Below are 216,060 nucleotides of genomic sequence, written 5' to 3'. Positions count from 1 at the left end.
ACTGGTCCTCACCCTGAACAACTTCTCTTTCCAATCCTCCCACTTCCTCCAAACGAAAGGAGTAGCCATGGGCACCCGCATGGGCCCCAGCTATGCCTGCCTCTTCGTAGGATATGTGGAACAGTCCATCTTCCGCAAGTACACTGGCCCCAACCCCCCACCTTTTCCTCCGCTACATCGATGACTGTATCGGCGCCGCCTCGTGCTCCCACGAGGAGGTTGAACAGTTCATCCATTTCACCAACACCTTCCACCCCGACCTCATATTCACCTGGACAGTCTCAGATTCCTCCCTCCCCTTCCTCGACCTTTCTATTTCTATCTCAGGCGACCGAATCAACACGGATATCTACTACAAACCGACCGACTCCCACAGCTACCTGGACTACACCTCCTCCCATCCTGTCCCCTGTAAAAACGCCATCCCATTCTCCCAATTCCTTCAACTCCGCCGCATCTGCTCCCAGGAGGACCAGTTCCAAAAACGCACAACCCAGATGGCCTCCTTCTTCAAGGACCGCAATTTCCCCCCCCCGACGTGGTCGACGATGCCCTCCACCGCATCTCTTCCACTTCCCGCTCCTCCACCCTTGAGCCCCGCCCCTCCAACTGCCACCAGGACAGAACCCCACTGGTCCTCACCTACCACCCCACCAATTTCCATGTACAGCGCATCATCCGCCGTCATTTCCGCCACCTCCAAACGGACCCCACCACCAAGGATATATTTCCCTCCCCTCCCCTATCAGCATTCCGTAAAGACCACTCCCTCCGTGACTCCCTCGTCAGATCCACACCCCCCACCAAGCCAACCTCCACTCCCGGCACCTTCCCCTGCAACCGCAGGAGGTGCAAGACTTGCGCCCACACCTCCCCCCTCACCTCCCTCCAAGGCCCCAAAGGAACTTCCATATCCGCCACAGATTCACCTGCACCTCCACACACATCATCTATTGCATCCTCTGCACCCGATGTGGCCTCCTCTATATTGGGGAGACAGGCTGGCTACTTGCGGAGCGTTTCAGAGAACACCTCTGGGACACCCGGACCAACCAACCCAACCACCCTGTGGCTCAACATTTCAACTCCCCCTCCCACTCCACCAATGATATGCAGATCTTTGGACTCCTCCATCGCCAGACCACAACAAAACGACGGTTGGAGGAAGAGCGCCTCTTCTTCCGCCTAGGAACCCTCCTACCACAAGGGATGAACTCGGATTTCACCAGTTTCATTTCCCCTCCCCCCACCTTGTCTCAGTCAAATCCATCGAATTCAGCACCGCCTTCCTAACCTACAACCTTCTTCCTGACCTCTCCGCCCCCACCCCAGTCTGACCTATCACCCTCACCTTGACCTCTTTCCACCTATCACATTTCCGACGCCCCTCCCCCAAGTCCCTCCTCCCTACCTTTTATCTTAGCCTGCTGGACAAACTTTCCTCATTCCTGAAGAAGGGCTTATGCCCGAAACGTCGATTCTCCTGTTCCCTGGATGCTGCCTGACCTGCTGCGCTTTTCCAGCAACACATTTTCAGCTCTGAGGTAGGTGAGACTTGTACAAGTCAGAACAGTTACAGCTGAACAAGAACTGGCAAACATGCTCTCAAGGAGGTATGCTAATGCTGTGGAGGTGTATTTAAAGGAGATGAAATGGAATCCTAACAAGTAGTTCAGAGGAGCAAGAAGCTGAGATAGAATTCAAAATTAAAATGCTTGGAAGTGAATCTGGAAGTGTGGAGAAACTATAGCCAATGTTAAAAAAATCAACTTTAACAAACTTAAAAGGAATATGTTTTAGTAAGACAGACAATTTATCAGCACAGATAGGTACTTGGGAATATGATATCATAGCTATGACAGGCTTGGCTGAAAGATGGGCAGTATTGGCAGCTCAACATACCTAGTTATAAGCTATTCAGCAAAGAGGTGGGAGGGATAGGAAGGGAGGAGATATCACAAAATTGATCACGGAATCAATTGTAGCAGAAAGAAGAGATGACATCTGGGAAGCCATGTGGATAGAAGTAAAAACACAAGAGGGGGAAACATGCTGTTAGTTGTGTACTCTAGGCTTCCAAACAGTCAGGGAGTGATAGAGGATCAAATATGTATCAAATTTCAGACAAGTGTAAGAATAATGTGGCAGTTAAAATAGTGTATATTAACTATCCAAATGTGCAAGGTAGGGAGGGAAAAATATTTCTTAAATTGCATCCAGAAGAATGCTTTTTGTCACTACATAGAAGACCAAATGAAAGAGGAGGCAGTTCTGGACCTCCTATTCAGAATTAAGGCTAAGCAGAGGGAAGGCGTATCAGTAGGGGAGGATTTTGGAGATAGTGATTTAAGTCAAAAATCACATGACACTGGGTTGTGGTCCAACAGATTAGATTACATTGCCTACAGTGTGGAAACAGGCCCTTTGGCCCAACAAGTCCACACCGATCCTCCAAAGAGTAACCCACCCAGACCCAATTTTCTCTGACTAATGCACCTAATACTATGGGCAATTTAGCATGGCCAATTCACCTGACCTGCACATCGTTGGACTGTGGGAGGAAACCGGAGCACCCAGAGGAAGCCCACACAGACACAGGGAGAATGTGCAAACTCCACACAGACAGTCACCCGAGGGTGGAATTGAACCCAGGTCCCTGGTGCTGTGAGGCAGCAGTGCTAGCCATTGAGCTAAAAACGCAACTATAACCTGGTGTCGTATGATTTTTTACTTTGTCCATCCAAGTTCAACACCGGCACCTCCACATCATAAATTAATTAGATTTACGATTGTTATGGAAAAGTAGAGTGGGAACAACTGCTTGAAAATAAACTGTGTCAGAACAATGAGGGACTTTCAAGAGGAAATAGTGAGAGTGCAAGGGAAACATGTTTCATGAAGACAAAAGGTGGGAACAAGACCGGAACACCTTGGATGTCAAGGGACATAAAGGATTAAGAAAGAAAAAGCCTATGGCAGGCACCAAGGGCTCAATACATCAGAGTCCCTAGAGGAGCGGTGAGTGGGGCGGGTGGGGAGGTGTGTGGTTGTTTGGGGAAGGTTTAAAAAGGAAATTAGAAAACTAACAGAGTTTATGAGAAAGCAAGGGTGGGTAGAATAAAGGACAATCCAAAAGGTTTGTTAAATATGCAAACAACAAGTGAATAACTAGGGAAAGAGTAGGGCCCATTAAGAACCATACAGGCTATGTCTGTGTGGACCCTGAAAACAGTCCTCAATGAATATTTTGCGTCAGTCTGCACAGTAGAAAAGGAATACGCAGGTGTAGACATCAGGATAGATGATTGTGGAATATTAAAAAAAATTAATATCAGGAGAGAAAAGGAAATAATAGTATGGATAAATCCATAGGCCCAGATAAGACGTGTCCTAAGCTATGGAAGGAGGCAAAGGAGATGTTAGAGTCCTGGCAGTAATTTATGAATTCTTTCTGAGGAGGACTGCTAAAGAGGAATCTTTGGTCGCATTATCAAAAAAGAGAGGAAGGAATAGACCAGGAAATTATAAGTCAGTCAGTCAGTCAGTCTAATCTGAGTTTTGGGGAAGTTATTCGGAATCATTCTGACAGACAACGTGTATCTGCATGTGGAGAAACTTGGATTAATCGGGCAAAGTCATTACAGATTTGTGAAAAGAAGGTCATGATTGACAAATCTGATCAAATGTTTTGAGGGGTTAACCAGGAGTGTTGATGAGGTTAATGAATTTGATGTGGTCCACATAGACATTTGCAAGGCTTTTGATAATGTCCCACATGACAGACTGGTCAAGAAAGTAAGAGCCCATGGGATCCAAGGCAAACTGCCATGTTGAATCCAAGATTGGCTGACAGACAGAAAGCAGAGGCTAATCATAGAATGATAGAATCCCTACAGTGTGGAAGCAGGTCATTCAGCTCATTGACTCCAAACCACCCATCCAAAGAGTATCCTACTGAGACTACCCCTATCCTATCCCTGTAACCATGTATTTACCATGGCTAATCCACATAGCCTGCATGTCCCTGGACACTATGGGAAATTTAGCATGGCCAATCCACCTAACCTACAGTAGAGGGACGTTTCTGTAACCAGAAGTTTATTTTCAAGGGATTCCACAGGATACTGTCCTGGTCCCCTTGCTGTTTGTGATATACATTAATGATTTTGACTTAAATGTAGGTGTAGAAAGTTCATGATTGATACCCATACTGCAGGAGGATATTGATACCTGGTGGGCAGAATGGTGGCAAAGGAATTCAACCGGGAAAAGTGAGAGGAAATGCATTTGATGTGAGTGAACAAGGATTATACTCTGAATGGTAGCGCCCTGTGAAATATTGAAGATTAGAATGTCCTTGATGTGCATATCCACAGATCTCTGAATTTGTTAAAAAGATAGATGAGATTTCTATGCTAAGGCACAGAATGAAACTGCAGAGAAGTTATACCAAAACTGTATAAAATGGTGGTTAGGATACAACTAGAGTACTGTGTGCATTTCTGAACATCACATTTTAAAAGGATGTGATTACAGGAGAAGTGATTTATTGGGATGCTGGGCTATAGTGGGTCAGTGACGAGGTAAGTTTGGATAGGTCAGGGTGGGTTTTGTTTGAGTGCCAAAGGCTGATAGAGGTATATAAGATAATAAGGGGCATAGATGGGCTTGAAAGGAAGACACATTTTTCATTAGTAGAGGAGTCAATAACCATGGGTATAGATTTGGGGTAAGGTTGAGGAGAATTTGTCTGTAGCTCATTGCCTGAAGTAATGGCTTAATCATAAACTCTCAACAACATTTAAGTAGAATTTAGATACTCTTGTGTTGGCAAAGCCTCTAGGACGATGGGTTGACAGTTGGAAAATGGGATTAGTGTAGTCAGATCTTTGTTGACTGACATGGACAAGTTGAGTTAAATGGCCTCCTCCTGTGTTGTAAAAATTTATGAATCGATAAAATCAACTACATGGTCAAAGTTATAAAGTATAAGGCCCCATGAGTAATGTTTAAACTTTATCTTGGTTTGATCAGATTTTACCTCATCCAATTTGCTCACTAGTTCAGGTGAGATAAATTAATGTACAGGAATCAGTGCAGAGAAGAGCAACTGTGTGATCTCCCTATGTCAGAGTTATTGAAAGTGTCTGGGGCAACTTCACCATTTGGACCGAATAGAGGTACTGTTTGTGTGGTGGTGTTAAGGGTGTAGTAAACATGACTCCAGATGCTCCATAAATTATGTTGCAGCAGTGGAACAAGGGGGCAAAGATTCAAACTTGTAAATGTAAATTTCTATTTTTATTGTAAATTCAAAGTTGGTAAGATTGTTATCTTTTGGGATTATCTTTTTAATTAAAGGGAAAATGGAGGAATCAAAGGGGAATGTGAGCTGACTGTGTGTAGACTATTAGCCTCCAAGTCTCATGAGTAGTGTCAGGGTTTATGAATTGTTAAATTATTTATTTAATTCCAAGATAAAATGGAGTTGAATGGATCCAGTGAGTAACCTAATTCACATTTCCACTTGCATACAAGTTCCACCTGGTTCATGTTGCAATGAAGAATGATTTTAGGAATGAAATATCACTTGAAAGCCAAAGGAATCTTCAGTGTAATGCTCATTGTGCAAATTACTTTATGGACTGGGAGGTTGTAAGTGTAACTCTACTGTTTCAGAAAGAAGAAGGGAGGGAGTAATCAGGTAACCAAAAATTACTTAGTCTGACATCAGTGGTAAAAGAAAGTATAATGTAACATAAATAATTTGATAACTGAACACTTAGAAAGTAATGATCTGATTGTGCAGACTCAACATGGATTTATGAAAAACCACATATGAATGAAAAAGCCTGTTGGAGTTTTTTGAGCATGGTACTGATAAAGGAGAAACTTTATCTATTCTGCAAATGGATGTGGTGTAGCTAGATTTTCAGAAACCTTTAGATATGTATATACCCAGGAGGTTAGAAAATAAAATGAGAGCACATAAGATAGTGGGTAATATATGGCATGGATTGAGAAAAACTAAACAGGTCATGTTCTAATTAGTGATGTGGTAACCGGGATACCATAACATCAGTGCTTCAGCCACAGTTGTACACAATCCATATCATTAATGTTGACGTGGAGGTCAATTGTAATACTTCCAAGCTTGCTGATGATACGAGTGACTAGGTAAGAATGTTTCTTTTGAGACTAATGTAGCCCAGGAGATATAATGTGAATAAGTATGATGCTATCCACTTTGGTAGAAGGAACAGATGTGCAAAGTATTTCTTAAAGGGTGAGAGATTGGGAAGTGTTGATGTACAAAGAGACTTGGGTATTTGTTCATAGTTCACTGGAAGCTAACATGGAAGTGCAGCAAGCAGTTAGGAAGACAATTGTTAACTTAGCCTTTATTATAAGAGGATTTGAGTACATGAGGAACATTGTTTTGCTTCATTTGTATAGAATCTTAGTATAGTCACACCAGAAACATTGTGCACAGTTTTGATCTCCTTCTCTAAGAATGAAAAAACTTGCCACAGAGAGGGTGCAGCAGAAGTTCACCAGATTAAATCATGTGATCACAGGACTGTGCTCTTATTCCCTGCAATTCAGAATAATGAGAAGGGTTATTCTCATTTATTTGTAAAGGGTTGGTCAGAGTAGATGCAGAAAGGATGTTTTCCTTGGTCATGATTGGGTGGGGGTGGAGATCCAGAGGAGAAAGTGAGGTCTGCAGATGCTGGAGATCAGAGCTGAAAATGTGTTGCTGGAAAAGCGCAGCAGGTCAGGCAGCATCCAGGGAACAGGAGAATCGACGTTTCGGGCATAAGCCGAAACTCAAGAAGGGCTTATGCCCGAAACGTCAATTCTCCTGTTCCCTGGATGCTGCCTGACCTGCTGCACTTTTCCAGCAACGCATTTTCAGCGGTGGAGATCCAGAATCAAGTGATATAGTCCAGAATAAGATAGACTATGTAGGACTGAGATGAGGAGGATTCACTCGGAAAGTAGTGATTCTTTGGAATTTTCTGCCTGAGAGGACTGTAGAAGCTCAGTCACTGAACATGTTGAAGAGAGAAATCAATTGATTTCTAGATATTCATGAAGTCAGAGGTGTGCAGATAATGTGGGAAAATTACATTGAGGTAAATGATCAGCTATATTCTATAAAGACAGAGCAGGCTTAAGGGGCTGAACGGCTGTTCCTACCCTGCAGGGAAATGGAAAGGGAAACAGGCCAGAGATTGAAAAAATAACTAACTTATTTGAGGGAGAATAATGTCCACTTAAGGGACAGAGTAAAATAAAACTATTTTTATTTGTCAGTTGTTTAACAAGTTAAATGGGGAGTATTTTTCTATAATTTAGAAAAACATGGATTTGTTAAGGATAGCCCGGATGCATTTGTTTAGGTAAGTTGTGTTTGACTAAGTTGATTTTTTGAGAAGCTATATCAAGAAGGGTTGATGAGGGTAGCATGTCTGAATCATCTACATGGACTTTAGCAAGATTTTTGATGAGATTCAACATGGCAAGTTGATCAGACAAGTAAGAACCCATGGGATTCAACTTCAACTAGCAAGTTGGATCTAAAATGGTCTTGCTAAGCACTAGCAGCTTATCCAAATATCTATTTGAAGCCCGACCAAGAAGCCATCACATAAATGTAGCATGTACCCTGTCAAACATTTTTGTAATATTTTCTCAGAATTTCCCTGAGCATTCATCTCTCTGTACCAAAATTTGTGAGATCATTGGTTTACTAGTTAGAAATAAATTCATTCCCTCGGTCATGAAGATTTTGTGTTCCTTGAAATGCTGTTAACATTGTTCAGTTCAGTAATGGTATGATTGAAAGTACTGACAGAACTTACTGCCATTGCTTTGCTGGTGTCAGGGTGACATGTTGGAATAGCTATGGTCCCATGGCCATTCAGCATCTCATGTCTATTGGACTTCCTGCCAGTATTGACAGATAATGTCCAAAATATTATTCGATTAAGGTTGGCATATTGGTAAATTTACTCAACTGATGGAGATATATCATATTCCCTGAATCTTCAACATCTCCAACACCTAGCAAAGCAATGGCCACCGAGGGTTGGGAGAATTGAACTTTCAAAAATGTGGGAACATGCGAGAAATTGCTCATAGGCTAATGAATGATATATAAAAAAAGAAGTCTATACTATTTTCAGCAACTTGAAAACGGAAGGCAAATGTTTTCTGAGGCAAGTCTCCATAACCTGCCATACCTGAGAGACCAAGGCCAATCATGCCAAACAAAATACTATGCTATTGTAATTATCTGAAAGAAATACTCTTGTCTGACTGGAGCCAGTTCTAGTTACTTTTTGTTATATTACTATATATCATCATGAATTTAATTTAAAGAAATTGGCTGGAATCAAAAGTAACAAGAAATGATATGCAGTTTCACAAAACAGAGTGACAATGGGCAGTTTCCTTTGTTTATGTAGTCTCCCAGCGCGGAACTATCTTCTCACTGTCTCTTGTATAATTGATGAATTGTCAAGTGGAAACTGCAGCATCAATTGCAATTAATGTGCTAATTAAAACATTGATTCTGAGTATCAAGTATCCAGGGTTCTTGTTTATTCAGACAGTTAAGGAAAGTAGAGAAAGAAACCAATCTTAGATATATATTGCGTTACTAGAATTGAGAATTTATATCCATCAGGACATTTTTGATATTTTCTCAATTTACATTACATACAAACCATATTGTGTTTAAATTTAACTGAGCCTGTTCTTTGAAATAGGTACAATTAGCAACTTAACAATGCAGAGGTCATATCAGATCTGGGAGTTCAGGTTATTGTTAAAATGGTTGGAGTCTTTATTTAGGAGATCATAAGTGTAGGCCTCATTTCCATATTGGAATGAGACTTCAGTGCTCATTTCAGATAAAGACTCCTTGTCTGCTCTTGTCAACGTTTATACAGTTTACCTGCCAACAATGAAGAGACTGTCACTGATCACCTTTTAAAAAAGCTCAGAAAATCTGGAATATTTTGTTTATTTGCTAAGTTATAAAGTATCAGGATAATTCCACCTCGGTTCATAGAACAACTTCAGTCACTACAAGTTCATTTCCTAAAACATCTGGTCTCCCCCCTCAACAATGGAACTTATTCCTGAGGCCAACATTTTCAGGGTCCTGACTGCCAAAGTACATTAGCTGTGTGATTAAATAAAGTGACAAAAAAGTAATGCATCTCTCCTGTTAAGGCAATACTCCATTAGTGTTCTCCATTCAATGAAAAATAGTTCAGTTGGGCTAGCAGTTCAGCAATTCTTCACTGGGTTAGGACAGTATTGTTAACAACTGCTGACAGTACTGTTGTAGATTCGTGAAAGCCAGTGTTCTAACTGAGAGATGCACATTCCAGAAACCACGAGGTTCCTGCCCTAATTTTGTATGGGAGTTTTTATTTATAACAACAGTTACAGTTGAGAGAAGAGGGATTGCACTATTGCAAATATTTTTGTATAATTTAACATTTTGTATGATTTTTATCAGCTGTGAAGCAAACATGGAACAGGTACACAAAAGAGTGTCTTGTGTTGATCATACTGTAATGTGTTAGTGTCGAAAAATGTGATGCTGGAAAAGCACATCAGGTCAGGCAGCATCTGAGGAGCAGGAGAGTCAATGTCGTGGGCATAAGCCTTTCATCATCACATTCCTGATGAAGGGCTTATGCCCAAAACATCAACTCTCCTGATCTTCGGTTGCTGCCTGATCTGCTGTGTTTTTCCAGCACCACACTTTTTGACTCTGATTGCTCACATCTACAGCCCTCACTTTCTCTCTGCCATTTGTTAGTGACAAGCTATTATGTGATGATGATGTGGATGTTGCTGGTTAGGACAATATTTGTTGCTCATCCTCAGTTGCAGTTGATAAGGTGGTGGTAAGCCACCTTCATGAACCACTGAGATATCTCTAGTGCAGGGGCAACCAAAGTGCTGTTGTTATTGAAATTTTCAGGATTTTAACCCAACAACAATGAAGAAATAGCAAAATACTTCCATAACAGAATAATATGTGGCTGAGAGGCACAAGTCACAGGGAAACTTGCAGGTGGCAATATTCCTATGTTTCTGTTGCCCTTGTCCATCTAGATACTCAGGAACACAGATTTGGCCGGTGTTGTTGAAGGAGCCTTAGAGAATTGATGCAGAGTATCTCCTACATGTATGTTTGCCAGTGTATGATGGTGGAGGAAATAAACACTTAAGTCAAAAAACCAAAAGAGCTGTGGATGCTTGAAATCAGAAACAAAACCAAAACAGGAATTGCTGGAAAAATTCAGCAGGTCGGGCAGATTTTGTGCAGAGAAGTCAGAGCTAACATTTCAGGTCCAGTGACCTTTCTTCAGAACTCAAGCTTCAGAACTTCAACATTTAAGTTGTTGGATATGTTGCTGAACAACTGCTTTGGTCTGCATGGCATTAAGCACTTGGTAATGCCCTGAGTGCCAAGGAGTAATTGTTAGATTCTCTCCTGTTGGAGATGGCCATTGCCTGGCACTTGTGTGGTGTGAGCTGAAAATGTGTTGCTGGAAAAGATCAACTGGTCAGGCAGCATCCAATGAGTAGGAGAATCGATGTTTCGGGCATGAGCCCTTCTTCAGGAATGAGGAAAGTGTGTCCAGCAGGCTAAGATAAAAGATAGGGAGGAGGGACTTGGGAGAGGGGCATTGGAAATGCGATAGGTGGAAGGAGGTCAAGGTGAGGGTGATAGGCCGGAGTGGGAGTGGGGGCAGAGAGGTCAGGAAGAAGATTGCAGGTTAGGAAGGCGGTGCTGAGTTCGAAAGATTTGACTGAGACAAGGTGGGGGGAGGGGAAATGAGGAAACTGGAGAAATCTGAGTTCATCCCTTGTGGTTGGAGGGTTCCTAGGCAGAAGATGAGGCGCTCTTCCTCCAGCCGTTGTGTTGCTATGGTCTGGCAATGGAGGAGTCCAAGGACCTGCATGTCCTTGGTGGAGTAGGAGGGGGGGGGGGGGGGGGGGTTGAAGTGTTGAGCCACGGGGTGGTTGGATTGGTTGGTCCGGGTGTCCCAGAGGTGTTCTCTGAAACATTCCGCAAGTAGGTGGCCTGTCTCCCCAATATAGAGGAGGCCACATTGGGTGCAGCGGATGCAGTAAATGATGTGTGTGGAGGTGTAGGTGAATTTGTGGCGGATATGGAAGGATCCCTTGGGGCCTTGGAGGGAAGTAAGGGGGGAGGTGTGGGTGCAAGTTTTGCATTTCTTGCAGTTGCAGGGGAAGGTGCCGGGAGTGGAGGTTGGATTGATGGGGGGTGTGGACCTGATGAGGGAGTCACAGAGGGAGTGGTCTTTTCGGAACGCTGATAGGGGAGGGGAGGGAAATATATTCCTGGTGGTGGGGTCCGTTTGGAGGTGGCGGAAATGACGACGGATGATACGATGTATCTGGAGGTTGGTGGGGTGGTAGGTGAGGACCAGTGGGGTTCTGTCCTGGTGGCGATTGGAGGGGCGGGGCTCAAGGGCGGAGGAGCAGGAAGTGGAGGAGATGTGGTGGAGGGCATCGTCGATCATGTCTGGGGGGAAATTGCGGTCTTTGAAGAAGGAAGCCATCTGTGTTGTACGGTATTGGAACTGGTCCTCCTGGGAGCAGATGCGGCGGAGACGAAGGAATTGGGAATATAGGATGGCGTTCTTACAGGGGGCAGGGTGGGAGGAGGTGTAGTCTTGGTAGCTGTGGGAGTCGGTCGGTTTATAGTAAATGTCCGTGTTGATTCGATTGCCCTGTGAGTATTACTTGCCACTTATCAACGCAAGCCTGAATCATATCCAGATTTTGCTGCATATTGGCAAAGGCTGTTTCAGTATCTGAGAAATCACAAATGCTATTGATTATTTTGCACTCATCCAGGCAAGTTTACAGTACACCATGCTGACTTGGGCCTTGTGGATGGTAGACAGGCTTTGGATCGTCAGTAGCTGAGTTACACACATCAGTATTCCCAAACACTGACCTGATCTCATGGACACAGTATTTATATGGTGGATTCAGTTTAGTTTCTGGTCAATGGTAATCCTCAGAAGGTTAACAGTGCAAGGCTAAGCAATGGAAATGGCATTCAATGTCAAGATGAGATGTTGGAGACATCTTGTAATAATAAAGCATGAATGTTGCTTATCACTTGTCAGCGTATACCTGTACATTGTACAGGTCACAATATATATTACCATGATCTGCTGTGGTATTTGAGGAGTTGCTGTACTTGGCATGCTTCCAACCAATGGAGAGCTTTCCTCTTGATTCCCATTGACTTCAATATTGCCAAAGCTCCTTGATGCCATGCTAATCTAAATGCTGCCTTAATATCAAGGATAGTCAATCTTATTCCCATATATGAGATAGAATTATTGTCTAGGAAATGAAGTCAATCTTTAAATTAATATTTGAATTTGATATCATATTTCTGATAACTCACAAATATATATTTCGGTTTTTATTTTTCATGTGCCACCAATATCACCTTTCAATCCACAGACTAATATATAAAATTTCAAGGCAAATTAAATAGGGTCTTGTGGCACGCCTCCAGGCCAGAAAATCCACATTCCACCTGCCTGAGGTGTGTATAGATTAGATTAGATTAGATTACTTACAGTGTGGAAACAGGCCCTTCGGCCCAACAAGTCCACACCGCCCCGCCGAAGCGCAACTCACCCATACCCCTACCCCTACATTTACCCCTAACCTAACACTACGGGCAATTTAGCATGGCCAATTCACCTGACCTGCACATCTTTTGGATTGTGGGAGGAAACCGGAGCACCCGGAGGAAACCCACGCAGACACAGGGAGAACGTGCAAACTCCACACAGTCAGTCGCCTGAGGCGGGAATTGAACCCGGGTCTCTGGCGCTGTGAGGCAGCAGTGCTAACCACTGTGCCACCGTGCCGCCCATTAAACAGATTTGCATTTGTTTTAATAACAGATATAACCGTGTCATATCTGTTATTAAAACAAATGCAAGGTCAATTAGTCCATCTGCACGCTAGTTCATTGAGGCACTGAGTGGAAATCAGACGATGAATTGTCTTTTTGCACCTCTTTATAGTCTGGGTTAAAACAATCTTGGACGTTTGTAGCACCTTGTCCTTTATGCAAACAACCATAAAGATGGGAAAACAACAAACAAACAAGCTGCCTTTTACAAGTCAATTTGGTAATATTAACCTCTTTTATCTACAGGTGTGTTATCTCCTAGAGACACGAGGTGTGTGGGAGGAAACCCACGCAGACACGGGGGGAATGTGCAAACCCCACACAGACAGTAACTGAGGCTGGAATCGAACCCGGATCCCTGGTGCTGTAAGCAACAAATGAACCACCTTACCGACCCACAAAGCATACTTGGATGGAAATCCCTATGGCGTTAAAATCAATAAAAGAGGAGGGATTGCAGTACAAGAAGAAAGTGGGTGGGTGGGAAAGAGAAGATGAGTGAACGTCTTTTATTATTTTGCGTTCCAGGTGTTTAGAATTGTTATTAATATTTAAATAAAACATCCCTATCATGTATGTTGACTTCAGCTTCAAAGCATGTGTGAGCTAAAATGAAAAGCTGGAGGCTGTTCCGAGAGACCGAGTTTAGATTGTCCAATAAACGCATTGCTCTTCCAGGATGGGCTTACTGGGAGCAGAAGGCTAAAAATAGTTTGCTGAGGCGAGTGTGACACATCTAACCTCCTGTATGACATTATTACATACATGTGAACAAAACCAGAAAATCCCCAGATTTAGCCTGTGTTGTGTTGATGAATGAATGGAATTCCAGAACAAAAAGGCAGTTCAGGGGAAGTGACAACGCTTCACGCGTTCATGTGAAATTACCATACCAATACAGAGAGTGACAGCCCTCAGCCCACACAGCAATACCACTGGTGCAATCCTTGGCTTGATCTGCACTCAGATTTCAGGCTGCTTTAAAACTTCAGGAATGGTGTTGCGCCTGGACAGTAACATCTGCCTTTAACAGGACCAGCGCCAAACAGCGGTCTGGGATGTTCAGATTACAAGAGTAAGTCGGTTTCGTAAGCCATATTTTCCTTGATTGGCAAACGCGACCAAGCATGTTATCAGGCGGAACTAAATCTGGAGCTGTTTTCAAACCAGTAATCCTCATGGCAGTTGTCTGCGAATGAATAGCGCCTGGATCGTTCGGTTCATTAACTTGTTTTGACGAAGTGTCGTTCTTGAGCTTTCACCTAAATTGATGCATTCGGACTGTTAACAATTATGAATCTTATTTAATTTTGAAACGTCGAGAAACCGCTCAATACCATATCAGGTTACAGCTATAACCGGAGTTTTGAATTGGCAGGAGTTGCACTGCGATCAGCAATATTTAATCATAAAAATGCTCATCGATATTTATTAGTGAGCATATTAAACTGAAACGCCAGGAGTCGAGAAATGTATCTTTTACGTTTGAGTTTCACAATATTCCAAGTGTATAAATTTTATTTGAATGGAGTTGAACCGACCTACAAGTTTTGATATACAGTGACATGCATGCGTGTGTGGAAGCAGGCCATTCGACCCTCCGAAGATCATCTCACCCGCACCCACCCTCCCCTGTAACCCTGCATTTCCCAAGGCTAATCCACGCAGCCTGCATATCCCTTGACACTGTGAGCTGTTTCCCATGGCCAATCCACCTAACCTGCACATTTTTGGATTGTGGGAGGAAACCAGAAAACCCAGAGGGAATCTATGCAGACACCTGGCGAATGTATAAACTCCACACAAGGCAGTTGTGGGAAGCTAGAATCCGTGGTGGGCTGTGGAATTCATTGCTGTGGAGTGCAGTGGGAGGCCTGGACGCTAAATGTCATCAAGGCAGAGATTGATAAATTCTTGATGTCACAAGGAATTAAGGGCTACAGGGAGAATGAGGGTAAATGGAGTTGAAATGCCCATCAGCCATGATTAAATGGCGGAGTGGACTCAATGGGCCGAATGGCCTTACTTCCACTCCTATGTCTTATGGTCTTATGGTCTTCTAGCACTCTGTGGCAGCTGTGCAAACCAGTCAGCCACTGTGCTGCCCCTAAAACATCTTTAGCCCTTAAACTTAGGAACGCACTTTGTGCATTGTTCTTAACTGAATATTATAATTTATCATAAATGATTTGGAGACATAGAGGGATCCATATCAAAATTCCCAAAGAAACAAAAGGCATTTGAGGAACTATGGTAGGAAGACAGAAAGGTAGGTGATTGAACAAACAACCACAGTATGATGCGGATTGTTGTGAATGACACGCGGTGAATTTTAAAATAGATTCCGAGTATATTGATAGTTGGTCACGATCGTCTTGACATGCTTTGTATACATTTGAATTCGTGATAAACAATGTTAGAAGTTGTCTTTTGTTATGAAAATTTGCACTTCTGAATACAAAAGATCAAATAATGTCATGCTATATTTCAATCAACAACAACATGCATAATGAAAATAAGGAAATAAAAGGCAGAGATATGTTGTAAAGAGTGGATCTCCAAGCCACTCACAGTATTGGGAACCATAGTCCCATCGGGCTGTTCTTTCAACTGAGAAAGACAACTAGTGGTGAGTTAAGTCTGAGGATTACCATGTCTCAGGTGCTGGGGACAAGGATGACAATGCAAGACATCTGTGTTCACCTCACTAAGGATTGGACCAATGCTATTGGCAACATAATACATCACAGCCAGTCAACCAACTAAACTGCTTTGGAATGGTAACATAATGGAATGTTATAGAGTTTGTAAATGCAGCAGTTCTCAGCTAGTGATGTTCAAACCTCATCACAGCACTTAGGAAATGTTAATGTGAGATAAAATGCTAGCTTCAGTAATGATACCTATGAATAAAATTTTGTGGTCCTGAAAGTGGCCACTTAAATGGATGGGGTGTCGGTGTTACCTGCACCCACCACCTTCTCACCTCCACTCAAATTAAGTGAGGGGCAAATAGGAAGATCAAACTTTGAGGAGTTAAGTGGCCAATTAAGGACCATTTAATAGCCTCATTCTTCCCCCGTTCTGATTAACTCAGCTGCTGGCAGACATGCCTATAACCATATCGTGTGCCCAGCAGGTGAATCTGAGCTGGAATACTGTCAGCTTGGGTGGGTACACCTTGATCAAAGGCAATCAATTCCTGATTGAGCGACTGGACATAGGACAAGGGATGCAAGCACCCACTCTTTGCTTTGGATCTTCTCACACCATCTTCTTAGAAAGATCTTCATCCACAACTCGCTTACCTTACACTTTGATCCTGGGTGTTCTTAGCAGCCTTGGATTTCTCTGTGATGCTGCTGAGTGTAAGAGCCACTGGCCTCATATTAGTTGGCAGTCTCTCTGGCAGTACAGTGACCTTTCAAGCCTAATTCCAGGCAACAGCCCACTGTTTGCCTCACCAATGTCTGACTGGTTTTTAGATGCAAAAGTTCATGCCTTAAGGAGTCAGCATGGATCAGCATCACCAGCTGACGAAGGCTCCACATCTTCCATAAGATTCTGACCCATGTCACTTCCAATATTTTATAAATGAACCAGATTTATTTTCCCTGTCTATCCTATCTGGGATACCTGAGCCACAGTTTTGTGAGTGACTTGACTGTTTTTTGAAATGGTCAAACAGGCCATTCAATAGTTAAACAAATAGCTCAGCTTCTCAGCAGCAGTTATTGATGGCAACACATATTAGTTTTGCCCCAAATCACATGAAGAATTGAAAAATGAAACTCCAGTTATTTGGAATGGTAAACCACAATAAAACATATGCTTTTTTAATTAGCCAATTGCCAGCTAAAAGATGCAGTAATTAACTGGATGTTCAACCAGCTCAGGTACTGAAGTATTCCTCAAAGCAAAGCCCAGACAACAGATATGTTATGAGTCATAAAGCATGTCCTTTTGTAACTTAGTATTCCTCAGTGAGAAAATGCATTCCTCGTCAGTTCTTATTCCCTGAAGACTTACTAGGTAATGACACCTCATTATTTAGCACGCAGTCACCACAAAACTTTCCAGACCAGTTAATGTCAAACTCTCTATCAGCTTTCCTTTCTATAGCTATCAGCATACAGCTTCCTGACTCTGTCTGTGTGCTGAGTCAGGCTTCTCCCATTCTCTACTGTTTAAAGAGAATATGTTCAGAAGGTGGTGCAAATGCTCAGCAAGCCAGCCCAGCATTCAAATAAAATACTGAGTTCAATCCAATTATTAGTTTCAACCATTAGCCCACTGTTATGGGTTTTTTCTTAAGCTGGAGAATGATCCACAAAGTGTTTGATATTCCAGACTTGCAAGAGTTTTTTTTTGTTATTTAGCCAGATTTGGAATGTTTGTCCAAAATGATTTAATAGCAGCTGACAGGAAATTATTATACATGTGAAAACTCTGATCAGTTATGCAGAGTACTTTTAAATGTATGTTTTTTTAAAATAACAGCTTTAATGCATTTTTTCTGTTTCAGATGGCTTCTAATGACCACTTTAGTGTGGAATACTCTGGGGATCCCCAACCTGGGGACTTAATTGAAATATTTAGACCTGCATATCAGCATTGGGCTCTTTATCTGGGAGATGGCTATGTTATAAATGTAGCACCTTTAGGTAAGATAAATGCATCAGAAAAAATTAGTACTGTACAACCTTTGTTTTTGTTCTCAAAGTACCTTTAGTTGAAAATGGCATTTAAGTGCTATATTGTCTGGATTCTTAAATTTTCTGTGATCTGAATAAAGACACACAATTTAAACACTAACATCAGATTCCACTCCAACCATCCTTATGCTATAACTCCCATTTAATCCTTTGTTCAGTTCTTGCCTGAGTCAACTCCAAACTGTGAGGCCAGTTACCTCAATAGATTTGAGCTCATTGTGGGACCAAAGACTTCAATAACACTAAGACATACCACACATATTTTCCTATCTCAACTTAATTGTTGTTCCTTGATTTGAGAATTGCATGTACTCAGCCACAAACTTCTGCTGTGGGTCTTCATGAGACTGAACAGGCTAATTTTAAACCCACAGATCTTTGAGCACATGGTGCAGGGTGTCCCATGAGGTGTAGGATCTGTTCTCAGATTTACTTTTTTTCCTTCCTACTCTGTTGCCGCTCTGCCTCCTTGTTACATTGCTGTAACTCAAAGCACGATGCAGCTCGAAAAACAAATTGTTGCTATTTTAACTATTGGTAGCAAGCTCCTGGCAGTCATTAATGTCAATTTGTTTTTTTACCTCAAGAAAAGCTTCAGAATGTGTATGTAACATTATCTCTGACCCCTTGCTCCCAAGACACTGGCCTTTTGAAAGTTGCAGAAATAGGACCTGGTTGTGTGAGATGCTTTTTTGCCATCTGAACACAGCATCCAATTCATTGTAATCGATGTTGTAGGAGGTTTGTATGAATGAATATGGAGTTGGATCCAAAAAGGACGTTAGTGTTTGTTTGTTGGTCCCAAGTTTGAATATGGTGGATACAGTGGAAACATTGCTAACAGGATTTCTCGATGCTCTTATGTGTTTCTGGTCCTCACATTTCAGGTTGAACGGCTGTAAAGGAATATGGTGATGCCAATTGCTCTATACACCAAGACTTTTGTTGACATGAGGATGTCTTTGTTGTCAAGCATGTACTGCCATAGTTTACAGAAGGCTGGTGCAGCTGATCTGGTGCTGACCCCTTTCTTCAATGGTGATTTTAATGAGAGAGGTGACTGACAAGGTATAGGAAGTGTTGAAGATATTTCAGAGTCCCTCCAATGTATCTGTGAAGTGAAATATTTAGACCATGTGTTGGTTTAGGCAACATTCAAGGACAGGCCAAATTTCTTGTATGCAGAATTGAAGAGCCTGGCAGTGATTTGAAAACCTGGTGCAAATGTAATGAGAAATGACACGACAGCTCAGTTTTGGCATGGAGTTGACTGAGGTTAAAGAATAAACAAATCAATAGAAGAATAGGTGAAGGAAGTCTACTTTTTTTGACTTTTTTCCAAGTTGCATCGATTTGTTTTGGAGGTTTTATTACTGCAAAGCCTCGTGTGTTCTCTCACTGTATTTTGCCAAACGCGCACATCAATTACCTATCAACCCCACCCTTCCCTCCCAAACTGTCTCTCACATCTGATTTCTACACCATCTTACCAGAGGGTATTCCCAGAACAATGCATCACTCAGTGGATATCCACCCAAAGACCAGCAGCCCTTGCACCCATGCCATCTTTGAAAGGCTGCTGTGCCAAGTGTTGGCAATCCCACATTACCACTCACCAGTAATGTCATGGCACATCAGCTAAACTGCCCATAACACCTCACTCTCCATCTTAATAGCTGTTTAACCATGCTACACAAGTTACCTGTCCTTAGTTATATCTTGTCTGAACACTCTTTCTATGTCAGTGCGGCCCTCTCCCCACTGTAGACTTGCATTGTGGCATTGTTTAGTAAGGGAACATGATGTAGATGCAAGCAGTTGGACAAATAGAAACACAAACATGAGTTTTATTTACAGAAAGGAAAAGACAACAGAAATGAACAAAGGCTGCACTAGATAGTTGTACTTCTTGAGATGGAATTGATAGGTAATGGAAAAGCTCAGGGTCTCCTGGGCACCCCAGGCCCCCTCCGGCAGTGACTTCTCACTGAGCAGGGAGCTCCTCATCGTCCTGACAGACCTGCTACTGCTCCAGGTCTTGCTGTCAGCTCTGGTCTTCCTGCATCCGCCTTCACCTTCTTAGGTAGGCAGCAACATGCTACCAGTAGCAGGGCCCATCATTCTTGCTGGAAAAGACCTAATTTGGGAGCAAAAGAAACAAAGGCTTTCTTAGCTTTTGGAAGTGTTGTGGGTGCCATGCTGACTGAGTGATACCACATGTCAGTGAAAAGGGACTATAACCCAACCCCACCCTTTCAACCTGACACCCACATCAAACCCTGAAGCTCACATTGCATTCTGCACAGACAATCATTATACTTACATGAGGTCACTTTGGTGGAGACGCAATAATTGAGCTTCATACACAACTGTGCCCTCGACTGTCTCCCAAGGGGACCAACAGCTCCCCTTGACTGGAGTGAGAACTATCACCCACCAATTTCCGATATGGCTGGTTGATTAAATGAACACACACTTGCCACACAGGCAGCTGGCACGTGCTGTAGTCTCTGTGTGTCCTTCATCAAAATGCTTCCCCACCTCAACAAACCCCACTCAAACCCCCCAAAGGACTGTTCAGCACTGACAAGTAATCTGTATATCTGTACTAAACAACCATTTAAACATCAGTGGTTAAAGCGTTTGACTCTGCCTGAAGTGTCAATGTGCCAACTGGCAACACAAGACAAGACATTAAAAGGCAAGCCAAAACTTGGCATGGATTATGCAAGAATTCAGGCCAGCACAAAATTGAATGAGCATAAAGAGAGTAAGCAAGCAGCCCTGAGATGTGGCCTGGTCCAGTTCTTGAGCCGAATGCCCGTTCACGCATATAAATGTAACCCTGCTGCAACCCATCTCAATGCTAGTTGGTAGTGTGCTCTGCACTGAACATCTGTGCCTTGTGTGTGGCCTGTCTATGCATCAGAGGTGCCAATATGATCATAGATGCCAATTTCTGTAGATCAAGGTTAATGCATCTGGTACCCATGGACTGTGCCCTGAAATGTTGCTGCCTAGTATCCAACATAGAGCTCATTTGGAGCAAACAGTGAACTGAATTATTCAGATACCTACTCTGTTTTCCATGTTGAATTTTCTCAACATCCAGCTTGTTTGACAAATTTGGTAGGATAAATATTAATAAGGAGAATCATGACGTTAACCAAGTGTTTATCAAGTGCTAATCCTGGTCAGTGTGCATCTCGCCACTGCCTCGCGAGAATTTCATAACTATGCTTGTGAAAAGCATCAAGGTGGAGTAAAAAGATCTCACATCGGGGCGGGTCTTACTACACATGTCGCTCGATTGTGCCATACACCTCCTCAAAGCCCCTGCCGCTCAGACCCATGTAAGATTCTATCCTTTGAATCTCTGCAGCTGATTGTTATAAAACATCACAAAAAGACAACAAAGAGTTCAAGGCAGTTTAAACAATCGTAGCTATTTGTATGGACCAAACACAGCTACCAAATTCCAAAGCAGGTATTTCGAACAGATCAATAACTGTATTGACATTGGAAAAGTTTACATTGTTACAGTAAATTATATTTTAGCATTTTTATTTAACAAATATACTGTAATGTTTAAAATGTTAAAATAAGAAGATTAATGGGGACCTTAGAAGCCTGCCGTCTTCTTCCTGAACTAAAGCAATCTTACTCTCTTACTAAGTCTCTCTTTTCATTCAACAGAGGAGGGACCAGCTGCGTCATTCACTAGTGCAAAGTCAGTTTTCAGCAGGAAAGCAATGGCAAAAATGCAACTACTTAAAGATGTTGTTGGGCAAGACACTTTCAAAATAAACAACAAATATGATGACAAACACACACCTTTACCAGTTGATGAAATTGTTAAGCGAGCAGAATTTCTGATTGGTCAGGAAGTGTCGTATGATTTGCTTGGAAATAACTGTGAACATTTTGTCACTTTACTTCGTTACGGTGAGGGTGTATCTGATCAGGTACGAAAGTTGTTTGAAAAGCCTATCGCATGTATGATTATTTTGTATGATATACTCACTTCAGCTAAGAAGACAGATGTAAGGTGCAGAACTCAGACTGATGTAAGAATCATTGCTGATGCTAGTTTCCTTTGGGTTCTTTACTCCACACCTTCAGATTTGTGCAAACACAAAGGAACAGCCCAAATTAACTTTGCGAAAAAATTGCTATTCCTGAATGGGTATCACATTGAAAACTGTACATGAACAAAATGCTCATTAATTCACAAAGAAATGATATTAGTAAGCATTTGATAAAATGATGCCTGTCAATTTCTAAATAGCTCCAAAGTGAGTTTTGAGAAGATTTGTAGCTCAAGTTTTGGATGTAGGTTTATTCACTGAGCTGCAAGGTTCATTTCCAGACATTTCGTTACCCTACTAGGTAACATCTTTAGTGGGCCTCAGGTGAAGCAATGCTGAAAATTCCTGCTTTTTACTTATATGTTTGGGTTTCTTTGGGTTGGTGATGTCATTTCCTGTGGTGATGTTATTTCCTGTGGTGAAGTCAATTCCTATTCCTTTTCTCAGGGAGTGGTAGATGGGGTCTAACTCGATGTGTTTGTTGATAGAGTTCTGGTTGGAATGCCATGCTTCTCGGAATTCTCGTGTGTGTCTTTGTTTGGCTTGTCCTAGGATGGATGTGTTGTCCCAGTCAAAGTGGTGTCCTTCCTCATCCATATGTGAGAATACTAGTGAGAGAGGGGCATGTCTTTTTATGGCTAGTTGGTGTTCATGTATCCTGATGGTTTGTTTTTATTCATGGTAACCCATAAACCCACCAACACTCTAAAACAGCAGCTAATGAACTTGAAAGCCCCTATACAGACAGCAAGCAAGACTAACGTCAGTTACAAAATACTGTGCAAGGTCTGTAACAAACACTACATTGGACAAACAGGCAGAAAACTAGCCACCAGGATACATGAACATCAACTAGCCACAAAACGACATGACCCTCTCTCACTGGTATCCTCACATACAATAAGGAAGGACACCACTTTGACTGGGACATTACATTCATCTTAGGATAAGCCAAACAGAGACATGCACGAGAATTCCTAGAAGCATGGCATTCCAACTGGAACTCTATCAATAAACAATCGAGTTAGACCCCCATCTACCACCCCCTGAGAAGAGGAACAGGAAGTGACTTCACCACAGGAAATGACATCGCCAACCCAAAGAAACCCAAACATATAAATAGAAAGCAGGAATTTTCAGCATTGCTTTGCCTGAGGCCCACTGAAGATGTTACCTCGTAGGGTAACGAAACGTCTGGAAATGAACCTTGCAGCTCAGCGAGCTCTGAAGTAGATGCCTCTATCATAAAATGTTTTTGAACGACCATATATTGAAATGATTCTTTAATGTTTACTTTTTAGCATGTTATTTAATTAATGGATTCCCACAATATCTGACCAGTTCTATTAATGTATTGTTAAATACATTTTTGTTTCCTCAGGCAAACAGAGCTATAAGTGCCATTTCCTTTGTAACGGCTGCCGCTGGTGCCTTCTCACTGGTTGGACTATTTCAAAATAGATCAAGGCACAGAAATTATTGAAAGATGGAAAAGAATTAAGTGAAAGTAATTAAATATGAAAATTGAGACAAATCTAAAATAATTGAACAAAAATATTACTTCATGTCTTTTGTTGCCATCTTTTCATAAGTTTTAAACATTTATATTCAACCATCTTTAGCCAAATTGTTAATTTATTTTTTCTAGAAAAATATGGTAATTTTAAGTTTATCAAATCTTCTGTTATATAAAATTAACATGTTAATCCTAAAAATGTAATTGCATAAATTTTAATCAATATTTCCACACATTAACCTTGTACCAAAAAAAATTCACCACACACAATATATATTTGTGCATGTGGGTCTTTGTCTGTCTGTGTGTGTGTCTGTCTGGGGTGGGGGTTGTGAGTGTGAGAAAGTGTGTGTGTGTGTGTAGTGAGTGCAGAGTCTGCAGTTACATTGCACTTTGCTCAAAAACCACATAGATTCATTTCGAACTCTGAGCTCAAAACCTGCATGAATTTATGTAAAACTCTGTTATTTCACTTTTTAGATTGGAATCAATCTAAACATCAGGTCATAGACAGAGAACACAGGGGGCTAGCACCTTCAACACATTGTCTAGCTGTCACCATTGTTAACAGCTAACCCGAGAATGCAACTTTAAAAAAAAGGGTTTTGTGATTTACACATGAAAGAAGTGAAACTAACAGATGAAAGGCTTAACAGACAATCAATTCTTCAATGTATAATTTCAGTTACATCACATTGCAAATTTTTGCTATAAATTCTGTGTTACGATCGAGCCCTCCACAATCACCTGATGAAGGAGCGTCGCTCCGAAAGCTAGTGTGCTTCCAATTAAACCTGTTGGACTATAACCTGGAAGTGATATAGATAGACTTAAGCAAAAGGATAAAAAACGAGAAGGAAACTCATTGATTCAGTTCCAGGGAGAAAAATATAGGACAAAGGCCAGTAAAACACAAAATAAAAATGAAGCATAATTGTGGCACTTATCACGTCTTGTGGTTCACTTTATGGCTAAGTGACACCATTATAATTTATATAATGTGAATAATCCAGTGTAAACCGAAATGCAGGATAAAACAATGCATCTCCCCAGTGGAGGGATCTCTACGCGGGAGTCCTCCCCCTTTCTCTCAGGGAACTGGGGTGGAGGGTGCTGCACGCAGCGGTCCCCTGCAACCGCAGATTGCGGTGGTTCACGGACTCCCAGCCCAACTGCTTGTTCTGTGGTGCTGTGGAGTCCATGGACCATGTATATATTGGGTGTGGGCGCTTGCACTCCCTTTTGATTTTCTTAAAAACCTCCTCCTCTGCTTTTGGTTGCACTTCAGTCCCACGCTCCGATCTTCAGGCACCCGGTACGGAGGAGGGAGGGCAGGTCTGAAGACCTCCTTGTGGGTCTGCTCCTGGGCATGGCCAAACTGGCCATAAACAGGTCGAGGCAGCGGGCCGTGGAGGGGGTCGTTAGGGCCGACTGCCTGCCCCTCTTCCGCGGTTATGTTAGAGCCCGGGTGTCCTTGGAGAAGGAGCACGCGGTGTCCACCAACACCCTGGAGTTGTTCAGGGAGAGGTGGGCGCCACAGGGAGTGGAGTGCATTATTTCCCGTCCAACTCTATTTTGATTTAATCCCTGCCCTCCCCTTCACTGTTTGATCACACAGCATTGCCCTTTGATGTGAAGGGCAGTGCTTGTCACAGGCCACTCGGGTGTTTCCTTTCTTCTTGGTGGTGGGAACTGAATAAAGATTCGTGCACCTTGTGTCTCTCACTGTGTCTCACACCTGCACATACACACACCATGGGTGCTGGGGAAAAAATAAGCCCTACTGCAGTTAGGCGGTAGTATGGGGGTTAAAAAAATAAACAGGAGATTCAGGGGTTCTGTTCACTCTGAAAGCTGGCTAAAAAAGTAAAACAACGCGTCGTATAGGGATTGATAGGAAAGGAGTGACACGATAAATTGGGAACTTTGAAGGAATGGCAGAGCAGTCAGGATTGATGGGGCTGAGGAGAGAGTGAAATCTGGAATTGAGAGAAGGTAGAGAAAGTTATAAATAGACGAAAAAAGAGAAACACACACTCTTGAAGAGGAATACAAATAAAGAAGATGGAGAGAGACAGGTTAAGAGGTTCTCCCTTTGAAAGGAAAAAAGACCATGAATTTCTTTGTATGTGCTCTCACTCCATTACAAAATTGTGTGTCTAATTAGGAAAAGGGGACTACTTCTGATGAAACTACTAAAAACAAGAAAGGACAAATATTAAGAATAATGTTTGGGGATAGTAATTTCTTTGAGACATTTGAGTCTGAAATGCCAGCTCATCTCTTGTGGCTGTAATTTAACCTATTGTAGAAAATTATACTAGGACAATACAGCGCTGTAATGTTCTATGTTGTATGAATATATATTTACAAAGGTGAAAGGATATTTACAATAAAGTATCACTCATGCCACCTTGTGGCCAACTGCTTCATTTACAGGTATGAATGTACTGAAGTACTTGATTCACAATTGCTTTTTGCCGGCATTACCTTCCAAATGTAAGGGTTCAGAGATGACTTGGCAAAGGGAGTCCAAACTAAACCATGGAGTCTAAGGGGGCAGCCCCTTGAGACCTAATGCATATTAGCCAAATGAGGTTTTACTAAAGGAGGCTTGAGAGCAGATGGATGGCTGCCCACCATATGGCTGTTGATGTGGTCAGTGACTGGCTTGCTCAGTCACCAATGGGAGATCGTATAGCATGAAATCATATAACTTGCAGGAACTGCTGATGAAGGTGCTTGCGACATATCAGAGTTAAGTGCAGAAAAATGCAACAGTTTTTGCATATCACAAACATGTTTAGAGGCGGATGCAGCGTGGGCATTGATTTTCAAAAGTACCAGATGAGATCAAGATGCAGCAGAAGCTTTCTTGGAATGGAAGAAAATACGACATCCCATTACCACTAGCATAAGCCCGCCAGTATGGTCAGTCTGAAAATGGACGGATCATGGAAAAAAACGGACTCAACCTGTGAGCCCACCTTCTGGGCAATAAAGAGGTACTGAAAACATTATCTTAACTGCCCACCATACCTTGACCAAGATATTATTAGAGAGAACGTAAAGGATGATCCAATTATAAATGGCTTTGATGTAAAATTGAAACCATTAGCACAGCCAACGTTGGCAAGGAATGTAACCTATGAGACATTTGCATCGTGTAAAGCTTTTGGGATGCTGAAGGGGGTATGCATGCCAGTACACACCCGAAGGAAGGAAGATGTATGTGGATGGGTGCAGCTCTGTGGTAGAAGGAGAAAGAAGACGGCTTGTGAGATCTACAACCCTGCTGAGGTAGTTAGGGTTGGCTTCAATAATGCCCTCTAGCCCAGGAGTACTCAGCAGGCCAAACTGGAAGCAGTAACATATTTGGTCACCTATCTTCAAGAGTTCCAATGCTGTTCACGAGTTGTTCAAATTGATTGTTCACTTGGAACTCCTGTGCAGGGTATGTGATGAGTTGGGCCAGGAAAGGCTTTACCTTAGTAGAAGGAAAGCCTTTGGTCTTCACACCCATGGTGAAAGCTATATTGAAGGTAGAGACTAAGCCACAATATTTCATCCACAGGTAAAGGCACATTCTAAGATGGATATCAGGTGGGAAAACAACAAGAAGGCTATTGAGTTGGCAAAAGAAGGGGGTAGAAAGCTAACTGCTGGGATCTTTACAAGTCAGGAATGGTGACAGCTGTATTAGTCAGAACAGAAACAGTGTCTGTATCACTACCATGGATCTAAAGGAAGTAAAATACAAAGACTCAATCATTGGGCAGCACAGTGGCTCAGCAGGTAGCACTCCTGCCTCACAGCGCTAGGAATCCAGGTTTGATTCCAGCCTCGGGTGACTGTCTATGTGGAGTTTGCACATTCTCTCTGTGTCTGCATGGGTTTCCTCTGGGTGGTCTGGTTTCTTCCCACAATCCAAAGATGTGCAAGTTAGGTGAATTGGCCATCGTGTTCAGGGATGTATAGGCTTGGTGCATTTTGACAAAGTATTTAATGACCAAAGCAGGGGTTCATTTTCTGCGTGGAGCTGAACAGCTGCTGGGTCTCCAGCGGTCCTCTGGGTGCCAGAGACTTAGTGCACATTTTGTCCTTGATTAGATGCAGAGACGTGTCAGGTAGGTACTGTCCAGATTGTGCTCGTGAGTCTACTGTAGAAAGCATACTCACCGAGGTGAAAGTCTCTGAGCAGGAAGCGGGTTCAAGTAAAAATTGTGCTGATACATCCTTTAAGGGGTCAATTGACTTCCTCTTCAGAGTTAGAGGTAGAGAAGGAATTGCCGGCCTCTGGTGGTAGTCAGAGGTTTGCTGGAGGTTGCTAAGGCCTGCATGAAACAAGAGTGGAAATTTGTTGTCCAAGAATAACTCTGTGGGTCTTATGGTCCAAAGGCTTAAGCAGATTAAGAATCAGTTCGCAGTGGTAGCATTTGGAGAGCAGTGCAGCACAGCACCATTGCAGTTAATCTCCTTACAAATTCTAGAGGAGGAGGTGTGTAGGTCAATTTTGTGTTTATTCAAACAATCTCACTCTTAGCCTGGCTAAATAGAATTCTGTCTAATATGCTGTCTCACATCTGTCCAATCTTGTCCTGACATCTTGCTGATTGTGCTATCTTCAACACCTAGCCCAATACATACAAAAAAAACTTAAACCTTTATGCACATAATGTTTACATTTCATTCTTGTATAATAAACAGCAATCTTCCATTCTAGATCTTTCTCTTATCCTGTCTATAGGAATCTGTTTCTACTCTATTTGATCTCAAAGTTGACACAAATCTTAGAGGGTACAAAGTTCCTCAGCAGTCATTTCTGCAAACATGGACACTTTGGGTTTTAAAGGTTAATTCCTGATGAAATGTGCCCTACACCATGTAGCTTGTAAAGTTTCACCTTAGTCCTGTTATGGAGTCTTAGAGTCATAGAGTCATACAGCACAGAAACAAATCACTGACCAGACATCCCAATCTGACCTAATCCTATTTGCCAGCATTTGGCCCATATCCCTCAAAACCCTTTATATTCATATACCCATCTAGATGCCTTTTAAATGTTGTAATTGTACCAGTCTTCACCACTTCCTCTAGCAGCTCATTCTACTTACATGCCACCCTCAGTGTGAAAAAGTTAATCCTCAGGTCATAGAGTCATAGAGATGTACAGCATGGAAACAGACCCTTCAGTCCAACCGATCTATGCCGACCAGATATCCCAACCCAATCTAGTCCCACCTGCCAGCACCTGGCCCATTTTCCTCCAAATCCTTCCTATTCATATACCCATCCAAATGCCTCTTAAATGTTGCAATTTTACCAGCCTCCACCACATCCTCTGGCGGCTCATTCCATACATGTACCACCCTCTGCATGAAAATGTTGTCCCTTCGGTCTCTTTTATATCGTTCCCCTCTCACCCTAAACCTATGTCCTCTAGTTCTGGACTCCCCGACCCCAGAGAAAAGACTTTGCCTATTTACCCTGTTCATGCCCCACATAATTTTGTAAACCTCTATAAGGTCACCCCTCAGCCTCCGACGCTCCAGGTAAAACAGCCCCAGCCTGTTCAGCCTATCCTTGTAGCTCAGATCCTCCAACCCTGGCAACATCCTTATAAATCTTTTCTGAACCCTTTCAGGTTTCACAGCATCTTTCCGATAGGAAGGAGACCAGAATTGCACGCAATATTCCAACAGTGGCCTAACCAATGTCCTGTACAGCTGCAACATGACCTCCCAACTCCTGTACTCAATACTCTGACCAATAAAGGAAAGCATACCAAACGCCTTCTTCATTATCCTATCTACCTACGACTCCACTTTCAAAGAGCTATGAACCTGCATTCCAAGGTCTCTTTGTTCAGCAACACTCCCGAGGACCTTAACATTAAGTGTATAAAGCCTGCTAAGATTTGCTTTCCCAAAATGCAGCACCTTGCATTTATCTGAATTAAACTCCATCTGCCACTTCTCAGCCCATTGGCCCATCTGGTCCAGATCCTGTTGTAATCTGAGGTACCCTCTTCGCTGTCCACTACACCTCCAATTTTGGTGTCATCTGCAAACTTACTAAGTATACCTCTTATGCTCGCATCCAAATCATTTATGTAAATGACAAAAAGTAGAGGACCCAGCACCGATCCTTGTGGCACTCCACTGGTCACAGACCTCCAGTCTGAAAAAAAACCCTTCACCACCACCCTCTGTCTTCTACCTTTGAGCCAGTTCTGTATCCAAATAGCTATATCTCCCTGTATTCCATGAGATCTAACCTTGCTAATCAGTCTCCCATGGGGAACCTCGTTGAATGCCTTACTAAAGTCCATATAGATCACATCTACTGCTCTGCCCTCATCAATCTTCTTTGTTACTTCTTCAAAAAACTCAATCAAGTTTGTGAGAAATGATTTCCCATGCACAAAGCCATGTTGCCTATCCCGAATCAGTCCTTGCCTTTCCAAATACGTGTACATCCTGTCCCCCAGGATTCCCTCCAACAACTTGCCTACCACCGAGGTCAGGCTCACCGGTCTATAGTTCCCTGGCTTGTCTTTACCGCCCTTCTTAAACAGTGGCACCACGTTTGCCAACCTCCAGTCTTCCGGCACCTCACCTATGACTATTGATGATACAAATATCTCAGCAAGAGGCCCAGCAATCACTTCTCTAGCTTCCCACAGAGTTCTCGGGTACACCTGATCAGGTCCTGGGGATTTATCCACCTTTAACCATTTCAAGACATGTCCTTTTTAAATCTTGCCCCTCTCATCTTAATTCCATGTGCTTTAGTATTGGACTCCCCTAACCTGGGGAAAAGATCTTGGCTATTCATCCTATCTATCTGGCACTCCAGGGAAAAATGCCCCAGCCTATTCAGCCTCTCACTATAATTCAGACCCTCCAGTCCCAGCAACAAATTTGTAAATCTTTCTGTACCGTCTCGAATTTGACAACATCTTTCCGATAGAAGAACAATGAGAATTGTATATAGTATTCTAAAAGTGGCCTCACCAATGGCCTGTACAGCCACAACACAATGTCCCAACTCCTATACTCAATGTTCTGACCATTAAAGGAAATTGTACCAAACACCTTCTTAACCACTCTGTCTACCTAAGACTCCACTTTCAAGGAACTATCCACGTGCATTCCTAGGTCTCTTTGTTTGACAACACTCCCCAGGACTCTATTATTAACTATATAAGTCATGTCGTGATTTGCTTTACCAAATTGCAACACCTCACATTTATCTAAACCAAACTGCATCTGCTACTCCTCAGTCCATTGGCGCAACTGATCAAGGTCCCATTGTACTCTGAGATAATTATCTTCACTGTCCACTATACCACCTATTTTGGTGTAGCCCCTTTGTTAAAAAAAAATTAGTTCATTACCACGACAGCACAATGACGCTTGGTGGGTTGGTTGACTTATGAGGTCTTCACATGAGCTCTTCTCTGACCAAACCCAAAATGTTGTCCTCATAAGAAATGAGGAACCTGATGTCTACCCCACCCCCGCCAACCTTGAATTTGTCAGCCAGACTGTAATTATTTCCTGAAATGAGACTGAAGTAGGAATTGAGTGTGATTGAAGTTGATAGATGATCAGTTAATGATAATGCATGAGCAGGAGGTCTGATGAGGAGTCCCCAGTGAGTGAGTAAGATGTGCAGGAAGGGTTAGAAGTTCAGGAGGATGAGGTGGTGACAGCTTTCAATGCACATGATGCAGAAATCAGTGAGAGTTGTAGTCTATGAGCCTTTGTGAAATTAGTTTGCAGTGACAGAAGTAAACTGACTGGTAGCCCTTTGAGTATGAGAAAGCACAGAGACAAGATGATGATACTTCTTCTTGTGGAGCGCAGAAAATCATTGTCATTATTCTTGCTCTGCTGGGAGTCAGAAAAACTGAAGGGTTTGAAGATGGATAAATCACCTGGACCAATGTACTCCACCCCAGAGTTCTAAGGGAGATAGTTGAAAAGATAATGGAGGTATTAGTGGTGATCCTTCAGGAATTGTTAGAATCAGGAAGGGTCCCAGATGACTGGAAAATTGCTAACGAGACATGCCTATTTAAAAAAGGAGTAAGGCAAAAGATAGAAAATTACAGACTAATTAGTATAACCTCAGTTGTGGGTAAAATCCTGGGATCCATTGTGAAGGATGAGATTTCTGAATACTTGGCAGTGTCTGGTAAAATAGAGCAAAGTCAGCATGGCTTCATTAAGGGTAGGTCATGCTTGACAAATCATCTCAAATTCTTTGAGGAAGTAGTGAGCAGATTAGACCAAGGAGAGCCAATGGATGTTAACTACCTGGACTTCAAGAAGGCTTTTGACAAGTGCCGCACAGGAGGCTACTGTGTAAGATAAGGGCCCATGGTGTTAGAGGCAAGGTGGTAGCATGGATAGAAGCTTGGCTATCTGGCAGAAAGCCGAGAGTGTGGATGAAAGAGATCTTCTCAGGATGGCAGCAAGTGACAAGTGATGTTCCACAAGGCTCAGTGTTGGGACCACAACTTTTCATTTTCTAGATTAATGATCTAGATGTAGGAACTGAGGACACTCTGGCTAAGTTTGCAGATGATACAAAGATAGGTAGAGGGGCAGTAGCATTGAGGAGGCAGGAGGCTGCAGAAGGATTTGGACAGGTTAGGAGAGTGAGCAAAGAAGTAGCAGCTGGGTTACAATGTGGGAAAGTGTGAGGTCATGCACTTTGGTAGGAAGAATAGAGGCATGGGCTATTTTCTATGAAGAATAGAAGAAAATTCAGAAGTCTGAAATGCAAAGAGACTTGGGAATTCTTGTAAACTTGCAGGTTGAGTCAATAGTTAGGAAGGCAAATGGAATGATGGCATTTATTTTGAGAGGATTTGAATATAAAAGCAGGGATATACATCTGAGGCTTTATAAGGCTCTGTTCAGACCACATTTGGAGTATTGTGCACAGTTTTGGGCCCCATATCTCAGAAAGGATGCCCTGGCCTTAGAGCATGTTCAGAGGATGTTCACGAGAATGGTTCCAGGAATGAAAAGCTTAACATATGAGGTTTATTTGAGGGCTCTGGGTCTCTACTCAATAGAGTTGAGAAGATGAGAGGGGAATCTAATTGAAACATACAGAATAATGAATGGCCTGGACAGAGTAGATGTTGGAAAGATGTTTCCATTGGTAGGAGAAACTAGGACCTGAGGGCACAGCCTTAGAGTAAAGGGAAGACCTTCTAGAACAGAGATAAGGAGAAACTTTGTCAGCCAGGGATTGGTGTATTTATGGAATTCAGTGCCACAGGAGGCTGTGGAGGACAGGCCATTGAGTATATTTAAGACTGAGATAGGTAGGTTCTTGTGTATCAAGGGGATCAAGAGTTACAGGGAGAAAGTGGGAGAATGGGGTTGAGAAACGTTTCAGCCATGATTGAATGGCGGAGCAGACTTGATGAGCTGAACAGCCTAATTTCTGTTCTTGTGCCTTATGTCTAATGGTCATGCTTCACTCAGAACTCAGACTGATCTGGGCTGCAATTTGTGTCCAGGTTGGATGTGTCTGGTGGCGTAAACGCCCGTTTTGGTCAGGTGGGAAAAGAGGTGCCTTCCTCTCCACTATCCTGTCCACCAAGCCCTTCAAGTCCTTGTCCATAAAGCAGGAAGCAAGCTGTCTTTTCTTCTGGGCAATGTCATCATGTAGAGATTTGAACACTACAGTGTGATAGTTATTCCTGGCTTGCAGCATCAGAAATAGTTTGCTTTGAATATCAGAGGCATGTCTGCCAGAAGGCCTCAGCACTTTCATCACCTCTGTCACACGAAACCCTGAAGATGGCACCCACTGCCCAGATCATAAATAACTGATGGAGAGCAGAGGATAGCAAGAGAAGTATTGCCCTGAGCCATAGTGTACCAGATGCTGTGAATCTTGTTTGACAAACTGAAAATGGGTAAATATTTCCTACGGTAATTATACAAGTGTGCTATTAAGGTGTTAAAATATATCTTCTGCTACCACATTGAAAAAGGAAATCAGCACACATTCCACTGTTGGCACATGCACAATGCAGTTAACATCATCTTACGCTCTCATTGGCCATTGAATTTTCTCCACTTGCCACTTGCCTTGCTGCCCATCCCAGTCATGCTGACCCCTGCTCACTGCCCTGCATGCCAACCCCCTTGCTGGCTTACTCACCACCTTCCTTCACTTCCTCCCCCACTTTACTTGACGGCTGGTATCAGGTGCAAACCAAGAAATAACACGTTAACATTTTATTGCAACAATACTCTGAACTGGGATAGTTTACTGCCTGGGGCATGATAAATAAACTCTGCAAGTATAAAGATTAGGGATATATTAGCAATACAAACCTGTAAAAATGAAATGTATTATCACTTTAGAGATATTGAAATGAGGGAGTGAATTGTTGTTAATATTTATCTGCTTTCATTCATGAGTTTTTGAGTGGTGTTTTACAGATGTATACTGAATTTAGGATGCTGTTTTTTCACAACTGAGCCTAATTTCAACATGAAGTTCTCTGCACTATGGTGAGCCATGTGTGCAAGTACTGCAATTCCAATTACAATGACTGCAACTTCTGCAGTCATGGTGGCAACAAGTGCAGTCTTAAAATAAATCTGTACATATTGGTGGGTCAACGTATCAGAGTCAAGAGTGTAGTGCTGGAAAAGCATAGCAGGTCAGTTAGAATCCAAGGAGTAGGGGAATCAACATTTCGGGCAGAAGCCTTTCATCACGAATGAGGCTTTTGGGCCGGGGGAGGGGGTGAGAGATAAATGGGAGGGGGTGGGCTGGGGGGAAGGTAGTTGAGAATGCTTTAGGCAGATGATGGTGGGGGAGAAGGTGATAGGTCGGAGTGGAGGGTGGACTGGATAGATGGGAAAGATGATAGACAGATTAAGAGGGTGGTCCTGAGTTGGAGGCTTGGGACTGGGATAAGGTGGAGGGAGGGGAAATGAGGTGAAATCCACATTAATCCCATGTGGTTACAGGGTCCCAAGACAGAAGATGAGGCGTTCTTGCTTTAGGTGTCAGGTGGTAAGGGTTTGGCGTTGGAGGAGGCCCATGTTGTGGGGAAAATCACCAGCCTTGGAGTGAGCGTCACGGTTCAACAACAGAGTTTATTGTACAAGGAAATGCAGGAGCTCCGGGATAGAGAGACACAGCACAGTGGCCAGCTGCGAGTCCTCTCTCAACCTTGAGCACATGTCAAGATACTTTTATACATTTTATAATGTAATAGGTCAGTGATGACGTTATTGTCTTTGTAATATTGTTTGTTTATTGCAAACATTGATAGTTTTGATGTAGTCATTGTCAGTTCCAGCGCAGCCGTTGTTAATTTCAGCATGGTCATTTGCAGTTTCAGCGCAGACATTGTCAGTTTCAAAGTCTGCGCAGAAGTCCATTACTGTAATAACAGTTGCTAATTGCTCATCCTGAGAAGGACGATTACTGAAGGCCTGGCTATTATCACTCTGTATTGAGTCCGTATCAAGCTGGTAGCATTTCTATCCAAAGTGTTGGCTGGTCCCAGACACTTCGGCTGGCAGTATACACTACTCATGTGTATTGTCTCCCTCACCCGCCTTAAACTAATTAACTAGGTTGTGAGTGCATTGTGCTGACATTCTGGTGGCCCCTGGCAGTATCTGTATTTGCTCTGCTGTCCCTCTCCATATTGTGGTCTGGCGGCCATCTTGTGTGTCAAGTGGCCAACTTATGGCTCAGCAGTCATTTGCATGCCCGTGTGCCTAGTGTCACCATGCCCTGTGCCATCTCCCACTTCACTCAAGACCTGTATGTGCTTGGTGGAGTGGGAAGGGGAGTTGAAGTGTTTTGCCACGGGACAGTTGGGTTGGTTGGTGCGGGTGTCCATAAATGTTCTCTGAAACAATCTGCAAATTGGCGTCCTATCTCCCCGATGTAGAGGAGACCACATCAGGTGCAATGGATACAGTAGATGACCTTTCTGAAGGTACAGGTACATTTCTGTTGCATGTGGAAGGATCCTTTGAGGCCTTGGACAGAGGTGAGGGGGGAGGTGTGGGCGCAGATTATGCATTTCCTGCGGTGGCAGGGGAAGGTGCTGGGACTAGGGTGAGGGTTGGTGGTGGGGTGTGAATCTGACAAGGGAGTCGCAGAGGGAATGGAGGTCAGTGGGACGGAAGGTGAGGATCAGAGGCGTTCTGTCCTTGTTGTGATTGGAGGGGTGGGGTTCAAGGGCGGAGGAGTGGGAAATGGAGGAGATGCACTGGATGGCATTGTTGACCACGTGGGAGGGGAATTTGCAGTCTTTGAAGAAGGAGGCCATCTGGGATTTTCTGTGGTGGAACTGGTCATCCTGGGAACAGATGTGGAGGCGGAGGAATTGGAAATAAGGGATGGCGTTTTTACAGGAGGCAGGGAGGGAAGAGGTGTAGTCTAGGAAGCTGTGGGAGTCCGTGGATTTGTAATAGATGTCTATGTTTAGTCGGTCGCCAGAGATGGAGACGGAGAGGTCTAGGAAGGGGAGGGGGAGGTATCCGAGATGGTCCAGGTGAATTTGAGGTTGGGGTGATGGGTGTTAGTGAAGTTGATGAACTGTTCAACCTCCTCGTGGGAGCATGAGGTGGCACCAATACAGTAACCAATGTAGCGGAAGAAAAGGTGGGGGATGGTGCGGAAGATAGACTGTTCCATGTACCCAACAGGATGCAGGCATAGCTGGAACCTGTGCGGGTGCCCATGGCTACCCCTTTGGTTTGGAGGAAGTGGGAGGATTGGAGGGAGAAGTTGTTAAGTTCAGCCAGGCGGATGAGGGATCAGTGAAAGGGTACTGGTTGGGACAGCGTAAGAGGAAGAAACGGAGGGCTTGGAGGCCTTTGTTGTGGTGGATTAGTCGACCACCCTTCCCAATGCAACAAGGACAGAAAACCCCCGGTCCTCATCTTCCACCCCACCAACCTCCGTATACATCACATCATCCTCCACCACTTCCACCACCTACAAACAAAACACACCATTCGGAATATATTTCCCTTCCCGCCTCTATCAGCATTCCAGCAAGATCATTCCATTCGTGACTCCCTTGTCAGATCTACACTCCCCACCAACCCTCAGCCCACTCACACCACCTTCCCCTGCCACTGCAAGAATTGCAAAACGTGCAGCCACACCTTGCCCCTCACCTCCATCCAAGGCCCCAAAGGATCCTTTCACATCCAACAGAAATTTACCTGTACCTCCACAAAGCATATTTCAATGTTTTAATTTTTAATAGATACCCTACAGTGTGGAAACAGGCTCTTCAGCTCAACAAGCCCACACCGACCCTCCAAAGAGTAACCCACCCAGACCCGTTTCCCTCTGACTCTAATGCGCCTAACACTATAGACAACTTAGCATGGCTAATTCACCCTGACCTGCACATCTTTGGATTGTGGGTGGAAACCTGAGCATCTGGAGGAAACCCACGCAGACACGGGAGAATGTGCAAATTCCACACAGACAGTCACCCCAGGCTGGAATTGAACCTGGGTCCTGGAGCTGTAAGGCTGCAGTGCTAACCACTGAGCCACCGTGCCACCCTGTACTGGTTGCACCCAATGTGGTCTCCTCTACATCGGGGAGACAGGACGCCAACTTGCAGATCATTTCAGAGAACACCTCTGGGACACCCGCACCAACCAATGCCATTGCCCTGTGGCTGAACACTTCAACTCCCCCTCCCACTCCACCAAGGACATGCAGATCCTGGGTCTCCTCCATCACCAAACCCTAACCACCTAACGCCTGGAGGAAGAACGCCTCATCTTCCGCCTTGGGACCGTGCAACCATGTGCGATTAATGTGGATTTGACCAGTTTCCTCATTTCTCCTCCCCCACCTTATCCCAGTCCCAAGCCTCCAACTCAGCACCACCCTCGTGATCTATCTATCTGTCTTTCCCATCCATCCGCTACACCGTCCTCTCTGACCTATCACCTTCATCCCCACCTTCACCTACCTAAAGTATTCTCAGCTACCTTCCCCCAGCCACACCCACCTCCCATTTATCTCTCAGCCCCCTAGCCCACAAGCCTCATTCCTGATGAAGGGCTTATGCCTGAAACGTCAATTCTCCTGCTCTGCGGATGCTGCTTGACCTGCTATGTCTTTCCCACATCACACTCTCGACTCTGATCTCTGGCATCTGCATCCCTCACTTTCTCTGGGTCAACATACCAATTAAGGATTGATAAGCTGACTTGCTTTCTTGAGAAAAGAAGGCCAAGAAGTTGCTTACAAGAGGCTTTTAAAATGATAAAGTTCTGATAGAGTGGATAGCCCCTCCTCCTCCCTTCCATTCCTCTGACTGACCCTTCCTTCTAGCTACCAACCAGATTCATTCCTCCCATCGACCAACCAGGCCATACACTCTACCTGTGTTCACCTAATCCTACCTCCCCATCTCACCCCTTTCCCTACCCAAACCCTCCCCCTGTCCCCACCTTTATCTGCAGCTCCCCTTACACCCACCCCTTGTCCTGAAGAAGGGTTACACCCAAAACGTTGACTTCTCCATCTCTTGATGCTGCCTAACTTGCTGTGTCCTTCCAGCCTCCTGCTTGTCTATCTTGGATTCCAGCATCTGCAATTTTCTGGTCCCTAACTTAGTTTCTGCTCGATCTGACAGATTTATACATGCCTCCTCGTCCTGTTGCTAAGAGCAATGAGTCAAGTAACTCTCTTTGATTCAGGGTGGAAAGAATAAGTTTGAAGGGAACCTAAACATCCATGAGCAAGAGGGTATATGATAGATTTAAAAGGGGGAAAATTGTGAGATAATTTAATTGAGTGAAGTATAAACACCTTATGATTGGTTAGGCTGAATACCCTATTCCTCTGCCATATATCCCATACAATAGTAATTGTAGGTGCAAATTAAGAATAAAGAACAAAGAAAATTAGAGCACAGGAACAGGCCCTTTGGCCCTCCAAGCCTGCGCCAATCCAAATCCTCTATCTAAACCTGTCACCTATTTCCAAGGATCTGTATTCCTCTGCACCTTGCCATTTCATGTATCTTAACTGATGCTTTCATGCCTGCCTCCATCACCTCCGCTTGCAACACATTCCAGGCTCCCACCACCCTCTGTGTAAAGAACTTTCCACGCATATCTTCCTTAAACTTTTCCCCTCTCCCCTTGAACTCATGGCCCCTAGTAGTTGAGTCTTCCACTCTGGGAAAAAGCTTCTTGCTATCTACTCTGTCAATTCCTCTCATGATTTTGTAGACTTCAATCAGACCGCGTCCCCCATCTCAACTTCTGTCTTTCTAATGAAAATAATCCTAATTTACTCAACCTCTCTTCATAGCTAGCACCCTCCACAGCAGGCAACATCCAGGTGAACCTCATCTGCACCCTCTTGAAAGCATCCACATCCTTTTGGTAATGTGGCGACCAGAACTATATGCAGTATTCCAAATGTGCCCAACCAAAGCCCTATACAACTGTAACAGGACCTGCCAACTCTTGTACTCAATACCCGTCTGATGACGGAAAGAATGCCATATGCTTCCTTGACCACTCTATCGACCTGTGTTGCCATCTTCAGGGTACAATGGATCTGAACACCCAGAACTATCTGTACATCCGTTTTCCCCAGAACTTTTCCATTTATTACATAGTTCGCTCTTGAATTCGATCTTCTAAAATACATCACCTTGCATTTGCCCGTATTGAACTCCATCTGCCATTTCTCTTCCCAACTCTCCAATCTATTTATATTCTGCTGCATTCTCTGACAGTCCCATTCACTATCTGCTACTCTACTGATCTTAGTGTCATTTGCAAACTTGCTAATCAGACCACCTATACCTTCATCCTGCATATCACAAGCAACCGTGGTCCCAGCATGGATCCCTGTAGAACACCACTGGTCAAAGTTGCCATTTTCAGAAACTCCCTTCCACTATTGCTCTCTGTCTCCTGTTGCTCAGCCAGTTCTTTATCCATCTAGCTAGTACACCCCCATGCGATTTCATTTCCTCCATCAGCCTACCATGGGGAACTTAATCAAATGCCTTACTGAAGTCCACGTGTATGACATCTACAACCCTCCTCTCATCAATCAACTTTGTCATTTCCTCAAAGAATTCTATTAAGTTTGTAAGACATGGCCTTCCCAGCACAAAACCTTGCTATCACTGATAAGCCCAGTTTCTTCCAAATGTAAATAAATCTTATACCTCAGTATCTTCTCCAGCAGCTTCCCTACTACTGATGTCAAGCTCACTGGTCTATAATTACCTGGATAATCTTTGCTACCCTTCTTAAAAACCGGGAGAACATCAGCAATTCTCCAGTCCTCCAGGACCATGCTGCAAAGATATCTGTTAAGGCCCCAGCTTTTTCCTCTCTTGATTCCTTCAGTGACCCATAATACTAGTTCTCTTACCTCACAACGCGCAGCCCTCCACTCCCTCTGCTCCAATCCCAACCTCACCATCAAACCAGTGGATAAAGGGGGTGCAGTGGTAGTCTGGTGCACTGACCTCTACACCGCTGAAGCCAGAAGCCAACTCAAAGACATCTCCTCCAACCGCCCCCTCGACCATGACCCCACCCCCCCATCACCAAACCATTATCTCCCAGACCATACACAACCTCATCACCTCAGGAGATCTCCCACCCACAGCTTCCAACCTCACAGTCCGGGAACCCCGCACTGCCTGATTCTACCTCCTTCCCAAGATCCACAAGCCTGACCACTACGGCCAACCCATTGTCTCAGCCTGCTCCTGCCCGACCGAACTCATCTCCACCTACCTGAATACTGTCCTATCCCCCCTAATCCAGGAACACCCCACACACATTCGAGACACCACCCACGCCCTCCACCTCCTCTAACACTTCCGTTTCCTCAGCCCCCAACGCCTCATCTTCACCATGCACATCCAATCCCTCTACACCTCCATCCACAATGACCAGGGCCTCCAAGCACTCCGTTTCTTTCTCTCCCGACGTCCCCAGCAGTACTCTTCCACTGACACTCTCATTCGTTTGGCTGAACTGGTCCTCACCCTTAACAATTTCTCCTTCGAATCCTCCCACTTCCTCCAGACCAAAGGGGTAGCCATAGGCACCCATATAGACCCCAGCTATGCCTGTCTCTTTGTTGGCTACATAGAACAGTCCATCTTCCGTAGTTACTCTGGCACCACTCCCCACCTCTTCCTCTGCTACATTGATGACTGCATCAGTGCCACCTCGTGCTCCCGTGAGGAGGTTGAGCAATTTATCAACTTCACCAACACATTCCACCCTGACCTTAAATTCACCTGGACCATCTCTGATACCTCCCTCCCCTTCTTGGACCTCTCCATCTCCATCAATGATGACTCACTTAACACTGACATTTTTTTACAAACCCACCAACTCCCACAGCTACCTGGATTACATCTCTTCCCATCCTACCTCCTGCAAAAGTGCTATCTGATATTCTCAATTCTTCTGCCTCCACCGCATCTGCTCCCAGGAGGACCAGTTCTACCATAGAACACACCAGATGGCCTCCTTCTTTAAAGACCATAATTTCCCTTCCTACGTGGTTGAAGATGCCTTCCAACGCATCTCATCCACATCTCGCACCTCCTCCCTCAAACCACACCCCTCCAACCATAACAAGGACAGAACCCCCCTGGTGCTCACCTTCCACCCTACCAACCCTTCCACCCTATCATTCGCCGACATTTCTGCCACTTCCAAACGGACCCCACCACCAGGGACATATTTCCCTCCCCACCCCTTTCCGCTTTCCACAAAGACGATTCCCTCCGTGACTACCTGGTCAGGTCCATGCTCCCCAACAACCCACCCTCCCCTTCTGGCACCTTCCCCTGCCACCGCAGGAATTGCAAAACCTGAGCCCACACTAGCCCCCTCACCTCCATCCAAGGCCCCAAAGCAATCTTCCACATCCATCAAAGTTTTACCTGCACATCCACCAATGTCATTACTGTATCCGTTGCTCCCGATGCGGTCTCCTCTACACTGGGGAGACCGGACGCCTTCTTGAAAAAGCGCTTTAGGGAACATCTCCGGGACACCCACACCAATGAACCACACCGCTCTGTGGCCCAACATTTCAACTCCCCCTCCCACTCTGCCGAGGACATGCAAGTCCTGGGACTCCTCCACCACCACTTCCTCACCACCCGACGCCTGGAGGAATAACGCCTCATCTTCCGCCTCGGAACACTTCAACCCCAGGGCATCAATGTGGACTACACTCATTTCCACATTTCCCCTCCCCCCACCTTACCCCAGTTCCTATCTTCCAGCTCAGCATCATCCTCATGACCTGTCAAACGTACCAATCTTCCTTCACACCTATCTGCTCCACACTCCTCTCCAACCTATCACCTTCATCCCCTCCCACCTCCATCCACCTATTGTACTCTTGTTTACCTTCTCACCATCCCCATCCCCCTCCCATTTATCTCTCTCCACCCAGAGGCTCCCTGCCTCATTCCTGATGAAGGGCTTTTGCCCGAAATGTCGATTTTCCTGCTCCTCAGATGCTGCCTGACCTGCTGTGCTTTTCCAGCACCACTCTAATCTGGACCTGGGGACTTGTCCACCTTCATGCCTTTTAGAGTAGCCAACATTTCCTCCCTCCTTTTGCCAACTTGACCTAGAATAATCAAACATATCCTTAACTTCAACATCCGTCATGCCCTCTCTTCGGTGAATACAAACACAAAATATTTATTAAGAATCTCACCCATTTTCTCTGACTCCACACATAACTTTCTTCCTTTGTCCTTGAGTGGGCCAACCATTTCTCTAGTTATCCTCTTGCTCCTTATATATGAATAAAAGGCTCTGGGACTTTCCTTAATCCTATTTGCTAAAGATATTTCTTGACCCCTTTTACCCCTCCTAATTCCTTGTTTCAGATTAGTCCTACTTCCCTGATATTTTTCCAAAGCTTTGTCTATTTTCAGTCGCCTCAGCCTAATGAATGCTTCCTTTTTCCTCTTAGCCGGTCTCACAATTTCACCTGCCATCCATGATTCCCTATCCCTCATTTTCACAGGGACATGTCTGTCCTGCATTCTAATCAACCTCTCTTTGAATGCCTCCCATATATCAAATATCGATTTACCCTCAAACAACTGTTCCCAATCCATGTTCCCCAGCTCCTGCTGAATTTTGCTATAGTTGGTCTTCCCTCAATTTCGCAGTCTTCCTTTAGGACCACTCTTGTCTTTGTCCATGAGTATTCGAAAACTTACGGAATAGTGATCATTATTCCCAAAGTAATCCCCTACTGAAACTTTAACCAACTGGCTAGGCTCATTCCCAAACACCAGATCCAGTATGGCCCCTTCCAGAGTTGGACTATTTATACTGCTCTATAAAACCCTCTTGGATGCTCCTTACAAAGTCTGCTCCATCTAAACCACTGACACTAAGTAAAAGCCAGTCAACGTTGGGAAAATTAAAAACTCCCATCACTACCACCCTGTTGCTCCTACGTCTTTCCATAATCTGTCTACATATTTGTACCTCTATATCACGCTCGCTGTTGGGAGACCTGTCGTACAGTCCCAACATTGTTACCACACCCTTCCTTTCAGAGCTCTGCCCATATTGCCTCACTGCTCGAGTCATCCATAGTGCCCTCCTTCAGCACAGCTGTGACATCCTCTCTGACTAGTAGTGCAACTCCTCCACTCCTTTATCTCCCTCTCTATCCTGCCTGAAGCATCTATATCCTGGGATATTTAGTTGTCAATCTTGCCCTTCCCTCAACCAAGTCTCAGTAATAACAATAATATCATACTCCCAGGTACTAATCCAAGCCCTAAGTTCATCTGCCTTACCTACTACACTTCCTGCATTAAAGCAAATGCACCACAGACCACCTGTCCCTTTGCATTCATCATCTGTTCCCTGCCTACTCTTCCCCTTAGTCACACTGACTGCATTATCTATTTCCTTACAGGCTTTAGTTACTACTTCCTTACTGTCCACTAGCCTCCACATTTGGTTCCCATCCCCCTACTACATTAGTTTAAACCCTCCCCAATAGCATTAACAAAAGCATCCCAAGGAAATTGGCTCCAGTCCTGCCCAGGTGTAGACCATCTGATTTGTAATAGTCACACCTCCCCCAGAACTGGTCCCAATGTTCCAAAAATCTGAACCCCCACCATCCCTTCCCCCTCTACCCCCACTCCCCCCAAACCCCCCCCCCCCCCCCCCCGGCACCATCTCTCAAGCCACTCATTCATCCTGCCTATTCTTTCATTTCTAGTCTGACTAGCATTTGAATATTTTGATTGGAAGCTGAATTGAGTTTGCCCAGATATATTTCACTGCGTCCTTTCAATAATTAGGATTAAATTAAGTTAACCAGGATAATTTGAAACCAACATATTTCAGAGGTTTATAATAAAGATTAATCATTGCTTCACCCAAATTACCAACCCCACCAATCACTGCATCGTTCATCAAATGGAATCATTAGATTTAAAACAAAGTGTAATCAAATAGTTTTCATTATCAGATCAAATTCAACCTGTGAACTGCTAATAATTAATTTCCATCTCTCTCTGCTGATGTAGTTTACACCGCCATGTTATTATTCTGTGTGCTGAAAGACTTTACTTATCTATAGTTCCATCTTGTAAACCCCTCATCAATAATAAAATGTGAACATAGATGTAGTAGAGAAGAAAATTGAACAGGAACTTGAAAAAAATAGCGAATTATATAAAAACACAAAGGGATTTTATTCTTTAAAATGACTACTTTCATTTCAAGATAACTCTGATTTGTACACTTTGCCCAGAAAAACTACACTCATATATTCCAAAGGATTAATTATTAAAATAGTAAACAAAGGGGACTACAGGGGCCATGTCAAGGAACCATGTGGAAATCTGGGGCCACCAGTAAAAATCCCCACTGGGCAGACGACCTGCAAACAAACACCGGATCAAAATATTTCAGAATTTAAAGTTACTGGCAAAAGGGAGCAAGATAAACCCAGCAGATTTGTTACAACATAAATACTGACAGCTGTAGTCTCAGTTTACAAATTATCAACCATTCAACAATGCAGAAACTTAGAAACATGGGGAATAATAATTTAACATTTAAAAAAAAACTACTTGTAGTATGACCATCATACCAAGGCCAGCATTTTCTGGTCGTCCCTAACTCCCATTTGATAGTAATTGGGTAGCAATATTTGAACTGCTACAGTCCATATAATGTGGGTAAACTGAGTGACTACTTCAGGGGACAGTTTCAGAGCTGACCATATTACTATGGGTCTGGAGTGACCTATAGGCCAGATCAGGTAAAATGTCAGATTATCTTCCCTAAAGAAATATTCATGAAGTTAATGGGCTTTTACAATAATTCTCTTGCTTTCTGTCATTATTAATGGAGCAAGCATTTCATTCAATATTTAATTATTTGAGCGTGTATTAAAATTGCTCACCATAGAATGAAGATCCAGGACATTAAAGGAACAATTTGCTTGAAGGAGGAATATAACTGATGCAGAGATGTGGTTGTATATAGGACATGGAGGGTCCAAAATTCCAAGAATTCTTAATTCAGTTCTGTATTCATTATTATGAACAGGAATCTGGGAAAATCTCAATGCAAGTGGGATATGTTGCAAGAATGAATTTCCAATGAGATTCCAGATCAAACAATCAAATTCAAACATCTACATAACCTTTTTCAAGACATTCCAAAGTACAGATACCAAAATCCCTGTTTATGTTTTTATGTCAACTGAATGTAATTGATTATTTTGCTTTCTCATTGAAACATATCCAATCATTTTTGTATGAAAAGCTGCACAAGCAAGTACATAATGGTGAGATTTTCAAAACTTTCCGTGAAAGGCAAGCAGTTATAAATTGAGAGGAAGATTGGACTGCTGCTTTCTTTATTACAATCAGTAAAAACTCTGCTGAATGTTAGATGAGGGTGCTCCCACATGTATGGTTTGACATAACAAGTTACAGAAATGATTAAGCAATGAAAATGAATTATGTAGATTATTTGCTTATTGATTATTAATGGTGTAGGACAGTATTGCAGTAGGGAGTAAAACTTGACTTATTCAGCCCTCCCATCCAATCTGCAAAAGTTCCTTCAACTTCCAGACAGATTTAAACCTTGTTTCAGAAAAACAATAGAGAGCTGTAAGCACATAATAATTCTTTCAAGAAGCTCAGGCATACTGGTACTTTTAATTGCCTAGTTTGTAAATAAAGTTGAAGGTGCATTTTCACTCTAATAAGGACATAAGAGTAATAGCAGTAAACAAAGAGTACCGTATCATAGGGTAAATGAGCAATGTCCAAAGTTCTTAGGTGATTTTCCGATTGTATACATGTAAATTAGGTTAATTGCTTTGAAAATCATTTACATTAATCCCATATTGATTATTGTACTTCATTATTAAAAATGTTTACCAAAAACCATTAGCCAGTTGGAAGTGTTTCCTGGTGGAATGGTATTACAGTTTTAAACTAAAAGTTTCTGCAGTGGTGTCAATAACCATTTTAAATGTTATCTTTTTTACAGCTTCCCTCCTCAATTTACTTTGAAGTAGTATTTGCAAACCCATTTGAGGCTGTTTTAGAGTCTTTGTCATGTTCATAGTTCATGTTAGAATAAGCTTCCAGAGCCGCTTCATCCATGGTACAAGATGTTGTATAATCTGTATCATCTTCAGGAGGCCAGTTTGGTTCTTTCGTTATTATTCTTTGCATCTTCTTGTAACGCTGTGTAGATTTTACTTTGCAACACTTTGTTAGGAACACCTTGAGGCATCTATTTTCTATTAGAATTTCCTATTAAAATAACATCAACTTTATTTTATTAATTACTTTTTCTTCATTTAACCTACAGGTTCAAATTCTTTTGAATTAAGTGACACATCCTTCTGATAAAATGTACAGCAATTGTAATCTAAATAAAATATCACTATCTCCTAAGTAAAAAGTGAATGTGTGATCACCATATTTGTGGATGACACAAAAAATAATGGGAGGGATGTGGTGAAGATGGCATAAAGAATCTGCAGAGCGATATTGACAGGTCAAGTAAATGGACAAAAGCTTGGCACCACCCTCTTGATCTGTTCATCACCTTTCCCATCTATCCGCTCCACCCTCCTCTTTGACCTATCACTTCTGCCCCTATCTTCATCTACCCATCGTATTCTCAGCTACCTTTCCCTCAATCTCACCTCCCCCCCCCCCCACTTATCTCTCAAAGCCCCGGCCCACAAGCCGGGGGTTTTGCCCGAAACATCGATTCTCCTGCTCCTTGGATGCTGCCTGACCTGCTGTGATTTTCTAGCACCACACTCTCGATAAAATTAGGGAGATCTTGCTAAAACTAAACAAAGTACTATTTAGATCACACCCACAATACTGTGAACAGTTTTGGTCCTCTTATCCAAGGAAAGATATATTGGCTTTGGAGGCAGTCCAGAGAAGGTTCACTTGATTGACCTAGAGCACAAAGGAATTTTCTTGTGACAAGAGGTTGAGTAGGTTGGGCTTGTACTCATTGAAATTTAGAAGAATGAGAGGCGACTTTATTAAAATATAGGAGTCTGAGGGGATTTGAAATCGTAAATACTGAGAAATTGTTTCCTCTTGTGGGAGAGTCTAGGACCAGAGGGTATAATTTCGAGAGTAAGGGGTCACCTTTCTCAAACAGAGATGAGGAGGAATTCTTTTCATGGAAGGCAGGGAATCTGTGGAATTTTTTATCACAGAGGGCTCCAACATCATGTTATTAACGATAGTCAAGGCTGAGATAGATCGAGTAATAAGGAGAAGGCAGGAAAGTGGAGTTGATGAATATCGGATCAGCCATGAACCTACTGAATGGAGGTGAACAGTCAAAGGCCGCATGGCCTATTTTTGCTTCTATGTTTTACAGTCTTGTTTAATCTCAAGTGCCAATGCACACAGGAGCCTGTGGCCTTGAGATTCAGCAGTTAGTGACAATGTAACAATTTGAACCAGGTCCAACTTTAAAGTCATCCATTCTGTCCTTAGGACCTCTTTCAAATTTATATATTCACAATTACAATGGAAACATATATAACACCTGCCATGCTGTAACTACAGTGTGTGGCTATTGGTGACACTCTAGCATCTCCACTGGGGCAGGGACCAATTACAGGTTGACAAGTTTTATACATGCAGTTTACAAAACAAAAGTCACTTTTGGAATTTATAATGGAAAAATTCGTGGAGTCAGCATAGGACTGTTTCAGGTTCTGCAATTTAAATGCAATGTTATAAGAATTTTCTTATTCTGTGAACAGTTAACATAAATAATTTAGCATACGCATAAGTAGCTCTGCACATAAATTCTTGATTCACGTGCAACCCTCTTATCAGTTTGCAAATTTTAATTACAGGAAATGGTTTCTTAGAACATTATAAAGGTTTTAACATGTGATTTTCCATTAAGCTAAAGTTGTGCTGCAGCTGGTGCAAACAATCTGCTTTGAGACAGCCTCCTGTGCACTCAGTTGTTAGAGAAATAATGCATTGCTACCACTTTCACTGATGCACATCTGAAACAATCAGCTGCTGTAAAAGTAGGGGGCCCTCTTGTGGCTCAGTGGTAGTGTCCCTATCCCTGAACCAACACACCTGCTCCAGGAGGTTTTTAATAACGTCTCTGAACTAGTTGATTAGGAAAATATCTAGTCTTAGAGTAGACTGCACTTAGCAGGCTCTGCAATAAATTGGGTATTAATTGAAAACATGGGTGAGTGGTGGGAGGAAAAATAACCGTTGAGGTGTGCATGAAAGCACCTCTGGATAGTGTGGGGAAAAAAATAGTCTTAGAGTAAGTGGGTTCTGATTTCAGTGGAGCTTGGTAGTGAAAGGAAGAAGTAGATTTGAAAGAACACATTTCACAAAAGCCTAAACAGAATGCAATTTGTTTTGCTGGTAAAGACAAAGCATAGGGAGTGATTTAAAAAAAAGTCTTTCACATCCTAATCACATTTACACTATTAGACACCAAGGCTAGGTGCCATAAGGATATGGAAATCACCAAATAAATCCATATTTATTGGATTATTTGTAATAAAGCCATTATGGAAATTAGGAAAAATCTCTTTGCCCAAAGTGTATGAAGCACATGGAGACCACCACCACAACCAATGTTTCACTCTTAGCTGGACAAGCATGCAGCTACTCCAATGTTCCATGCATGATGATTGGAATACTGATCATTGCATTGACTTCGGAAATCTCTGCTGTGCATTGGAACTTGAAGGCCTGCATGAAAACTACAGGGAATGCATACCAACACAAGCAGTAATTGTAGCATTGTTGGATTTAAAGTGTTTATCTGTTTCAGAGACTTGCATTGCAGACACTAGCATTTGGAGGATTCTCCAAGTACAGTGTTAAGAAAATCGCTCAAACAGCAATGTCCTCTCCCAAGCCAACATACCCAGCATCAAGGTGCTGGTGACTCCAAGTAAGCTTTGCTGGTCAGGACATGGTATATACATGTCTGATATCAAAGGTCAAAAGAAACTGCTCAACTTGAAACATGTTCATGACAGGACAATTCCTGGAGGAAAGTGGAATGCTTTAGGAATGTCCTCAAACATTCCTGAAGAGTTCAATCATTCATATAGACCAGGAGTATCTTGATCCGTAATCAAGCAAAATGGACAAGGTCATTCTGGCAGGCACCAAATGCATCATGAGACTTGCCGGAAACACAAAGAGGCAAGGTTAAGGTAACTCATGTACTCAACACTTCCAGCACCACCTGCAGATTGTATCTTAAATTTATGAGCTTCTTCAGGAACCATTGAATTACAGTGGGAGCAAGTCATCCTGAATCCCAAGGGATTGCTTATTGTGTAAAGCACAGGGAGTGAAAAGGAAGAGAATGATATGTTGATAAGATTCGAATAAGTGGGTGGTAGGTGATTCAAGGCATGAGTGCTGACACAAATCTGTTGGACAGAATGGTCTATGCTATAAACTTCCAATAACATTATGGATGTTTCATAAATATCATGAATACATATGTCTAGCATAAGTAAACAAAAGCAATAGAGTTTCCCTATTTACCTCAATGGCCATTATGACAGTAAAATGAACAAGAACCATAACTAGAAGGTAAACTCTCCAGCTTCTCGGGGTGCAAACAAGCTGAGAAAAGAAAAGAGATATAACATTACAATGATAAAACAAAACATTCATTGGCTCTTTATTCCATTAATTTATCATAAACGTATTGGTGGAGTCAGCTTTATTTTCTGCATCAAATCATCTGAGTTTGAGCATATTTGTGGAAATTGTTTGTCAAACGCTATGATTTTTATTACATTTGTTGTATTGCCTAGAAGTCAGGTTGTTAAAGTTTTAACTGATCAAAGTTTCCAAGTTCTTAAGGGGAACAGATAGTATGGATGGAAATAAATTATTTCAGCTATATGGGGACCCTCAGACCAGGGAACAAAGCATAAAACTTAGCACAAAATGTTTCAAGGATGAAACTTAGAAAGACTTTTCAACATATTTTCAGCACATAAAGGGTGATCAAAGTTTTGGATATACAATTGATACTGGATCAATTGTTCATTTAGATCTAAGCTTACTTTTTGTTAAGAAAAGTTTTAAACTGTTATGTGGCAAAAGCAAATATAATGATTTCAGTTGCATGTCAGCCATCAATTGTTGAATGATGGGAAAGACTTGAGAGACTAAGTGGCCTACTCATGTTTTATGTGGGGTCCAACAATCCACATTCTCAGTGCATCATGAACAAAGTACTTCAAAGACAAACTATATTGTGACAGGACTAGAAAATAATGTAGTTATTTTCCCAGGTTGCAAATAATTACTTTTATATTTTAAAATCAATTCTGAACAAATTTCTCTATATTATAGAAGAATATAATGCATGAAAATACTAGGAAGTACTTTACACACAGTGATGAAATACAGTGTTCCTGGAGGTGCAAAACAAATGGCTAATCTGCAACCATCTATTTTCCATTCCTGCTGAGGTAAAATTTCACATCTGTTGATTTTACATACTTACATCTAGAGCATTGTATAAAGTTTCATGTTTGCCAAAAAGGAAATACAGACATGTTCCAAACTGAGCCAAAAGGACAATCATAAAAATATCTGCAATCAATGAGAAAAGTATTGTCAAGGAATGAAGACGCTAACAAATTAATAAGCTTCTCTTGTTTAGAAATAGATTAACCAGGATTCTGATTCTAACATTATCTGATCTTACCAGCTCCAGCTGGTAAGTGAGCTACCTCCCTTTTAGGATCAATTCAATACTCTCAGTGGAGGATAGCCTTTGTCAAGATCCATCATAGAAAATCATGAGCACACTGAAAACCAAAGGCTGTGCAACCATGGGCCATCCTCTGAGAACAGCATTCTTCAGGGGACTGCATTACATGTCCTTTCAATTCTTCATTGAAGTTGGGAAATGACCACATGCATGTCCAATACTTTTTTTTAATGAATCCTTATGAAATAAATGATTCAAATAAGGACTATGTCGGCAACTGAGTAGCGTTTTTAGGATTCTATCAACAACATAAACCACCTGATCAAAATACTGCAGATGCTGGTGATCTGAAATTTAAAAAAAAACTGTAAGTGCAAGAGAAAACACAGCAAATCTGGCAGCATCGGTGAAGATAGGAACGGTTCCCATTTCTAGTTCAATATAAGCTGAACTGAAGAATTTTGAAATCTCGTGGGTTCTTTTTTTTAAATCAAACCATTTAATCAGTGTTTCGTGCCTTTATAAACCACCAGATCTGTGTTCTTTGAGTTTGTGAAATATTAGATTAAACTGAACCACAGTAAATCTCTCAATCACATAAACAAAACAGAGTGAGTGAACTAGCGCTGATTTTGACTTACAAATTATCAAACGATTTCAAAAACTTGTACTTGATATATTTTGTTTTTCTTTATTTAACCACATTTTCACAAAGTATTACCTTTTCTCAGTATAGAATTCCATAGAATTCCTACAGTGTGGAAACAGGCCATTTGGACCAACAAGTCCACACTGACTCTCCAAAGAACATTCCACTCAGACTCACCTTCCTACCTATCCCCGTAACCCTGCATAGCTAATCCACCTAACCTGCATATCCCTAGACACTATGGGCAATTTAGCACAGCCAATTCACCTAACCTGCACATCTTTGGACTGTGGGAGAGAACTGGAGCACCCAGTGGAACCCCTCGCATACATGGGGATAATGTGCAAACTTCACACAGACAGTCCCCTGAGACTGGAATTGAACCTGCGTTCCTTGCACAGTGTAGTAACAGTACTAACTACAAAGTCACCACGTCACTTCATAGGCACTGGTTTCAGAAAGGCACCTATTCCAGCTAAATTTGCTGACAGTTCAAAGTTAGGTAAGAACATGTGCTGTAACTTCAGAAAAAGGGAAATGACCTTTTATATTTTGACAGCCTTGTTTTCTTTTACAATAGATGGTGAGCAAACTTACAGATACAGCTAGTTAGAGATCTCAAATAGGGATAATGTCAACAGCTTGTTCAAAGGTTGTTTTTGGAAGAAACACTGCAAGCAAAACCACTGATTAACACTTGGTTTACTAACATAAGAAATAGAGCTAGAAGCTGAGAGTGCTAAGTATGGCTAATTTATTGTGGTTGGCAAAGGAAAGGTTTTGTTGAACAAGTGGAGAGCAAGCAAAATGCTTGCTTCATCTCCCTGGAGGACAAGTAAGCCAGGACAAGAGTACAACAAAATGAGAGGGGATTGCTGACCATTGCCCCTAAAAGCTGTATCAACATTATCATGGATATTAGTTCCAGTTATCCTTCTATTTAAATAAGTCTGATTAGAAAATGTGTTCTTGCATGCCAGAAAATTGCATAACCAAGAGAACGCTGAAGCCAATGCTAATCCTGTCACTATATACACTTTTCTAGCAGAGGTTGCTGAATAGTATTGAGTGACAGAAATATTCAACCATTTTATTCTCCCTAGCCAAACAGTATAGCAGCCAATCACAGTGTCTCATTATTTTCCCAGATGTGATTGGCTCACCAAGCAGAGTTGATATCAAACCTGAGAATGTGCAATCTTGTGTTGCCCAGTTGAAACAATATAACCTTTAGTGGTCTTTAGTGTTTAGATGAGTATCAAAATAAAATAAATTAGCACATAAACTACAGTGATCTGGATTTCTATTGAAGATCCACATGCTAATATTAATTTCTGAGGAATTAATATTAATTTCATGCATCTATAATTAGCTGAGTATCATAGTAAAATATAATTTAATTGATGCCAACTGAAATAACAAATTTCCTTACAGTTAGTATAGATTGGTTTGCGATAGGGCTTTCCTTTACTGAATACAATCGCTGTTGATATACAGTTGAAAAGAGATAAAAGGTACACAGTGGTATTCTCATAACTTTTGTAGCTGTCTTCATTTCTCAGAGCGCTGGCAATAGTGTCTGTTGTCTTGTTAGATGTGGTTTTGCCATCACTGGTTAGATTTGTGGGGTTACAAGCTCTACAACAAGAAATTATCAAACAATTTAAACAATTATAAATTCATTGTATTATTGACTGACATTTTATGAAAAATATCCTTTATATAAAGTTCCCCTCTCCCTTTTTAATGCTCCTACAACCATTAATGTAGATAGAGAAAGCAAAATGGCCTGACTTAATTCATTTTGACATACAAAAGAATTTTTTGTATGATGCTTTACAATAGATTACCAATAGTGCAGTAAGATATGGTTAGTGTCTAAGAACAATTGGTTTTATTATTGAAAAATGCATTTAACTCAAATCCTGGGAAAATAAAATTGTAGGCTGTTATTTCTTAATTACTAATGTTTTGCACCGAATACAGTTAAAATTAGCCACAATTAGTTTAATCTCCATGTTGGGGAATTTAACAGAAAGCATCCTTACAGATGGTGTAAACAAATAATTAGCAGATCTATAATATAAATGATATTCACAAAGCTTGAGAAAGCAAAGAAACATTTCACCATCCTAATGCAATGTTTTGAAGAGCTGATGGGAGTGGAAATTATATGAGTGGATATCAGCTCTTGCATTTCCTCAAGGATTTAATAGAGTGTCACCTGATGCATTGTGCAAAACTAATAGTGCAGAAAATGAAATAAATAAGTTATTTTTAGAAAAGGATGATGGAAATGGAGATTTTGATGAGTTATAGTGCAATTAATTAATGAAATGTTCAAATAGTCTCAGTTTTTTCATAATGTTCTAATAGGAAAGAGTTTGGAGGCAGCACAATAACCACATTTCCTGATGACACCAAAATATGTGGCAGTCACTCAAAACAGAAAATAGATTGAAAGTTGAGATGAATAGTTCGGGGGAGTGGATACACTTTGTGGAGCAAATCTGCTTCGATGTAGAAATGTGAGAAATTATATATCTAGATACTTAAAATAAAGGCATAGAATGCACCATGAATTGCATGAATTGTTGTTAATTACAGATGAATGCAAGGGAGAATGTTTTGGAAGTGACCACAATCCATTCCTTCAAACACCAATCTCAGTGTGAAGAAGCCATTATCGCCATTAGGGCTATATTGTCTGACCAAGACACAACAAATCTCAAGGACCATGATTACAAGGTGTGATGTAATGTGTATATATGTTTATATATTAAAAAAATTATATTAGATTTTGAACTAGTGGCTTGTGGGAACCCTTCTCTCACTTCCAACACACCCCATCTACCTAGACATCCACTACTGGCCTGTTAACCACCATCAATCTCTTAATCTCAAACTGCCACTGTGACATCGACTGCCTCAACCTGTCCACCTCCCTCACCCACTCCAACCACCTGACCTTGCAATGTGAAAGCTTCCACTCCCTCCACTGTAATCCCAACCTCACTACCAAACCCGCAGACAAGAGAGGCACAGTGGTAGTTTGGTGCACTGACCTCTACAATGCTGAAGCCAGGCACCAACTCACAGACACCCCCTCCTACTGCCCCTTCGACCACGATCTCACCTCCCATCACCAAACCATCACTTCCCAGACCATCCTCAACCTCATCACGTCTGGGGATCTCCCACGCACAGCCTCCAATTTCATTGTCCATGAACCTCACACAAATTCACAAACCTGACATCCCCGGTTGACCCATTGTCTCAGCCTTGAGTGCTCTTGTCCCACTCAACATATCACTGCATACCTTGATACAGTCCTGTCCCCCTTAGTCCAGGAAATCTCCACTTAATTTTGGGATACCACCAACACCCTTCACCTTCTCCAAGACTTTCATTTCCCCAGCCCCAATGCCTCATCTTCAACATGGACATCCAGTCACTGTACACATCCATCCACCATGACAAAGGCCTCCAAACTCTCCATTTCTTCCCCTCACGTCGTCCCAAGCAGTGCCCTTTCACTGACACCCTCATCCGCCTGGTTGAACTGGTCCTCACCCTTAACAACGTCTCCTTCCAATCCTCACACTTTCTCTAAACCAAAGAAGTAGCCATGGACACCCCATAGTCCCCAGCTATGTCTGCTTCTTTGTTGGGTACGTGGAACAGTACATTTTCCACAGTGACACTAGCACCACATCCTACTTGTTCATCTGCTACTTCGATGACTGTATTGGTGCCACCTCATGCTCCTATGAAGAAGTTGAACATTTCATTAACTTCACTAACACCTTTCACCTTGACCTCAAATTCACCTGGACAATCTCAGACACTTCCCTCTTCTTCCTGGACCTCTCCATCTCCAACGACCGACTAACCATAGATATCTACTACAAGTCCACCAACTCCCACAGCTACCTATACTACACATCCTTCCACACTACCTCCTGTAAAAATGCCATCCCTTATTCTCAATTCCTCTGCCTCTGCCACATCTGTTCCCAGGATGACCAATTCCACCTGAGAAAATCCCATATGGCCTCCTTCTTCCAAGATCACAATTTCCCTTTCTGCATGGTTGACGATGCCCTCCAGTATATCTCCTCCACTTCCCACACCTACTCCCTTGAACCCCTCCTTCCCAACACAGCAAGGACAGAACCACTGGTCCTCACCTTCCACCCTACCAACCTCTGTATACATCGCATCACCCTCTGCCATTTCCGCCACTTACAAACAGACCCCACCACCAGAGATCTATTTCCCTCCCCACTCTATCAGCACTCCGGAGAGACCATTCCCTCTGCAACTCCCTCGTCAGGTCCACGTCCCCCACCAGTCCACACCACACTCCCGGCACCTTTCCCTACCACCGCAGGATGTACAAACCCTGTGCCCACACCTCTCCTCTCACCTCCGTCCAAGGCCTTAAAAGATCCTTTCACATCCAACAGAAATTTATCTGTACCTTCACCAATGTTATCCACAGTATCTGTTGCACTTGATGTGGTCTCCTCTCATTGGAGAGACAGAATGCCAACTTGCAGATAATTTCAGAGAATATCTCTGGGACACAAGCACCAACCAACGCCACCACCCCGTGGCTGAACACTTCAACTCTCCCTCCCACTCCACCAAGGACATGCAGGTCCTGGGCCTCCTCCATTGCCAAACCCTTACCACCTGACACTTGGAGGAAGAACGCCTCATATTCCACATTGGGATCCTGCAACCCACACAGGATCAATATGGATTTCACCAGTTTCCTCATTTCCCCTCCCCGCACATTATCCCAGTCCCAAGCCTCCAACTCGGCACCCCCCTCCTGACCTGTCAATCACCTTTCCCATCTATCTGCTCCACCCTCCTCTCCAACCTATCACCTTCTCCCCCAACTTCATCCACGTATCACATTATTAGGTACCTTCCCCCCAGCCCCACCGCCACTCCCATTTATCTCTCAGCTCTCCAGCCCACAAGTCTCATTCCTGATGAAGGGCTTATGCCCAAAACATCAATTCTCCTGCTCCTCGGATGCTGCCTGACCTGCTGTGCTGTCTACTCTGATCTCCAGCATCTACAGTCCTCATTTTCTCCTTATATAAGACTTTGGTATGACCTTATTTATTTCCTATCCTTCAAATTTAGAAAGGACAATATAATACTGGAGAAGATGAAATAAGGTCAGCATGATGATTCTTGGCCTGAGAGTTCTGAGCTATAGCCAGACTTGATATCTTGATTATTACTGCTTAATAGGGTAAGAGTCAATTGTTCTGTAAAATAATGTGTGAACCTGGAAGCTTATAGAAATTTCTTAACATGTAGAGATGGAAAAGATTTTTTAAAACAAAAAAATCATGATTTGTTTACAATTCACAGTTCTCTTGCCCTTTTTAGGAGGGGAATCGGAATGGCTGACTGATGGCCATGAAATCAGCTGATAGTCTTTCCTACCCTGTATACATTAGCAATCACAAAGATGAACCATGCTCACACATTCCTCTAAATGGAATACTAGTGGACAAGCATTCAAAAATTATTTCAGACCAGAATAAAAAGAATTTTTGCAGAAGGTGTGCAAAAATAAGTTGAGAAATATAGAATATATGAATTTGATTAGCAGCACGATACGGGCTCAAATGAACCTACAGTTAGTTTTACACACTGCTTGATTGTTTTTAATGGAACAACCAAAACCTAAGTGAAGTTTAGAATGTATCGCTTATTCTTTACTTTAGTTTAGTTTCTAATTATCGTTATCCAGATTTATTCAAGTACAGAATTTAACACACTGATTATGAACAGAAAGGGAAGATGAAAAATTCCAGTCTGAATCAAAACTTTAGATTAAAATAGTTGAAGATATCAATAAGAATCATGAACTAATAAAATCAGTTTCCTTCATTAATAATTGATTAAAGAATGCATTTTTTCTTTTTTTGCTGATAATTTCTTTTTTGAGATGTTATCCTGTCACCTGATTAAGCAGGTGATCGAGTGATTATTCAATGTTTTATAATAGTTCTGGAGCAATATTTTAAACATAACTTTGTGCCAAAATAGAGTCATAGAGACAGACAGCATGAAAACAAACCCTTTGGTTCAACTTGTCCATGCTGACCAGATATCCCAACCTAATCTAGTCCTATTTGCAGCACTTGATCCATATCCCTTTAAATCCTTCCTATTCATATACCCATCCAGGTGTCTTTTAAATGTTGCAATTGTACCAGCTTCCGCCACTTTCTCTGGCAGCTCATTCCATACCAGCACTACCCTCGGCGTGAAAAAGGTGCCCCTTAGGTCTCTTTTTTATATCTTTCCCGTCTCACTCTAAAGCTATGCTCTCTAGTTCTGGAATCCCCCAACCCCAGGGAAAAGACTTTGTCTACTTGTCCTATCCATGTCCTTTATGATTTCATAAACTTCAATAAGATCACCCCTCAGCCTCCAACACTCCAGGGAAAACAGGCCCAGCCTATTCAACCTCTCCCAATAGCTCAAATCCTCCAACCCTGGCAACATCCTTGTGAATCTTTTCTGAATCCTATCAAGTTTGATAACATCCTTCTGATAGGAAGGAAACCAGAGTTGCATGCAATATTCCTGAAGTGGCCTAACCAATGTCCTGTACAGCCACAACATGATCTCCCAACTCCTGTACTCCAGAACCTGCACTCCAAGGTCTCTTTGTTCAGCAACACTCCCTATGACCTTACTATTAAGTGCATAATTCCTGCTAAGATTTGCTTTCACAAAATGCAACACCAAAATGCAATAACTCTCACAATGGATTGCATCATAATTTATTTTCATTAAAAGTAAAAATAACACAAATATTCATGGCTCTTGAAGTAGTGAAAACATTGGAAAGGCTGTTAAGCTAATATAAAATTTAGAATGGTGAGAGTTTTTAACAAAACTAATATCTAGTGTGATTATTGATCATCCAAGTTGTTGCAGTTATTCATTTTTAAATCGAAGGTTAAACCAAACCAGGAATGATGTGAAGAGTTCTTGGTTGCTTATTCAAAAAATTACAGGCATTGGAGAAGACACAAAGAAGGTTTTCCAGAATGGCACCACAATTGGGTGGTTACTTTTATCAGGAAAGATTTAAAAAATCTGTGACCTTATCTCCAGAAAAGGAAAGAGGTGACTGGATAAAAGTCTTAAATATAATGAAAGATAAAACAGATGGACAGATAGAAAATGATGTTTTCTTGCAGGTGAGACCAGAACCAATCCATCAAAATTAGATAAACATCAAGAAATGGGAAATTCAAAAGTAATATCTTTACCCAGATGGTGTTTAGAATGTGCAACTCGGAAGGAATTCTTGTGGAAAATAATATCAGTGTCTGTAAAGGGGAAGCTGAATTAGGATCAGATGAAGAAAGGAATAGAAAGATGTTGGGGGTTATATGAAAAAAAGGTGGGAGAAGACTTCTATTCAGTTACTTTCTTCCTATTTTATCTAAAATTTGTTGTAAATACTTTGTAATGCATTCTAAAGCTTTGTACCTGTATATATCTGTGGGTGTGTACCAAGGTTGTTGCTGAACCATTATGAATCCAAACACGTGTAAAACCAGGCTTAGAATAACATTAAGAATAACCGACAGCAGCAAAGGTGGAGAGATAAGCTGACCAGGGGGTTGATTTGGATCCAACTGTGGATAGGCATGATTAAAGCTCACTGAAATACAAACAAAGTCTTGAATTAGCTCCTAGCAGTTCATTTACACCAATATGTGGGACCTGCTGAAAGACACATGGACCTCTTTTAAATATTACTAAAAGAGGTCTTTAATAAAGAATTACATACCATCAACACAACAACATTAAAAACCTCTAATTGGCTGAACAGTTTTTCTATTATTATGAGATTGAGTGAAAGGACTGCAAGATATTCAACTGGTCTCAATAGTTTTAAAACAAAAGAACAAAGAGTCTTCAGAGCACATTACACTGTTGAATACACATTTTTGACTCATGACGCAAGCAAGTCAAATTTGAATTCTTGAGAATTTATCGAGTTAGAACATATTCCTCTGTCACTTCCAAAATGGAGCAAGCTATTGGCTTCATGGTAGCATTCCTATCTCTGAATTTGAAAGGTAAGATTCAAACTCTAATGCAGCCATTCCTGGTGAGTGAAACCCAAAGTATTGGTTTTGAATTCTCAGTTGGCATCTAATGGGATACTCACATCAATGTAGTTGGTGGAGATTTTCCCCTTTGTCTTTCTATGTGGGGATAAGTGTGTCAGGTAGTTGCATACCTGCTGCCCCAGTTGAGTGATGACTAACCTGATAACCCACCAATCAGCTCACTGAGAGTTGACAACACTGGAGGTCAAAACACTAAACGCTGCTGGCTAGTCAAGACTGGCAGCTTTAAGGTACTAAAATCTGCTATTCCTTTCAGGTAAGTGGCAAAGAGAGAAGAGACTTTTGGTTTCTTGTCACAAGGTGGGGCTCATGGGCAGAGAGGGGTTGGGGGAGTAGTGGCATGGGCAGTGTTTGGCTTTTTGAGATCAACCCTGGCCTACCATTTGTGCCTTTGATTGCCCCATTCTGGGCGCATTTGGTGCCCCTCACAACTCAGCAAGCAGGACACACTGGTTTCCCAGGTCGGAAACTTGCCGCCACCTCTTTAATCTGCCAGGGAGGAAGGTGATGGAGGAGGTGGTGAGATGAGACTCTAAAATGCCGTTAATTGATCACTATGGACTTTAATTGCAGGTGAGTTGAGAAACGTATCACAGACCTTATTGCGTAGCATTTAATTAGAAAGCTAGCGAGAGGGAGTGAGTTTCTTTCCAAGGCAAACTTTTTACCTTTTCATCACTTCTTTTGCTACCTCCATGCAGGGGAAATTTCCATCCATTGACTTCCTCACTCATCATGGTAAGGCTTGTAGTTGGTGATAAAATGTAAATCATTCTTAATGTGTATAAAAGGTATTTAAGCCCATTGGTGCAGCATTACACATCATTTAACTGTGATTTTACAACTTCACATTCTCTTCTAGGAGTTGGAAAATAAGAACTAACAACTGCTACATTCTCTATCACTACTCATTCATCTGTGTACTCTGCTCTGAAAGATGAGGCTCTGGTGCTTTTCTTCTCAACACAGTAAGTATTTGTTAAAATACTTTATACATCATATTTGGATCTCAATTCTGTTAGCACCATTTAATGGGAGGAATAGAGTTGTCTTAAAAATGTATTGTTTAAGATTATGCTGTAATAGATCTACATATAGTACATAATGTCATGTCACAATTTACAATGTACAGCAAATTTAGAAATTTTAAATTAGTAATTTAAAACTATAGTTGATTTAACAATGTACGCACTGTTAAAATCATATGATACAATTTGCACAATAAAAAAGGCTTATTAATATTTCAATTATGTAGGCTGCTTATCCATTTATATGCTTTCTTGAATGTGGAACCAGGTGAGTGTTGGATATCAATGGAGCTGAAAATGTGTTGCTGGAACAGCGCAGCAGGTCAGGCAGCATCCAGGGAACAGGAGAATCGACGTTTCGGGCATAAGCCCTTCTTCAGGATCCTGCTGCGCTGCTGCGCTGTTCCAGCAACACATTTTCAGCTCTGATCTCCAGCATCTGCAGACCTCACTTTCTCCTTGGATATCAATGGAGCAGATGAAGTGCTCATCAATCTTCTATGTCGGTTGTCTGAGAGATGCATCTTTCCCCCTTTCACTCCAGGGAGAGTAGTGAGTTCCCAGGAATAAAAGGAGCAAACCATGGAGATGACAGGGCCAACAATACTTTTTCATGAATTGCACCATTATTTTTCTCGTAGGACTGATCGTCACTGGGAGAATTCAGGTCCTTACGATTCCGCCATCACAACCAAACAGAATGTTTTGGGTCCAAAAACTGACTAAAACAAAGTACTTTTTCGATACTTAATAAATTCCTTCGAAATCTTTACATCAATATGCTATATTATCACCAAAATTCATGCATACCAAAGCAGACAATAATATTTTCTGACAAAACTACTTGAAAGTTCTTTTCCTTAATAATTTGAATTCAATGTTTTTTTTTCCTCTGTCTATGAGTATGCAGGAAAGTGCCAACAGTTTCTCTAATTTATACACAGATTTTCTACAGAATTTAGAAGCTGATAAGATGGAGTAGGACTTTCACTTTGTGTGCAATTAATGATTCGGGACAAGTTAATCAGAAAGGGAATCAAGGGATATGGGAAAAAGGCAGGAAAGTAAAGTTGAGAATCAGCCATGATCTCATTGAATGGCAGACCAGACTCGATAGGCTGATTGACCTACTTCTGTTCCTATGTTTTATGATCTAAAATATACATTGAAGATGCTATTAACAAAGACCATTATGGAGCATTTTTGTTCAAAGTGTGTGGCAAAATGTTTGAAAAGATTCGGTAAATGTGTGGCAAAGCGATCACCTAGACTGTGTTTCATCTCCCTAATCTAGAGAACACCACATTGTGAGCAGCAAATATAGTAGATTAGATTGAATGAAGTGCAGGTAAATTGCTGCTTCGTCTGTTGGAATACTTACTTGTGATACCAATTACTGTTGCAATAGCTAGATCCTCGAATAAAAATTGATAATTTCCAAATGTATTTGCTTGCTAAATTGAAAGAAATATATATTAATACATTGAATATGTTTAACTTCTATTTAATAGGAAATCTTAGAATAGTGACTACAAGCTCTAAAGTTGCGATTTTGATATCATGTTGGGAAAACAAATAGGCTGCACATTACATAAGTAAAAGTAATATCAAATGTATTTCTATACCTCATTAAACATGCAGATCACAGCCTTCATTTCAATTGACAAACTAATGATTCAACTTGATTAAAAGCTTATACATGCTGCTTTGTAAAGTATTTGTAATTGTAAAAATACAAAGTGTCAATCTGAGCTCCCCGAGGGCCTAATAGGAGGAATAATATCATTTGTGGCACTTTGTAGAGTGGAGGATCCTTTAGTTTAATTTTTGGGGTATTGGTGTGATTTTTCACCTGATGCTTTCTTCCATTACGTAAGAAACTGGGCGTGGATAATGTGGTATTGAACAATCTAACAGACATTTATTGCAACTAATCATTATGTGTAAACATTACTTTCCTCAGGTACATAAATGTCTGGCTAATATTGTTACAACAGAAGAGCATGCTTCTAGTAGGTTGTCATGCTCAACATTATCAGGTCACCATGCTACGATACAGTGATGGTGTCATAAGCATGTCCGTTCAAGGCATACTGACACACTGATCATGACATCTAATGCAACATGCTGAGTTAAAAGATTTTAACTGTCGTGGCCAATCTCGCACTCTGAGTATTCTTGTTTGAGAGGAAGAAGTCAGCCAATATATGAACTGTTAATCACCTGAACTAGAAAATATATATAATTTATTAAATAAGGACAGCATTGAACTTTGTTTTGATTGAATAACCTGTTCAAATGTAATCTCTGGACTAATACATAAAGACTGGGAAATTGGGTAAGATTACACAAACAGAAAACATTCAATGCAACCATAACATTTCCAAAAGCTCAAAGAAATAAAATTGAAGACAATAAACAAGTGTTTTTTGTAAATTTGAGATTTGCTTTGTGAAATGCATGCATTTTAATAAAGAGATTCCTGATTAGAAACAGTACACTTTAAAATTTTAGCATAAATTTATAAATTGATGTAATTAACACTTTTAAATAAGTGGATTCAATTTCCTTGGTTAAAGTGTACCCTTTATTTGAAAATCAATACACGTTTGAATTCACAGTTGGGTTGACAGCAGAATTTAGAACAATCAGATTAAAGATGATCAACCGGAAATTTTATCACAGTTTTGTTGTGCATGCCTGCCTTTCCAGCATTTCATTTCAGGTTCTCAGCTGTATTTTGCTGTTGTTTCAGAAAAATAAATGTCTTTTCTTAACTCTGGTCTTTCAAATTTCAATGGATTTGGCACACCTTATAACCAGTGCTCTGAATTTTAACCAAGGTCTTTTGAATCCGCAGAATGAGATGAATATAATACATATTTATATAATTTGACTGACTGAATTAAAATATGAAAATCTTTAGATTCTTTATCAAGAAAAATAGTTTTGAAAAAATTACTCATACCCAGTACAGACACAAAACCCCAATATACTGGATCATGCTGTAGAGAGCCATATACTTAAATATGCAAAATGAAGACACCACTGCAGCCCTTCCCTCCCTGTTAGGGAACAAAAAACATTATAAAGACATTTATTGCTAAGCTGTGAATAAAAAATAAAGTACGTGCCTAACAATTTTCATTCCTAAACCTATCCAGCTTGACTTTGTCCCCTTCATCAAGGATAATCAGTTTGTGTGTTTCTTCTCTGTATAACATTAGTGAATAATATAAAATGCTTATCAACTGTGTTGTAAGCTGGACGTCATGTAGCTTTCACTATATTGTGGATCAGATGGTACTTAAACAATGTTGAATTTTACATAAACTCTACATTCTTAATTGACTGAAGTTGAATAACCTTGGGTGAAAACTTAGCTGAATTAATGAGAGCTTCTCACCATTTAAATAAAAATCAAGGATGTATTATGCCTATAACATATAGTGCTTAAAGCACTATTCATATACCAAATTAAAATCCATGGAATGTATGCCGAGAAATGTCTCTTTGAATAAAGCCTAGAATTGCAGGATTCCGCATGGCATACAGTTCAATTGATTATACATCCATTGCTTTGCAAATGCCACATATTAAATCTGCCCTATACAAGTGCTGAAGAGGATTGCACTACACAAATACCCAGCTATTGTTTGATCGTAGGCAGGATCATCATGCAGGACAAAATCCAGTATACTGCGTAAAGAATATATGGATGTGCACTGTGCCAGTTCCATTTCATCCACCTTGGCAACACGGGTACACATATGTCAGCATGCATATAATAAAAAACATTCTTGGGAAGAGGAGGTTGCTGGTTGGACCAGCATTTATTACCCATCCATACTTGCCTTTGAGAAGATGGTGAGCAGCCACAGTCCATTTGGTACAGATATGTCTCCAAAGCCATTAGAGAGGGAGTTCCAGGATTTTGACCCAGTGACACGGAGGGAACAACAAAATAATTCCAAATCTGAATAGTAAGCAGCTTGCAGGTAATGGTGTTCCCATGTATCTACTACCCTTGTTCTTTTTGCTGAAAGTGGTCATAGATTTGGAAGATACTATCGAAGGAGTCTTGGTGAGTCTTGTTGCTACTGAGCATCAGTGGTAGAGGAACTTAATGTTTGTGGTTATGATGCCAGTGAAGCAGGCTGCTTTGTCCTGGACGGTTCTAAGCTTTTTGAGTCTTGTTGGAGCTGCACCTATCCAGGTAAATGGGAATATTGTATCACATTCCTGACTTGTCCCTCATAAATGGTGGAGTCAGGAGTTAAGTTACCACTCCAAGCTTCCTAGCCCTTGACCTGCTATTGTGACCATTGTATTTATATGGCTAGTCCAGTTCAGTTTCTGATCAATGGTAACTCCTAGGGTGTTAATAGTGGGACTCAGTGATGATTCTCATTTGTTGGAAATGATCATTGCCTGGGATTTGTATGGCATGGGGCTGTTCCATGCCACTTGTCAGCCAAACCTGATTGTGTCCAGATCTTGTTGAATTTGAGCATAGACTGCTTCCGTAACTGAGAAGTTGTGAATGGTGCTGAACATTGTGCAATTGTCTGTGAACATCCCAATTCTGACCTTATGAGGGAGGGAGGTCATTGGTGAAGCTGTTGGAAATGGTTGAGTCTAGGACATTACACTGAGGAACTTCTTCAGAGATATCCTGGAACTGAGATGGATGACCTCCAACTACCACAACCATCATCCTATATGTAGATAAGACTCCAACCTCTGGAAAGTTTTCCCCCGATTTCTTTCAAACTCCAGTTTTCTGAGAGATCCTTGATTCCACACATGGTTGAATGCTGTCTTGATGTCAAGGGCTGTCACTTTCCCTTTATCTCTGAAATTCAGCTCTTTTATCCACATTTGAGTCAAAGCTGTGACGAAGTCAAGAGCAGAATGGTCCTGGTGGAACCCAAACTGGGCATCAGTGAGCAGATTATGGCTTAGCAGGTGCTGCTTGAAAGCCCTATTTTTGACATTTTATATCACTCTACTGATGGTTGAGAGTAGGTTGATGTGGTGGTAATTGGCCAGGTTGGATTTGTCCTGCATTTTGTGTACAGATTGTACCTGGGCAATTTTCTACGTTGTTGGGTAGATGCCAGTGTTGTAACTACAGGGGTGCAGCAAATTCTGAAGCACAGAACATCATTGATAGAATGTTATCTGCATGCATAGACTTTACAATATCCAGTGCCTCCAACTGTTTCTGATACCATATAAAGTGATTCGAATTAGTTGAACTGACATCCATGATGCGGAAGACCACTGAAGGAGGCTGAAATGGATCAGCCGCTTGATACTGCTAGCTGAGTATTGTCGCAAATGCTTCAATCAGCCTTTTCTCTTGAACTGATGTGCTGGGCTCCTTCATTATTGAGTTTGGAAACATCTGTGGAGCCTGTTCCTCCAGTGAGTGTTTTAATTGTCCACTACCATCATATGGATGCAGATTTTCAATCTGATCCATTGTGTATGGATTCGCTTGGCTCTGTCTAATACTTGTAGCTTATGCTATTTGTATTTTGTAGCTTCACCAGGTTGACACCTCATTATTTGGTGTGCCTGGTCCTGCTTTTGGCATGCCCTCCCACACTCATCATTGAACATAAAGCCTATTGACCCCCCCCCCCCCCCCCACCACCCCTTTAGTGATCAGATTTAAATCAAAATTTGTATGTCTCAGCAAGGACTCTTCAATCTGATTTTTAAAGAATACATAGGATTGCTCACCCCATTTGCACTCAATCTCAGGTTCCTATAGCCAGTGTCCCTCAGTTTTCATTCTGTAACTACCATAAATCAATATGCCAATGCCCACTGACTTTTATAGCCATGTTTAAGGACAGCGAATGGGAATTTCATTTTTTACAAAATCTGGGCAGGATGCAGAATCAATTAATTATCTTATTGCTTGGAATCAGTACTCATTAGTTCTTGCTACTTGGTATTAACAAGGAAGACAATAAAAATATTTGAATTTGTAATAATAATGAAAACCAGTACACTTGTAAGTTAAATCTGCTGTATCTTAAGTGGGAATAGCACTTGCCCAATGACTGATTGATTGATTTATATGACTGAAATGGCATCCATACTCATGCTTCTAATGATCCAGATGGGGTGATTGTGATTTGAAATGCAGAACAACTCATTATAAAAGTACTACAAATAAAACATGCCTTTGATTCATTCAGTAATTGAGAAATGCCATTGAAACGCAAAGCCAAATTCCAACCATGTTTGCTTGACAATTCTGTACTGTTATATTAATGTTCAATTGTCCTGTTGAATATTTTGACTCAAAGCTATTGCTTGTAATATCTTAGCATTTATATTCTGACTTGTATTAATTAATTTCCATTACGTTGGTTCTCTATGAACTTGATTCTTAAATGTTAACTCTGCCCAAGTAAGATTTTTTGAGAAAAATCATACAATAAACTTACTGTTCAAATGATGATTTCTCACATTTTTATATAGATTTTGATGTTGCTGGACTTACTTGATAAGTTGTGGAACGCAGTCAATATTTGGAATTTTTGAGGTAAATGGTGAAGCGACTGAGGCTTCTTGTTCAGATAATGAGATCCCTGCATGAGCAATCTTTAAAGCCTAAAAATAAAAATATTTCACTCTTACATATCTGAATCGCTTTGTTTTTAACAGTAACAAGGTTAGCCTTTTTGAAATTATGCTTTTATAAACGAGACATTACTTCCACTGAGATCATTTCTGTACTAAGCAGCAAACATATTCCTGAGAATTTGGACTCATGATCAAAATGGGCAGAAAGTCAATAAAATTCTTTCTTTGCGTGTTGGTCCTTGTTGGCTTGATATCTGATGGAACTTCAATATTGAGCCTCATTTGAACTCATCGGGTGAACTTCAGATGGAACTGGAGTGGTCAATGCTCTGGGAATTCTGTTGTCGAGCCAGTTACAGGTAGGTTCATGAAGGCCATGGGTTCATGACCCCAGATTTGTGCTCCTATCTTTCATTTTTTACTAATAAACAGACAAAATTATGTGGAATTTCTTAATCAAGCCACATGATATTTTCATTTCTCAACTTTCCTTGATGATATGTATTTTTAATTATAAATATCTAAGCATAAAATCGTGTAAATTAAGTCAGCCCCAACACATGTCAGAGATGTATTAATAGGAAATCCACTAAAGGCTGAAGGTTCATCATTGGTAGCCGTACTGATATTTATTTTTTTCATGGTATATTGTCTTTTCTCTGCGTGTCATAGTTTTTCTCCTCTTTTGTTGACTGTGATATGAATTCCCCTGCAGTTGGGAGGGAAGGTGAAAAATGCAGATTTTGTGCCAGAAACTAATAATGGCTGTGTAATGATTCTCATTCCACTTTTCCTATGTTTGCTTGTCCACATTACTGAACGGCTTTGAATGTTTTGGGGAGGACTAAAAACTCCAGAGTGACACTCCTCTGGGAAGACAGAGATGCAAAGATCTACCTTGAGCTCCTGAATTAAAAAGGCAAATATTTGTTAAAAGAAGATAATTGATTAAACGTATGAAGAAATGAAGAATAATCCTTGCATATCCAATGCAATCAAAATAATATTTCAGGTGGATACATTTGGGATCAATACTCTACCAAGAAACATCAGCTGAGAAAAAGATTTTGTGTAATAAATTGTCAGCTTGGTCAAAAAAGGGAACATGCTGGATCCAAGTAACTGCTGAGGTTGCAGCGAGAGAAGAAAATGTTGCGAACTAATCACTGCTTAGTTATTTTTCTCAAGGACAAATTTTATTCAGGACTCGCAGTTGCAAAATGAGACAATGGAAAAGATAGAGGTTACAGCTGAAAACAGAAAAAACAAGTCTTATTATTCTGTCATTAATGAAATCAAGGTGAAATAACAAGACAAACACCAAGACTTGAGACTTTACAAGAGCAAAATAAGTTGTAGATGATCATTTAATCCCCTCAAATCTTCAAGAGCTAGGACCTAATAATTCCTAGAATTGCATTATATCCCCAGACACAAACCTATGGCATAGATATCTGCAAAACCATTGTATCCTAATGTCAAGAAAATTAGAAGCCAGTTATAAAGTCTCAGTAGATTCTTAATCTGCTGACTTTGTTAATTAAGAAAACCCTACAACTGAATACCATGGCTGTGATTAGGAACTCAAAGATTTAAAAATAAGTCTGCCACACTGTGATGGTGTGAGTTTACAAACTAATATGCTACTTATTTACAATTCACAAGTATTGCTGAATACAATTTTGTTACTACAAAGCAAGTTTTCTATCACATTTTCTCACAGAAGAATGGAAATTTACCATCAAAAACAAATCTCTGTAGTTTCTCTGAAGATTAGTAAGTAAACATAATTAATTTTGCATCAAGAAGTTGTTCAGATGGAAAAGCATATTTCACCTCTGACTACCAGGTCAAGTGCTACAGTTGCTCTAAGCACCTCAAACTGTAGAAAGAACTCTTGTCAATATTTGCAACTCTTGAGTGCTCTTCAGTGACCTTCATCTGGAAAGTGCACAGCATGACTGGGAGCCGAACGTAGGCTCTAAATTGATATAATGCCCTCACAATGAAAATACCTAAGTTTGCCATCTATTGACTCTATGGAAAGGTCGCAGATCTATTTTAAATAGCTGCACATTAGGTCAGGATTGTAATTTTTGTCTCACATCACAAGACTGATTTAAATTAAATGTTAATTAAGCTGGTGACATTTCTAGCTCCTTTCATTGAGGCTTGAAATAAGCAAAAAAAAAGGCAGGCAGTAAAGTCGGCCTGAGCTGCACACCTACCTATCATTTCATAAGATTCAGATATAGCTCACCGTCTCACCAGATGGACATTTAGGGTGTTCAGAAGATGAACCTCAATTTCTGTGTATTTTCATTCGATTACATCTTTGACTTCTTTAAATTCCTCACTCTAGATTGCTATTTTGAATCAGAAGTCCTCAATGTTCTAGTTTTATCTTACTGAAAGAGATTAACAGGATTTGAGAGTGAACTACTACAGCTTCAATTAAATTATAGGCCTGGGAGCTGGGAGATGAAAATATGTGAAAATAGGGAAACCTCTTTCTTTGTCTGGTTTGTTATAAATGATCAGGTCTTACATTACATGTGAGTTCTGTGAATGATTTCACTTCCTTTCTTAGCAGATTATCTTCATCCATAGGCAAAAATGGAAATGTTCATTATAAACACTTACATTTACCCAAGGTAATTGTTTCCACATTTTGAATGGCATTACTAGCGTGAGAGGATTATCTACTCAGTTTTATTCATATCAATGCAAATCATTTTCATCTGAAAAATTGTAAGGCTATGATTAAAAAAAACCTGAAGTTTCACAGTTGTACTAATGCAAATATTAAGGTTAAATGTTAATTATAATGAGGTAAAAACAATGACTGCAGATGCTGGAAACCAGATTCTGGATCAGTGGTGCTGGAAGAGCACAGCAATTCAGGCAGCATCCGAGGACAGGCAAAATCGACGTTTCGGGCAAAAGCCCTGTTAATTATAATGTACAGGCTCAGGGTTAGTGTTAGCACAGCTGTTGTGAATCTTTTCTTCTTCTTGTTTGCTCTCTCATTATTTATTTGAAAACACATTTTATAGAGATTCTATTTTATGTGATCTAAACCAAAAGAAATAAAAAAAAATTGTCTTTTATTCACAGGGTTTAACTGGATTCTACTGATTAAAATTTTAGCCATACTTACCCCACAGTCATTTGCACCATCTCCACACATTCCCACAAAATAACTGGAAAATAAACAGAATTATTTCCAATAAATATCCAATTATAATTCTATGACTCTCACAAGAGTGGTCCTTTCCTCACTATTGTTCCTCAAGAGTACATATTACCATTTCTAAACTTCTATTAAATTACACAGGAAGCCTCTTACAAAGTTCAATGCATGCCTTTGAAAGTGCTGCGAGTTAATTTCTTGCATTGTTCAGAAATTGGCATTTTTCCTGTAATGCATCAATTTAAATGTCGGTGGCCAATATAAACTGCTACCCAACAATCTTAAAAACGGAAAAATAATGCTATTGCTTCTACACTGAATTATCAATTAGAACTCAGATCACTATCAAAGTAACTGGGTGTCAAATGTGAGATCTTGGTGTTGTAATTTACACAAAGCTTAGCAACAAGGGCACTTCCATACTTCAGGGAAGTGTAACGGAGGAAATATTAGGGAATGAAAGAAATAACTTGATTCTGTGAAGATGGACGGTAGGTTTGCTTTATGTGGATGAGTGAACATGTGATGTGTGATCTTTTAGATCTGAATTCATCTTGTGATATAGTTTGTATTATTTTTCTTAAATTTATTTTTGGAAAAACAGTTATATTAAAGAAAACTGAAGAACATGGAACAAAATAATGCAAATTTTCTGACTTGTCATGGAAAACCTATTTGCATAAAAGCTTTGAAATAAAATTATTTATTTTTGCTCTGATTTATGGTCAGACTGCTGCCAGAAGCTAGGTCAATCAATTTAATTGAAAGGTAATAAGAAAATAAAGTCAAAAACATCTATTACAAAGTACTTACTAATTTACCCATAGATTAGAATCTTTTGTTTTCTTGCATTACAACTCAAAATTTGGGGTTGGTCAGGGCTTACACTGATTTAATTGAAAGCCAAATATTTAAAATAATGGTAAATTAACATTTATGATTGATGGTGTTCACTGAAGGTAATTCTCATTTAACTTAGTATGCATGTGGTTTATTTAAAACTATACATTCAAAAAACTTACTCCATTTTTTGAAACTCCTCTATGAGGCTTCCCTTCTGGGATGGTGACATTCTGGCAAAAACTGTAGCACTTATAAGCAACTGAAATGAAAATACACCAAAGAATGTTTGCTATGAGGAGTGCTTATTTGATAATATTATACATGTACAGGAATATAATTTAAGAAAAGTCGATACAATATTACTTTACATGCGTTCATAGGGCTGATAACTTACCTTAGGTAACAAATGGTTGAAGTGCTGCACTAAAATGTTATAAGATTTTCCAGTCATAACAAAATGGAAGTCTTTCTTCTTTACAAACCCATTGATAGGAATGTTAGTTTCCTTGAACATATAAATACCGGATTTTGTTTATTGCTATATTAAACAAAGTTATAGATGCAAAAATAATATTTCTGTTATATATTTGAATGTGTGTTACAAACTAAAGCTTTCAGATAGTATCAAATGTAATGAAATTAACGCTCATGGGGTTATGAGTAACATTTGAACAAATGATTCAGATGGAAGCAATGGTCTGAAAGCTTTAATTTTACAATCTTGAATTGATTTATGTTATACAGCATAGAATTGCTAAATATAAACATAGTACTGAAAAATTATTGTAAGTTTACAATATTTAAACATTATTTCATAAATATCACAATGTACTTGCCAACATACAGACATAATAACTTGAATAACTGAGTTGCAAGGTGACAATTTAAGCATCTGTTTCTGCTGGGAAATTGCTTACTTTTCCCCAAAATATCTGTGAAGCTCCTCAGATGATTATCATTTGTAACACATTAAAAACTAATAAGATCTTCATTAAATACAACATTATTGTGAAAACTGGTACCTAATACTAAATGCTTACATCAGTGTTCTTGCCATTTTCCATTATCTTCCAGGTGATGACCGCTGGACCAGATTCCTTGACTTTTGAGGCTTCAATTAAAATGATTTTGTGAGTTAAGGGAATCATTCCAGCATTTCTCGCTATGGTCACAGCTGTCTGCAAGTTATCACCTATAGAAAGTCACTGCAATTTAAAAACAATTCATGACAGTCTAACTGCTAATTGTGAAAAATAATTGGCAAACATCCTACTACCACGCAAACATGCATTTTAAGAACTTCTTCAATATATTCACTTGCAGTGGATGTTTTCCAACAAGTCCTTCTGAAAGTAATAAAACAAAAAAAAGGTGGAGAAATGCAGCAAATGTGGCATCATACAGCATGGAAACAGACCCTTCAATCTAACTCGTCCACGATATAACTCTGACCAGATATCCCAAACTAACTTAGTCCCACTTGGCAGCACCCGGTCCATATCTCTCTTAACCGTTCCAGATGTCTTTTAAATGCTGCAATTGTACCAGCCTCCACCACTTCCTCTGACAGCTCATTCCATACACGTATCACCCTCTGCATGAACAAGTTGCCCCTTAGGTCTTTTTTATATCTTTCCCCTCTCACCCTAAACCTATGCCCTCTAGTTCTGGACTCCCCAACCCCAGGGAAAAGACTTTCTTTATTTATCCTCTCCATGCCCCTCATGATTTTATAAACCTCTATAAAGTCACCCCTCAGCTTCCAATGCTCCAGAGAAAACTGCCCCAGCCAATTCAACCTCTCCTTATAGCTCAAATCCTCAAACCCTTGTAAATCTTTTCTGAACCCTTTCAAGTTTCACATCCTTCCGATAGGAAGGAGACTAGAATTGCACGCAATATTCCAACAGTGGCCTAACCAATGTCTAGTACAGCCGAAACATGATCTCCCAACACCTGTACTCAATACTCTGACCAATAAAGGAAAGCATACCAAACGCCTTCTTCACTATCCTATCTACCTGCAACTCTACTTTCAAGGAGCTATGAACCAGCACTCCAAGGTCTCTTTGTTCAGCAATACTCCCTAGGAACTTACCATTAAGTTTATAAGTCCTGCTATGATTTGCTTTTCCAAAATGCAGCACCTCGCATTTATCTGAATTAAAATTCCACCTGCCACTCCTCAGCCCATTGGCCCATCTGATTAAGATCCCGTTGTAATCCTGTGGTAATCTTCTTCGCTGTCCACTGCACTTCCAATTTTGGTGTCATTTGCAAACTTACTCACTATACCTCTTATGCTCACTTCCAAACCATTTATGTAAATGACAAAAAGTAGTGGACTCAGCACCGATCCTTGCAGCACTTCACTGGTCACAGGCCTCCAGTCTGAAAAACAACCCTCCACCATCATCCTCTGTCTTCTACATTTGAGCAGGTTCTGTATCCAAATGGCTAGTTCTCCCTGTATTTCATGAGATCTAACCAAACTAACCAGTCTCCCAAGGGGAACCTTGTTGAATGCCTTACTGAAGTCATACTCATCACATCTACCACTCTGCCCTCATCAACATCTTTGTTACTTCTTCAAAAACTCAATCAAGTCATGAGACATGATTTCTCACGCACAAAGCCATGTTGACTATCCCTAATCAGTCCTTGCCTTTCCAAATACATGTACATCCTGTTCCTCAGGAATCCCTCTCACAATGTGCCCATCACTGACGTCAAGCTCACTGGTCTATAGTTCCCTGGCTTGTCCTTAACACCTTTCTTAAATAGTGGCACCCACGTTAGCCAACCTCCAGTCTTCCGGCACCTCACCTGTGACTATCGATGATACAAATATCTCAGCAAGGGGCACAGCAATCACTTCTCTAGCTTCCCACAGAGTTCTAGGGTACACTTGATCAGATCCTGGGGATTTATCCACTTTTACGGGTTTCAAGACATCCAGCACTTCCTCCTCTGTAGTCACCATCTACTTCCTTACATTCTATATCTTCCATATTCTACTCCACAGAAAACACTGATGCAAAATGCTTGTTTAGTATCTCCCCCATCTCCTGCGGCTCCACATAAAAGCCATCTTGCTGATCTTTGAGGGATCCTATCCTCTCCCTAGTTACCTCTTTGTCCTTAATGTATTTGTAAAAACCCTTTGGATCCTCATTAACCCTATTTGCCAAAGCTATCTCATGTCCCCTTCTTTCCCTCCTGATTTCCCTCTTAAGTATACTCCTACTGTCTTTATACTCTTCTAAGGATTCACTCGATCTATCCTGTCTATACCTGGCATATGCTTCCTTCTTTTTCTTAACCAAACCCTCGATTTCTCTATTCATCCAGCAATCCTTACACCTACTGCCCTTACAGGAATATATTTTCTATGGTGTCTCGTTACCTTATTTCTTAAGGCTTCCCATTTCCAGCTGTCCCTTTACCTGCAAACATCTGTCCCCAATCAGCTTTTGATTACCTGCAAACATCTGTCCCCAATCAGCAAAGACCATCAAAATTGGCCTTTCTCCAATTTAGAACTTCAACTTTTAGATCTTGGTTATTCTTTTCCATCACTATTTTAAAACTAATAGAATTATAGTCCCTGGCCCCTGTCACAATGCTAGTCCCTATTTTTCTAAAAGCTGTTCCTTGGCTCAAGGATTAGATTAGATTAGATTAGATTCCCTATAGCATGGAAACAGGCCCTTCGGCCCAACAAGTCCACACCGATCCTCTGAAGAGTAACCCGCACAGACCCATTTTCCCTCTGATTAATTCACCTAACACTACGGGCAATTTAGCATAGCCAATTCACCTGACCTGCACATCTTTGGATTGTGGGAGGAAACCGGAGCACCCGGAGGAAACCCACGCAGACATAGGGAGAATGTGCAAACTCCACACAGACAGTTGCCCGAGGCTGGAATTGAACCTGGGACCCTGGTGCTGTTAGGTGCAGTGCTAACCACTGTGCCACCGTGATACTCTGTCCTTGATTTTTTTCAGAGGGGCAATAAACTGGGCCGGGCTCCAATCAGTCTGGTTTGGTACAGAGATGAAAAGGATTTTGAGAGGCCTTTTGTTTATATGTAAACAGATGAGACCTCAGGCCAAAGTGATCTTGTTTTAGAAATGACCTGTATAAAGGAAGGAGAGTTGTCATCTCTCTAGCTGAGCTGAGCTGAACAGTTTAGTTCAGTCTGATCTGGTGAGAAGTTGAACAGTGAGCTGTGTTGGAAACTCTCTCCCTCTGCTTTCTGTCCTTCAACTTCAACCTGTAAGCATGTGTTCCATTTATACTTGCTTTTAAAGGGAGTTTGCTTATTGGGACTGTTGTGTATGTTCAGAACAGCATACTTAAGTCTAGTTGGATAGACAGAGTTCTTTATTCTGCGGGGGTTCCTTATTCTGCTCTTTGTATTTCATTGTGTAATTTTGTGAATAATCTTTTGGTCAGTTTTAAAACCTAGTAGTCAACCTAGCTAACTTAATCCAGGTTAATCTTTACTGTTCACTTACCAAAACAAATTGCAAAGTTATGGTCTGAGCTGCCTGCTTAAGGATGTTTGTGTGGTCTGGCTTAGTCCATAGCACCCCAAAGTGCTCCCCACTGACACCTCAGTCACCTGCCCTGCCTTATTTCCCAACAGTAGGTCAAGTTTTGCACCTTCTCTAGTAGGTACATTCACATACTGATTCAGAAAATGTTTTTGTACACACTTAACAAATTCCTCTCCATCTAAATCCTTAACACTACGCCAGTCCCAGCCTACGTTTGGAAAGTTAAAATCCCCTACCATAACCACCCTATTATTCTTGCAGATAATTGAGGTCTCCTTACAAAATTGTTTCTCAATTTCCTGCTGACTATTAGGGGGTCTATAATACAAACCCAATAAGTTGATCATCCCTTTCTGATTTCTCAGGCATCTGTGGCGAGAAATCAGAGTTAATATTTCTCCCAGAAAAAGGATCACGGGACTCGTTACATTATCTCTGTTTTTGCTCCACAGATGCTGAAAGACCTGATGTGTTTCTCCAGCAATTTCATTTCAGATCTTTAGCATCTGCCGTTCTTTTACTTCATATCTTGCTGCAGTTGTACAGGGCATTAATGAGGCCACAACTTGAGTATTATGTGCAGCTTTGGTCTCCCAGTCTGAGGAAGGACATGCCTGCTATTGAGGGAATCCATCGAAGGTTCACCGGATTGATTCCCAGAATAGCAGGGCTAACATATGAAGAAAGATTGGATTGATTTGGCTTGTACTCACTGGAATGTAGAAGAATGAGGGGGGATCTCATAGAAACATAAAATCCTGATGGGCCTGGACAGGCAAGATTCAGGAAGAAAATTCCCATTGTTGGACAAGTCCAGAACTAGGGGTCGCATGTACAAGAATAAGGGGTAAGCCATTTAAGACTGAGATGAGGAAGAATTTCTTCACCAAGAGAGTTGTGAACTTGTGAAATTCTCTACAACAGGAAGCTGATGAGGCCAGTTCATTTGATATATGCAAGATGGAGCTTAACGCGGCCCTTGCAGCTAAAGGGATTAAGGGGATGGAGAGAAAGAGGGAACAGGATACAGAAACTGCATGATCAGCCACAATCATATTGAATGGTGGTGCAAGCTTGAAGAGTTGAACGGCTTATTCCTGCTCCTGTTCTCTATGTTTCCATGCCAATTGCATCAACTAAAAATAGAAAAAAAACAACTTTCTCTAATAAGTAAAAATATAATACATTGTAATTGGCAAGTTTTCAGTTCAGCGTAAATTGTACTTCATGTGAGCCAATGAATGGCAATGGCCAACGGGACCATAAAGCCTAATTATGGTTTTAGCAGACATCCACCCCAATCACGAGACAATAAGTACCAATGGGAGCTTCAGCCAATTTTTTTCTTTATTGCAAAGTTCCACTGTTGTAGGTTGACTCAGTCCATTTGGATTGAATTTGAGTCTTTCTTTTAGTTGAACGTCTCAATTAAGTCATTGGGCATTCTATAAGTATATGTAAAGTAAATGGAGTAAGGCACAATAAATTTCTCAAGCACCTGTGATCATAACTGTTCGAATCCTGGCTTTGGACAATTCAGAAAGTACAGGGATTGTCTGTGGTTTCAGTTTGTTCTCTAGAATCATTAATCCAAGAAATACGAGATCAGATTCCACATCTTCCCTATGGGAAATTAAGATAAAAATAAAATAGTTATGTCAATTTGTATGCATCTGATGCACATTCTAATCGGTACCTTTTCAAATATGTGCTTTGAGTCAATGTTTTCCTTATACTTCAGCCAAGAGTGGATTGAGCTATTATATATCCAAAAAATGCAGTTCCCACATTCATGCAATATAATAACTCCTGGTTGAATTTGACATTCTGTTGCAGTGCGTGGGAGTCCAACTCAGAGGTACATGGTTTTCTGACTCCTACACCTGCTTTGAATAGACCTGGAATAGTCCACTATAAGCCAGTTAACAGGCACTGAGTATGCTTTTGAACAATAGAGCTTCCCAATGGAGAGCTGCTCCTCCAATGGGTGATAGAGTGTAGGATGTGCAGTCACTATCCTAGCAGTCCATAAACTGGAAAGAGTTATTTAACTGGGCTTCTAGTTCAAGACTGTCAGGTGCCCCAGGTTTGGAGCACGAATGAGAAAGCAATAATTTTACTGCTGCTATTAAAAGTATTGATTCTTTCACAGTGAAGACAGCCAGTTTTTTAATAGATTCCTGTATTCTGTTATGAAAACGTGTCATTCAAAATATTAATGTAGAATATTGTCTATTAGACACATACAAAGTTAAATAAACCTGTTGGACTATAACCTGGTGTTGCGTGTGATTTTTAACTTTGCACACCCCAGTCCAACTCCGGCATCTCCAAATCATCGACACATCAACAAATTATCATCTTGAAACCTTTTAGAGTGCATATTGCAAAGCAAAAGATATTAGGCATGAGCTGGGTCCATGTCCTTGAGCACACAGTGTCCTTTCTGAAGCACTACAGTCATAGTTGCCACTGTACCCCAAGATGCAGCAGTGAAGTGTAGAGGTGTTCTGTAAGTGGATTGAAGATATGTCATGAGGGCTCTTACAGGTTGGCATATGACACATGCCAATGTCTGTGGATCTTAGACATGTGTGCTGAATGCCTATAGAATGTTCTCTAAGGTATTGCTCACAATTGCCCAACATGGACATCCTTTGGAACAAGTGATGAACTGAAGTTACCAGGTACCTGCTCTGAATTCCATGTCAAGTATTCACTGTTTTGTTCACTGCAGATGGTCACATAGAAAGTTGCATATTAATAAGGTGAGATTTGTTCTTATGAAGGTCATTAACAAGTAACAAGTAACAATCTCCCTCTACAGGCAACTCATTGCCTAGAATCTCACCTCAATGCCTGGAACTTGGTTAAAAATTGCAGCAAGTTGTTCCTGATGCTGAGTTTGATCTTGTTGGCTTTTAGCCCCATTGCTTACCAGGGCCCATGTCATTCAGGTCCTATAAGATGCTACCCTGAGACTTCCTCAGTCTGATGCTGGATACCCTAGACATACATAACATGAGGTCATCTCCTGTCTCATTTACACTTCTCTGGGTGTCAGGGTAGGTATGTCCTGGGGGGATCCCTATGGTTTCTAAACACCATCAAAAGAACAAATCCCAACATAAATTTCATGGTCCTAACAAAATTTGAACTCCCAGGATACAGGCAGAAAAGTCAAGAACTTATATTTTACCAACCTACAAGCCTCAGCACTTTGCTGGTGTAATTTTTTAAAGAATAATTTTATTCCTTATATAAGATTGACATTACTGATACATGAATTCAAGAAACAAAAGATTTCTAAATAAAATGCTAGTTTAATGGCAGCTATGCAACTTCTCTTTATTGCCTTAAAAACCCACTAGGTGCATTAATGTCCTTTAGGGATGGAAAACTGTGTTGTCCTTACCTGGTCTGGCCTACATGTGACTCCACATCTACCAATAATGTGGTTTAGTCTTAACTACCATATGGACAATTAGAGATGAGTACAAAATGTTGGACTAGCCACTGATATCCACATTTCATGAACAGAAATAAATAAATTTCCAATAACACATGATATTCACATCTACATAATTAAACACTTTGTCTTTCGTATGTCTTGGAACACCACATCTTTTATAAAGAAATTAAAAGATTTTTCTGATGAGTCATTTAGAATCTTTTTTAATGTATACACAAGTGTGAGACTTTTACTTGTTATGCACTGGTTGTCTGGTCTTCCAAACGTGTGAGCAAATTGCAACAGATGTATTAACATTTATACTGAGGAAGGGTCACTCGACCCAAAACTTTAACTCTGATTTCCCTCCTCAGATGCTGACAGACCTGCTGAGCTTTTCCAGCAATTTGTGTTTTATTTCTGATTTTCTGCATCTGCAGTTCTTTCGGTTGTATCAACATTTATTAAGTTGTTTTTGAGAGGTTGCATTTGTGTTCTCTTTCAAACATAAATTACCAAGATTAATGAATTGAAGGAGGAAAATCCTAGCATTTAATAATGGGAGTGCGCTGACTTACCTTGTTAAATTGGCGACATTGATATCTCTGCCATTCCAAAGAGACTTAAATGCAAATCCAATAACTCGAAAACCTTGCTTTGTGTAACGCTGCAGTTCAGTTGAAAAGGTTCGTGGAACTGCAAAATATATAAATTATGCTGTAAGCATTATTGCAATCTACTCTTCTTTCTGCCAACAAAAACAATAACTGACAAAAATTCTGATGCACCCCTACCTCACCCAGTCTCATTGAAACTGATAGCATCCACACAGCTGCCTGATTTTAGAGTGCAGCCCAATGCGACCCATACTGTTGGCTAGTTTCATGCTCAACAGGATTCAAGATTAAGACTTGTTCCAGTTAGATATTGACTCTTAAAGGCAGCCTGGTCCTCTTAAAGGAGAGTGGCATTGATTGAAGTGAAGTTACTGCTGACTGCCAACACTACAATTGCATGCAATGTTCGAAATGGCTGTTCCTTACAAAACTGTGTTATTTTAGTATTCCATATTTTGCATGGCTGGTAGCACAAGACCTAATTTAACCATGTCACAGTATTAACTAACACTGAAAATGCTGGAGAAACTCAGCAGGTGTGGCAACATCTGTGGAGGGAGAAACAGATGGAATTAGAATTATATTTTATTGTCACGTGTGTTCAAGTATAGGAATACATGAGTACAGTGGAAAGTGTACAAAGTTGGCATTCTCCAGCACCACCTTAGTTACAAAACCTGAATTGTAAAAATACAGGAAAAATAAAAGAAGCAGAACCCAAAGGAGAAAAAAAAAATCCAATTCTTCTTAAAGTCCCATGTCAGAAAAGAGATATAGAACACTTAGCCTGTCGTTCCACTCCCTCCTCAGTCAAAGAAAAACGCTTAGAGACACAGTGTATTTTTACCTCCTTCATCTTTATTCTGGGCCCTGGAGGGAGAGAGAACAATCGCCAATGTGCACAGAGACATGGGTTCACGGTCTTCTCTGGAACAGCAGTTTCTCAATGAACCACGTAGTCATTTTACAAGGAGGAACATTAAATAAGGTAATATTGATTGGGTGACTGTCACAATCAGCGAGTTTCATTAGTAAGGATTAAGCAATCTGCTGTTACACAATGAATAACTGGCTTCACATAATGAATACTTTCACCTTGTTAAACTGACCTCATATACTAAATGCTTGTAATATTATTAAATGGCTCTACATAATGACTGCTTTTCCACCTTGTTAACACATTACCCTTGCCTCCATTACCCCATTGTTAACTGTAAGTTGTTATCTGATCTGATTCATGCTCAGCTGAACCTCTTGTTTCACAAAACTTAGAACTTCACTCTTTCCTTGCCTGCTTATACCCTATACACATTCTCAAGCCAGCCTACTAGTCTTGCATCGATCACTGGAAGGAGCTGTATTCTTGTTCCGGCTGCTGCCTCCAATCAATAGGAGGAGTTGCGATCTTGCCGTCACTGCTGATTCCACCTTAGACCACTGGGAGGCAACTGCCATTCCACGCTTAGCCCTTTCTCACTGCCATGTCAATGCCAATGACTGTGTTGCATGGTGTCAGTACCCCATGAATTGGAACCACATCTTCCACACCAAACTTTGATCCATATTGTAAGTAATCTAATCTAATCTAATCAATTCATTCATCACTCTAATCCGATTTTCCCCCATTGATTTGCATATGACCCAGATAATAACCCAGAGATTCTGCTTCTTAATTTTGTGCCTAGCTCCTTGCCCTAACAATGCAGAATGTCTCTCTTTTTCCTGTCTATGTCATTAGTACATACATGAACCATGACAACTGGATCTTCCCTATCCCACTGTAAGTTTTTTTCCCTTAGCAGATGTTGTAAGTCCTGGCAGCGCTGGCTACATAGCCAACTGGACTTGCATTCTTTGCTGCAGAGATCAAAATCAATCTCACTGACTATGCTGTCCCCTACTACCACTGCATTCTCTTTTTCTCCACTCCCACTTAAACAGCTTCCTGTATCATGGTGCAGTGGTCAATGAGGTCATCCATCTGTATCCCTCACTCTCAGACAAACAATCTGAAAGAATCTCAAACCTTTTAGACAATTGTAAATGCTGAGGTCCCTTATCCTACCCTCTGAGAGCTCTTAACTGCCTCACTCACAGTTACACTGTTCTGCCCTGATCATTGAACAAATCAGGACAGCCTTGACATGACTTAATTGGGAAGTGAGCTGATAATCGTACCCCACTGTTCAACAAGTGATCACAAATGTATAGATGTATGAAATCCTATTTTAATTTATAGTTGGTTTTGGCAATGATGATAATCTGTGTCTGAAGATGATATTCATTCTTTAATTCAACGGTTGATCATGTGGACCCATGTCTTTTCTTGTTTTCGAATTCTTTCTTCTTAAACTCTCTTGGTTTTTCTGTCTTTTTCCCCACAAAGAGAGAGGGTGAGATGTATGTTTTCTGTCTGTAAGATCTGCATGTTTCTTTCCTTTGGCTGTACTTGGCGTATTCAGCATTTTAACGTTTTGCAGCTAAACCAATCAGAGGGCTGTTGTCAGACAGGATTTCCTTAACTTGAAAGATTCTCGTGCCACTTAGTCTTGATTTCTCAAATTCTCTCCCCTACTGTTTCAACATAATACATTGTATTACATAGCTCAATAAAGTGCAGCATTTGACTATACTTCAAAACTTTCCTGGTTTATCAGTAATAGTAGTTCAACTTCATTTCCGTATATAACTGCAGAAAAGAAGTGGTATATTACACACTATTCCAAAGAGTTGTGCCTGCCTGATTTTTCCCTGCATCACAGTGTCTGCAGTTCAGCCTCCAACACAAACTCTGAGCTAACGCTGCCCAAACATCAAACACATACTGCAGACGTGTTTGCTCTGGATCAAACTGGCATCCAAGAGCTCTCACATACTGCAACTTGATACATCACCAGTCCTATCATCCTGAATGTGTTCAAATTAATGTTCAAATTCACTACTTAATTATTTTATACCATCGTATATTTTCATATATTTGATTGATCTTACCTCCAGTATATCTTTAATTTTTGACTTTCTCCTAACATGTTTTACAGAAATATCTATCAAGAACTTTACATATAACACCACTTTATTTCTGGAATTGATCATAATATTGATAAATGATTTTCATTTTCATAGATAGCCATTCAAACCTGTTTCAGGTTTACAAAGTTGAGTAACCATCTCAGGTGCTCCCTTGAGGTAAACAGTCAGTTTTTCTTTTCCAATCACTTGAGTTATAACGGACATCCTCTGCAATGTTGGTGAGAATGGATACTGTTTCAGAACAATGACACCTTCCTTTGATACCTGCAAAACACAATAATATTAACATTCAAATAACACTGATACACTTTAGGTGCCATTAATTTCCTGTTATTAGATCCACAAGACTTTACAGCATATTTGGCCTCCATTTACCACTCTCTCCATATATCAATAACTTCCTCTGCTTCAAACTTTTACTCAGTTTTCCTGGGAGAACAACTTTAAGCACTCCTTCTGGTCAAATGTTCCAACATTTCATTGTGTCGCCTCATAAATATAAATTGATAGCTTTTTACCATTATGTCCTCAGAGCAAATATTCTACCAAATACTTTATCAATAGTCTCTACAACTTTGTTTTGAAAAATCTTTGTTAAATCTCATTTTACTCATCTTTGCTCTATAAACCATACAACCATTAAACATAGAAGCAGAGGTAGGGCTTGCAGCCCAGTGAGTCTGCTCTGCTCTTCAATGAGATCATGGCTGATCTGATAATCCCTCACTCCATTTTCCTGTCTTTTCCACAAAGTTCTTGATTCCCTTACTGATTAAGAATCGGTTTATCTCAGCCTTGAATATATTTAATGATCCATCTTCAACAGCCCTCTGCAGTAAAAAAGAATTCCACAGATTCAATTCCCTCTGACAGAAGAAATTCCTTCTCATCTCTGTCTTAAATGGACCATACTTTACTCTGAGATGATGCCCTCTATTCTAAACTCTTCCACAAGAGGAAAAAACCTTTCCATATCTAACCTGATAAGGCCCATAAGAATCTTTATGTTTCAAAGAGGTCAGCTCTCATTCTTCTAAATTTCAATAAACACAGGCCCAACTTACATAACATCTCCTCATAAGACAGTTCCTCCATACTTGGTATCAGCCTACCAATCCTTCTCTAGACTGCTTCCAATTAGGTAAGAGACCCAAACCATTCATATTATTCTGAACTATGTGCTGCACAGTTGTAGCAAAATCTACTTTTCTACTCCATTCTCTTTAAAATAAAGACCAACATTCCATTTGTCTTCCCTGTAACACACCAGAACTTGGATGCTGGCTTTTAGTGATCCACGGTTGAGGACTCCGAAAATCTCTCTGTTCCATAGCTTTTTGCAGTCTTTCTCCATTTAACTAACATTTAGCTCCTCTATTGTTCCTGCCAAAGTGTATAACCTCACATTATATTCAGTCTGAATCATAGAATTCCTACAGTGTGGAAACAGGCTATTCAGCCCAACAAGTCCACACTGCCCCTCCGAAGAGTATCCCACCCAGACCGATTACTCCACATTTCCCCTGACTAAAGTACCAGACCTACACATCCTTGAACACTATGGGCAATTTTAGCATGTCAGAGGGAATTGATGTGGAATTGAATCTGGATCCCTGGCGTTGTGAGGCAGCAGTGCTAACTGCTGAGACATTGTGCCGCCCAGTCTGCCAAAGCTTTGCCCACTTGCTTAATCTGTCAATGCTCCACTGCAGACTCTGGGTAATCCTCACCACTTGCCTTGCCAATCACATTTTGTCATGAACAAACTTAACTTTGGTACATTCTCTTTCTTCATCTGTCTTTAATATACAGTGTAAATAATTGTGGCCCCAGGACAGGTTATGATGGCTTTGCGCACCAGTCATTATTGGCTGCCATCCTTAAAATGTCTGCCCTTATCCCAGTTCACTGTGTTCTATTGTTTAGTCAATTGTCTATGCCTGCTATTGTACTATTTCCAACACTACCTTTCTCTTTAAGTAGCCTAACATGTGGTACTTTATCAAGCATCTTCTGAAAATCCAAGTGTATCACAACCACTGCTTTGCCTTTGCCTCTATCCTGCTTGTAACCATCTCAAAAAAATCCAGTCAATTTGTTTAGGCTTTATTTCCCATTCATGAAGCCATGCTGACTCTGCTGAATAATATTATGGATTTCTAAATGCTCTATTATTTCATCCTGTATGATCCACTCTAACATTTTCTGAATAACATGCAATAACAAGTCAAATGGCCTACAGATACCTGCTTTGTTTTTGTCTCCTTCCCTTTTTAAATAAATGTGTTGCTTTGGCAGTTTTCCAATCAACTGTAATTGCTCCACAATCCAAAGATTCCTGGAAGATGATCACCAGTGTGTCCACTATCTCTGTTGGTACTTCCTTTAATATCTAGGATGTATCTCCTCCAGACCAGGGCACTTATCAGTCATTAGTCCCATTAGTTTTGCCAGCACATTTTCTTTAGTTATAGTTATTGTATTTATTTCCTCTCTTCTTTTTGCCCCTCAAACATTTAGTTACTTTGAAATGCTATTAATGTCTTCTCCAGTGAACAGATATGCAAAATACTTATTCAACACTTCCACTCAATTTGGCTTCTGTCTTCATTTTTATATGTTTACGGAAGTCCTTTCTGTCTGTCTTCATATTGCTTTACTCCAAGTTTCTTTTATAGAGTCATAGAGATGTACAGTACGGAAACAGACCCTTCAGTCCAACCTATCCATTCCGACCAGATATCCTAACCTAATCTAGTCCCATTTGCCAGCACTTGGCCCATATCCCCTAAACCCTTCCTATTCATATACCCATCCAGATGTCTTTTAAATGCTGTAATTGTGCCAGCTTTCACCACTTCCTCTGGCAGCTCATTCCACACACAGACCACCCTCTGTGTGAAAACATTGCCTCTTAGGTCCTTTTATATCTTTCCCCTCTCACCCTAAACCTATGCCCTCTAGTTCCCCCTACCTCAGGGAAAAGACCTTGTATATTTATCCTATCCATGCCCCTCATGATTTTATAAACCTCCAGAAGGTCACTCCTCAGCCTCTCTCTATACCTCAAATCCTCCAACTCTGGAAACATCCTTGTAAGTATTTTCTGAACCCTTTCAAGTTTCACAACATCTTTCCGATAGGAAGGAGTCCAGAATTGCGCGCAATATTCCAAACGTGCCCTAACCAATGTACTGTATAGCCACAACATGACCTCCTAACTTCTATATTCAGTGCTCTGACCAATAAAGGAAAGCATACCAAATGCCTTCTTCACTATCCTATCTACCCGCGACTCCACTTTCAAGGAACTATGAATCTGCACTCCAAAGTCTCTTTATTCAGCAACACTCCCAAGGACCTTACCATTAAGTTTGTAAATCATGGTCTGATTTGCTTTTCCAAAATGCAGCATTTCATATTTATCTAAATTAAACTCTATCTGCCACTGCTCTGCCCATTGGCCTAGCTGATCAAGATCTCATTATACTCAGGGGTAAGTTTCTTCACTGTCCACTACACCTCATCTATACCCATTATGTTCAGATCCAAATCATTTATATAAATGACGAAAAACAATGGACCTAGCACTGATCCTTGTGGCACTCCACTGGTCACAGGCCTCCAGTCTGAAAAACATCCCTCCACCACCACCCTCTGTCTTCTACCTTTGAACCAGTTCTGTATCCAAATGGCTAGTTCTCCCTGTATTCCATGAGATCTAACCTTGCTAACCAGTCTCCCATGAGGAACCTTGTTGAATGCCTTAGTGAAGACCATAGAGATCACGTGTACCGCTCTGCCCTCATCAATCCTCTTTGTTACTTCTTTAAAAAGCTCAATCAAATTCATGAATTCCCACACACAAAGCTAGCTGACTAACCCTAAACAGTCCTTGCCTTTGTTTGCCTTCAATTTTTTTATCATCTTTTGTTAGTTTTCTAAAACGTCCCCAATCTTCTGTTCTATAAGTACTTTCCCATACTACATGTTTTTTGCTTTCAATTTTATGCTATTCTTAATTTCCTTGGTTAACTATTGTTGGATTATCCCTTTCCTAGAATACTTCTTCCTCACCAGAATACATCTTTGCCATGAACCTGAACAATATTTTATTAAACATATGCCATTGTTCCTCAGCTGTCTTTGCTGCTAAACTCCTTTCCCAGTCCACTCAAGTCAGTTCTGTCCTCATTCATTTGTAATCATCATTGTTTGAGCTTAATTCCACTATTGCAAATATTTGCCGACAGTTTCCTCTCCTGAGCTTCAACTTAGTGAATTGGGTGTAAACAGATAAACTAAAAATAATTGATTCTCGAATGTAAACCACAAATTTTCTGATAAATTGGATTCTGCTTTAGAAGCAGCGTATCAGTTTTTTTTCCAAAGTAATTTACCTTATTAGCTTTAGGCCCAGGTTTGACAATGAATGAATGTGTTTCCTCATTTTGCAGCTTTAACATTGTATTTTCTTTCAACTCCTGTTATGAGTTCAATAAATATATAGTTTAATGAAACTAGTAATTAATTTAACTCAAAATATATTTTAATATTTGTGTACTCAAATTGTAGTGATGTGGACAAATACCAATTGCTTATCTGAATAAATCTGATGGCTTCTCTCTTTTGTAACAATACTGACAAAAGCATTAGTTGAGATGAAGGAAATAACTTTTTTTTCAGAGCAACTTTACATACTCAGAACTTCCCAAAGTACTTCGCAAGTTATAGAATCCTTACAGTGTGGAAAGAGGCCAATCAGACCTTCAAGTCTGCACCTCCAAAGAGCATCCCACCCAGACCCAGTCCCCCACCCTAACCATGTAACCTCACATGTACAAAGGCTAATCTACTTTGCCTGTACATTATGGTGCAATTTAGCACGGCCAATCCACTTAATCTGCATAAATTTGGTCTTTGGAAGGAAGCCCATGCAGACACAAGTAAAATGTGCATACTCCATATACACTGACAGTTGTCCAAGGGTGGAATTGAACCTGGATCCCTGGTGTTGTAAGGCAGCATTAAGCCACTGTACTACTCCAAAGTAGTAACTATTTAGAATTGTAGTTACCCCTGAATCTATAGGCAGCCACAATATCCAAACTATATACAAAGTTCCACAAACAGTAAAGAAAATTAATGACCCAATATTCTGCCTTTAATTACATCAGCTGAGAGATGTTAGTCAGAAAACCTGGGAGACCTTCTATGTCATTTTTTGATCAGTATTATGGGATCAGAAATATTTACCTAACCCAGTGAAACAGTGACCATTGTTAACAATCTCAGCTAAAAGATGCCAACAGATCAACACCTCCTCAGCTATAAAATCTACTTTAAGGCCTATTTTTGCTCGCTGCAATTTTTATCAATATTATTTTGCAAAGTAGCTCATTCACTTTCATTTATAATAAATTCATTTTGAGGTTGTGTATTATACACACAGAGTAAATTTGTATCAGTTTCACCCACAAGCTGACTTCTTTATTCAGAAAGCCAACTGTGAAGAATAAAACTGAAACCAATCTTTACACATTTGTGTAAGCATTTATTTCAAGAATTATACATTACAATATGTACAGTCTAACCCAACAGTAACAGTTCAATTTGTGTCTATAAAAGTGAGCTATCAGTGAATACCCAATATCTGCATACAACTAGACATAATTAACATGTTATTTTCACAGTTAGACACAAAATTAATTTTCTATCAGCTTGCCTTCCAAACAAGGGAATAATTTGCACTTATAATGCACAAATTTAGGCAAATAGATGAATAATCAAATTAATAGTATTACCTTGAGAATGGAGAATTGGGGTTTGGAAGAATTTTCATTTAATCTGCAGGACACGTGAGTTAAAAAATGTGACCACCCTATTTAATTATACTTCCTACTCACTCTAGTTGAAGTTAAATGCAAGTGGGATATAAGAGTCAACAGTTTTCCAATTCGAAAGTTAGGTTAAAATTACTCTCAAGACATCAAAGTAATTTTTAAGTTGCCAGAACTTTCTGGAACATTTGCTTTGTAATCATGTAATACAATACTCAAATAATAACATAAGCAATGACTTAAGTTTACGTAGAACACTTAGTACAGAAAAAAAAATTCCAATGTATTTTACAGATATCTAATCAATCATGGATGCTGCAATATTAGGAGAGGAAATCAAAATATTGCTAGAACAGATGAATTTCAGGAAGAACTTGAAGTAGTATAGGTAGGGCTCAAGGAGTTGAAGTCACAATTAGCAACAATGAGCCAAAAGGTACAGGGATATGCACATGAGGTCAGGGGAATGGAGAGTTTAGGAGCAAGGGTTGTGAAGCTAAAGCAATAAATAGGATATAATATAGGTGATGTTTTTGGAAAATGATAACGTAAAGTGTTGAACTGAAGCAATTCATTTGGGTCTTAGTTTGTCAAAATGAAAGCATATAATACCTTTAAAATATGTAATCTGTCTCTTACCCAACGAGTGATCTCAAACATTTTCAAATCCAGAGGGTCACCTTGAAGAGTGTTGTCTAAGAGGATGAGTGAGTGACAACTGACCATAGCACCAAATAGTGGCCCCCATGGTAACGTATCTCCATTGTTAAACTTGAATATATTCTGTAAACTGGATATTTAGAAAAGTCTTACTAAAAGCATAAAATCAGTCTTAAACAGTGCTCTATTGTTCCTCTTTTGTTATCAATTTATAAGTGTCATCATTTTTCATAGGTAAGCTAAAACCATTTTGAAATATCAAAAGTATTATTAACAACAGGAATTGCTATTTCAGTGGTTTCAAGGATGAAAATATTTTTCAAAGATATCAAACTGTTTATTTTGTTCAAAAGTGAGATGTCAGAAATACAATGTAATTTGTACATTTTAAAAATGATCATGGCAAGATGTCCAACAATATACATGAACTGCTAGATTACTGCATTTCCAAAGATGTAAACAAAATGGATAAAGCATAGATGTTCCTCACTACAACAATCCCTGCTCTTCTATATGTTCTGATATCACACTTTACATATCGTCCATGACCAAGAGAGATATGTATCTTCCACAAAAGTTGATATGTCAATGCCAAAAACCAATTTTGTAGCAAGAATTTAGTATGCATTTATCAATTCATCAATATATTGCTATTACTCTTTTACACTGTGCATCTTCAAACCTTGTTAAATTTTCTGTTGCTATAATTTAAAGGTAACATACCCCTTCCCTTTAGTTGATACCAAGCCCCATAAATCCAGTCCATCCTCAGTCAGAGTTCCAGTCTGTATAAAGTACAAAATAATATATGTATCTGATAATTAGAACAGTGTGGGGTAAAAAAAGCTGCTCATTCCACAAACAAAAATTATCCTGTGTTATACTTTGGTTTCCTGATGCACCAAACCCTAACATACTTGAATGAAATTCATCTCTCTGCTACTTTAATTCATATTTTAGTAAATGATTAAAAATAATAGAGAAATGAATTTCAAGATGAAAGTGTGGAATGCTGTGCTCTCTACTAAGCAAGAAAAACAAATAAAGAGAATGTATTAGTTTTTGAAAATATTTACAATCAATTAATGCAGTTGAAATATTCATTTTAGCAAGAGTAGACATAAGCTTGTACGTCTTCCTGCTTCCTTTCTTACTCTTCCAGCTCTTCATTCCTCTCTGTGAGCTGAGCAAGGCCCACTTATCTTCGATATGGTTTCTCCATTCTTTGTTTCATCATATACATCATCAGATTCTGATTGAAATGGTCTTCTAATGTAGGTCATAGTGATTAGAGATCTCTTAGATCTTCAGTTGTTAATCCTGACGTGTTACATCTATGCAGATTTCGTTCCCAATTGCTTAACAATACATCACGGTTTGCTTTCCTGCATTGGATGTCCTGAATCCAGAAGCAATAACTCTGAATACTGTTTAAACATTTTAAGCTCTGTTTGGAGATCGATTTAAACCTGGAATTTTTGTGGATACTATAACAACATAACTTTCACCTCCTTTTCTGCATATTGATCCAGCATATACCTAGATCACTTGCCTTTTTCAAGTGAGTTCAACTGACTTCTCAAACAGAATTTGACTGCTTACCAGCAAGCTATTTTCCTAACATCAAGGACTAATTAACTCCTTAGGTTAGTTTATTTGAAATAGTGAAATACATTACAAGCTATAAAGCAGACAATACAGCAAACCATTTTGAGTGTGCAGCTTACAGAAGTAAAGTAGATAAACTGCAAAGCAGAGTTGCAAAACTACATACACACAGCACATGGGGTCCTTAAAGGTGAACTCTCTTGAAGGAAAAGTATGCATACAACTGAAACTACACAATGAAATGGTGTAGCATAAACTAGTACCACCAGGAGGTGAGATCTGGGGGAAATGGTACCTCATTTTATTCATCTTTCCCAACGTCTGTATTTCCTTACAAAAGATGATATAACTCCAAATGCTCCAACTTTCAACTACAGTTTTATCAAAGTTTTGCTGAGTCTGGCCCTCCTGTTCCTCACTCCATTCATGGTTCCAAATTCAAGATAAATAAGTGATGCTGTTGTAAAATACAAGTTTAAGCCAGCCTAAAAGGTTGTAGTATTGAAAGGATTACCATGCGACAAAACAATAAATGGCAAATTAACATAAATATAAGTCTAAGTTTAAACATAGGCATACCTTATCAAAGCAGATAAGATTCAACTGTCCACACATATTGATCCTCTGTGGGTTAATACAATAGATTCCTTTCTTTTTCAGTCTTTCTTGAGCATATATTATACCTATGGTCACAGAAGCTGGTAGGGTAGGTGATACAGCAATAGTTATCACATCAAGTGCTTTCCTCACCACTTTTCCTGGTGGAATCTATCAAAGACAGACGTTGTCAATAATCTTTCAGTCAATTAAGCATATTTCATTATATATATAAAATAAAGTAGATGCTGTCCAAAAACCTTTGATGATGTCGAAGAGATGATGAATAATCACAATATGTAAACTCTACTGAATGATTCAAATCATTTTGGGCTACAATTTGCTGCAGCTGGTGAATGAATGGTACCTGTTTTTTATAGTTCCGACTTTGGCGAGTTTTGAGAAGATTTGTAGCTCAAGTTGAGGTTTTGGATGTAGGTTTGATCACTGAGCTGGAAGGTTCATTTCCAGACGCTTCGTCACCATACTAGGTAACATCTTCAGTGAGCCTCAGGCAAAGCACTGCTGTGGGCAAACCTATATCCAAGTTCTGACTTTGCCAAGAATATAATTTCTATGATCTTTTGCACTGTAAGTTGTTCTGAGTTAGTGATTCAAGTATGCTACTCAAGGCATAAACTATGCAAACAACGGTTTGTCTCCTAACCAATCATTATTAATAAACTGGACAGCCCTCTGTATTTTGAGTTTAACAGTACATCTGTACTCACCAATAGATCATTCTAGGAGCTTCATCATTATTTTTGCAACAAATGCTAACTCTATATGTAAAAAGCATATATAGGCCTAAACATTTGATGGCTCTGGCCTTCTGGTATAGAAGGCGAGGGTAGGGGTGGGTACATATGACTGATATAAGTTTGCAGGGTACAGTGAAACTGAAAGAAGCAGTCTTGTACCTCCTGGTTCCATAATCAGATAAAACCATATCTTTTGAGTGGTGGCTTGTCACAGTCCCTTTAAGGATCAATGACTAGATCACAAGCAGATTTGATTCACCTGACTGTAGTAAGGTCAAGTGTACACTTAGGTAAATGTATATTTAACAGGCTTTATTAAAATACCAGAGGACTGCAGTGATGCCTTCTGCTTTCTGTATGTAACACAAGTAAGATGCATAGATTCTGTTTACCTCAGGATCTCCTATTAATTTATTTCAAGCTGAAACTAATGCAAGCCATATACTTCCATATACTCCATATACTTCCATATACTTCCTTGGCCTGACAAGTTGCAATGTAGAGTGACTGTGGCTTATAATTATGTGTTGACATGCTGGCCTTTGACTCTGATATTGACTTCTGAAAACAGGTTATATGCATCTGGAACTCTAAGACATAGGTTCCAATCCCATGTGATCCACACGACTATGACATAGCTCTGTATACACATGCTCAGTAGCTATTCTTAACTATTCTTTACTTTGCTCCACACTGACTGCACGAAACCCTTTGCCTGCTGCATCAGGACAATTCAATATTGCAGGAGCGGGCCTCAATCTCATGATAGGTTCTTCACTAAATTATACAAATAATTTGACACCTATTTCACAGAGGTGGCTTTTGATACTGTGATATTATGCATTAAAATCTGATGGATAGTGTACTTCCAATTCATAAAGTCCAGCATATTGGAAGCCTAAGCACCTGCTGACTGTTTAAAATATAACCACATCAAAAAACATTGAAGGATAACTTTTAAAGTCAAAATCCAATCAGGGTATGGGTGGAATGGCAGTAGATTTCATCATTGGTAACAGAATTGAGGCAAAGTCAAGTTCCACTGAAATTCTACTCTATACTTCCAATTCTGTGATCTTTTTTTGTGAGGGAGAAGGAACCAAAATTGACATTTCTCCTCCACTATCTTAGGGTAACACTCCTGGGCTACACCAGTAACTCTGCTTTTTACAACCTCTATAAGCCTTGGTGGAATTCACAAGAACTTAACTTGGGAGAAATGTTAAACTATAAGGGGGCCAGTAATCTTCCACAAGACGTTTGTTTTCTCAGTTGATTATACAGAAGTACAAACTGTTTTCAGCTCCTTGTAGGACTTTCTCTCCATTGTGGTCTAGGGTGGAAATCTTGAATCTAGATTAGAGTGGTGCTGGAAAAGCACAGCAGGTCAGGCAGCATCCGAGGAGAAGGAAAATCGATGTTTCGGGCAAAAGCCCTTCATCAGGAATGAAGCATCTGCAGTACCCACTTCTGCCTAGTGGAAGTCTTGATGTAACCTGGCTATTCTAATGATCTTGCTTCCATGATTTCAAATAAGGCTTTAGGACGGAGTTAGGATGTAATGGTAAATTTGTTTCTGGTTTGAAGTATTTTAGGCCCTGAACAACCAACTATTATTCCACATGGGCTTTATTAGCTTCACTCAGTTCTCATTTGAGTGCATAGTCAGCATGTGCAATCAAAACTATAAACTAACTTGATTTAAAATACTATTCTTGTTTTGATTTTAAATATTCCCCACAATATCTTGTAATTTTTAAAACACTTTTTCTAAAAGCTATGATGTAGAGCATTTTACGAGAGATGGAAATTAAATGGTGACCATCAATCAGTTTCTGTATGCCTTGTCGAGTCCAATGCATCTGAATTCAGTCATCCACAAGAGAGCTTCCTCTTCATCCTTCTCCAGCTCCTGTTTTCCTAGCTTCTCAGCATCACCTTGTTGCCTGCTCCAATTGTACAGAATGCAGTACACCCAGGAAGGTGCATAGACTGGAGCTCCTCCCCATAGTGCTCCAAGCTGTGGAGCTAGACTTCCATCAGCCCTGATGTCTGCTTCATCACAGCCCTGGTTGCAGCAGGTGCAATCTGCCTTTGACTGGAATTTGATGCATAAACACATTCTATATGCATGTCTTGCATAAGTGAGAGGAAACATATTTGCATATGAAATGCAGCTGGAGTTTATAAACTCACGCTTCATGCATTTGCCCCTGCAATCTTTTAATGTCCATCAGACATCAATCCCATGCTTTCACCAATCAAAGTGACATTGACTCTATCCACTCCAGCATTGTCTAAATCAATTTTCAGCTACATTGTGCATCTAAAGAGTGGCAAGTGATGACACGGAATACAACCTTCAGTGGACACCATCAATATAGTCTCTGCCAGGCCATGAGATATCTTTCTCCTTGGATGCTGCCTGGCCTGCTGTATTTTCCCAGCACAACACTCTCAACTCCAGCATCTGCAGTCCTCACTTTCTCCTCCTCGCTGTACAACCAGTCCCAGCTCCCATCTCCCCAAATCATGATCCAGGTCCTTTCTGAATAGCACTACATGTGTACCTGTACCACACAGGCTGCAGGTAGAAGGCATTGCACTCCTACAATCTCAATAGCAATTAAGGATGGTCAACAAGTAGTTCCCACATGACAAAAAAAAATTTAAAGTGATATGCAGTATTTGGGGTATGAGGAACAGTGAGTACTGGTTGAGATTTTAGCTGGAAAAAATAAGTGCAGGGAAAGTAGACTAAGGCAATGAAATGAAAATAAGGAAAGGAATTTTTGAACCTATTCACCAAGCACACAAACATAAAATAACATAGATTTTGTTACTTCAGGTGCTTTCATATGGACAGTGACTATTATTGACTTACCCCATTTAACACAAGGATACAAACTGAATATATCATTCCAATTGTTGCAATAGCTGCCAGGCACAACAGGAATCGAAAGGCATCTTGGTACAATTTGAAGTCAATTGGTTTTGGGTACAGAATTGATCTCACTAACTCTCCCTTGGTAGTAGTAAAACCTATTGTGACACAATTTCATTGGTATTAAGGAAGAGAAATTATTAAGGTCATTAAAGGTATAATAATTTATTAAATTATTACTCGGTTCTTTATAGCAAGTTTTGTGAGAGATGAAGCAAATATTTTCTGACATACACAGATTGCCATTGGTTTAGGAAACTATTAATTCCATCATAACTGAAGACGCCACATGTATTGTAGACTGCAAACTGTTCTTAGTTCTGACTAATAAGCTTTTATATTGAGCAGATAAAAAAAATCCTTCGCACAGATCTTGACAGCGATAAGATTAGAACTATTAGGAAGTGAATAAACGCAATCTCAATGAGTTCCTAGCTATATTTCCTTCTCTCCATTGAGGAAGAATGAATACTTTTGCATGTCATCTTCCTTCCCAATAATATCGCTGAACTCCTTGTTGAAAATTGAGGAATCAAATTCTTATGCCTCAATAACACACTTGCTGCAGCATCAATACCTCTGGTGTCTAATCTTGAAAACACTATTAGGCAGACAGAGTAAGGTCTGTGAGTAAGGTCAGTATTAATCTTCATGTTCAGGGAGGACAGGAAGGAAGATTAGCAAGGTAGGATTGTATGCAAGGAATAAAACCAGTCAATTTTCCTTCTATTGATTCCTTTCTATATTCTGCCCAGGTGATGATTATCCATAAATAGTGCAAACAAAAAAGGCAATCCTCCTGAAATGAAGTGCAGCAGGTGGAGACATTAGCATTATGTGGCACATAAGGAAACATTTGAATTCTAAATAATTTATACTTTTCTCTCATAGGAGACAGACCTGTTCGATAGACAACAGCTCTCACTTCACCCTCGCGAGTTGCCTTTGATTGAATGACTTGAGTCCCACAGAACAGAATGTGACGCTTGTAATCTTCGGTTGAGCTCTTCCAACTGCTACAGTTAACTGTGCTTGGCAAAGGTGTCTTTGTTACGGGAATACTTTCGCCTTGTATAGTAAAACCAAAGAATAAGAACATCAACACAGTTACTGTCAGTTAACAGTAATTCATTGCAGAAGCATTCCCTAAATGTTCAATGGAGCAAGAAAGCTTTAAAAATGTGGACACATTTTCTATTTCTGGCATTATCCAAAAGTTTACTTTTCAAGATTTTCTGGTTCAGTATTCACACAAGGCAGGCTGTTGAAGTAATATTGGCTGACAGGTGGAATGCACTCCAGTCTGTGGTGATGGTAGATGGTGAGGGCTGGCTGGTGGGGGGTTGGGAGGCTGGGTATTGGGGGGTGGTGGTTGGTGTGCTGAATAGGATGCAAAACATTATGCTGCTTCATTATCGCTGTAGTCTACAATTGAAGGTATGACAGTTGAATCACAGAATCCCTACAGTGTGGAAACAGGCCTTTTGGCCCAACAAGTCCACACTGACCCTCTGAAGAGTAACCTATCCAGATCTATTGCCCTATCCTATATTTATCCCTGACCAGTGCACCTAATATACACATTCCTGAACACTATGGGCAATTTAGCTTGGCTAATTCACCTAACCTGCACATCTTTGGATTGTGGCAGGAAACTGGAGCACCCGGAAAAAACCCACACAGACATGGGGAGAACATGCAAACTCAATAAAGACAGTCGCCCGAGGCTGGAATCAAACTCAGGTCCCTGACGCTGTGAGGCAGCAGTGCTAACCACTGAGCTACTGTACTGCCTCGTATGCAATAATATAGACAACTAATGCTTTAGGAAAGTGATCCTTAACTCCAAATGTGTCATTTGCAAGTGACTCTGGGCCTACATTATGTGGTTGACTCAAGAAAACTCGAGATGACCAAATCCAGCTGACGTACAAGAATCACACACCTCAAAGGCAAAAAAAAGAAAATTATCCAAGAAGAGAAAGAAACAAATTTACACTGAACAAAATCCATTCCAACATCCACACCATAAGTGAGAGGTTCCTGTCTATCTATTCTGTTTGTTGGTAGATTCTTGCCACTTGTGAGATTGCTCTGGAGGTAACTCTCTTCTCCAAGTTTCATTTTTTGAATTTCTCTTGTTTCCCAGGGACAAATGAACACAAGGACATATGCAAGAGGAATATAAATAAACCATATAAATGCTACAGAATCTTCAACCATTCAACGTGATCAGGGCTGATCTTTTGCCTTACCATCACTTTCCTACTGTCCCTTGATTCTCTAGATCAGTCTATCTTTCAGAAAAGATGTTTAATTTACAGAAGAAGGAATTTTCTCATTCAGTTAGGTCATTGTTCTGGGTTACCCAAAGATCCAAAGATGTGCAGGTTAGGTGCATTGGCCGCTGTAAATTGTCCGTATTGTCTAGGGATGTGCAGGCTAAGGTGAGTTAGCCATGGTAAATGTGAGGCTATGGGGATAGTGTGGGGGTCTGGGTTTGAGTGGGATGCTCTTTGGAGAGTCAGTGTGGACTCGATGGGCCGAAAGGCATCTTTCTGCATTGTAGGGATTCTATGATTCTACCCAGCAAAGCACTCACCCTGTGAGTGAATCAAAAAAAAATCAAGGACACTTGATTTCCACATTCCCAGCATATGTCCAAGTGTCAATGAAGTTTTTTTGAATTGTCACTTTTCTGAGAACAAGATAGAATTTCAAATGCAAATGAAACTGAGATTCTTACCTGTAAGCATGCTCTCATTGACAATGCAGCCCCCATGGATCAGTATGGCATCACAGGACAATACTTGTTTATTTCCTGTAACTATAAATACATCACCAGGCACCAGTTCACTTGATGGCACTTTCTCGTATCCTGCAAATATAAACCACAACCTGCAATCTAGTGAATCCACTTCGTTTTTCATCATCTTCCAGGGTGAATAGGAAAAATTTCATTTAAGACTAAATCTTTGCTGCTAGTATTTTGAATTGGAACACAGAACGAGAAGGGATCTATACATGCTGTACAACATCATAATTCTCATAGTTGTGGGTATGTTCACCCACAACTGTGTGCTTGTTGATGGAGTCTGTGGATACATGCCCATGCATCCAGAAATTCTCTGACTGCCCTCTGTTTAGCTTGTCCTCTGATTGTTGTGTTGTCCCAGTCAAATCTGTGGTCCTTGTCATCTGTGTGTGTGGCTATTAGGGACAGCTGGGTGTGGCGTTTAGTGGCTAGTTAGTGTTCGTGTCCATCAACAAGCACATGTACCTAGACCCAATATACCAGCATCCACAACAAACAACTGGAATCAGAAACGGGAAGCAGCAGGAACTGAATAAATTCCAGAAGACACAGTACAGCAGGGCTTCACAGGAGGCTCCAAAACACTGAAAATGTCATCTTGACAGAGGACAAAATGTCTGTAAATCAACTTCCCAGCTCAGCGTACATACCCACAACTATGACAACTGGCACCCGAGCGACAAATCTTTATGCGAACCTTGAAATCATAATTCACAGACCACTTTATGGACATGGTCAGTTTGTTTGCATCACTGTGCACCAAGCCAATTTTACTGTGCTCATTTTTCACATGCCTTGAGCTTAAAATAAATATAAGAAGGGGGTTACATTGTAATAATTAATGTAATTCTGTGCTTAACCTAAAGATTTCATTTTGCCTCCCTCTCAAAATCAAAGGAAAATACAAAGTAACATCAATACAAAAGTTCACTTTTGATGTCTGGGCTAAGATGTGGGGATACAGATTAGGAAATTGCATGGAAAAAGTATGTTCCCTGTAAGTTTTAGTCCATTCCTTTTACTTGGATGTGTGTGTGTGTAAGCACGCAAAAGGATTGGAAAGTGGTACTGTTCAATATTCAGATACCAGGATAAAACTGGGGAAGGATGGGTTCTGCACCTCAGGCTCCAATGTTTCCTCACCTTGCCACAGGTATGTAATCTTGATTGAGTGAGCAGCTTCTGCAAAGGGTTGGTGTGTGGCCTCTCCATCACCCTGAAGCCTACTACTATGCAGCTGGGAACATTTTGCCCAACCTGTCAGGTGATTTTCAATTGTCAATAGGGTAAAGCAGCATGTATTAATATTTTAGGCATTATGACAATCAGAATGAATTGTGTTGAACTTTACTAAAAATAGGATTATGAATTCATGACTTAGCTTCTTATTTCCCAACTGACGAGACGTTAAAATGTTCTTCAGTTGTTCATTAGGAAAATACAAATGAGCTTACCTGGGAATGTTTAAATATTATTATCCATGATTATTACATAATTCAATACCAAGTTATTGAAATATTTGTCTAAATGTGTCAGAAATGCATAAAAGATAGTGTTTATGCTGAACTGGAGAAAACATGCAACAAATTTCTATACCTGATTACAGAAATATAATTCCTTTCCTTTCTATACTACTGTAGGAAAATGAAAGAATTCCTGAGACACAGAGTACATAGTATCTCAGGTTACTATGTACTCTGTGTCTCAGGAATTCTTTCATTTTCCTACAGTAGTATAGAACCTGAGATACCACACTGCCCTTTCTCTCCTGGTGGAAGTTTCAAGCCCCTTCTGCTATATGGCTGGAAAAGTGCAAAATGACATAAATTTATTAGTTTCATCCAGTTATTTGGGATTAGTTTGCTTGAAATTTCTGCACAATAAGTTGCAAATGATCCTGCAAAAATCAGAATAGTGTAGTTCAGGATACTGTTTGGAAGCTTTTATTGGATATATTGCTGACAAAATTTTTCAGTGAAAAGAAACAAGTAATGAAGAATTTAAAGGAATGAGTGATGAATTGTGAAGCAAAAGCAAATCAGACAATGCGATTACACATGATGTGAAGGCTTTTCTAATACAGCTCAGGATACCAAGCAGAATATAATTACAAAATTATAGCTTTCGCTCACCTCCACCTTTTCTGCAGATGGTGACCATCATGTTATTGTGAGATTCTACAAGTCTGTACAACTTTATCGATTGCTGCAAACGGTAAAGAAACATAAGAATTTACTCTGCTTATTTTATTATTTTTCCCAATAAAATTAAATCCTTGCATTTCATTTGTCAAATCTCAGGAGGTGAAATATAAATTTAAGTGCAAATGAAACATATGTCTTCTTAACAAATTTAAAATTGAAAGTTTAGAAGTTTAGACATGGTTGGAATCAGAAAGTAGGCAATTTAATTGTTTACAGCACTGTAAATATTGATGAAGATAAGACTAAACAAACCTTTTAATGTAACCTCTGTTTTAGCACTCACCTGACGCACATCATAGACAGAAAAGGCAATGGAAATGAATGACATAATTATGAGTGCAACTGAATATTCAGTATAATCCTCAGAAAGCCACAAACACACACTGAATATTTGAAATATATAAAATGGATTTAAAACCTGTGAAGAAAAGAAAACCATAATTATAATGTTAGATTTACATTTAAAGTGAGAAATGTGATTTAAAAAGTCACATAAAATAAAACTTACCTCTTTACAAAGTAGCTTCCAAATGGGAGAAATTCGGATGTCAATGACATTGGGTCCAAATATTAATCTCCTAAATTTAAACATTATAGGGTTATTAGATGCAAAACAAAGCTACATTTCATTGCCATTTAAAACTATGTAATAAAGATTTTAGGAATTTACATAAATAACTACATTACTATAACTGTTCTGTCTGTGAAATGAGAGATTTAAATCTCAGCATGTTAGAGATAGAAGCTCACTATTTGAAAAAATAAATATTCAAAATTGAGACAAACATAAGTACAACCAATAATTGAACAGATATAACTTTAGTCCTCTGCTGTCCAATAAAAGATACAGAATAAAAACATCACATGTACACTCACGTAGTTTTACAGAACTAAGAAATCATAAGAAAGAGGAGTGTGTTGCTAAAATGTGTTGAGCTTGCACTCAATGAAAAACACAAGAATGCCAAATTTTAAATGGCCTCAACAATTTATATTTCAGGAGAAGATGGTGCTGGTTAGTTGACAAGTCAATTCTGATTGATAGTGGCATTGCTATAGAGAAATAAAAAGGAAACATAAGCTACCCAAGCTCCGAGTATCTCAAAGGAGCTTGAACACATTCTTTTTGTTTGCAGAGAATGAAATTCCTGCATATGAATATATGTCACTTCCAATAAGCTTTAAGAAGAAATGTCACAAGCTTGACTAATTATCTTAAATTTGTTGTTAGTGTGGCTGTTAATGCACTCAGGATTGTCCTGCAAGTTCTGCCCAACTACAGGAGCACAGCAGCTGCTGTTATGTTTTGGGTTGAGCACGTTATCGCTAGTTGAGTACCATCTGCTATTCAGTGCTTTGCATTGAAACAATTAACATCTGTTTTATTTACTTCATCCATCATTATGAGAGTTATCACTGACAAGATTTCAAAATTTTAACAAATGAAACCAAAGTTAGGTTCGAGAATTCTTATCCAAGGGTCATGGACTAAAAATATTTTGCTTCTACAGATGCTGCTGCCAGACCTGCTGAGTTTCTCCAGCACTCTCTCTTTTTGTTTCAGATTTCCAGCATCCTCAGTTCTTTGTTTTATTTCTGAAAGGAATTAAGTTCCTTCTCCTCTGGCCCACTGCTGGCTTACTAACCAATTTCTGAATGGACTGCACACAGTCTAATCTTAGTGATTGTTGAAATGAAATTGGTATATGATTGTCAGTTTTGTCCCAAATATTGGGTGGGTTATATCCTAAAACTATCTGCTCCCATGTGGAGTTATGTATGGAGGTGTGTGGGTACAAACATTTCTGCAACTAGGAGAAAGTGAAGACTGCAGATGCTGGAGATCAGAGCTTAAAAATGTGTTGCTGTAAAAGCGCAGCAGGTCAGGCAGCATCAAATGAGCAGGAGAATCGACGTTTTGGGCATAAGCCCTTCTTCAGGAATGAGGAGGGTGTGCCAAACAGGCTAAGATAATAGGTAGGGAGGAGGGACTTGGGGGAGGAGTGTTGGGAATATGATAGGTGGAAGGAGGTTAAGGTGAGGATGATAGGCCAGAGAGGTCGGGAAGAAGATTGCAGGTCAAGAAGGCGGTGCTGAGTCTGAGGGTTGGAACTGAGAAAAGATGGGCGGAGGGGAAATGAGAAAGCTGTAGAAATCTGCATTCATCCCTTGTGGTTGGAGGGTTCCTAGGCAGAAGATGAGGCGCTCTTCCTCCAGGCATCGTGTTGCTATGGTCTGGCGATGGAGGAGGCGAAGGATCTGCATGTCCTTGGCGGAGTGGGAGGGGGAGTTAAAATGCTCAGCCACGGGGCGGTTGGGTTGGTTGGTGTGGGTGTCCCAGAGGTGTTCTCTGAAACGTTCTGCAAGTAGGCGGCCTGTCTCCCCAATGTAGAGGAGGCTACATCGGGTGCAGCAGATGCAGTAAATGATGTGTGTGGAGGTGCAGGTGAATTTCTGACGGATATGGAAGGATCCCTTGGAGCCTTGGAGGGAAGTGAGGGGGGTGGTGTGGGAGCAAGTTTTGCATTTCTTGCAGTTGCAGGGGAAGCTGCCGGGAGTGGAGGTTGGGTTGGTGGGGGGTGTGGATCTGACGAGGGAGTCGCGGACGGAGTGGTTTTCTGGAACACTGATAGGGGTGAGGAGGGAAATATATCCTGGGTGGTGGGGTCTGTTTGGAGGTGGCGGAAATGACGAAGGATGATATGATGTATCTGGAGGTTGGTGGGGTGGAAGGTGAGGACCAGTGGTGTTCTGTCCTGGTGACGATTGGAGGGGCAGGGCTCAAGGATGGAGGAGCGAGAAGTGAAGGAGATGCGGTGGAGAGCATCGTCAACCACGTCTGAGGGGAAATTGCGGTCTTTGAAGAAGGAGGCCATCTGGGTTGTTCGGTATTGGAATTGGTCCTCCTGGGAGCAGATGCGGTGAAGGCAAAGGAATTAGGAATATGGGATGGCGTTTTTACAGGGGGCAGGGTGGGAGGAGGTGTAATCTAGGTAGCTGTGGGAGTCAGTCGGTTTATAGTAAATGTCCGTGTTGAATCGGTCGTCCGAGATAGAAATGGAGAGATCTAGGAAGCAGAGGGAGGAGTCAAGAAAGGTCCAGGTAAATTTGAGGTCGAAGGCGGAAGGTGTTATTAAAGTGGATGAACTGTTCAACCTCCTCATGGGAGCATGAGGTAGCGCCGATACAGTCATCGATGTAGCAGAGGAAAAGGTGGGGGGTGGTGCCAATGTAGCTGCGGAAGATGGACTGTTCCACATATACAACGAAGAGGCAGGCATAGCTGGGGCCTATGCGGGTGCCCATGGCTACTCCTTTGTTTTGGAGGAAGTGGGAGGATTGGAAAGAGAAGTTGTTCAGAGTGAGGACCAGTTCAATCAGTCGAAGGAGGGTGTCAGTGGAAGGGTATTGGTTGGTTCGGCAGGAAAGGAAGAAGCAGAGGGCTTTGAGGCCTTCGTGATGGGGGATGGAGGTGTATAGGGACTGGATGTCCATGGTGAAAATAAGGCATTGGGGGCCGGGGAAGCGAAAATCATGGAGGAGGTGGAGGGCGTGGGTGGTGTCCCGAACGTAGGTGGGGAGTTCTTGGACTAAGGGGGACAGGACCGTGTCAAGGTATGCAGAAATGAGTTCGGTGGGGCAGGAGCAGGCTGAGACAATGGGTCGGCCGGGGCAGTCAGGTTTGTGGATTTTGGGCAGGAGGTAGAAACGGGCGGTGCAGGGTTGTCCATGGTCAACCAGGACTCCCGCCCACCCTCTGACGACCCCTTCTCCTGGCTCCAACACACCCCATCCACCTGGATACCCCATGCGGGCCTCTTACCCATCCTCGATCTTTTCATAGCCAACTGCCGCCGCGACATTGAACGCCTCAACCTGTCCACCCCTCTCACCCATTCCAACCTCTCACCCTCACAACGTGCAGCCCTCCACTCCCTCTGCTCCAACCCCAACCTCAACATCAAACCGGCAGACAAGGGAGGCGCGGTGGTAGTTTTGCGCACCGATCTTTATATTGCTGAAGCTAAATGCCAGCTCGTTGAAACCTCCTCCTACTGCCCCCTTGATCATGAACCCCACCTCCCACCACAAAACCATCATCCCCCAGACCATCCATAACCTCATCACCTCAGGGGATCTCCCATCCACCACCTCCAACCTCATGGTCCCACAACCCCACAACGTCTATTTTTAACTCCTGCCCAAAATCCACAAACCTGACTGCCCCAGCCAACCCATTGTCTCAGCCTGCTCCTGCCCCACGAACTCATTTCTGCATACCTTGACACTGTCCTGTCCCCCTTAGTCCAAGAACTCCCCATCTACGTTCGGGACACCACCCATGCCCTCCACCTCCTCCATGACTTTTGCTTCCCCAGCCCCCAATGCCTTGTCTTCACCATGGACATCCAGTCCCTATACACCTCCATGCCCCATCACGAAGGCCTCAAAGCCCTCTGCTACTTCCTTTCCTGCCGAACCAACCAATACCCTTCCACTGACACCCTCCTTCGACTGACTGAACTGGTCCTCACTCTGAACAACTTCTCTTTCCAATCCGCCCACTTCCTCCAAAACAAAGGAGTAGCCATGGCGTCCGCTTGGGCCCCAGCTATGCCTGCCTCTTCGTTGGATATGTGGAACAGTCCATCTTCCGCAGTTACACTGGCACCACCCCCCACCTTTTCCTCCGCTACATCGATGACTGTATCGGCGCTACCTCATGCTCCCATGAGGAGGTTGAACAGTTCATCCACTTTACTAACACCTTCCACCGCGACCTCAAATTTACCTGGACCGTCTCAGACTCCTCTTTCCCCTTCCTAGACCACTCCATTTCTATCTCGGACGACCGATTCAACACGGACATTTACTATAAACCGACTGACTCCCACAGCTACCTAGATTACACCTCCTCCCACCCTGCCCCCTGTAAAAACGCCATCCCATATTCCCAATTCCTTTGCCTTCGCCGCATCTGCTCCCAGGAGGACCAATTCCAATACCGAACAACCCAGATGGCCTCCTTCTTCAAAGACCGCAATTTCCCCTCAGACGTGGTTGACGATGCTCTCCACCGCATCTCCTCCACTTTCTGCTCCTCCATTCTTGAACCCCGTCCTTCCAATCGTCACCAGGTCAGAACACCACTGGTCCTCACCTTCCACCCCACCAACCTCCAGATACATCGTATCATCCTTCGTCATTTCCGCCACCTCCAAACAGACCCCACCACCCAGGATATATTTTCCTCCCCACCCCTATCAGTGTTCCAGAAAGACCACTCCGTCCGCGACTCCCTCATCAGATCCACACCCCCCACCAACCCAACCTCCACTCCCGGCAGCTTCCCCTGCAACTGCAAGAAATGCAAAACTTGCTCCCACACCACCCCCCTCACTTCCCTCCAAGGCCTCAAGGGATCCTTCCATATCCGTCAGAAATTCACCTGCACCTCCACACACATCATTTACTGCATCTGCTGCACCCGATGTAGCCTCCTCTACATTGGGGAGACAGACCGCCTACTTGCAGAACGTTTCAGAGAACACCTCTGGGACACCCACACCAACCAACCCAACCGCCCCGTGGCTGAGCATTTTAACTCCCCCTCCCACTCTGCCAAGGACATGCAGGTCCTTCGCCTCCTCCATCGCCAGACCATAGCAACACGACGCCTGGAGGAAAAGCGCCTCATCTTCTGCCTAGGAACCCTCCAACCACAAGGGATGAATGCAGATTTCTCCAGCTTTCTCATTTCCCCTCCCCCCACCTTTTCTCAGTCCCAACCCTCAGACTCAGCACTGCCTTCTTGACCTGCAATCTTCTTCCCGACCTCTCCGCCCCCACCCCCTCTCCGGCCTATCACCCTCACCTTACCCTCCTTCCACTTATCGCATTCCCAACGCCCCTCCCCCAAGTCCCTCCTCCCTACCTTTTATCTTAGCCTGCTTGGCACACCCTCCTCATTCCTGAAGAAGGGCTTATGCCCGAAACATCGATTCTCCTGCTCCTTTGATGCAGCCTGACCTGCTACGCTTTTCCAGCAACACATTTTTAAGCACAAACATTTCTGCAGTCAGTTGACATGCCTCTTTGCTGGCAAATTGTTCATATCCCATACCTTAATATTACTGAACACAAAAGATGCACCTAAATTTCTTTGCTTTCATGCAAATGTCAGGAATGTCATCATATGGTGGAATTAGATTGCATGATATTTTTCCTTTTTGCAATGAAATGCACTCATCCTAGATCATCCAAAGAAATTTGATGAGTGGAAAAGTGGTAGGAATCTAGTGAAACCAGGACCAATCCTGATTCCCAATCCCATCCATTAAAATTCTCTTCATATTGGGATGAGAATGCAACCCTAAGATGTTTGGATCTCTGGAATTTGTTTTGAAAGCGTTATAAATTAAGAACATCTCATGGTTGTTAACTCACGTCTACTTCCAATATTCATTTATTTATTAAATTCAAGCAGAATATTTTAGTAGACATTCAAATTACTTGAGTTTTGAGCACTCAGAAGAATCTCTTTGAAGAAAAAGGGAAAGTTACTGTTCATTTTCATCTCAAAAGTTGACCTTTTAAATCAACTCTTTAAAAATAGCTCAAAAAATGGGCATACAACCAGGCAGAATTAATAGGCCATTAAACCAAATTAAAGAGTATTCTATCTTTCTCTGTCTTATAACAGAATGCACTCTCAGAGAAAATAATTATTTTTACTAACTACCTGGTAGCTTCTTCTGTGGTTGTCAATCCAGATCCAAATTTATAACGAGTATCAGCACAGGAACATCTGTCTTCCAGTACTCTGAAAAGAATAATGAGTTAAAGAAAATTTTTCAAAAAAATCTTAAAATTGCCATCATCCCAGAAATTCAGTTGGATTTGCAAAAACTTACTCAGCTCTAATAAATTGCTTTTCATAAAGGTCCCAGATGTATCTGATCTTTTGAATTTCAATAAAACGCACCTATAAAGATCAGTTAAGAGGATATATATATTTTAAAGGCAGGAATTTAATATTTAAATAGACAGTATTAAATAAAAGTATTCTCGACAGTTGTAACTAAATTACGAGCTTCAGATATGGTGCTGCAGATATACTTTTAACTAATAAAATAACTTGCTGAAGCAAAAGGAGGATTCTTACTTTTAAATCAGGTTTAATGACAATCCTGTGCAGCAATGATGTCTCATCAGAGAAAAGTGAATGTTGTTGATCAGCCCTTGCTGTGCTACTAGGAAAAGACAGCTGAACCCACATTACTTTCTTCTTAGTCCAGATTTTAAATTCATCCTGAACCAAAAAGAAATGAAAGTATAATTATTAAAGATTTTGTGCATTCAATTTATTTGTATGTAATAGCGAAACCAAATTCCAACAATAGAACTGTGAACAAATTGTTTCAGGGCTGGCTCCAACTCACCGGTTGTTCCAACTCACACAAAACATGGGAGCATGTAATATCCAGCATGTGACTATCCCACTACCTGCCTCCCCACTCCAGGCCTGTCTAAACTTTTAAGGCAGCAAGAAAGGTGTTGGGTGGCCTGCCTACCTAAGGCCTATTGGGGTGACCAATTAACGGGCACTTTAAAAGCGTCACCTTGTCACTCCTGTTACTTTTCCCACAGCAGGCAGGGCCTACACCTGAAAATCTGAGGGCTCCACACGTCGAGTGAAGGGAAAGGAACCACATTTGGTGACCCCAGTGCTCATCAAAGCATCCCACTTCCCCCGACACAAAAAGGTTATCCCTTAGTTTTAAAACTTGCTCCAACATTTTGAACTCAGCTCCAGTTCCCCACACAGTTCCAATCAGCACTGTCAACATTGCACCTGAGCCTGGATTCCACGTCTTTTCAGCAATTGGGAGAGTTTTTAGTACCACTGCTGGTACTACTGGGATGTCAGAGTCATCAACAAATTGGAGTGACCAGCATCTCTCTAAACTGGAATTTGGCCCTAGCTCTCTCCTCACCTCAAAGTCACTAATCCTGCTCTCAGCAATAAACTGCTGTGGCACAACTGTTGGGACTGTTTAGCTCAGGATGTGGGGGTAGAGGGCAGGTGTCGAGAGTGCTCTTTGGAATCCATCCCAAAGAACTTCATTCATATTTGGAAACCTACTTCACACAGACACAATGAAACAAGAGGCTGAGTTTAAAGTAGGAATGGTAACTGGCAAGGAAAACCTATGGTGAGTTAACTTCCCTCTGACAAAAAGGGAATGAAATTTGCATCAAATTTAATTATATAAGATCACCTTGGGATGATGTGAAGAAGGTTGAAAGGAATCAAATTAGCTCAATACGGCAGTACACTCATTGAACCTGTGTTCACATTTGGGTCACTGCTTAATTAATCAAGCCCATTAACTTGGTCATGCCAATTGAATAAACCTTTATGAACATGTAAAGCTAAGGGCCTATCCTAAACTTGTTTGGTGATAGACAGGACAAGAATGGAGAAAGTGAGGACTGTATATGCTGGAGATCAGAGTTGAGAGTGTGGTGCTGGAAAAGCACAGCTGGTCAGGCAGCATCTGAGGAGGAGGAGAATTGACATTCTGGGCAAAAGACCTTCATCAGGAATGAGGTTTGTGAGCCAAGGAGGTGGAGAGATAAATGGGAGGGGTAGTGGGGCTGGGGGAAATGTAGCTGTGAATGTGATAGCTGGATGGAGGTGGGGGTATTGGTGATATGTTGGAGAGGAGTGTGGAGTGAATAGGTGGAAAGGAAGGTGGACAAGTCATGAGGGCAGTGCCAAGCTAGAAGGTTGGATCTGGGATAAGGTAGGGGGAGGGGAAATGAGGAAACTGGTGAAATCCACATTGATCCCATGTGGTTGGAGGGTCCCAAGGCAGAAGATGAGGTGTTCTTCCTCCAGGCGTCAGGTGGTTAGGGTTTAGTGATGGAGGAAGCCCAGGATCTGCATGTCCCTGGCAGAGTAGGAGGGGGAGTTGAAGTGTTCAGCCATGGAGCAGTGGGGTTGGTTGGTGTGGGTGTCGTGGAGTCTTCTCCAACTGAGATGCCCAGCACCCTTTGCAGCTATCAACGAAAGGCTTTTTCTTAAATTTAGATGATCTTGCTGTGAAGTCAGTAATGAGACAGCAGTGCTCTCTTCATTTACAATTTTCATGGTCAATATCAGCCACCACTTTTCCTGATACTACCTGTCAAATTAGCTCAATACGGCACTACACTCATTCAACCTGTCAACTTTGTCGCTGCAATCTGTGGTGAATGTTGACATTGCAAATTTATAAAATTTTGGTTAGGCTACACTTAGAGTATTACATTCAATTCTGTTTGCCACATTACAGGAAGGATGTGGAGGCTTTGGAGAGGGTGCTGAAGAGGCTTACCAGATGCTGACTGGATGAGACGGCATGAGCTCAAAGCCTTCAAAAGTGAGATCATGGCAGTCCAGAAACAATACTTTCCTGTTAGTGTGAAGGGCAAAGCTGGTAGGCGTTAGGAATACTGGATGACTGGAGAAATTGAGGTTTTGGTCAAGTATAAGAAGGAAGCATATGTCATGTACAGACAGAAGAAATAGAGTGATTCCCAAGAAGAGTATAAAAGCAGTAGGGTATAAGAGCGAAATCAGGAGAGCAAAAAGGAGAAATGAGATAGCTTTGGCAAATAGGGGTAAGGAGAATCTAAAGGGATTCTACAAATACATTAAGGACTAAAGGGTAACTAGGGAGAGAATGGAGCCACTTCAAGATCAGCAAGGCTACCCTATATGTGTGGAACCACAGGGGATGGGGGAGATACTAAACAAGTATTTTGTATCAGTATTTACTGTAGAGAAGAATATGGAAGATAGAGAACTTGGGGATATAAATAGCAACCTCTTGAAAAATGCCCATATTATACAGGAGGAGGTGTTGCACATCTTAAAACACATAAAGATGGATAAATCCCCAGGACCTGATCAAATCATAGAGTCATAGAGATGTACAGCATGGAAACAGACCCTTCGGTCCAACCCGTCCATGCCGACCAGATATCACAACCCAATCTAGTCCCACCTGCTAGCACCCGACCCATATCCCTCCAAATCCTTCCTATTCATATACCCATCCAAATGCCTTTTGTACCCAAGGACTGTGTAGGAAGCTAGGGAAGTGATTGCTGGGCCCCTTGCTGAGATAATTGTACCATTGATAGCAACAGGTGAGGTTCTGGAAGACAAGAGTGGCTAATGTGGTGTCACTGTTTAATATAGGTGGTAAGGAAAAGCCAGGAACTATAGACCGGTGAGCCTGATATCGGTGATGGGCATGTTGTTGGAGGGAATCCTGAGGGATAGGATTTACATGTATTTGGAATGGCAAGGACTGATTAGGGGATAGTCCACATGGTTTTGTGTGTGGGAAATCATGTCTCACAAACTTGATTGAGTTTTTTGAAGAAGTAACAAAGTGGATTGATGAGGGCAGAGCTGTAGGTGTGATCTACATGGACTTCAATAAGGCGTTCAACAAGGTTCCCCATGGGAAACTGGTTAGTAAGGTTAGACCTCACGGAATACAGGGAGAACTAGCCACTTGGATACAGAACTGGCTCAAAAGTAGAAGTCAGAGGGTGGTGGTGGAGGTTGTTTTTCATACTGGAGGCTTGTGACCAGTGGAGTGCCATAAGGATCAGTGCTGGGTCCTCTACTTTTTGTCATTTACATAAATGATTTGGAATGCCAGCATGAGAGGTACAGTTAGTAAGTTTGCAGATGACACCAAAATTGGACAGCGAAGAGGGTTACCTCAGATTACAGGATCTTGACCAGATGGTCCAATGGGCTAGGAAGTGGCAGATGGAGCTTAATTTAGATAAATGCATATGCGCCAAATGCTGCCAAGTGGGACTAGATTGATTTAGGATATCTGGTCAGTATAGACGAGTTGGACTGAAGGGTCTGATTCCATGCTGTATAACTATATGACTCTATGACTTGAGGAGAGGTTGGGAAACTCGGTTTGTTTTCTCTGGAGTAGCAGAGGCTGAGGGGAGACCTGATAGAAGTCTGTAACATTATGAGATGAATAGATAGGGTTGACAGTCAGAATTTTTTTCCCAGAGTTGAAATGTCTAATACTAGGGTGCATGCATTTAAGGTGAGAGGGGAAGAGTTTAAAGGAGCTTAGAGGTGCAAATAATTTACGTAGAAAGTGGTAGGTGCCTGGAACACATTGCAATGGGAGTGGTGGAGGCAGATACAATAGGGGCGTTTAAGGAACTTTTAGGTAAGAACATAATAAGCAAGGAATGGAGGGATATAGACGATGTACAGGCAGAAGGGATTAGTTTCGTTTGGGCGTCATGTTCGACACAACATTATAGGACCTGTCCCTGTCCTGTACTGTTCTATGTTCTATGAATTTGAAATAAGGCCAGTTTTACTGCAATTTTCAAGCAACTGATCCGGGGTATCCAACCATACAGAATTTTATGGGAACATTCTATAATTTCACCTATTTTCCCATGTCCTATTTGTTGGTGTCCCAGGATGTCATTTGTACCATATTTCCTGGGCAGCGGTTGGAAGATTGCAGGGGAGTCTCCCCTTACTGCTGCCCTTGGATCTTTGGTTTTGGTGTATGTCCGTTTTATGGCCGTGCACGAACTGCCATTGGCAGAAAAACATATGATTGGAACCAGATTCAGGAGTTGGGTCAGTATTTGGCTGTTGCAGAGATTACTTGTACAAAAGGTGCTTACTGTATTATCAGAGCCAAAGTGTTTGCTTATTACCTTGGGCAAGGGAATGTAATCTCCTAGTTCTTTTAACCAAATTAATGTAGATTTTTAGCCTTTTTGCTTTGCATTCCTCCCAGGCCATCATATAGAATTGCAAATTATCACAAATGTGTGTAACAATTGAATGAACCAGATATTCTTTTAATTTCTGACACTGACATTAAGTGGATCAACACATTTACTTCTGAACCTTTCCTCCCAATCTGCTTCTCCGTGTCTTTATTGCTGTTGGGGGGATCTGTAGAAATAGTGTGGGGTCTAGTTGGCATAATGGCACAGTAGTTAGCATTGCTGCCTCACCGTGCCAGGGACCTGGGTTCGATTCCAGCCTTGGTCAACTGTCTGTGTGGAGTTTGCACATTCTCCCAGTGCCTGCATGGGTTTTCTCCGGGTACACCAGTTTCCTCCCACAATCCAAAGATACGCAGGGCAGGGTAACTGGCTGTGCTAAATTGCCCATTGTGTTCACGGAGGTGTAGATTAGGTGCATTAGTCAGAGATAAATGTAGTGTAGTAGGGGAATAGGTCTGGGTGGGTTACTCTTCGAAGGGGCAGTGTGGACTTGTTGGGCCAAATGGCTTGTTTCCACACTGTAGGGATTTGATGATTCTATGATTTAGGAGAAGGTGTTGGTGGTGAGAGGTGTTTGCCTGATGGTGGTGGGTAATTATGGCTGATTGCTCACTGATGACATTGCTGGTTATGTTCTGGGGACCCAGGTTTGAAAACAATTTGATGGTGGAGTTTGAATTCAATAAAATCTAGAATTAAAAGTCTAAAGATGACCATGAAACTGTTGTTGATTATCATAAAAGCCCATCTGGTTCACTAGTGCTCTTGAAGGAAGGAAATTGCCATCCTCATTTGGTCTGACCTACCTGTGATTCAACAGCAATGTGGTTGACCCTCTGAAATGGCCTGGGAAGCCATTCAGTTGGATCACCTACCACTAAGTCGAAAGAAAGGAATGAAACCAGACAGACCACCTGGATTTAACTCAGGCACCGGAAAAGACAACAGCAAACACAGCCCTGACAACTCTGCAATGTCTTTGTAACTAACATCTGGGGATAGTATCAAAATAGGGAGATTTGTCTCACAGACTAGTCACGCAACAGCCTGACATAGTTATACTCACAGAAATATGCACAATGCCCCAGACAATACCGTCACCATCCCTGGATATGTTCTGTCCTACTAGCAGGAAAAGCGAGCAGTTATAACATACTATGGTGTACAGTTGAGAGGGAGTTTCCCTGGGAGTCTTCAACATAAATCGATCCATGAAGTCTTATGGCACCAGGTTAAACACCGGTAAACATCTGCTGATTACCATTCACCATATGCATTAGATAAATTAATCACCTCTTAAAATCTGGATTTACGACCTTTCGAATTTTGCCTATCCTGTCTATACTTTTCTCTCCATCCATAATAACTATTTCAATACATATATCTACCACTACAAACTCATCAGAGGACAGTAAACCAGGAGAGAATATTAGGAAAATAGTAGCAGTGTATCTCGGCACCGAGAGAGACAGATAGCACTGAAATAGATAGCAGTAAATTTGGAAGCTACAACACTGGCATCGATCTGACAATGCAGAAAATAGCTCAGGTATTTTCTGTACACAAAAAACAGGACAAATCCAACCCAGAAAATTCCAGTCCCCTCAGTGTACTTTTGACTATGAGTAAAGTGATGGAATGTGTTATCAACAGCACTATAAAGCAGCACTTGGTGATAATAACCTGCTCAGTGATGCACAGTTTCAGTTTCATTAGGATCACTCAGCTCATGGCCTCATTACAACCTTGATTCAAGCATGTAAGGAAGAGATGATGACTGCCTTTGACATCAAGTGTGGCATCAAAGAGCCTTGGCAAAATTATATTAATCAGAATCTGTGTGAAAATTCTTTGCTAGTTGTAGCCAAAACTAGCACAAAGGAATATGGTTGTGGTTGTTGGAGGTCAGTCATCTCAGCTCCGTGAGTTATAGGCCTAGTATCCCAGGCCCAATCACTTTCAGTTGCTTTATCAATGAATTCTTCCATCATAAGGACAGAAGTAGGGTTGTTTGCTAGTAGTTGTATAATGTTCAGCACCATTCAAAATTCCTCAGATACTGAAGCCATCCATTTTCAAATGCTTGAAGACCTGAACAATATTCAGCTTGGTCTGATAAGTAACAAGTAACATTCATACCACACAACTGTCAGGCAATGAGCATTTTCAACAAGAGACAATTTAACCATCACCTTCACATTCAATGGCGTGAGCATCACTGAATTCTTCACTGCATCTGGATTCTAGGGACAATGTTGTGGCACTGAAATTTTCTGCGACTTTTCTCGATATCTGGTTATGTCTTTATCTTGGCACCCACCGCTGATGAGAAGTTGAACCCTAGATTGCTGAATTCCTGATCAATTAGTATCTCCACCATTGAGTCAGAGATCTTTGGAGACTAGTTGAATTAATCTTGTTTTATCTTCTGCTGACAGATAAACTGTCAAACAAAAGAGATGATTGGACACAGATTTTATGGGTTGGAAATAAATTCCCAGGACAGCAAAATTTTTAAGGTCAGAAATCCAGATTTCAATTAAATTATCTTACACAGTTTGTGATTTATAGCACTGATGACATACTTCTTTTTGTCAACAGATGATCACTTTTACTTCAATAGTTGGTCTGGTGGACTAACTTTTCTTTTCTTGATCTAATTCTCTTTTTTAACCTCTCTTGATGTTTCTCTCTTTTTCCCATGTGGAGAGGGATGGTTGCTTTCAGTTTACTGGCTCTGGATGTTTCTGCTACCCTTGCAGCTACAGCTTTGTAACAAACTGCAGTTCAACAAACTACTTGGCTGTCATCAGGCAGAATTTCCTGAACCAAAAACGTTTTTGATGTTGCTCAGCTCAAATTATCTCCCTCAGTGAGAAAAACAGCATTGACTGGTACAGATTAAAATATGCAGCACTTGATATTTCCAAGTTGCAAACATTTTTGGTATTTCAGTTACAGAGCAGTCCAACCTCTGTTTCAGCATACAGAACCAAAAATAAAAATATATGGTCTTTTATGTTTCTGTCCAAGTATTTTAATGAAACAGATCAGCATCATGGTGGAAAGAAGCAGCAAACACAGCCAAAAAGAAAAAGTTACATTGAATGTAGTAACAAGCTTTGAATATTTCAGTTTAAAAAGGAATAATGCACAGTAAAGTGTTCCAGGTTGCCTTATGAAGATCTATAGAAGGCGGGAAAAAGGAAAAGCTAGGTAGTACTGAGTTTAAAGTAGGATTCTAAAGTAGGCTGTACAGAGAATGTAAAAGATGTGAACGGGGACCTGACACTACTTGTCAGATTACTACGTTTTTCTCTGCACTATATCTGGATTCTGGGTGACAATGTTGTTGGCATTAAAATTTTCTGTAATTTCTCTCCATGTCTGGTTATACCTTTATCTTGGCACCCACCATCGATGAGAAATTAAACCACTATCTTACTGATTTCTTGATCAATTTGTGTCTCCACCACTGAGTCAGAGATCTTTGGGGCCCTGTTGGAATTCACTTCATTTTATTATCTGCTGACAATCACTGCGCCGTACAATGGAACGCACAGTTCCTGAAGATCCTCCTTTGAAAATTTAAGTTGAAGCTGCCTTCCTCGTCAGCAAATGGCGAGTGTGCTGCCCAGCATCTGCAGTCCTCACTATCTCTGAGTGTGCTAAGTGTTGACCATGCTGAATTAATTGAAAGTTAATTGAAATTCATTGGAAATTGTATTTGATTGAGGACCTTTGCTGAATAATGCTAATGTTCCTACCTCTGAGATAGGAGGCCCATGATCAAGTGTCTCCAGCTCTCAAGGTTTGGAGTAACTTTCCTAAACAAGTTGATTAGAAAATATTTTGAAGTGAATTGAAAATGCACTACAGCAGTTTCTACAGCAGATGTTCACCACCTATGAGATTTGTGTTCCACTCAAAAATTGTCCCCAAAGGTCTGAAAATTAACAATAAAAACAAATCATGAGCAATGTTAAATAAAAAGAAAGAGTTAATATGAGTTACTGTCATCTACCTTTATTGTACTTCTGGAAATTAAATGCCTTGTGTTTCCTACAAAATGATCAATTTGTGCATTTGTTGTTTTTGTGCACAGTCTACTCTGACTGCACTTTATGTCACTTCACAGCTCAACAAAGTAGTGGTTGTTTCTGTCCCTGCTGTGGGCACAGCTGACGTTTTACACAAAGCTTAGTCATGTCCTTGATGTTGCAGTTTATATTTAACCAACTGATCGTTCATACATCTCCAGTGAAGGCCTGAACGCAATCAGTAGCATGGAAATTTCCTTTTTTAGCAGGTTGACCAATGGTTTGGTGGAAATATTCCTGCCTCTAAGTAAGAGGGATTATGGTCATACTGATCAGAATACTGAAAACCAGCTCTGAATGCTGAAGTGGTGATCATTGGGGCTGCTTGTGTCAAATTGATGCCAAGTGACAAAAGTATACTGGTTCCATTGCTCAAGAATCTCAGTGAGACTTTGTTTAGGACCTGCTCCAGGATAGAATATAATCCAGGATGGATTATCTTTAGTTCTGCAGATGGAAGGGTTCTAAAAGCTAACCACATTTGTAGGTTCTCGTGCAACAAGTAGCATAAGTCAGTACATGTGGCTTTCTTGAGTTAGAACATCCTGAATCATTGTTCTTCAGTAAAGTCCAGCAATCCTTCAGGAGCAAGGATGTTAGGTCTGCTCTTTCACAGAACCCTGAGCAGATCCATTTGAAGCACAATGGCAAAAATGGTTATAACTGGTACCTGAATATTCTGTCAATGAGTATTACATTATTTATTGCAAATATTTATTTTCAAGAACATGGAATTTACATCAAATGAATTTGGTGATATCTAGTATTATTGCTGAGTCAAATGTAATGGCTCTAAACTGGGTAAATGTCCCTCATGTATTGTATCAATATACAATGCATGATCATTGCAAAAGTGCTAGATTCCTTTTGTTCTTTGGATTGAAGCCAGGGTATCAAACTTGTTATGCTTATGTTATTGAGCCACATTTATATATGTTTCTTTAGCTCTTTTGATCCCACAAGTTTTGGAACCTGTTAGAAAATAAACACTTAATGATTGAGAAAATCTTAATCTGGTTTTGTGAATGGCCTTGTTAAGTGTAAATAGCATGTTAATTTCTCAGGACATCTTATCAAAGAACATATAATTCTATAATCTTTTGATCTGTAATTATTTTAATCAGTGAAGAACAGAATTTGGTACAGTGATCACAACGTTCCATTACTGAGACCATTGCTTGCGTGAACCAGTGCTGAGTAATTTGTAGATGACTATATAGTAGAGATGCAGACAGTAGAAGCAACAACTATTGAATAAAGCTGTTAAGAGAAATGGAGCACTGCAGCACATTATGTCTATGGGTTAGGTATGTGGTAGATGCGATAGCCCTGAATAGCCATACTGGTTTGTGCTGATAATTCCATTGAAGAGCCTGCAGGTATGTTTTTGTTTCACGAGAGCTAAATTTGTGTCACCCAAAACAAATTTTTAATTTAAGCAATATTGTATTATGATAGGGTAACACTTACTGTTGTTCTAAGCAGGACAATATCAGCTTCCTGCAAGGTGCACTGAATACACTTGGACCAGACATCCCACTCGGGCCTCCAGTAAAACAGAAGCAGCAGAAATCCACAGGTTAGGATGGATCCTATGACAAACAGTACACTGCGGCATCGACTGGACTTATAACCAAATATGTCCTTTACAAAACAGAAAGTGTAACATTCCATCAATAATTCTTATTAATAAAGAAACTGTACAGCATAATAATCGAGTATAAAACTTCAGTGCATATAAATTAGTCTGCTATGGTAATGCACATGGTAAATCAGATATCTTGCTAGTTTATCATGGTGAAACATTACAACTGAAGACTGAGTAGATTCAATTGTTGGGTAAGAAAGACTAACTCTTTATTTGTATAAAGCTAATTTTGCCTAATTTTGCCTTGTGCTTTGTAGCGGTACTAAATTGAAATCGACATTTAAATTCTGTAATTGGAAACCTTAAGCAGGTGTTTCCCTCGGGTTCCAATGAAAGGTAGCTTTAAGAACCTGCTGAAATTTGATTCTTATTCAGTGATTCAGATAGATCATTCAGTTGGGAGCATATATAAGTTTCAATTTTGTGTGAATTAGCATTTCAACATGATTTACAATAGAGTGCAAGAGTTGAGCACCTCAAGGATTTAATAGGAGGAAGGAGAGGAATTTGATTGTTTTTGCTGAAATAAAGCATGATATTTCTAATTTTAGTTTGTGTTCAAGTTGCTAGTTTTTTTTTCCTTTTTGGTGTAAATGGCTTATTAGATATAAATGATCCTGATGTAAAATGCTTATTGCAATAAAGTGTAAAGACTAGGGGATTCTTCAAGTGCAGAGAACAGTGATAATCAAGTAAATAATTAATAAATTAAATTAAATATGATAGTGATGGCAGGACGGATGATATGTTGCACATGTGAGAGTTACTGGATACAAATGCAATCCAAAGTGAAGTAAATGTTTGTTTAATGTTTTTAATCTGTATTAAGTGTTGGCAGCTCAAGGAACTGCAGATCTGAGTTGTGGAAATGGAGTCTGAACTGCAGACAATGTAACACAGCAAGGACGAAGAAGCCAACCTGATGTTTTATCCTAGGAAGCAGTCACAGTCCTCAGGTTAAGCTTTTGAAACTTCTGTGAGCAGGAGTGGGAGCATGTGACTACAGATGAGGCAGATACAAGAACACAAGTTGTAGTATTTGAGGAACTTTGGTTCCTGTAAGTGTCTAACTGCTTTGAGATTCTTGCAAGTGGTGTAGACAAGAGTGAGGACAGCAGTGAAGATAAGCAAACTGACCAACAGGGAGGAAATAGGAACATAGTCATGGTAGGGGTCAGTAATAATGAGGAGATATATGTTGATCCTTGCAGTTTTGTGTGTGAGCTCTGAAGACTATATTGCTTGCCTGGTGCCAAGAATAAGGACATCTCCATGAAGACCTGTAAAGTTTGAGCTGTTAAGAATATTCAAGGCTACGATAGACAGCTTTTTACTCAAAATTGACGCTTCGGGCAAAAGCCCTTCATCAGGAATAAAGGCAGAGAGCCTGAAGTGTGGAGAGATAAGCGAGAGGAAGGTGGGGGTGGGGAGAGAGTAGCATAGAATACAATGGGTGAGTGAGGGAGGAGATGAAGGTGATAGGTCAGGGAGGACAGGGCTCTCTGCCTTTATTCCTGATGAAGAGCTTTTGCCCGAAACGTCGATTTTGCTGAAGCTCCTCAGATGCTGCCTGAACTGCTGTGCTCTTCCAGCACCATTGATCCAGAATCTGGTTTCCAGCATCTGCAGTCATTGTTTTTACCTTGTAGCTTTTTACTCAGTAAGGAAATCAGGGGTTCTGGGGAAATGCAGGAATGTGGAGTTGAGGATTACCAGATGAGCCATGATCTCATTGAGTGGAATAGACTCATGGGCTGAATGGCCTACTTCTGTTCCTACATCTTATAATCTTATGGCCTTGAAACATATAAGGTGAAATATGCAATTTTGCCATTAAACTGTAATTGTATTTCAGTTTTATTGTTCCTCAAAAGCTGTTAGGCTTTGTTTCTGTAAATAATGAAGAGACTAAATGGAGTCACAGAGTCAGAGATGTACAGAACGGAAACAGACCCTTCACACCAGCTTGTCCATGTTGACCAGATATCCTAACCTAATCTAGTCCCATTTGCCAACATTTCGCCCATATCCCTCTAAACCCTTCCTATTTATATACCTATCCAAATGCCTTTTAAATGCTGTAATTGTACCAGACTCCACCACTTCCTCTAGCAGCTCATTCCATACATGTACTATCTTCTGCATGAAAATGTTGCCCTTTAGGTCCCTTTCATATATTTCCCCTCTCACCGTAAATCTATGCCCTCTAGTTATGCACTCCCCCACCCCAGGGAAAAGACCTTGTTTACTTATACTATCCATGCCCCTTATGATTTTATAAACCTCTATAAGGTCACCCATCAGTTTCTGACACTCCAGGGAAAATAGCCCCAGCCTATTCAGTCTCTCCCTTTAACTTAAATCCACCAACCCTGGCAACATCCTTGTAAATCTTGTCTGAACCCTTTCAAGTTTCACAACATCCTTCCGATAGGAAGGAGACCAGAATTGCACGCAATATCCCAAAAGTGGCCTAATCAATGTCCTGTATAGCCGCGACATGACCTCTCAACACCTATACTCAATGCTCTGACCAATAAAGGAAAGCATACCAAACACCTTCTTCACAAGTCGAGACTGTAGTGTTGGAAATGCACAACAGGTCAGGCAGCATCCGAGGAGTAGGAGAATCGATGTTTCGGGCATAAGCCCTTTATCAGGAATGAGGTTTGTGGATCGGGACTGAGAGATAAATGGGACAGGGTGGGGTTTTGGGTTAGGTAGCTGAGAAAGTGATAGGTGGATGAAGGTGAGGGAGAAGGTGATAGGTCAGAAGAGGGGAGTGATGGATTGGTCCAGAGAGCGGTGCCGAGTTGGAGGCTTGGGACTGGGATAATGTGGGGGGAGGGGAAATGAGGAAGCTGTTGAAATCCACATTTATCCCTTGTGGTTGCAGGGTCCCAAGGCAGAATATGTGGCATTCCTCCTCCAGGCGCCGGGTGGTAACAGTTGGGCAGTGGAGAGGCCCAGGACCTGCATAACAGAGTGGGAGGGAGAATTGAAGTGTTCAGCTATGGGGTGGTGGGCTTGGTGGATGCGGGTGTCCCAGAGATATTCTCTGAAACAATCTGCAAGAAGGCGTCCTGTCTCCCCGATGAAGACAAGATCGTTTCAGAGAACATCTCTGGGACACGCACACCCACGAACCCCACTGCTCTGTGGCTGAACACTTCAAATCCCCCTCCCTCTCCGTCAAGGACATGCAGATCTTGGGCGCCCTTTACTGCCAAACCGTTACCACCCGACGCCTGGAGGAGGAACACCTCATATTCTGCTTTGGGACCCTGCGACCACACGGGATAAATATGGATTTAAACAGCTTCCTCATTTCCCCTCCCCCCACATTATCCGAGTTCCAAACCTCCAACTTGGCACCGCTCTCTGGACCTGTCCATCATGCCCCCCTTCTGACCTATCACTTTCTCCCTCACCTTCATCCACCTATCACTTTGTCAGCTACCTTCTCCCAAACCCCACCTCCTACCATTTATCTCTCAGCCCCCCCAGCTCACAAGCTTCACTCCTGGTGAAGGACTAACACCCGAAACATCAATTCTCCTGCTCTTCGGATGCTGCCTGACCTGCTGTACTTTTCCAGCACTACACTCTCGACTCCGATCTCCAGCATCTGCAGTCCTCACGTTCTCCTACCTTCTATATTATCCTCTCTATCAACGACTCCACTTTCAGGGAACTATGAACCTGCACTCTTTGTTCAGCAACACCACCTACGAAGATTTGCTTTTCTAAAATGTAGCACCTCACATTTATCTAAATTAAACACCATCTGCAATCCTCAGCCCATTGGCCCAGCTGATCAATATCCTGTTATACTCAGAGGCAATTTTCATAACTGTCCACTACACCTCCAATTTTGGTGTCATCTGCAAACTTATTAACTATACCTCCTATACTCACATCCAAATCATTTATATGAATGATGAAAAATAGTGGACCCAGCTCCAATTCTTGTGGCACTCCACTCGTCACAGGTCTCCAGTCTGAAAAGCAACCCTCCACTACCACCTTCTATCTTTGAGTCAGTTCTGTATCCAAATGGCTAGTTCTCCCTGCATTTTGATTTCTATACATGAGAGTGAGAGTACAAATTGTTAGATGTTCAGGAACAGAGAAACACAGGAGCTGGAGTTAGCCTTTGGCCCATCGAGCCTGCTGTGTGATTCAACTATGTCATGACTGATATTCTAGCAATCTGCATGCCATTACCTTGCACTGTCCTATATGCCTTGATATATTTATTAGCAAGAAATCTATCGATCTATTTTCAGAATACACTCAATAACTTAGTCTCTAAAGCTCTCCAGAGAATTTCACTGATTCACTATGGAAGAGGAGGTATTCATCCCCATCTCAATCCTAAATGGCTGACCTCATGCTGAGACTGTGTACCGGACTTCTACATCCCCCAGCCAGGGAAATCATTCTTCTGTCAACAACTTCACGAATTTTGTATGATTCAGTGAGAACATCTCTCGTTCTTCTAAGATCTAGATAATAAATGTACAGTTTCATCAATCTCTTCTTGAAGGGAAGATGGTGACACATTGACCTGCAATCCAGAGGCTCAGAGTAATAATCTCAGGATGTGGGTATCCATTGTGGAATATGAAATTTAAATGCAATTAATAAATCTGGAATTAAAAATTTAATCCACTGACGACCATTAACCATTGTTGATTGTTGTAAAAACTCTCTAGTTTTCTAATTCCTGTTCAGGAAGAAAAACCCACTAGTGTCACCTTGTATGGCCTACACATGACTCCAAACCATCAGCAATGTGGTTGACTTTTAAATGCATTTTTAACTCTCCTAACAAAACACTTAGTTGTATCCATAGCACAGGAAATCTGCTGATATTGAAAAGACCTCCTTACTAACATTTGGGTATTTGAGCCAAAATTGGGATTGCTGTCTCACAGACTAGTCAACAGAAGTCTGAACTAGTCACGCTCACAAAAAAATACCTTTCAATACCCCAGATACCACCAAGATCACCACTGGGTATATCCTGTCCCATTAACAGAGGTGATGGCTTTGTGATAGACAGTCAGGAGAAAGTTGCCCTGGGAATACTCAATATTGATTCTGGGCTCAATGAAGTCACATCAGCTCAAACATTGGCAAGGAAACTGCCCGCTGATTGTAACTTATGAGATCTTCCTCAACTGATTAAACAGTTTTCTTCCGTGCTGAACACAAATGAGCAAAACTGTGGATGGTGTGGATATAATGGATACCGAATCTGGGTGGAGGACCGCAATGTTAATCATCAAAAGTGACTCAGTAGCCTTGCTACTGATCGAGCTAACTGCTAGACTGAATCTGATGGTAAGAGAACTGACAAGAGACATAAATATATTTGACCTCATCCACAATAATCTACTAATATGCAGATATTCATAATAGCATCCTTTGGAAAGACCACTGCACAATGTAAACAACATCTCATCTACACATTGTTAGCGAGGAGCTACAGAGAAACAGAGAGAGGGATACAAGCTGCTGACGTGCTGCAGGGAATACTAAGTGCAAAACTGCTAACACACAGGAAAAGAGACAAAAACCCGTAGATGCTGGAATTCAAAGTCGACAAGCAGGAGACTGGAGGAATACAGCAAGCCAGGCCGCATATGGAGGTGGAGAAGTCAACATTTTGGGTGTAACTCTTCTTCAGGAATAGCAGCTTGTGAACAAAAATGACCTGAAACCAGGTACTGGTCTGAGCCGATCAGAACCAGTTTGTAACAACTAAGTTCTGCGAAAAGTAAGGTAGCTGAGGTAATGCAAAAGCCTTATTTGGTGCTGAAACTTTATTGCTGGAACAGCACAGCAGGTCAGGCAGCATCTAGGGAACAGAAGATTCGACGTTTCGGGCACATGCCCTTCTTCAGGAATGAAGCCTTATTTGGACAAGAAGCAATGAGGTAATGCAATCTAAGTACCTAGGCCAGGGACAATAAGGTAAAGGTCTGCAATAACTGAACGGGCCTGAGTCAACAGGAAAGAGACAGCTTGACTCAAAAGAGGTAAGGAAAAGAACAAGAAGGAGTCTCTTGGGTGCACAGCCAGTAAAAAGTCTAAAGGCCAACCATCATGGAAGGACGTGGTGATGACATCGGGAGAGACAGAGAGAGAACGGAGCAGCTGGCCAGCATCAGCCCTCACCAATATCAGCAGTTATCCTGATCAGGTATTAGCTTCATATTCACTGACTATTCTGGGAGTGCTAGAGGACCCTAGTGGGTGTTCAAATAGATTCTAGCTGGTGGGAAAACATTTAAGCTTGAGTTTGTGGTTACATGTATCAGCTATATGTGTATTATCCAATACATTAATAAAGTGACTTCTGAGTGAACTGACTTTTCTCCTCTCTGTACAAGCCGATAGCCATAACCAATTAGTGCTAGGCTCCAACAACATTGAGGATATCCTCTGTCATGTTGTGTGGCACCACCACGCTGAAAGGAATAGTCCAGAAAAATCTAGTAACTCAGAACTGGGAATTTATGAGCTGCTACCAGCAGCTACCAGGCTATGAGCAGTAGCAGCAGAATGTATTCAATCACAACCTGTATCCACAATGGGCGGCACGGTGGCACAGTGGTTAGCACTGCTGCCTCACAGCGCCTGAGACCCGGGTTCAATTCCCGACTCAGGCGACTGACTGTGTGGAGTTTGCACATTCTCCCCGTGTCTGCGTGGGTTTCCTCCGGGTGCTCCGGTTTCCTCCCACAGTCCAAAGATGTGCAGGGTCAGGTGAATTGGCCATACTAAATTGCCCGTAGTGCTAGGTAAGGGGTAAATGTAGGGGTATCGCTGGGTTTCGCTTCGGCGGGTCGGTGTGGACTTGTTGGGCCGAAGGGCCTGTTTCCACACTGTAATGTAATCTAATGTTCGAGCATATCCCCCACTACCCAGCCATGCAATCTATCTTGGTTCAATGATGAGTGGAGGATGTCATGCTAGGAGCAATACGAGGCATTTCTAAAAATGAGGTATTGCCTTATTGTGGCTACAATACATAATATTTTACAATCCAAGTATTACAAGCAGCATGTGATAGACCAAGCGAAGTGATTTCATAATCAATGGATCAGTTGTGAACTTTACAGTCCTGCCACATTGAGGAGTGGTGGTGGACAATTAAAGAAACTATAATTAGAAGAGGCTTCACAAATATACCCATTCTAAATGATGAGGTGCCCAGCACAATTGTATAAAAGATAGCATTAGTAATATCTTCAGCTGCAAGTGCCAATTGATGATCCTCAGCCTACTCCTATTAAAGAACAGCTGAATTAATTAGATACTCCAAAGCTGTGGGCTCTGACAATTTTCTAACAATACTGCTGAAGACTTTCGCTCCAGAACTAGCTGTAGTCCCAGCCAAGTTATTCCAGTACAGTAACATTACTGACAACGATCTGGGAGTATAGAAAATTACTCAGATATGTCTTGTGCACAGAAAGAAGGACAATCCAACCCATTCAATTACCTCTCCAGTCAATCTTGATCATTAATGAAGTGAAGGAAGGGGTCATTGATATTGAGCGGCATTTAACTCAGCAATAACCTGATTACTGACTCTCAATTCAAGGGGGTCCCCCAGGCTGACTCAGCTCCTGATCTCATTAATGTTTGGACCAGACATGAAAAAAGAATTGAAATCAAGACAGGTAATGATGGTGACTGCCTCAGACATCACGTCATCAGTTGACCAAGTACATCATGAAGGAGCTCTCGCAAAACTGGAGTCTGTAGTAATTTCTCCGAAGTAGGGACACAATCTCAGGAAATCAGGCAGGTCATTTAGGACTGAAATGAAACATTTCTTTGCACCATGGGTAGGGAATTCTCTATAGAATTCTCTATCACAGAAGGCTATGGAGGCCAAGTCACTGAATACAGGGTATATTCAAGAACTGTAGATAATTTTTTATATTTTGAAATCATCAAGGAGTATGTTAACTAAGCAGGAATATGCATTGAAATGGAAGGTTAACAATGATCATACAGACTGGTGCAGCATGCTGGAAGGGCCTAATATCCTAATCCTGCTCTTTGTTTGTTTGTTTGTTTCTATCAACTGGGGGAATCTCTCTGCTGGTAGATAACATACATAACACAATTGATGATGGTTACAACTATTGGAGGTTAATCATTTCTGCCACAGAGCATCCGTGCAGGAGTTCCACAGTCAAATGTCCTAGGGCCGAGGTCGACTGTCAATAGCTGCTTCATAAATGACATTCCTCCAGAAAAATTGGAGGTGCTTGCTGAATATTTTAAAATGTTCAGCACCATTCATGACTCCTCAGATACTGAAGCAGTCTGTGTCCAAATGCAGAAAGACCTCAACAACATTCAGGCTTAGCTTACAAAAATGTCAGGCAATGACCACCTCCAACAAAATTCACTCTCTTTATTACCAGTACATAGTGGCAATAGTGTGTACACTCTGTAAGGTGCACTGCAATAATTCACCAAGGCGCTTTCAACTGCATCTTTGAAACCTGCTCCGAAAGCTTGAGTGATTTCAAATAAACCTGTTGGACTATAACCTGGTGTCGTGTGACTTTTGACTTTGTCCACCTCAGTACAACCGTGGCACCTCCACATCATGTAATTTTTCCCACCTAGAGTGACAAGGACAGTAGATGGAACACCATCACCTGCAAGTTCCCATTTAAGTCATGCACTATCCTGATTTGCAATGCATATCATTGCTCCTTTGATCAAAGTTCTGGATCTCTTTTTCTCGTACCAATGTAGGTGTCCTTACACCACAACGGCTGCAGATGACCAAGAAGGCAGCTCACCACCACTTTCCCCAGGATAGTTAAAATTAAGTAATAAATGTTGGATAGCATTACCCACTACCCATGAACAAATAAAGAAATGAATGTAATGGTACAATTAAAAAAAAGAGGTTCAGATAGAGAGTAGGTTCTCTCTCATCACCTGGAAAGAATAGGCAAACAAACAGTGTTCCCTGGATGATGACACAGACTGAGACTAAAATAAAACAGTAAAGAGTGAATTTGACAGATGGATATGACAATGAGAATCAGCCTGAATATAAAAAAAAACTCAGGGTGCAGGGAAACGTATAACAAGGACTAAGGAAAGAACAGAGACAGAAAGACAAAAGAATAACAAAGGATTCTATCGGCAGATGAAAAGTAAAAAGGTAGGCGGAAGGTGGATAGAGCTCATGAGGGAATACAAGTTCTGATGAAGGGTCACTGACCTGAAAAATGAATGCAGACTTTCATTCTCAAGTTGAATGGGCAGTTAGAAATCTTCCAGGAAAATATGCCCCAAATTATGGGATCTTCACCTGGGGGTAAAGGTATTGATTTCATTGGGTCCACCAAACCCAGCTGCAGATCAGAGGCAACCATAAGGGCTGTAGGATGACAAGAAGGACACAGTGTCCACCTCATTTTTCTAGGACATTTTCCCAGTTGTTTTTATTAGATATTAGGACTTCAAGGTGCAATCATTCATTAATCCCCTCTCTCAAATCCCCACTCATGCCCATACATACCAACTCATGCAGTCCACGCACTCCTAGATTTTATAATACTCTCTTTCAATTTATATCTCGCCAGCTACTTCAAGGCCCCTTGAAGCCTCAGTGGCCAATTGCATCCCAACTCATATCAATCCACCCTCCTGGTGTCAGTGAGCCTTTATGCCAACCCTGTGCCATTGCATGCCTCCATTAACCATCCTTCATGCCAGCACATCCAGTATTCACTATGGGCAGACCTCAAGAGCCATTCTGAGATGAAGTAAAATAAAGTTCTTAATATCTAATATAGACCTCACTAAATATAATCTTTCTCATCCATGAAAGCCCATTCAATACATTTAAATCTCCTCAAGTACATGATCCTTCATAAAAATAGGCATTTGTTTGAATAATCTCATCTCAAATCTCTTTGATGTATAAAACAAGCTTAATTTACAACAAGTATACTGAAAATAATATGTTAAGAAAAGCATTAACAATAGTAATTCTGCAATGATATCAAATAAGGTTATGGCAACGAACAGTGTTTGAAATTGCAAGCACAGATTTATTTTGAAAATCTCAGACCCATGCAGGCTGTTTTTCCCTAATTTTTAAAAGTCAAATGATTTAAATAACTTGACGTTCTTGCCATTCCACAAACACTAGCTTCTCTCTGTGAGCATTTACATCCGTTCTTACATTTTTTAACACACATGGTGCAAAATAAGAATCCTGCTCCAGCAAAAAATGTGATTTGTTTGAATTCAACATTAGATTCAATAGCAATTTCTGAGTTTGTCCCATGTGAATCACAATCCATTCTTCTTTCCTCTTAGACTGGAGGTGGGACTTGCACCCCTGGGCCCTGCCCGCTGTAGTCAATGTAACGAGGTCAGCCAGATGGATATCATAAAATATGAGTTGCCTGATTGGGGCTGTTAATCTGGTCCAAGCAGGAGCCCTAGCTGACAGATAAAGAGACAGAGATACTGACACTGATACCTGGCTCTGAATGAGGCAGTACTAAAGTCAAGAACTGTTCATGTGTAAATAAAAGGTGATTTGATAATAAGCCCCTGGATTCTCTGACTCAGCAAAGGTATAGACCATTATCTCTGTTTTTTTTAATCCACAGATCCTGCCAGATCTGCTGGGTGTTTCCAGAACTTTCTGTTGTCATATCACATCTCTGGTATTTGTAGCATTTTACTTTCGTAGAAGAAACTTTATTATGCATCTAAATTATGTCAACTTGACCTGGGATTATTAACACTACCATTGGACACAACAGAAAAGATTGACAACCCCAATACTAACATTAATTACTTCAGTGAGTACTACGCTTGCCAAATCTATAAAAATGTAAGACTCCATCATCTTCACATTTTGTCACCAGCATAATAGAACATGATAAGTTTAGGAAGTAAAGAATCATAGAATCAATAAGTACAGGAGACCCCTCTGTTCATTAAATCTGTATTAACAAGAAATAGCACTAAATCCACACCCTCCAAATTCACACTAGTCCCACTTTCCAGCACTTGGCCCACAGCCTTGAATGTTGAGACATTTCAAGTGCTCATCCAAGTGCCATGTTTCCCAGCTCAACTACCCTCCCAGGGATTCACATCACACCAGGCTCTGGGTGAAAGTTTTTCCCCCTCAAATCCCATCTAAATAGGCTGCTTTACATCTTTAAATTATGTCCCCTTGTTATTGACCCTTCATCTAAGGGGAACAGCTGCTTCCCATCCAGCATGTCCATGTTCCTCAGAACCTTGTATACCTCAGTCAGGTCCCCTCTCAGACTTCTCTGCTCTAAAGAAAACATCATGAACTTTTCCAGCCTCTCTTCACAGCTAAATTGCTCCATGCCAGGCAATGTCCTGGTGAATCGCCTTTGCACCTCCTCTAGTTGGATCACATTCATCCTAAAGTGTGGTAACTCACTACACCAACTGCGGCTTAACGAAAGTCCCGTACAGCTCCAACTTAACTTCCATGCTCTTATAATCTATGCCATGACTGATAAAGGCAAGTGTCCTATTTGCCTTCTTAACTACCCTATTAACCTGTCCTCTTGCTGTCAGGGATATGTGGACAACCACACCAAGGTCCCTCTGTTCTTCTGAGCTTCCTAATGTTTTGCCATCCATTGAATACTGCCTTGTCTTGTTACTTCTTCCAAAGTGTATAACTTCACACTTATCAGCATTAAATTCCATTATGCCATCAGCTTCTGTTTCATGGTGCTTGTCTGTAATTCATTACTGTTAGTTTAGCAAAGTCAAACCCCATAGATTTCAAACTGATTAAAATCACAGCTAAAATAGGAAGACAATATGAAAATAAAATAAAGAACTGTGGATTCTGGAGATCTGAAACAAACAAAAATAGGAAGTGCTAGAGAAACTCAGCAGGTCTGGCAGCATCTGTGAAAAGAAAACAGAGTTAAGGTTTGAAATGCAGTGACCCAATTCTGAAAAAGGGTCACTGGACTCAAACCTTTCATGCTGCTTTCTCTCCACAGATGCTACCAGACCTGTGGAGTTTCTCCAGCGCTTTCTGTTTTTGTTTGCAGCAAAGATAGGGAGTGCATGGGCATCATCTATTATGATTCCAGTTGGTCATAATACTAGATAAGTCAGACTCCAGAGTAATAAACCATCGGGCTTGATAGACCATATGTTTTTTGTTTCTTTCTTTACTGGGGAGGCCAGTAACTGAACATATTCACAAAAAGCTGCCACTGTCCTTTCAACAAAAGAATATTACAATTCATTACATAAAATGAAAACGCAAACTACCTTATGCTAACCAAGAACTATTTGAAACAAGATTAACAGGGGTTTAAACCATTGTGAACATTAATATCATCATACCTCAATGTCCTAATAACATCTGCTTCTGAGAGAGTCAAATACCCTGTAATGTCAACACAAGTACCAAAGGTAATCTTACTAAATGACTGCATCATGTAACAAATGAGTTAGTGATGATGGGTTCCACTAAAGTATGGCTAATTGGAACCAGAATTAGCTGAGCGTCAGGAAGAAAGGGTAATGGGAGCTTGGATAAGTATAGGCTGTTTACCTTGGAGCAGGTTAAAAATCACACAACACCAGGTTATAGTCCAACAGGTTTATTTGGAAGCCGTAGCTTTCGAATCGCTGCTTTTTCATCAGGTGGTTGTGAAGCAGGACCGTAAGACACAGAAGTTATAGCAAAAGATTATGGTGTCACGCAGCTGAAATGATATATTGAACAAACCTAGATTGTTAAGTCTTTCATCTGTTAAAATGGGTTTGCTGGTTTCGGTTCTTTAATATGTAAATCCCAGAATGTCTTTTAAGTCATATTCTCAAAATAACTTAAGGTTTTATAACAAAAGGTGACATCTCAGCTCAGACAATGCCTTAAAGGTGTGAGGTTAGGGTCTGTCTGGATCCTAATCTTGAGTCAGCTAGTGCTTCCAAATAAACCCATTGGACTATAACCTTGTGTTATATGATTTTTAACTTTGTCCACACCAGTCCAATACTGACTCCTCCAAATCCTTGGAGCAGAGGAGACTAAGTAGGGGACATGATTGTGATGTATGAAATTATGAAGGGTAATGACAGGATGAACAAGAATGATTTGTTCACCTTAGTAGAAGCATCAATGATCAGGGTGGTGTAGATTTAAGGTAAAAGAGAGCAGGTTTAGAGAGCATTGTGAGGAAAATGTGCTCACCCAGCAGTGGTATGAATCTGGCACTGCCTGTAATCATGGCAGAAAAAGAGACCTTCATAATATTTAAGAAATGTTTTACTGTTCAATTGTGATGCAAAGCACACAAGGCTATGGCTCAGTGCTGGAAAAAGGGATTAAAATAGTTCAGTACTTGTTGTAGATGAGTGCAGACTCAATGGGCCAAAGTGCTTTTTATGTGCTCTAGTCCTGTGACTTCTATGACAAAAAAGGCCTTGAAACCTAAAAACTGGCCCAAGAAAATCAAAAAGTACCTGTTAAGAAATCACATGAGGAGCCTGCAAAAATAAAAAATGTTTTATTTTCTCATTACTACATTCAAGACAGAGAGAAAATGGTTTGCAAAGTAGCCTTGGAGCCATTAAAAGTTCTTCAAGCGTGTGCCAAACCACCCATTATTAAGAGATAGTGTTAGCTGGAGCTTACCACCAAAAGTACTTAATCTTAGATTCCAGTCGAGTTGAAAACCTTTTTTGAACTAATTTGAATTAGGTTCACTCAAAGTTGTTCCATTTGGACATTTGAAACTAGCTCTACTATATTTTGTAAGACTCCATCATCTTCACATTTTGTACAGAAATCAAATTTGATTCAGTGAGGTAAATGAAGCCAAGAGATGACAACAGTAAATTCAATACATGTTGTAGGAAGTTGCGTGGTAATATTTTCATAAAGGTCAAGATGATTCTTCCACTGATAGATTTTAAATGGATTTTAAAGTCTGTAAAAGTATCTACAATCAGAAATTACCTGGAAGAGCCATTTACAAAATACTCTTAACTTGCAGTGGTGTTTTACTCATTTGGAGGATACTTATGATTCCCTAGTATCTACTTTCTGACTGTTTACATGACAATACCAAATATTCTCCATGGATTTTATATTAAAATAAAAAAAGACTTGTAATTATACATAATGACTCTCAGGAACACTCCAAAGCACTTAACCTACAATAAGGTTGAACTGCAACAGCTTCTTCTGGAGGCAGCAGCCATTTTGGGAGGAGTAAAATTCCACAAAGAGCATAAGATTAATTAATTGTTAATATATTTTCGTTCTCGTGATTTTAGATTTGATCAACGAGTAAGGAGAATAATATTCTGTTCTTGAGAGATGCCTTAGTATCTCTAAACCATAGATTCAAGGGTTTGACTGACACTGGCATTGCATAAAGTTTGACCCCAAGCTAGTAGATTTGTTTGGAAGTCCTTCCTTTTCATATTTTTTAAGCAAACCATTCAGATGTGCCATAATACACTTCCAGGTCAGGTAGGAACTGAATTCAAACCTTCAGGCCCAGATTAGTGGCACTATCACTATGTCACAAGACCCCTCAAAGTTCTTCCTTTTAATGAATGCAATCATTTTTGCAGACAGGCAGCCACCTTCCAGTAAATACAGCTTGCATGCTGTTCAAAGGATTAAATAAAAGTGTACATAAACCTAGCTGTGTTGTCACGGTAAAATATGCAATCGGTTCTTAAAGAATATTTTGCATGATCAAGACAATGACTTTTAAAGAAAGTAATAAAACATGTTTATTTAACAGGATCTAATGTTGCAGCTTTGACCCAAAACCACTAAGACTTGTGACAAAAATCCTGTTTGAATAATAACGTCTTATAGGTAATCTATCTTTGTTTTAGAATGTTAATGAACTTAATACACAACTCATAAGCAGGAAAAAGTTACCCCTCCGATTCTTTTTAAATCTTTCCCCTCCTACTTTAAACCTATGCCATATAGTTTCCAACTCTCTTACTCTGGGAAAAAGACTTTGGTGATTTACCCAATCCACACCCCTCACGATTTTATAAACCTATATAAGGTCACCCCTCAGCCTCCAATGCTTCAGGAAAAGAGCCTAAGCCTATTCAGTCTCTCCCTTTTGCAAGAAAAGGTTTTTTTGAGGCTGCTTATGTGTGACAAATGCAGGAAACTAAAGTGTTCTTAAAAATTGCAAGAACAAGCTTAGCAGGTCTGGCAGCATCTGTGGAGAGAAATCAGAATTAACATTTTGGGTCAAGTGACCTTTCCTCAGAACAGAGGAAGTGGAAAGATCATTCAAACTGAAACGTTAACTCTGATTTCTCTCCATAGATGCTGCCAGACCTGCTGAGTTTCTCCAGCAATTTCTATTTTTGTCTCTGATTTGCAGCATCTGCAGTTCTTTTGGTTTTTAAACTTAAATGTTCCTTGGCTCAGATAGCTGAGCCCTGGTAAAATATTGCCATAAGTACAATGTCAGAATAATGTCATTGATATAGCATATGATACAATCAGAATACCAAGTACAAAAATGACACGGTAGCTGAAGAGATTAGTGCTATAAAGGGCAGCATGGAAGAAAGGCTTATGAGAAAAGATCCAAACATCAGGTCCAAGTGGAACAGTTCATGGGCAATTAAACAAATGAGTTAAGGTGTGTCATTGTAATTGAGCAAATTGGTAGAGAGGATTAATGTTGTCAAAGTTAAAAGGTGGTGGTGATCCAGTCCTTTTACCTTGCTTAACATGGTCAAGAAGTGAGAGGCTAATACTCAGCATTTTTACCACCACATTTTGCAAGGTTTTAATGACTGATTTAAATTTCCTCCATCCTTGCGAATTCAGCAAATCATCTTTCTCCTTCTCAGAGGATCTGTGAGACAGCATTTAAGAAATTCTGGTCTTACTTCCTTCTATAATGTTTTTCCTGTGATTGGTTGATCATTAGAATGGGAAATAGAAGCCATGGAAAGGTATTGAGATATACCAAAGGAATAATTTTCTAATAAATCAAAGCAGTTGAGTATTTTGATAAGAACTCAAGAAGAGAAGCCACCTACTGCTTATGTCCTATTGCTTGAAGAATTGCAGCCATCCTAAATTTGAAAACTTATGAATTGTGGATTCATTAGCAACCAGCAACCTCCCATCTATTTCGTCTCAACAGGAGAGTTGTGCTGTTGGTGAGTCATTCGTATTTGAATAAGCCGATCTTGAATTTACAAGCACATAGAAATTTGGCTCTCCTCGTATTATTGCATCGCAAATGGTAACAACACATTCAAATGGCCAGCAACCCCCATCCACGCCCACACCATTATGTCAAACCATGAAGCATTGCATTTGTTGGTTAGGAAATTCCCTGCTCTTATAAGTAAGGTAATACCATCTTTAATACATGTTTTAATGTTTCATTGAAAAAATAATATCTCCACACACCATTGTTATAATTGGTCTGGGATATCAGCCTAGATAATACAATGAGAATACTTCTAACAGATCCAAATGATATAAGTAAGATCCCCTGGTATTGGAGCAGTCAAGAGGAGGCTGAATAGGCCAATATGAGGTATGGAAGGACTGCATTATGAGGAGATGTTGAGTAGGTTAAGCCTGTACTTGTTGGAATATAGAAGAATGAGAAACAACCTTATTGAAACATACAAGATTCTTAGGGAACTTGACAAGTTGGATGTGGAAATGTTGTTTCCCCTTGTGAGACGTCTAGGACCAGAGCGCGTAATCTCAGACTCTTCAAGTACATGTCGCATGTTTAAAACAAAGATGAGGAGGAATGTTGTTGTCTGAAGGTCATAAATCTATGAAATTGTTTACCACAGAGCGCTGTTGATGTTGGGTGATTAAGAACATTCAAGGTAGAGATAGATAGGTTTCTAATCAGTAAGGGAATTGAGGGTTATGGAGTAAAAGCAGGAAAGTGGAGTTGAGGATTTGCAAATCAGTCCTGATATCATTGAATGACTCAGCAGACTCAAGGGGCTGAATGGCTCACTTCTGCTCCTACATCTAAAGTGGAATGCATTTTTGTCGGACACTGATCCCTAAACCTTTTTAATAATAACAAATCTTTTTGGAAATGTTAAACAACTTGCATTTTAAATTATCGTCTCAACTTCTCCGGATTTGAAATGCTACTTACTTATATCACTTTAACTGAAATGAAAATATTATTCTCTTCTCAAGATTCAAATGGTTTTGAAAAACAAGCCTTCAAGCTCACAGTACCTAGCTGGCAGAATGTTGTGGTATTGTCATCACTTGCTTACAAATACAAGGGAACATTCAAATATCTATATATAAGTATTTGATTCAATATAGATGACCCATGGTACAAAAACAATTCATAAAAATTAAAATGGACTAAAATTTCACAGGGAAAACATGCCTGAGTATGGAATAGATTAAGGAAGACTCTAGTTCAAGTTAATTAAAATTTGAAATATATGTTTTTAACTTTTCTTTGATTGATTTATCAAAGTTGGATTTAAATAAAATATTAATTTTACAACAGAAAACCACAGCCGTTATTTTTAACAATGTACTGACTTTGCATGATTGCTTTATTGCACACAATTCATCAGATAGAAATAAAATCAATTCTTTTTCTCTCCTTTCTCATGCATTTGAAACAGCAAATACATTCTGATTTCAATTCTAAATGGCATTGCTGATGTAGAACAGCTACCAGTACAGCCAAATAGATTAGTTATATTTATAGCTGGTTATACATCTATTAAGGTTATCACAGTAAATGTGGAGTATTCAGGTACATGTTGAGTAGATGTGAGTAATAGTTTTTAAATATTTTACTAACTGCATTAGCTCTTTTAGTTCTACTTCAAGTTTCTTCTTCATGCATGGATGTTGACATTTGAAGGCAATATGATGAAAAGAAGGATGTTGGGAGTATAGCACAACAAATCCTGATTGTATATATTATCGTCCTTATCAAATATCTGCACATATGAACTTTTCAAAAGGCTAAGTGCGCAGCAGTCAGGATGCAGCCACTTGATAATTCCTTATCCTTCAGCTCTGAGGATGCTGAGGCAATTTCTAGCATTTACTATTGCTTTGGCTTAAATCTACTAAAAATATAGATTTAGATTTAGACTTTACAGTCATGTGTACTGAAGTACAAAAGTACAGTAGTACAGTGAAAACTTTTTAATGTCGTCATATATGGTGCCATCTTCGGTACAAGTACCTAGGTACAAAAACTTAAGAATAAAGTAGAAATAAATAAGGAACCAAGTTACAAGTTAAACATTACAGTCACTCTTAATATAGCATTAAAAAAAGTTAAAAGTTAAACATTACAGTCTTTATAATATTGTGAACTGGGAATATCCTGGGCTGTTTGCTTCCTCAATACAGGACACAGTGAGCCAGCTAACAGATATTTTCATCCTAAAAGCATCATTTTGTTCTGTTTAGGTTTTTTAAAACTTTTATCCTTCTTTTATATCGTTGCTTCATCTGGGAGAAAAATCTGTAATTGACTTGAAAAATAATATTTCGGGAGAATTTCTCTTGTCTCACGCAGCACAATGTACAGAACAGATAGCATCTGTGCTTTCAAATTTAGAAGTACGATCTCTATAATTTATCCTCTAACTCAGAACACTCATAAGCTTTAACAGCTTTAGAATCAAACAAAATATCCAAGTTTCCACAACAACCATTAAGAGGATTGCATGTATTTTTAATAAGAATATTCCACAATACAGTTGCTGAAAACATATGATTGCAAATGTTATCTCCGAATTATATCAAAGTTAAACATAACAGTCTCAAAGGAGACAATAATGTATTTACCTGTTCACTTTCCTCTCCTGGATTAAGCAAAGCATGGTGACCATTCAGAATATTTTCTTCCATTAGAAGTAACTGCAGTTGTTCTTCATGCACGTACTTGCTGAGCACTGTGTGAAACGAATTCCAATAAGCACTTGCATACCTGAAAGCATTGTAATGAATTTATGGAAGGAGCTACTTCCTATCCACGCCTCCTTAGTTTGCATATGCCTTTTAATTTATGCATGAACATTTGAGCTGAATTTTGGAATAGTTCCAGCCAGAATAGCATTTGCTTAATCTTTCTAGCTTTTGAAAAGCAATATTTTGGTGACAACATGTTGAGAAAATTCAGTGATATGAGTGCCATTGTATATAATGGACGCATGAGAGGTTCATCAGGTTTCAGCTGTACACCTGAAACAACAACTATTCATATTCAAAACTTTGGATTTCACTCTACTATTTGTTTCAAGCACTTTTTAAAGCCTAATTTAATCATTTAAAATTTGCTTGCAGATGTGGTTATCCGACAAAACGATCATCTGATGAAGATGGGACAAATGATGAAATCCACACAACTGTCAGCAAGATATATTTTCAAAGACTTGCTCTCCTAACATGGTTTCTGTTGTGACAAATTCACTTCCCCCAGTTCTTCTTAATAGTGTTAGTCTAAATTACGTGTATGAAATGGGGAAGGATACCCTTTTTGGCAGAAGGAAGATCTTCTCATAAACCATAGAGTTAGTGCATTGTACTTAATAGACGGTTTAATTACTTCTAACTTACATGACAGTCTCTTGTAAGATTTTAGGCTTGTCCAAAGAGTGAGTACACATTACTGTTAACTACATAGTCTCAGCACAAAACTGAAACTGAATTTGAACACAGGGCAGCGACACATCAGGAATGATTCTTTGTATCCTTGTGGGCAAAGTTTATCTCTTCATGTCAGTTAATCTTTTTAGGTATTTTCCCTTTCTGAGGAAGGGTCACTTGATCTAAAACCTTAACTCTGATTTGTCTCCACAGATCCTGACAGACCTGCTGAGCTTTTCCAGAAATTTCTATTTTTGTCTCTTTTAGGTACGAACTGCTTTATACACCAAAAGATACTGGATAAAAGGTTAATCCATCTTTCCCTGATCCACAGAAGGTGCCTGACAGCTGAGTGCTTGCATAGTCTTCAACATTTATGTCATAATCAAGTTTACTTGTTCTTCAAGTAAAAGCATGTGCAAATATCATGGTTATGGAATGATGATGAAGTTCAATTAAAGAAAGATAAATACCAACAGAGATTTAGTGCAAATGACCATACTATAAGTTCAACATGCTAGAATGGTGGATAACATTGTTCATTATTTTATCCATTGGTGGCCACTGATTATTTCAGGAAAGCAGGTCAGATCAGGTTTAGCATTTCAAAATGTATTGATTACATACTTAACATTGACCCTTATATAAAATCAAAATGTGTTTCATGGAAAAGTAGAACAAAAGATAGGAAATGCTTGAAATATTCAACAAGTCATGCAGCACCTTTGGAGAGAAACAGTTAATATTTTAAGTTGATGACCTTTTCCCAGAACTGGACCTTTGGCAGAATTAGGTATGATAGCTTAATTTTAAAATTTCTTGACAATATCATCTATTCCTTCTGAGATTTATGGTAATCCACTCACAATCTGTTGACTGAGTGTTCCCGTCATTGTCAATGTTTTGCTGAAGACACCCTGCTGAATGCTGTGAAATACTGCTCCACAATTGAGTAATAGCTGATACTCTGCTTATGTTAATTACCCGTAACAATAACTATTTTGGCTTTTTACTAAGGTAGTTGAAAATAAGCAAAATTTTATGAATAGAACTAAAACATTCACAGCCAATTTTGGAACATTGACACAAATGTCCTGCCCCAAGGTTGTTCAATTGCTTAGACATTGGTCATTCACACTGAAATATGAGTTTTGACATTTCTTTGAAACATTTTTGTTGGCTGTGCTCTGAAAACGAAGATATAAAATCGATCCTTTAGTAACCCAGACTGCAAAAGACACTTAGAGATGTAGATTCTATCAAGGAACCCTGATCAGTTTTGTGGTGGAGGCCCAGTAGTATCATGTATCTTTCAGATACTTATCTGGCTGCAGTTCACTCTTCTCTGCAATTAACGTGCCCAGTGGTGAGTGCTCCTGTCAATTACAGGCTAACATCTTAGGCCACCAATTCTAATGGATATGGTGACAGTTGTCAGTGATGCACCTACCAGTGACTCTAGATCATCTGGGATCCCAAACAAAATATCAGGGAGGGGTGGGATTGGAATTGCGGGTTGTGAGTCACAGCAGAGGAGGAGAAGGGAATCAGAGTCAAGGCAAAGGATAGTTTTTAGCAGCTATCCCACTCCATGGGATATCATAGCAATTACACAAACATGGCTCAGGGATGGACAGGACTGGTAGCTTAAAGTTCCAGGACACAAATGCTACAGGAAGGCAAGAGAGGAGGGAGAGTGGCATTTTTGATAAGCATTACAGCTGTACTGAGGGAGGATATTCCTGGAAATGGATGGAACTGAGAAATAAGAAAGGGATGATCCCTTTATTGGGATTGTATTATAGATCCCCTAATAGTCAGAGGGAAATTGAGAAACAAACTTGAATGGAGATCGCAGCTATCTGTAAGAATAATAGGGTGGTGATGGGAGGGGATTTTAACTTTCCAAATGTACACTGGGATTGCCATAGTGTTAAGGGTTTAGATGGAGAGGAATTCGTTAAGTGTGTACAATAAAATTTTCTGATTCAGTATGTGGATGTACCTACTAGAGGAGGTGCAAAACTTGACCTACTCTTGGGAAATGAGGCAGGGCAGGTGACGAGATGTGTCAGTGGGGGAGCACTTTGGGGCCAGAGTCCATAATTCTATTAGATTTAAAGTAGTGATGGAAAAGGATAGACCAGATCGAAAAGTTGAAGTTCTAAATTGGACAAAGGCCAATTTTGAGAGTATTAGGCCAAAACTTTCAAAAGCTGATTGGGGGCAGATGTTCACAGGTAAAGGGACAGCTGGAAAATGGGAAGCCTTCAGAAACGAGATAACGAGAATCCAGAGACAGTATATTCCTGTTAGGGTGAAAGGAAAGGCTGGTAGGTATAGGGAATGCTGGATGACTAAAGAAATTGAAGGTTTTGTTAAGAAAAAGACAGAAGCATATGTAAGGTATAAACAGGATAGATCGAGTGAATTCTTAGATTAGATTACATTACAGTGTGGAAACAGGCCCTTCGGCCCAACAAGTCCACACCAACCCGCCACCCACCCATACCCCTACATTTACCCCTTACCTAACACTACGGGCAATTTAGCATGGCTAATTCACCTAACTTGCACATCTTTGGACTGTGGGAGGAAACCGGAGCACCCGGAGGAAACCCACGCAGACACGGGGAGAACGTAGAAGAGTATAAAGGCAGTAGGAGTATACTTAAGAGGGAAATCAGGAGGGAGAAAGGAGACATGAAGTAGCTTTGGCAAATAGAATTAAGGAGAATCGAAAGGGTTTTACAAATTCATTAAGGACAAAAAGGTAACTAGGGAGAGAATAGGACGCCTCAAAGATCAGCAAGGCAGCCTTTTTGTGGAGCCACAGAAAATGGGGGAGATACTAAATGAGTATTTTGCATCAGTATTTACTGTGGAAAAGGATATGGATATAGACTGTAGAGAAATAGATGGTGACACCTTGCAAAATGTCCATATTACAGAGAAAGAAGTGCTGGATGTCTTGAAACGAATAAAGGTGGATCAATCCTCAGGACCTGATCAGGTGTACCTGAGAACTCTGTGGGAAGCTAGAGAAGTGATTGCTGGGCCTCTTGCTGAGATATTTGTATCATCGATAGTCACAGGTGAGGTGCCAGAAGACTGGAGGTTGGCTAACGTGGTGCCACTCTTTCAGAAGGGTAGTAAGGACAAGCCAGAGAACTATAGACCAGTGAACCTGATGTTGGTGGTGGGCAAGTTGTTAGAGGGAATCCTGAGGGACAGGATGTACATGTATTTGGAAATGCAAGGACTGATTAGGGATTGTCAACATGGCTTTGTGCATGCAAAATCATGACTCACAAACTTGATTGAGTTTTTTGAGGAAGTAACAAAGAGGATGGATGAGGACAGAGTGGTGTATGTGATCTGTATGGACTTCAGTAAGGCGATCGACAAGGTTACCCATGGGAGACTGATTAGCAAGGTTAGAACTAGCCATGTGGATACACAACAGGCTCAAAGGTAGAAGACAGAGTGTGGTGGTGGAGGGTTGTTTTTCAGACTGGAGGCCTGTGGCCAATGGAGTGCCACAAGATTCGATGCTGGGTCCACAACTTTTTGTCATTTATGTAAATCATTTGGATGTGAGTATAAGAGGCACAGTTAGTAAGTTTGCAGATGACACCAAAATTGGAGGTGTATTGGACAGCGAAGAAGGTTACCTCAGATTACAACAGGATCTTGATCAGATGGACCACTGGGCTGAGAAGTGGCAGATGGAGTTTAATTTAGATAAATGCGAGGTGCTGCATTTTGGGAAAGCAAATCTTAGCAGGACTTATACACTTAATGGTAAGGTCCTAAGGAGTGTTGTTGAACAAAGAGAACTTGGAGTGCAGGTTCATAGCTCCTTGAAAGTGGAGCTATGAACCTAGCAGGTAGATAGGATAGTGAAGAAGGCGTTTCGTATGCTTTCCTTTATTGGTCAGAGTATTGAGTACAGGAGTTGCGAGGTCATGTTGTGGCTGTACAGGACATTGGTTAGGCCACTGTTGGAAAATTGCATGCAATTCTGGTCTCCTTCCTATCGGAAAGATGTTGTGAAATTTGAAAGGGTTCAGAAAAGATTTACAAGGATGTTGCCAGGGTTGGAGGATTTGAGCTATAGGGAGAGGCTGAATAGGCTGGGGCTGTTTTCCCTGGAGCGTAGGAGGCTGAGGGGTGACCTTATAGAGGTTTACAAAATTATGTGGGGCATGGATAGGATAAATAGACAAAGTCTTTTCCCGGGGGTCGGAGAATCTAGAACTAGAGGGCATAGGTTTAGGGTGAGAGGGGAACGATATAAAAGGGACCTAAAGGGCAAAATTTTCACGCAGAGGGTGGTACATGTATGGAATGAGCTGCCAGAGGAAGTAGTGAGGCTGGTACAATTGCAACATTTAAAAGGCATCTGGATGGGTATATGAATAAGGAGGGTTTGGAGGGATATGGTGCTGGCAAGTGGGACTAGATTGGGTTGGGATATCTGGTCGGCATGGATGGGTTAGACCGAATGGTCTGTTTCCATGCTGTACATCTCTATGACTCTATGATGCTGGTTCTCTTAATCTGGTAGAGTGCCCGAAAGCAAGGGATGCCCCAGTCCCCAAAAGGAGGTCTAGATGCTCTTCCAAGGGTATGGGAAAGCCATAATTAGTCACTGAACCATCATTACATTGTAATGGCCTCTGAGATAATGGGTGTCAGTGGCTCCACAAATGACATGCTGTTGTATAATCTCGTACCACCCTAGTCACAAGAGTTTTTGCCACGACCAGGAGATTGCTGTTGGGCCTCTGCCATAATTAAATGGAGTTGGTCTCCATTTCTCCTGCCACCAGCTACTAAGTGTGTGTAAGTGATACGTGTGTTTATTAACATGTCTGCAATGACTCAAAGGTGACATTATTATGGCAGATGAGTGGGACTTGGAATTTTGTGTGAATAAGGGATACACATTTCCTCCAAAATCTTTGCAAAACAACTTTCAAAGTAATTTTCTTGGAAACTGTGATGTGTTTTATTTTAATTTATTCTTGAAAGTTAAGTAGAGATTATTTTCTGAATTTGTGATGTCACAGTGAGTCTTGTCCACTTGCTACATATAGAGGGAAATTGTGGCAACTTTTTATGGGGAAACAACTCTTTGATATTACTGTTCAGCTGCTCAGAATATGACATTTTTCAGGGAAGGCCAAGTAATGTAAACAACTTTAAAATATCAAACTAACTGCCTCATTTCTTTATTGGATATCATTGTAACAACACTTGGTGTTGCAAAAACGTGGACACCGTGGATATTGGGCATTAATGTTTAAGATAACATTTCTTGGTAAGTAATTGCAGACACAATAATAGAATAGACATTCTTTTCATTCACTTCTGCTTTGGTGCTGTCATTACAGGTTTTTGAGGCTATCAGGTTTTCCTGGGTTTGAGAAATCTGCGACAGATAAAAAGCTTTTCTATTTGGTGTTCTGCTCTTCTTCTGGAAACAATTTCCCTGCAGGTCAAACGTAGCTTCGTCACTTACTGGATGTGAAAATGAACTGGCCTTCCAGCCAAATGTCTACATGCGTTAAAACATTCAGCTGAATTTTCACATTTTTGATAAAAGGGTTTTGTGATTGTTATGTTGTTTGACATGGCCTTCCCTTTGCCTCATCATGGGTAAAAATAGATCATCCCCTGAATGGATATCTCCACAGCACTGCAACTGACCTATGTCTAACACCTGGACTGCTTACATTTGACCTGGTGGTCTGCAAGGATATTGAACTCTGGACTCCAGTAGGACCAAGTGCCTGGAAAACCCTCTGGAATGGAATAAGACAAATCCCTTGACTGACTGTAGCCCCTTTCACCTCACTAAATACTGTTCCCCTTTGACTTTCACACATGGTCATTTGCTTGAAGAGCATGCCATGTAAATTGCCAGATACGCTGCAATTGTGACATGATGCTGTAAAGTGACATGTCTGAATGATTGATTGTTCAATGATCTCCACCATCACAACCTACCTGCTTCTCCCTCTATGATGAGCAGCTTGTTGCTGAGCACTAAAGACTCTCTGCATGGAAAATAATGCAAGATACACATTGTCCAGCAAACTGTAAGTCTAAACTAAAGTCAGTGAGTGTGCATTAAAAAAGTGTGTCTATTAAAAAAGCAATGTGCTGTATATAGATGCAGGGCAATCTTTGAGTAAGTATAAATGAGTGAGTGTTAAGAAAGCAAGCTAAGAGGCATAAGTTTCATCCTTCCAGATTTATGTGCTTGTTTGTCCCTGAAAGCAAAGCGACTTGTTGGGAATTGCAAGATATGGGTATCCCGGAGTTCCAAACTAAAACATTCAAGGGCTAACCTTATTATGGTATATGAGTTGCTCTGAAAGCAAACATGATAATCTGGTAAAGTTAATACCAACTCATGTATATGAAAGATCATGGAAGGCAACAGAAGATTTGGAAGTGGCATAGTGGAGCTTTAATGCATGGAAATAAGGTACTTGCTGCTCAATGATGAGATTCTAATATCATTTAAGGCTTGCGGGGGAAATCAAGAAAATATTTTTCCATTTTTTCATTCTCATCATTACTTGTGCCACATTAAGTGAGGGGAATTCTGCACACAGTGGCAATGACAGCTATCCCTGCTGTTAGGTTACAATAGATGGCATAACTTGGTCATTTAATTTGCATGAAGTAGATGTACTGAATACTGATTTTATTTGATATGTTAAGGTAGGATTGTACATAAAATGTATGTACAATTGTTCCAGTAATTAATGCATATTTAGTGCCTAAAGTATTTATGAATCTGCAAATAATGTTCTGCAAAGGAATTGAGTGATTTAAACACAATATTTAGTATTTAAAATCTGAATCAGTACCGAACAGAATCCAATGGGGATGATAAGCAAGTGGAATTTGTTGTGAGTCAGGACAGAGACAGTAGGATTTTGGATACCTTGAAGTTTAAAGGATGGTATTTGATCGGCTGGCCAAAGAAACATTGGAATAGTTAAGACTGGAGTTAAAGAGAACCAACACCCTGAGTTAGGAAAGGATATCAGCCAAAGCTCTGGCTGCTGAGCTCTGCATGTCAGGTTTCGTGCTGTCAAAAAGGTAAATTACAAGGGTCAGGAGCTAATATTAGGTGTTTCTGAAAGAGAACTTTTTATAATTGAATTTCTCCAAATGCCACAATTGACCTGGATTGGAGTAAAGTAGTAATGGTGAATGATGCACTGAGATTAGAAAGTCAAGAAGCTGGAGAGTTGCAAGAGTAGTGATAATTCCCAGAAAATCATGTTTTTGGAGAGCTTCAGAAATTATAGTAGAATGTTGCATCATTAAAAAGAAGCTGGAAGTTGAGTCTAAATGAATCCACAATGAAAATGCACTACACTCTTCTACAACCTTTACCCTATCAACCAGACACTTGATTGGTTCCAAAAACAGGAGATAAAAGTCTTGATTGTAAACATATCTAATAACACAAATGAATTCAAATTTTAATTCTCGTTCGTTCACCTTCCTTATGTCAGTTAGGTGACCATAATGGTGGCCCATGAGATAATCTTCAGGTTTGGGATTGAAAACATTCTATGAAGATTTAGTAAACATTTTGGTTTTCATTGGGAGGTTAATATCAATGAATGACAAACATGCATTTGATTTGGACTTGGAGTAAGACCAATATTTACAGAAATAACAAGGCCACAGCTGATGATAACAACCCCAAACAAAAACTTCATACACTCTTTCATCTGTGACTAAACTGAAATAGTAATGTACAGTGTGTGCCCAAGTACTGTTTGTCCCTCAATTTCTCTGTTAAAATGTCAGAAATAATACAGGGTTGACTGCATAGATAACATGACTCAGGACAATGAATAATAGATTTTCAAAGACTTGGAGAAAATGCGGTACAAGATTACCTGATAAATTAAAGATAATTTTGATTCCTGACCTGTCTTGAGCTGGCTGACCTTAGAAGGGGCATGGTTTGGGGACTATATCTGACATCAATATTTCTGCGCTGAGAAGCAAATAATAATAATAAAAAACCCAGCGTCTGTTTCTGATTTTGATCCAGTTATTATTAGAAGATATTTTTTAGATACTTACTATCAGTGCTCACATAAGTGACTATATCACTCCTCTGCTGTTACTGATGTAACGTGGAAAACTGTGGATGAAAACATTGTTCTGTAATGAACAAAACATTGCATCTTTGTAACTATACTGTGATTATCACAAGGTAAATTGCTTTGAATTTGAACACTGTTGTAGCTGATCCTCTGTTCCAGAGATTTAATTTTCAGGCACTTGATGCAAACATTCTGTAAATAGAAACCATAAGCTTTGAATGCAGAATACCAGACTACACTGTTCTATACTCTTGAGGCTGGTCCACTTAGCTAGAATGTGTTTACTCTGGGTTTGCTGCACCTCTGGCTCAACCTTCTCTAATGGTAATTAGAATCTAGCTCTCAAGAGTTCCAATAAGCTCTTTTATACATACTAATTTATAGAATATTGATTTTACGGCTCTCCAGTGCATGTCCTATATAATCTTTTGTAGTACAATTCTTCCATACCTCCCTTCCCAGACTCAACAGCAGTTAACTGATGATGTCAAAGTTACATCATCATTAGCAGAACTATTCATTTGCATTACACTACATAAATTAAGCTCCTGTCAATGTAATTCCTTGGTGTTTAACTAAGATAATTATAACTTTGACTCTCACTCGCAAAATATTCTTACACTTCACCATAGAAAAACTAAATGTACAATAAAATCTCAATTCCAACTGTCTTTCACAACTAAGGGGAGGCAATAACCTAATGGTATTATCATTAGTCTTTTAATCCAGAGACTCTGAGGATCTGGATTTGAATCCTATCGTGAGGGTGGTTTTTGTAATTCCATTTTTTTTTAAATCTGGAATTAAGAATCGACTGATGACTATGAAACCATTGTTGATTGTCATAAAAACTCATCTGGCTTGCTAAGTCAAGAAGGAAATTTGCCATCCTCACCTGGTCTGGCCAACATGTAACTCCACAGCCACAGCAATATGGTTGACTTTCAATTAGGGATGGGCAATGAATGCTGGCCTAGCCAGCGATGACCACATCACATCAATGAATTCTAAAAATACTACTGGAGTTTATGCTGACCTCTCAATTGCCAGACCATTTATTTGTTTCAGACCATGACCCAACCACTCACATTCCTCACTTACCTTGTGTACGACACTACTTGCTGAACCAAACAACCCCACTCCCCCTGCTGGACCTAACCGAACCCGATCCCCCTGTTGCTAGATCCAACCCATCCCGATCCCCCCACCTCTGAATCTGACCCAACAGCTCCACCAATGGGAGACCCTACACCTGACCCTGTTCACCCTGTCTCCTCCCAGACTTAATTTCTCCTAGCCACTCCAACCTATTCTAAACACTGCATCACATCCCTTGCCACATTGTATCCTACCCACTTGGCACACTACCCCATATCCAAGTGCCACACTAACGAGCTAGCAACTCCCCCCACCCCCATTCATCTGGCATCACACTCTTGGCACCCTATCCCATACTCACCTTGCATCCTACCCAGTTAGCTTATTTTCTTATTAGCTGACAACCTATCTAATCAGTACTCTAGCATCCTAACAATTAGAACCCTAACCCTGGTCACTACCTCACCGTCAGTTCACACCCGATCTCTTCTGGCATCCTAACCCTGTTCTTTTCCCAACTGGCACCTGACTCATCTAACATCATTTACACCTGGCACACTACCCCCTACTCATCTGACAGCCTAATATTTAGCATCCTAACATGACACAACCTTACATATATATGGTTTGATAACAGCTGTCCAAGTGGCTGTCAGGTACTTGACGTTTCAGAATCCTGCATCTGTTTGTTGTGCAATGGGGATGCGGTTTGCCTTCCTCTGACAGGTTTGTGTGAAAGAACTGTCAGAATGGAAGTACAGCTCTACATTTTTGAGGGACCCTGAGCAGATTCTTCTTTCTGAAATGTGGAGCTTTTTGCATTAAAAAAAGAGGGCCTGGAGTGGAAATCTGCATGAGAATTGCAGATATTCCAGCCAACTATGTTTCAATCACTGTTTTTTTTGGATTCACATCTAACTTTCCCAATATTTCCTGACACTTCCAATGTTGCTATTTGTTTTGTCAAAAGTATTCTTTCCTGTTGCAATATGATTACACGGTTATAATGGAATTTTGGTTAAGTAGCCCAAACAATAAGGGCTAGAGAGCAAGTCTTATCCTGTCCTCTCCAAAGGTCCACACTTGTAGTTCCCTTATAATTATTGAAAAGTGATAACAGAACACATTGAATACAGTTAAATTCCTAATAACTTTTAGCGTTATTTGCTCTTCAGATTTTAATTTTTGTGTGTACAGTCATAGAGATGTACAGCACAGAAACAGACCCATGGGTCTAACTCATCCATGCCAACCAGATATCCCAACTCAATCTAGTTCTACCTGCCAGCACCGGGCCCATATCCCTCCAAACCCTTCCTATTCATATTCCCATTCAGATACCTTTTACATGTTGCAATTGTACTAGCCTCCACCACATCCTCTGGCAGCTCATTCCATACACGTACCACCCTCTGCGTGAAAAAGTTTCCCCTTAGTTCTCTTTTCTATCTTTTCCCTCCAACCCTAAACCTATGCCCTCTAGTTCTGGACTCCCCTATCCCAGGGAAAAGACTTTGTCTATTTATCCTATCCATGCCCCTCATGATTTTATAAACGTCTATAAGGTCACCCCTCAGCCTCCGATGCTCTAGAGAAAACAGCCCTAGCTTATTCAACCTCTCCCTAAAGCTCAAATCCTCCAACCCTGGCAATATCCTTGTAAATATTTTCTGAACCTTTTCAAGTTTCACAATATCTTTCTGATAGGAAGGAGACCAGAACTGCATGCAATATTCTAAAAGCGGCCTAACCAATGTCCTGTACAGCCACAGCATGACCTCCCAACTCTTATACTCCATACTCTGACCAATAAGGGAAAGCATACCAACTGCCTTCTTCACTATCCTATCTACCTGCAATTCCACTTTCAAGGAACTATGAACCTGCACTCCAAGGTCTCTTTGCTCAGCAACACTCCCTCGGACCTTACCATTAAGTGTATAAATCCTGCTAAGATTTGCTTTCCCAAAATGCAGCACCTCACATTAATCCAAATTAATGTGCCACTTCTCCGCCCATTGGCCCATCTGATCAAGATCCTGTTGTAATTTGAGATAACCTTCTTCGCTGTCCACTACACCTCCAATTTTGGTGTCATCTGCAAACTTACTAACTATACCTCTTATGCTCACATCCAAATCATTTATATAAATAATGAAAAGTAGGGGACACAGCACTGATCCTTGTGGCACTCCACTGATCACAGGCCTCCAGTCCTAAAAACAACAGTTTATCACCACCCTCTGTCTTCTACCTTTCAGTCAGTTCTGTATTCAAATGGCTAGTTCTCCCTGTATTCTGAGAGATCTAACCTGGCTAACCAGTCTCCCATGGGGAACCTTGTTGAACGCCTTACTGAAATCTATCTAGATCAAATATACCACTCTGCCCTCATCAATCCTCTTTGTTATTTCTTCAAAAAACTCAATCAAGTTTGTGAGACATGATTCCCACACACAAAGCCATATTGACTATCCCTAATCAGTCCTTGCCTTTCCAAATACATGTACATCTTGTCCCTCATGATTCCCTCCAACAACTTGCCCACCACCGATGTCAGGCTCACTGGTCTATAGTTCCCTGGCTTGTCCTTACCACCTTTCTTAAACAATGGCACCACGTTAGCCAACCTCTAGTCTTCCGGCACCTCACCTGTGACTATCGATGATACAAATATCTCAGTAAGAGGCTTAGCAATCACTTCCCTCGCTTCCCACAGAGTTCTAAGGTACACCTGATCAGGTTCTGTGGATTTATCCACTTTTATGCATTTCAAGACATCCAGCACTTCCTCCTTTATAATATGGACATTTTTCAAGGTGTCACTATCTATTTCTCTACATTCTATATCTTCCATGTCCTTTCCCACAGTAAATATTGATGCAAAATACTCATTTAGTATCTCTCAGTCATATGACATTTAAACAAACTCTTCGGTCCAACCAGTCCACACCAACTATGTTCCCAAACTAAATTAGTCCTACCTGCATGCACTTAGCCTGGATCTCTCCATATCTTTCCTATTCACGTACATATCCAAATGGCTTTTAAATGTTGTAACTGTTCTTGTGACCACCACTTCCTTTAGCAGTTCATTCTGCACACTAACCACTCTCTGTGTAAAAATGTTGCCTTTGTAAAACTTTATTCTCTCACCCTAAAAATATACCACCAACTTTTAAACTCCCCACCTGAGAGACAAGAACTTCTGCTACTCACCTTATCTATGCCTCTCATGATTTTATAAATCTATGTAAGATCACCCCTCAACCTTCTACACACCAATGAAAAAGATCCCAGCCTATCCAGCCTCTCCCTGTAACTCAAATCCTGCATTCCTGGCAATATCCTAGTAAATCTTTTCTGAACACTCTCCAGTTTAATAATACCCTTCCTATAATAGGGTGACCAGAATTGCACACAGTAGTCCAGGAGAGGCCTCACCAAGTCATGTACAATCTCAACATGACATCCCAAATCTATAAACAAAGGTCTGAGCAATGACAGCAAACATGTAAAATGCTTTCTTAACCATCCTGTTTACCTGTGATGCAAACTTCAAAAAACTATGCACCTGAATCCCTATGTTTCTGTATTCTACAACATTACCCAGGGCCCGACCATTAATTGTATAAGTCCTGTCCTTGTTTGTTTTCCCAAAATGCAATGCCTCACATTTATTCAAACGAAACGCCATCTGCCACTCCTCAGCCTACTAACTCAGTTGATCAAGATCTCGAAATAAAGATCATTCACAAATACAGTAACTTTCATGAATTCAGGACACTCCAAAGCCAATGAAGCAGTGTCATGCTGATGTGTCAACCTAGATTGTCTGCTTCAATCTCTGCAGTGAACAGACCTTGGGTGACGTTCCCAATTCAATATGGTTCCAGATGAGATACTCCAAACAGTTAGCGCCAGGTTGAGGAGAATGAACTGACTCCACTTCTTTATTCATCCACCTACACCCTCATTTAGTTGCATCCAAAGCCAAATGAACTTATGTTTTAAAACAAGCCAAATTAACCAGTCCCTCTTTCATTAAGAAAGAGTAAGTTTATTAATTAATAAATACAAGAAGTAGTAGAAACACAACACACATATTAGAAATAACAGGCGAGTCAACAAAGATAATACTTAAAACACAGATACATGGATCAGTCTCCAAATTTGTTGTGAAGATAGTTGAACATTGCAATTGCTGCAGTGGGGTTTTTAAGTACAATTGATGTTGGTAGTTGAACAGACAATTTTCAAGATTCTTGGTTTTGCAGGTTGTCTGAAATTCTATTGTCCTGATAATTTTTGTTCGCTGGTTTGCAGGACTTGGAGTTGGACAGGGTCTTTCACTGCAACACAGGATTAACTAGGGGATATTTATTTGACTGTGAACATTACGAAAGCTAACACTCAAATCCAGGGAGTAATACATGGGTGCATTCAGTCCTAATAGTCTACTCCATTAGAGTTGAAACTGGCTTTTTAACCTGTGTTCTTGTGCATTCTTCAAGAGGAAAACTGAGTTATGTGGATTTGAACATAATCCACAGAGGGCGGCTTTCTCTTGAGCAGGGAGTCATTGGACCCTTGTTATCTTTGCAGTCACAACAGATCACAGTCTACTCCGTTTGAAGTTTCTTTGACATGTTGGGCTGTTATGTCCCTTCGATATAAAAAATATTTTATATCTGCAGTTATTTTGTATCTGTAGCAGCCCTCTTTTAAAAACATATTCAGAATTAAGGGCTAAAAAAGGCCATTGTATTTCAAGAATCCAACCCATTATGTAAGAATATATACTTAACAGATATCTTAGGAGGTATTACCACCACTACTGATTGAGCTGGTCAGGTTCTCTTGTAATAACTAAAGTTGACAAGTTGGCCTGTTGGGGCTTTTTTTTAGCAAACACAAGATGGCTGAAAAGGTTGGACAGCGATGTACAGCAGATGTTCATAGCTAGTCTCCATATAGACAAACTGGATAAGAGGAGATTCTCTGTAGGAAGAAATATTAGGGAGGTTATTCACATTTCTGTAAACAGGCAGTTCTAAACATATTAGAATTTTAATAAGGGGCATTTTTGAATGTCTTAGTTTAGCCTCAGTCCCAAACTTGGTGTTTCGTAAAATATCTAATCCTACAGTATTCTGATTTTTTTTAGGTAATTGTAGAATTAGAAAGGCAAACAACAACAAATTAATGTGAAAAGGTCAGTTATATTCCTTCAGTAAATGTTTGTAGGCAGTAAAGAGGCCTAATGCATTATTAGAGAAGATACAATAATAAATGGTGTAAACATGACCTCCAAAAACCATTGACACAGGAGGACAGAAGAAGGTTATAAAAAGAGAGGTCATAACTGGGAGAGATAAACAAGTGAAACTTAAGTGCAGATATAAGTAATCAGAACAAGTTCTTCCATCCAAAATTCAAGGTAAGAGTGAGAGAGACAAATTACAAAATACAGAGTGAAAATGTGTTTCTGTCCTTAGTTGTTTGTGGAATCTAAAGTTTCATTTAATAGCTTGATAAAGTTATAAAATGATTGAATTTAACTCTCATCAGTGGAATTCGAATAGATGCTTTTATTAAGAAAAAATAATTAGTAATGGAAAGTGGTTTGAGTCCAAACAATGAAGATCTATTTAAAAATGAAACTTTAGTTTAAAATCCATGTACAGCATGTAAAAAGCAGGTCTAATAAGCTGCAGTAGCAAATCAAAAGGACTATTTATTTGATCTCTCAGGCTAAATTAGGAGTTCTTCTCATTTTGTCAGCTGTGTCACAGTAACTTTATATTAGAGTTGATTTTACATACTTAATAACAATTGGTAGAAATTAATATCCTTCCTAATGTGCCATACTGAAGTTAGTACAGACTTTGGAAGAGTTCTTAGTGAAAAGCAACTATTTAGGTTATTGGTAAATAATGAGGTGCAGCTGACAAAGATCTGGGAAGGAAGAAAACTGTCAGAAGCATTCTAAGATTCCAAAGACAGATGTGCGAGGTATCTAGTAGACATCATGAGATTATGAGGAGAAAGTGAGGTCTGCAGATGCTGGAGATCAGAGCTGAAAATGTGTTGCTGGAAAAGCGCAGCAGGTCAGGCAGCATCCAGGGAACAGATTCCTGAAGAAGAGCTTATGCCCGAAACGTCGATTCTCCTGTTCCCTGGATGCTGCCTGACCTGCTGCGCTTTTCCAGCAACACATTTTCAGATCATGGGATTATGGCCTAGGACTGTCCATAGAGTTGTCCGTCATTGATTGCATGTTCAGTGGAATGGACCTATAGATAAGGGGAATGTGGATAATAATGACATCAATGTTGCACATAATTATTGTTATGCAAAAGGTATAAAAATATTGTATTTTGCTGGGGAACCCACAGCATCATTGACTTCCAATCTGAGCTGTAATTAACAGGGCAACTGGGCCCAACATGAAAGCCAGATTCGGAGTGTCTTTGGCCTCTCCCACATATGTAGCAAAAGAGCTCTAAATAAAGATCGCTAGTATTACGGAACACAGAACTTAAAACTCCTCTTTGATATTTCTCCCTACAACAGGTCCGATTGGACATAGATTAGATTAGATTACTTACAGTGTGGAAACAGGCCCTTCGGCCCAACAAGTCCACACCGCCCCGCCGAAGCGTAATCCACCCATACCCCTACATTTACCCCTTACCTAACACTACGGGCAATTTAGCATGGGCAATTTAGCATGGCCAATTCACCTGACCTGCACATCTTTGGACTGTGGGAGGAAACCGGAGCACCCGGAGGAAACCCACGCAGACACGGGGAGAATGTGCAAACTCCACACAGTCAGTCGCCTGAGGCGGGAATTGAACCCAGGTCTCTGGCACTGTGAGGCAGCAGTGCTAACCACTGTGCCACCGTGCCGCCCCCACAGCTGCTAGCTGTGTCTGTGGCATGTGATTATACAACCAACATAGTAGAAACATATTTGATCTCATCCTTACCAATCTTCCAGCCACAGATGTATCTGTCCATGACAGTATCAATAAGAGTGCCAATTGCACAGTCCGTGTGCAGACAAAGTCCTGCCTTCTCATTGAATATACCCTCCATTGCATTGTGTGGTACTATTACCATAATAAATGGGTCAGACTTCAACAGATCTAACTCAAGACTGGGCATCCATGAGGCATTGTGGGCCATCAACAGCAGCAGAATTATACTCCTGCAACCTCATGGCCTGCCATAATGCCCACGCAACAATTAACATCAAGCCAGGAAAGCAACCCTGGTTCAATGGAGGGTGCAGGAGGGCATGCAAAGAGCAACAAACAGCATTAACAGCTAATGACAGACAGAGGCAAATTATCCCAAAACCAACAGATCTAAGTTCTGCTGTTCTGCCACATCCAGTCCCGAGTAATGGTTGACAATTCAACAACTCAACTCCATGACTCGATAACTCACTTGAGGAGGAAGAAGCTCCACAAATATCTCATCTTCAATGATGTAAGAGCACAACTCATCAGCGCAAAAGATAAGACATCTTGGATCTGTCTCAATCTTCTCTAGTGATCCTCAGCATTATAGATACCACTCTTCAACAATTTGATTTACGCCACATAATATCAAGAAACATTTGGCGGTACTGGATACTGAAAAGGCTGTGGACCCTGACAGCATCCCGGTAATAGTACTAAAGACTTGTGTTCCAGAACTTGTCACTTTCCTAACCAAACTCTATCAGTACAGTTAAAATAGTGGCAACGTGGAAAGTTGCCCATGTTTGGTCTGTGCACAAAAAACAGGACAAATCCAACCCGGCCAATTGCTGCTCCATCAGTCTGCTCTCAATTCTCAGGAAAGTGAAGGAAGGTGTCAACAACAGTCCAATCAAGCAGCACCTGCTCAGCAATAACCTGCTCAGCGATTCTCAGTTTGCGTTCTGCCAGGGGTTCTCAGCTTTTGACCTCATTGCAGCCTTGGTTTGAGCATGGATAAAAGAGTTGAGTTCTCGAGGTGAGGTGAGAGTGACAGCCCTTTACATCAAGTTGCATCTGACTAAGTATGGCATGAGGAGCTTCAGCAAAACTGAAATCAATGGGTATCGGAGGCAAACTCTCTGTTGGTTTGAGTCATTCCTGGCACAGAGGAGAAAATGGTCGTGGTTGTTGGAGCGTAACCATCTCAGCTCCAGGATATCTCTGCAGGAGCTCCTCAAGGTACTGTCTGACACCAACCATCTTCAGCTCTTCATTAATGTCCTTCTCTCCATCATAAGGTGAGAAGTTGGGATGTTTACCAATGATTACACAATCTTCAGCACCATTCACTACTCCTCAGATACTGAAGCATTCTATGTTCAAATGCAACAAGATCTGACAATAACCAGGCTTGGGCTGACAAGGAGCAAGCAATGTTTATGCCATACAAATGCCAGGCAACGGCCATCTTCATTAAGAAACAATCTAACCACCGCCCCTTGAAATTCAATGATGTTACCATCATTGAATCCCCCATTATCGACATACTTGGGGTTACCATTGACCAGAAACTCAACTGGACTTACAGCCCTCCTTTAGAATATAGCATGCAATTCTGGTCTCCCTCCTATAGGAAAGATGTTGTGAAACTTGAAAGGGTTCAGAAAAGATTCACAAGGATGTTGCCAGGATTGGAGCATTTGAGCCATAAGGAGAGGTTGAATAGGCTGGGGCTGTTTTGCCTGGAGCGTCGGATGCTGAGAGGTGACCTTACAGAGATTAATAAAATCAGGGTAAATAGACAAGGTTTGGGTAGTTCAGAACTAGGGCATGGGTTTAGGGTGAGAGGTGAAAGAGTTACAAGGGGCCTAAGGGGCAACTTTTTGACACAGAGGGTTGTGCGTGTATGGAATGACCTGCCAGAGGAAGTGGTGGAGGCTGGTACAACTGCAACATTTAAAAGAAATCTGGATGGGTATATGAATAAGGAGGGTTTCGAGGGATATGGGCCAAGTGCTGGCAAATGGGACAAGATTAAGTTAGCATATCTGGTTGGCATGGACGAGTTGGGCTGTAGGGTCTGTTTCCGTACTGGACATCTCTATGACTCAGTCGCTACAAGAAAAGTCAGAGGCTAGGAATACTGCAGAGAGTAACTTACTTCTGGACTCTGTCCATCATCTACAAAGTTAAAGTCAGGATTGTGAAGGAATACTCCCCATTTGCCTCGTTGAGTGCAGCTCCAACATCACCCATGAAGCTTGACACCACTTACTTACTTACACAAGCATCCACGCCTTCCATCACTGATGCCTAAAAGCAGCAGCATGTACTGTTTACAAGAGAAAATTAACCAAATATCCTTAATAAGCACCTTCCAAACACATGATCACTCCCATTTAGAAGGACATGGGCACCTGCAAATTCCCCTTCAATCCATTCATCATCTTGACTTGGAAATATATTGCCATTCCTTCACTGTCACTGGTCAAAATCCTGAAATTCCCCCCCTCCAATACCATTGTGGGTTAACCTACAACACATAGACTGCAGCTGTTCAACATGACAGCTCAGCATCATTTTTTCAATGGGCAACTAGGGATGGGCAAGAAATGCTGGCCAGCCAGCAACATCCATATTCCATGAGTGAATAAAAAAAGCCAACTCATATTCAACTGCTTTTCTCCTTCCATGGCTTATCATTCGCCAAACCTTTCTTTGCCTAATAGCTGTTCTCTCTTTCATCTCCATCTCCACCTATCGTGCACTCCTTTACCACACCCACCTCCTGTCTTGAGCCTTTTCCTAGCCAAAACTAGTTTTGATGAAACGTCACTGGACCTGATACGTTGACTCTACTTTCTCTCCACAGATATTGCCAGACCTGCTGAGTTTCTCCAGTAATTTCTGTTTATTGTATGTTCCCTTGTTACACCTCAGATGGAATTTTGTGCACAGCTGTGGGTGCCACATTGCAAGAAAGATGTAAATGCATTAGAGGGACTGCAGAAGCAATTTATAAGAATGGTTCCAGGAATAAAAAACTTCAGTTATGAGGGTAGATTGAAGAATCTGGGACTGTTCTCCATGAAAAGAAGAAAGTGGAGAGGATATCTAATACCAGTTTAGAAAATCATGAGCAAATTTGAAAGAGTAGGGAGCTGTTCCTCCTTATGAGAAGAACAAGATCGAAACTGCATAGATTTAAATTGATGTGCAAAAGAAGCAAAAGTGATGTTTTTTTCAATGAATGATTAGGGTATGGAAGGCAGAGCCTGCAAATGTGGTGGAGGCCGATTCAATAAAGACATTCAAAAAAGCTTTGGATGATTATTTGGGTAAACATATTGTGTAAGAGGACGGGGTAAAAACAGAAGACTGGCACTCGATAATGATGCTCAATGGGCTAAATGGCCTTTTACTATGCCGTAACAGTTCTATGATTCTGTAACTTGCCTACCTATCTTTTTGTTGCCTTCAAATTTAGTATTTATTTGCTCATCTCATCCAAGTCATGGATGTAAATTACAAAAAGTTGAAACTCCAGCACAGTCCCCTGCAGGATTCCACTTGTCACATGCTGTCAATCAGACAAAGACCCATTTATGCAGACTGTTTCTGCCACCTAATACTGTTAACCTGACCCCACAAGCTTGTATTTCCTGCAATAAATTTTTATGGGCACCTTATCAAATGCACATCACTCCTTCGAAGCAATACATTTCTTAAACATGATTTCCCTTCATGGAGGAGAAAGTGAGGTCTGCAGATGCTGGAGATCAAAGTTGAAACTTTATTGCTGGAATAGCACAGCAGGTCAGGCAGCATCCAGGGAACAGGAGATTCGACGTTTCATGGGACCATGCTGAATCTTCCTGATTATATTAAGATTTTCTACATGTGTAGCTATGGTCTCTTTAGTTATTCATTGTATCACATTTCCCATAGCAGACAGCCTCAAGCTAATTGGCCTAATGTTTCCTGTTTTCTGCTTAGCTCTCTTCTTGAATAGAGGGGTTCTATTTGCTACTTCTCATCTTCTGTACATCCAACTGGTACCATCCGATTTCCTCTCTCAACTCCTCCTTATCTGATATCCAGTACTGAATGAGCATATATTTAGAGTCATAGAGATGTACAGCATGGAAACAGACCCTTCGGTCCAACCTGTCTACACCAACCAGATATCCCAACCCAATCTAGTCCCACCCGGCCCATATCCCTCCAAACCCTTCCTATTCATATACCCATCCAAATGCCTCTTAAATGTTGCAATTGTACCAGCCTCCACCACTTCCTCTGGCAGCTCATCCCATACACATACCACCCTGTGTGAAAAGGTCGCCCCTTAGGTCTCTTTTAAACCTTCCCCCTCTCACCCTAAACCTATGCCCTCTAGTTCTGGATTCTCCGACCCCAGGGAAAATACTTTGTCTATTTATCCTATCCATGCCCCACATAATTTTGTAAACCTCTATAAGGTCACCCCTCAGCCTCTGACGCTCCAGGGGAAACAGCCCCAGCCTGTTCAGCCTCTCCCCATAGTTCAAATCCTCCAACCCTGGCAACATCCTTGTAAATTTTTTCTGAACCCTTTTAAGTTTCACAACATCTTTCTGATAGGAAGGAGACCAGAATTGCATGCAATATTCCATCAGTGGCCTAACCAATGTCCTGTACAGCTGCAACATGACCTCCCAACTCCTGTACTCAATACTCTGACCAATAAAAGAAAGCATACTAAATGCCTTTTTCACTATCCTATCTACCTGCGACTCCACTTTCAAGGAGCTATGAACCTGCACTCCAAGATCTTATTCAGCAACACTCCCGAGGACCTTACCATTAAGTGTATAACTCCTGCTAAGATTTGCTTTCCGAAAATGCAGCACCTCGCATTTATCTGAATTAAACTCTATCTGCCACTTCTCAACCCATTGGCCCATCTGGTCAAGATCCTGTTGTAATTTGAGGTAACCCTCTTCGCTGTCCACTACACCTCCAATTTTGGTGTCATCTACAAACTTAATTGGGAAGAATGATTTTGGTTCTAATTTCTATTCTCTGGCTACCAGTAATATCCCTCCCCTGGCAAGAGGCTGAGACAGTCCTTGTATGTTTGTATGCCTCTACCTAAAAATCAGTTTTCATCCTCACATATATGCAATTTCTAAGGCCACATACTTCTGCCTCTGCAGCATCTCCAGATTTTGCTCCTTTTCAGCTCATTAGTGCCTTTACACTCCTGGAGAATCTACTATTACAGTACACTCCACTCTTGCATTCTCCATTAATTGTAAAAACTTTTTTTCACTTGCATCAGGAGCCTCAGCATTCACCTATCCTGTAGTCTAGTCTCACTGGCTTACATTGGTTTCCAGGCAATTAGTAAGTCCAGAAGACATTTAAACAGAAGTAGGCCAATCAACCGATTGAATCCGCTCCACCATTTAATGAGATCATGGCTGATATGATAATCTTCATCGCTACTTTCTTGCATCTTGTCATGACCCTCCTTCCCTCACTGATTTGTCTATTTCAGCCTTGAATACACTTAATCACCTGTCTCGACAGTCCACTTCGGTAAAGAATTCCACACATTCGCTACTCTCTGAAAGAAGAAATTTCTTTTCCTCTCTGTCTCTGAGATTATGCTCTCTGGTCATAGACTGTCCCACAATATCTCGGTTTTAGAATTCTTGTGTTAGTTTTCAAATCCTTCAGGAGAATAATGCCAAAGAACAAATAGATTCCTGAAGAAGGGTTATATCCGAAACATCAACTTCACCACCTCCTGATGCTGCCTGGTTGCTGTGTTCTTCCTGTCTCCTGCTTGTCTGCTTTGGATTTCAGCATCTGCAGTTTTTTGAACAGAACAAATAGAGGACAGAAAATGCAGTTAAAGCAAGTAAAAAGCTATTTCTTTTACTGAATTTTTATTCTCAGATAATCCACAGTAAGACACTATATATGCCTCACATAACTAAAAATGTACAGATTGAGATGCTTAAAATCACACATTCCCAATACATTTAATTTTTAACACATTTACACATTGATAAGGAATATTCCTCTCACAGAATGTGGGAAAGTAACATCATTTACAGCCTAAATTATGTTGTTTGTGAACACAGCCTGGGGAACATAGCTGCACGACTTACAGCATGAGGCTGATGTGGGAGTCTCTGGGCAGTTTCTCCACCTTCTCGAGGGAGGACTCTTTGTTCCGGGTCGCGTTTGCAACCCGGACCTTGAAGCAGGGGCCGGAAGTAGCCGGGCTGTTCGCTCCTGAATGAGATTCCGGGTGGACTCGGGTTTAGTACCGCTCCGGCGGCCTATGCTGGTAAGAAGCTGTTTGATATGTCCCCGGTGGAGGCCGTGGGCTCTGAGTGCCCCCTTGGTCGCGGGTTAAAGTTGCCCTCTTGCCCCTGGGCCTCTCCCATCCCCCCGGCGCTGATTTGCTGAGTCGCCGCCAGTTGTTCACCCCGGGACTTGCCTCGGCCTCTGTCTGAATGTCAGCCCTTTACTGGGGCCCTCACTGTTCAGACTGGTGCCGTTAGTCCGAAACAACACCAGCCCCATTAACCGCAGCTTGTCCAGCCCCATCTGTCCTGCTCCCCTCTCCCCTTCAAATCATTTCAATGTGAAACGAAGGCACCGAAACCGAGTCTAATCCTGTCCTTGCAGTGTGTCCGGACATCTGTATTTCTAATAGGTGTCAGTGACCAGCAGCAAAACGCAGAATCTACTGTGAGTGACACCTCCCTTGTCTCTGGATTCTGCCTTCATTTGTCGTCCTTTTACCAGTCCCTCTAGCTGCGAGACCCGAAGCGTTGACTCTGTTTTCTCTCCACAGATACTGCCAGACCTGCTGAGTTTTTTTCCAGCAATTTCTGTTTTTGCTTATGTTTTGGGATGGTTTGGACTAGCTGTCAGAAGCTGTTAGTTAATGACACCAATTCTGGTCTCCTTTCTTTGGGAAAGATGTTGTGAAACTTGAAAGGGTTCAGAAAAGATTTACAAGGATGTTGCCAGGGTTGGAGGATCTGAGCTACAGGGAGAGGCTGAACAGGCTGGGGCTGTTTTCCCTTCGGAGGCTGAGGGGTGACCTTATAGAGGTTTACAAAATTATGAGGGACATGGATAGGGTAAATAAGCAAAGTCTTTTCCTTGGGGTCTGGAAGTCCAGGTCAAGAGAACATAGGTTTAGGGTGAGAGGGGAAAGATATAAAAGAGACCTAAGGGGCAACCTTTTCACGTAGAGGGTAGTACATGTATGGAATGAGATGCCAGAGGATGTGGTGGAGGCTGGTACAATTGCAACATTTAAGAGGCATTTGGACGTGTATATGAATAGGAAGGGTTTGGAGGGATATGGGTCGGGTACTGGCAGGTGGGACTAGATTGGGTTGGGATATCTGGTCGGCATAGACGGTTTGGACCGAAGGGTCTGTTTCCATGCTGTACATCTCTATGACTCTATGACACATCCAAATTCTGCCAATCCCTTTTACCTTTTCAATGAATATTCTCTTAAATCTTGTTTGCTTTATCTGAATTTCTATAACATTTCTGCACTTTTATGGTTCTGCTTTGATATCTCTGATCATTGCCAGACTTGATAAGTAAGTCGAATTGTTTTGTGAAATATATTGATTAGAATAAACCCCTTTTTTTCCATTTTATATTTGCTCTTTCTTTACCTTTTAGGACATTTCCTCAAATACTCATATAATAGAACAAGAACCAATTATTTTATGGCGCATAAGATTCAGGAAATGTGTGTAGACTGGCAACACTTCTTATTAGTGTTACCTTGTACCTCCAAATCAACCTGAATGTATTGCCACTACTCAGTCAGCATATTAGTGATTGGAAATTTTCTTCCATGACCCAACTTCCCAATTTGGGTGATGGACCACCACTTTAATTCATCTTGTAAGATCAAGTTCTTTTCAATTAAACTTTCTCTAAAATATTTCACCAGCCATGCAAATAGATTTTTGTTTGTCGATATTTATACATATAATTGTGTAAAGTAATTGTCAGAAAAGCTTTCAACACTAAAAATGCTTGAATGTTTGTCAGCTTAACAGGCTGTATAATTTGAAGTACTGTTGACACCAAATAATTTCATCATTGATACTGTCACATCCATAAACGAGACTGCAGATTTGCACATAGACCCATAACCAACAATCCAACAAATGACTGTGGTGAAACGGTTAAAAAATTATGTCCCAATACATGTGTGAATCTAACCGGAATGGAGGTGTTGCTTAGTCCCGTGTGAATCTTCTTATCTGTATGTAACCAGAATGGAATGTGTTTTTTAGCCTTGCTCTGCTGTTCACATGAATGTTTATATCTGGAAAAGAGTATATCAGCTGGAAAAGTCTCCAGTTCGGTGAGTCTGCTCCGGGGTTACGTTTAACCGCCGAGCGTGGGTTGTTGGCAACCGCTCTACGAGAACGGACGGCTCCCAGTTCCGGTAACATGTAGAGTGAGTATAAGCCAGACCTGGGAGTCTGCTCCGGGGTTACGTTTAACCGCCGAGCGTGGGTTGTTGGCAACCGCTCTACGAGAACTGACGGCTCCCAGTTCCGGTAACATGTAGAGTGAGTATAAGCCAGACCCCTTGAGATGAGACCTGGTTGTGGCGACGCTGCGGGGAATAAAATGCTCATATTCTAGCAGACTCGCCTCTTGGTCGTTTGTTCTGTGTCAGACTACTCTCCTACGAACCTGACCTTGAGAATTTTTTAAAACATTTGGCGCAGCGAGCAGGGTCAATCGCAATTGAGGAGAGATTTTGATACAGAACAATGTTTTGGAAAAAGACTAAGAAACCAGAAGAACAAACTGTGGAGGTCCCGACCGTCCCGGGATGGCATGGATGTGGGCATGTACGTGGCAGTTTGTTTGAGAAATGGTGGGGGGCGACCGGAGGAACCCCAGGGTCGCTGCTGTCCACCCTTGAGAGGATCCCAGTCCTGCCGAAGAACCCCTTGCCTGGGGTACAGCGGAGGATGTGGGCATGTCCAAAAAGCTGAAGCGGAGTTAACAGAATTGAATGGGATTGAACTGAACTGAACTGAGTGGAACTGAAGTGAATCAAATTGAACGGAACAAAATGGAACTGAGCTAAATTGAATTGAAATGGACGGAACTGAATTGAACACAATTGAATTGAACTGAACAGACCTGAACTGAGCTGAATTGAACTACACTGAATTGACTGAACTGAAATTAACTGAAACGAATTGAACTGAATTAAGCATAAAGTAACACATGTATTGGGCCAAGCAGTGGAATGTGGTGTAAAATTATGTCCCAATACATGTGTGAATCATAATGTAACACATGTATTGGGCCAAGCAGTGGAATGTGGTGTAAAATTATGTCCCAATACATGTGTGAATCATAATGTAACACATGTATTGGGCCAAGCAGTGGAATGTGGTGAAACGGTTAAAAAATTATGTCCCAATACATGTGTGAATCTAACCGGAATGGAGGTGTTGCTTAGTCCCGTGTGAATCTTATTACACACCTCCCCGTGTGAATCTTCTTATCTATATGTAACCAGAATGGAATGTGTTTTTTAGCCTTGCTCTGCTGTTCACATGAATGTTTATATCTGGAAAAGAGTATATCAGCTGGAAAAGTCTCCAGTTCGGTGAGTCTGCTCCGGGGTTACGTTTAACCGCCGAGCGTGGGTTGTTGGCAACCGCTCTACGAGAACTGACGGCTCCCAGTTCCGGTAACATGTAGAGTGAGTATAAGCCAGACCCCTTGAGATGAGACCTGGTTGTGGCGACGCTGCGGGGAATAAAATGCTCATATTCTAGCAGACTCGCCTCTTGGTCGTTTGTTCTGTGTCAGACTACTCTCCTACGAACCTGACCTTGAGAATTTTTTAAAACAATGACCTACTAAAGTTCTCTCTCATCTGTTGTTCAATTGTTCTTCAGTGTTTGAAAGTATACTCTCAGACATTGTTTCAGTGTCATAGAGTCACAGATGTACAGCACGGAAACAGACCCTTCGGTTCTACTCATCCATGCCGACCATACACCAGCCCAACCTAGTCCCACCTGTCAGCATCTAGCCCATATCTCTCCAAACTCTTTGTATTCATATGCCCATCCAGATGCCTTTTAAATGTTGCAATTGTACGAGCCGCCACCACTTTCTCTGGCAGCCTTTTCCATACACGAACCACCCTCTGTATGAAAAAGGTGCCCCTTAGTTCTCTCTTATATCTTTCCCCTCTCACCCTTAAACCTATGCCCTCTAGTTCTGGACTCCCCCACCCAGGGAAGAGACTTTGCCTATTTATCCTATTCTTGCCCCTCGTGATTTTATAAACCTCTTTAAGGTCACGCTTCAGCCTCCGACGCTCCAGGGAAAACAGTCCCAGCCTATTCAATCTCTCCCTTTAGCTCAAATCTTCCCGCCCTGGCAACATCCTTGTAAATCTTTTCTGAACCCTTTCAAGTTTCACATCATCTTTCCGATAGGAAGGAGACCAGAATTGCACACAATATTCCAAAGGTGGCCGAACCAACGTCATGAACAGCCGCAACATGACCTCCCAACTCTTGTACTCAATACTCTGACCAATAAAGGAAAGCTTACCAAACGCTGCCTTCACTATCCTACCTACCTGTGACTCCACTTTCAAAGAGCTATAGACCTGCACTCCAAGGTCTCTTTGTTCAGCAACACTCCCTAGGACCTTACCACTAAGTGTATAAGTCCTGCTAAGATTTGTTTTCCCAAAATGCAGCTCCTCGCATTTATACAAATTAAATTCCTTCTGCCTCTTCTCAGCCAATTGGCCCATTTGGTCAAGATCCCGTTGTAGTCTGAGGTAACCTTCTTCGCTGTCCACTACACCTCCAATTTTGGTGTCAGCTGCAAACTTACTAACTGTACCTCCTATGTTCACATCCAAATCATCTATATAAATGATGAAAAGTAGTGGACCCGGCATCGATCCTTGTGGCACTCCATTGGTCACAGACCACCACCCTCTGTCTTCTATCTTTGAGCTAGTTCTACATCCAAATGGCATGTTCTCCCTGAACTCCATGAGATCTAACCTTGCTAATCAGTCTCCCATGGGGAACCTTGTTGAACGCTTTACTGAAGTCCATATAGATCATGTTCACCACTCTGCCCTCATCAATCCTCTTTGTTACTTCTTCATAAAACTCAATCAAGTTTGTGAGACATGATTTCCCACGCACAAAGCCACGTTGACTATTCCTAATCAGTTCTTGCCTTTCCAAATACATGTACACCTTGTCTTTCCGGATTCCCTCCAACAACTTGTCCACCACCAACGTCAGGCTCACTGGTCTATAGTTCCCTGGCCTGTCCTTTCCACCCTTCTTGAACAGTGGCATCATGTTAGCCAACCTCCAGGCTTCCAGCACCTCACCTGTGACTGTTGATGATACAAATAACTCAGCAAGAGGCCCAGCAATCATTTCTCTAGCTTCCCACAGAGTTCTAGGGTGCGCTTGATCAGGTTCTGGGGATTTATCCACTTTTATGTGTTTCAAGACATCCAGCACTTCCTCCTCTGTAATATGGACATTTTCCAAGGTGTCACCATCTATTTCCCTACATCCTATATCTTCCATGTCCTTTTCCACAGTAAATACTGATGCAAAGTAGTCATTTAGTTTCTCCCCCATCTCCTGCGGCTCCACACAAAGGCTGCCTTGCTGATCTTTGAGGGCCCTATTCTCTCCCTAGTTACCCTTTTGTCCTTAATGTATTTGTAAAAACCCTTTGATTTCTTCTTAACTCGATTTGCCAAAGCTATCTCATTTCCCCTTTTTGCCCTCCTGATTTCCCTCTTAAGTATAATTCTACTGCCTTTATACTCTTCTAAGAATTCATTCGATCCAACTTGCCTATATCTGACATATGCATCCTTCTTTTTCTTAATCAAACCCTCAATTTCTTTAGTCACCCAGCATTCCCTACATCTACCAGCCTTTCCTTGCAACCTAACAGGAAGATACTGTCTCTGGACTCTTGTTATCTCATTTCTGAAGGCTTCCCACTTTCCAGCCATCCCTTTACCTGCGAACATCTGCCCCCAATCAGTTTTTGAAAGGTCATGTTGAGGATGCGCCCTATTGTCCTTCACATTTTGGTTTTACTGTCTTACAGCTAAATCTAATTAAAAGCTTGTTTTTGGTATCTAGTGCCAAGTCTAGCCTTTCACTTCTAGAACTTGTCCAGTGTTGTTTATGACAGAAGGCTGAACACTCAATTTTTGATTGGCAGCTTTGCTTTGGATGGCAATGTGGGAAAGAAAATCTGTGACTAAGAATTATAGTTGTGACAGAGTGGAGTGTGTCTTTGATCTGGCTTGATTGAACATAATCTTGGAGTGTGTGATGCTGGGAAAGTTTCCAGCAAACTTTATTTTTTAATGAAAATCTTGGCATATTGATAATGTGAAATATATAATCACAGAAATTTGTAGCAGTGCAGGAGGTCATTCGGGCCACTGTTTATTCTAGTTCTTTGGAGGGGCAATTATGCTTTTGTCCTGTTGGGAGAAAAAGAAGTTGCTAATTATATGACTAGAAACTGCATTACAACGAATGGGAGTATTTCTTGCTGCACTTAAAGGTGACATAACATAAACTTTATTGATCAGAGCTGTTGTTGCTTTTACCGCTTCCAAGTTTTGTTTCTCAGACTGGAATTACTTCATTATTTTGGATATCTGGATAATACCGAAATCTCTATCAGATTTTGAATTAGTGTCAGCTTTAACATTAGAATTGCAAGTGCAGTGACCTCTTGTGAAAACATTCTGTTTGATTCAATTTATGAAGAAAGATTGTGCGCTGAACATTTAATACCTCTTCAAAATTCAATGCACATGAGAGTTAATACATTGAGGGAAAATTGATATATTACTTCAAGTAAAATATGGAATAAACAGGACTGCTTTTTAACAAATACCAGTACTGGTTGCAGAACTAAAATTAAAAATATTGCATGAAAAGACTTTTGAAACAGAAACAGCAAGAACACAGAAGATTGCAACAATCAGTGAAGGAGCATTTCAAATCACTTGGAAGTGAGGTGAGGGATCTGCATAGCTGATGGACTAAAAAAATGTCAAAGGCCAAGAGGTTAAACAATAAACAAAGGAACTGACGGTCTTATCAGGAGAAGTAAAATATACACATCTTTGAGTTGTAAAGGGAGTGAGGTACAATCAGAAATTGGGAAGGCAAAGTTCATGTTCAAAATGCAGAACAAAGGTGATGAACAAATGTATTCAGGTAAAATATTGCAAGAAGAAAGATATTGTTAAATTTGCAAGGGTTCAGAAAAGATTGACAAGGATTTGAGCTAGAGCGAGAGTCTAAATAGGCTTGGCTCATTTTCTCTGGAGCATTGGAGGCTGAAAGATGACCTTATGGAGTTTATAAAATTATGAGGGGCATGGATAAGGTAAATAGTCAAGGTCTTTTTCCCAGGCAGGGGAGTCCAGAACTGGAGGGCATAGGTTTAAGGTGAAAGAAGAAAGATTTAAAAGGGACCTAAGGGGCAATTTTTTTATGCAGAGGGTGGTGTGTATATGGAATAAGCTACAGAGGAAGTGGTGGAGGTCGGTACAATTACAACATTTAAAAGGCATCTGGATGGGTGCATGAGTACAAAGGATTTAGAGGAATATGGGACAAATGCTGTCAATGGGACGAGATTAATTTCGGATATCTGGTCGACATGGATGAGTTCGACCGAAGGGTGTGTTTCAGTCCTGTAGAACTCTATGACTCTAAATATAGTGTAAATATCCTTATTGATATCTACAAGTCTTCCAATTCTAGCTTCTTTAACTTCCATGATTTTCTTTGCTCTTAGTTAGTGCCAGTGTCTCTGCTTTTAGATTTTAAACTCTTGGATTCTCTCCCCAAACCATCCTGGCTTTCTAACTCTGGCCAAGCTTTTGCTCACCTGTCCTTCTACCTCTGTATGGCACGGTGTCACATTATATCTGGTAATTTTCCTTTGAAAGACCTTTTCAGCACATGATAAGTGAACAGAATCTTTCTGCTTAACCTTTATTTCTTCAGTCTCCTTCAACTCACTGAGATTTTTAGGGCTCAGTGCCTGGGACCTTCCAAAACCATCCTGCTGTAATTTGGCATCTGCCTCTTGTTACATTTTGATCTATTTATGTCATCGCTGTCTTCTTGAACTTTTATTTTCATCTCCAGCACTTTTTCACTATGACTCTCTCATTACCTTTTCTGAGCTTCCCTCTTTTTACTGAAACACTCCCTTCCTTCTGTCTTTCTCTCAACTTGTTCTCCCTTTCTCTCACTTGCTGCTGTAACGCACACTTGCTGTTGAAACTCTGTCTCTCCTTTCCTGCTCCGTCCTCCATTGTACAGCTAGGGTAATTATTTTGGGTGCAGGACTTTGTATCAGTTTTTGGTCTGACTCTTATGTCTGCTTGGCTAATGAATGAGGTCTAACTGTTTGTCGAGTATATGGAGCACCTCCGGTCGATTTGCTTCATATTCTAACCACAAATCTCAATGGTCCCAGGTTTAGAGAAGCTGGTATGTCTACAGTTAACTTTTGCTTTTCTAAATATATTGGCAGCAGAATTTACTATGTTGTTCTGAGAAAGGAATTATAAGAATTTGAGGTTGTATTTCTTTATCTTGAAGATAATTTCAGCCACTGAATTTTCCTTCCTTGGTTTCTCATGGGTTTCAGTATCCAATTAAGGCTCATTTCAAAATTTGGATTCTCCTCCGATTTTTGTGCACTTTGGTGAAACTTGTGGCTAGTTTTATTGATTCCAGTACCAGCCAAACCCCCAACTTATGTCACAAGCAAGAACAGATGAAGTTATTTATTTTTAATGATTTCCTCTGCAGTTGATATCACAGGTGGCTTTTAATTTTCTTGTTTTCCCTTTGCCCTTTTAAAAATAGGCCATAGTGTGTTACCCCAAACCCTGTCAGCAATTTAAAATGACACATAACAAATTATTTACGGTTTAAAAAAACTTCATGGTAGGGTCCTGGGGAGTGTTGTCGAAAAAAGAGACCTCGAGGTGTAAATACATAGTTCCTTGAAAGTGGCATCACAGTGGCGATGAAGGTGTTTGGCTTGCTTGCCTTCATCGGTCAGAGCAATGAGTACAGGAGGTGGGAGGTCATATTACAGCTGTACAAGATATTAGTAAAGCCACATTTGGAGTACTGCATACAATTCTGCTCACCCTGCTGTAGGACGGATGTTATTAAACTGGAAAGGGTGCAAAAAAGATTTACAAGGATGTTTATCAAGACTGGAGGGTTTGACTTAGAAGGGGAGGCTGGATAGGCTGGGACTTCTTTCCCTGGAGCATAGAAACTTATAGAAGTTGATAAAATCATGAGGGGTATCGATAAGATGAATAGTCAAGGTTTCTCCAGGTTAGGAGAGTCCAGAACTAGAGGGCATAGGTTTAAGATGAAAAGGGAAAGATTTAAAAGGGACTTTGGGGGTGACTTTTTCACACAGAGGGTGCTGCATCCATTAAGTGAGCTGCCAGAGAAAATGGTAATATTGAAAAGTCATTTGGACAGGCATATGAATAGGCAAAGTTTAGAAAGATATGGGCTAAAAGTAGACATATGGGATGAGTTCAGTTTCGGAAACCTGGTCGGCATGGATGTATTGGACCAAGTGATCTGCTTCCGTGCTGTATGATTCTAAAGTTATGCTTATTACTGCATTCAAAACGCTAGTTGATTCATAGTATCTGTCACATTCTCTGTCACTCTCATACACATGTTCAACACAGAACAAATAATAAGGAAAGGTGAGAAATTACAAATTAATTAAACTCCAAGATATTGGCGTTGGTTAGAGAAAATTTGGCTAGAGAAAGATAAGGGCCAATTAAGGATAGTAGGGGGAAATTGTGCATGGAGTCCGAGGAGATGGGGAAGCGCTAAATGAATATTTTTCGTCAGTATTTGCAATCGAAAAAGACAATGTTGTCAAGACGAATACTGAGATACTGGCTACGAGATGAGACAGGATTGATGTTTGCAAGGAGGAGTTAACAACTCTAAAAAGTGTGAAAATAGATAAGTCCCCTGGGCCGGATGGGATTTTTTCCTTGGATTCTCTGGGAAGCCAGAGAGGAGGTTGCAGAGCCTTTTGGCTTTGATCTTTGTCATTGTCTACAGGAATTCTGCCAGAAGACTGGAGGATAGCAAATGTTGTCCCCTTGTTTAAGAGGAGGAGTAGAGACAACCCTGATAATTGTCAACCAGTGAACCTTACTTCGATCGTGGTTAAAGTGATGGGAAAGTTTATAAGAGATAGGATTTATAATCATCTAGAGAGGAATAAGTTAATTAGGGATAGTCAACACTGTTTTGTGAAGGGTAGGTTGTGCCTTACAAACCTTATTGAATTCCTTGAGATAGTGACCAAATAGATGGATGAGGGTAAAGCAGTTGATGTGGTGTACATGGATTTCAGTAAGCTGTTTGATAAGTTTCACCATGGTCGGCTATTGCACAAATACGGAGGCATGGGATTGAGGGTGATGTGGTAGTTTGGATCAGATGTTGGCGAGCTGAAAGAAGACAGAGGGTGGTGGTTGATGGGAAATGTTCATCCTGGAGTTCACTTACTAGTGGTGTAATGCAAGGATCTGTTTTGGGGCTACTACTGTTTGTCATTTTTATGAATGACCGAGATGAGGCCGTAGAAGGATGGGTGCGTAAATTTGCGGATGACATTAAGGTTGGTGGAGTTGTGGATAGTAACGAAGCATGTTGTAGGTTACAGAGAGTCATAGAGCCATAGAGATGTACAGCACGGAAAGAGACCCTTCAGTCCAACTTGTCCATGCCGACCAGATATCCCAACCCAAGCTAGTCCCACCCGCCAGCACCTGGCCCATATCCATACAAATCCATGCCCCTCATGATTTTATAAACTTCTATAAGGTCACCCCTCAGCCTCTTATGCTAAAGGGAAAACAGCCCCAGTCTGATCATCTCCCTATAGCTCAAATCCTTCAACCCTGGCAACATCCTTGTAAATATTTTCTGAACCTTTTCAAGTTTCACATCTTTCTGATAGGAAGGAGACCAGAATTGCATGCAATACTCTAAAAGCGGCCTAACCAATGTCCTACTCAATACTCTGACCAATAAAAGAAAGCATACCAAACGCCTTTTTCACTATCTTATCAACTCCACTTTCGAGGAGCTATGAACCTAGACTCCAAGGTCTCTTTGTTCAGCAACACTCCCGAGGACCTTGCCATTAAGTGTATAAGTCCTGCTAAGATTTGCTTTCCCAAAATGCAGCACCTTGCATTTATCTGAATTAAACTCCATCTGTCACTTCTCAGCCCATTGGCCCATCTGGTCAAGATCCTGTTGTAATCTGAGGTAACCCTCTTCGCTGTCCACTACACCTCCAATTTTGGTGTCATCTGCAAACTTACTAACTATACCTGTTATGCTCACGTCCAAATCATTTATATAAATGACGAAAAGAAGTGGACCCAGCACTGATCCTTGTTGCGCTCCACTGGTCACAAGCCTCCAATCTGAGAAACAACCTTCCACCACCACCCTGTCTTCTACCTTTGAGCCAGTTCTGTATCCCCCAAATGGCTAGTTCTCCCTGTATTCCCTAAGATCTAATCTTGCCAATCAGTCTCCCATGGGGAACCTTGTTGTACGCCTTACTGAAGTCCATATTGATCACATCTACTGCTCTGCCCTCATCAATCCTCTTTGTTACTTCTTCAAAAAACTCAATCAAGTTTGTGAGGCATGATTCCCCATGCACAAAGCCACGTTGACTATCCCTAATCATCCTGTCCCTCAGGATTCCCTCCAACAACTTGCCCACCACCGATGTCAGGCTCACTGGGCTTCAGATTGGTTCCACAGGTCGGCGCAACATCGAGGGCCGAAGGGCCTACTGTGCTGTAATGTTCTATGTTCACGTTAATTTCAGAGTCCATTGGAGATTATTTCACTGGCCTGTACAAAAAAAGTCCCTTTCACAGGAACATAGATGTAGTCAAATAGCTGATTAAGGTGTAGCAATTATATGCTGGGAATTTGTTTGTTTTGTATGAGAAATGCAGGATTTTTTGCAGAAATCAGGTTTTGCACATAAACTTCGATAATTTAAACAAACCCATTTCATTTAAGTGTCGGGGGCCTCCACCTTAGTTGCACAACTAAGAAGGTGTGTTTTGATCTGTTAAAATCTTTTATGGTTTTTAACAGAATCTGTGGAGTCATTAGCACTAAATCAAGCATAAATGCATGGATTTCTTTGCTCTGAGCATTCGTTTACTGGATGAAGGCGTTGCCAGCTAGGCCAACATTTATTGCCTATTCCCAATTGCTTAGAGTGCAGTTAAGAGTCAAGCTGTGGGGTTACTGTGGGTCTGGAGTCACATGTAGGCCAGACCAGTTAAGGATGGCAGTTTCCTCCCTTAAAGGATATTCATTTAGTAACAAAGAAGGTTGATGAGGGCAGAGCAGTAGATGTGATCTATATGGACTTCAGTAAGGCGTTCGACAAGGTTCCCCATGGGAGACTGGTTAGCAAGGTTAGATCTCATGGAATACAGGGAGAACTAGCCATTTGGATACAGAACTGGCTCAAAGGTAGAAGACAGAGGGTGGTGGTGGAGAGTTGCTTTTCAGACTGGAGGCCTGTGACCATTGCAGTGCCACAAGGATCAGTGCTGGGCCCTCTACCTTTTGTACAGGAGTTGGGAGGTCATGTTGTGGCTGTACAGGACATTGATTAGGCCACTGTTGGAATATTGTGTGCAATTCTGGTCTCCTTCCTATCGGAAAGATGTTGTGAAACTTGAAAGGGTTCAGAAAAGATTTACAAGGATATTGCCAGGGTTGGAGGACCTGAGCTACAGGGAGAGGCTGAACAGGCTGGGGCTATTTTCCCTGGAGCATAGGAGGCTGAGGGGTGACCTTATAGAGGTATACAAAATTATGAGGGGCATGGATAGGATAAATAGACGATGTCTTTTCCCTGGGGTGGGTGAGTCCAGAACTGGAGGGCATAGGTTTAGGGTGAGAGGGGAAAGATATAAAAGGGACCTAAGAGGCAACTTTTTCACGCCGAGTGTGGTACGTGTATGGAATGAGCTGCCAGAGGATGTGGTGGAGGCTAGTACAATTGCAACATTGAAGAAGCATTTGGATGGGTATATGAATAGGAAGGGTTTGGAGGGATATGGGCTGGGTGCTGGCAGGTGGGACTAGTTTGGGTTGGGATATCTAGTCAGCATGGACGGGTTGGACTGAAGAGTGTGTTTGCATGCTGTACATCTCTGTGACTCTATGAGTGAACCAGATGAGTCGTTCCAACAATCGACAATGGATTAATGATCATCAGTAGACTCTTTAATTTCAGATTTTTTATGGAACTTAAATTCTAATATCTGCCATGATAAGACTATTCCCCTGAACATGTTCTGAGTCTCTGGATAATAATATGACTGGGTTGTCGCTTCCCCCTCAAATGCTTACACTCCATATGGGGTTTCTTTTCGTTGGTTTGGCTGGAATGTCTGGACAATGCAAGAGGGGTGACATTTCAGGTGGTGATTAATTCACTTCTGTCTGAGACCTACTGGAAACGTCTAGAGGCAGCCAGCTTTGTGGGCTGATTAGTATACTTTTTTAAAATAATATTTACTTTATGGATGTGTAAATAATATTATAATGTATTAAAGTTTGCATTTACTCAGTTCATAGCTAAAATAGATGTATCTTTTAGTGGCCTGATTATAAATAATTGTGTATACTGATAAAATTCATTTTCAATCATTTCCAAGTTTCATTGATGTACAATTGTCAGTCCTGACTGACCTTAGTCCCTTTGAGGTATTGTGAAAGAGCCCGTTAACAGAAACTCAAGATGGTAATTGATTTAGGGTTTGACTAGATTTGGTAGCAGGGCCAGTTAGTCGCATAAGTTTTTGAACTAATGCAAAGCATCACAGAATCTAAAGTTCATTTTAAATTCCTTAATGTTTTGTGTGATTTGTTCTGGAAAACCCTGCACAGTCAGTGGGAATTCCAGGCCGACAAGACTATTTTTGTTGCCTCAATATTACTCTTGTCAATGAGTGTAAATAAGCCAGGGACATGTAGGACATCAAGAGGAAATTGATTTTGGGCCCTCTACCTATCAGTGCAAGTCATCTGGTGTTCAGAAAATTTGCAATGTTTGCTTAAACAACATCTGCTTTACCAATTTCTGCTTACCTTCCCCTTCCCCCCAAATCTTCATATTTTTCCAGTTCTTAAAATCACTTGATAGAGGGTGCCCATGCTGTTGAAAGGTCAAAGCATGAAAGATGGAGGGAAACTGGTCTTTTGGTGGAAGGGTCAAGAACCAGACAACCTGATTTAAGGTGAATTCCCAAAGAACCAATGGCGATGAGAAGAAAAAAAAATTGTTTGCAGTGAATGGGTTTGGGCAGGAGACTGTTTTGTTTTTGAAAGCTTCAAGACTGGGTTTTTTTTTGGTTTTTGCTCGATAATTATTCTTTGGTAATCGATGTTTTGAAAGTTCTGAGGGAAAGATCCTAGTCTGTAAGAAATAAGCAAATGTCTCCAGAGATCTGTGGAATCTGTTTGCATTGACTAGTAACTTTGAAACTTAAGCAAAACATACAGTCCTATGTATCTGTAATTCATTCCATTATCCAACTTCATGAAGGTCTGGTGTTCGTCATTGAAATGGAAAACTATTTTGTTTTTACTTTATTTTCTAATTTACCTCTTACCTGTGTGTGCCAGTGGGGGTTTACGATCAAAGAAGTTTGGACTTCGATCAAAAATATTAGATTGCCTTGTTGCTTATCTGTGTTTGGCTAAAGTTACATTTTTAATAAGTGTTAATTTTTAAAGTTATGAATAGTGTCAAAATTTGTTATTTGTAAAGACTGGTTAGGAACAATTGAGCAATTTTGAATGTTATTGACTGTTTTAGTTTCACTTTGTTGCGAATCCAGTGATTGCTTTCCCCTTTTTGCTGCTGGCATTTGATGTAATTTTTAATCTCCCCAGGAGGTAGCTTTACTCCCAACATGTGGGAATCATCTCATCTTTGTACTCCAGGCATCATGAACGTTGGTTAGACTTTGTTGATTATTCAGTCTTTTCCTTCCCTTTATTTCACCATATGCATTGGTAGACTATAATGGTCAATGCTGAACCTCAAAGGCAATGTATGCTATAAAATTTCAGTGGTGCATCTTTCTCTTATTCACAACACTTAATGTGTTAGCAATGGTAGTTCTAACTATGTACACAGATCTGTGACTGAATAAAGAAAGTGAAAGACAGAGGTAGTGTGGAAAATGGTTCAAGATATTTGCTGGGTTAATGTTAGTTATGAGTAGCACTGATAGCTTAGAAAATAAATTCACCAGATTGCTTGTTCACTATTGTGTTACTTGTGTTTTAACCAGACTGCTTTTGATTTATTAATACTGCATTCTGTATAAAAGTTAAATTTTTAAATTTGTTTTATTTCTAATTCTTAATTTCTATGTTTTTCTGGTAAATTACTGCTTAATCAGGTACACTGAGCATGAACTGGAGGTCAGTTTTGTGCAGCATTGATATTGTGCTTTATGATGTAATAACATTTGGTTCTTTGAAGATTTGCATCACAAAGCATGACGTCCGAAATATCAAGGTGGTTTTGTTAATTGGCAGAAACACTTTCATATCTTTGACTGTAAATCCACTGTTCTTAATGGGAACTGACTTTACTATTAGCATCTTTTTTCTTTTCTCATTTTCTTCTTTGGCAAGACTTGCACTTAAAGTGCACTTGAAAATAAAAATGGAATTGTTACCTTGTTCTCTAGATCTGGATGAATTAAATGAGATCACTCTGTAAATCTGTGTTGCTCTAGGTAATAATTTGAAATGAATATTTAACTGTGTGTTGCTGTGATGCTTAATTATTGCGAATGGAGATTGCATATTTTTAACTCTAGATTGTATGAAAGTTGCATGCATGTTATTTGTACAAATGTTCCATTTGGTCTTCCTCTTGTTTTCCATGAACTTGATAATCTTGCGGTACCAGTTGTCTTGTTTTGATCTTGTGGTGAAATATCTTCAAGGAGAAAGTGAGGACTGCAGATGCTGGAGATCAGAGCTGAAACTGTGTTGCTGGAAAAGCGCAGCAGGTCAGGCAGCATCCAAGGAACAGGAGAATCGATGTTTCGGGCATAAGCCCTTCTTCAGGAATGAGGAAAGTGTGCCCAGCAGGCTAAGATAAAAGGTAGGGGGGAGGGGCGTTGGAAATGCAATAGGTGGAAGGAGGTCAAGGTGAGGGTGATAGGCCGGAGTGGGGTGGGGGCGGAGAGGTCAGGAAGAAGATTGCAGGTTAGGAAGGCGGTCACCGCCTTCCTAACCTGCAATCTTCTTCCTGACCTCTCTGCCCCCATCCCACTCCGGCCTATCACCCTCACCTTGACCTCCTTCCACCTATCGCATTTCCAACGCCCCTCCCCCAAGTCCCTCCTCCCTACCTTTTATCTTAGCCTGCTGGGCACACTTTCCTCATTCCTGAAGAAGGGCTTATGCCCGAAACGTCGAATTTCCTGTTCCTTGGATGCTACCTGACCTGCTGCGCTTTTCCAGCAACACATTTTCAGCTTGTGGTGAAATAACAAGGGTTAGGAAGGATACTTAATTAGCACCACACGCTCTTGCCAATCCTTGTAAAAGATGATGGTATATTTAAGAAACAAACTTCTGTAGATATTAGCAGTAAGTGAAAATCAAAACAGTGTATAGTAATCTCTGTGTTAGGAAAATGAAGCCTAAGGCAGCTGAAATGAAATTGTTCAATATTCTAATTTTACTTTTATGCGTTTGCTAACTAACTTTGAGTTATTTTGTGATCCCTGTAAATATAGTCACTTTACACCATGTCATGAATTTCAGTCATTTACCAATAACAAGATGGTGTGTTTTAATGCAGCTAGTAGTAAAGCAAAGCATGTGGAACAGCAACCTATAGATCTTTACATTTAAATGCAGTCTGTCATTCCTCAGAAGTAGCAGTATTTTGTGCATGATTCAGCATCATTACCATTAACATCACATCTTTTTCACAACAAATTGAAGGATGCCAACCTTTAATAGATTCTAGCCTCTGTGGCACTAAATGTTAGTGTTCACTGATCCAACTAACTGATTCTGACTCACATAGCCTTTTAAGAAGTAGTAACTGAGTGCAGTAATTAGACGAGTGATCTGTTGTTGGTAAAATCTAATTCATTTTAAATAAATGAGAACATTTTTACTTATAGTGCATGGTATTAGAATGTAAGGATGAGAAGACAGGGATACAGAAAAAAAAAATCAATTGGTCCATAAAGCTCATTTCTCAATGGACAAAGATGAGAATGTGTTTTTTTTCTAGATTTGGGTCATCAATGAAATGAATTAGTATTAGAAAGCATTGCTGGTATTCACATTTCAATTCTATTATGCAGTGGAATTCAACTGCTCAAGGTTGCTGTCATTATGTGCCCTTACACTTGAAAACATTCTGTCCAACTGCTTGAGTTCTTAAGTTATTAGACAATAACACAAAGGGAAAGTTTCCTTCACCCTTTTTGGTAGCCCATCACTGTTTGACAGTGATATTTGGAATGATTGATTGAACAAGATTTACGAATTGCTTTTTCTCTGCATGCTTGAACTTAATCACAAACCTGTGTTAACCAAGATATTTTCTGCAGTATGACAGCTTTTAAGTTGTCCTTATTATGATAAGCCCATTGTATTTGTGTAGCACTGATGCTTATTTTTCTTTGTTTTGTTCTACCTTTAGCTTTCTGGCAAACCCTGTGAAGCACTGTTGGTATTAAAATGAAGTTCCCTGCTCAAAGTCTGTACTCATTGTCACGAACAATTCATCACCTGAATACACCATGCATTAATTCTCGCAAGCTACACTGGAATTCTGCAGCTCGGCCATACTCCACTTTCAAGAGGTTTTCACTGAGGGCAGCCAAGCCACTTCCTTTGAAAGTTGAATACTATCCCTATAGAAGTTTCATTCTAGCTAGATTGGCAACCCGACTGTTAAAAATTCGCTATCTTGTACTGGGATCAGCAGTAGGTGGTGGTTATACAGCAAAAAAGGTATGTCAGATACTTACTGTACAAAATATGTAATGAAAATACTAAAAAAAAAAGGACTGATGAGAAGGATGGTATTTTCCTGAGCTTTTCAGGATTATTTTTGTGACTGTGCTTCCTACTTCAAAGGTATGACGAAGTCTGAAGATTAAACATAACCAATAATACGTCCTCCAGTTATTATGTAAAGATATGTGAATCATTTGATATTTTATAATTGCTATTAAATATGTCTTCATTTCTTTAATACTTTGCTTATTTTTGTTTTTTTTTTCTGACCTGAATACTTGCAACTTTTCTATAGGAAGAATGTTGTGAAGCTTGAAAGGGTTCAGAAAAGATTTACAAAGATGTTGCCAGGGTTGGAGGTTTTGAGCTATAGGGAGAGGTTGTATAGGCTGGGGCTATTTTCCCTGGTGTTCGGAGGCTGAGGGGTGACCTTGTAGAGGTTTATAAAATCATAAAGGGAATGGTTAGGATAGATGATTAGGTTAGATTCCCTACAGTGTGGAAACAGACCCTTTGGCCCAACAAGTCCACACTGACCCTCCGAAGAGTAACCCATCCAGACCCGTTTCTCTCTGACTAATACACCTAACACTATGGTGCCTGCACAACTTTGGACTGTGGGAAGAAACCGGAGCACCCGGAGGAAACCCACGCAGACAATGGGAGAATGTGCAAACTCTACACAGTCTTTTCCCTGGAGTGGGGGTGTCCAAAACTAGAGGGCATAGGTTTAAGGTGAGAGGAGAATGATTTAAAAGGGACCTAAGGGTCACCTTTGTTATGCGTATATTGAAAGAGCTACCAGAAGTGGTGGAGACTGATACAATTAGAACATTTAAAAGGTATCTGGATGGGTATATGAATTGAAAAGGTTTGGAGGGATATGGTTCAAATGCTGGCAAGGGTGATGAGATTAGTTTAGGATATCTGATTGGCATGGACGGGTTGGACCGAAGGGTCTGTTTCCATGCTGTACAGCTCTGTGACTCTAAGAAAGTTTCTTGTGCATTTTCATTTGTTAGACATATGACCAATGGAAAGAAATGATGCCAGATCTAACAGCGTACAAATGGATAATTCCAGATTTTATCTGGGACCTCGATGAACATATAAACTTTGGTGAGCTGATTTTATTATGGTTATACAGTAAATCCTTGCTATCTATGAAATTCTGATTTGTGAATTTGCCTATCTGTGCCAAAAAATAAGTATCGACAAAATTCAACATCTGTGGAAAAGCTTGCATATCTGCAATTTTTCACTTGATTTTACATGAACTCCATGCTCACGAATTCATCATTTGTGGGGTTTCTCAGGAATGGAACCTTTGCAGATATGCAGGAATGACTGTATGTACAAAAGTATTACAGCTGTAGTATTTGTTCAAAATATGTTCAACTATTTTCAGTTGTTTTGATTGTTATGCTGTAACTTTAACTTTTAACAGAGTCCATTCTTGCTGTGGTCTTTTTTGTGGAATCATTCAGCACTCTTCAGCTTATTGAGTCTGTACTGCCGAAAATGCTATACCTACACTCGCCCAACTTTCCTGCACTAGGCTCAAGGCCTTGAACGTTAGACAGTTGAAGTGTTCATCCAAGTACTTTTTAAAGGTTCTGACGTCTTATGCCCCAACCAGTTCCCAGGCAGTGCATTCCAGATCTCCTTCACTCTCTCCGGGTGGAAACGTTTTTTCTCAATTCCCCTCGAAACCTCCTTGTTATTGACATTTCAACTCAGGTGAACAGTTGTTTTCTATTCAACTTGCCCACACCTTTCATGATCTTATGCACCTCTATCAGATCCCCCTTCAACCTTCTCTGCTTCTCAAGCTTATCAAGCCTCTCTTTGTGGCAGAAATGCTCCATCCCAGGAAGCATCCTGGTGTATCTCCTTTACACCCTCTCCCATGCAAGCACGTCCTTTCTACTGTGTGGTGACCAGAACTGTACACAGTACTCCAGCTGTGGTCTAACTAAAGTTCTGTCTGGCCCCAACGTGACCTCCTTGCTCTTATAATCTGTGCCATGATCGATAAAGGCAAGTGTCCCATATAATTTGTTCTCATGCTCCTTAACTACCTGTCCTGCCCCTTTCAGGCATCTGTGGACTATCACTCCAAAGACCCTCTGTTCCTATGAGCATCCTCGTTTTCTGTTATTCGTTGAGTACTCCCTTATCTTGCTGTTTCTTCCAAAGTGTATCACATCATGGTTTATCAGGGTGAAATTCCATCTGCCACTGATCTGCCCCTCTGTTTATATTGTCCTGTAACCTAACACCTTCCTCCTTACTGTCAAATACCTGACAAACTCATATCCCCTCCAACATTCTCATTTACATCACATCACAAACAATAAGGGACCCAGCATTGATCCCTGCATAGATAGAAAAGTATATTTGAAAATTGACCTGGATTTTGTAGTGAGAATAATTGCAAAACTGCCAGCATTTGCACAATACAGTTAAAAATGAGTTAGAGGTTGATGTCATTACTTTATGCTTTGGAGGATGTCACTGTGAATATTGTACAATCAAAATACAATCAATTAGAAATTACTGAATTGACAAGAACTTCCATTCTTTTAAGAGTCTTTGAGCCCTAAAAGCCTTTGAAAAGCTTAGTTTGTTCGACCAGATGTCACTGAGATTTTAATGGTATACTGAGTTGATAATCACTACGAAGACCCCCTCTAGTTCTGAGTTAGTTATTGTATAATTATTGAATACCAAATATCAAATCATCTTTAGGCATTTAATATTTTTAAAAATATTGTTTGTGTTTTGGGTTCTACGTCTGTTCTCAGGTTGTACTGTAATTGTTTATTTAGCTGTCTGTAAAACATGTAAATAAATCTGAAACGATTCAGTTTTTCCCTGCCTTTTAGCTAGCTGTGAGAATACTTCAGTATTATTAGCTGCTTCCTATATTAGGTAACATCATAGAACATAGAAGAATACAGCGCAGTACAGGCCCTTTGGCCCTTGATGTTGCGCCGATCCAAGCCCACCTAACCTACACTAGCCCACTATCCTCCATATGCCTATCCAATGCCGGCTTAAATGCCCATAAAGAGGGAGAGTACACCACTGCTCCTGGCAGGGCATTCCATGAACTCACGACTCGCTGAGTAAAGAACCTACCCCTAACATCTGTTCTGTACCTACCACCCTTTAATTTAAAGCTACGCCCCCTCGTAATAGCTGACTCCATACGTGGAAAAAGGTTCTCATGGTCAACCCTGTCTAAACTGTTACTGGACAGCTGGAGATCCCTTTGACTTTGTGTTGACTTGAAACTGGTTTTGGAGGAGGTCCAAAAGAGGTTTACATGACTGATCCTGGGGATGAAGGGCTTGTAATAGGAGGAGTGGTTGAGGAATCTGGACTGCACTTGATGGAGTTTTGAATGATGAGTAGGAATCTGACTGAAACTTACAGAATACTAAGAGGCCTGGATGGGGGAGAGAGAAGATGTTTCCTCTCGTAGGAGCAACTGAGACCCAAGGGCCATCTCAAAAGGAAGTGAGATGAGGAATTTCTTCAGCCAGAGGGTAATTAATCTGTGGAGCTCATTGATGCAGACGGCTGTAGAGGCCAAATCATTAAGTGTATTTAAGACAGAGATAAGTTCTTGATTGGTAAGGGGATCATTGATTACAAGAAGAAGGCAGGAGAACAGGTTGAGAAATATATTAGTCATGATCTAATGGTGAAGTCGACTTGATGATCCGAATAGTCTAATTCTGTTGCTATGTCTTATGGTCTCAGAAACTAAGTGGCTCTTTTCCTGGAAGAAAAGCCTAAATCTAGGGATCGTAGACTTTGGATAAGGGGTTGGCCATTTTTATTTGACATGATGAGAAATTTCTTCAGTTGGAAGATTGTGGAAGTTTGGAATTCTGTACTCTAATAGCTGGATTCTCAGTCATTTGAGTACATTGAAAACTGAAATCAATAGATTTGAAACATTAAGTAAATCAAGTGACATGATAGTGGTTTGGCAAAGTACAGTTAATGTGAAAGATCGGCCATGATCTTGTCGAATGATTTCATAGCTCCATACAACTAATAGTTTATTCTTGCAACTGCTTCTGCCTGCGGACAATAATGAATAACAATGTGAAGTGCATGCATTAATCTGTTTTTAATTTTATTTTTAGAAAAATTTAAAGAAATATTCTCTGATGTGGAACTTGCTAAGTTACTACCTGATTTTGATAAGGTTGGAGAAAGCCTGAATCAGCTGAAAAGTCTGCTATCTCCAGGTTGGTGTCTGTTTTGGATATGTTATGAGAGCTTTGTGAAGAGGTATTAAAAGTGTTGAATTATCTTAATGCTTGATATGGCAATTCTTATACATCATGCTGTGGGAGCCTTCTGATAAGCTGCAAATCTTAGTTATTATTTGGGGAATGACGATTGTAAATAGCTGTTTGTTAAGCTCAGGCCTTTGGAAAATATTTCAAACAGATGCAAGGTACCTTTGAGGAAAGATAATTATCCTTACATGTTGTAATCAAAATACCAACTTAGAATGCACATCCTCATTCCAGAAATACTGGAAAATCAGGTTGTAAGTTTGTGCTCTGAGTTGGAAGGTTTGTGTTCGGGCATTTTGTCACCATGTTAGGTAACGTCATCAGTGAGCTTCTGGTGAAGTGCTGATGTTCTGTCCCGCTTTCTATTTATGTATCTTGGTCTGTTAAGGTGCATAACAGCCCTACTCATATCAATTAACATCAGCCTGGCCAAAGAAACACTGATGGAAATGTGTTGCTGGAGAAGCGCAGCAGGTCAGGCAGCATCTAGGGAACAGGAGAATCGACGTTTCGGGCATTAGCCCTTCTTCAGGAAGAAACACTGACCACACTATTACAGGAACCAAGGACACAAACACCCAACAGCACCAGCTTCATCAGCAAGGACAACATCTTCAAGCTAGTAGATGTGTGCCTCACTATCCACTTCACCTTCAATGACAAGACCTACAAACAAATCAATGGAACACCCATGGGAACACCAATAACAGGCGGCTTAGTAGAAGCAGTAACGCAGAGCCTTGAATAAACGGCCTTCCCCACGATCTAACCCAAACTTTGGGTCCGCTACATGGATGACACCTTTGTCATCACAAAACGGAACAAATTAGAGGAAACCTACAACACCATCAACAACACCTTGGCAAAAATTTCACAAAAGAGGAGAACAACAACAGACTCCTCTTCCTGGATGTCACAGTGGAATGAACAGTTAATGGAGAACTACAGATCAGCGTCTACAGGAAAGCAATAGACACATACCAGATACTCGACTACAGGAGAAACCATCCCAACACCTACAACTAAGCTGCATCAGGACATTATTTAAATGGGCCGCAAGACACTGTAGCACCCAAGAACTACGAGCGGCAAAAGAAAAATACTTCTACAGCGTATTCAAGACAACGGGTACCCGATAAACGCAGTCCGCCGATTTTTTAAGCAACAAACCCAAACAAGTTGACACAACACACCAAGAAACTCTAGTCATGCTACCATACATCAAAGACATCTCTGAGATGTCTACCTGACTACTCTGACCCCTTGGCATCATGGTAGCCCAAAAATCTACCAACACAGTGAAACAGCTTCTGATGAACCTAAAGGACGCTATACCCACAACCAGTGAAACAAATGTCATTTATAAAATACCCTGCAAGGACTGTAACGAACGCTACATTGGACAGCTAGGCAGAAAACTAGCCACCAGGATAAACAAACACCAACTAGCCACCAAAAGACGTGACCTGCTGTCAATAGTATTCATTACAAACAGATGAAGAAGGATTCCACTTCAGCTGGGACAATACATCCATTCTAGGTCTGGCTAAACAGAGGCACGCACTGAAATTTCAAGAGGCCAAGCTTTCAAACCAAAATCCCATCGATAAACACATTTTGACCCCATTTACCAACCCTGAGAAAAAGAACAAGAAATGGTATCATGCATCTTAACAGACCAAGACACACAAATAGAAAGTAGAACAGAACACCAGCGCTTCATTGGAGGCTCACTGATATTATCTAGCATGGTGACGAAACGTCTGAAAACAAACCTTCCAGCTCAGCGAGCAAACTTACAACTACAAGCTACAAATCTTCTCAAAAATCACAAATTCTGGAAAATGCATAGTACAGTAACAACAATACGCACCATTTTTCAAAAAGCAGGCCTATAAGATTTTGAAATTGAAAAAATAATCATGGAGGAGCATGTGAGAGTGCAGAATCTGTAACTAACCATAATCACCCAATTATTTACACAAGTAATGGAAGTGGCATTCCATTTTGAATATATGAGCTGATAACTTAAAAAATTCCAGCTCAATTTGAATTCAGAGAAACTTTTTTTTTGAAGCATCCACTGTTCTCACATTTCTCTGATCTCCTGAGGGAACGTACTGTATGAAACTTTATTGCTGGAACAGCACAGCAGGTCAGGCAGCATCCAGGGAACAGGAGACTCGACGTTTCGGGCACAGGCCCTTCTTCAGGAAGAAACGTCGAGTCTCCTGTTCCCTGGATGCTGCCTGACCTGCTGTGCTGTTCCAGCAATAAAGTTTCAACTTTGATCTCCAGCATCTGCAGACCTCACTTTCTCAACGTACTGTATGACACACAATATAACTAGAAAAAAGCTTCAAGTTACTTCAGATTAAAACTCAGCATGGGTTAAATCCACAAATGATTTATCTACTGTCCAAAATATTAAATAAAATGCTAAGTCCAATATGGACACATGTGAACAGTACTTTTCTTGATACAAAAATAAGTCATTCAAGTAGTGAATCAATCCCAGTTTAAGTAAGCAACAATTTATCCACACCTTGAATATTCCCCGATTCCATATCTACCAAACTGCTAATCGCCTGTTACTTATCTTATTTCCAATGTTCATGAACCAACTGGTTTCCTCTCCTCAGCTGCTCTCCCTGCCACCCTCCCAGCCTTGATAGCTATTTTCTTACCTCTTACTCAAAAAGAGGGATTTCTTTTTTCCTATCACATTTTAGCAAAGTATCTTCAGGAATAGCTTCCATTTTCATCCTGTGTCATCTCTAAGCGTGTCCTGAGAATCTATCTTTGGCTTCTTCATCATTACATGCTGTCCTTGGTAATAATACTGAAGAGACAGGGTTAGCTTCCGTGCGTATACCTGTTCTCCACTTGCATAATCCCTCCATTACTTTGCATGTAGGACATTCAAAAACAATCGCAAATGAGCTGTAATTTGTTTTCATTAAATACTAGAAAGTCAACAGTCAATGATTTCAGTCAAACCCATCATCTTAGCTGTTGATTCCATTTCCCCACCCTGCCACTGTCTTAGGTTGAACCAGACTGGTTACATCATGACATCCAATTTCATACCACTCTCGCAAAGATTAAATACACTTCCTTAACATGGCTCTTATGCTACTTTGCTTTAGTTCACATACTACTGGAACATTCATCAGTGCCTTTGTCACTTTTAAACTTGACTATTCCAGAATACTGTTTGCTGCCTCTCACCACTATTCTTTGTAAACTTCAACTCATCTAACACCCTGCCATCTTTATTCAATCCTCAAGCAGATTTTGTTCCTCCATTACACTTGCTTAGTCCCCCAGTTAAAATTCTTATCTTGGTATATACATCTGCTCATTCCTTCTCCTTTAATCTCTGTAACTCTACTAACTCTTCTAGCCAGGCACTTTCTGCTCAGAACTCAACATTTTTGTCTCTTTGTCCCCTTCTGCATTCTCTCCTCACTATTGGAATCCAAGTCTTCAGCTGCCTCGGGCTAGTTGCTTTGGAATTTCTTTATTGCTTTAGCTTTGTCTCTGTAATCATGCTCGCTTCCTTTCAGACCTGACCTTTATGGTCAGACCTCTGGTCATAGAGTCATAGAGATGTACAGCATGGAAATAGGCCCTTCGGTCCAACCCGTCCATGCCGACAAGATATCCCAACCCAATCTAGTCACACCTGCCAGCACCTGGCCCATACCCCCTCCAAACCCCTCCCATTCATATACCCATCCAAATGCCTCTTAAATGTTGCAATTGTACTAGACTCCACCACTTCCTCTGGCAACTCATTCCATACACGTACCACCCTCTGTGTGACAAAGTTGCCCCTTAGTTTTCTTTTATATCTTTCCCCTCTCACCCTAAAACTATGCCCTCTGGTTCTGGACTCCCCAACCTCAGGGAAAAGACTTTGTCTATTTACCCTATCCATGCCCCTCATAATTTTGTAAACCTCTGTAAGGTCACCCCTCAGTCTCCGACGCTGCAGGGAAAACAGCCCCAGCCTGTTCAGCCTCTCTCTGTAGCTTAAATCCTCCAACCCTGGCAACATCCTTGTAAATCTTTTCTGAACCTTTCAAGTTTCACAACCTCTTTCCGATAGAAAGGAGACCAGAATTGCATGCGATATTCCAACAGTGGCCTAACCAATGTCCTGTACAGCCGCAACATAATCTCCCAACTCCTGTACTCAATGCTCTGACCAATAAAGGAAAGCATACCACACGCATTCTTCACTATCCTATCTACCTGCGACTCCACTTTCAAGGAGCTATGAACCTGCACTCCAAGGTCTCTTTGTTCAGCAACACTCCCTAGGACCTTACCATTAAGTGTATAAATCCTGCTAAGATTTGCTTTCCCAAAATGCAGCACTTCTCATTTATCTGAATTAAATTCCACCTGCCACTTCTCAGCCCTCTTACACTCACATCCAAATCATTTATGTAAATGACAAAAAGTAGGGGACCCAGCACTGATCCTTGTGGCGCTCCACTGGTCACAGATTTCCAGCCTGAAAACCACCCTCCACCACCACCCTCTGCCTTCTACGTTTGAGCCAGTTCTGTATCCAAATGGCTAGTTCTCCCTGTATTCCGTGAGATCTAACCTTGCTAATCAATCTCCCATTGGGAACCTTGTCGAATGCCTTACTGAAATCCATATAGATCACATTACCGCTCTGCCCTCATCAATCCTCTTTGTTTCTTCCTCAAAAAACTCAATCATGTTCGTGAGACACGATTTCCCACGGGTCATCTTTGTTGAGATTTCTTCCTTGCTTGGCAGATATCATTATCTGATTGTGCTTCTGTGGTGTGGCATGGTATGTTTTTTCTGCATTGCTTTATAAAAGTAATTTATTAACATATAATTGCATTTGTTGCTGTGACATGACTCAATGGAGACAGTGCAAATAAACTCCAATCATTCCTGAGATGTCATAAATGTGAAGATTTGACTAAAGCACCACTTTGCCCAATTCTGTCCAACTGTTGAATTTGGGTTAAAAGAATATCCGATTTTGTTCCCCCCAATTATGAGCAAATAACACTTTATTGTAATCCATTTGTTTTGAAATAATGTCAAAAACTAGACTAGATTAATTGTTAATCTATAACTGTCATTTAAAAAAGAACAGGAAATAGTCAAGAATTTAATTGATGTAACATGAACTTTACCTCTTTTAAAACTATCATACATAAAAGATAAACAAACATATTATAATTTGTTATAAAGTGGAGGCTGATCCCCTTCTGAGAACTAAAACCAAAACACCCAAAGAAGAGTGTCTCTCCCTATATAGAGGAATCTCAATTATCCGAATATTGGATTATCCGAAGGAGATCTCAAGGTCCGGATAGAAACAATACATGAAAGAGCTGTTTCAACTGTGATCGCGTATTTTGCTTACACTGATTAAAAACGATATCTGCCAAGAACAGTCCTGGACTTCGATGGGTCCCCAGGCACTGTCTCCAACTGACTGATCTCCCAGCCTCTCTCCCTCTCCCTACGCTTTCCCTGGAGTTCTACATAAGGGTGAACCCCTAAACCTCTTTTCCCCACACATTCTCTCTAATATTGTCCCGTACAAGGTAGAGGTGGAACTTGTCAAAACGTTGCAGTTGCAAAGGTGTGTGTGTGTGGAGACTTACTGCAGAAAGGTAGAAGCAGTCTGACTATTGGTGTCCAGTCCAGCTGCCCCAAAGGGGACGGGGTTGGGGGTGGGTGGGGGACGATGTTGGGGGGATGGCGTTGGATGGGTTTGGGGGGCGGGCGGATGGATGTATTGGGGCCGGGTGGAGGGGTGGTGTTGGAGGACGATGTTGGATGGGGTTGGGGGGGGTGGGGCCTCATGCGCTGTGTGCTGCTACCTCGTCTCCTGAACAGGGAGCAGACTTAATAGAAAACACCTGAGCCTCAGAAGAGAGGCATTGAATTGATCGACTGAATAATCAATTATCCGAATGAAATAGTGCCCGCCCATCTCATTAGGATAATTGAGGTAATCTGTTAAAAGGAGTGCAAGAAGGGGTTTAACCTGTTTTTCAGCAATTTCTAGTGGTTAAATAAATCCCTAACACTCATTTAACAATCAACAATTAACTATTTATTTATCTAACTCTAACAGTGAACAAATTAACTAAACTATTAACAAATCAACCAAATCCCTTCTAACTATTCCAGAATAAGGCAAGATTCTAGTGATTTGCTGTTCCAACAAATACAAGTCCCAGTCGTCTAACAAAAAAATGGAATTTGGTCTCTTGAAATTACAGCCAGGTTATGTGTCTTCCAGAATGTTCTGTGCTTCCTCCATTGTTCTTCTGACATTAAATACCTTCTTCGTTGTTCTTCTGTCAGGAACATCTTCCCCATTGTTGGTACCATTATTATTATTTAAAAGGTGCTTTATCTAATACATTGATGATTGAGAGAGCCGAGAGCTGTTAGGTCGAGTGAGTGGCAGTTAGCTCTACGGCGTTTGTCCAACTATCCCCTTCTTTTATACCCTTGATGACATATCAGTTTCTTCCAACAGGATTGTCAAAACCATCAGATTTAAATTTAATAGGTTTTTAGTAGCTAAGGGCCTGGTTTAAATTGATTGACTAAATTCAAAACCTGTTATCTTGATTAAAAAAAACTGCTGCTTTGCCTGCTGAATGTACTGCATTTCGATACAAATGTTTCAGTTTGGGTGCTGTCTGTGCACCCGCAAACTTTAAAGCTGCAGTTCACAGACATCCATTATTAAATCTAAGTACAGGAAAAAACACAATCTTTTAAAGGGACCACACAGTGCTTTTTTTTTGTTGCATTTTACAATTTTACACACACCAAATTCTAACTTTCTGTCTCCCAATCTACAGTTACTCTACCCAACTTTACAACAAAATGGAGGGGGCAGAAAAATAATTATCCAAGGAATGCAGTTCAGTTTTACCAGTCTGGATGATTTCGTTTCATAGTCCCTTTTCTTTCTTCGATGATGCCTTGATGGAATTTGCACAATGATGATCAATCTTTAGACCACTGGTTGCTTGGTTGGACCCTGTGGGGTGTTGTATTTTTCCTTTCAGCAGCTGAATATAATTTGCCCCTCCTCTCTCGGCAGAGTTAGAGAAAGCAATTTTATTTAGAGCAAGGGAACACACACAGATATTGATGCTGCATGTTTTAGATTGCTATTGGATATTTTATAATCAACCTGTTCATAGAGATGCTGTTGATGGGTTTTGAACCTGGGTCTCTGTTCTCTGCCTCTACCTCTGGTTCCGCCCACTTGGCAAGTAATTCCTAGGGTCACCCCTTGGTCCTACTACCGACCTGCAGTCAGCAGGCACATCAGCTCTCCCTCTTTACCCATCAACCCCTGCAATGCGCCCTACCCCTCCACTTCTTCACCTTACCCTCCCGCACCCCTTACAAGACCCCACCCTATTCCCCATCCTACCCACCACCTAATCCCGCATCTCACCCACGACCACACCCCCCCACCCCCAACCACTCCAAACCTTCACCCATGTCATCACACTACCACCTACCCTCGGGACACCCCCAAAGCCCCACCCACCCAAGCCTTGCCACATATTCACTATTCACCCCGACCTTGAACTCTGAGGCTGAACAGTCTGTCCTCAGGAAAGGGCTTACGTTTGTACCCCTCCACCCACCTTAATGAACTCCAGACCCACCACGATGTGAAGCTCTTCTTCTGCTGCCTCTGTGCCTCCTTCTTTGACAAAATCTCCCAACCTCCCTCTGAGGACCCCTTCTCCCACCTCCAACATTCCTTCTCCACTTGGTCACCACCTGAAGGCCTTGTACCTGCCCAAGAACTCTTCATTGCAGACTGCCAACATGACATCGACCACCTCAGTTTCTCCAGCCCCCTCACCCTCTCTAGACGTGCAGCACTCCACTCACTCCACACCAATCCTTGTTTCACCATCAAACCAGCTGACAGAGGAGGGCCAGTAATAGTCTGGAGGACGGACCACTATATCGCAGAGGCCGAACGCAGACTCTCCAACACCGTGTCCTACTTCCCCCTTGCCCATGACCTCACTGAAACCCATCAGGCCCAAATCCAAGACACCGTCAGTGCTCTCATTGCCTCTGGTGAACTTCCCTCCACTGCCTCCAAACTCATAGTCCCCCATCCCAACATTGCCCATATCTACCTGCTCCCCAAGATCCACAAGTCCACCTACCCTGATCGACCTAACATCTCGGCATGCTCCTGCCCCATCGAACTCATCTCACCCTACCTCGATTCCATCCTCTCCCCCTTAGTTCAGGCACTTCCCATCTACATCTGCGACACCAACCACACCCTTCACATCTTGAACAACTTCCAGTTCCCTGGCCCACAGCGCTTTCTCTTCACTATCGACATGCAGTCCTTATACACATCCATACCCTATTAGGACCGACTTCAGACCCTCCACTTCTTCCTCTCCAATAGACCCATCCAATCCCCCTCCACCCCGCCGAACTGGTCCTCGCCCTCAGTAACCTTTCCTGAAACTACTCCCATTTCCTCCAAATCAATGAGGTGGCCATGGGTACCAGCTCTGCCTGCCTCATTGTTGTCTATATCGAACAGTCCCTCTTCAGTACCTACACAGGCACTATACCCCAACTGTTTCGCTGTTACATCGATGACTGCATCGGTGCAGTGTCCTGCATCCAGGATGAACTGGAGTTCACCAACATCGCCCACAACTTCCACCCCGCCCTCAAATTCACATGGTCCATCTCGGACACCTCCCTCCCCTTTCTTGACCTCACCATTTCCATCTCCGGCAACAGTCTCCAAATGGACATCGACTACAAACCTACAGACTCCCGTAAATATCTAGATGACACCAACTTCTGCCCAGCATCCTACAAGAAATCCATCCCATTCTCCCAAGTCCTTCACCATATCTGCTTGGACGAGGAGACATTTCCCTCGTGAGCATCCCAGATGTCCACCTATTTTGAACAACGTGCTTTTCCCACATCCGTTATCCAGTCAGCCCTCCGCCACATCACCTCCATTTCCCCCTTCCACCAGTCTAAACTCCCTCCCCTCCATGCAATAATGACAGAGTCCCCTTGTCCTCACCTACCACCCCACCAGTCTCCACACCCAATGCATCATCCTCGAACACTTCAGTCAACTCCAAGTAGACCCCACCACCAAGAACATCTTCCTCTCCCCACCCCATCTGCCTTCCGGAAGGGCCGTTCCCACCAACAGTCATTGCTTCACACCATCCCTGCCACCAAACCAAACCCCAGGTACTTTCCTCTGCAACCAGAAAAGAGCAAAACGTTACAGTACCCCCCCCCCCCCCCCGGGTTCCAAACAGTCCTTCCAGGTGAGACAGAGGTTCACCTGCCTCTCTTCCAACCTAGTTTATTGCATCAGGTGCTCCTGATGTGGTCTTCTCTCCATTGGGGAGACTGCACGTAAACTTAGGGAACGGCTCACCGAGCATCGCAGCTGATTCCGCAGGGACTGACCGGACCTCCCAGTGACCACCCATTTCAATTCCCTCAACCACTCCCTTTCCAACATGACCATCCTTGGCCTCCTCCATTGCCAAAACAAACCACACCTTCTATTGGAGAAACAACACCTTATCTTTCACCTGGCCACCCTACAATCTGGAGAACTCAACATTGAGTTCTCCAATTTCAAATAACCTCCCTCCCCATCCCCTGACTCTATTCCCAGCCCTTTCCCTTACTGCTGCTGGTCCTTGCTACCAACCAAATTCATTCATCCCATTGACTAACCACATTGTACCCTCTACCAGTCTTCACCTATCCTCACTTCACCAACCTGCCCCACCTCCCCCTTTATCTGCAGCTCCCCCCACACCCATACCTAGTCCTGAAGTAGAGTTACACCTGAAAATTCGACTTCTGCACCTCCTGATGTTGCCTGGCTTGTTGTTTCTTCCAGTCTCCTGCCTACCTACCTCAGAAATATGATTGGTGTGCATTGCTAAAGAACCCAACAAGAAACTTGATATTATGCTGTGCTCTCCAGAGTGCACAATAGTTTTCAAAGCCAAGGCTTTGTCTCTGGGTAGAATTCCCCTGAACACATGCTGCTGATTTCAATGGATGTCTCCCTCATTGCTTCTATGAGACAACATTGGCGATACAACTCGCTATGTGCTGCAGTAACTTGTTTTTAAAACTGCAACCATCTTCTTAAAACAGTTTCCTTGGTTTAAAGCAGCATCTTTTTTTCCATTCTTAGTCCGCAGTCCCAAAAAAGGTGATCTTTAAGCAAATTCAGTTGAAATACTGAATCTGCAGATTTCAGATGCAGTGCTGAGGTATTTCGATTTTGTCTGGCTGACCAATTTTCTTTTTGTTTTTTGAAATCACAGTAAAAATATGCAGAGGTTAAAAAAGTTCCTTGAAGATAATATGTATTACAAATTGATATGTTACTTTCTTATAAGAGAAGTAAACCTTTAACCAGGATTGAGTGTTACATAACTGATGCATGAACTATTCACATTGGATTGTTCTGATTTTATTGTGGAAGAATTCTGTTGTATCTGGTAATTTGCCTGACTTTTGTTGGTTAGCTGTAGTCCCAAAATAACTGAAGTTCAGTGGTGTGTAATTGGTCATATGACACCATTTTATGAGTGAGTTGACTGATGCAGTGAAGAAATACACAAGGTTAAGTTGCTTTTTTTTGGTTTGATGCAAGAGAACTGTCATGATTACTATGTTGTGGAGGACTGTTAAACACTATCTTCAGTGAAAGGACATTCTTCCAGATGTAGGATACTGGGATGAATGGGAATGTAAATTCATAAGAAAATTTAGAATTATAAATTGCATTAAAAGACATGCAGATTTCTTAAAAGAAAAACCAATAACATTAGACAATGCTAAGGAACGGATTGATCTACCGTACACTACTAGAAAAGTCTGTTCCACAGGAATTGTGGAAATGACTCAATTTCAGCATTTCAGGTTTTGCTGATGAGTTGCATCTGTGTTCAGTTAATTTGTGCACTGGGGCAGACGAGTTTAAGATGTGATTTATATTTGTTTTTCTCATTTTGCTACCTTTTCACAGGTGAAAGTTTATGTAATGAAGTCAAAGGAGTCTATGATCTGCTTCTGTTGTTAGGTGTGTGAATCCCTTTTGTCATTAACCCACCTATTTATGGTTTAAAATATAACCCTGCTACTTTTTTTTAAAATCCAAACTACACTATCATAGATTACTTGTTTTATATTGATGTTACATGACTGAAATTATTGACCGAAATTGAGATTACTAGAACTGCCATTTTGTTAATTAGAAAATGTTTCCTTTTAGGTGATCGCAAGACAGAAGCTGATGAGTAATATAGAATTTTCAAGTAAATCCCAGCATTTAGATCCTTTCCCATTTTGAACACTAGAATTTGGCCAACATCATCATGTGCAGCACCATTGGACTTAATCCTCAGTTAACAAGTGAAATTTTGTTTAACAAAGATTAACTAAGTTTTGTTATATTTAAAAACAGATTATTTTTGGATTTTCTGAAAAGATGGACTTAAAAGTAAATATATTGCTTCTTAAGATATGTCCATGAATTATTTTCAGTTTGCGTGAGCGGCCTGGGAGAAACTTTCTACTCAGCTAGTTACCTCCTTTTGTGAAATGTTGTGAGCAAGCAAAAGCTAAAGTAGAAATTTGTACAGATTAAGTTCAGTTAAGAACTGAATGCAACTTTTTTTAGACTGTGTATTGCCAGTTATCATCTTGTAGTGTAGGCTTGTCACAGAAAGGAAAAAAACAGAATGATAGTGGACAATGGAATATATAGCTGAGTGAAAATGAGTGTTGTCAATTAATGTTGTTGCAAAGAAATTACTTGGTATCAGCTCACTAACAGTTTAAAGTATTACATTTACAACGGGAAACTGTTTATTTCAATATTTAAGACAATTTACCCTTTTCCTTTGAGTTGGGTCTTATTACTAAAGGGAAATATTAGCAAAGTGGAAGTTTTTGTAATCTCAAATCTAATCAATATTAATGAACATAAAACAAGTGACTTTAAATTACTTTTTTAACATTGCAGGTTAAACAAGCATCTAGGAGCATCTTTACCTGTGGCCATGTGTTTGAGGGTTTTTTTTTGGCGAAATTCTGTTTCTTAAATAGCTGGCAATATAGTAACCTTCCAGAATTAATTTCTGGACAGAATGAATGCTTCTGTTCATTTTATGCAGCTGGATATTAAAATGTGATGGAGTAATGAGGGAAGGACAATTCTCATCTTATTTGCTAAATAGGAGTTTGTCATAAGATTTTATTACCTGTAAATATTATGATCACCAATTAAAATTTAAATAATTTTAGATATATTCAAACATTTGCCTTCCTTGAAGTGCGTTACTAGTCAAGACCACGATGCAATGAATTATAACTCCTGTTCCAAGTGTTCCTAATTTTTCAAATCCCTGACTGCAATGAAAATCTCTAAAAGCTGTTTCAAAAGAGAGGTAATAAATTATCATATTCTAAAACAAAAATAGTTAGGAATTGCGTGTTCATTACATGTTTGCACAATAGTCCACGCTCACCATTCAGCTTGATAAATGCAGTTGAGCTACTGCATTATTTCTTTTTCAGTGCAAAAAGTACCAGTAAACCATATCCAGATATGTCAGCATGAAAGCAGTGATTGAGCTTTAATATGCTAAATTTTAAATATTAGATGTTTCAGAATGAGTTTAACAATGTATTTGTCCACCATGGTGTATCATTTGTCTTTAATGTATGAATAAAAAAGAATCCTACTCACTCGATGTTTGCAGCAGAAGATAAGTATTTTATACTGTTAATCTCCATGAAAAATAAGCCCAGTTTTAAACCGCTGTCAGAATGAGATTATTCTTTGGTATTGTTAGTTGCTTTCACAACCCAACTGAGACAAATGCACCTTTAAAAAGTCAGTATATGGCTGGCTGATCAATTGTGGTGTTGCTCAGATGGCACATTTAAAAATAGATCTAAATTGATTAAGTCCAGTTGCTAATCTGTCTGAAAGTGTTTGCTCTCAAATTGATTCCCTGTAAGGACTATGAGCTCTATCAGACCCAGCATTTCAATGTAGTTGACATTTCTATTCCAATTTTTTAATGCTTGAGGTTATTCAACATACATTAATATCAAAACTGAGGTTTTTTGAATGTGTATTGCATTGCTTTTTATGTATGTTGTGGACTAATTAAATACTTGCAGCTGACCACATGATTAAACTTCAGTAAAATGTAGCCCATTTCAGTGGCATCTCTATATTTACCCACTATAAGATGCACTACAGTTGCCCCAAAGGCTTCTTTAACTGAATCTCCCAAATCTGTGATCTTTACCACCTAGAAAGAGTATGGCAATGGGTGCACGGAGACACTACCATTTGTACTTTCCCTCCAAATTGCCCACTTGTTGGGGTGAAAATTTTGTCACTCCAATCCTCCCACCGCCATGGAAGCACCTTCACTATATGACTCCAGCAGCACAAAGTGACTTACTAAGATCTTTTTGAGGATAGTAAAGGATGGCCAATAACTGCCAATATTAGCAGCATTACCCACATCCTGTAAAACATTTTTAAAAGAAAGTTTCACTGATATGAACCAGTAAGTAATTGAGAAGGTTTGTGTGTTAATCTATATTTGTGTATCAAATGTTGAATAATACAAATTTCTTTTGGTAAGTATTCTTGTACATTAGTGAGGCCCCATGCTTTGGCTTTAAGCAGCCATTTAATTTTAATGGTTGTACGCAATGCTTCCCAGAATTCAGAAAACGGAACAGCCTAAGGGCGGCAAGACAGTCAGCTGGAGCAGGTAGGTGCTTTTTCAGCAGTGTTTGTCGGTTAGGAGGAGCAGGTGGGCTTTGCTCTTGGCTGTCCATGCTAACCATTCTTGATCTGCTTTTCCCCTCCCATCTAAATAAATGAACACGGAGTTTAAGCTGCAGTAACGTAAAACAGTAGTTAGGCCAAATCTAGAGTACCACATGCAGTTAGGAGAAAGTGAGGACTGCAGATGCTGGAGATCAGAGCTTAAAAATGTGTTGCTGGAAAAGCGCTGCAGGTCAGGCAGCATCAAAGGAGCAGGAGAATCGACGTTTCTGAAGAAGGGGTTATGCCCGAAATGTTGATTCTCCTACCACATGCAGTTGGCCATCTCATATGAAAAGGATGTAATTGAATTGGGGAGTTACATTGTTTTTTTTTCTCTGATCCCCCCACCCCTTCCAATGTCCAGAATCTCCATCTCCTAATTGACACTGATGACATTGTGATTCATCCACTAGAATTACGCTGTGTATAATTTTCAAATATCTTAATTCAAGCTTATGGATCAAAACTTTAATCAGCTTTATATTACTGTTTGCATGTTTACCCACTGCAAATCTACTTCCTTTAAATGTAATTTTATCATTCAATATTCTATTTTGTAGTAAAGGTTAGTCAACTCTTGTTGCATTTATTGCAGATTCTGCTGAAGGTTCTACTACTATGAAAGCATCAGACACTCAAGGGTTTGACAGCAATGGGAAACAGTATAAGAAGGCAAGTTTTAGTTAGAAACTAATTGTTTTCTTAAATTATTTGCCTCATATAGAATGATGAGAGTTATATTATAACTGCTTTAAGGATAAGGGTAACTGATAAAAACAAAATAATCACTGTCATAATTTTCAACCCCATCAACATCCACATTCAAGATTCATCTCTGCCATTTCTGCCAATTCGGGCATGATGTCAGCACCAAATGCATCATATTCTTCCCATCAGCGTTTGGAATCTCTTCTGTGACACTTTTGTGCACTCTGTCCACATTACCTCATCCTCTTTCCATGTCATCTTTCCATGCAATTACTGGAGCTGTAGTATCTGCCTTGTAATCATCCCTCTCCTCACAGGCTAAGGCCCTGAACACGCATTTCAGTTGAAGCAACAATTTAGTTGTGCTTTTCATTTAGTATGTTGTGTTCACTGTTCAGAATTCAATCTCCTTTATACTAGGGAGACCAAATGCAGACTGGGTGACCACTTCGCAGGACACCTTCACTCAGTCCACAGGCACGACAATTACCTTTGGTTGCTTGCCCCTTTAAAGCATATTTCACTCCCTTGCCATCATGCTCACCATTCTGTCTTTTACCTGCTGAAATATACCAGTGAATCTCAATGCAAGTTGAGGGAAACGCACTTTGTCTTCCATTAGGCACTTGATGGCCTTCTGGATACAGTTCAACAACATCACACTATGAACTCTGCCCTCCAGTTAGATTTTTATCTTGTTCTGCCAAGTGCCAAACTCTAAATTGTTTTCATTGTTTTGTTTGCGTACAGAGACATCAATTATCCTGTCATTCACACTCAAGACTAATGCTTTATTAATTTGTTAATCCTTTTGCCTTTTGTTCCATGACTTATTTATTACTTAATCTATCCCAGCCCTCTCTTTTTGTTTGACCCATTCCTTTCTCTTTGAAGAGCATAAAACCCATCATGTTTCTACCTCTGTTCAGTTTTGAAGAAGAGTCATATCAAACTAGAAACGTTAACTATTTCATACTCCACAGATGCTGCCAGACCTGCTGATTTTCTCCCTCACTTTGTTTTAATTCTGGTTTTTAGCATCCACATGATTTTGCTTTCATGAAATCAGCAATTGTTGCAAATTGCTTGAAGTTGAGCTTGGGGCAATAAATATCAAGTTTGATATTCTAATTGAAAAGATGATTGAGTTGACATTTAACTTGAACTGCGTCATCCATTGTCAGTGAAACATTTCTGTTCTACAGATCTGAATTGATACAAGATCGCTTCAGTTCTTTAACACATTGTATAAAAAAATTGTGTTAACTGTATTCTGGATTTTGCTGTTTTATGGCTTCATAAATGGTCAACCTATAAAGGGAATTCTGTCATGCACTCTACTTAAACATTGCAAACCAAACTCAAAAGGAAATAAATGATTGAGAGATGCTACTAAATAACAAATTTTCATACAGACATTTTTTATATATATATATAAAATTTGACTTAAAGATAGGGAATAGAGGCTTTTTGTTTACCCCATTTGTTTACCATAATGTGCTAATTATGGAGAACGATGACAGTGGGATAACCCGAATAGCTGTCTGGGTTCATAACAGTGCTCACCAAAGTCGAAAAGATTACGAGGACCAAAGGACTCAGTTATGGAGGGTGGAAAATGGTTTTATGAGATCATCAAGGTTTAGTATTGATAGCAACAAGAGTTAAATGGAGATAAGGGTGAATAGGAATTAGAGAGCAGGCAATGAAGGATTGACCTGTATGTTTGAAATTCTTTGGTTATTGTAAGAGGAAAGGTTATTTTTTTCAGGATTCGTGAATTACCTGTGTGTTTATTTATATAAATATATCCTCGGAGAAATTGTAAAGCAATGCAATTGATTGTAAACTTTACTATTTTTTGTATTATGAACACATTTGAGGAAAACCAGAGATGACATATCTATACTTAGCACAGCTGACCAGGGCCCTTTGTCGCAGGTGTGAGAATTTAGCATCTTTGAAAAAGTTTTTTTGCTGTGAGATTAAAAAGCTCAAGTCAACTAAACCAGCTGTATTGTTGAGCAGCATTTGTGAAAGAGTCACATGGCCCCTTTTTAGACCATTGTACGTAAAACTAAACATATGGGTTAAACAGAATAATTTTGAAATCTCAGTATTACAGCATTTCAATAATTACTGTTTTGTTTCTCAGTATTAGAATTGCTGTCTATACATTATGTGAGGTTTCTACAGAAGTCATGGTGTTAGCCAAGATTTTAAGAGTTTTTACTTTAAAGATATTACTTAAATTATGTGTCTTGTAAGTATGTAGTCGTTTCAATTATGTCGTTCTTAGACAGTCTGCTCCTAATAACCAACATTACAAACTGGATTTGCTGAGCTTACTTACCTCTTACTAATGGGTACCAAATGCAGCAATCCTTTAATAATTAAGCACTACATACTGTCCCATTCCTTCCAAGTGTTCATTTTTCTTTTATGTTTTTTTTTGAATTGTTTTCCCTAATTCTCTCCTTCACCCATTGAAAACTCATGAAGGGTGTGCTTGGGGAGCTCATTCTAATCCAGCAGCAAATCCAGGAGCATGAAGAAGCAGCGCGCAGGGTCGCCGAACAGTTAAGCTCTGGCTCCTCTCAACAGAAACGAAAGGTGATAGATTGAACCATCATTTGAGATAACCAAGCTTGATTGCTTGGCATTGATTTTTGTTCAAGGATATTGTGCATATTTGAATTGCTCATTGGTTTTGTGTATTAAAGTCAATGTTATATCAAATTTAATTGCGAAACGGCTATACATGAGTTACACCCTAAGAGACCTATCAATATACATTGGAAATGAGCTGTTATGAATATGCGCAAACAGTTTTGCTAACTATTTGGACATTTGTAGATTGTGTGCATGAAGTTTTGATCTAATTTCACAAATTATGTGCACTCAATTGCATTATTTTACATAAACTCTTAAAAATTTGTAGCTAACTTTTAAAAGAAAAGTTTTAAATTTGAAAAGTTCAACTCATCCAGCAAGGTTTGAAAGGCCCAGAAGTTGCAACTCCAGTCTTTGGCTGCAAAAATTAAAAGTTGAGGGTTTAGTTACTGTGTATGGAAGCATTGTTTTACATAGAAACTGTTTTTTTCATCTGGGACAGGAATTGGAGAATCTTTATCCGTCCTTTATACAGCTTTGCCAAAAGTAAATTTTGAATTTAGGGGTGGGTGTGTGTTAATGGTAATTGAGAGGATGGTGATGTGGAAAGCATATCCGCAAAGATCTTTTGTATTGAGAGGCCTGTGCTGTGGACTCTGATTCCATCAGCCATGAGACATTCATCAGTTACATTATTGTTATCTCTATTTCTACATATTTGTAGATGGTCTGAACAACAAAGTACTGAAATACTAGAAAAATAAAACTATCATAAATTGCAATTGGCTGTACCACTTCCATGAGGTCTATATTGTTTAGGGCAATCTTATTTGTATATTTTTGGAAGATAAAAGGTCAAGGAGGTGAAAAATCTTGTCAGCCTTTAGTTTTGCAGACTTGCATAAATACAGTTTAAGTAAAGTTCATGAAATGACATCTGTCTGTCTGAGGTTAATTTGTAATTAAATGAAAATAATTTCTGGTTCTGCATGTCATTGCATTGCATTGCTGGTACTCTGTACCAGACCTGATCAACAATAATATTGATGGATACAAAAGTACTAACAGAGTTTCTAACTCTGTTCAATGTATATTGAAGTAACAAATTACACAATGTAAAAGTGCACATACTGGGACAGCCATTGATAAAGCAGTTACTATTGATCCATCCTTGCCATATAACAAATGTTTGCACATGATTTATGAGTCATCCATGGGCTGATTACTTTTGCAAAAGGATTGCACTTCTGAAAATTTCAACCTCTATTTTAACTAGTTTTCTATTGTTATCATATTCTAACATCATGCTGTTTGATATGTTTTTACCATGTGTCTAATTTAAATTATACAGAGTCAATGTTTCTAACATCTGTCTGACAAAATACAAAAATAGATTTATTTATGCATAAAACAAGGATAGGCTTTGAACATGCCACTTTGGGGTAAATCTGTCATAGTGAAGTAAACCAAAACTATTTTGACATCACTGGAAATTAAAATTGGTCAGTTTCCATACTGGGCAATGACAATTTTATGCTCAGATCACAAATTATATATTTGTTTCTGTTCAATTAATTGCTGACTAAGAATTACATATTCATTAAGATTTTGCAATATTGAAGTAATGTGCCATTATGAGGAAACATAACAGATTCACAGTATGTAACTCACAGTGGCGGAAGTCCAGAAAGGAACTTGGGTCTAAACAAAAATTAGCCCATGCTAATTTACTGTGCTATCACCCACAAAGAAATTGTAATTGTAGTGCCATATTTTACCATATTTTACAAAACAAATAACTGAGATTTAGATATGTGGTGTTTGTGATAAAATGCAAGTATAATTCTGAAGTCTCAAGTTGAATTTTGGTAGGCTTGTGATGTTGTATAGTTGATCTTGCTGGTAGAATGTTAAGTGAAAGAAAAACATTGACCCTGGAAAGAAAATGACATGCAATGAGCAGCTTGAAGAGATTTTGTTTCCAATAGTTTTCATTTCTTTCAGGTTTCGGACAAGGACAAAGCTGAACAGTTGCAAGAAGAACTTCTCCGCACACAGGTAATGAATGTGAATATTTAATTGTCAACATGATTGACATTTACTTTCAAGTCTTGGATATAGTATGGGGAAACTTAGCATGCATACTTTGTCTGCTGTAATGCACACAATGCCCCTCCAACTTAAATCCTTTTGTAACGCTGTTGTGCCATTGTCCCACTTGTACCTTAGGATAATAGTTTTTGGTACATTTGCGATAGTCAGTTACTAGTGTAAGACCATCTAAAACTGGCCATCAGGTTGTTTCTCGTGGTGGTGAGCTCTTCCCTAGTTCTTTTGAGGTCGATTCGATTATAATCTAGACTGAACAAGTGCACGTCAATAATGCCACAAGATTGGATATTTCCTTGTGGAAGGAATCATGTGGAGCAGATTTTTTTCATTCAGAAATGGTCATTCTAGATTTTTTTAAAAATTGATAGAGTTAAATTAGATACAGAAATAGAAATGATTAAGAGATAATAGAGAGATTGCAAAGAGCAATTTTAAAAATTAGGTTTAGAATTTTAGATTTTAGTAGGCCTCTAGGGGTTCTGAAATTTCATTGTTCCCTTTCTGGATTCCAAAGTTAGGTTGTATGTCAAGAACATAATTCACTTGTTTTAAGTGTCCTTACTAGTGAGTCCCTAACCTAAATGGCTGTGACAAGATTAATTTGTCTTCATGGTAATTTCATTACACGCATAGGAGAGACAAATTAGTGATATACTACTATATGTTTTAATAATGGTGGGTATCATGATTTTGCTATTATTTTGTTTGAAGATACCTGTGCTGTTATTCTTATGCGAGTCTGCTTCTAGGTGGTGCCCAAGAGTGGAAAAAGTGAAAGATATCTGGGTCATCTTCTCAAACATATTTTTGAATTTATGACCTTGGGATTGTGTCCTGTTAATTTTGTAATTGTTTTTAGTCATCTGTGGGACTTGAGCATCGTTGGCTGGGCAGCATTGATAGCCTGTCCCGATTTGCCCTTGAGAAGGTGGTGGTTAGCTGCCTTCATGAATCACTGCAGTCCCCTGGCTGTGGATTGATCCACAATGCTGGTGTCCAATGCTAGCTGTAAAAGCTTTGTGTTAGGAAATTATAACTGACTGAAAACGGGGAGGTAACCAGAATAAAATTAGGTCTTAATGGCTACCATCTCAACTCCAACACAAAAGACGCCACACAAAACTTCCAACCCTTTTTAACGTTGACTCATTACAAGAACCTCTTCATTGTTGACAGTGAGGTAGTTCATTCTTTCTCTAATATAAATTTTAGTTGCGATGAATACGTCCATAGTTTATATTTGAATATTAACTGGTAAATTAACATGTACATGAAGCATGCAATGTAAACGGCTGTTGAAGACAAATCTGCCTCTGAATATCAATTGAAATGGTTCGGTAGAAATTGCTGACTAGTCACAGGCATAGTCACATTCACCTTTCGAACCATATCCATAGTTAGTAGAGAATTCCTAACACAACTTAGTTTAACAAACAGCTGCTACGATTCAGTGTCAAATCTTGTGGTCTTTCTCTGTCACCAAAGCTTGCAATACTGTGACAATTTGCTGGGATAAACAGATCCTCCTGTAGCTTCTTAGATTTTATTCAAAATTGAGAACAGAACTTTGATTTCATCAATGTGATTTCTGATCATGTAGACTGACACCATTAGACATTTCCTGATTGGTTCCATTCTCCCTCAGAAGCAGGTGAACGCTGCTTGCCTTTTGTCATGATGCACCTTGCTGGAGCTTCTCACTGGTGGTTGAATATGTTTTCATCTGGTGGGCTGGTGTAATTAATCTATTTAATTAAAATGACCACATGCAATAACTTCCATGCTGTTTAAAAACTGATTGTTTCAGCTATACTGCATCATTTTAGCAAACAAATAAGCAATAGCCAAGGCTACAAACGATATGGTGATCAAAAGATGCTCAACATTTCACCTTACCATGTAATTACTAAGCATGCAGAATGGCTAACTTGCAAGTGCATATACTGTATGAATGATTATCAAAATTTGAATTTAAGGCTGATATACACAAAGGTGCTTAATCGATTTTTTTTTCCTTCCTTTTTTATAGTTGAAATATCAACGAATTCTTGAACGTCTAGAGAAAGAAAACAAAGAACTGCGAAAACAGGCTCTCCAGAAAGATGACAAAGGCATTCACCTAAGGAAGATGAAGGTGAAGATGAGTTTTCAGTTTGGAAATAGAAATACTCTGAAGATATAAACCATTTTCCCACTATTCCAAAACTTGTGCTGACCTGTATTCGGTTTCTTAACAGTACATGATTAAAATGTCTGCATTACTAATCTACTGCTTTAGTAATAACAATATTAAGTTATAACAAAAGCAGACTTGTATTTATATAGCTCCTTTCATTGCTTGGGGTGCCCAAGAACACTTTGCAGATAGCTAATTAATTCTGAGTTATAATTACTATCGTAAATGAAATAGCCAACTTACGTGCCGTAAGCGCTGCCAAACAGTAATGAAAGAGCCTGCGCAGGATCTACATAGCACACAGAAACAAAATAGCAAGTACCAGAAGTATTCAGCAAGTGTGACAGTATCTAGGGAGAGCAAAATAGCTCTGATGAAAGATCAACAACCTGAATAATAGAATGATGGGGTTAGGGCTTTACTTGTCAGAGTTTAGAGAATGGGGGATGATCTTCTTGAAACATACAGTATTCTGACAGGGTGGATGTTAAGAAGATATTTCCACCAGTAGAGGACCCTTGAACTAGGGAACATAGTTACAGAAAAGGGTACACTCATTTAAAACTGAGAAACAAAGGAATTTCTTTTGAAGAAAGTGAATATCTACCCCACCACGGTAAACAGTTTTTAAATTTGGAAATTACAAGAACAAATTGCACGACACAATTTGGCTCAACCTCAGATTTGATGTTTTCTTGAACTGTCACAATTTCTTTCCCAGTACAATTCCATCAGTCACTTGTCTTGAAATTTACCCAAAAATCCTATCAAAGATTGACTCTAACTTAAACTGCAGAAGCAGGAGTGCCTGAGGCAGAGTCCGATGCTGCCTGACCTGCTGTGCTTTTCCAGCACTACTCTATTCTTGACTCTGACTTAAAATGGGCTACCACAGTTCAAACACCTCCACCATTTGACTGGAATTTAAAATCTCCCCTGAACAAACTGCTGTGGTTTGATTGAACCTTAAAGTTTGTTGTAACTGATGTTGACTGCTATCCGGGTTTTAAGGTGACCAGTCTTCATCCATCTTCTCCTATTCAATAATAACTACACTCTGTTGTTGAACTCCTTTTGGGATGATTCATAGCACAACTGTCTTAAATATATCTACTTTTGTCATCTTGCTGAATCATTGAGTGTTTCAGTCCATTATGACAGAATTATGTTTCCATACATACAGTACAATACACTGCATCCCTCTTAGTGAGGGATACCTGGATTCAGGATTGGTGGGTGTGTGAATGACCATTTTGTACAGTTGTTTATCATAATCTCTTTTTTTCTTGATTATTTATTTGTGGGATGTGGACATTGATGGCTGGCCAGCATTTATTGCCCGTCCCTAGTTTCTCCTTCAAAAAGAGGTGGTGAGTTGCCTTCATGAACTTTTACAGTCTACCTCCTGTGGGATGGTTCAAAATGTTGTTAGGGAGGCAATTCCAGGATTTTGACTCCGCGATAGTGAAGGGACAACGATGTATTTCCCAGTCATGTTGGTGAGTGGCTTGGAGGAGAACTTGAAGTTGGTGATATTTCCATATACCTGCTGCCCTGCTCCTTCTAGGTAGAAGTGGTCATGGATTTGAATGGTGCTGTCTGCAGATCTTGGGCGAATTTCAGTTTTTCTTCCACTGTTTTTAATTACATTAAGCAAAAGCAGTTACCTTCCACAGCTGTTTGTGATAATGTTATTTCCAGTCTTTTTTGTGGAGGCAATGTTCAACTGACTAACACTTTGAAAAGGTTATAGTTAACTTCCTTTATACCCAGGTAATTAATATCTGTATGTTGTCTTGAGGTTTGGTTGTTCATGTTTTACAGTTCAAGGTCATATCCATATTTTTGTACATTTAGATCTAATAGGTTTGTAGTTCCGTAGAGGTTATGTACTTGAGCCTACAGATCTGATTGTTCTTGTACATGTTAGGAATTGTACCATTTGAATTTATGTTGCCACTCCTCATCAACATGTACGGTTTTCCATATGTCTTTATTAAATTGCATTTACTACATATCTGTCCATTCCACCAATCTGTCTGTGTCCTCTGAAGCCTGTCATTATCCTTCTCATGTCTTGTGTCATTGTATTAATTTTGATTATGGGCCCTGTGCATGGAAGTAATTCATCTCTGTGAAGCAAAGCAGTAGTCCTCATACTGACCCCTGAGAACACCATTTAACCTTCCTCCAGTTGCAAGATAGCTGGGTGGCATTGCTGTCAGCCAAATTCGTATCTTTGCTGCCACTTATTCTTTTAGTAGATGAACTTTAGCTTTGTTGGCAGGCCTCGTGTTGTGCTTTATCATTTTGAACAAAACCTAATTTGCCTATAACAGATCTGTGCTGGCTTTCCTTCATTAATCCACCCTTAGTCAGTTGTCTAGTTAGGTTGACTTCTGATGAAAACTTTAACAAGGTAAGGCCATTCAGCCCCTGCAAGCCCCTCAGCCATTCAATATGATCACGGCTTGGGAAATAAGGCAGGGCAGGTGACTGAGGTGTCAGTGGAGGAGCACTTTGGGGTCAGCGACCATAATTCTATTAGTTTTAAAATAGTGATGGTAAAGGATAGACGAGATCTAAAAAGTTGAAGTTCTAAATTGGAGGAAGGCCAATTTTGATGGTATTAGGCGATAACTTTCAAAAGCTGACTGGGGGCAGATGTTCGCGGGTAAAGGGACAGCTGGAAAATGGGAAGCCTTCAGAAATGAGATGACGAGAGTCCAGAGACAGCTTATTCCTGTTAGGGTGAAAGGAAAAGCTGATAGGTATAGGAATGCTGAGTGTTAGAGAAATTGAAGGTTTGATTAAGAAAAAGAAGAAAGCATATGTTAGGTATACACATGAGAGATTGAGTGAATCCTTAGAGTATAAAGGCAGTAGGAGTAAACTTAAGAGGGAAATCAGGATGGCAAAAAGGGGACATGAGATAACTTTGGCAAATAGGGTTAAGGAGAATCCAAAGGATTTTTACGAATACATTAAGGACAAAAGGGTAACTAGGGAGAGAATAGGATCCCTCAAAGATCAGCAAGGTGGCTTTGTGTGGAGCTGCAGGAGATGGGGGAGATACTAAACAAGTATTTTGCACCAGTGTTTACTGTGACGAAGGACATGGAAGATATAGAATATGGAGAAATAGATGTTGACATTTTGAAAAATGTCCATACTACAAAGGCAGTGGTTCTGGATGTCTTGAAACCTGTAAAAGTGGATAAATCGCCAGCACCTGATCAAGTGTACCCTAGAACTCTATGGGAAGCTCGGGAAGTGATTGCTTGGCCCCTTGCTAAAATATTTGTGTTACTGATAGTCACAGGTGAGGTTCTGGAAGACTGGAGGTTGGCTAACGTGGTGCCATTATTTAAGAAAGGTGGTAAGGAAAAACCGTGGAACGATAAACTGATGAGCCTGACATCGTTAGTGGAGGGACGGCATTTACATCTACTTGGAAAGGCAAGGATTGATTTGGGAAAGTCAGCATAGCTTTGTGCATGGGAAATCATGCCTCATGAACTCGATTGAGTGTTTTGAAGAAGTAACAAAGAAGATTAATGAGGGCAGAGCATTAGACGTGTTCTACATGGACTTCAGTAAGATGTTCAACAAGGTTACACATGGGAGACTAGTTAGCAAGGATAGCATGTGTGCATAGTTTAAGTTCAAAGCAGACGAGGAGTGAAGCTAAAAGGAAGGATAACTTAGGACACATTGCGAGAGATGTTGGAAATCATGAGGATAAGAAAATTAGCATTAAGGCGCTTTACCTGAATGCTCATAGTACTCGTAACAAAGTAGATGAATTAACGGCACAAATCGTCATGAATGATTATGATGTGGTAGGCATCACAGAGACGTGGTTTCAGGGGATTCAGTGCTGGCAGTTAAACACTCAAGGATTTACAACTTATTGAAAAGACAGGGAGGTAGGCAGAGGGGGTGAGGTTGCCTTGTTAATTAAGAATGAGATTAAATGATATAGGATCAGATGATGTGGAGTCTGTGTGGGTGAAGTTGAGGAACCACAAAGGCAAAAAGGAACAGCTTGCGATGGAGCCCACGAGAGAGCAGCCTATTCTGGACTTAGTGCTATGTAATGAACCAGACTTTATAAAAGATCTTAAAGTAAGGGAACACTTAGGAGGCAGCGATCATAATATGATAGGGTTCAGTCTGCAGTTTGAAAGAGAGAAGGCAAAATCGGATGTAATGGCGTTATAGTTAAATAAAGGTAATTACAGGGACATGAGAGAGGAACTGATGAAAATCAATTGGAAGCAGAGCCTAGTGGGGAAGACAGTAGAGCAACAATGGCAGGAGTTTCTGGGTATAATTGTGGACACAGTACAGAGGTTCATCCCAAAGAAAAGAAGGATTATCCGTGTGGGGGGGAACACGATTAGACAGCCATGGCTGACACAGGAAGTCAGCAAATGTATCACAGAAAAAGAGAGAGCTTATAAAGTGGCCAAGCGCACTGGGAAATCAGAAGATTGGGAAGACTGCAATAACAAACATAGGATAACGAAGAGAGAAATAAGGAAGGAGAGGATCAAAATGCAGGTAAGCTAGCCAGAAATATCAGAAATGATAGTAAAAGTTTCTTTCAATACATAAGAAACAAACAAGAGGCAAAAATAGAAATTAGGCTGCTCCAAATTGATGCAGGAAGGATGGGAGATAAGGAAATAGCTGAATAACTTAACAAATACTTTGTGTCAGTCTTCACTGTGGAAGACATGAGTAATATCCCAACAATTAAGGAGAGTCGGGGGCAGAGTTGAGTATGGTAGCCATTACAAAAGAGAAAGTGCTAGAAAAGCTAAAAGGTCCAAAAATTGATAAATCTCCCGGCCCTGATGGGTTACATCCTAGAGTTCTGACAGAGGTGGCTGAAGAAATAGTAGAGGCATTGGTTGTGATCTTTGAAAAATCACTGGAGTCAGGAAAAGACCTAGATAATTGGAAAATCGCCGTTGTAACCCCCTTGTTCAAGAATGGATCAAGACAAAAGATGGAAAATTATAGGATGATTAGCCTAACCTCAGTTTTAGGTAAAATTCTAGAATTGATCATTAAGGATGGAGGTTTCTAAATTCTTGGAAGTGCAGGGTCGGATTAGAACAAGTCAGCATGGCTTTAGTAAGGGGAGGACGTGCCTGACAAACCTGTTAGAATTCTTTGAAGAGGTAACATGTAGGTTAGACCAGCAAAACCCAGTGGATGTCATCCATCTAGACTTCCAAAAGGCTTTTGATAAGGTTCCTTCAGGGAGGCTGCTGAGTAAGGTGAGAGCCCATGGTGTTTGAGGTGAGCTACTGGCATGGATTGAGGATTGGCTGTCTGACAGAAGGCAGAGATTTGGGATAAAGATTCTTTTTTGGATTGGCAGCTGGTGACAAGTGGTGTCCTACAGCGTTCAGTGTTGAGGCCATAGCTGTGCACTTCATATGTTAACAATCTGGATGAAGGGATTGGGGGCATTCTGGTGAAGTTCGCCGATGATACGAAGTTAGGTGGACAGGCAGGTAGTACTGAGGAGGCGGGGAGACTGCAGAAAGATTTAGACGTTTAGGAGAGTGGTCCATGAAATGGCTGATGAAATTCAATGCGAGCAAATGCAAGGTCTTGCACTTTGTAAAAAGGAATACAAGCATGGACTATTTTCTAAACGGTGAAAAAATTCATAAAGCCAAAATACAAAGGGATCTGGGAGTACTAGCCCAGGATTCTCTTAAACGTTGACTTGAAGGTTGAGTCTGTGATTAAGAAAGCAAATGTAATGTCATTTATCTCAAGAGGGTTGGAATATAAAAGCAGCGACGTGCTTATGAGACTTTATAAAACTCTTGTTAGGCCCCATTTAGAATACTGTGTCCAAAGGACATACTGGTACTGGAGCGTGTCCAGCAGAAATTCACACAATGGTGCCTGGGATGGTAGGCCTAACATAAGATGAACGGCTGAGGATCCTAGGATTGTATTCATTAGAGTTTAGAAGGTTGAGGGGAGATCTAATAGAAACTTACAAGATAATGCATGGCTTAGAAAGGGTGGATGCTGGGAATTTGTTTCCGTTAGGCGGGGAGTCAAGGAGCTCTGGGCACAGCCTTTGAATTCAAGGGGGTCAATTTAGAAATGAAATGAGGAGACATTTCTTCAGCCAGAGAGCGATGGGACTGTGGAATTCATTGTCACAGAGTGCAGTAGAGGCAGGGATGTTAAATGTCTTCAAGGCAGAGATTGATAAACTCTTGATCTTGCAAGAAATTAAGGGAGAGTACGGGTTTATGGAGTTGAAATGCCCATCAACCATGATTGGCTGGTAGAGTGGACTCAATGGCCTTACTTCCATTCCTATGTCTTATGGTCTTATCTCATGAAATACAGAGAGAACTAACAATTTGGATGCAGAACTGGCTCAAAGTAGAAGACAGAGGGTGGTGGGGAGGGTTGCTTTTCAGACTGGAGGCCTGTGACCAGTGGTGTGCCACAAGGATCACTGCTGGGTCCACTGCTTTTTGTCTTTGAGATAAATGATTTGAATGTGAACATAAGAGGTATAGTTAGCAAGTTTGCAGATGACTCCAAAATTGGTGGTGTAGTGGACAGTGATGAAGGTTACATCAGATAACAACGGGATCTTGATCAGATGGCCAATGGGCTGAGGAGTGGCAGATGGAAATGAGCTGCTGCATTTTGGAAAAGCAAATTAGAGCAGAACTTAGACACTTAATGGTAAGGTCCTAGGGAGTGTTGCTGAACAAAGAGACCTTGGAGTGCAAGTTCATAGTTCCTTGAAAGTAAAGTTGCAGGTTGATAGGATAGTGAAGAAGGCGTTTGGTATGCTTTCTTTTACTGGTTAGAGCATTGAGTACAGGAGTTGGGAGGTCATGTTGCAGCTGTACAGGACATGGGTTAGGCCACTTTTGGAATATTGCATGGAATTCTGGTCTCCTTCATATTGGAAGGATGTTATGTAAGGTGAAGGGTACGGAAAAGATTTACAAGGATGTTTTCAGGGTTGGAGGATTTGAGCTATAGGGAGAGGCTGAATAGGCTAGGGCTGTTTTCCCTGGAGTGTCAGAGGCTGAGGGACGACCTTATAGAGGTTTATAAAATCATGAGGGGCATGGATAAGATACATAGATAAGGTATTTTCCCTGGAGTGGGGGAGTCCAGAACGAGAGGGCATAGTTTTAGGGTGAGAGGGGAAAGATATAAAAGGGACCTAAGGGGCAACATTTTCACGCAGAGGGTAGTGTGTGTATGGAATGAGCTGCCAGAGGAAGTGGTGGAGACTAGTATGATTACAACATTTAAAAGGTATCTGCTATATGCATAGGAAGAGTTTAAAGGGGTATCGACCAAATGCTGACAAATGGGACTAGATTAGGTTCGAATATCTGGTCAGCATGGACAACTTGGACTGAAGGGACAGTTTCTGTGCTGTACATCTCTGTGACACCATGACTCTGTGGTTGATTATCCAACTCAATACCTATTCCCATAGCCATTGATCCATTTATCCCAAAGAACTGTAACTCATTCTTGAAAATATTCAATTTTTTGGCTTCTGTCACTTTTTCTGGCAGAGAATTCCACAGGCTTATTATGGCCTGGTTGAAATTTCTCCTCTACTGAGTCTTAAATAGCCTACCTCATTTCCTTAGACTGTTTCTTACCTGCCATTCAGAAAAAGACCCATTTATTCCTACTCTTTGTTTGCTGTCTGCCAACCAGTTCTCTATCCATGTCAGTGGCCTACCTCCAATTTCATTTCTTTTTTCTTCCTACTGGTTATTTGAACATATTGTTTAAACGTTATGTGATATGTTTTGGAAATATTGACTTGAAAAGCTATTTAACTGACTGCCTCAATCGGTTCTGTAATGATTTCTAAGGCATCATACTAGATAATTTTACAGGTTACATTGAAGAACTCTTCTTTTCCAGAAGTCTCTGATTGACTTGTATTCCGAAGTATTGGACATTCTGTCAGACTATGATTCCAACTATAACACCCAGGACCATCTCCCAAGGGTGAGCAAAAATTATCATTGTCTGTAATTGTTTAAGGAGTATCTTAAGACAAATGAAAGTTAAAAGGACAGTGCCTCTGACATGAGAAACTTAAGTTGATTTATGGATGATTTTTATGTCTGCTTTGCTTTTATTTGACACAGATTGTTTTCTTCTAGGTAGTTGTAGTTGGAGACCAAAGTGCTGGAAAGACCAGTGTTCTGGAAATGATTGCTCAAGCTAGGATATTTCCTCGAGGATCTGGTGAAATGATGACTCGTGCACCCGTTAAGGTCAGGAGATTAAACTTGTTAATGAAAATCTGTAGAATATGGGAGTAAGCATAAAAATGTGTGGTCTGAGCCAATGTTGCAACTGCATTGTCATTTTTAAAATTTATCCAGTTCTCAACTGACATGTCAAGATTTGATTTTGAACCATCTCAAATAGCCAAAAGTGAGTCATTTAATAAAAAGTAAGTTGCTTCTCCTTATTTGCTGATGCATAGTGCAATGGCATGTACAGGTACACAATCCGTTATCCAAAAAGCTCCGAAACCCAAAGTTTTTTTGTGAAGTTTTTTTCTCCATAACAAGGCTGTTTGGTGTGCAAACAGTTAACCCAACTCCACACCCACTCGACCCACATCACTCAGATGTGACATGGGGGCGTGGCCCAGCACTGGCAGGTGTCAATTCTGTCTCAGCGCTCATAGTCCACATAGGTGCGTCTGCTGTTCGGTAAGATATTTTTAATTTCACCGTTAAACTGACACTTATTCCGAAATCTGAAAAATTCCGAATTCCAAAAACCTGCTGGTGCTGAGGGTTTTGGATAAAGGATTGTGTACCTGTACTAAGTTTAATTGTCTTTGATATTGGCTTCAGTGTTCCTTTAAAATTTAGTTATTATGCACAACCATTTTTTTAAGGTATCACTGCATAGACGACAAAAATGCAAGCGACCATGCATGCATGAGTTCAGTAGACACAATGGTCAAAGCTATGAAGTAAAGGTGCAACATGGTCTTGTTGAATAAACTATGGTTATTTGCAATGTGGATTTTTTTTTAAAGTTACACTATATTTAAATTGAGATTAAGGGCTTTTGCCTGAAACGTCAATTTTCCTGCTCCTTGGATGCTGCCTGACTTGCTGTGCTTTTCCAGCACCACTCTAATCTTGACTCTGATCTCCAGCATCTGCAGTCTCACTTTCACCTACATTTAAGTTGAATCAGCTTCAAATTTTTGGTCAGTGTTACATATTTTATGACTTGTGTTTTTATGGTAATTAAATGCAAGAGATAGTGCTAAGAAAAGGGGCATTATATGAGAAGATAGAAATGAGCACTCAATTTGGTATATTTAGTTGCCTGATAAGGTAACTCAGCTAATTACTATGGATTAATCTCAGAAATCAAATGGTTGGAAGTTGACTGATGCTAATCTTAGTCCACATAGCAGTAATAGTTTTATAGTTGGCTCGTTAGTTAAGAATGAGGAAGATCATCAGTGCTTCCATTCCTGGTCACTATCCAACAATCTCTGCTAAATTGTGAATATTGGTAGAAGTCCTTTCATAATTACTCCCCACTGAGGATCTTTCAGGAAGAATTAACAGGTGATTGGGAGACCTGTAGCTGCTTGCTTCTTCCTTCTGTATGCACCACCAAGCAGACCACACCTTCTGTACGAAGGAAGTGAAGAAAATTATTCGGTCTGTAATTTGCTTTAATAACAGCTTTCACTTAGTGTTGTTAAATATAAGTCAGAATTACATTACTGACCTGGAAGTTGCTCTGTTATGACTGTGCTGCTGAAGGGCATCATACCTTCATTGAATTAATTTGGAAGGTAGTGTGTTAAGAGGCTGGTTGTGAATTGTTTGTCTTAATTACAGTATTCCCCCGTCAAGCAACTCACTTCAAAGTACTGCTTTGTACATTAATTAACTTTCTAGTGAAGTGCCTACTTTTTTACGAGGAAGAGCTCAGGAATATTGGAAAGCTTAAGATCAAACTAATTTCCACTTTTTGTTCTTGAATAAATATGTCTGCATAGTACTTTGTATTATTACAGGGTCCTAAGTATTCAAATTCAGAACCCTTTTTAGAAACTTGAATGAAGTAATTGTATAGCCCCTTGATAATTTTACCCTTTTATATTACTGAACCTTTGTTTTTTTTTTAAATTTTGAGATAACCACATACAGAAATTATATAAACCGAATAAATATAACTAAATGATGCCAAATTTCAGAGTGAAAAGATTTTATTTGTCACATGCAGCATTCTGCAGTTGAATAAATAGCCCGGCAAATATGGCAACCTAATTATTTTTCAGGACACTTACTTCAAAGTAAAAATTGTTAAGTGAATGTTGCAGCATTTGTTATATTTCTTTACATTTGTGTACTCTAATTTTTATTTCTTTACATTTGTGTACTCTAATTTTTATTTCTGCATAAATGATCCCAATTCATTACATAGTTTCTGCAAATTTTGATTTTTTTCAGGTAACATTGAGTGAAGGACCTCATCATGTGGCAGTGTTTAAAGACAGCTCACGAGAATTTGACCTGACCAAAGATGAGGATGTAAGTTCTTGCAGAATTTCTTTATTTTACTTAATTAAGATAATTTAGATTCTAAACGGGTTGTGTAATCACTTAACTTTCAGAGCTGGTGTTACTGAAAAAAGTTTTAAAAGCCAATCAAAATGCAAAATAGTGTAGATCATAGAAATACTTAAAAGGCCAGACAGCAGATTTAAAAAGTGAAACAAATTAACATTCCAGATGTGTCTAAACTTAACCTTTGACTATTCAATCATTGTTGGTGCAGCTCTAACAATTACTGCTCACCTCATCCTTGGATCTACATTTTAGAAGTTATTGAAGGATTCCTCCTTGGCCCATCCACCATCTTCCTTAGGAAGAGCAACACTCTTTTGTTACTGTACTGCAGTGTTAACACACTTTCTATACGAAAGATCTACATTAACATTCTTGGGCAGTACTGAGGGAGTGCTGAACAGTCAGAGGAATTTTTTTCAGATTAGGTTTGAAACTGTGGTCCCATCACCACCTTAGTGGGTGAACAGCAGAGAGTTAACCCTGGTGTTTTGCTGAATATTTACTCCTCCTATAGCATCATCAAAAAAATACTACCTGATCATATCACATTGCTTTTGGGAAGTGTGTGGAAATTGACTGCTGCATTTCCTTCATTGCAAAATTGCTACATGTCAAAAATATGTCATTGGATGTAAGGTCCTTTGAGATGTTCTTAGCTGGTGAAAGGTGCTGCACTTAGGTATCACTTGACAGTGTAGGTTTGGGCATGAAATGGGTTTTCACATGTCTCTTTTCCCTCTTCATTCACTTGCCTCTTTGTTGCAAGTTTCTCTGTCTTAATATCCATTTTTAATTTCATACACTTAAATATAGGTGAGATATAAACTACCAATATTTGCACGTGCACAATTTTTTTTCCATTTTTGGACTGACTCCACACTCCCCCCTCATCCCTGTAAATGTCTCAGACTACACCTGTTGCTTGACCCTGAACTGAGTTTCTCACTCTGTTTCATATCCTTTTTGCTTTTACATTCAGAACATTATCAGTGGCAGGAAGAGGTGGGTATTGCCATCTCATAGACCGTGACACCTTCCAGCTTAATTTCCCTAAAGTTCTCCCAGCTGGTGATTCACATTACATAATGTTCAGATTGACAGAACTTTCACTACTTAAATAACAATGTGTCAACCCTATCCTTAATAAACAAGATTGCCACAAGTTCCTCAACATTTACAATTTATTTAATTGTATTTATTTATTGTCACTGACCTAAAATCTCATTTTCACTGGAACTTTCTTCCAACCTTACAACGCTTTCCCTGAAATTCTGATTTCTCTTACTCTGACCTCTTGGTCATTTTTCACCTTTCACCCAACTGTTATCAACTGTGCCAGTTTTCTTGGCTGCATTCTGTGATATTCTCTTAAAATGCTTTGTTGCTTCACTTCTAACCCCACCTCCCATGTATTCTTTAGCTTCTGTATCATTCACTCATTCTTCCTGGTGCCAGTGGATATTTT

At 40.6% G+C, this 216,060-nt stretch overlaps 3 protein-coding genes and 1 long non-coding RNA gene across 10 annotated transcripts in view; 2 read left to right on the top strand and 2 right to left on the bottom strand.

Annotated features, from left to right (window-relative positions):
* Positions 1 to 13,822: 13,822 nt before the first annotated feature.
* Positions 13,823 to 23,596, top strand: plaat1 (phospholipase A and acyltransferase 1). Its single transcript, XM_043702935.2, has 4 exons — positions 13,823 to 14,081; positions 17,532 to 17,670; positions 21,418 to 21,686; positions 23,191 to 23,596. Exons 2-4 carry the CDS (start codon positions 17,532 to 17,534, stop codon positions 23,290 to 23,292), a joined length of 510 nt encoding a protein of 169 aa, XP_043558870.1. The 5' UTR covers positions 13,823 to 14,081; the 3' UTR covers positions 23,293 to 23,596.
* Positions 23,597 to 44,110: 20,514 nt separating this feature from the next.
* On the bottom strand, positions 44,111 to 147,189 carry LOC122556378 (putative cation-transporting ATPase 13A4). The gene is made up of 30 exons (XM_087993959.1): positions 147,183 to 147,189; positions 136,773 to 136,879; positions 117,694 to 117,867; positions 107,436 to 107,582; positions 107,185 to 107,255; positions 107,013 to 107,093; positions 100,779 to 100,848; positions 100,199 to 100,271; positions 97,998 to 98,129; positions 96,152 to 96,319; positions 95,192 to 95,349; positions 91,529 to 91,717; positions 90,065 to 90,126; positions 89,321 to 89,471; positions 87,242 to 87,325; positions 82,949 to 83,105; positions 79,773 to 79,890; positions 77,242 to 77,366; positions 72,218 to 72,369; positions 71,572 to 71,682; positions 71,357 to 71,436; positions 70,302 to 70,344; positions 67,059 to 67,168; positions 63,504 to 63,600; positions 61,917 to 61,989; positions 58,858 to 59,032; positions 52,748 to 52,953; positions 50,457 to 50,545; positions 49,481 to 49,561; positions 44,111 to 46,204 (listed from the first exon to the last, which is right to left on the bottom strand). The coding sequence occupies exons 1-30, from the start codon at positions 147,187 to 147,189 to the stop codon at positions 45,950 to 45,952; spliced, it is 3,546 nt and encodes a 1,181-aa protein (XP_087850085.1). The 3' UTR covers positions 44,111 to 45,949.
* A 3,663-nt stretch (positions 147,190 to 150,852) lies between these two features.
* LOC148148309 (uncharacterized) lies at positions 150,853 to 159,991 on the bottom strand. The gene is made up of 3 exons (XR_015759182.1): positions 159,957 to 159,991; positions 159,358 to 159,651; positions 150,853 to 151,822 (listed from the first exon to the last, which is right to left on the bottom strand). It is a non-coding gene; the product is annotated as an uncharacterized LOC148148309 (long non-coding RNA).
* Positions 159,992 to 160,035: 44 nt separating this feature from the next.
* Positions 160,036 to 216,060, top strand: part of opa1 (OPA1 mitochondrial dynamin like GTPase) — a 160,610-nt gene continuing 104,585 nt past the window's right edge. For 3 of the 7 annotated variants that reach the window (XM_043702259.2, XM_043702258.2, XM_043702257.2), the window contains exons 1-12: positions 160,036 to 160,138; positions 177,733 to 178,046; positions 179,075 to 179,171; positions 182,216 to 182,320; positions 193,494 to 193,547; positions 196,921 to 196,997; positions 199,536 to 199,646; positions 201,651 to 201,704; positions 203,788 to 203,892; positions 211,894 to 211,980; positions 212,139 to 212,252; positions 214,476 to 214,556. In XM_043702259.2, the coding sequence (XP_043558194.2) occupies positions 177,771 to 178,046; positions 179,075 to 179,171; positions 182,216 to 182,320; positions 193,494 to 193,547; positions 196,921 to 196,997; positions 199,536 to 199,646; positions 201,651 to 201,704; positions 203,788 to 203,892; positions 211,894 to 211,980; positions 212,139 to 212,252; positions 214,476 to 214,556 (1,161 nt within the window). In that variant the 5' untranslated portion in view covers positions 160,036 to 160,138; positions 177,733 to 177,770. Of the gene's footprint in view, positions 160,139 to 177,732; positions 178,047 to 179,072; positions 179,172 to 182,215; positions 182,321 to 193,493; positions 193,548 to 196,920; positions 196,998 to 199,535; positions 199,647 to 201,650; positions 201,705 to 203,787; positions 203,893 to 211,893; positions 211,981 to 212,138; positions 212,253 to 214,475; positions 214,557 to 216,060 lie in introns of those variants that run through there. The other 4 variants (XM_043702260.2, XM_043702261.2, XM_087993563.1 and 1 more) reach the window with 4 other exon arrangements.

Source organism: Chiloscyllium plagiosum, unplaced genomic scaffold, assembly GCF_037043375.1.
Source record: "Chiloscyllium plagiosum isolate Xiang-an unplaced genomic scaffold, Cpla_swu_hap1 HiC_scaffold_13, whole genome shotgun sequence".
Lineage (NCBI taxonomy): Eukaryota > Metazoa > Chordata > Chondrichthyes > Orectolobiformes > Hemiscylliidae > Chiloscyllium > Chiloscyllium plagiosum.
This window is presented reverse-complemented; position numbering and strand designations above follow the sequence as displayed.

What these genes read in the sequence shown, in the direction of transcription:
- plaat1 (XM_043702935.2), top strand. Translation starts at nt 17,532, where the DNA reads ATGGCTTCTAATGACCACTTTAGTGTGGAATACTCTGGGGATCCCCAA. An exon ending in TATAAATGTAGCACCTTTAG is followed by an intron (nt 17,671 to 21,417) that starts GTAAGATAAATG and finishes TTCATTCAACAG; the next exon opens with AGGAGGGACCAGCTGCGTCA. An exon ending in GTGAGGGTGTATCTGATCAG is followed by an intron (nt 21,687 to 23,190) that starts GTACGAAAGTTG and finishes TTGTTTCCTCAG; the next exon opens with GCAAACAGAGCTATAAGTGC.
- LOC122556378 (XM_087993959.1), bottom strand. An exon ending in AGCTGTTGTCTATCGAACAG is followed by an intron (nt 95,350 to 96,151) that starts GTCTGTCTCCTA and finishes GTGTCACAATAG; the next exon opens with GTTTTACTACTACCAAGGGA. An exon ending in GTATCCTTGTGTTAAATGGG is followed by an intron (nt 91,718 to 95,191) that starts GTAAGTCAATAA and finishes TGTCTTTGATAG; the next exon opens with ATTCCACCAGGAAAAGTGGT.